At 40.6% G+C, this 288,358-nt stretch overlaps 8 protein-coding genes across 12 annotated transcripts; 4 read left to right on the top strand and 4 right to left on the bottom strand.

Annotated features, from left to right (window-relative positions):
• The first annotated feature begins 757 nt into the window (after positions 1-757).
• On the top strand, positions 758-105,758 carry LOC139289835 (RNA-binding motif, single-stranded-interacting protein 3-like). Of its 2 annotated transcripts, none has more exons than XM_070911477.1 (13): positions 758-1,040; positions 31,568-31,755; positions 41,485-41,543; positions 48,332-48,423; positions 71,687-71,844; positions 72,787-72,866; positions 86,148-86,254; positions 90,565-90,608; positions 96,468-96,564; positions 98,799-98,849; positions 104,785-104,901; positions 105,244-105,330; positions 105,630-105,758. In XM_070911477.1, exons 1-13 carry the CDS (start codon positions 966-968, stop codon positions 105,756-105,758), a joined length of 1,284 nt encoding a protein of 427 aa, XP_070767578.1. In that variant the 5' UTR covers positions 758-965. The 2 variants fall into 2 exon arrangements, with proteins under 2 accessions (XP_070767578.1, XP_070767579.1); XM_070911478.1 differs by having other exon boundaries at positions 86,148-86,269.
• Positions 105,759-110,890: 5,132 nt separating this feature from the next.
• entpd3 (ectonucleoside triphosphate diphosphohydrolase 3) lies at positions 110,891-120,229 on the bottom strand. The gene is made up of 10 exons (XM_070911990.1): positions 120,103-120,229; positions 117,036-117,173; positions 116,484-116,601; positions 115,999-116,158; positions 114,913-115,072; positions 114,601-114,828; positions 113,641-113,904; positions 113,439-113,549; positions 112,565-112,702; positions 110,891-111,742 (listed from the first exon to the last, which is right to left on the bottom strand). The coding sequence occupies exons 2-10, from the start codon at positions 117,168-117,170 to the stop codon at positions 111,554-111,556; spliced, it is 1,503 nt and encodes a 500-aa protein (XP_070768091.1). The 5' UTR covers positions 117,171-117,173; positions 120,103-120,229; the 3' UTR covers positions 110,891-111,553.
• A 10,968-nt stretch (positions 120,230-131,197) lies between these two features.
• ddc (dopa decarboxylase) lies at positions 131,198-144,389 on the bottom strand. Its single transcript, XM_070912169.1, has 13 exons — positions 144,189-144,389; positions 142,903-143,016; positions 142,644-142,763; positions 140,552-140,686; positions 139,497-139,640; positions 138,903-138,969; positions 138,430-138,524; positions 136,844-136,911; positions 135,809-135,885; positions 134,518-134,537; positions 134,311-134,409; positions 132,029-132,130; positions 131,198-131,398 (listed from the first exon to the last, which is right to left on the bottom strand). The coding sequence occupies exons 1-13, from the start codon at positions 144,387-144,389 to the stop codon at positions 131,198-131,200; spliced, it is 1,443 nt and encodes a 480-aa protein (XP_070768270.1).
• A 6,255-nt stretch (positions 144,390-150,644) lies between these two features.
• Positions 150,645-213,390, bottom strand: grb10b (growth factor receptor-bound protein 10b). 4 transcript variants are annotated; one of them, XM_070911283.1, is made up of 17 exons: positions 213,253-213,390; positions 200,540-200,665; positions 193,080-193,176; positions 184,776-185,067; positions 182,647-182,791; positions 164,264-164,420; positions 159,109-159,224; positions 158,543-158,617; positions 156,695-156,832; positions 156,304-156,414; positions 155,888-155,986; positions 155,562-155,639; positions 155,166-155,282; positions 154,690-154,756; positions 154,491-154,578; positions 154,259-154,352; positions 150,645-153,713 (listed from the first exon to the last, which is right to left on the bottom strand). In XM_070911283.1, the coding sequence occupies exons 2-17, from the start codon at positions 200,588-200,590 to the stop codon at positions 153,567-153,569; spliced, it is 1,872 nt and encodes a 623-aa protein (XP_070767384.1). In that variant the 5' UTR covers positions 200,591-200,665; positions 213,253-213,390; the 3' UTR covers positions 150,645-153,566. The 4 variants fall into 4 exon arrangements, with proteins under 4 accessions (XP_070767384.1, XP_070767385.1, XP_070767387.1 ...); XM_070911284.1 differs by having other exon boundaries at positions 154,690-154,753; XM_070911286.1 differs by having other exon boundaries at positions 193,080-193,173.
• A 5,105-nt stretch (positions 213,391-218,495) lies between these two features.
• On the bottom strand, positions 218,496-255,683 carry cobl (cordon-bleu WH2 repeat protein). The gene is given in 19 exon segments (XM_070912314.1): positions 218,496-218,546; positions 218,548-218,613; positions 219,483-219,791; positions 220,674-220,790; positions 221,003-221,236; positions 221,347-222,953; positions 223,126-223,317; positions 223,659-223,777; positions 225,200-225,521; positions 228,712-228,870; positions 232,211-232,820; positions 243,045-243,221; positions 247,835-247,906; positions 248,254-248,342; positions 249,160-249,204; positions 250,269-250,497; positions 252,355-252,393; positions 252,754-252,964; positions 255,496-255,683. Coding segments are annotated over 19 exon segments (4,836 nt in total).
• Positions 255,684-270,311: 14,628 nt separating this feature from the next.
• Positions 270,312-272,698, top strand: LOC139290202 (C-C chemokine receptor type 4-like). The gene is made up of 3 exons (XM_070911899.1): positions 270,312-270,318; positions 271,530-271,679; positions 271,797-272,698. The coding sequence occupies exons 1-3, from the start codon at positions 270,312-270,314 to the stop codon at positions 272,696-272,698; spliced, it is 1,059 nt and encodes a 352-aa protein (XP_070768000.1).
• Positions 272,699-276,000: 3,302 nt separating this feature from the next.
• Positions 276,001-277,797, top strand: LOC139290645 (C-C chemokine receptor type 2). The gene is made up of 3 exons (XM_070912484.1): positions 276,001-276,118; positions 276,317-276,489; positions 277,084-277,797. The coding sequence occupies exons 1-3, from the start codon at positions 276,001-276,003 to the stop codon at positions 277,795-277,797; spliced, it is 1,005 nt and encodes a 334-aa protein (XP_070768585.1).
• Positions 277,798-278,911: 1,114 nt separating this feature from the next.
• On the top strand, positions 278,912-282,307 carry cabz01093075.1. Its single transcript, XM_070911898.1, has 3 exons — positions 278,912-278,952; positions 280,677-280,760; positions 281,212-282,307. Exons 1-3 carry the CDS (start codon positions 278,912-278,914, stop codon positions 282,305-282,307), a joined length of 1,221 nt encoding a protein of 406 aa, XP_070767999.1.
• The last annotated feature ends 6,051 nt before the right edge of the window (positions 282,308-288,358 follow it).

Genomic DNA, 288,358 nt, shown 5'->3' with positions numbered 1-288,358 from the left:
TCTACCTATCTATCCCCGGAGCTTAACAAAAGAGGGAGGGAGAGAGAGAGAGAGAGAGAGTGAGAGTGAGAAAAAAGGCAGTCACAGCTTCAGCTCCAGACCACCCTCTCTCCTCCTCCTCCTCCTCCTCCTCCTCCTCCTCTCCTCCTTTTCCCTCTCTGTAGCTCCATATCCATTTGTGAGTTCTCCGCTGATTTAACTGTCTTGCGAGGGTAGAGCAGAGGACAGCGTGTGTTCTCCAGGATACAGCCGGGCTCCCGGTGGGATCAGGGTCTCGTCTGGTGTGTGTGTGTGAAAGAGAGAGAGAGAGAGGGAGGAAGAACGAGACAGGGAAACGGATACACAGGAAGAGAGAAAGAGACTGGGGAGAGACAAGAGTAAGAGACGCCGGAAAGCAAATTGAGGGGCATGTTCAGGGCAGCATAGAAGGAGAAGAGTGAGTCTGATTTTTAGAGCGGAGAGTGCAAGGAACCGGCAACTGGACCCCATCTATTCCTCCCTTCTCCTCCTCCTCATCATCTTCCCTCTTCTTTTACCCTCTCTCCGTCCTGCTCTTCAGTCCCCCCTATTGTTTCCTGTATTGCCTCCTACTATTCTTTCATTTCTTCCTTTCCTCACCCTCCACCTCCTTCTCCCCCAGCCCCCTTTTTTTTTTTGCTGCCACTCCAGATCCTCTCTGTCTCTCTTTCCAGACCCACGGGAAGAATGGTTTTGTGAGGCTCCCTGTGAGCTCCCAGACAAGTAGACGGACTAAAATTCCAAGTAGTGTCTTTGCTTCTATCCATTTTTCCCTCGGTGCGTTTGTCACACTCACACCTCATTGAAAAGGAGAGCGCTCTGTATCTGCGTCTTCCACTCTTGGAAACAGTCGTGTGAAGGATCCAGGCCAGCCCCTCGGAGTGATCATACCCCACCTGCGAGCTTCTATCTCCAGCCTCCAGGAGCTTCAATTGGATTCCAGCTACATGGGAAAACGTTTGGAGCAGCAACCAATGTACCCCCACTACACCTACTACTACCCCCACTATCTCCAGACCAAGGTAGGCTGGTCAGCGAGGTTGACCTATTTTACCCCTCTAACTCACTGGCAATAAACGTGTTTGTGTGTTGCAAATACACGCCAGTTTTTCATCTTGTAACTGTCTCGAAACCCTCTAGCAACCCTCCTTTTAAGTAACTCTATATCTTCTCTAGTTGCTGCCTCTTTAAATCTCCTTTCCAATCATTACCAGATCCAGACCATATTCCATTTTACGATGGTCGCAAGTGTTTGATTTACAAGTAATTCTTACCTCAATTATGTGATGTTCCTCCATCTATGGACCAGGACCCAAAAAGGGGTCTGATTGTACTATATCTAGAGTAAGATTATATTTCACCAAGCCAGGAAAAAGACCAAAATGTACTCACTTTAGGTCCTATGGTGAAACAGCACAGAGATGGATGCTGAAATTGCCTCGCAAGACAGCTTGCTAAATGGCACCATGTCCCCTCTCCCCCATCCGTCTCTGAGCAGGGAGATATTGGTGTCAGCTGGGGTTTTTCCTTTTCCATCCACACTGAGTGCTTGACCCCATCCTCCCCTCTCTGACCCCACCAGCTCCAAGTTCAAGTTCAGGGCATGAGGCCCCCCCTTCCCTCAGCCCTTTTTTTTCTCTCATACTTTGTCCCTCTCCTGCTCGCCCCCCCTTACCCTCTACCCCTCCCTTCACTGCCCATCCCCAGCCCATACTCACCAACGATAGCATGCCGTAAACATGATTGATGGAACCTGCTACACTTCTCCCGTTACCAAGAGTACAGAAAGTTTTTCTCTTTGTTCTTTCACTTCTATTCCAATTCTCTTACTCACACATGCATACACAGATGCACACACACACAAGATACTTATCTTCTGTCTCTGAGTCCTCTACCACCAAGAAGAAGAAAATGGATTACAGAGGCCTGATCGATTGCTGCATCATATCGCCCGGCCCGCCATTCCCTTTGTCTGCTGTGATTCATTTGTTTTTTGCTTTTGTGTGATAGTAAGTGTGAGCAGTTGGCAGGTTTGCTGCAATATTTAGTAAATGTGTACATGTCAGTAGGCAAGAGAGATGGAAAGAGAAGCAAAGATAAAAGCGTAGGAGTGGGATGCTATGAGAATAGAGTGATCATGCTATTGGGTGGACACAGTGTGGGAAGAACAGGTAAGAAAATGATTGCTCCACTGTTAAAAATATGCTGAACCTTGAACCAAACTGCATGATGCATTTGCAGGCCAGTAGCAACACATCTAGTACGAATGTGGAGTCCTATATACTGTTATTTGAACCAACAACACATCAGTTTCTTTTCCTACATTTCAATCCAAATGATTTAATACTGAGCAACCAGCCAATTTCCAATCTGATATTTCTATTGTTCTTCTTTAGAAAGCACCCAAATAGCTCTGCATCCCCGCACTTAAATGTTCTCCTTTTTTTTAATCAAAATGACAAACTATATAAGTATAAATAGATCTCTTGTAATTTCGAAACTACTGAACAAAAGATTGAACACCCTAAAAATAACATTTAAAGCGCGATCAAATCAAATTTGTCATGTTGAAAGAAGCTGTGACTGCCGCCTCGCCAAACACAATCATTAGAAGAAGTGGATGTTAGGCTGCTTTCATTTTCTAATTTGAAATGGTCCCACACTGAAGACGTTCTCACTGCTTGTTAACTTTTTATAATACATGCCTCACTGCCACAAGTTGTGGATTATGTCAGTTTACGTCAATTACTGTACAGATGAAAGCTGGTGGGGACAGCTATATTGAGATCCTATGAACAAAGACTTGAAATTTTGAGGCTTTAATATAGCTGATACTGATCAACCACAATATTGACTAAATATCAGTATGTTAGCTCTAATTGTTAGATTGCTTAATATACTAAAAGTAGGGTTTGACAGGTTGCAGTTTTAACATAAGTTAAATCTAATAAAAGTTTACATTTTTGATTTTTGGTTGTCCCATTGATTCAGCCAAGTCAAGTACGTGCTGAATAAAATATAGTATTTTTTCATTGGCTTAAACACATGTACTTTAGCAGCTCTTCAGCTTCAGTGGAAATAATATTAATATTTCCAATTAACTGCGAGATACCTTTGCAGGTGTCGTGTGCAGATTGTGTTTGCAGACTGTCGACATTATCGGCTTATCTGCTGATCTCAGAGCTGCACACGCTCACATCTGGGAGCTGTCTGATGCTTTTAAGAATGTGCTCAAGATGAACAAACAGAAGCTGGAAACTGTTTGTTAATGCACATCTGTGATTTGGTTGTAATAAACAGCATCTCCAATGATGAGCACGCCTTTTTGTTTGCTAATCTGGAGGACGAAGTGAATGTCTGCTACTGGATAATATAAACCATGTTGGCTCTAAATTTCCTTTCAATAAAAGAAACTTCATGGATATACAGTATGTGGTAATTACCTCTTGGCAAAAGTTGTTTTTTGTTTCTTTCACTGAACACACTGAATTAAAATGACAAAAACAGAATTAATCTTCTTGATAAATTCAAATTTCTAACAAATCAAGCTTAGAAAAACATTGACAGTGTTTTTGGCAGCATGTTCATCATTGATTTTGTGGTTGCATCAATTCTGCGTATTTGCACTAATACTAATAATTGCCATGATTGCATCAGATATATAAATGACCTTAAAAGGGAATCTTATTTGATGTTCTAGAAATAACAAAGACGCAGCATTTCTAATTAGCCCTGCCACTGAATCCAGGAGCACCCATTAAAATTCACTTTGTGATTGTAGGTTTATTGCACAACATATTATGCTGCATGTACATGTATGTCAGATTAACTTCAACATTTGATGCTCGTCTGTCGCACCGCTTTATGTGTGCAGGTGTCACCGTGTCACACTGCTGTCTCTTGTTCTATGATTTATCTCGATCAGTTCAAGGTCATCAAATTTCTCCGAGGTATCTGCAACAGGCATCTGGCCCAGACCATCGCTCCATTCCTTACACTCCAGCCCTCCCTCCCTCTGCTGTCAAGGTCAAATCAAATTGGATCCTACCTTCCCCAGTGTTCCCTCTCGGCTGTGCCTGCCTGTGTGTGTGTGTGTGTGTGTGTGTGTGTGTGTGTGTGTGTGTGTGTGTGTGTGTGTGTGCGCGTTTGTTCGCATATACATCCATATATGAATAAAACCTATGTCAGCTTTGTATCCGTGACTGTACATGAGCCTGTAACTTAGTCGTATGTGTGAGCGTGAACAGAATATATTTGCTCATTTTTGTGTGTGTGTGAGTGTGTAAGTCCGTGTGTATCCTGTGTTAATGTGAGTGTGTGTGTGTCTGCATGTGTGTGTGGCCTCTGAGCGGTGACTCCCCTGCCTGACCTCTTCTCAGTGCAGCTTGCTGTCATTAAAGCTCTCCGGATCCCTGAAGAACAGTTCTGTGTGTGTGTGTGTGTGTGTCGGAGGCCCCATAGAATAGCTCAGTCATACATCTATATGGACCTTGACAACAGCCTAGTGTTTGATCGGCCTGTGCCACTCTGACTTCAAATATGAGGAGTATCTGTGTGTGTGTGTGTGTGTGTAAATATTTGTGGGTGTGAATGTGGGCATGCAGGTGGTTTTCATGGTCTTTTTCTTTGTGTACAATTAGACGAGAGCAGACAAAGACTTACCGGTTGTATTTACTGTGTGGTCTCTTTTTAGCTCTTTCTCACACTTTTCACTTCTCTCTCTCTCTCTCTCTCTCTCTCTCTCTCTCTCTCTCTCTCTCTGTCACTGATCTGATTGGAGATGTAAATGGCCTCTTATTAATCTTGATTCCAGAGAGTGGAGGCTCTCCTCCTGTGGAAATCAATCGTGTGTGTGTGTGTGTGTGTTTGTTTGTGTGTGTGTGTAGAAGCTGCCTTCGCTGCCTTACAATAGCAATCTTTAAACAGACACCCTCCCTCACAGGCGTACACACATGCACCACCTTCACACAAAGGCAGTTATGAAATGACTAGCTTAAACCAACAATGCTCAGCCAGGTGAAAGAGTGTGTGTGCGGCTATTAAATGGAGAATGGCTCTTGCTCTGCCTCCATAATGGGCTATAGGTACAGTTAGTGTACATTAGCAGGGGGCAGGGAGGGACAGCATGCCCTCTTATGCGAGCCTAGTGGCCCTTAATCATGGCTGTAAGAGGGTTTGAGGGGATCAGGGGGAGGGCTGACGCTGAAGCGCAGCTGCATTCTCTGGGTGATTTGTTAAAATTTAACCAGAGGCTATAGCTGGAGGGACAAGCTGCTGCTCAAATATATCATTCTTAAGTACAATCAATGTTTAGGATTTTCCTAATGGCCTCCGTGAGCTAGTTTCAGTTGGCATATTGTTGATGCCCGCTCTGTTGCTTAGAGGGCATAGTTAAGTAATCGACTGAAAGCATTTTTCTTAGGTTTGTGCAGGAAATCTAGTCTGTGAAATCCCTAATTGGAGCAAATGAAAGTGCAAAACGAAAGATCGTAGCTTGTGATTGTTGCTGTGACTTTCAGAGTAGTCGGGGTGTAATGTGTCGCCACAGCAGATTTCACAGCAATAACAACCAAATCTGACATGTTGCCTTCTTTTTGAAGTGGAAAAGTGGCATTCAAGACATGCACGACTGCCTGGTTTTGACAAGGCAAACGCCCTCGTCACAAACATTTGTTCTTTCCCACCGTAAGGCTTTGATCTAAAGTTTGATCTGCTGGATACTTCCTTAGATAAGCCAGATACTCGTCCTTATCTTAAGTTAACATATACTATAACTCTTGTGACTTCTAGTTCATCTCATCTCCCCATATGTCGTTATTTCTTTTATCTTTAACATGATTTGCTTTACTTTGACACCTTTGTCTCTCTATATATTCCTATATACGGACTTTCATCTGTAAATACATGCACGGTGGTGCCTCTGAACATAGTAAAGCTATTGAAGTTTTTAAAAAAATCTTTTTTGCCTGTGATGATGATTGACTTAGGACGTGAATCTTTGATGATAATCGTTAAGAGCAAGATAAGAGAGAAGCTGAAAGGGGGGGGGGGGGGGGGGGGGGGGGGGAGTCCCATTATCAACCAGCCGATCGTTAGTTTGCGGCAGATCAGTGTGCTAATATGCTCAGTGGCACACGAGGAGCTTTAATTAGGGTAATGAGAAACAGCATTCAGCTGATATCAAAGTAATGACACATGCGGACACGCCCGGACATCTAAATAGAATATTCCATCCCTTCAAAAATGAGCTTTTCACATTCAATTACTCTCTATTATGCGCTAGATAAATGTGGTCAGTGGTTGGCTTAGCTGTGATGAGTGAACATCGTAGAGGCAGGAGGGAAAGAGGGACACACACACAACATGGACATGCGCATGTGTAAACACAACGAGGACACCCCAAAAAATTGGATTAACTTGTTCACTGAGCGGTTCTATCTGTCCTCCCTTTCCTGTCACTTCCTTCCTCCCTTCCTTGTTCCTCCTCTTGTCAATCATAAAGTACTTTGCCTTCGCAGAAACAGCGACCTTAAATTATGCAGCACACGTCACACATACGTACAGAAACTGAATAGTGTGGGTGTGTGTGTGTGTGTGTGAAAAGTAAACAGAGGGTATGGGGTTTATAGCACAGCATGCATTCTGCTCATGCCCGGCTTCTCCTCACACATCTGCCTGCCTGCATCAGTTGTAGTTTTACAACCAACAATATTATCATCTGCTTGTTGTTTAAGACCCAGCTATTCTGTTTGGATCTCAGCTCTGCTCTTGATCGCATCATATGCAAATGTGGGGAATAGATCTTCTAATCTTCTAATGTCCTACCCAACACTCTCCCTCCTTTCCCTGCTTTTTCTCTGCCTCTCTCTCTTTTCCTGCCTCTCTCCCACTGTGTTCTGGGCTCTCTCTCCCTCTCTCTCTCCTACCATCTGTTCAGTTTGCTGGGCTTGGGTAGTTTTTACTGCTTAAAAGGGACTCTCCTAACCACCCATATATGTCCATTTATTATTCTCCGTGGGCTGTTCTATTCTTGTCCCAGTACAGTAGCGGACGCTGACCGGTGCCTCGCTATGTTGAATAGGAGTGAAAAAGCTTCAGCGGGTCAGCGCACGCACAGAGGGGTGAGAGAGGCTCACCCCTGCCAGTTTTGTAATAGAAAATATGCGGAGGAGGGAGAGCGAAAGGAGGATAGAGGAGAAAAAAGGGATGTGAAGGATAGTAGAGAGAGATGTATCAAAAAGAGAACAGATGGCGGCAGCAAAAATAATTCAAAAGAACTAAAAAAGAGAGAGATAAAGATCCAAAGGAAAATAAAGAACGATGCAGTGAAGGAGACACAAGTTGTAGGCTGGGTCAGGGAATAATGGTGCTGCTGCATTTTTAATAGTTGGCCACTTTGTAGCGACCCTTGTCTAATGGATTCTCTGCCTCTTAAAAGCTCCTGTCAGAGCCCTCTACCTCAAACAGTTACTCCACGGAAATTGCTGAGGGCTCCAATAGTCCCCAACACTTCCTGATAGAATGTCCAATGATTTAATATTGTCTGGCAGAAAACATAATTCCAGTTAGCACGCAGATGTTTTGGCAAATCATGTTTAGAGGAAGCAGCAACTGAAATACAAAGGCTAAACAAAATGTCCAAGACTCGCACTGATATCACAGCTCTTTGAGAAGTGCCTGACAAAGGTGGGGTGAAAAGAGCACAACCTCTTGCTGTTAGCTATTTTAAGTGTGTCTGCGTGAGAGTGTGTAATACAGTGCGGAGGGTATGGCCCCTGGCCATGAAGCTGATCTAGTTTCTGAAGACAGAAGGAGATTCTGTTCAGATTTTACAAATGCCATGTATCTCTGCATTGTATGGATTGCGGCCTTCAGCTATACAGCAAATAATGAGTGTTCGCCACACATCCATTCATTAACAGAACAGATTGAAAGATGCAGTCTCTGATTTTCAAGTACATGTACTTGATGTTCAAGTACATGGATGGGCTTGACAGTTTTTGCACTATGCTTGTAGCCCAGCAGTCTAATACCTAAATTACAATTTATTATGCAATGCGTAAGTATAATTTGTGTGTCACAAATTATATAATTTTGACACAAATGGCTAAAAATGGAGAGCAAATAGTAAAATAGTGTGAGAAAGTATATTATGAAGTAGTGTCCAGGTTTCAGTGCAGAGTTCACTCACCTCCAGCTTCCTGTGGTGTGTACAGTTCTTGTCTCTTCATCCATCGTTTCACCCAAATTGAATGTATTATCATCTGTATTTACTCAGTTGTTAAACATGTGCTCTTTTCTCAATGGGACTCTCGTCTACAATATGTTGGTTTTAGTAATCTGAAAGCCTGTTCCTAGCTTAACGATCATCAGCTGACTTGTGTGAGAGCCTTTTTACACCAAACCTGCTGAACCATGATGTCGCTGTGTCAAACTGTTTGCACAGAATGTGGGCACTGGGCATGAGTCAGGCAGTGCATCACACATGGGCAGATGTTGTCTGCATTTGTTACACCTACACCTACATGCAGTCACAGATACGGAGATAAGGAATTTCATCAAATTACACATAAATTGATCCAGTATGATTAAGGCGCTTGTTTTGTTTCTTTGATTAATAAAGTGATATATTTCATGAAAGCCTGCTATATTATAGTACACATCTAGTTCAAACTTCTATTAGTCATCTCTAATGAATTTACCATTTAATTAGCCCTTAATCACCTATGCAAGTTCATTCATCCAGTTTCTAAACTGCTTCTCCTGTTCAGAGTTGTCTGGGGTAAAGAAATATGTTGGTGAAAATCTATAAAGCTGATGTTTCTGTTCTTTACATATAATGAAATGAAAACCTTGCTGACTGTTTCTTGTTTGTATGTAAACAAGAACTATATTAATATTTTGTGTTCACAGACCAAATACATTTATGTAATTGAAAATATTCATCTCTAACACACAATCATTATTTCACATACATTCTGTGCATTAAATGCAAGACGGCATTATTACAGTGTGGGGATATGGTCGGCGCATTTCTTATTCTCATTTTGTGTGAGATGGCGGGGTGGGAGGGTGTGTGTGTTGGTGGGCGAGTGATCCCTACACCAGGGACCAGAGAGATAATTGAAAGAATGGCCTGAGGGATTTTCCCCCATATGTTGTTCCTTATCCTACTTAGCTGTTGCTTCCTTCGGTATATTTCTCCTCTCTCTTTTTCCTTTCTCACTCTCACTCTTATCCTTGTATCTTTTCACTGTGTCTATTCTTGTCTCAGTGCAGTGCGGGTCAGACATGTTAAAGGAAAATGGCATTCGTGAATACCTTTACACAGTTAGTGTGAATCGAGCTGTGACATTAAGCACATTCCAGCGATTTTGTCATTTACCCGTCTCTCTTCAGCTACTTCAGTGTCTTTACATTTCACAGACCTGGACCTGTTGAATCCAGCCATTTGTGGAGAGCGTAATAAGGGCAGTGATAGCTGTAATAAAGAGAGTCTGAATTTTCAGTGGAGAAAATGTGAAAAAGACTCCACTGGTTATCTTTTGCTACGTATTGTGGACGAAAGTCTCAATTTTTAGAGTAAATCGTGAATCTTCGAGCTGTCATCACTCGTGGACTCGATGACATGAGCCCGTAAAATTCCTTCTCCCGCAGTTGATAGGCCACACCTGGTCTCAGTAAACACAGGTCAGGTGTAGCAACAGCAATGACTAAAGGTCTGTGTAAATATGTCTGTACTGGGCACGTTATATACATTTTATTTCACACTTATTATAGTTTCCTTGACATCTGTTAGCATTCTCGACTCCAAAACTCACATTCACAATGCACAAGTACAGTTACTGTTACAATAGATAGAGACACTTTGGCAGTGTGGCACAAACAGATATCCAGTGTATAAATTAACAAAATGAATAAATATTGAATCAGGTGTGGACATGGACCAGAAACCTTTAACATGAAGGGACAAGTGTGATTTTAAGGCTTAATTTATAGTTGTGCATTAAGTGGTTATGCTGAAGCTAATCAAAAATATAACTCCACGTCAGGTCTACGGCAGCTGTGGAAATACCACTTGGGGACAGCAAGAATTGTGATTGAAAAAAGGCTCAATTTTCTTCTCCTTTTCCAGAACACAGATCTTTTAAAGCTCCACACAGCTAAACACAGTTAATGTGGGGAATATATTTAAAGCACAATATGGGCTGATCATGTATGATACATCCGTCTAGTGATGTGGTGGTGCTATGGGTGAACTCTGACGCTGAACTGTAAGTCAAAACCTACGGAGTAGGTATCAACGGCGGAACTCCCGTTAACCCCTTGCATCAAATATAAATCCAGCTTGAGCCCTCAGGGTTAGATTTCGGCGGTGCATGGTGACATGAAGTCACAGAGCTCATCATTACATCCCTGTATTTTACGCACATTTGCTTTGCTGACACGTAAAGCCCACAAAATAAAGTCCTGGTATTTACAGGGATTTCTCATCAAGTCTTTTCTGGGCCAAATAACTGCAGGACACTAGGATTTTAAACATGCCTGCTTGTGTATGTTTGAATCCATGTATTTGTGTGTGTGCTGAAGGCTAACGCATCCTGACCACATTAAAGCTGTGAAGTGCAAAATCTCTAACCGTAAAGATAAAACGTGCAGAACATTTAACAAATACCGGTAGTTTGATCAGTAAAAGCAAGCCTCCATCCCCCAGGATTCCAGTGAGGCATCCAACCGATGAGCCTCAAATTCAGAACACACTACATTAATGGTCCCGTACCTTCAACCCTATCCCTAACAACTGGATGAAATCCTCTTCAAAATGCCTCCATGTGTGGAATTATCCTTAAATGCCAGTGCATACAGTGATTATTTTATTATTATTATATTATCCACGAGAACCTGGCGGTGCAAACTGGGGAGATGATGTGCCACAAAACAGATGATAAATATTCTATAACAATGTTTGACATTGTGTATTGTTTCAAAATTATCTATTCTATATATTTATATCATTTTATTAGAATGTTACTCATCAATATGAAAGAATAACAACAAAAATGAGAGAGAAATTATATTTTCTCTAAAAACATCTGTGTCACAGTACTTGCAAGCACACAGGACACATTTGTTTGTATCCAGCAGCACAGTAGGATCCATGTGTGAACAAACTCTGGCGGTCGACCTCTGGACTCTTTCTTTCTCAGTCTGTGAGGAATAAAGAAACACAGTTAAACTCTATAAAATTACCACAGGGTTTGCCCTTACAGACAGTTTAGCCCGGTTACAGACGCGCTCTTGTCCCTGAGCCAGAGGTGGCTGGCCAGGCCAAACATCTCCTATTCCCTGCTAATGAAATCCTGAATAAAACCCTCCCTGCTCGGCTTGATCCACCCCCATACACACACACACACACACACACACAATTGCACAAACACACAAACACAGACACCCACTCTCCAGGGTTCTGCTACGCACGCACACACACAAACACACACTCACAGAACCCCCTGCAGTCTCAGCCGGGGATTATCCTAGGAAAACACTCCTTTTGTTGGGCCCCAGTCAAATTACTTTTCAGAGCTCTCATGCTTTTATCAAAGCTGTCTATGTAACTGTGTGTGTGTATATGTGTGTGTGTGTGTGTGTGTGTGTGTGTGTGTGTGGGCATGCATGTTAAGGCAGTCCAAACATAGGCTGATTGCAGGGAGCACATCCAAAGTGAACGGTCATTAATGACACTTGAAAGTAAGCTGTTTATATTGCTCAATGTTTGTTTGTGTGTGTGTGTGTGTGTGTGTGTGTGTGTGTGTGTGTGTGTGTGTGTGTGTGTGTGTGTGTGTGTGTGTGTGTGTGTGTGTGTGTGTGTGTGTGTGTGAGAGAGAGAGAGATATGGGATATGGGACATGGGATCCGCCCCCTCTGTGGAGAAGTATTCAGGAAGTTCTACACAACTACTTCAAGGCTGTCCTCACTAGAAGAACAACAGCATTGGTCTTTCAAACGCATAAAATAATAATTTCTTGACTATTGAAAAAAAAACCTCTAAGGGAGAAGTTAAAGTGGCTTACAAAGTAAACTGATCTTTCTTGTTGCCTAAACATAACCAAAACTTAAGAGAGAAAAAATGCTCGTATATATGGTTTTTTGGAACAGTGGTTTGTCTGAAGAGTGACCTTTTTTGTTCTGTAGGTATGCGGATACGCTGACTGGATCAGTATACATGGAGTTCTGGGAGAGCTCTATAATGTGTAGTCATACTTTTGTTCAGTGGATTATTATTTTCTGGGGTACCAACTCTCAGCCTGGGCAATGGCCAACTCAGTTGACTGGGCACAGATTGTTAAGCTACATTCAGCTTCTATTCATTCACACTGCTGGCCCTCCTCAGAGACTACCAGTCTTTTTTGAAAGTTGTGCGAGAGTGTGTTGTGTGCAAGTATGTTTCGGCATGTGACTGCCCATGTGTGTGCGTTGAGTATCGTACACGTGTGTGAGATGTGGGTTTGAGCTCGTGCCTGAGACTCAGAGAGATGAGGCGAGAGTGCCAAAGTGAGAGATAAACAGACGAACAACGAAGGAGGAGAGGTGAAGCGTATGCGCGTGTTCGGGTGTGCACGTGTGCTCGTGCGCTTGTGTACGTGTGTGTCGAGGGTGCAAACTAGCTTTGTAGCTCTCAGTGAAGTGTTGATTTAAGTGGAAGTGGAGGGAGGAGATGGGATAAAAGGCCTGACTAGATTAGGCTGGCACACACTACTGAGGCGTGCTGTGCTGCCTGGCCTTTCAGCGCACTCTGTACTGAGCGTGTGTGTGTGTGTTTGAGAGACTCTCACTTGTGTGACTACGTCGAGGACACTGGAATGGGGTTTGTGTGTGTGCAACTGTGCTGCTGATGTTGGTGCAGCTGTACAATAAAGCAGCAGATTAGCAGAGCCACCGCAGCCACTATAACGGTACTGAGAACACTAATCACTGTTCTGACATCTCAGCAGCAGTCTGTGCTGTACATAGTGTATGTTACCACTGACAAGTGCCTCTGTGGAGGGGAGGTATGGAGGTTTTACAGTGTGCATCCACAGTTCTGTACATCCCTACTGAATGTCCCAGATCCTTTATCTCTGTGAAGGAGATGGGGAAACAACTTTTTTCGTCTTCATTTCTTTTAATATACAGTTTCTGCCAGTAGGAGGCTGAAATACTGCATATTCAAGCTCCCCCACCCAGACACCCCACTGTTTGAAGTCAATGTAGTCTCCAACAATAATAGTTCATTGGTTAAGTCGCTTGCAGAACTGTCTGTCCATGTTAGTCTCTCTGTGTGTAGGAGACTGACAGTTGAGGGTAAAAATAACATTTAAAGTGGTTTTAAATGCTTGAGGTGTGCTTGATTTAACCTGAACAGACAACATAACAGCTTCAAAAGTGGTAACACTGCTCGTAAAATTTGGCAAGCCATCCGCCCGCTCGCTTTTTCAAATATTGAACGTGTATTCCACTGCTCTTTAGCCAAAGGTTTAAAGAGCAGCAGAGGCTCACTTATTATTGGCAAGGTGTTTGTGCAGTACAGTTTAACACTCATTGGGCCTTTATTATTAACAAAACAGTGCTTAAAAACCCAGTTCAGTGAGTGTGAGTCCATTCTGTCACATTTTAGCAGAAAGGGGAGAATTAATTATTGAAGCCACAGCTCAGTAATAGTTCTATTTCATTTATTTTTGCCTCTGTTCGGTGCTGCTCGAACTCCACCACCATGCTGTCATTTGTGCTGAACCATTGGATAAGATGGAGACATTAGTCTGCTACATGTGGTACAGCAGCAATCTGCATATTTCATTGATTTAACTTCCTGTATGAATAATTAAGACCCTGAGAGGCAGTATCTCCGTGTACATACATGTTTGCATTCTTGTGTGCACATGCTCAGTTGTCTAGCAGTGTATTCAGTGGATACCTGATGCATTTATAGGTTTAGTGAGTATGTGTGTGCATGTGTCTGCATATGTGGATGCCGTGTTGAAGCTCATTAAAACGTACTTTGTACATTAAGAAGATGTCCCTTATGCAGTATGTATCACAGGGCATCAATGTGGGGAGTACTAGAGTACATTAAGAGGACTTTCTTATCAAAGCTTGACATTGTTCTTGGACTCTTGCATATTTGTGTCTGTGGGTGTTTCTGAGGGTTCCTGCTGCCATTTGTGCTGTTTTTGGGTTGACCTATGATTCAGGGTGACTGACTCATTCCAATACTATTGAAGTTGGCTGAGCTGCACCGGATTTCCCAAACCATCCGTATACTAACATAGTCATACAGTTAATCTCAATCTATAATGCTGTTGTTATCTCTTCTTCCTGTTGAATACCACATATTTATTCCCGGCACTTTGAGACACTATGACATGGGTTGGCTTCTGCAGGAATATACATAACAGATACATCCCAAATTTAAGAGAAATTCTTAGACAATGTGTTCTGATTAAAATGTAAACAAGTGATCCATTGCCCAAAATCATTCCTAATGCCCGAATCCCATTTGTTTCAGTGAACGCCTGGCACCAGTCGTGGTCTCATCTTCAAATGAATACATCATTTATCATTTAATATATACAGATTTTATTTTTCCTCCTAGACAAGGAGCTGATACATTTACATACTTTGCAGTTACATAATACATGGATAGCACCTGATGTATGGACATTGACAGTTCTATAGCTTTATAATAATCCCATTATTTTTACCTTCTGGACAGCAGTCAATAATCACTAAGCAAGTCTTTCTTCCTTTAACCAATATGCCATTGTTTTACACTTTTGTATGAGCCCTTATTACTGGTTCATGTCTACAATAACATCCAATTACAGAAGTAAGACACTCAAATACCATTTTATTTAGACTGTAAAAACTCAAACACATGCAAGCACACATGCAGGCATAAATGAGATGTACAGCAAGTATTTGTATGTAATAAAATCATGTACACACACACACACACACACACACACACACACACACACACACGGCAACTGTCAACTGCTAGATTAGATGCAGTGGAGGCTCCGTGTACAACAGGAGGAGCATTCAGTGCACCGCTGTGACAGAAAATACTAACTGTCGCACTCTTACCAATACCAACCCTAGAATTGTCCTCTCAGTGGAGGTCTCTCTCAGTCCTCCCTGTCTCTCTCAAGAAGAAATCAATGATGGGGGGGACACTCAGTTAGTGTGGTGAGAGACCCACCTGCATACAAGGCATACAATAAGTGAAGATGATCTTTTGTCCTGTAGAGAGTGTTTTTAGTCTGACAAATTGAAATTTTTAGTTAGTTAGTTAGTTTTGTGTGGTGCATGCTGAAATGATGAATTTTACGCTTTAGTTTTGCATTATCTCTGAAGCACCATAGTAGATTAAATACTAAGACGACAGAGGTGAAACTGCAACCAATCTTCTTATTGCACTGCAGTAAATTGATCCAAAGGATTATTTTCAAAAAGTCAATGTATTCCACTAATGGATATCTCTTGTTATGGGGTACTGTGACTGTTACTGAGTATTGTCCAGAAACATGGGGGGCGGGCGTTAGTTGAGTGGCAGGTACTTGAAAAATAAGTTAATAGTAGAGGAACATACAACTGATGATACCATAAAAGCTGTGCTACCTTTACATACATGTAGCTGTATTGCTCTCACAGACGCACTGCAGAGGGCACAGCAGCAGCGCACTGTATACATAAGAGGGAGAGTATATATCACAGCATAATGGACATTACATAATGCCACTGTGATCTCCCCCACTTGAGCCTAAAGCTCAACTCACATTCACAAAGACACTAAAGTGGAGCAGGCCCAGGTGGTGCTGGTTACCATCTGGAGGAGGTATCTGGTGGATTGTACATCTGCAGAGGATGCTAGGTCAAAAAAGTTAAAGCACAGCGGCAGAGGAGAGGCAGAAATAAAGGAGAGGATCAGGGGTGGGGGGCAAAGGCACAGATAAGAGAGAGGGGAGGGGGGGTGGGGTTGAAAATATAAAGAGCTTCTAAAATAAGCTTATGAGAGGAGGGTTGTTTGGATCAAAGATCTACGGACTCCCTGGTATTGGAATTCCTTCCTCGTTCGTTACTCTCAGCAAATACTCCTTTGACTTCTCTCTGAAATATACTATGTTGTTAGAGCTATATTGCTAGGACACCACGGTTCTGAATCTTGCACTTCTTATTATTGTGTGCTCATGGTTTTCGTGCCCAAGGCAGCTTATTCACAGTCTAGAAGCCAAAAATAAACGTATACACTACGTAACGTGTGAGAAAAGGGAGTCACACAAGACATCATGTCAAAGCTGAAAGACAGTCATACAGATTTCAAAATATACAATCTGGACTTCACAACAGTCAATCAGAGACAGGAAGTCCAGCCGAATTACAGATTGAGTGGCAAACCCAGACAGAAGGGAAATGGGGCTGACAAAAGTGGAGAGGCACAAGAGAGACAAAGCAACAGAGGCAGACTCTTCCAAAGTACAGCCACAAGCTGTTGGTCTCAGTCTGCCAACCCAGCTCAACTTCCCAGCCATAGATAAGCTGTGTGTGTACATAATTCATAAGCATAGCCAAATCAAGATCTAGAGATTATCATGACCAGTGGCACAGTAGAGGAGAGGAGAGAGGAAGGGAGGGAGACATGGAGCTGAAGAGAGAAGGGAAAGTAGCTATATGGAGAAAAATAGTTAGCAAGGATGTACAAATGCAATTAGAGGTTACAGAGCATGAACTAGTTTATATTCACCCCACACTTACCTGTATGCACCAGCATGTGTTCACATGCACATTCCCACAGGCTCCCTGTGTATAACCCTCTCCTCCCTCTGTTTCTCTATCTCCTTTCAATGACTCCCTCCCTCCCTCTTTTACTTTCAAGGAAGGGTAATCCCTCTTGTAGCTAATGTGCTGTGACATTTCATGGTACAATAGGATTTGGGAGACACTATGTATTCTCATGGTGCCGGGGTCTGGCTGATAACCTCGCTGTCTGGGTGATTTTGGGCTGCAACAACTCTTGGACTAGTTTTTATCTCACTTTGGAAATCTAATTCTCAAGGTGGAAATGCAGTTCACAATAATACAGACTCTGAGGTGACACTTCAGGGGTTATTGGTAAACCACAGAAACTGCATACAGCCACACAACACGTCAATTTTAAGAAAATGTACTGTTAATTCAATCTGACTCAGATATTGAATCTGTCATGAACTTCTGTAGCAGATTAATGTTGTTTCTGAGTAGTAAAATCCTTATTCTAACTGAGTGGTGTATGTTATACATACAGCTCCAAATCAAACCAAAGTTTTATTCTTATTCTGGGGTTTTTGGCAGGCTAGGCGGCTACTCTGGTGCATTGCTGCTTCTAAGGTTTAAGACTGAATTGCACTTATAAATGAAAGTCCGGTTTACTTGTCAAACAGTTGGTTTGAACTAAGGTCCCGTCCCTGACCAGGCAGATAGCCAATCATAATTTAGGATCATGTGGCATGTGGGGTGGCCAACTTCAGGAGTGGCCCGTGCCACCCCAGGCCACACGCCAAACACATACAGAAAACATAAACCTCAAGAACCTCTTCACCACATTCATAAAGTTGACTCTTAATTGAAAGTCGTTTCAAGTTGTCCTTGAGTTAAGATTTAGTATTTTTTTTTCATCAAAGCAGATTCGTCTGTCTTCTGCAGTTCCCACTCATCTATGTTAGTCAGTGACTTATGCCATAATAATGGCATAAATAGTTAAAAGGTGGAGTCTTGGCGTATGAGAGGCGATATGATACAGATAGCAGGGTTTCCCTTTGGATCAGCTGAAGGCCGAAGTGCTTATCTCACCAACAGAGCTGATGTGTGAGGATAGGATATGGGGGTGGTAAATGTGCTCATCAACCATCAGGCACAGATATAACGCTGCCAGAGTGCCTTCAGCTGGACAGCACTCAACGGCAGCAATGTTGGGAGGGATAAATGTTAAATACTTTGCATGACATTTATTGTGGATTATTCTTTTAGTTTGTCCGAACAAGGCAGGATGTTTAACGGCAATCTATAAGAAAGGTCAGAAACGTACAAACCAATAAAATGAATGACGAGGGAGATGCTGTCCTCAATTATATTCCTCACGCTCTTAACTTTACATCCCTTGATTGAGCACCCCATAAATGGTCTTTTGCATGAGGCCGCGCCAGCACTTTAGCCTGAGAGGCATCTTACACGGTTCACTAGCCGCTAAAACTGCACACAACTGAAGCAGTTTAAACATGCGTCTGCACACGAAGGCATGCACTGGACCCACATTGTGCACACACTGATATTCGATGCACAGTTGTTACACACACAATTCTTTCAAAGCTCAAAGTGTAGCAAGTTAACTATTTTTCAAAGACTGAAAAGAAAAAGATTTTTTCCCCTGATACCTGTGCAGATTTAAACTACAAAAGGGCTCTGAATGACTCATGTTGGCACAACGAGGGCTACATAAAACAGGCTGTTACTGTAATAAAAAATAAGAACAAATTGTGGTTATGAGGCTATCACATGACAATAATGACGTTTTTATTTCCTGATTGTTCAAACTGTCGTGGAGCCTCGAGTCCTGGCACATTCGATTCACGCCATGTCATTTTCCCCCTGCACCAAGTCAAATCATCAAATGAATGACTTTAATCCAAGTCATGCAAAAGCCCCCGATGCTGCACAGAGCGTCTTCCTCAGCTGAATGCAGATTACAACTGAAGTGAGCCGAGTGTTTATCTAGCTAACAACCGTACCGAGGGACTTACGTCTTGTCGCTTTGATTTGCCGTAAGATTTGTTTTGAGAGCGTGACAGCGAGTGTGAGACAGATAGAAGCTGAGACGTGTCACGCCCAGATTCATGAGACGGGGTTGGCAGGCCCGCCATTTCTGTTTTGGCTGACTGTGTTATACCTGGAGGGAACTCGGTGCTGCCGACGCTACACTGTAGCCAATTTAGCTGGAGCACAGCTGCTAAGAGGCTCCCCGAGGTGTGTGTGTATGTGTGTTTCAGGATTAAGCCACAGCACCAATTAAAGCCTCAGACTAGTTTTTAAAGGATAAATTATTAACAGCACAAGTGACCTCTCTGGTGGCCTTCCCTCCTCCTCTGCTTTTCTCTCCTCTCACACCTTCGTCTGCTTTCGTCAAATTTCCCTCCCTTCCCTCACAACATCTTTTTCCTTGCTTCTGTTTTTATTTTCTGCACTCCCTTTTGTTTCACTATTTACCACTCTGTCTTGGTGTCCCTTGTACAACCTGTGAAAGATCATAGCTGGATTTTCTTTCTTTATGTTCTGATATTTTACTCTTATATTTTACAATTTAAATGGAAAACAAGTCTGGTTGTATGCGTTGAGTGTTCCTAAACTCGCAATTCAAAATTTAAATTCTCCCCTTCTCACCAGGCAAAAAGAGAAGGAACAGCAAAGATAGTGATATGTTTGCATTCGAGAAAGATTTCTTTCCGTTTACTCCATTGCCTCTCTCTAACTTGTGCCTGTTCACGGTGATATTTTTGTTTCAAGATGTGTTTTCCCTCACTGAATACTATTTATGCCTCCAGGATACAATTGGGCTTGATTGTGGCTCTATGCAGCTGCATTCCCCTTTTTCTCCCTGTGCTCAATAGCAAAAGCATGTTAGCCGGTAATGGATACTTTTAACCTTTTCCAGGTAATTTGATCAGGCCTTTAAATCAATCAAAGCACACGCACCGTCTGGGTAATGATCGGTGAATACATCGAGTGCTGCTCTCGCTGCTCAGCCGTTGTTTTTTTTTAAGTGGGCGAACCATGTCTCTTTCTGATTTGATGAATGGTTCAGTATTGGATTCTGAATTATGAATGTGAGTTGCTGTGTATCATCTCTCACAGGGACAAAGGAGGAGTGAGAGTTGAAATGGTTTAGAGACCTAAATGTATTTAACACCGGGTTTACTTCGGGCTGGCATTCAGTATTCCAACAAATGGAATTTCCTGTGGAAAATGGTGCGGCATCCCCTCACTATATTATGTTGGTCCAGTGGCTCATCATAATCCAGATGCAATTTGTTTTGGCAGCTGACTCTATTAACATACTGTTGGAACATAGTGCATAGAATATAAACTGTGAGTTTCACTTCAACAGTAAAGTGTATACAGTGGAGGTGCATATCTGAATGAAAGTCCCCAGTGTAAAATTATTGGGCCTAAGTGGTATCATGTGTGTCTGATTCTTTACCTTGCCTCTCTTCTCTGGCTGTGTTATGTATTTCTATTTGCCACATTTTTCTTACATGTTTCTATCTAATCTTCCACCTGAGAAATAAAAAGAAAAACGCAATGATTTGACTGAGCACTACCTTTTGTTACGATGTCCTATTATGGATTTTCCCTCCAGATATCCTCAGGTCATCATCTGATCTCAGTGAGCGGGCTTGGATTCCACTCAATATGTTCTTACACTCTGATCTCGTCCTCCCTCCCTTGCTCCTCTCAGATTTGATGAAGGAATTTAATTAGAGCAGAGAGAGAAACAAGAAGGAATGAGGGACACAGTGAGGGAAGGAAGCAGAGTAATAATGAATGGGCAGTGAACCTGAGAGCAGACGAGGTAAAGATAAGTGTGTTTAAATCAGACCTGGTCGATCTGAAGGAGACAGGCATATTGAACCTTGTTACTACTTTAGACAAGACTTTATATAGATGTACTGCAGCATTGACGCTGCAACATTGCTTCACTTACAGGTGAAATTATCGGTAAAACCTGAGGTACCCATGCAGGATCACATGAGTTGAGTAATCTATGTGCAGAAGCCTACAGCACCATCACATGTTTTATAATTTCACATTGCGTTTGCTACCATAGCTCAGTGAGATGACCTTAAACAGGAGTGCTTGTTTACAGCATTTTCATATGACTTCCATTAACATAGATTAGGTGGAGTAGAATACACCGGCCTTGGATTTGTTTTTCAGTGCCGCTCAGCTGTGTCCTGCTGTTAAGTGCCAACACACATCCTACAATAGGGAGATGGATGTGTATTATATGTTTACAAATTCTCACCTTAAAAATGTACAATAATTGACTGATTCAGAGGGATATAGGTTTATACAGAATATGCGGGCTGTAATATAACACAGACCCTTGTTCACCTCTTTTTCACTGTAATTACAATGAAGTTACACAGTATGCGACCTGTAAAATGAAGTGATCCTGTTTCACTACTATTTCACTATAATTACAGTGTATTTACAGAGTATGTTGGCTGTAAAATAAAGCGGCCCTTTGGTCACCCCATTTTCATAGTAATTACACTGTAGTTACAGAGCATGCAAACTGTAAAATAAACACTAATTATAGTGAAATAGTGGTATAAGGGACCACTTTATTTTACAATCTGCGTACTCTGTAACTACACTGTAATTACGATGAAATAGCGGTGACATACTCTGTAACTTTATGGCCATTTATATTTTCCTCATAAAAGCTAATAAGCTACTATAGCCTAGTTTTTAATATGTCAGCTGTAGCCATACTTTGTGTTTAGTGCTAATTATTACATTTTAGCATGCTAACACACCAAACTAAGATGATGGACATGGTAAACATATCTGCATTATACGTAACATTAGCATGCTGATGTTAGCATTAGCTCAAAGCACCGCTGAGCTAAAGTACAGCCTCTCAGAGCTGCTAGCATGGCTGTAGACTCTTGTCATAACTGACAGGTTAATCTGAGGTCCCCATTTATGTTTTGAAGTAACTAGTCTGCTACACGATGTCGAAGAGCACTTTTGTTTTCTTTTATTTGTTTGTGTGTTCGTGTTTTATGGTACCGTGTTGAATGTGTGATGATTCATTTCAAGGGTTTTTTCCTGGTACACAATATATTGGAACAGCAATATTAACCAGTGTGAGGTAACATAGACAGGCATTGACCCCAATGTGCTTTTTCATAACTTCCACCTCTGCAAAAGACTTTCACAATGCAGAATCTCTTCACCAACGGCTGATATTATTACTTAGCCTGTTCCAGTAATGTGATAAGTCACCGTTCCCATTTCTGTTGTCTCGTATGCCCGCACAATATACTGTATGTCACGACCTGTGATGTTGCTACGCTTATAGTGACATTTTAATTGATTCACTAATGAGGGTAGACCCCCCCAGCACACACACGCACCTGCCAATTGCTATCTTTGCTGTTTCTCATTGTTACTGTGCGAAGACAAACCCAACACACAAGTGTACACACACAGACGCCAATCCCTATCTTTTCAGCTTCTCATTGTTGCGGTGGAGAAACATTATTCTTTCTGCACACTTATTCTATAGTCTCCATTCTTTGACCTGACGCTATATAAGCATTCTGTCTTATTCTTGTGCCCTCTTATTCTGATGGTAATTTGACTGCCTGAAAGGACTGGCAGAGGATTGTTCTCTCTCATTCAACAAAATACTGTAAAAAGTCATTCCTGGGATTAAAAAAAGCTCCGCGGTAGATTTCCAGAGCTCTGCTGTCGTCTCTGCAGTTGCCCGTCGGCCCCCCGTTCATATGCTAATGAGCCCGAGCTTGATTGTTTCCTCATATTTTAATCTCCTGCACAGTGTTGGAGGAGGGGGGCAGCAGCAGATAGAAGGCGTGTGAGTACGAGGAAGAGATGAGACGAGAGGAAAAGAGATGATGGACCAGGCAGAGAAGAGAGGGTAGAGGCTGTTGGCAGCTAAGCAATGGAGAGGAGGAGAAAGTTGAAGACGAAAGACGAGGAGACAAAGTGTTATGTAGGAGGAGGAGGAAAGCAAAGTGTTGGACTGGTACAGTGAAGAGTTGAGGGACATGAGAGGGCAGGATGATATTATTAATATGCAGAGGAGATGATAAGATAAAGAGGGATAGAGGCGCTGCTGGATGAGAAGCGGCAGGTAGGAATATACAGTTCACCTTATAAGGAGACATCCAGAGTTCATCAGCAGCGACAAAGAACTGGAGCTGCTGCTGCTAAAACTCTGCAATATTTAACATTGCTTCATTTTAAACTTTGAGGGGAGTCACTGAAGAACAATGAAACCTCCATACTTTCCCTTCTTATAAAGGTCTGTGTAAAACCAATCACGAATCACAAACCCCGCCTGCTGCCGCCCATAATGCATATTGCGGGGTGGAAACAGAAACACTGACCAAAGGGCAATGAGAGGAGGAGACTTTTCTTGAATAAACGAACGTGTCATTTGCATAAATATACATAATAAAAGAGCTTTGTGCAAAGCTCCTCTTCAATATGCATGTTTTTTTTCCCTTTTTGTAACTTGCATGCTAGAGGTCATGCAATTAAGAAGGAAGAATGTAGCATATGATTTTTTTCTTTGGAATATACTCATTGGGGTGGGTTTTGAAGTATAATGCAGTGGAATAATTCTCTTGGATGTCACTCAGGAAGGTTTTTTTTTAGAAAGAGTTACTGGGATTGTTGCAGACAGCATAGGCAGCACATATGCAAGAAAATAGCTTTGGTAAGAACTTGAATCTGAGCCAACGTGTGCGTAGTACGTATGTTCAACATGAGATATGTGCATTGGCAGACTTGTCTTAAACAGGTTAGTAAGAATCCTTACTTGGACATCATGCCAGTAAGGACATTTAAAAACAAAATAATGTAATTTACTGGGTGATGGTATTTTTGGCAGACATGTGCTGTTATGCATGGACTAAGGCTCTTTGTGTTGCTCTTTTCTTGTTCTTTTTCAGATTCTCACTTTCTGTAACATCTGCGCATGGAAACTACAATATGGTTAAGGTCAGGGAAAAATCGTTGTTATGGCTAATAAAATAAGGTTACGGTATGGTTAGGGTTAGCAACTAAAACACCTGGTTAAGGTTAGAGAAACATGGTTACAGCTAAAAAAAAAATAAGAGCATAACTTGCAGGTCTATGACAGGTGACAAACTCCGGTCCCCCCACAGGCTCATATTCCACTTTGCTAAATATAGGGCACACTACTTCCTGCTTTGGTAGTTAAAGTTAGCCTTGGATGTTAAGTTTAGAAGCTTGACACTCTTCTTGAATGATAAATGATGAATGATAATTCAAGCTCTAGAATTACATCATGTACATGTGTACAAATGAACAAACATAACACACACATACAGAATATACCCAAATATAGACACAGCTGTTGCATAAGCTCATGTCGGTGGGTGTTGTCTATTTCCCACATTTCCAACATGCATACACACACAGCCTTGACCCCAAGAACAATAGCTGTGCAGCCTCATGCAGATTGAAATCAATCTCAAATTTAACAGCGTGCCTGTAAACAGAATCAGAATCAGAAATACTTTATTGATCCCTGGGGGGAAATTGTACAGTACCGGTGCTCCCATTCAAGATTAGAAAGTAGCATAAATTTAGAGCTAAAGTATGTACAAAATATAAAAATAAGAAATAGAAAATAAAAAATAAAAATAAAAATATACACATTTACAGTATGTAACTTACACATAGCCTGCACCTCCCCTCTCTCTCCGACCTTCTCAAAAACACAGCCGCAGAAATTCCGAGCTCAGCGACTATCCACAGTCTCTCCATCATCTCCTTATCTCCCAGCAGGTCAGTCAGCACCAAGCCCAAACTGGATGTCCTCCCGGGATGTTTGTGCAACTTGTTTATGACAGCCCAAGTTGTTGACGCTGTTGTTGCTGATGTTAGCGAGAGAGATAGAGATGGCTGGAACATCCCATCCCACTGGGAACCAACCTAGACGACCTGAGACGGAGAAAAACAGGGAACAAGTCGTTTGGGAAGGGGACTGGGAGAGCTATGAAGGAGGAGAGGAAATTAGGGGAGAGGTGAGAGATAAACAAGAAGTCTAGAGAGAATGAGAGTAGACGTACATGAAATCTAATGGCGGATAGATGAACAGGCGGACAGCATACGACAGCAGAATGAGAAGTCAGCATTAGTGGAAGTGGCTTTATGGTGCCACTAGTTCTAAAATGCAGGAACAAAGACTTTATTTTAGGAAGAACTCAGCACTGACAGAAAGAGTTTGTATTATGTGAGACAAGGGCAACATTATGATTAAAAAGATGAGCAATTTCACCAGCAGTATTTACAGTATTTATGTTTCAAATACAGTTAAATATACTTCTTTACATTACATCTTACACTTAATTTTAAAAGCCATACAAATGTAGTTTCCTGTTGCACTAATCTTCTAATGAGAAATTAAATAGGTCATACAGGCTATGTTCAACTTTCTGCATTTCTAATTAAAGTGATCTTTTTTCCCTTTCTGATTGACCTTTCAATGATCTTAAATATGGGCTGATGAAACTTGCAGACACCCTGGTAAAACATGATATCCAGTTATTTCTGCCTCAAAAAACTGCAGTGTGTCTGCAGGTCCTGAAAAACTTAAACAGCCTTAAATTATAATAATTATGGCTGGATAAGCTCAAGGGTCTAGTATAAATCTAGTATTACACTTGTAAAATATAATGGTTGGTGTGGTATGTTTTTGTCCAGTGACAAATAACCCCAATCACAAAGACTGATATTTGACATGTGTTTTAACTGCATATTTGTTGAGGTACGTTATTGTAACTGGCATGAAAAGAGGTCTTTAAAAGTTTTACATTTAACTTAATGAAACATGCAGACACTGTGTATGATTGCCTTACAAACGTATCCTTTTTCTGGTATTCCAAGCTTCTCATGGAACTGGACTTTTATATAATAACCGTCAGGTGCGATTTCCCCAGACATATCATTTACTCTGCAGACTAATCACAGGCTATACCTCTAGCCTACACATTCCTCAACTTGACACTTGCAAACCTGTAAGTATCCAGTATTGGATATCATTAGGCTTGTCTCCAAGAAGGCTATTTATACCTGTACACAACATTAACTGAACTTGCTGCAGTCTCTGCTGCATATGCCATCTTTCCTTCCTTTATTTAATTTTCTTATAGTATTTATTTTCTGTGTGGTGATGCTAACCTCCTGAGGCCAAATAATCCAACAAGGCCTGGACATGACAGTTTGGCAATCAAGGTATTTTAATCAAATCCTGAATAGATGATTTGTTGTCTTTTCAAGGTTTCCGACAGGCGAAATAGCCAAGGCTTAATTTAGCTGCTTGTGTAATCTCTAAACGGAGACGGTATATTTGGGAGCCATGTTTCCATTCCAATGTATTCATAAGCTCTTCCTTAAACCCTTCCGCTGCTGTGTTTAGAGGCACAGAGAGTAAGAGAGACAATCTCAGTGCTGGACCCAAAAATAGACCGCATTCTTTCCTCTGTGTTTCAGGAAGCATCAGAAGAGGCCGGAACAACCCGCTCTCCCATCCTCTTTTCCCCTTATCCTCTCTCACTCAGTTCTCTTCATCAGCCGTCTCTCTTTCACCATCTCTCTGTTCTTTTCTCTACCGCCTTCTCTTTCACCATCTCTCTTCCATCTCGTTATCCCTCCCTTCCTACCTTTCACCCAATGTTCACCCCTCACTAGGACTTTTCCTGTACTCTCCTCCCTTTATACCATCACTTAGTGAGCCTTTCCATCCCTCCATCTATAATGGACTCACACTGAATACAGCTAAATTTGTTGCTCCATAAAACTTTGCATACACACCTACGCAAGTGAGAAACATTGTGTTGCATTATATTAAATGCACATGGAGGAGCATATTGCCAGAGATGAGCCTTGTTAAATGTATAGAACAGTTACAGCAACAGATGAATAGACTCATTGTTGGCTATTACGGTAATCTCTCAAGCCATGTTTTAGCTTACACTTGGTGTATGTCTTTCTGTCTGTCTTTTATCTCTGCATCTCTGTTTTGCTCAAACAAAGATCAATGTGCATAGATACAACAGCAACACACTGACACACACAGAGCCCCAGTATGCAATAATGAAAATCGCTTTTGCTGAAAATAGCAGGGGAAACCTGACCTTAGCAAGGTCAATGTACTTTTACTGGAATGAACTGAGCTGTGGTTGTTTGTGAGTGTGTGTGTGTGTGTGTGTGTGTGTGGGGGGGGGTCAGTTGAAACCCATTTTCAGGGCTTTCCAGGAGCTACTCATTGTTTGGAAAGTAGAGAACTCTCTAGGGACAAGAGGGCTATCTATAGACTGCCCTTGCAAGTGTGTGCATGCATGTGACTTTAGTTGCAGACATCTTAGTGTGTGTGTTTAGTGTGTGTTATTTGTATTAACCTAGCCGTGAATAAAGTAGTGGATGGGTAGAAAGGAAGGTCAGCGTCCACAGAATGGATGGTAGATGGTAGAGTACCCGGTCGCTCGAGTACAGAAGAAACAAGAAGCAGCTCGGAAAGCTATTGTGGCTGACCGGCGCCAGCATGTTAGCTACAATAGTCCACCAACCAGCCATGCCTCTAGAACCACACATTTCACAAAGGCGTACAATGAGACCAAAGCAAACAGTTGTTTCAACGAAAAAGAGATTGAATATTGTTTTGGATTCAATAATGATAGCATATGGCAAATTAAAGAAAATAACAACATTAAGTGTCTTAGTAAGGTGTTGGGCTACAACCCACCAGAACAGCTTCAATACGCTTTGGCGTAGATTCTACAAGTCTGCAAGCATCTGCATTCATATGTTTAGGGTGTTTGCTTTAGTGGTGACAAACTAATGCGACACAGAAGATTAAGCTTCAAGGCAACAGCAAATATGTATTTCATGGAGATGGCCTATATGTAGACCAACAGACCTTTGTTACCTGTTCAAGGTGATGCCAATGATGCTATGACCGCTGCATTGACAAAAACAACTTAAATTGTTTTTCTCTGTTCTCAGCCTTTTTTGCAATTCGGTATCTTGTCAAATATATGCTCAGCAGGTAGTCAGCAGCATGCACATATATGACGCCGTGCAGCAATTTTTGCGGTGTGTTGCCGTTCACATCTACAAAAACCCGGTGACTGTGTTTGTTTGCTTTGTGTGACAGTTTGTGTCGCTGCCTCTGAGCCTTTTTCCCACTGCGAGAGCTGCTCCACTGTACTAAGTGTGTCAACAATGCCAGCTGAGAGGCAGCCTTCAGTCCACACACTCCGACTGCAGAGTAATCCTTAAAAGAGAGAAACTGGGAAAGAGAAAGGAGGGAGGGAGGGAGAAAGATAGAGCGAGCATGTGGGAAGTGGAAGCATAGAGGTGAAAAGAGCAAGAGATTGAGCGATGGTGGAGTCGAATTTGACAGTGAGCGAGCGAGGGAGAAGAGAGGAGAAAGCGTGGTTGCCAAAAAGAGAGAGAGAGATTTCAATGTTTCAAAGGATTTCCCTATCACAGTCTCTGACACATTACATACACAGCTCACTATCGGCTCGACCCTGACAGCTGCACAAATTGGGCAAGGCCTTTGATCAGGTGTGTGTGTGTGTGTATGTGTGAGTGAAGACAGGCTCTTTTCTGCTTTAAGTCATGGTGGAATGAAATGAATGTACATAGATAAGGCTGACAGTCAGTGTGTGTGTGTGAATAAATGCTGCCAGTCTGGTTATGTTTTTGTGTGTGTATTTATTGCATGTGCTGGTATTATGTTTGTAAGCATGCATGTGTCTTATCTTAAGCATGTCATAGCTTTTATTCCAGTAATATGTCTCTTTCAGATGAAGCCTGGGGTCCTTTATTTGTATCTGACACTTCCCATCAAATATGCATCCATGTTTTTTTTCTGAGTCGGCAGGTAAATAAACCCATTGTTAAGGTGCTTGTATCGAATCAGCCCTCAACACAATTCAGGCTTTGAAGCATTAGCGTTTTCATTACCTTGATCACAGACACCACGTGAAAACACACACTCGCAAACTTCTCAGTACAAGTCGCACACTGCTGGGCACCGAGAAGCTTCTCTGGTGGAGTTTAAAGTTTGATGCTCAGTGGGTCTGTTTTCTAGCAACTGAAAACCTGTCTTTAATAAGTATTCAGTTGCAGAATATGAGAGTTGTCACTCCTTACAGTCATGATACGGACACATTACCATTGTATTTTCAGGAGGTGCTGGTATTCTTAAGAAAAGCAAGCAGTGTGGCGCCAGGGATGGTCCTCTGGGGACCATGAATGTGCGATGAATCCCACTAGAGGATGAATCCCACTGACATTGGTGATCCTCTGACTTACTCTAGAGCCACTACCTGGTTGATATGTTTTGGCTTTTATCTCAAAGCAGTACAGCCTCACAGAGCGGCTAGCATGGATTCTTAGGGCGTAGGAATACGGCCTTTGCTATGTGATCTACAGTAGGAATGGGAACTTGCATGTATTTGATTGATTTGCTGGATGACGTCATCTTGTGTTGCAGCAAAAGTTGAGCCAGATTCAACTTACAACCCAGCAGTATTTTGCTGGACCCCCACTGCGCCAATAGACTGGCTCCATTCAAATGAATGAGAGGCCTGCATTTTGATTAACACAGGACTCAAGTAATACATTTCATCATATATTAATGTTTGTTTGTTTTTAAAAAGAACCCAAAGATATTCAGTTTACAATGATATGTGACACAGAAAATCATCAGATTCTCACATTTGAGAAACAGGAACTAACAAACAACAAAATGCTTTATAATTTTTAGCTTGATAAATGACTTAAATCATTATTTGATTTCTTTCCCTATCGATTGACTAATTGATTAATTAGTTAATTGATTAAGTCAGTTTGAGCACTGGAGAAGTTTTTTGCATTGTTCACGTCATCAGTAGCTCTCAGACCCAGAGACAATATTTTCTCAGTGAACACAGGGATAATTTGGGAAAAGAATACCAAACTGCAAATGTAAGGGTCCATGGAGACACTTGCAATATAGAGTAGGATTTGTCACAGCCATTAAAATTAAGTATTACCCAGTGCAGCCTTTTTTCATCTCTGTACTTTGTCATATTTTGGTGAAATATATAGGCTCATTCTGCTCTGTTAGTATAAGGCAGTGGCCTGTAAACGACACTGCTCCACAGGCACCATCTCCTTTTACTGCCGCATATTTGCTGTGCATGTGTTGAATCCTGTCAGCGCAGTCTTCCTGAGCTGCCAGCGTGCTTGTGTGTGTGTCAGGAATTATGTGCCAGTTGAGGGAAGTACAGGTAATGGATTAATATCAGAGCTGGCTCAGGCTCCACATCGCTGTGTGGTGACAACCTGTCATTATCACAAACACCGGTTCACACACACAAGCTCACACACGCTCAATAGCATTTGCAAATACACATGCACATACATCCGCCAAATACATAATACATCCAAGGACATACACTTCTTTCCACTTTCTTTCCCTGTCTCTCTCACTCGTCATTGGGGCACATGGTGGAACTGGCCTGTGATCATCTCAGCAGGGTCTTGAACTAGTCGCCTCCAGTTTCCTACAGTGGGACCAATGCTGAGACCAGATTTCTTTGTCAGGCCAATGTGGCTGTTTGGCTCCAAACATCAAGGAAGCAGACAGTTTTGAATGCTTTTGTCGTATGAGCCATCTGGCTTGTTTACTTCCTCCAAATTTAACCTAATAGTTTGCCTTAGAGCAGGCAGGGGTGGGTACGCTGCTCTCTGAACCCATCAGTTCCAAACACTCATTAATCCTCGCCCCTCCTCGCCGCCAGAAATGGTCATCATTAAGTCATTTAGTCTGCATTGAGCTGTGTAATTGAACAGTGGAGGCCAATAGGAGAGGTTTGAGTAAGTTAGGGGTGACAAAGGACCCAGGCCCGGATTAAACACTGGATGGCCTGGTTTGTGCACCCATAACAGGATGCTTAACAGAAAATTCTCAAAGCTCAATAGATGTGCCTGATGCAGTCTCGTGTGGTTGAAGAAATAGTTGACAATACCTTGAAGTAGGGAGATCACTAGTATCAAGAAAATGTTTAATCTTTTTTAATCCAAGTCTGCTTGCATTGGAAAACAAGTTAAATGATCACATTTTAAGATTCAGTTTTAGACTAAATGACCTGTCAAGATGGCTGATATACCTTTTACACACACACCACCGCTCAGAGCCGTTTGTCCATCAACACTTTGTAAACATCTTCATCTTTAACAAAGCTGCCAATGGCTTGAGACATTTCCTGTTCCATAACATGAAAACACTAGAACTTACAGCAGGTCTCACTGAACAGGAATGTTTATTGCATTGTCATTAAAGCTAACTAAAGCTGGAGAGGTTACTGCTTAAGATGCAACACAGCTTGTTATTGTGATTGATACAAGCTCTCGTAGTAAAACTTGGTACCATGATCATAATGAGCACTACTAATTACACATATCCTGCTTCCTTAATTTGATGTGCATCCTGTTGAATCAAGACATTGGTGCAGGAAGAGATTATTCAAAAGAATGTGAGTTCAGTAGAAGATGATGTTTTGTTTGTTGGTGGGGCAGAAATTGAAAAATAACCTTTTTTGGTATTATTAAATTTGTGATTATTATGGCACAGAAAATATTTTTCATTGTGTTGTGACCTTAAGTGACCTTTTTCTTTCCCCTTCTCTCTCCGTCTCTGCAGCAGTCCTATGCTCCTCCCCCTCCGCCCATGGCTCCACCCAGCCCCGGGACCACAGGAGGAGGTGGAGGTGGAGGTGGAGGAGGAGGTCACGGAGGAGGGCTAGTGGAGCAGCTTAGTAAGACCAACCTGTACATCCGAGGCCTGCCGCCTGCTACCACCGACCAGGACCTCATCAAACTCTGCCAGCCGTGAGTTCTGTTGTATTCTGTTCAACTTTATCTGACCCTGTCCTGTCTCTGCAGATGCATCCTTCAGTGCTGCCGAGCTCTGTTCAGTTCAGCTTGTGGTAATTAGCTTCGCGTGAGTCCAACAGCAGCTTATAATGAGTATCAACAGTTTGCTCTTGACCTCTCTGTCCCTCCCCTGTGCTTCCTCAGAGGAAAAAACAAAACCCAGCTGGGCCTAACCCATCCGCTCCCTTCTGCACTGGGTCATCTACACACACATGCTGCACAAGGACAGACGCACACATCCTTCTATCCATCAGCAGAAGATATAAACCCCTCAGTCTTTAACAGAGATGCCAACAGTTAGAGACATTCCTTGTTTAAAGGCATAGAAATATTTTACAGTATGGCAGGTCACTCCATTCATTTCATGATAATAGTAGTAAAATTAGGCTGAACAGAAACGTAATTGCATTGTAGTTAATGCAACTAAGTGATACCAGTAGAATTTGAAATGTGATGATTTTGGCAATCCAGTATTTTACGGTAGCTATTGCAAAGATGATTTGCCAATCCTCTAAACATTTTAGTAAAAGCTATATTACAACTGATCTGCAAGATTGGTATTGGAGCTGATGAAGGCATATAGTCATTATTGACCAGCAGTGTCGTAAACTTGCTCTCTTTAGAAACAGTATAAACATTAAGATTGAGAGTTCTCAATATGTATCCAGTATCCTTAACCTGGGAAACAGGTCTCACCACAAGTAGCTGTTCGTTTGACTTGATCTTACTCAGCAGATGGAGTTTTAAAAAAGTAATAAATTATGAAACCTGGAAAGTATAAAGAAAGTTGTTTTGTATTATATTGTTTCCCATAATATTGGACACGAACAGGATGTAGATATTTTCTGTGGTGTAATTACAAAATGGAACTTTGAAAGAAACCTATAACCAAAAACTATGAGCTGATTTTATTTCTCACATCTTATCCAACTGGATTGATTTTATTCACAGACATTCGAATATCACTACTATCAAATGACTTGGATAGGAATTGCGGGCAAACATACTTGATTGAGACCTTGTAATAACATTCCTAGTAACAGTTTGGAAACCAGTTTTACACCAAAGCGTGTGAGCAGGTCAGTGCTAATGATGCATTTCCGCTAACATGATAACTGATATGACACGAGAAGACGGATCACCCTCACATCATTATAGTCTAGCGTATCTGTTCTTCTTGATAATATATTGGTGAACGACGTAGTTATTTATTGACTGCAGTAACTTTATTGTTAGCACTATTTGTTCTCTTCCTTCTTGCTAAAAGTGGATCCTGCACATTTTTTATTCCCAATTGTCCCCATGTGGACAAACAGAGTCAACACAGAATGTAATGCAAACGATAAACCAACTCTCCCAGAGAGAGAGTCTTGTTTGCCTAAAGCTATTTCCTGTTATTGTCAAATGTAATTGGAGAAGGAGATATTGAGCTAAATATTCTGCAGGTAAGGACTTTAAATGATCTCATAAACATTTCTAATTGATTTTGGAATAAAGAAAAAGATCAAATGTGAAGACAATTACCCACACACACACACACACGCACACACACTCACCATACCTTGCCCTTCTGCGTGTCAGCTGCAGTTCAAGCCTGTTGTATTTCAGCTTAGCCCTGGAGGCTTTCTGGAGAAACAGGGTGAAAAATGGGGGCCAATAAAAGTTTCATTAGAGCCCCAGTCAGTGTGCCAAGTGGCCAGTAACATTTAGGAAAGGTCAGTGGGGGAGGGGGGCCTGTGTGTGCTGTTGGCCAGCAGTCTTAGCCTTGGCTTTCCAAATCTCTCCGGCTTTCGGAAATAGACTGAGTGGCAGTTTCCTGTCACTCACTGACATGACATGCACGCATACGCACACACAAACACACACAAACAAGCATTTCATTCATGCACACAGTTGCAATGAATAACGGAAGGGCAGTCCCTTGACACTGACGCACACACATACACACACACTCTTTCAAATCAATGTCATCCCCATCCTTATTGTTACCAAGCAGGGCTTTTTTTGTGTGCCAACTCGCCCACCAGCACCATCCTCCTCGTTTCCTCCCTCCATCCTTCTCGCTCTGACCCCCTCCCTCCCTCTCTGTCTCTGTGCCAGTTCTCAGAGTGTCAGTGAAAAGTGCTGTTGTCAGCTGACATTTCCAATCACTCCCCCGGTCGGCCAAACTATGGACACACTTTTAACGTCTGGGGACAGAGCAGAACGTGAGCGGAATCTAAAGCGGAGCACAAGGGCAATTTCTCTCTCTCTCTCTCGCTCGCTTTCACTCACACTTGTTGTCTTTCTGTCTCTCTCTCACGCTTACCACTGATTCACTGTTCTTATCTATCTATCTATCTATCTATCTATCTATCTCATGATGGAGGGGTTGTACGAGGACAGACGAGCTTTAACCACTCAAAGCCACTCATAGGAGAAATCACCGAAGAAGAATATAAAACACTGAATGAGTTCACAATCTCTCGTTAATCATCTGCAGCTGAGTTAGAAAACCCCTCATGAAACCTTGCCCTAAAAATTGCAGGATGGCTTATGGAAATTTGAATAGGCGTCACGCGAATGATCTTGATGTTTTCGTGGCACTTGATTGATTTGAAACCTGAACCCTAGAAATATCTTTCTGTCCTGAAATGTATTATCTAATATTAAGATAGATTCCATCTTTAATCATCTTATTGTTTAATGAGCAAAACTCTCAAATATCTTGTGGATTGAAACAGTGCTACATCTGGAACACTCTTACTCACACTAACAGTTTCCTTTATTGACATCCACTTTAAGTAGGTTGGGAAAAACTCTCAAAAAGTGGGAGGATGGAAAAAGAAGGTTAAAAAATGAGCAAAGCCAGTACTTGCCAGTGGGCAAATGACAAGACAGTAAACAATGATAACAATCCAGTAAACAGTGTAGTATGGCACTGTAGTACTGTGCTGTACTTAAACAATGGGTCTTATTCTTTTAGCTTTGTCTGATCACAATATTGTTGACAAAACAATTGTGTTTACATTTGAAACAGTAGTTTACAAAACAATCTCACCACAATGTCTGTTTAGTAGCTGTTGTGGAGCTGTCAATCATCAGTCACAAGATCATCAGCAGATGGATTTTGCCCAGTTGTCATGGATACATGAATTGTGTACATTATGTCCATAAATTTCCATTATTCAAATATAGTATTTTTATGACATGAAATGAGAGGCCCTGCACACCCTCACAGGTGTTCACTCACTTATTGTGGTTGATTAGACCTCAGCACATGTTGTAGGTGAGCTAATCTATGCAGGGAATTACCAGAGGTCACCCGGAGGTCATTTGTCCCACCTTGGCTGGTGCAACAAAACTAACTGGAGAGTGAGGCACATGTCAATTAAACACAATCTGCACATACCCACACAGTCCTGAGATGAGCTCGTATCAGCAAAAATAAGTGACATCATCTGTGTAGGTGTACCACAGGTGTGCCTTTAAATGATAGCCATCTATGTTATACATATCACATGTCAGTATTGATCTTCTCTACTGCTCTGAGTTTGTTGGGAACATACCCCACCAGCTAAAAAAACTGCAAATCAGCAGGGTAAAGCTGCCAGTACGCTTCCTCAGAAGTGCTTGTTGGATGGTCGAATAGCTTCAGAAACTCCCTCCCCCCACATCTTTCAGACAGCGGAATGGGGGGGGGGGGGGGGGGGGCGTTGTGTCTGACAATTTCTTGTAACCTTCTGAAACCGATGATGCAACATTCACAGCCACGATCAGCCAGCTGTTCAGAGGTGAGACAGTAAGCAGGGTTCAAACTTCTCTCTTGAGCTATCTTTTTTCATCCCTCACACATCTATTTCTGTCACTTTTTGTGTTTACAACCGAGTGCAACACTATGACTGCCTTCCAGGAGAAACGTTTTCCCCATTTGAACTATTATGGAGTCTCGCTATGATGACCGCCTTTTAAGCCTGCCTTCGAGTGTGGTCATTTAGAACAACTTTGCCTTCCGACACAGTCAGACAACACATCTTCAAACTTGCTTTTTTCTAGCATAACCCAGCCCTTAGGGTCAACAGTCATGTTCTTTTGCCAGCTCTCTGGTGTCACATGTAATTTCACTGTAATTATATTGATGCAAAGATCCTATATTTAGGATCCTAAATAGAGAAGGTATTGAACGCTCTGAAGAGTTATGGCCAGGGATGTAGTGGAGATTAAACTCATCTAAACTCAATTTACTCACCACTGTATTTGAAATAGAGTCATACCCAGCTATCTGGTCTGACATAAATCTTATATGGCAAAACACTCTCCCGCATAGTATTATCAGATGAAAGGAAATTAAGGATAAGAAAAGAAAAATATCAACTAATGCTTTTTCTGAAAATGAAATGGCTTTTTTGTTTATACTTGTGATTGTTTTCTGTCTAATGACCACAGAGTTGTGTTCATACAGACTACTGCTATAATACCAACTCCTTAATGCACCACCTAATCAGAGTGCCTTGCAACTACTTGAAACTACATGGAAAGCCCTTTTGGCAGATAAACACTGTTTCAGTGACATCGAGCCGTGTTCATCCCAGCACACATTGCCTTTTCATTATGGAAACACTCCAAGAATTGATTTCTTCATAGCTCCTGAACATGTTAAACTACATATGGTGAATGAATTCAAAGACTTCTTAAACACTGCACTCTTTCAGTCCTCACCCTGTGTTTGTCTGTGTCTAACTGGCAGAGACGGTAGGAAAATGAGGGTAATGCAAGAGACAAGACAGCTGTATCGGATCCCCAATTAGGAGACACCACACACAGAGACCAACCTGTGTGTATGCTTATGCATGCACACCCACACACACTCAAACTCACACACAGCCTCAGACAGAACACACACACACACAACTTACAAGCACACAGAGTGTGCACATATACATGATGTATATATACGCTCACAGAGATCCTGGAGAGATGTAGAAATGACGCGTGTGTTTGTGTGGGTGTGGGTGGCAACTGTGGTTTAGCAGACATCAAACGGTGAGCATCCATAGGCTGACGGTGTTCCACAAGGAAATGAAAACACAAATCTGATGCTGTGAGGCCCCTCTGAGGACTGTCATTAACACTACACACACACACACACACACACACACACACACAACCAGGGTGCACACAGATTTTGTCAAGCCTGCCAAAATTGGGTGCATGAGTTTCGTATTGCCGTTCCTCCTTAAATCTTGACAGCCTGGGAAATACTGTCAATGTCAGTGGTCTTACGGTTCTTTGTGAATCGAATTTCTTGGTGGAAAAAAAAAAAATCAAAACTTCGGTTTTGGAAAGGATTCTAAGGAGTTTCCATGTGTTGAAGATGACACGTAGCTTGTCCTAAAAGGATTGTCATGGAGAAAGTCAGCCTGTCAGGTGAACCCCCCCCCCCCCCCCCAGCTGCCGATGCTGTGGAAAAGCGCACTTCTCTGGCTTTGTACTGTGTTGTGGGGGCTTTGTAGCATTTCTATGAAGCCAAAGAAAATAGAGAATCTAAGGTTAGCCAGCTACTCCTGGCAAGTACTATATGATGTAAAAACAACTTGTTGACCAAATGTAGACACTTCTGCAGGGTTAGGAGTTATCTATTGAAACAGAACCTATGAATTTGAAGGATTTCATTCCAAAGCCTGAAAACAAACAACACAGGAAAAGTGTAAAAACAACTTCTTATTCTCTCAGTAGTTATAAATACACAGTTGAATGTTGAATATTGTATTTAGAATTATGCATGTTCTTGAGGTATAAGCTCTGTTATACACACATCAGGGATCAGGATTTCCTGTCTCAGGACTGGGAGTAAAAGGGGTGTCATCTGAATGGGAATGACAGTGACAAATGTTATGGAACTGGGGAAGGATGGGGAGACATGAAATGGGAATAAACTGAGCAGAGTTGAAAATAAACGTTCAGCCCCATGTCATCCTGTATTTACAATGACACAAAACACATCCTTATATTTATATTTCAGGGGAGAGTTTGTTTACAATCAGAATCAGAATCAGAAATACTTTATTGATCCCCGGGGGGAAATTGTACAGTACCGGTGCTCCCATTCACGAGTAGAAAGCAGCAAAGAAATAAAAGTATGTACAACATATAAAAAATAAGAAATAGAAAATAAAAATATACACATTTAGTTAAAAAAAAAAATGTTTACAGAACTACAGATCTAGCTGTCACTTTGTCAAGCTTGTTAAAAAAAAACTGCTCCACTGTTGCTTCACATTTCACTCCCATTATGGACTCTTTAGTCATGATGAACAGCCAATGGAAATAAGTTACACACTCAGATCCCTTTCAGAACCCACTTACTGTTTCTTTGACACAATGGAAAGTAATGGAATAAGGAAGTGCTAACCCTAACCATCTGTCTCCTTGCAGTCCTTTGTTGGTATGTTGAAAGTATTTGAATAGTTTTTATGAGTGTCTCATGTGTCACTGCCATTGGGTCAAGTGCAGGTCGATGTTATTTCAACTGGCTCCAGGCTCCCGCTGGAATCAATGATGTTCCAGTTGGGACTTGAACACAGAACAGGACATTCTGCTCTTTCCTCTCCTCTTATTCCACGCTCTCCTCAACCTCCATACCTCATCATCTGATCTATTATCAATACTTTGGTCCATTTCTTCACCACAATAGCAGATTAATGTAGCTGTCTGGATAAAATTGTAATTTCACCACTGAATCAAGTCCAGAGTGAGACGCCATTTTGGATGGTGCAGTGTTGTTGTAATTTCACATTTCCCCAAGGCCATGGCGTCATCCCTCTCTCCTCTCCCCTGCTCTGCTCTTCTTCTTTTGTTTTCCAGAGAGAAGGAACAGGTGGATTTATACTTGCACGTCACACACATTGATCTGACGATGACACACACACACACCAAAACACAGCCACGCATTAAACACACACTGTATTTGTTTTCCACTTTGTGAAAACAGACAACTGTGAACATATTTTTTCAAGATTCATAATGTGTCGAGCCAGGTACCTCTCTCTTTGTCCTTCCCTCTCTCCCTCCCTCCCTCCCTCTCACTCTCTCTTTCTTTTTCACACACATGCACAAATACTCACATAAACACACACACACACACACAAACGAACAAACAGTCTGGAAATGTTTCACTTTTCTGCCGGGAAAAACAACCTGCCAGAACACCGATGGTGCATGAGATCTTTGTCATGCATTCATACTCACTCCACTCACACACACAATTGCAAGGAATCACACCCTCACTAGTATATGTATACTCAAATGTGTCCAGGCACATTCACTCACACATGCACTCTAGGTGTTTCCACTCACACACTGACACACACACACACACACACACACACACACACACACACACCAAGTTTGAATCACAGCGAGGCAGAAGTCAACAAGGAGCCGGGTATTGCCAGATGGTGTGTGTAATGTGTGTGATTACCGCTTTGGTGTTTTTGATCTGTGATGTTGCCTTTGCGTGTGCGTCTGCATGTGTGTTTGTCTTTGCGTATATGTGTGGACGATTGGTCCATGCCTTGTTTTGTTTTTGGTTGGATTTCTCCCCAAACCGCAGGCCGAAGACCTTGTTTACCACCAGCCATGACTTTGTAAAAAACCCTGACGAACATTAGATTTGATTTTAGCCTGTTACAGTCGATGGATTTGTAAATGCCCTAAGAATATCGTAAAAAAAGTGATTTTCTCTCTACCAATTTCAAGATCATAAGCTGCTCAGCTGTCGTGTTATGTGTGATATCAGCCTTTTAAAGCCTTTTTTTCTGTCTTCATTTCTAAAGCCTCCTGTCCCAATAGAGTTTGATGTGGGGCTGTCAGGCGAGCTAGTCTCTGTTCTCTTCTCACTGACAGAAGCAGTTGGCTGACAGAGTCTCTCCTGATGGTGACAACTAAATGATCTCTTCTTTATTAAACACCTCTTACTATCTCTCTATCGTTCCCTGACTACCTCGCTTCCTCCTCGCCTTCAGTGTCTCTTTTTATCTTTTGACTGACTGTGCTCCCTCTCCTCGTCTATTTCTCATTCCTCCGAGTCTCTCTCTCCCCCTCCTCCACCTTTTTCACCCTCTCGGCTCGTAACCTCCCACACTGTATCTTACCCTGGTTTCTCTATCGTTTCCGTCTCCCACCTGCTTGTCTCCCTCATTTTTTACTAAAAGGGAAGAGGGAATATACTTCCATCCCTCACCTGTGGCCATCAGCCAGTCAGCCAGCCCGTCAGTCTATTTGATAGTCACTCAGCCAGCCAGTCAGTCAGTCATTGTGCAGCAGTGTTAAAACATTAATTAAAAAGTCTCTTCCACAGAGCCAGGCAGTGATCCAGGCTGATCTCAGTGATCCCAGCTTTCTGTCTCAGTCTTTTTCTCCCTCTCCCCTCCTTTCTGTCTCTGCTTTCCTCTCTCTCGTCTCCCCTCATACCTTCTCAGCCTCTTTCTCAGTTTGCTGTCAGTTTCTCGCTCCTCTCTTTCCAGGACGACTGAAAGACCTGGGCTGATAAGAAACATTATTAACTTCTTTCTGAGAACAGAGAGCTGGAGAATAGAAGTTGGATGGAGGGGAAAATAAGGGAGGAAGACAAAGAGAGAGGCAGAGGTGTCAAACGTACGAAAGAGAGTAAGGTAGCTAAACGAACAGGAGACATTAAAAGTTGGCAGAGAGAACAGATAGAAAGAGGTATAGAGGTTGTCTGTCTCTCTTATAGGCCCTCCAAGCAGGATTGGGTACCATACAGATGTCTGGTTATCATCATCATTTATGAGACAGTACTGTCGATGTTCTGATGCCTACGGGTGGGATTTGAAACAGATAAGCACAGAATGGATGGATAGAAAATTTAACTGTGATAAGGTGTCTCTTGCAGACACCCAGAGAAAATGTTATGGTCAGACTTAATTCAATTTTATGTGCCTATTTTATTCTTTAATTTTATCCTCTTAGATTCAAACTTTGTGAAAACATCTCTACAGTTGCACTTGAAAATGTCATCTAGAAGGAGGAAACATTTCTTGAATTTAGACATTATTTTGTTCAGTGGTGATTTGATCTAAATGCTAATGTTAGCATGGCAACATGCTCACAGTGCTGACAAGCTGATGTTTAGGAGGAATAATGTTTACCATATTAACCATCTCAGTTTAGCATTTTAGCATGCTAACATTTTCTAATTAGCACTAAACGCACAACAAAGCTGAGGCTGATGGACATATTTTACAGGTCACAAAACCAAAGTATTAGACAAATTCAAACATTTACCTCAGCGCCTAGTGCCTTTTACCTGCCGCTAGATGTCAAGTTAACGTAATTACAATTCTTCCTGACTGGAACATGAATGTCTGTACCAGTTCATGGCAATCCATCCAATAGTTGTTGAGACATTTCAGTCAAATCCACAAATGTGAACCTCATGGTGGAGATTCATCCTCTGAGGACCATCACCAATCCATCCTTTAGTTGGTGAAATACTTCAGTCTGGACCAAAGTGGTGGACTAACAGAATGACTGACTGACAGACCATCATTGCCTCCCTAGAGCCATGCAGCATGTCTAAACATTTGTTTGCATAAGACTCAAAGAACAACCAATATTGCTCCAGATGTTAAAAATAGCAAAAGTGAATCAACAGCTAATCAGAATGTTTCATTTCTTTTACAGATATGGGAAGATTGTGTCAACAAAGGCCATCCTGGACAAGAACACCAATCAATGCAAAGGTGAATGAGAGTCCGTTGACTTTATCCAGTGTGGTTATGTGCTGCCTTGAAAAGTCACCCTATACTTCACAAACTCAGATTTTGAAATGAGATTTGAGTCGGGAAAACATCAGTTGAGAGTTGAAAAACTTTCAGTGCACTATTGGGAGTGGTTTTGTTTTAATAGATCCCTTCCTCTTGTTCTTTTTTTGCATCCCCAATTAATCAATGCCCAAATGTTTTTTTTAATGGTCTAAAAAGTCTCTCAACAGACAGTGTGACGTCAGATCAAAACAAATTACTTCAAGTTGCTCGAGCCACCCAGTATGCTGTTGCAAGTCCATGTGTTTGCCTCAGAATTGTGTGTTTGGCTATGTGGTAAGGGTGTGTGTTTTTACACTGTATACAACACAACAGTATTGACTGCCGTAATGAGCATGTCATACTTTAATCTATCCAAATGGTGCACTGCTAGAGTATCTTTATTTTGTTTTACTTCTCTATGAAGATGATTTCAGAATTGCACCCTAATGATACTCAGAGCTAAGCAGCTTTTGAAAGCAAGATGTTGGCATTGTTGTCATTGGCCAAATCAAAACGGAGAACACCAGACAATAGCCACAATGTGTTTCAAATAGTCTCTGTGGTGAAAGAGGCTCACTCAAGTATCTTCTGATGAGGGTCTGCTTGATTGTTGGAGTGGTCTGAACAAAGCACTAATCAATATGATTGTAGTAGTCTGCTTTTGAAGAGGCACACAAGAGCATCTGTTCAGCATGATTGCTACTTCTCTGCCAGGGCTGTACTCAAAGGTATACTGACATGGTTTGGGACAACAGCAGAAACGCCCTGCAATCAGCGCATCTGCTTCAGTAGTATGAGTGAAGGCAAAGCCAGGCTGATTGATATCGATGACAGAGATGTTAAAGCGAATTCTAAGACTTTTGAGTAAATGATTGCAGTCCTAACGTTATAATGGGAACCCCAAACTTCCTTGAATCTCCCCTGAAAACTCTTTTGCTTCAGTTATTATCTTGGATCTTTCTAATTGGCCAGTCATATAAATCTTACAGACTTCATCATTCCAGTACCTGCTTTGGCCTCACATAATCAAATATGGCTTTGAGCTCTGAAAGCATATTGAAATGCCTGTCCTGGCATCATTAGAGCGTAGCCGATGGGAAGGCAGAAAATTCTATAAACCCAGTGATAATTATCAGTTATTCTTCCATTTTCTCAACTCATTAAATTTTCTTTCTTTTTTTATGTTTGCCAATTATTGCTTCATGCTTCATTTTAGTATGATTTACAAATGGAAAATAATATATATTCTATTGAAGATGAAAAGGCCATTCACATCCAGTGCTTAAGTGATGATGTTCTATAATTTTCTTATTGTTAAGAAATACTCTGGGAAGACCATCAATGAATTGATCCTTCTAACAAATAGTGCCTATGTAGCCCTCTGTGCCATAGAGCTCCTTTGTTGTCCAAAAACACATCAATGAGCCACACCATTGCACTGGGTGACATGTTCCTTCATTGCCGTGGACATGGGCACTGTGGTTTGTTTTTAGTCAATCCTGCACTGTTCTGCTGCCATGAATACTCACTGGAAAACCAAATATGCATTAATCAACCGCTGGAAATACTCCACAACAATTACACTATTTACTCCTGTTTGAGTAACGTTAGCTAAAAACTACAGTGCCCAGCTGTTTCAGTTACTTTTTTTAAATGAAACAATGTATTTGAAAGATTTACATATTTAGTAGGACTGAGTAGACTTGGGCCTAAGAGCTACAGACAGGGTAGTGAAGTTGGAAAGGATTGAGTGACGGACCAATGCAATGTTGGTTTTGGTCTTCTCATTGGATTTTGTTGATGATAAGAAAAATATAAAATAACACCCAAAAGCTTTGCAAATGAATAGTACCGGATCTGGCTCTGTATATATTCCAGACAAAGCTTTTATGAATCCTAAACATTAGAGAGACTTTTTCAAAATGCAAAACGATACATCCAACAATACATTTATGCTTATTATTTAATGTACACAATACCCAGAATGCAGCAGCTGCAGCAGCTGTAGCAGCATAAGCGCTTTTTACAGGCCGTGGCCCTCATCAGCAATTTCACTGCTTGTTATAGACTTCATACATCTCTTAGCCAGTTGTTAACTCACAATGAAGGAGTTTCATTATCAGTCGGCCATTAGAATGCCTTACAACCGGATAAGTGTTGGTTTGATTGCAGAGGCATTCAGTGGGGACAAGATAAGTGCTTAGCGTGACTAAGAGAGTACAAATTGGCACAGTGAGTTCTCTTGGAAAGGGAGGGATGGATGGGAGGAGGCACGGGGAGGTGGAGGGAGGGGGTAAAAATAACCTGGGGCTGACAGAAAAGGAAGGGGACCCTTTGAAACTGATGATTTAGCAAACAGCGTCTTCTTTTCAGGAAGAAAGAGAGAGAGGTAGAGACAAATCTAGACAAAGAGACAGGTAAATAAATAAAGTCTTCTTCCTTTGCAGTTTGCAAGGATAGCAGTCGGTCAGTTTGTATACACTTGTTGTCATGTGACAGCAATCCCAATTTCGGGGATGATTTTACTTAATCTAAACGAGATTGTGAAATGTGATGATTCTTGGGCTTCGAAAAAATGCACTAGCATGATAGCCCTAAAAACATTATCCTGAGAATTACTGTTAAATGAATTGTCATTTCAGTGTTGTTCCCTGAAATAATATAAAGATTTTCTTTGTTAAGTCTTCAGCTTTGTAGCGGGCTCAATGTTAAATACACTGACAGTTTTCTAGTTAGCAGCGTGGGAGCTCTGGGGGAGGGAGAGGGCACAGAGCACAGGATGGAGGAAGGAAGGGAGAGGAAACCACTTTAGATTGTAAAGGATTTCCATTTCCCAAAGACAAGCGCCCTCCCTCTCACCGTCTCCATGTCTCCTGCCTTTCTCTTGCCTCTCTCCCTCTCCCATTGCTTATCTTATTCTTACTCTCTCTCTGTCTGCCTGCCACTCTCTCCCTCTCCTCCCGACTCACAGCCTCCACCCATTCCTCCTTTGCGCCGTCTCTCCTTTTCCCTCTGTACTCGGTTAGCCCATTCTAATGGCCCAAGGCCAGGAACTCTGGGAGCTCAGGAGATTAGATGGGAGCTAGGGGTGTGTGTGTGTGAGTACTCATGTTTATCTGTGCCTCCATCTGTGTCTATGAGTGCATATGAGTGTGTATTCACGTGTGTGTGTGTGTGTGTGTGTGTGCGCGCGCTTCGTAATAAAAAATGTTTTTTTCATTCACAAGTGGAATATTTGTCAGGCCTGACTGAGCAAGATGAATTTTCATCTGTGTCATCATAAGGCTACAGATGGGAGGGAAAGGACACAAATGAGAAGGAGGATTATGTAATTCAGAGATATTATTTTCATTCTTCCCTTCTCTGGAAACATCCGTCTCATCGTGCTCAGAAGAGCTATCACTTACATCCACATGAGATGAGAGTTTTCACTGAACTAAAGAGGGTAGGTTTTAGTGTATAGGTTATATGAACATTTTCAAATTACATGTTGGACTGATGCGTAGTGATTTGGGAAACTGTCCATCAGCTTGGAAGGTAGGCATCTGAGTCAACGAGCTTCCACCCAGCTGAAGTGTCCTTGAGCAGAGTCCCTACCAGCTCCCGGGGTGTGGTCTGTCGCTAATACTTGACCTCTGACCTCCCTGGAAGAGGGGCGAATACATTTTCAGAAAAAAACACATCTCTCCTTGAGTGATGAATACAGTCAAAGCTAATGGCAAATTTCAAGGCTGGTGTTCTATCACACCAACTAGTCAAAGAGATGAGCAGAAAATGTCTCTATCATTCATGCCTCTAGAGTAGTGAATGGTGTGACATGTTTTTCTGCCCAGGCCGACACTCAGACATCTTTAGAAGTAATGACTAACTAAAATGTGCAGGGCGAAGCTAGATTACATGCCAACATCTACAACAAATCAAAATTTTATTAAGAGATCTTGTACAAGGCTCCTGAGACATGGACTCAATTTTCTGGCACTGTAATACCAAGGACACATTTGATATGAGCTACACAGTTGATGTTGGTAAATCAATGTAAACTGAGCAGCTCCAAGAAGTAGCTCTTGGTTACACTGCAGATTAAAGTCTCAAGCCTCTAGTTTGGTGGTGATGGTCTTAAACTGGCTATGTGCTACGTTTTCATCCCACAGAATCTCCTATTAGCACCGTACGTTACCATTGATTATGCATATTCCACTGACTGTGGTCAACTTCAACAACATAACCTGCATTAAAGCTGTGCAAATATGCTTATATACAAATCAACCAATCCCTGTAGTATTATACTACGATATCACATGAGAAAAATACTATAGCACTGCAGTAGTTCATAATATTTTAAAGTACTCTAGTTATGATATAAATAATTATCCAGGACTTAAAATGTTACAATATTTCAATACTTGTTGAAAGCAACAGCATAATTTTGCCTTTAACACACAAAGAGAACCCACATATTTTATTTCTTTAGTGTAGCCTCTTTATTTTTACATCCTGGATGGATCCAAATAGTAGAAAATTGGCTATTAAGGCCACAGGTTACTGATGGTGAGTGAAATTACAGACCTGCTGTGTCAAGGAACCCCCCGCTGCCCTTATAACACAGAAACATCCATAATGAGTTTCATGCTTAATTATTACAAAGGAGGAAATGGATATGGTTTAATAAACTACTTAACAAATGAACTACTCTGAGTGAGTCAATTTGAGGGTGTCACAGGGCTGTCGAGGAGCTTTATGCTCTCATAAATACGATGTGTTTTGTGTAGAGGCTGATGGATCTTAATGATGAACTGAAACTTTACGGATCTGAAATGGTATTTGTGACATTAGTAATTTATATGGCCGGTTCACAGAAAAGTCATACAGCCTTATTTTTAAGCAGCCACATTTCTTGTCCTTAAAAGAGAGCTTCACCGATTTAGCATTGCACTCCTATTACATTGATTTTTTTCTGGAATATGAAAAGCATCTTGCCAGGCTACTGATGAATACTGTATGTTTGTGCATTCTCAATTAGTTCAACTGTTTTGGTGTGGACCTAATTAGTATAAATATAGATAAAAAAATTGTGAATGCTTGTGTATGTGGTGTATATGTATATTTATGAATCTGTTTTCTCTGCACACTGTATACGTGTATCCATGCTTGTCTGGATATGTGTTTGTCCCCGGCGTTAATGTCTGCACATTATTTGTGCCGGTACTACAGTAGGAACTTGCATGTGTGTTCGTTTTATCCAATTTTGGCTAAATTATGGGTTTCTCATTAGCAACAGTGTAAATATTTGTGTGTGCAGTACATATCGTGCTGTGAAAGCAGCTTGCTGCCTTTGAACAATAAAAAAAATCATGTGCTTATCAGCAAAAGAGAGCGTGGCTCCAAATCCTGGAAAAGACCAACAGACAAGAACAGATGTTGGGAATGAAGACTGCGTGCGTGTGTGAGACCGAGAAGGAGAGAGAGGGATAGTGTGTTCCCTCATTCTTAGCATGTTTACATTTTGGATTGTAATGAGTGAGGCTTTTGAAATGTGGACCATTTAATTGTGTTAACACTCGGCCCACTCAAACCTACAGCTGGAATTCCAAAGCTGCTGTGCTTTCCAAACATTTCTCTCATTTGCTTAATGCACGCGTGTCAGTATCTCCCTTTTATTAGTCTCTCATATGAGCACACAGTCAGAACCATTCTTACACCAACAGTTTCTCAGTGTTTTGTTCACATATACCACACACACGCGCTGTGTCTGTCTCTTTTCCTTCTTTCTGTCTATTTGACGTCTCTTTCCAGCCCCACCCATGTGACCCAGTAAAACAGGGTGTATTTCTGAAAGTAGAGATTGATATGTGTGTGTTCAGACCTTTTGTCCTTCAGTGCTTCCTGCAGGGCCGACCTAGATCCCCCGAGTGTCGGCAACTTGACAGAAACACTGCGCACACATACGCACCCACACACGCGAGATTTAAAAAATGACGCAAACCTTATCGCAATTAAATCGACTGACGTCTTTGCATCTTGCTTTCTTTAAACAAGACTCTGAATCACTTTAATCGCTGCATTAAACGTAGAGGATATTTCCTGATGTCACTGGTACAGAGGCATACAGTACTGACCACTACAGACAGATTTTGTGTGGTACAGGGATGAAATGAACTCACATGTAATGCAGAGGGATATTAAATGTCAGATTTTTCATGTAAAATGTAAGAAGTCTTTCAGCTTTGAGTCACTATACACATGGTCTAGAATATATGTACATCTACAGAAAATGAATGATGAGCAGCCATTAGTGCACTGAAAGGCATTACAGTCATTACAAGTCATAGACATGATTTCATTAAAAAATAGCCGTAGTGCACAAAAACTTGTGCAGACATTAGAGGGTCTTTTGGATCATAAACAAGACGGCAAGAGTTACTGTTATGACACCAATTCTGTTGATGTTCTGTGCTAAAACGCATTTAATGGGGGGACTAGCAGCTTTCATTAAATACGTGACCTGACTTGATTTTGACACATTTCTTGGATTTATGCAGTGTTGAAAATGAAACACGGCCTTGGATTTCTGAGAGAAATGGCTGGTTTTGCTCAGTAATATTCAGAACAACATTAACTGATGTTCTTTTTCTTTTCTTTTTTTTAATCCCTTTTCTCCTCACCCTGACTCCTCCCTCTCATCATTGTCTTCCGTGTTGTCTCTGTGTGTGTATCTGTATGTGCAGGCTATGGCTTTGTGGACTTTGACAGCCCTGCAGCAGCCCAGAAGGCTGTGGCCTCGCTCAAAGCCAGCGGAGTCCAGGCACAGATGGCGAAGGTAAGCCTTACCCCGCCCTTCACTCCTGGGGCTGCTTTACTCGTTGTTATTGAGGTGTTTGGCTTTGTTGTGGTGCTACACTCCAGGTAGACTCCATCACTGTCTGTAAACCCTGGAGAAGGCTGATGGTGTTGGTAGTGATGATAAAGACGGTGATGATGGTTGTTGTTATTTGTGGTCACAGCAGTGACAACAGTAGTGCGGTGTTGATAATCATAATAACGAACACAGGATTTACTGTATTTCTGTTATACTGTTACATTGATTCATGTGAGACTGATAGGTGCAGCTATGATTAAGTCAATGATGAGATTATTGATTGAGTCTATATAGAGTTATTGATTAACGACCATGGTCATGATGAGATTATTGATCAAATTCCCGAAAAAGACTGGAGAAAGGATGAAGCAGATGGTTTAGATGGCTGAGCTGGTTTCCTTTCATCCTGTATTCTCTCTTTCCTTTTTTGGTCTCTCTTTCACCTGTTTGTTATGTGTTTGCTCTTTGTTTTCTTCTCAAATTCTAGTAATCATTTGTGTTTGTGTTTGTAGTTGTAGATGTGTGTGTGTGTGTGTGTGTGTGTGTGTGTGTGTGTGTGTGTGTGTGTGTGTAGCTGGCATTTGTATGCCACAATGCCGTGCCAAAACATGTGGGCCTAACCAGCACAATCACATTATCCTTCAATGTGTGTGAGGGAAAGACACTGAATAGCCTGCCTTGCTTTCAGATTCATTAAAGCTGTATCACTGCATACTTCCTTTTTATAAATGAGAGAGGAGTGCAATTAAAATGGGCCAGTCTTCAGGCACCACGAGCATCCCATTGAATTAAACAGCAGCAAGCCTGTGAGCCACCTTTGCCTTGCTCTTCTATTAAACCTCTTTTCATTAGACTTCCATCTCTTATTTTGTTCCTAACTGCTTGGGGGGGTATTTGGAAGAGCAGTGTTGATGTGTTTAGCTGTTATTAAAGAGAGAAGAGCCCTCGACTCCTTGGAGATGAGAGTTTTCCGGAGGGATGGAATGGAGGGCAAAGAGTCAATTCCAAATGAAATTACACAGGCTTCTTACTGTTTCATGAACTAATTATGCGCAGAGCTGCTGATGTCCCGGCTAACTTTCCTGAATCAGAAACACTGATGTTAGATTTCCAACTCAAGCCTAACATTTTGTAAGATGAGCAGCTTAATTGGGGTTTGACAAAACCTTGGTTTTAACACACTCAGCACCAATTAGACTGTCTGAGACAAATGTGTCAAAAAGAAAACTCAAGCCATTTCCCACATCCTTCTCAGAGCACATGGAGGTTTTGTAGGTCTCTCCAGTGCATTCTGGGTCTACCCCAGGGTCTCCTAACAGTTAGACATGCCTCCAAAGGAAGGCATCCTGGAGGCATCCTGATCAGACACCCAAACCACCTCAACTGGCTGGCCCAGCCAACCTATGGAGGAAACTTATTTTGGCATTTGTGCATTTTCAGGCGGAAATAGTGGACGTGGAGCTTAGTAGATTTACACAATCTCTCCACTTTTTCTACAATCATACTTAAAACGGTGAATATCATCATGTGTCCACATTGCAGAGTTAACACGTGAGATTTACTCACTCTCTCTGAAAGGAGGTTGTATTATCTAAAATTGAGACACAATTTATTAAAAAAAAACGTAAGGGGACTTGAGTTAGATTAGGCTGAAAAAAAGGTGTTGAAAAACATGTCTGTGGAGTCAGCGTTAAAGGTGTGAGAACGGAAAGCAAGCACTGTCATTAAAGTTCAAAATAAACAGAGCAACATACATTTTATAAATTAATGATTTAGAATAAACTAATCTTCTACATAACACAACATATATGAAAAAATACTTAACCAAAACATAAGTCAACTGTGTCATTTGAGGACCACAATCATGCTAAGTAAAATGGAACAATTTCATTACACCTAAGAAATCACGGCTGTTCCTAGCGCATCTGTATGTTTATAAAAATCCCCTGTCACAATGACTTTATTAGGCCTGAAAAGTGTAGGGCATCAGATATAAGCCATTTGGTCCAGAAACACAATAAATTAATAAAACAATAGAGAGGGTTATCAATGAGCCACAGTGAAACTGTGTCAGGAAGACATCAGGGCTGGGAAGTAGTACAGTAACAACATATAATGTGCATGAGCATTGCAGTTTCAGGCACTACCGAGTTTTCAGATTTGCCTTAAACCTGTAGTCTGCTTTAGACTTTAGTTGTACCAGTAGCCTCGCTCTTTCCTTCCACCTCCTTGTAAGCGTGCACGGGCCGTGGCACATGGGGGAAAGGATTGCCGCCGTGGCCTCAATTTGTCTGGCCAGGAACTAGAATACTTAGAGGCACCCATATCCAGACAGGGAGTGACTGTGACGAAGAGTTTACTACATCCCGACTGCAGGTACATTGTGCATTAGCAGATTCAGCAACCACATGAATACACAGCACATAAAGTAATTGACGGACAGTGTGAAAGGCAGACACAGGCAATATCCTGCTGCGTTGCACTTCATGTGAGGGAAGAAGTTTAAAATTGCTTAAAATACCAACAGGAGTGTGTGAAGCAGCTGCATATCTCACAGTGTAGGAGTTCTGCAGCCTCAAAGTTAACCATGATAACTAAGTAACTTCCTGACATTACCCATGAAATAATTAGGGCGCAGTTGTTGCAAGATTAGGCTGTTGGTGTATATATAATTGTATTCACTGTGAGAAACCTTTATCCATTAAACCTTGCAGCTTGCTCTGACATCTTCTTTGTGATCGGTGCATGTTTTGGTTGTGAAATAAACAAGACAAGAGGAAAATACAGCAAGCCAAGATGAAAAGGGAGAAGAAACTGTGTGTGTGTGAGAGTCCTCACTTCCTCAGTCTTCTTGGTAATTACTGTTGACCTGAAAGATGATTACTGCTACAGCTGTACTCCCCCTCTTTCTTGTCTGCTCACTCACGGTTAGTTTTTCTGTCTCCCCGCCTTATTCTGGCTTTCTCTCTTTGTAAGTATATCTGTACGTTGAATCCTCACATAACACTTTAAGTCACCCTTACACTTAAACTCCATTACATAGAACACAGTAGAGTCTTTTATCACCATGAACCAATTTACTTTCTGAAAAACAAAACAGTTGGTATGTGTGTGTGCAATGTTTAATCTCATCACAAAGGACTGATCCTCCCAGGTAAAAGCATTTAGCAATGTAAAATTATTGTGTATTAAAATTCATATCAGGCGCTACTTTTACCATGCAAACACAAAAAACGCACACTCTGCTATGCATATGAGTGTGTATATAATGTGTGTGTGTGCGTGTGCGTGCGTGTGTGTGTGTGTGTGTGTGTGTGTGTGTGTGTGTGTGTGTGTGTGTGTGTGTGTACAAAAACAGTTACAGAGGACCAAGGTCACTATGCTAATTAGAGAGATGGTACCACTGGCAGTGACACTTCACACCTCCCTCCCTTCTCCCCTCCCTTTCTTCTTCTCCCCTCCACTTTGTCCTTGGCACCTCCTGCCTTGCTTTCCCCTTTTCTGTCTCTCTTTTCTTTTTTACCTCCCCCTCTCCTTGCCTAGTTTGTTCTCTTCATCTGACCCCCAACCCCCCCCCACAACATCCTCATCCTCCCCCCTCCACTCCCTCCTCTCTCTGTAGATGTTTGGGTGTGTGTATGGGTGGGTGTGTGTTTGTCTGCAGCAGGTGCTGCAATGCCTCCTCCAGAGTCATTAGTTACAGGGTTGAGTGAGGACAGAGAGTGAAGGATAGGAGTGAGAAAGAGGAGGGGGGTCTGTGTGGGTTGTGAGAGGAAGGCTTGGTGTGATGAGAAAGAGGGAGAGGACACACACACACACGCACACACACACACACACACATAAAGTGAACTTTGTTGCATGACTGTCATTTATTAGCCCTGATTAAACCCTTGGGTTAGTCCAGTTGTGTGCTTTCTTTCTTTCTTGCTGTCTTTCCTCCTTTCCTCTGTCTTGCGTGTGTGTCTGATAAAAGCCAGATGCCTGATGTTCTCTTGACTTGGTTCACTGATGTATCCAGTGTGTGTGTGCTAGCTCGCATCTGCCTGTATATGCCTCTATATGCTGCATGCGTGTGTCTGACAGCTGAGGTTAGTGATGGGAAGAGGAGGACAACAGAGCCGACTGACACATAAAAAAAGATGAGCGGAGACAAAAACACACAGACAGGAAGAAGTGAGCATCTCTCTCTTTCTCACCCTGCTTTCTGCTTGTCTGTCACTCTGTCGTCTCTTCCTCTCTTGAAACAGAGCACATTCTTTTTTCACCTCTCCTTTTTCCTCCCCCCCGTATGTTCAAATGTGTTTGTTTCCTTTTTGTTTTTTATTTATTCTTCTCTTTTTTCTGTTTCCCCTTTGCCTGTTTCATCTTGCTCTTCTTCCCTCTTTCTGCCTTTCTCAGCCAGATATGATACACTATCATTTCATAAGCCAGCATATATAATGTGGATTTTGGTAGCGCGCTGCTTTCTAAAGCAAACTCATTCAGCATCATTTGTAAACGAGAAGCCCTACAGTAATAGTGCTGCTGTGACATTTTTTTGGCTTTATGGTCTGTTGTGAAATTCAGAATGATTGGTCTCAGATCCCTCTAAACCTACTACACCTTGTACAAAAATACACAACCATTATGTTACATAGTGACAGAGAGGATGGATTGCTCAGACTTACCATTGCCATAATGTTGACACTGCAAGCTTGTCTCCACGCAGTTGGACAACATTAAAGGCTGACTGGTATTAGAATTCTCTGTTTCTGTATAAATTATAATGACAATATATGTGTATATAGCATACACATGTTGATATAAGATGTTTTGTCCCTTTTAAATAACACATCGACTGTCAGCAATTTAAGCAGTCTTTCCCTTTTAAAACATTCAACCTTTTTATTCCACTCAGATAGTGGAAGCTAACAAGCTAGACCAACTGGCTTCCACTCAGAAAGTAAAAGCTAGTTAGCCTAGCTTGCTAATGTAAGCACTGATTCCCATGAGATGTCATTTTTTTTGCCATTTCTAATCTCCTGTGCTCTCTGTGTTGTGTTCATCCTACATTATACAAAGGAAAGCTTCTGGATGTGTCATGTGTCCAGATGTGTTGATGGCAAACCTCAGCACGCTGTACATTACCCTTTGATTCGTACACCAATCACAAATGGGAGTAAAAAAACCCCACTGAGGATAAATATATATAAAATTGTTAGCAAAATTGTATTTAAATATCAGCTGGACTTACTTAAAAAGTATTAATATTACTACAGTAAGACCACTGTATCCTTTGTGGTATAATTCAAAAGTATTTTACATAAGAATTGGGGATGACAGGCTTTCTTTTTTTTAGAAAGAGCTCCTTTGCTATACAGGACATCAATCTCCTCAAATACCATGTAAAATGAAACTGCCACAATAAAATGTATTCAATTTCTAGTTAATTTCTAGTTAATTTCAATACAATAGGATACAATAATACAATCAAATTTCTATGTTATCCAACTGCCCTGCCATAGTCCCTCTTCTAATGACAGGAGCCAGTAGCAGTCTTTATTTGCAACCTTGTTTTACAATAGTCAAGCACGCACACATTTTAAAAAAAATCTTTAAAAAAAAAATCTATTTTAAACTCTTAGATTAGACATTTGATTAATTATAATGGTATTTTCTTCCCCACGCGACTCATCCATGTGTGTGGTTCAAGGCAGATTTGACATTGTAAAATACAGATAATGAATCACAGTCGGTTTAAAAGTGGAGGACAGCGGAGAGGCCAAGGACATGTGCATGCATGTGCATTCACAGCAACTCTAAAATGAAAGCTGAATGTATGTGTGTGCACATGCTGTGCCCCTCTGTGTGAACCTTGTGTCTTTTTTGTGAGGCCGGACCACCTCTGGTCCAACAAAAGCATGAGGAGGACAATGAGGAAAAGGAGGAAAGAAAGGGAGAGAGATGAGAGGAGTGGGAGGGAGCCTAGTGAGTGAAACCCAATCGAATTAAATGTAATCTGGCCTGAATGTGCACAACCATCAGCTGCTCTCCAATCTTATTAACCCTGCATTACCAGCCCAGGGTTGTGTGTTTGTGTGCGTGTGCATGTGTCTTTTTTATGTTAGTGTGTGTGGAGGAGGGAGAGAGATGGAGGAGGTAAGTGGATAAGTGAGAAAAGAAAAGGAAGAGATGGACGGGATGGGAGGAAGAGAGAGTGTGAGAGGCAGGGAGATGGAGAAGAAAATGAAGATGAATATGGGTGTTTGGGTGATTAATGTGCCTCTGTGGCATTGCTAATGAAAAAAATACTTCTCATCATAACAGTTATCACGATAATTTCTGGTGACACTTAACAGTTTCTTTGTTTTGCTGCATTAACTTGTGTATTATACCATCAAAAGGGATCACATGTGGACAGGTATACAATTTAAATTGTAGCCTAACATACTTAGAAGGGTGTGACAAAACAGTGTAAACACAACAAGTACAAACTCAACAACATTTGTTCTTTGAGTATAATTGACATATTTTGGCTGCCAGTTGGCTATATCTGTTTTTTTCATAACATACACATTTCAGATTCATAAAACAGAGATAGAAACAATCAGTCTGATTCAATTTCTGCTTGTGAAAAACAATGTATCACTGTGCACTGCTGCTATTTGTTTTGATGAAGTTGGAGTTTTCTTCTCTTTCGTCATCTGTTTAATTCAATCAAATGTTTATGGAGGCTGGAAATGTTAAAATGCACCACTCAGGATGGCCCAACCAAAACCAGTTGTTAAAGAAAATATGTGCAAATGCCTTCACAAGTTAGGTATCATTTGAATCCTCACATCAGAAAAGGTCCCTGGTTGTTAATTTAAGCCACAGATTTTTAGCTTTATATCTGATAAAGTGTAAATATCTCTCTGGACAGCAGCAATTAACACACTGTGAATTCTGCAGCTCCCTGCATCATGCCTGACAGCAGAAAGAGAGCAAAAAGAAAACTGGGTGGTGGTTAAGTAGTGATAGCTGCACTCTGAACGAAAATGTCCCAAGAGCTCTGAAGCTGGATTTTGTGTCAGAGAGAAAACTTCATGGTTTTCGACTTTTAGGGATTTTTGCTGCTTTATGAAGAATCTTCCCTCTTTCTTGTTTTAAGTGTATGGATATTTGGTCCCAACCCACATATAATATAGCAGAAAGCCAGCATCTGGACCATGATGTCATGACATGAGGTCATGCTCAAAAATAATGTAAGTACATACTGTACATTCAGAGCAGTTGATTGAAAGCCAAAATATGACGTTGTTCATACAGTAACACAGTCATTATGTTTTCTCAAAGTTATCATTGATTATATCAAATGAAATTCTTGTCTAAGTGGTGGCCACGTAATAAAGTGTGTTCATGTTTGATTTCTCCTCCAGGCCGATATGAATTCTGATAGCAAAACAGCATAGTGTGTGAAATAGATTTAAACTGAAGTTTGTCCAAACACACTGCACCCAGAGTGAGTTAATGATAGATTCCAAAACAAATATGGTGTGTGATTTGGCAGTGAATAAAATCATGACATCTTCATTGCTTCATATTTCAACCATACAGAGCAATAGTCTACAGAAATAACATTTAAAATGCTTTTATTTTGGAAGAAAATGAGGTAGTGAGTCTCCAGCTTATAACAGGCATCATTTTGTTAGAGTAAGGTGGTTTTTCAACTGGTGAATGCCTCATTTAGGAATGAAACCCTTCAGACTCAGTATCACCCCAGCATTACCCCCGAGAGGGCGGAAAACAAAGAGGAATGAGGGAAATATTGCCACGAACAGAGGAGGAATAGAGTAGGTAGCTGGAGAGTGGGGGTGGTGCTTGGTTTGATGGAGCTGGGCTGAGAACAGCTCTATAAGGACGGAGATAACTGGAAAACACTATAAAACGCCTCTCCTCGCATTCTTTCCCTCTGTGGAATTAGCCTTTGAGTGGGCTGCTGGAGCGAGGGAGGGTGCGTAGAGAGATTGATGGAGGGAGGGAGTGGGAAGCCCGAACTGTAGCGAGGGAGGATAGAGAGAAAGAGAGAGATGGAGTGAATGTGGAGTGGGCAGCTTGAACTCTGAGAGGGAGGAATGCAGAGTGATCAAGGAGAAGGAGGAAGAACAGGAAGGAAATAAAAAGGCTGCATTTAAAATGTCATTCCGCACACGCTGTGGAATACATATGAATGAAGTATATTAACGGCAGGGGGGGGGGTGACTGACTTAAATGTCCCTATTTTATGGGGACACTATTATGTCTATTTTTCTGATTGGCTGTTCAGCCCTCACATCTCTCATTGTTATTGGTGGCCAGGCATGTTTGTTGTTTGTCATTGGGCAGGCAGCAGAGTCGGCTGGATTCACAATCCGAAGGCATAATTCAGCCATCGATCAAACTTTGTGGACAGCAGTAGCCAAACTGCTCCTCCAGACAGAGACAGAGAGAGAGAGAGCTTTCAGAGTAGAATATCACAAATCAAATGCTGTAACCTTTTAGTATGTCTGAGTCTGCACATGCCCACTGAAAACCAATGAGGCCTTTTTCTCTTGCTGTGCCTATCAGCCTGTCTACCACTTCACTTATCTTTCCTTCTTTTCTTCTGTCTCTCATTTTTCTTTTCTTTCAATCATACATCCCCATCCCATCTCTTCCTCTTGAAAAGTTTCTTCACTGAGTTCCTCAGGGTCAGTTGTCTTCATTGATCTAAGCAGCAATGCACGAGGAATCGTGATCACGGTTGAGTGAGACACCTGCGATGCCTGCCGGTCCTTGTAACATTTACATGGATGAAAGATTTGTATGCATGTGTACGTCTCTGCAGCAAAGGTGAGCTGTTTTCTAGCTTAAAATTCAAGATAAAACCAGCGCTTTACAATGCAGCAGTAAAAGATCTGTTTTTTCGGTTTCAACAACGGTTGGAAAACAATGGTCACTAACATGCGAACATTGCTTGGTTCAAATGTCCCTTTAGCGCTATGTTCTTTCACACTGTTCTGCTAGATAGATAGTATATACAGTGTGCACTTTTACACACAACCAGGGTTAGAGGTTAAACCCAGTTCCACAGTGTGCACAGTAAGGTCAATGGATGGAGTTACCAGGACAATGTTTTCAGTGCTAGTAGCAGTGCAAAGGAAATTCTATTCCACATATATGAGGGTTTGGCAGCAACATTTCATAACAAATATGACAAAACATCAGATTATACAGTAAAACAGAAACTATCTGCATGGCTTGATATCACTAGGGCTATAAGTAAGAAAGTGTATTTTGGGATGTGGGTAAACTGATCCTTTAAATTAATCCAGATAGATTGGAATCTGATTGCACCAGCTAGTATGAAAGTCTCTGTTGCTTCATTGTGACTTATGAAGACTATAAATCACTATTAAAATTTTGGATCAGTTAAACTTCCCTTATTGCACAAAGAAATGTCAACTATCCATACTACTAAATCAAACTAATTAAATCTTTGCATTGCAGAACATTTTACTTAATAACTTACTTACAGTAAAGTTACCATCTCAGGCTCTAACTCTTTAGAGCTTTCCAGGCTTAGATGTGTTGAATGCAGGTGCAAAAGAAATGCTGTTCTTTTTAAGAAAATGTTTTATTGCATCCCAAACAATGGGAGCATTTTAAACTAAATTATGGTTCATAATAAAGCACTCAATCAATTTTCTTTTAAAATCCTTCACAAAAAAATCTATCTAACAATGAAAGATTAAACTGCCATCTATCGGTGGACTTACGTAGATCTGCAGTTTCAAGAAAAAGGCAACAAGCCTAATGATTTCTCAAACTGGTATATATATAAGAGATAACATTCAATCAGTTCTCATCAGTGTCAAGTTGAGTTGATGCCTTGTAGCAACATTCACTCTAAAAGTCAAGAGTGTGAAATCTTAATTGTGAAATAAGACAGCTTTTCATGTAAAGAAAAATAATAGTAGTGATAATTCTGTACAGTATGTACTGCAGGTGTACCTTCAGGTTGCAGCTTAAAATGAAAATCATAGATTATGGCAAGAGCTTAGAAGATCCGATTGCCTGCAGTCCTTTTTCAGGAACATTCACATTCTGGCTAGAGAGGGCAAATTGGATATTAGTAGTCCATGGTCCAGCAAGCGGATAAAAATTCCTGGCTGCTCCTATGAATGTTAAATATAGAGGTGCTTGGGTCTTTGCTCCTATGCATGCTGTTATAATTAATCATATGTAATTGCTGCTTCTATTCTCTTTGTGTCTGTGTGTAAATGTGCAAACGTGTGCGTTAGTGATAAGGTCATTATTAATTGGTTGACTGGTTAGTGGTGGTTTCTTGGTTATCAGATCTTATATAAGTAAGTACTTAGGGATTACGGCACGGCTTGGAGCCAAAATAGAGCACAGGCCAGTTTGACGCTCGTATGACGAAGCTATAACGATGCTCTGTCTCAGGAGGACACTGATCCAAGCTCAGTTTGGGCTGGAAGGGTTTAAGAAAACCTTGTTAGAGCCTAATGACGTTGTAAGAGGGGAGGATGTGGTTTGTACAGGTGAAATGAATAGATGAATGTGAGCGTGCTGTCATGAGGTGTCCTTGGTGGAGGATGTGATGGTAATTAGGCTGATATTTTCTCAATGGTGTTCCGGCGATGAGTCTGTTTAACCTGTTGGCAGTGTGTGTGTGTGTGTGTGTGTGTGTGTGTGTGTGTGTGTGTGTGTGAGAGAGAGTGTGTGCATGTACCAGAGATGAAACAGTTAGATGTCCGTGTCTGTGCATGCGTCTTTGCATAAGCGTGTGTGTGTGTGGCTGCCCTTTAGTATTTGCTGACTCAGGCTGGTTTTCCCTTTCTAAAAGTAAATAACCTTGGTCCGCCAAGCTGTCAGCTGGCCCCACTGTGCCCTCGTCCCAACATCTAAAGACGGCGAGAAAATCTCTGCTTCCCTCATCTGAGCACACACAGCAACACACACCACAAGCACATCTTCAGAGAGCCTGCTTACTGCAAAGAACTTGTATCTTCAAAAAGCCACCTTCTGATGCAAAACGGGTACAGTTTACATGCTTTTATTTTCTGCCAGCGTTTTAAATTAATTCCCCCACATGTTGCTGTATTTTGCTTTGAATGCGTCGTCCGTATCAGAGACTGCTCTTCAACCAGAGGGCTCGGGGTTCAAACTCACACGCTTATGTTTGAGAAAGAGGATCGTTTGCGGGGGCCGTTTGCACTGGGAGTGTAATGGCAGTGGCTACATTTTGTTGTTTTTCATAACAGAGTGTAACGGCAGCCAATGGAGAAGCAACATCTCAATGAGAGAATCCCAATATTTAGTTCTGAAATCCATGCCAGTGTTTTTTTCTGTATGGCCAAAGCAAACCAAGCCGTAATTTAGGAGGGGAAGAAAGTTGGCAACGAAGCTGAGGTAAATAAAGTCAGTCGCATAACTGTTTATGTCTTTGGCTATTCTTTATATTGTTGAAGTACTGTGGTTGTATATTGTTGAGCGGTAATGTTATACACAAGACAGTGCACTACAAGGACATAGCAAACCTGTTAACCTCTCCAATCCTTACCTTCACTTCACCTTTAGTTCCTGTATTTTATCTCTTTCCTCTTTCTTTCTTGCTTATTTTGATCTCTCTTTCTCTGTCTCTATATCTATCTATCTATTAATGTATCTATCTATATCTATTTCCCTATTTCAGCGTTTGTTCGGCTGTATCTGGATCTGTCATTATATTCGTCTCGCCCCAAAGTTGTTTTTCTCTCACTTTTTCCCTCTTGTTTTGCTCCTCTCTCTCACTCTGTCTCTCTCTGTCTCCCCCTCTCTCTCTCCCAAGCCATCCCCCTGGAGGTTAATCCCTCTGGTTTCAAATAGAGATAACCATGGCAACAGGCCATGGCTTTTGAGCTTCGGGTCTGTAGGACAAAGGCATTGATCAGGATGAAATAGTGTCAGGTACAAGCACAAAACACACCACATGCACATGTGTACACACATTTGTGTGTGTTTGTGTTGGAGGCAGAGAATCCACTAACCCAACGCTGCTCAGTCACTCATATTACACTGTGTGAAAATCAACCAAGTATACATGTAGCTGCTGCTATTAAATCGATACATTGTTAAATCTAACAAATCCCTGTGACAGGATGTGTTTAAAATGATGAAGACACAAACAGGAAGAACATGAACAATGGAATTAAATAAAACTTTAATAGCCATATTTGAGCCTTGAAGATCCAGAATCACTAGGAAAATGTGTGAAAATAGCTTAAACTTAGTGCCTCGAAAACTATAGGTTAGTGTGCTTGAGCAAATTGAACCCCCAACCTCCTCCAGTGCAGCTGCTCAGTGGTCTATCGTAGAAAAATATCAGAATGATCTGTCCAGGGAAGTAGGTATGACTGTGACAGCACATACTTGACTCAATCTACTGTGATTAAATCACAGTTATTAAAGATAACTATTCCAATTTGTGGTGGACATTTATGCTAGAGTTTATACTGCCTATACTGAGGTCATACTTGCCATTTTACAGCACACTAATTCATTCACACATACACACACTTGACCTTGATGGCTGGATTGCAGAGAAAGGCAGAGCTGATGAAAAAGGTCTTTTATTGAAGTGTAAGCCAGTATTCCTCTCCTCAAGGACTTTATAGCCGAGGCCAGCAGAAGGTGTGGGTGGACATGGACAGCTTAACTCCCCATAACACAGCAAGTCAACCAGCTTGTGTAACATTTATAAGTGCTGCAAGAGTTATATGCCCTTGGATGATATGACAGTCTCATTTTTAGACTTTTACTGCAGTGCAATTAAGGTGAGAAGAAGGTTGTAGCCTTTGCCTTAAAGCCCCTCATTTACTCTCTGACGTTGAGTTTTCTTTTCTTGCTCTCAAGAGAATTGTTTTGAAAATCCAATTTGAACAATGTTCAAATGCAGGATACATTTTTTTTTACTGTAATTTTCCTTTACAATTTTTCGAACAGCACTTCCCCGTACTCATCCCGGCATATATGTATGTAACATGACACATTGGGAGAAAACACCAACTTTGGTCAGAATCAAATGTGACTCTTTCTTCCCTCTGAGCTGATGTGAGTCTTGTGTCTGAGCCAGCGCTTTGTTTTAATCACTGCAGTGCCGAGAGCACAAACCTACCCCTCCCCTGCACTTTTTTTCCAGAACTTTTTTAATTTTGCAGTTTCCCTTTCATTTGTTTTCTCTCTGGCTGTGGCTCTTTACTTCATTTCCCAATAATTTGTCTGAGGACAAGCCGCATGGCATTAGCAGGGGGGAAAAAGCCGGAAACAAAAAAAACTGCATTCAATAAGTTTGTCTAAAAAACTTTCTTTATTAATTTTCTCTTCCCTTATCCGAGAAAGTGCTTCCTCAATGATAATCCAGCAATCCAGCAGGCCTTCTGGTTTATTGCATTTTTCTAATGAAATGCTCTGATACAGACAGGCAATCAAGGAGCAATTCAGTGAAAGGAGAAGAGAGAGAGGGGAAATAGAGGAGGTAGTATGTGAGTCATTTTAGGAGCAGAGCTGAACTAGCTTTTAATCTGTTAGAGTAGGTAGCGCAGGGTCACAGTGTCGGCTGCAGACCATGCACCCTGGGTTGCAAGGTTTGAGTCTCGCTCTTGACCAGCTGACCGATTCTCATCCTCTCTCTCTGCCACATTTCCTGTCGCTCTTTATAAGATACTGTCCAATAAAGCAGAAACACCACTGCTGTGCAAAATGGTGACATTAGCAAGAAGCTGTAGAGGCATAAAACTGATGCCTACTGTTGATGGAAAAAAAGGCTATCCAAGTCAGACAACTTAAATCACTTATTATAGCTGCATCAGAAACACTGCATGTTGACATAATTGACTCACATAAAAACCACATGCTTTATGTATGTTTGTTTGTTTGAGAATAAGAGAATAGAGAATAAGAAGGTGCAAAATTACAAAACGGACCCAGAAATGCAAGAAACATCGGTAATACATGTTTTCATTTACATTTTTGCTTTAGCAATGCAGTCTATAATTAATTAATAATAAAAACAACAACAATAATAATAATAATAATAGCACCCAGCCCCAACATTCCTAAAAGCTGACTCTGGCAATTTTCAGTTCATTTTCATTTTACCCTTATGTTTGATTCCATTGATCATAATTGATCACCTGAAAAAATAGTTGGCATTAAAGACTCTTCAAAGTGCATGAATAATTTCGTGCTACCTTGCTTAGAGAGTGCAGTCTTTTTCCCTTATAGCCAAATGGTCAAATCCTTTTGAACAACCACTGCAAAAGTCGTCCATGCTTTTATCTTACCTTGTTACCTCGTTACTTCCACTAAAGTGCTGCTCTGCCAAGACAAGAACAAATTATACTGATTGTTAAGTCTCTTCACAGACTATCAATGAGTGTTGAAATCAGTTTTACATTTTGCTTGACATTTAAGGCATTGCATGGTCAAGATGCTGGTTATGCATTCTCACGCAGGAGCCTAATGGAAGGTCAATCCATCCAACTCATTGCTGAAAGTTGAACTCCCTCCCTATCCAAATCACTACCAACTGCTAAACAATTCTTAAAGCTTTTTTTTAATATGCCCCCATGGTACTACCACTATTACAACTATGTTTAACTTTTATTTTATTTTCGTAACTCAGTTTTTACTATCATGTTTTATCTTGTTTTATTGTAAAGCTCTGTGTAGAAAACTGATATGATCATATCATTTTCATTATTGCATAATGTGGCCTTTAACTTTGTTATAGTACGACTATATATACTACAACTGTATGCTGCAGTTACATTTGACAAATCATTCCCCTCTCTTCCTCACTTCCTCTTCTTATCTATTTAATTTCCATTCATCCACGCATCTCTTCCTCCTCCTTTGCTCCTGACTTGATTATATCAGCCTCGTGCGACACCTCTGTTTATGGCTGTGTGTATGTTTTTATTTTATGTATGTTTGTGTGTGTGTGTGTGTGTGTGTATGTATAGCTGTCACAGTTAATGAGTCTGACTCTGAACTGCCATGAAACTGGCCTCACTTTGATGGTGCAGCTTCAAATGTAGACTCTCTCTCTCTCTCTCTCTCTCTCTCTCTCTCTCTCTCTCTCTCTCTCTCTCTCTCTCTCTCTCTCTCTCTCTCTCTCTCTCTCTCTCTCTCTCTCTCTCTCAAAAGCATCAACAGGGTGTGTACCTGCAGAGTCAGAGACAACTCCCCTCCTTGGTTCCAGACTCCATTAATCATTTAGAGCGAGGATTTCCCTCAAGCCTGCTCGCTCCTCGGGCAGACACTACGACATCAGGCTGACGAGGCCTCGAATGACACTGAGACACATTTATCAGACATACAAGAGATTCGTTTAAAATTCCCTCTGTTTTCATGAACGTTCAATGATTTTTCTGTTGTTCTTTAATATGCACAAATTGGATCCGTGGGATGGGATTCACTATTATTATTGTGCAAGACAGGTTGTTTGTGTTGTTGTTGAACGTTTCATATTCTGGACAGCATTTCAATCAGCCACATCTGAACTTTTTTGATCACTCTATGTTGAAATTGTGACTTTTAGAGCACTTGACTTGCTGCTCTATCATAGCTTTGTCTCTGAAAATGTTTAAAAAGTAGCTCTTAAAATAAATTATTTACAATTTCCACTCAAGGTTATTTCACTTTTGCTTTTCGACTCTGAGTGATTGAAAAATCCATCAACCTCACCTTCTTCAGGAGGTTAGTCTGCGTCAAATGGGTGAGAATTACGTTTGAAGTAAACAGCGTGAGTGAAATTGATGGGAAAATATGGCCCAGGTCGAAAATAGTTAGAATTATTCAGTTAATAAAAAACAGAGAAATAAAGACTGGAGAGGCTTTGTGTAAATTTAGCAACATGCTTTTCTCTGCCAGGTTGCTCAGTGGGAATTCCTGACTTGGAGAAGGAATGGAAATTTTGCCTGAGCTTTTATTGACCTTTAACAAACACACACGTTCATGTATGCAGACACACACAAACACACATTTGGTGTTTATTCTGTTAACACATACACACATACAAACAAGCACATGCCGACTCACACTACATACACGCACACTTCTTTGAGTGGCAGGTGTATGAAATAAAAATACTTGTCCATGGAAGCCACTTTGACTGCGTGTGTGTGTGTGTGTGTGTGTGTGTGTGTGTGTGTGTGCGCGTGCGTGCGTGCGTGCGTGTTTCTGTGTAGGACTGTCTCCCAGATCATCCGTCTACATTCCAGGTAATTAGACTGGCCAACAGCTGAGTCCCATTAGCCTTGATTACAGCATTCAGCACTACAGAAGAGGAGCGAGAAAAGAAAGAGAGCTAGTGAGGGAGGGATGTGTATGTACTGTACACACTGAGTATGTTTTTAAGGCATTATGCCTGTTATATGTAGGCGTTTGTGTGTGTAATCCTTGTACATGGGTTTATGTGTTATAGCAGTGCCTTGGCATGGTTAGTTTCTGTGGTTCTTAACAGTCTCAAGGAACTCTATTTGCATCTATGTCCATAAGCATGTGTTTTATATTTTGTAGCACAACTCCTCAAAAGTGTCTTTTTTCTTAATTGCCTTCCCACGGTGGGAGCTCAGACATTTTACCAGTCAGACAAAATGGTAATCTTAAACCCAAAATGGATCACAGGCCTGTTTTCTGGTGGATTCCCGCAAGATAAGAAACTAAATATTCACATTGTCTAAATTCCACATTTGGGTTTTTGGCTGAAAAAGGTTCTGGGCCGAGCCATAAAGGAGTAACAACAACCACATAACCAGAGGAAATGACACCACTTCTACTCAGCTGTTAGGAATCAGGCCCACACTCATAAGTTGTGTTTGTGTGGTCAGCTTGAAGAATAAACAACTACATCAACAACACAAAACAGCACGACAGATGTAACATTGCAATCAGGCCAGGATGATGTTTAGTCTGTCTATGCATCTATCCGTCCATATCTTTGTTCTTTCAAATCACACCCAAGGGAAACTGATCAACTCATGAGGCATTTTGATCTACATTCAACCCAGGAAATGTTTATTTAATCCACCCAGGGCTTTTCTATCTCTCTGTATGTCCACCTCCACCCTTTCTGCCTCCCTCTAGCTTTCCCTCCATCTCTCCCTCTCTCTCTTCTATCTCTGTCTGACCCTCCCTGATGGTTTCAGTGTCTCAGGATTGGGTGATTGATTCCAGCTCTGGATGGCTGGCAGACAAGCAGCCTGCACACTGGTGTGCAGCAGGGACTGCACTCTGCTCTGACTCCGTGATGAATTACTGGCCTTTTAATACACACAGTTGAGACAGTATGAGTGGAAAAAAAAGAGAGAAAGACGGGATTAGACGGAGCCATGTTAAAATTGCAATGAGAAAGAGAGGACGGTAGAGAGCCAAAAAAAAAAGATTCAGGGCTGGAGAGAAGGAGAAGCAAACATGCGAATAAATGGGTGGATTGAGTAATAGCTGCATGTGTGACTAGAGAATGAGAGAACTGTGTGTGTGTAGCCCCCATTATCTAGAAAGGCCTCTCTTATTACTTTAAATGAGTCATGCAGAGTGTGAAGACGCAGGCAGTGTTGGAAGCCAGAGAGGGAGGAAAAACGTTCTGCCCGTCACGAAATTGAATTAAACATTGAAACATAGTCTGTCTCTCACTTAGTCAAGTGTGATGCCATTTCTTTGAATAGTCAGGGTTTCTTTGCCACTTCACAGCCACTAGAGAGCCACAGAGTGAAAAACAGCTTTTCTGCTTCTGAATATTCATGTTATTATAAATTTATAGGTAATATTTATTTATTTAAGTATGCCGTCACTCAAAAAGCCTCTAACCCTGGTTTTAATGATGCTTAAGCATTAGCTCAAACCATTTAAAAGTGAGCTAAGCTAATGACCTTTGTAGCCAATTCACCGCAGCAAAAACCTGGTGTAGAATTTACAAAGTGCACCGATCAATCTGAGTGTTCTCTTGTTCTGCTCGAAAAGTTGTTATTTCTTGGAAATTGAACGGATGTGACAGCAGCGACAAATTCCATGCCCTTTTTGTATTACTGCAGATTAAACCCATTCTCTGGAGATATGCAACACTCAAATACATAGAAGAAATAACCAGCTGTGGCTCTTCTTGTGCTGAATAGTGCGTACGAGAACACTTTACAGTGGCCTTTTAGATGGCTTAAAACATCCTGCAGTGCTTCAGGAATTTGATGATTTTTAGATATTTCCAGATTTTTATTTTATAATGCACTCACATGTAGGTAGATAAACCCAACAAGAACAGTAGTTGAGCCATGCAGCAGACAGGAATATGCTGTACAAACAAGTTAACTTCCGCAAAAAAAAGCAGAGTGATTTGACATGTGGGTGGTGTGTCAAGACATATATAATTGAAAGGACATACATCATATGTACAACTGACTGCAATAACATCTTACATTGCCATGTCTGTTTTTGTGCTCCAGCTTCTACACAAGAACAAACACATGTACATTAGAGGCAGTAGCAGCCAAACACCATGCCAACAGTAATATGAACTGACCAGAGACTAAATGATGAGGTAATCAGTATCCAGTGTTGATTTCACTGAGCCTCCAGTCATCGTGGAGATGGAGAAAAGTGTATATCTCCATGGCTAATGAAACCCTGGGGATTCCAGGGTTTAAGGTTCATAAAGTATTTATGGTATGTTCATTAAGTATTGATTAAGCCGTTAGAGAGCGTTTAGACACCCAGACAATCATTATGAAAGATTAGAACTTGGCTTGAGGAATAGGAAGATGGAGGAAGGCAGAAATGCAGAGAGAGCCAGAGGTTGTGGTGAGGGATGAATGGGAATGAAGGAGAGTAGAGATGAGGGTGGTGTGAAGAGGAAGATGTAAGACATGGAAGAGGGAAAAGAGCAGAGAGGCAAGAGGGAAAGGAAGAGAATGGGGAGGGGAGAGCAGGAAAATTCTGCTCTTTAAATATTAATTAAGCATTCAGATAGCATTTTAGACAGCAAGGCTACCATTATAGGAGATTAGGTTTTAATCTGAGGAAGAGGAGGGGCCAATAGCAGGTAGGGAAAGGAGGAAATGACAGGAGGAGGAGGGAGAGCATGAGAAAGGAGGAAGTTAAGGATAGAAAGGAGGTGGGCTGAAGGAGGGCAAAATGAGAAGGAAGAATAGATGGATTAAAAGCGGAAATGAACAGGATTACGTTTAAGACAAGCTTGAAAGGTAAGAGGAAGGAGTCAACACTTAATGAATAGAAAGTCTCATTTCCCTAATCATATACTGCTTCTTTATGAAAGTGCTCTGCTAGTTGTTTTCAAAGCATTTCTCAGCCCATGACTTCATTTTACCTTTCCATCCATTTTCAATACCCACTCATTCCCGTTCAGGGTTGTGGTGTGTCACTTCTGATGTGAAGTGTTGCTGTTTAAGATGCAAGTGGGATGCAAAGAAATGTGACATACAAGTACCCTCTCACCTTGTTTCCACCATCTAGCATACAGACCCAGCCGCTGTTTGTCACAGGTATTTAACCATTGCGTTGCCCTCTCTTTACCCTCTAGCTCTTCAGCAGGTGTTGTTGCATTGCAGGGTAACCAGGAAGTAGCATGATAAGAGGTGCAGACCTGCTGTAATGATGCAGCAATGAGGTTTAATGGGGCTGAAAACGCAAGCTGACTGGCTGGCAGGCAGGCTACACAGTCAGGGAGAGGCACAGTTGGTGTGAAGCTGTTTCCAGCTCATGGCAGATGTTACAGAGAGAGAGAGCGGGAGGGAGAGACAAAGAGACAGAGAGACAAAGAGACAGAGGGAGAGAGGGGACAGAGAGGGAGAGAGAGAGAGGTGAGTCATTTGCAACATGCAGAGTGAGAGATCACTGAGAAGTAACTTTGTGCAAATGGCAACTTTGAGCAAAGTCAAGCCAAGTTCATTCACATGTGGGTGCTCCAGAGCACTTTAGTTCATATCCCTGAAGTACTTGTGCAAATAAATGCATTTTACAGCCAACTGTGTCTAGAGATGGTGTAGTGAAGTGTTATGTGATTTCAATAACCCACCATGATGCCCCTGTTGGTTTTGTACCCATCTCACTCTTGATTTCCCTGGATTGAGACAATATAAATGATACATAGAAAACCAGGGAGTTTCAGGCGAGTCAAATCTGCATTCATTCCCCTTGTTACAGTAACTGCAAACTGTATGGAAAATGTGTGCAGAAGCAGAACAGCTGACCCACTTTTGTTGCTGAAATTGGGAAAACCACTGTGAGATTTTGTTTAAGACATATTGTCTTTGGATGGAATTAGCTTGTAACCACATTGACCACATGGGTAGGAAATCTTCTGTTTTACCATTTAATCTTTTTTATGGCTTGCAAACAGGGAGAACAGGATTGTGTCAGTGTGGCCTTCATAGACGGCCAGAGGACATTCTGCTACACACTGTAGCGACTGTGGATTGAAAACTGAAATCCTTTGTGTCCTAGATAAGTAAGTTATTGTTGATGATGACAAAGTCCACTGCCACAGTAAGAGTTTAAAGCACAGCGGAGCTGCCTCAGGTGTGCTCTGAAGCTAATTTGTTTGAATGACAGAAACTCAGAGACTTGTAACTTTAAACAGTTTGACATGGCAATGGATGTTTTTGAGTTTCTCCAGTGATTTCTTCACTGAATTTCTGTAACTTGGATGCGCTATGGTACCTTTTATTAGCTTAAGCCTTATTAGCTTTAGACAGGGTTTCACTGCTGAATCTTCCCTTGGGTATTCACAATTTTGAGCGCCCTAAAGTTGTCCTTTTTATTGTAAAGGTTAAACTGGGTATATAAATTCCCTGCTTGTCAGCCGAGGCCTTATTAAGATGTTGTTTCCCATTATTTTGTATTGTGCACAGCACAATCCCCCTGAATCTAACCCCTGTGCTGCAGTTTGTCACTGGGTACAAATATGGTCCCATGAGTCAATTTGTTTGGGCATTCACAAACCAGAATATATCTTGATTTCATAAACAAAAAGTTCACAGTATATTTTATATGTAAATGTACAGTATATTGTCTGTGTTGAAAAGCAGTGAAAACATAGTTTACCCAGGCCTGTGGCAAGCAGAAGGCCTTGATGATCCCAGTGATGTAACTCTTTAAGGAAGATGACTCTAAGAGCACTGACAGGTTCCACGGCTGTTACATATGACTCTACGCCTTTGATGTTGCTGCTTTCACGCGTCAGTGCTTGCATAAATGCGCGCACACACAATCGTGCACACAAATGTGAAAGATTACATTCAAAGCCATTTGCCCTGTGTGGGAAGACAACTGTGCCACTCTGTGTATTGGACACTCTGCCAAAGGAAAATCCCTGCTGACGAAGAGAGATATTCAAACTCAGAAAGAAAGGTAAAATATTTCAGACTTCTTCACTGGAGCTGTTCTGCTTAAATTCTGAGTCACTGATTACATAGATGGCTTTGGTCACAGTCAGCCAGACTTGGAACCCCCACTCTTGATATCAAACACCTCTGGTGCATGCAAAGGAAAATCCTCCATGGATAAAGGAAATATTTATGCTCAAAATGAGCCACATAGGGCAGCTTTTTTGTCACAAAGTATTCACCCAACCACACATGCGCACACACAAATATTGTTGTCCGCCATAGCACTGAAATAAAACATTCTGGATTCTTATATTTAGATAGTTTGAAATATACAGCATAGCACACACTAAACGTAATTTTAGTATTTGTTTCATTTTCCATGACAACAGTAGAATCAAATGTACAAACAGTGTCCCCATTCCAGTGCTGCACAGGATTCAATGTCAGTGTATTACCTCTGTGTACATGAGATGAGAGGGATATAAAAGATGTGCTGTTTATCTACTGTTTATTATGAACAGCTTTGTGATATAACGTATCAGAGACTTTCCAGGCACTTCTGGGCACCGATCATAATAAAATCTATTGTGAATTACAAATTTGAGGGGTGGACTTCTTCAAGAGGTCTTGTAATGGTCGTGCATGTACCCTACCATCAAGATTTGTGGTTATGAATAGATGAGCGTCTTTACTGCACAGAGGAGAGATACATCCAACACAGCCATAAACTCTCATGAAGCAATGAAACATCACACAACCATTTACAGCGTTTACAGAGGCACTCTGGGGAAATGTATCCAAATAGTTTCATGAAAGTGTGAAATAATGTCTTGAGTCATTTGGTTATTATTTATAGAACGTGTGTATTGCACCCCTTTTTCTTCCTTTCTCAATAGCAAAACAGAGCACCCTCCATCAAACCCTCTCCTGCACCCATCCCTCTTTAATACCAGGGCTGTAGTTATAAACACACACGCGCACACACACACACACACACACACACGCACACGCACACACAGGCTTTGGTCTCCTGCCGAGAATCATTTCAATGGAGTGCTGCTAAACAGAACAGAAATAATTGAAGTACACTAGTCTAACTAACTGAGAGGCACATTAGACGGAAGGTCCCTCATTCCCGTGAAAAAAATGAAAAACATTGAATGCAACTCAGTGAACATCTATGAATCCTGAGGGGGTTTCCTTATTGCTTCAGGGGTTCTGAGCGTGGAGCCGGTGCTCTGCCTTTTCAATGAAATGTTTATTCCTCTTTAGAGGAGAGTTTGCCACTTGAGTTAAATTCACAGATCTTTTGCAGTGAGATATTCAGTCATAAATATGGAGATAAAGAACCTGAATGGCACTTCCTTAACCTTTAATGCATTTACTGCTTCAAAACCAGCTTTTAGCGGAGGGTTATAGTAAATTATTTTATTTCTCTCTCTTCTTTTTGAGCATTTTACAAATTAAAAGGAAAAACAACTGTTTTGCCAAGCACAAGGCCAATCTCATGTCTAGAGTCATCCTATTGAAATAAATCCAGCATCTGAACTGTTCACCACCACAGTTCTATGCATATGAACTGCTGGTCTTTCAGGGAATAGTTTTGTGAAGTTGAATCACTAAGAATAGATAGCATAAATTGTTTCCATATTCTTTTTCCCATTTTCTTTAAGGGGAACAAGCGTTTATTGTGAAACCTGTGATTGTTTTCAAGGTTTCGGAGAAGCGTTTTCAATCAATGGTCAAGTCTCTAGTACTAGACTAAAATATGCATTGAAACGTATGCTAAATTAAGTGATGATAACTTTTTCCGCATCTTCTGCCACTGTCCCTCTCAACAGCAACAGGAGCAGGACCCCACCAACCTTTACATCTCGAACCTGCCTCTGTCCATGGATGAGCAGGAGCTGGAGAACATGCTGAAGCCGTTCGGTCACGTCATCTCCACACGGATACTGAGGGACGCCAATGGCCTGAGCAGAGGAGTCGGCTTTGCCAGGTATGCACAGGGAGAGACACACACATGGACACACACAGTCACATGCACTTATGGTTCTCCAAAAATCTTCTATTAGTAGTTCAGTATGTGAGGAACTGACGGCTATGATTTTCTGTTGCTGCTCTGGCTCCAGGGTCATGATACAAATGTTACATGCCAATTGTCAGTCACATTCAAATGTATATAAATGTATGCTTTTGCTGGACAAACTATAATTACTAATAACTATACTACTATACTACTACTATAATACTACTTATAATCAGACACAAAATGATACAGATGCATAATGGACACACATAGATGCAGGAGGCAACATTACCCCGAGTTGACTCCCTGCCAAGTACAACCAAAGGACTTTACGCAGTAATGATACAACTCCACATTCCTGTACCCTTGGCCCCGTCACCTTCCTCTGTGTGTGTTGTGTGTGTATGTGTGGTCCTCTCAGTTACACCGTGGAGTGTGCCAGTGATTAGAATGCAGTCAGTTCTCCATTCAGGGTCACTGGCTATGTGAAGAAAACCCAAGACACACACAGCGACATGCATGCTCACATACCACACACACACACACACACACACACAGTCTCTCTCTTTCTTCCATCACCATTTTTCTCTCTCCCACACACACACTCTCACACACTGGCTTTTGCTTGCCAAGCAGGCAATTAGTCATTGAGCTGTGATTGGGTGAGCAGAGCTGAATAGGGGCAGACAAAGAGGACATGACACACAACAGATCAGACTGAATGGAGCTTTTAAACCGGGACAAAGGAGAGGAAACCCCATAGAAGAGACACAGACACACAAACACACACACACACATGCACAGGCCCACCTAACGCATTTTGTTCACAGTTTGTATTTGTGCATATTGAATAGTAACATAAGGAGTCTTTTGTCCTCAAGAAGCACCTCTTTCTTTCTCTCTCTCTTTCAGGATGGAGTCGACAGAGAAGTGTGATGTGGTGATTCAAAATTTCAATGGGAAATTCTTGAAAACCCCTCCAGGCATGACAGGTAGGTGTCAATCACCAAGACAATTGCTTTGTACTGGCTAAGCTCTTGCTTTCCTGTAGTGAGAACAAAGTGTTCCTCTATTGGTCAGGGGGCTCCTGTAGATGCAGCACTACGTGGCATCATACGCTAAACCTTCCTACACACAACACATTTTTTTGCTGCACTCTAAGGTCAGATTATTGTAACTTGCACTCAGTTTGCCGCCAACCTTTTAAAAGCACTTCCAGTAAGTTCAGAGGTTTGTATATGTTGATAAGAAATGTAATGGAAGCCATCTTTTGTGCCTTATTGGTGAGAGCACAGCAGTCTCAGAATGTATTGCCTGTGCACAGCATGGTGTTGTTATGTGCACATTATGACAAGGTGGACAGGAGGTACAGTACCAATACAGTACTACTGGTTTTAAATGAAATTACAGTTTACTGGTACCATAATTATACATATTTCAGTACCTCAGTTTGAGGAATGTGAACATGTTTTTCTACAGGTTTTTCATTCGATTAAATACACCCATGACTTCTTAATTCATCAGTGTTTAATGTTATCTTCGCACACACAGCCATATAAGTTATGCTAAATAGAATACAGACTAAACTAAGCAAAGTTCACTGATTTAAATCAGAAAATGTTAAATCAGGATATAAAATCTGATCAAGCACTGAATCAACTTTTGATGACATTGTCTATATGCTACACATTTCAGTTGGTACTATTGAGGTCCAGCATTAAGCATTAATACGTTTCTTTTCATGCTTCAGGAAATTGGGTGAACCTCTGCCTCTAGAAGTATGAACGTTATCATTATTTTATAGGATTTTAATGGATGCTGTAGAGAAGCCAGCCTTGGTTTCAGACTAGTAGAAAAATGTGTATTGTATGACATCAAATCAGCACATGGATATTTCTTATAGGCACCCTAATTTAGTGTGTTCATATAGCCTCTGTCCAACTATCAATGTATTTTCATGAATGAATCACACGTTTTATCAGTTACAGTCACGCCAGGGACATCTCTGCCTTTTGGTGCGTACAGAGCAGTGTCAGTGATGATATTTAAACATCATCTCTTCTGCTCTATTTCTCTCTATGTCCCACTCCGTAGACCACCTTGAGTTTATTTAGTAGGAAGATCTGAGTGATTAATTCCTTGACTGTGTACAGGACGCAGATAGAGACGCTCACATGCACGACGCACATTTACATACGTAGACAGACATCCCCTAAAGCAAACAATCTGTCTCTGATTGTCCTCCAAATAAACAACAAAGACTTGTTGCCTTTTAACACAGTGGAGGAGAGAAGGGGGGGGTGGGGTGTAGGGAGAGAGAGAGAAAAGGAGGGAGAAAGGAGGAGATGCAGTGAGGATGAGATTGAGGATGCCATTGGGTTTGAAGAAATTATGACATATACAGAGAGAGAGAGAGAGAGAGCCAAGTGGGGTGACTATACATGACTAAGATAATGGAGTAAGGACAAGGTGGGAGAAAAGAGAAGTCTGAGTTGGGGAGAACCAAACTGAAAGTGACACAGAATGAGAGAGAAGAAATGGGGATACTGAATGATCAGATATAGATGGAGAGAAAGGAGGTGCGCCGCACTGAAGGAAATGGAAATCAAGGGCAGGCAGAGAGAGCTGTGCCCCGTGCCCTGGCAGTATGATTTGTGAGGTACAGCGTGGTGGGCGGCTCAGTTTCTCACCCACCCACACACACACACACACACTGCTGTACTTCTACAGTATATACTGTGAGGTATAGCTGTGGAAATTTGTAGCAAGTGAATGATGCATCATTCTATCCATTGCTGCTGCTTTCTGCAGCCTGTGTGTGTGTGTGTGTGTGTGTGTGTGTGTAGGTGTGTGTGTGTAGGTGTGTGTGTGTCTGTGTGTGTGTGAGAGAGACAATAAATCTTAACTGCTCCTACAAGTAAAAATCCGTGACTCTCAGCACAGTAAACAAGCTTCACCGTTTTGTGCTAGTGTGCAGGTTGACAAGCTGGATTCCATGACAAAGAAATCTGTTGTGGTGCAGATTGTGATTTATGGTGTATAAATAACATCACTGTTACAGATTATTGTCCGAGTTCAATTGATCAAAATCTATTAAGAGAATTCCTCTACAGGTTATCATGTTATTAATTTATAATTAATTTTATTTTGAACTTTTGCACACACTTCGCGTCATATATTTTGCAAGCTACCAGTGACTGGTGTGATAGATGCTTAACAAACTTAAAGCTGCTCTAATCAATATTTAGTTTTTTATTATGTGTTATGTGAAAGGGGTCACTTATAGTGATCCACCTACAGAGAAACATCACCCAACTCTGCAGACCACTTCAGCTCTCAGGAGCTGTTTAGCATCTTTCAGCTCATTGTTTTGGTCTTTAGTTCCGTAACTTAATTGTTTTGGTTCAGTCTCATAGCTCTCATCACCCTCGTTTCCAGCTGCAGCAGGCAGCTGTTTTCAGTGGAAGAGCTCTAAAAAGCCACTGTACGCTACTTGCCCAGCACCAAACAGCAGACAGACAAAGTTAGCGACTAGCTGGTGAACATAATAAAACATTTAGCCAGATATTGGATATTGGAAACTAAAACAGAGCTAAATGTAGACTGAATGTTGGACTTGCATTAATCAGGTGGATAGAAACAAGACTCCAAATGAAAACTTATGTATCTGCTGGATAGGTAAGCAAGTCTTACCTAACGTCAATATGTTACTATATACTATATTGCTACCCCCAAGTGGCCCCAAAAAAAAATTAATGCAGGTTTAAACTGTTTTACACACAAACATAGAAACACTCACTCTTTCTATACCTACCGCGTTGCTGACCTTTATATTGAAAGAGATGCATTGCCTGTCTTTGCCAGGGGTGGCCATTTTCTCCTTTCTCCTTTGTATGTGTGTTTGTGTGTGTGTGAGTGGGAGGGAGTGTATTAACGTATGTTGACCAGTTAAATTGCTCTGAGCTCACAAACTGGTGAAATTGGGAGAATCAGGCCAACAGACCCTCTGCGCAGTGATCTACAAAGCACACACACACATACACACTGTTTTTACCAATATAATACACAGGGAGAAACCGTGAGTCTCTGAAGCCAAGTTCTGTTGATTTATGTCACTGGTTTTCGGTCTGTGGCATTTCAGAGGCTGTTGCAGTGACATTATGACAGGCCTTTGTGCTTTGTTTGTTTGTTGTCTACTTATTACTTACATTTGTTGTCCCAACACCCTAAAATCACTAGTTATCAAAGGTTAAACCTGCGATGCTGGCACAGTGCAATGTGTTAATGTGTGCATATCAGTGGTGTGTGCTTGTGTGTTCCTCTGATTAATGCCACAGTCTGTCCAGGTGATGTATTGACAGACAACGGTAATATTTTACTCTCTAGCCGGAAGATTAATGTCAATATTGATCACATGACCAGATCTTCCATCAGCCCTCGTTAACAGGAAGTCCATTGTTCCGCAGCTTTCTGACTTCTACTGGTGGTTCCTGTCATAGAGATAGAGTATCTAGATTGGTCACAGACTTGAACTATTGATACAGAAAATGTTGGATTTTAGTCAGACTTTATTCAGATCTGTATCATCTTCAATGTCAGGTTACTTTGTGTGAATACAGGGTATCTAGAATAGGTTCATATTGTTTCACATGTCTTTAGAATGGCTCCCCAGCTTTTGTTCTCCATAAATAAAATGTGTTGGAAACATCTTTACTGCTCCTAATGTCTCATCACTTTTAGTGGGTAGAGCTGTCCTGCAAATTGACATTCCAATCTGAGGTGTAAATCGAGTAATCACAGCCTGTGTATTTACTATGTGGTGTAATTCTGTCTTCTCTGCGCTCGTCGTTCGATAATGTTCTGCCCCCATACTGTGAGGGAGAGTCAGCACCAGTGGGAGGCCCTCCCTATCCAGCCACTAAGAGCTCACATCTTCTACAGCCTCATCATGACCGTGTCCCTTCCTGTCAAAGCTTGATATATTAAATCTTTCTTGCTCTAGATGACAGATTCAAACAGTCAGCACTTAATAAGGAAAACACACTGAAAACAAGTGAATGTTGACTTCAAAGGTGTGTCCAAAGATAAAAGAAAGTGATGATTCTGCGTTTCTTTTGATTTCATGGACCAGAGTGGGAGAAAAATGTTAGCGGCCTTCTCCTCCATTTCTCTACTATTTATTTTAGAGTGAAAATCTACTCAGGATTAATATCTTATATGTCTGGTCAAGATTATTGAGTTTTTATTGTTATTATTATGCAAATCTCAAAATGAGATCTGAGAGTCAAATCTGTGAAAGATTACTGGAATAATACATACAAATTCCATTTTAAGGAACAAATCTTCCTTTTTTTTTTTTTCAGTTTCCTTCTTCTTCATTTTTTCCCATTTAAAGATAACCCCCCAAAACAATAACAAATAAGTTGCTATTTCAATTCATTTTAATTTACTCCCCAAACTGCCACCACACACACATACAAAACCCTTCGATAAAGGTTAGATTTTATCAAGAGATCTTGTTGATTCATGCTTATTTGAGATTTGCTAATAATAAGTCCTGATTTGATATTCATGCAGCCCAATAATACAAACACACTGCAGTTTAACCTTTAAATTCTTGAATGAATAAATCAGGAGCTGTGTTCAGTCTGTCTTACATTGATGTGTCACAAAAACGTGCAACTACATATGACCTGGTCAGATATTGCTTAACGAAAGTATATAGATAAGTAAATAATTAGTAATCAGACGCCTCTCTATATGGCTCATTCTGTTATTTCTTTGTCTCCTCCTCTCCTCCCAGTTATCCTCTCTCTCACTCTATCACCTCTGTCCCACATCTAATCTCTTCTTCCGTCCCTCTGTCGCCATTTTTTTCCTAATTATTCTGTCTCTCTTAAAGTTACTTACTCTTTCTCTCCCACTATCTGATGTAATGTTGTTTTAAAGGTTCTCTTCTTTCGGCCCTCCCCTAATGGTAAGACAAACGGATGGACAAGAATGAAAAGAGCCCAGATCTCAGATGGAAGGCCCATTATCATTCAGTAGTTTCAATAATAATCAGGAGGCTTTTAAAAATGCGTACAGTCTTAAATGTCTGGTGTGATCATGAGACATTAAGTCCACAATCATTGCAGAAGTGGTTCAATACTTTCATAAATGGGACATTTTATTTGATGTTCCTGATAATGGAGGAAAAAATTGAACGAGGCTGTTCTGGGAAAAAATATTGTGTAATTATATGGCAGTACTGCACTGTCAGACTTGGTGTCAGCTTACATGTGATATTTGGAGCCACTTATTCAGCACTCAAACATAGCTATGGGCGTTAAAATGGGATGCCTTTGAAGCACCAACCAAATCACATCAATGCTGTCAAGTTCTGAAAGTTCTGAAAAGACATTTGGTGCTATCTTATCTTCACTTTCAGAATTAAATTCTTAAATAAATATGTCAGTGCATCAATACATTTTATTCCTCCTTGTCTCACAGCCAGTTCATTTTGTGCTGCTTTAGGTTTATGATGAGAAAATGTAGCAAATGTAGTACACTGACTGTCCCCTGGGATGCTGTCAGGGAATGGTTTGGTGAGTGGTTGTCATTGTCTGCTTGTACTTTACAGGGGCAGCCAAATGAGACGCAGGCTGGAGATCATCTCAGTTTTCTTAAATTGAGTGTAAATATCTCCTCAATCTCAGTTCAGCTTACAATCCTCACTGTTTTGTTTATTTCAGTAGACATGTCTATTACATTTTTAATGATGTAAAAGTGCTAATAGCAATATGAATAAACATTTTCTAATATATATTTTTTGATTTTGGTGGCAAACAGTGGGCTTCCTCTCATGTGTGATGCGTCAACAAGTTACCCTCAAGAGTGCATATTATTCTGTCCCAGGGCTTTGAGCTCTTTGATGCCGGGTGTCTTAAACAAAAAAAAAGGAAGGCATCCCATTCAGCCCTGCTGAGGGAGTCCGCATTTTGTCACGTTTGGGGATTGGATCCCATTTTCCAACTGAATGATTTCCCATGTTGCCTGCTAATGGATTGGATTTTATTTTAAATGAGAATTTTCCCATTTGAGGGTTTGGCTCCCACTTATATGATATTCCCCCTCTTCCCACAGTGAACACTGAAACCACTGTGTCATTATAAGCTAAGGGTTTTTACCTACCTACAGGTTGGTGCCTTGCTTAGAACCACCAAAGCCAAGATCTAAATATATATCCCTTGCATGTAACCAGATGCATCTGGAGTAACCTGTGTGTTTCATCCTCCACCATATTTCTCTTTACCACCAATTCTTTTCCTGTGTCCCTCTCACCAGAATGGAGATGGATATGTTTGTTTGCTCTGCTGGAGTTTTAACAGTTTCTATGTTGCCCTACTTTGGTTTGCAATATCCCACAGCTCCAATGAGTGCTAACAGTATGTGATCCACTCTTCACAGTACAAGCCCCCCCCCCCCCCCCCCCCCCCCGCTACCTCTGCACATGTCCTGTCAGTTTAACACAAAACTCCACAGATCGGAAACTGCTAGTTCTTTTTCCTACCCTGTAGCATTCACATGTATGTACACGCAGACATTCAGAGAGGCAAACAACCAACCTCTCTCATCTTATTGACATCTCTTGCAGTTCCTATTTGCATCGCCTGTCTCTGCAGCGACAGGATGTCACAGTGTTTTTTCTCCCAAATGAAGCCAAAAAACACAAAAACTGGAGTGAAACTATTCACCAATTGATTCGCAAAGCAGTGACACATTGAGATACATTAAACTGGTAAATCAACAACTGCAAGCCTTAGTTAATGAGTACAAGTAAATCTTGTAAACAGTTCCCAATTTGTGAACAAACACAGGCCAGGAAAGTATTTTGTCTGTTCACTTCAGTTGCTTGCCCTTGTCAAGTTTGCAGCTCTTTGCAATGACTTGTGTTGTTTAGTAACATTGACTACAGGGAAACACACGTGTTCAGTGACGCACAACTACAGATATCACGTAGTAGCTTGGTGGGTGTGTGTGTGTGTGGGGTTTTTTTTTCTTTTGGTCTTTCAGTGTTTTAGCTCACACATTCTTCATAGGGATGAAGAAGGATTTAACGATCACAAAATGTGTAGCTATGTTTGTTGGAAGACTTACAATAAGACTCATTTTTCAAAAGAGTATCCACATGTATAGCCTCAAGACTTTTTTACACCTACAATATATCATGATGTTTACACATAACCAAAACCAAATAATGGACCAGATACCAAGGACACTTGTTCTGTATAATACATCATCAACATCTCCTGAGTCAATAAAGATTTCTGTGTTTCTGCCTATTAAAAAGATTAGAATAACACCTTTATGGATAATAAACCAGGTTTGTGATCAAATGTTACTACAGCATATACATGATAGAAAAAAATAAAGAGCGTTTTCTCTCCTCTGTGTGGCTGCTCACTGTGTGTATCCACGCTGACTCTTTCTGTTACGGTGAAGCTCCACCAAATGTGATCCACTAAGCAGCCAATTCGGCCTCCATTAATTTTCTATGAGACCCGAGCAGTTGTCTGCACGGTGCAGTAATTTGCTCTGCAAACTAAGCGATGATGTTGGGATTTTCACCAAGTATGAGCCCCCACTGCCTACCTGTCGGGACATTGACGAGAGACACGCAGCCTGGAGGAAGAAGGGGGATGTTGTTGTGCCTTGGGTTACAAAGATCGATTTATGTGTGACTTTAGCAATCAGTTTTGCACATTTCGATTTGGATTGAATTTCGTTTCTTCAACTCCATGTCCTGTTTACAAGAAATTTACATATCTGAACTCTTTAGATGTCTAAATATTTGGTTCAAACTAGGTTAATTAACTTGACATGCCCAAAAGTGGCCATTTTAGGGGGCAGACGCAGCTGTACCCAAATTCATCAGGAATTCATCACTTCGTGTCGCAGAGCCGCAAGAGTGAGCATCAGGGGTCAAACTGACAATTAAAAATGTCCTTCTTCCTTTTAAAGCCCTCTTGTGAAATGCAGCAGATTGTAGTAATGTAACTGTGAAAGCAAGCTGAATAATGAATGTGATGTACCAGTTTTAGCTGCCTTTTCTGCAGGTAATCTGGTCTCTGGATGCTTTGCGGTTGTTGTTGCCTCCTGATTGTGTGGCGACTAAGTTTCCCTCTTAGGAATAAATAACATTCATTATTGTCATTGCCATCATCAGTATTTATGGCTTGTCACTGCGCTTGTGAATGAATATAAAGTGAATTGCAGGGGTTTGTTTTTCTTTTCTCCCTCAGAGAAACCACAGCCATCACCTAAAGCCAATACAATAGTGACATTACACTTGTCTCTTTTTACATTATAGCTGGAATATGATGTGAAAAGCATTGAAGGTATTTCTTTGGCTGTTATGGTATTGCTATTGTACTGTAGTACTACACACTGGAGTACTGGTAGAGGCTGTAAGTCATTTTGCATTGTTTTATATGCCTCACTCTACATTTGCTCTGTAGAGGTAAAATACAGATGAGCTTTCACACAAATACCAAAAATAATGGCTCGGTTGAACAGATTAATTGTTTTAATGAAATGACTCAATAGACAAAATGCCTTCTTTGGTTGGCTGATTTTTACAGGGTATCCTTTTGTGCCTTCGCCAATACTAATTATTTAATAGCCAGTGGCAATCCTTTCACCATTTGTACCCCATTGAAATTCTGGCTTGTAAGACAAATTTTGCAATATTGACTAATTATGCCAGGAATGACAGATATCCTCTTCCTCTGGAGGTGAAAATCAACACTAAAAAAGCGCCTTTCCAGCAGGACATTTAGTTGTGTTGGCTTTGTTCTCCTTCACTCAAACAGGAACGCTTGCACACACAGCCATACACTCACACATATACAGTGTGTATTGCACATGCAGGATCATTATCAAACAATGTTTTGTGTTAAACCTACATTTTTATTTTTATTTTTTATTTCAATTAGTTTACTGTCTTAAGCTGCAGCTCAAACACTTAATCTTCTCATAGTCTAAATCTGTTATTTTGGCGGTATTGTGAATGCTATGACTTAATGCCAATCGTAATCATCTGTTGAAAAAAAGAAACACAACTTTCTCCATTTATGGGCATGTCCACATTCCCTGCGCAAACCAAATGCTGGCCTCCTGCATCTGTCTCTGAAAAACACTAAATTCAAGCTCCAGATGCACTAAGACAACCGCAATATTATAACAATATTGATGTGTGTGTGTGTGTGTGTGTGTGTGTGTGTGTGGGCGTGTTTGTGCATGTAAACACTGGCCCGTAGCACTGGAGCCATTTCACCAGCTGATGTTAAACACAGCTTACAGCAATGTTGTGTATGTGAATTTTTATGTCCGTGGATGTGGTATACAAAAATGGAATGAGGCCAGTATCCCTCCTGTTGTTGCTGCTATTGTTGTTGTTGTTGTTATTGTATGCCACTTTCCCGCGGTTATCATGTTGCATACTTTACTCACAGGATGTTAATATGAGGGACACCAAGGAATGTCATTCTTTAACAGGCATCTGTCACATCTTTTATTTGCTCTCTTGGGATCAGCTGCTTAGCATTTTTGCATCACTAATTCTAACAATAAATGGCCCCATTTTGTCATCTCACGTAAGTCCAAAAACACTAACTTTTTGTTGTCTCGGTGATAGGCCCGCTGCATAAAAATAACTGATTCAATTCAAAACACAGAGGTATCCTTTTCATGCAAACACCTAGGACAAACAATTGTTTTAGATCAGCAGGAGCTTCTTCTCTCTTTTTGCGGTACTTTAGAGAAGACACAGAGACGAAAGTGTCCTGACTATAAACTTGACAAGTTGTCAGCCGTCAACAATGCGGCTTTCTCTGTCTGTCACACCAGTAAAACAAAACAACAGAGCACAGATGCTGCCTTTAAGTCTGTATCAAGTGTGTGTGTGTGTGTGTGTGTGTGTGTGTGTGTCCTCACGCCACATATTTTCTCTTACTTACGAAGTAGCTATCATCAAGAACTTCTAACTTGTGAGGGCATCAATATATTCTTTCCTTTATCCATAAACCTGACAGTTAAATCCTGCTGTCATTCTCGAATGTATCTTTTTGCATATTCTGAATCTAATCCTATTCTAAATTGACAATTAGAAATCACAACTATTTTAAATAAATAAAAGTCCTCTTTTCATCTCTCTATTGCCCATTATTATCATATATCGATTCAGACTAGGCCCAACTCATGAAAGCTTTTACATTTGCATTACACAGATTACTTTACACCAGAGGTTCTGCCAAAGTCTCACAAATAAATGCTAATAGCCATCATAGGAACTGTTCCTGGCGACCTCAGGAACCATTTCAGAAATCGGAAACCTTACTTTACCAGGGTCCAGACTCAGTTCTTCGGAGCTTAGTTTCTGGTGCTGAAAAGTCCCGGCTCTGGGGATAATACTTTCAGATGGTGCTCTGGGGTTTTCAGTCTCCTTTCCCACCTCTGCATTTCTCTTTTGCGTCCATCGCCTCCATGCAAACATCAGAACAACAACACAATGACTTTGTGTTGTTTTCTCCTTGCGTGTCTCAAACAGGACTATGGCTTTAAATGCATTATTGGACTAATTTGCCTAATCTTCACAGTTCCTTTGATGAAGTGGAAACACAAGCAGGAATGCAAAAAAAAAATTTTAGTAACTGAATTTTATTCATGTGGCTCCACAGTTCCTGGAAATATACGATTGAGACGCACAGCTCTAAACCTCAAACAGGGCTGCTGAAGAACGAAGGCTTACTGTAAGTGAGTTGATAACGCTGAGAGCAGACAGTAGTAACTGTAGTCATTTTTTAATAGCTTTAGTGCTTACCACTTTAATAAAAATGACCAGTGTTTCTTTCATCACACTGTATCCTCTCTGATTTTGTCGTCTAAATTTAAAAACATCCATCACCTGTGGTGTAAATCTTGGCCATTTTTTTTATTTTCTTTCTGGGCCTAGCTCTTGTTTTTCATGAGGAAACTACACTTTTGTGGTGAAACTGTACATAATATATACATACACACACACACACACACACACATACACCTACACACATGACTGTTTACCAAATGTAAATGAATCCATGGAGCAGAGCGAAGGGATGAGTGATTGAGAAGGACGAATAGCAAAGGCGAGGGATGATAACATACCCCAGCTGTGTGTCCTGTTATTCAGACAGAAATCAAGTTAAAACAGTATAATAACAAAGTACCCCCAAATGCTGCATAATCACACAGCTCTGTGTTTCTCCGTCTACTTACCTTTGGAGTACCCATCCAGGCCCCAGGCGTTCAAAATAACTCTCAACCTTGAGCTCTGAATGCTTTTCTCCACTGAGAACACCTCTTCTCATTTTTCAGTTTACTGAGATGAAGAAACATTTTTCTTGAAGGAGGCGAGGTAATTGTGCAGTTTATTTTGGCATTCATAATGTGTGAATCAGTGCCATCATGATGATATCGCCTCTGCTGCTTCGTAGCGTAGTCTACTCAAAACTTCTTTATTTCTAAGCAGCACACAGCGACAAGGATTTGACTTTCTCTGCAGTTTGAAATTATTGCCAGTTAGATAAGTCAAGAGTGCCAGCTAATAGCCTCTTCTAAGATGCAGTCAATGACTCAAACATGCCTTGGTGGATGTATTAAAGTAACAAGTGAGAGGCAATGGATAAAAGTAGGTGGCTCATTCAATTTCAGGGTCAAGAGGTGTCTTTATAAAACTGAATCAGGACATGAACAGAACACTTGTTGGTGTGACGATGTTCCACTGCTGCCATCACAGTTTAGGTTCTTTTGATTGCATTTAAATTATTTTTTATTTTAACATACTGTTATGATGATTTGCTGTGCTTCTTGCGACTGCTAGTCAGAAATCTTTGTCTTATGAATGTTATCTAATTCATTTGTAGTTCTTTCCTCAGAGGGAAACTGAACTCAACATAAGCCATAAGATAAACTGGATTTTACATATAGATTTTCCCACATACCCGTGTAGAGTCCCAGATACATTCTAGTGAAGTTGAAGTTTCATTTTCATTTCATTTTCTAATTACATACATTAATTACATTATTATTAATCCTTTTCTAACTATATAACATGTACCATTTATGTGTTCTAGTTGTACAGCACATCTCAGGAAGTAGGTCGACACACGCTTTGGTAACTGTACCCAAGAGGGTTGTATGTGTTTACTGTGATCCACTGTGATTCAATATCTATGACGTTCATCTACTTATGTCTGTAATTTTTCATCTTTATCACGCTATACTCTGTTCATTCTGTGTGAGTATGCAGAGTAAAAGGCTGGTTGTGAGTTTGCACGTGTACAAGTCTATGTGTGCATGTCGTTGAACGAGAAATATACCGTCAGAGATGACAAAAAACAGAAGACTATCTGTCGACTGTCTGACTACATAAGCCATCAAATGTCTTAGCTGAGTGTCCTGGTTCATGTTAGGATTATCCTTTTTATTGTGTTTGTTGAGTCATGCTGTTGCTGAAGCCTTTCCCAGAAATAGAAGCCATTATTCACACTTTCTAACAAATTCTAAAGATATGCTTTTAAAATGAAATAAATTGATACAGAACAAAGCCTTTTTTTTCTTCAGGATAATCCTGCCCCCGTCCTGCTACTTCCTGCTATTTCAGAAGGCTGTAGGGCATTTGAGGCTGCAGCCTATCAGGTTGAAGTTAGAGTTTGATGAACTTTTGTATGGGAGGTCACACTCAGCTAATCCTATTTGTAATCAAGGCTTTCTTCTTTCTCTGGTCTAGAAAAGGACCATGTTGTCTTTGGAGCAATCACAATCGCAGTGTATTGCCCGGGGTCAAGCTGTGTGGAGTTATTTAGCGTATTAAGTATGCCTGTTTGGTTTGTCGTTTGAACCACGCTCCCCGTGCTTTGATGATTAGCCTGTGGCTTTGTTTCCACGTCAAGGCTGCTTTTGTCGAAGTATGTTTGTAGGGGTTGCAGAGATGGTGCGATAACTGCTGTTGTTTAGATGTTTGGATTAGGGGTGGGAGAGATAAATGTAAGTGCTGAAGTGCTGTTTTCAGGTCCAATTGATTTATGTTGTGTTTTTGTTTAAGCCACAGCATAACACCCTGTCTTTAAATCTTATCTTTGAAATGTAACTCTTAACCTAATGCATGAATTTTTACTTTTCCCCGCTATTAAGGTGATTAATCTATCTCTGTGTTTGTCCTTGTCTCCCCCTCTGTCTGACTCACTCTGTAGCCCCAGCAGAGCCGCTGCTGTGCAAGTTTGCTGACGGAGGCCAGAAGAAGAGGCAGACCCAGGTCAAGTATCCCCAGAATGGCCGACCGTGGACACGGGAAGGAGAGGTGAGGCTTAAAAGTGTTTTTAATCATCAAATAAAAAAGCTTGCCAGTAAGAGATCCCCTTCAGCAGTCACAGCTGCTTTTTTTTAAAAAACACAAGTGGAAAAGGCAAATTGTAACACAAGAACCATGTCTTTCAATCAGGTTGTTACAACATAATCCTTTTTACCCTCTGCCACTGTAAAAGAAAGCAATATAGAAATTTTCCTAAGGCAGAATTATGCCGCAGCAGACATTTCCTAATGCTACAATAGCCCCTCACTTCTCACAGTCAGAATGAGTACTCCGTGTCTACTGAGAGCGTTTTTTAAGAGGAAATAGTAAAGTTAACAAAACAGAGAGTGGTGTTATTCTAACTTAGTCACATGAGTACAGTATATCCACAAACCTCTTTTAAACCTGTTCCTACTCAGCTTTCTCAGCGGAACAGTTATCTTATCATAATAGTCAGTGAAATACTGTTGCATGCAGTACGACAAATTGTAGTGTAGCATTTCACAGCTCAGTGTCCGCAGCTGCTTCACAGAGGTCTAACAAGTCAACGTTTTCATAAACTATAAATGTCTGGCTGATGTTCCCTTTGACATCAGCTTCTTTTTCACATTTTATAACCAAGTCTCAATGGCCTGACAGGCCCCCCCAGTGGTTCATTATCAGCTTTCATTTCCAGTAACATACTGTAGGCTGAATTAGAGATGCTGCTGACAGTATGAAAGCTGGCATGTATAAAGGTTGTTGAATTTAAAATACAAGGTTTCTGCGAGACCCCAATGCGAAGTTGTTTTCCTTTTGTTGAAACTCCCACCTCCAGTCTGTCATCTTCAGAAGAAATGAAACCTTGTGTCGCGGATTGAAAGCAGACTGACTGTTGCACAATGCAGAGAGTTCAGACGTTGTTAGTGTCGATACCAAAGCTTTAATTTACAGAACAAGGAAAAGTGAATAATAATGTCGCCACCCACACACTGAGTACAGTTTTTTAACAGTTTCCCAACAATCACTTTACATGGAGGTTGGGAAAGAGCAGGGTGGTGAAGTGAAATGAAATGGAACCAGGCTGAAACAACTGCGCGCTGAAACAAGAGCCGCCACAACAAAAACAGGATGCCACAGTATGTGCGTGACCTTCATGTGTGTCTGTGTGTAGCAGGCACAGATTGTTTTAGTTTTTATTTGTTGGTGCTAAGAAAGACACATCACATCAGGGATTAGTTAACACTGGAGGCCCCAGTGTTAGTGATTCTTTTTTTTTTTGTATGCTGTTGTCAACATTTGTGGATTGTCAGCTGGTGATCAGTGCTTTCAGTGGGATTCCTTACACATTTGTCAGTGGTCCAAGCCCCACTTGTCAGCACTTGAGGAAAAGCGTCTCTTCAGAGGTTTATGCATTTGTCGGAGCCAGGTCTCCAACTCCAGGCAGACTGGCCGTGGAGGTGCTTTGAGGGGCCTCACTGCGTCCTCACACTCAGTCAGCTGACCCTAATCTCCCAGAATCCCTCACTCCTAAATGAGTCTGGCCTTGGGACTATGACGTGAGCACATATTACACACACAATCACTCACACACATATTATCTGTGCAGAGAGACACACATAGGATGCACATGGGCAGATTGTGAGACAACGGGCCCCCCTTCACAGATATGCAAAAGCCCCCCCACCCCTTCTACATAGGAGCAAGACACAGATACAAAACTACTACAAACCACGTGTCCTGTCTCTTTGTGGTTGTTTTGTGTCTTTTTCGACTACAAACATTTTGTGTCTGTTTGTGGCCATTTTGCATCTCTTTCTGGTCGTTTTGTGTCTCTTTGTAGTCATTTTGTGTCTCTCTGTATTAGTTGTATGTCTCTTCGTAGTTGTTTTTTCTCTTTATCTTTGTCGTCACTTTGTGTCTCTTTTTGGTGGTTTTATGTCTCTCTGTAGTCGTTTTTGCCTTTTTGTATGTGAGATGTTAAAATCTTAACTTACTTGAAACAGATACTCTGGTTCCAGGGGCCACCCAACTGTTTGGGCCCCTGGGTAGGTCCATTCAATATTTCCTCCATGAGGATACATTGTGAATACACATGCACATCTCTGAACATGCACATTCATACACTAATGCTGGCATTATGCAGCAGTGAAGAATGTTGTCCAGTGTTTGCTATTAAATTAAGGAACTTTGGAGGACAAGATGCAAATATGCAGATGCTTCACAGAGCTGATCTGCTCTAGCTCTGGCTCAGAACTCTTCTGTTCAAAAAGACAATTCAACAAATCGACAGGGAACCAGCCGTGAATACAAATTTTGCTCAAGGTGAAAACTAGGATTCTTGTGTATCTGTAATGTACTTTTTACCTGCTTTGAATCAGATGTTTGTTTAAAAGCTGGTTCAAAAAGGATCCTGGGCTTTGGAATGATTAATTTTTGCTATTTGATGTCATCAATGTCTGGCACTCATTTTTATTGCGTCTGCAGTCTATTTTCCCCGAGTCCTGGCTAGAAACAGTGTTTGGGGAAAAACCAAACATCGCAGCTGAGTTCAGCATCGGGGCACACTTTCAACTTGTGTGCCAATTTGGAGAGAAGAGACTTGTGTGGAATATAGAACAAGTACAAATGACTTGTGTAGGGCTGCAGAGAGAAGGGGGGGGGGGGGGGGGGCAGTGATAGAGCGAAAGATAGAGAAGAAGAAAAATAAAGATTAGAGGACTAAAAACGTGATTGTTGCTATAAGTTAGTTCCAACATTGCCAAGAGGCAGTCAAGTGGATGAAGATCTTTCTTTTTTAAAGCTCAGCAGCAAGAAATACAGTCTCATTCATATGGACGTGATAGTGGAAGTGAGACACAGATAGAAAAGTGTCACTTAATGATACACACTCGACTTAATAGTGACAACATTTAATGGAGAGGAGGTGGGACAGAGAATACTTAGCAACTAAAATACACTGATACTGATATAATGCAGCTGGAGTGCAAAACGTATTCATTTATACTGGGTGGTGTTGTAACTGAGCCCTGTTACTGGTGAAGCTTGCTGTAAGTAGCACTTCCTGCTGTTGGGGTGTAACAGTGAATCACGGGTCGATATTTTGAGTTACGAAGTGCGGTGACTGTGTAGTTGTGACATCACAACCTTACGGCTTGTTTAAAGGCACAGTTTCTGAATACGGGTTGTGTGCATTTCTTGTGGACTGAGCGATTTAATACTTTCACAGTATTTATATAGCACCTGGACCTGCTTTATAATCAAACAAGACATGGAAATCTCACTGTAAACTAATATTTACAAACTGTGAGGGGTGTTTTGAGCTAGCTGCACTGAGTGAAATGACGTTTGGGCTCATTTTGACTGATTGAGTAGTTTGGGTGCTTTTTGGCCACTGTCAGTTTCCTGACTGGCGGTACAGATGTTTGCTTTGACAACAAGCACTGTGTGTGTGACAGCTCAGACAGACTGATTTCAAACCTTACCAGGAGCTTCCAGTTCTCTCATTTTCCTCCAGATTGTCTCCTTTCTGCTCCTGTGTGCATTCACTAAGCCACACAATTGGGAATAACTGCTAATTTTCACTCTCAGTTTTAAACATTTTCAACTCAAGCAGATTCCACCTCTAAATATCCCTTCATGTTGTGAGGTGAAGTGAACAGCAGCGTTCACTGCATTTGGTTTGAAAAGAGGTTTCTGTAGCGTTTGGACAAAGTTCAGAAATTTGATCTAAAACAAACTTTTACCAAAATCTAAAACTACCAGTGTACCAATGTTTTTGCACGTTAAATAACTAAATGAGATAAATGAGAAATCTTCTACTCTCATATGTTGTTTTCAGAGTGCATTGAACCAGGAACGTATAGTGTTGTTACAATACATCCCTAATATGCAGCAACACTATCAAGGCTATAGCAATTGTTCCTTAGTGCCCTTTTTGCGGTTATTTTCTGTGAATATTTTGAACATGACAGTTTTAAGTGGTCCACAGCCTCACGCCCAATCATGCAGAATTATTTTATTGTACATAAGTGCTTTTAACTGGCTCATTTGAGATTTTTGTGCTACTGAGGACATCATCAATTGCTCTTTATTTAGCAGGTATTTGTATCCCACTCACTTGTTAATATTGTTGCATTTTAAATCAAAGCTTTTGTGTTCATTGTTTATTTTTCCTTCACAAATCATTCTGATTTTCCTCTCTACTGTCTCTCCCCCTCTCAATTCATTACCTTTATTGCCTTGACCAATTAGGATAATCTTAATGACAGAGTGAACACAAATGATTCAAAATGCATATCAAGTATTTTAACCTTTAGGTGTTTGTTTCTCTCTTCTAGAGTGGTATGGCGTTGACATATGATCCCACCGCGATGCAGAACGGGTAGGTGGAAAGTTTTCATCTCTCAGATTTATAAACTGTGTCTACAATTTTAGATGTCTACAAAACTTGCTTTTGTTTCGCATTCTCTTCCAAATATTTGTAAAGCAAACCCCACAAAACAGCTGGAGTCCCAACTTCAGCGCCTTTTTATGAACATACAAAACTGATACCTTCTCACACCAGCAAACCACTGATTTGCACAAGAGCAGTTGCATGCACACATATTCAAACAGATACAGAATACCTGGGCCATTAACACACACACACACCCTCTCTCTCTCTCTCTCTCTCTCTCTCTCTCTCTCTCTCTCTCTCTCTCTCTTAGTTAGTTCAGATAGTCCCAGACATGAAATCTCATTCTCACATCTGACTGATGCAGATGGAGCATTTATATATGCACCTATGCATACAAGCTGTCAGACATGTAGGTTTTGATTGCAGACAGGGAAGTAGGGTGGTGTTGCAGCACCGCTGTAAGACTTTCGTCAGCCGAGGCTATCTGCAGTGCTCTCAGGCTGAAGCCAAAGAGTCGAGTGTCTGCCTGTTTCAGGGGGAAATTGGAGATCGGTCCCGTCTGCAAGGAATGCTGCTGGTGATGCGATCCCAGGAGACGCTTCCCTCCAGCTCTGTGTTTCTCTCCTCCTCCTTCTTGTCGGCTCAGTCCTCCTTACTCTTTGTATCCCTACTTTCCCTTTTCCTCCTCCTGTTTACTGTTGTCCTGTTGTGATCCACATACTTTACTTCTTCATATTACCTTTAAACCAGTCCTCTTTTGCTTGTCTGACCTTATCCTAAATTTTGTCTCTCACTTTCCCTTCTTCTACACGTTGTTGTCTTGTCTCCTCTCTTTCTTCTTCTAATCCCTACTCTCCATTACCAAGCAGATGCTTTCCTTTTGGTCATCTCTGGTGTCTTTGTGTATGTGTGCATGCTTGTGCATGTGTAAATGCATGCTCACACATGAGCATCTGGGCGCTTGCTGTGCTTAAGCCCTCTCCAACCTCTCTTCCGAGGTCATTGGAGCTCCTTCCGGCGAAGCACTAAATGACTGTGAAATGCTAATACAGCTAATTAGGGAGGCGAAAAGCGGGGAGGGAAGGGGATTGATTAAAAAGGGAGGACTAGGCAGGGTCAAGAGGAGGGCAAAGGCAAAAATAAAGTCAGCCCAAGGAGAGGGGAAGGGTACGAATCAATTACAGGTTTGCGAGTCTCTTGAAGCTTGAGAACGGCTGTTTTTTAGGGTCTGATGCCAATCTGATATTATTGGAAACATGTGTCGCAACCGGTCAGACTGCTTTGGCTTATAGCCTGTCCTTTCTTTTATCAAGGAGACACAAAATTCACTTACTCTGGGTCTCTATTTCTCAATCTCCCGCCTCCTATCTGGTCTATTTGCTGTGTTTTTGTTTCTCCATCCTTCTCTCTCTTTTCCCTGCCTCTTTTTCTTACCTCTCTCACCCTGCCTTTCTATCTGTCCTCTCTTTCTTCTGTCTCTCCTGCCCACACACGCACATACACACATATATTTTAGCATGCACCCCCACATTGCTCTGCTGAGAAGTCACTGAGGTCGGCACTAAATCATTCGCTAATTTTTCAGGGCAAACTCCTGACAGTGCGGCTAGGTCACACCAGGGATTCACAGATAGGTTTTAAATTCAATCCCATAGTAATGTTCTGTTCACAATTACATGTTTAGTGTATTGTTTGAACAGCCGTGCTGGAGTCCCTTTTGACTGCGTGCTGCTCAGGACTAATAGCCTCCATCAATAACCTTGGATCTGTCCTCTACCTGCTATTTCTCTCTCTCAATACACATCACTCTAATGAAAAATACAATAAACACAATCAGAGAACCATATTGAATAACCCGGCTGCGTTTGCTCATTTGTATTCATCAGTGACAGTAATACAGTATCTCTAATGCAAGTCGTACATTAATTGTACAGTCAAAAAGATGGATCCATGCTGCTACATGATTAGCAGAAGAGGCTTTTTTTCTTGTCACTGATCTCCACTTTGACAAACATGTTTCAGTTCTTACTCCAACTTGGATCCATCCACAAAGAAAAACATGCCATTAGAGAATAGTTATAACGGACAATACATGTGGTGTCCTTTGAGGATATTCTTCAAAAAAAACGCAAGGAAACATTCAGGTAAGCCAGAGATGAAAGGTGCAAAAGGAAAGTTAAAGAAAATCTATGCCCCTTTGTTGTAGGAGTTAAGGGGAAATCTAAGTACGTTGAGCCAGTGTCAAGACACCTAAGATACAGCACACAATCAACCTGTGTATGAACCAGAGCTGGAACTTGGCAAGAGAAAATATACAGTACTCATAATTCAGGAGATTTCTTTTTCTAGTGCAAAGGAAGTGAACCACGTTGTATTGTGGAAAAGTAGACTAACCAGTGTAGCTATACTCTTTATGCACTATTACTTGGGCTTCACCACACCAAGTAGAGCATAAAAATCCAACAGGGGAGGGTGGATGTCCGTGTGAAGCACAATCACGCTCTGAAGCTTATCACAGGCAGTTGGAAACCAACTGTATCCACAAGGCCTGGACTGTTTAAAAATATCTGAGGGCTTGCATCTCGCAGCTGAGTTCAGAACTGCTCATGCTATCACTGGCAGAACAAATGTAATGTGAAACAGAAAGTGCAATAACAGAACAGGTGGGCACCTCGGCAACCCATTTCACCCTTGAAATGAGATGTGTGCTGGTGTCACAGTGGAGTAGCACCAATCCATCCACGTTTTCCTGTCTTTGGCTGGTTGCTTACTGACCTTTCAGTTGTAAGAATAGATGATATTCTATCATGTATCATACAGATCTTTATAAATAAAATACAGCAAATGTTAAATAATATGATATTTGTCAGTAGTAGTTTGAAGTAACCTTTAAAAGTAAACCAACAGTGTGTTTGTTGTTGTTGCAAATTCTCTGAAAGAACCCGTAGAGCATGTCTGTTGATGAGTTTATGTCTGCTTTAAGGGCTTCCGGTACAATATGGTCAGGCCAGTTTTTAGTTGCGTGATAGCAGCCTTTATCTTTTTGTTGGTCTATCACATTTGATTTGTAGTGGTATCGTGGCTTTGGGAAAATGTGGCTGTTCTTCCGGTGATGCCCTGTTTAGGATGAATGCTCTACCCATCTGTCGAGTATCGCCTCCTGGGTTGAAAGCAGTTGGCTGTTCTTGTCTGTTATTGGTTTATTGCTATGTGGGTATGTCCCAGACAATTTCCTTGTGATGGTATGTTACTCCGTCCTGTTCCTTTGATTCACTTCAAGTTCTGCCTCCTTGGCTAGCCTCTCCACCATTGTTCTCTTGCCCCTCCTGATGTTCTCTCGCACTTTGTGACATCTGTTGTACTCCTTTTGGGCCAAAGCCTTTTCAGCTCTTGTTCTTGAGTTGTTCACTTTCTCTTTGAACCCTCTCCTCTGTTGGATTGTGTTAATGGTTTCTGGTGTTATCCACTCCTTGTGCTTTTGAGTCCTTCTCCCTAAAGGCTCCTCACAGGTTGAGCTCCAAGTAGCTTTTAGGTGTTCCCACTTCTCATTTATTGACCATCCTTCCATCGTCCTCAGCTGTAGCTCTGTGTTTTCCTTTGAGAGGATATCCTTGAACCAGTAAACCAGTAAAATTCTCAACTGGGACATCCATCCTACAGGAAGCTGTAGACAAGAGGCTCTGGAACCAGCAAGCAGGATTCAGGAAATGCGCAAATCACATAGCAACACACATCATCAACAGTCTATTGAACTTTGAGAAGGCGTTTGACAGATTAGACAGGACATCACCATAGCGCCTAATGGGCCACTATGGAATTCCCACCAAGATCATAAACTTAATCAAGAACTCATATGATGGAACCTCATGCATGCAGGCCAGCTCTCCCAGAGACAACTAAAGGGAAAATAAATGGGATTTAGTGGACAATGTGGGAGCAGCTAGATGAACTTGACTTTGCGGATGACATAGCTCTCCTTTCACACACGCAGACACACATGCAAATGCAGGAGAAGACAGACTCTCACAAGCTGCGACAGAACTTACATCCAATACAGGAAAGACACAGGTGATGAAGATCCACTCCAAAACCAGAACCATATCCTCATGCACAGCACTGGAGGTAGAAGCGTTCACATACTTAGGCAGTGTCGTGGACACCATCGGAGGGACAGATGCTGACATAAAAAGCAGGATCAATAAGGAAGAGAAGTAGGAAGATCTGGAGCTCAAAAGACATCTCAATCAACACCAAAATATGCATCTTAAACTCCAACATGAAGCAGGTGATGCTGTATGGGTCAAAGACATGGAGAACAACAAAACACACAACAAACGGCTGCAAACATTCATTAGCACCTGCCTCAGGAGAATACTAAACATCTGGTGGAGAGACAAACTAAGCAATGTGGATTGCAGGAAAAGAACAAGCCAGAATCCCATTGATTTACAAATTTGAAGGAGAAAAATAGTTGGATTGGACAAACCCTCAGAAAACCTGCCACGACCATTATCTAACAAGCATTGAAATGGAACCTCCAAGGAACAAGGGAAAGAGGTCGCCCCAGGAACAGCTGGAGAAGAGGTGTCCAGGCAGAAATGTCTGTGAGTGGGCTCAACTGGGGAAATCTCGAAAGAACGCCGACAACCGAGTGAAGTGGAGGACATTTGTCAATGGCCTCTGCTCTCTAGTGGAGCAAAGGGCTTAAGTCCAGTAAGCCAACAGTGTGTTTGTACTTTTCTCCCCCAATTAAGCAACACTTAATTTGTAGCAAGTACCTTTTTATACAATCATGGTTATGTTAGAGATAGGTAGGGGAGGGCTTCTCTCTCTGCCTCTGCCTCACTCTCTCTCTCTCTCTCTCTCTCTCGCTCTCTCTCTCTGTCTCTGCCTTTCTCTCTCTCTCTCTCTCTCTCTCTCTCTCTCTCTGCCTCTCTCTCTCTGTCTCTGCCTTTCTCTCTCTCTCTCTCTCTCTCTCTCTCTCTCTCTGCCTCTCTCTCTCTTTCTCTCTCTCTCTGCCTTTCTCTCTCTCTCTCTCTCTGCCTCTTTCTCTCTCTCTCTGCCTCTCTCTCTCTCTCTCTCTCTCTCTCTGCCTCTCTCTCTCTCTCTCTCTCTCTCTCTCTCTCTCTCTCTCTTTCTCCCCTCCCTTGCTCCATTATTCAGTCAACAGACACTTTGGGATCGATCGGGCACAGCAACATGGCCTGGCGGATGAAACATGTCCTCTCTAGGTACACAATGATAAATAAAGCACTGCGAGCCACAGCATTCTACCGCTGCTGGGTTGAGGGGGTGAAACGAAAAAAAGGGAGATGGAGCAAAATCAGAAGGGCAAACAAAGGTATAGAAAGAGAAGTAAACAGATGTTACAGATGCAGCTTTCTCTGCCAAGTGGAATATGCGTAGGTGGGAACATAAAGGGTAATATTGAAATATTTCACCCACTCACACATTAAGGTGATAATTCATTATTATGCATAGCTGTGGAGGAGATTCCTTTGCAACATGATGTGAACTCTGGTGCAGTGTCAAGTCTCATTCTAAGACGTCTTTGATGGTGTGGCACAGAGTGAAGCTGCAATATTTATTGTTTCCATGACAGCCTTGATGATGTCTGATCCATTTTGTCAGCAGTGTGTACTGGCTGGTTGAAAACGAAGATGTACAAAAGGCTCATTTTCACCTTTGCATGTGGCTACATCCTGAGAGCTAAAACTGTAAAACTGACATTACTTTTTTGTCCACACTGTACTGTCTTTTAACATGTCCATGGTTTTACCCCACTTCTAAGTTTGGTGATATTGATGATGCCAAAATTAAATGTTTTCTTGTTTGCTTCCATAGGTTCTACTCTTCGCCATACAGCATCTCCACCAATCGGATGATTGCACAGACGTCAATCACACCCTTCATCGCTGCCTCTCCTGTCTCTACATATCAGGTGGGTGGATCCTCTCCAACGTTTGCTGGGTTAGACCAAGCTTTAAGTGCTTATAAGGGCTCCAGAAACTGATAGGGGCATCTTGAACAGCCCATTGGAAAATCATCATGTTGCTCTCTTTCCGAATTCAGGGTACTTTAGTAAACTGTTCTGTGAACAGTTTTGACTTGTCCTAGCCACTACTGCAAAGCTTCAGACATACATTTTGACTTTGCTAGCTTGCTGGCCAGCCAACATATTTAGTAAAGCAACTTTTGTTCAAAGTCTAATATGGCATCCCAAGGGTATACTGTATAATGCAACCTGATAGCAATAGCATCTGCAGTGAAGTTAACAACTTGGTAGAAATGCGTGGGACTGGAGCTTTAGTTTAGTCGTTGAAAATCAGTGGTTGTAAAGGAAAAGTCTGATTATATTCTTTATTTTCCCATTGTCAACAAATCCCATGAAAAAAAAACAAAACCAACAATGAATTGATCCTACTAACAAGTACTGCCTGTGTAGACAAAGCCTGATATAGCGTATTTGTTTTCGCCATAGAGCTCCATTGGTGTCAAAAAACTATTAAAAAGTGCCCTGGCTCCTTCATTACCATGAACATGGGTGCTGTAGTTTAGTCAATCCCACATACACTGTCTAGTTGCTGTAAATACTAACTAGCACATCAAATGTGTTTTAATCCGCAGCTGAAAATAGTCCCCTACAAATGCACTATTTCCTCCTGTTTACGTGCCCAGCTGTTAAAGAGTGAAACAAACAGGGAAAGTCTGAAAGTATGTGTAAGTAAGACTAACACGTTGTTAGTTTTGTTTTCTTCGTGGGATTAGGTGGAAGGAAAAATATGGACAGCCGCCTCAATTTACGAGGGACCTTGTAGTTAATATTTTCAATTGATCTCATCCACAGCACTTCTGGTCTCTGGTTCAAAATAAATTAAAAATTTGTAGAATTGACCACTTTATTCACTGTTGTCCTGTGTGAAGTCCCTGGACATACAGGCCAAGCAAGTAGAGCTTGTCTTTTCTCAGGAAAGACTTTAACACAGAAATTGAGTTATCAGCTCTCTCCATTGAAGACAAATTCTTAGTCTAGCCATGATAAAACAGGCTTATATTGCAGCACTCCACCCATCGATCTTTCATTCTTAGGCACAAATCCTCCCTTTGTCTCTCTCTCTCTGTTCCCATGTGTCGCATCCTCTCTCTTCCACACACACACACACACACACACACACACAAACGATGCCAATTCATGTCAAAGCGGGTTTGGTTATGTAGCTGTGGTTCTTTGAGAGATTGACTCAGTACTTGATCCTCAGTTTGTCAAACACATAGACTTTAAAACAAACACCAGTCCTCCCCCATAGGTTTTCGCTAGCACGAAACACTGTTGTAAATGAGAAAGGCAAATGCCAAGACACCTTCAGCAGAATCACACACGGAGACACAACCACATCCTGCTTTTTGAGGAAAACATGAGTAGAAATTAACCTACCTTGCACAGCTCCCCATAGACAGACACACGTAAGTGAACATACACATGCACTCATATAATTACTATATGCATGCATACCCTATCTTACATGTGACAAAGGGGCCTTCAGGGACTTGTTCCTCCTCATGTTAGGGTTGGGCAGTTTGTAGCAGTAGGAGATGAAAGTGGTGATTTGTGGCCAAGACAGGCTTTGATGATGAAACCTCCACTGTGAAGCAGTAATTATTAGACTGTATTGCTCTCTGTGGTCTTCATATCCTCTTATAATTACAACATAACATACTGTATAGTGGACCCTCGGTTACTGCCGTAATATTCTTTAAGACACACTGCCGCAGGGACTGAGGCTCTGAAATGGGCTTGTAAAGACTTGAGCTAATGATTAATTTTCTCTCTTCTTCTCTTTGGTTTTCTCATTTTCGCTCCCTTCCTGTCATTCTGTCTTCCAATTGTCCTTCTTTATGTTCTCTCTTCCTCAATTCTTTATCCACTTATAACAATCTTCTTTTTGATCTTCCCTTTCCTCTCATCTCTTCCTGACCTCCCCTCTGCATCCTCCTACTCATGCCCACCCCCCCTTTCTTTAATTACTTTACTTTTCTTGTCCTTCCCTTCCTCCTACTCTCCATCTTTCTTCTTTCTACTTCCTTCATCATCTCTGATTTCATTGTCGTCACCTCTACCTCTGCTACATCTTCTCTTCTCTCTTCGCCTCTCCTCTGCTACTTTTTTCTCCACAGGTCCAGAGTACATCTTGGATGCCACATCAACAGTATGTTATGCAACCTACAGTAAGTTTTTGACCCAGCCTCTCCTTTGCATTTTGTGTCATAAGTTATCTTTTCCCATTGGAGCCATTTTCTCCATTTTCCAACACTTCCACTACCTCCTTTTTACACTACATTCCTAAATGTCATCTCTGTGTATAAACATGTCTCAGTACTTACTCCTCATGTGCTTCTTAGTCTGCTAATCTCAAAATATATATAAAAAGATTCTTCACAGTAATGCTCCATTGAATCCAATTGATAAGTAATGTCATGTCTGTCCAATTGGCTGCCACAGGATTTATGAAACAAAAAATAGTCATCCATCTCAGATTGTGCTATAATGCTCACTATAATTGCTTTGTAACAGTATTTAATGCCTCTGGATTTTTTTTGTTTTTTATGTCATATTTCAGTGCAAATGACCAATAAAGATGGCTATAAGCCAAGTAATAAAAGAAAAATGACACTGTTTCCAACAAGTGCAGCATATGATAGCTAAACCCAAGTCAGACCAGAAATACAACTTCAGACCTGCATCTCAGTCCTGCTGAATCGGTCTGTGAATAACCTCCGCCAAGCAGAGTCTGAAATCCATAATAAAAGGTTGCTGCCTGCTGGTGTGAAATGGAACTGCAGGGAGAAAACCGACTTCTAGTATAGTGTAGTGGTAAACATAATGCTGATTATTAAAGTCAGTGTTAACCTGTACCTACTGATCATATGTGTACGGTGATACATGTGATACATATGTAAAAAAATATTAATGCAGAAACATATACAGGCACAACATGATGCCGTACAAAAACTACAGTAATATAAAAAGCTATGCTTTGTGTCTGGCTGGAGACCTCAGCATGTGACCTGAAGGATTTAGTCTGTCCAAGCAAAAACACACACACTCTCATGCACACAACTTTGATTGAAAATCAAGAATCATGAATGTATTCAAACACACCCGCATGTGTATTTACATGTATAGTCACAAATATAGACTGTAGGTATACAGTCTATATACATTGTAAATCTTTTTTCGTTCTTCTTCTCTTATACTCTCTCACACACAAGCACAACCTCGACACAAACCTCAAGCTTTTCCTTTGCTTTTAGCCAGTAACAGGAGACTGAACTTTAATCCTCCACAGGCTTCGCTCTGAGCTCAGTGTAAAGCCTCAGCTGGCGTCCTGTCTGTCTGATATACAGTAACTACCCTAACATACAGTATACAATGTCCACACCTTCATCCAGACGCAGGACAGAGCCCTGTCTTTAATTGTTGGAAGAAGTGAGGCACATTGTTGCCATGTCTGGCAGGTGAGAGACCTTGATTATTTCTCAGTACATCAGGTTCAATGGATAAGAAGAATGACAGGCAGAGTAGATTTGTGTTGGGGCCATAGAATAACCTTGAGCCTCAGATGAAAATAAACTTCAATCACCTCTTAAACATTTATTCATCAGTAGTTGATGAATAAATAGACTGACTCTTCTGCTCGTGTACATGATGCATCAAATGTTAAACTAGCCTGACTAGCCTCTTCATATGAAGAGGAAAGGAATGTCACTGTAAAAAAGAATCAGTCAGGAAGTGAGGGACTCAATCATAAGACAAGTGCACAAACCAATATGTCAGTGATCATGGGTGGCAAAAGTTTTCAGACAGTGTCCTCCAGGTTTTTTTGTATGGAGGAACAAGATTAACAGTACAGCAGGCTCCTGCCCTGTCTATAAAATAACGTTGGCTTCTCTTACAATCGTCAAGGCAGATTTTATCATCCAGATTTGTATCTAACCGCAAGTGTTAATGAGTTGGTTTCTTGCCAACAGCTGCAGACGTTTTTATACCTGCAAAATTCAGCTATGCTCCATTGAAATTGTCAGCTGTAGGGGACGGAATATAGAGGCAGCACAGATATGGTATATCAGCCATGCACTGAGGGATTCCTGCAAATACTGTCACAACACAATAGTTAAACAAATTCCAAATTCTGTTGCTCCCCCTCTATAGTTCTCTCTTCCTATCTGTCTTCCTCTTTGTGTCTATCTGCCAACTCCTAAAAACATTCTGTTGTCGTGTCTGATTAAAATTATGTCTGTGAGAGAGGATAATACCCTTCTGTAAATGTGTTTTCAAACAAATGTCCCGTCTAATTATTTGGCAGGCCGCTTGATATGACTTCGTAAGACTTGTGAGAAGACAGAGAGAGATAGAAGGGAAGAGAGAATAAGGGATTGGAGAAAGAGAAAATAAATAAATAAGAGAGCTGTGTGTGTTTGACAAAGAGAAGACAGGGGAAAGAGGCAGGCGCAGGGAAAGGAGAGGAAAGAAGGGATTACAAAGAATAAATCCAGAACAAAGAAAAGAAAACAACTGCTGCAAAAGCATGTCTGGGCTGTGCGCGCCTGTTCCCCAGCCTTGTCTCTGCATAGTCAAAATCCCTGTTAGACAACAAAGGCGAAGGCTAGTCATTGTATTTCCTGGATACAGAAGAGCTTGGCAAATTAAAGCTGCGTCAGGGAGGGAGACTGAGAGAGACACAGCGGCTTAATTCTGTTCCTATGGCAGCAGAGGCTTCCTCACTGCTGAACCACAGTTAATGACTGGTAACTTCGATTAATGGTGTGCGCTCATTGACACATTTAGGTTGATGCACACGAGCACGCCTCTTCTAATCACTCAGCCAACAGTCCATCATAGAGTTTCTTTTACACGTTTGTGGTACGACACATTGGGAGGTTGCTATGTGTATCACTGACAAATGCACAGATACACACTGTAGACACACGGTTACTAAAGAAGTTAATGGCTCTAATTAAAAGGTAGAATAAGAGAAATTAAAAAAAACAAATTTATTCACACACTCACACAAACGCACCTGTACATACAGTGGAGTGCCTTAAGGACTGTGTGTTTCAGAGCCTTGGTGGAATGCCCAGATTACTTGAACTCCTTGTCTTTACATACTAATTAGTGAGAGGATGTCTTTGTGCATAATTACTCACAAATCCCCCTACAGGAAATGAATGCATTACCCTAACCATGCATAGCAAGAAAGACAAGGAAAGGCAGCTTATTGGGGAGAACTGTAATGAGACATCCAAAGGATTGGGATTTCAGATCTTCCTGAGTTAAATTGCCATGTTAAACTCATTTGGGGAGACAAAGGGGGGAAGAATAATGTGTAAGAGGAAAGCACAGATCAGTACATATCTGAGCCCGCAAATAGTGCACAATACTTGGTTTGTTTCAGTTTTTTCCATGCTGGGATCTTTTGTGTGCAGCACCCATGCATGCATGTGTAGGGTTTACAACCAAGCAATACCTGTTTATTTTAAATTAGGGTGTAGTTTCAGTGTGAAAAGTCATTTTGTAGAATAATAAAAACATCTGCTCTTCAAGCCACAACACCTGAGAGAGAACAAATAGTGGCAGTTCACATCCTTTGCATGCTCACACACACATAGAGCTCCCTTCGCACCAGCAGCAGCTAGTGGTTTTCTCGATAAACGGGTGTCATTATCACTAATACTGTGTATTTGATGCTGCACGGTGCCTGCAGCATTCTGCTAGTCAGCTTCACTTCTCCACTGGAAAGATGACAGCAGAAGAAGGGAAGGAGAGAAAGACAGGAGGGAGTGAGCGAGAGAAAGAACGAGTTCAAAGTTGAAGCAGATCTTGTGTTTTTCTCTCTCTTGTCCTCGGGGGGAAAAGATAACTGTCTGTCTTGCACGCTCATTTATTGCTTACCCCAGGAAAAAATGCCTGATACATGAAAACATTACCACATACACACACTCTACCACATACAATTACACTCCACTCATCACAGACCGGCTGATGCATAGTGTTCACATGCAGACACACACGGAGATAGCGAGCTTAACACTTGTACAGCTATAAATCAGAGCAGACAATTAGTCATTGTGGGTTTCCTTTTGCTTTATGCTGCTTTCTCTCTGCATGGAAGCCTGCTGTGAGATTGGATGAAGTGAGAGAAAGAGGAGGATGAGAAATCATTAAACGAGAGAACGTATTATATAGATGGATGAAAAGCTTGGGTATTAGCTGGATTCTGGCTGCTAAATCTACCTGCCGGAGCCAAGGCTTTGTGCGAGTTTGTGGGTGGATCTGTTGATGCATCTGTGTGTGGATGCTTCTGTGTGTGTGTGTGTGTGTGTGTGTGTGTGTGTGTGTGTTTACTGTATGTGAGTGTGTGTGAGTGTGTGTGTGTGTGTACAAAAAGTGCCACTCATTCACTTGTGATGTTGATAGTGTTGACAGAGCATTTCTGATAGCCGGGCGGCTATTTTCTTCAAACATATCTCCCTATGAAGACAGCAGTCAGGAGGAAGAGCACTCACAACTGTTAACAGCTCTGACAATCCCTGTCTGTGTGTGTGTGTGTGTGTGTGTGTGTGTGTGTGTGTGTGTGTGCCTCCCTGTGAAGCTTGCAGTCATAAGGATCTTCACTTACAGATTCGTAACTGTGAACAACTCTGACAGACTGTATGTGCCTTCGAGAGGAACGCTTCACACAGCTAGAACTTTCATTACTCTGTGTGTGTATGTGGGTTTGTCTGTGTTTACCTATGTGTGCTCGTGTTGTTATGAGCCTCCCTTTGAAACCCTATAGATACAGAGCTGTTAGGATGATTGCCATACAGGCGGGACGGTGCCTGAAATACCTAAACTTAATACCTGTGTTCTTCTAACATCCTGTCTCAACATGCAGCTACAGAAGTGCTGACTGCTCTCTGGAGCGATACTGACACATATCCACGATGCCGTCTGTGCTCATGGGAAGTGTAGTTAAACAGCTATCACAAATGAACAGTGTGAACAGTATTTACCTCTGCAGGGCTGTTGCCAGACCTCTCAGCGCACCGTGTGAGGAGTCTCCTATTAAATCTATACAGAGCTGTTGAGTCTATAGCAGAGCTGTACTGGAAAAGTAGAGCTCAGCACATCAAGGTGTTAGGAGGCATCAAAGCCCTTCACATTGAAGAGATTTACAGTAAAAGCCTTTCTGCTCCATTCAGAAGCGTGTTCTGTCAAGCCTGCCTGGCAAAGCCGGCTGACAGGCTGCATTGCCAGGTACAAAGTCAAACCATTTGCAGTCATCAAACTTAAATGGATTGGATGTCTTTCTACTACTAATGTCTTTCTACTAGCTGCATGTCTTTCAAAGGTCTTATTTAGCTGTGTAGCATAAAAAACATCCTGTTTTCCCACTGCAGTAAACACTTTGAATGACATATGGAAATACACATTTGCTGAAAGTTAGATGAGAAGATGAAAACCATTCTCATGTCTGTCTGTTACAGTAAATATGAAGCTACAGCCATGAGACGGTTAGCTTAGCTTAGCATAAAGACTAAAGCTAGCCTGGATCTGTCCAAAAGTAAAAGAAATCTGCCTACCAGAACACAAATGAAAGCTCACAAATGGACATGTTATATCACGCTTGTTTAGTAATCCTCTGTAAAACCAACCAAAGTCATTTTTTCACTTCTGTTTTTGTACATATTAAACAAAGAGACAAAGGATAGCTGTTTCCCCTTGCCTCCAGTCTTCATGCCAAGCTTAGCTCGTTGCTGTAGCCTCGTATTTAGCGTTCACACAAGAGTGGTATTGATCTTCTCATCTAACTCTCAGCAAGAAAGCAAATAAGGGTATTTCCCCAAACCATTCCTTTAACAACTCCATCCCCTTCAGATCCCTCTTCTCCATCCCTCCCTCTAATTCTTTACCCACATATCTAGCTTTCCTTTTCCTTAGCTTAGTTTGAAGTTTTAGTTTTAGTTTGGTTTATTGCCTCTCGCACTCTCTCCTTCATGCTACTCTAATTCCCTTTTCTTATCCCTTCATATACCACCTCAGGAGATCAGTTTAAATGTTTTAATTTAGTGTTTTTTGTCTATAATCTGGCCGGTCATGTGTCCTTCCTTCCTGCCTCAGGGTGCTGTGATCACCCCAGCCGCGTCCATAGAGCCCAGTTTGTCTCTTCACCCCTCCAGTGTGATGGCTCCTCTCACCCAGCAGATGAACCACCTGTCTCTGGGCACTACAGGCACTGTGAGTCTTGGGTTTTACCTCCTCCCAACCATCTTACTCTGCATGTGTGTGTGTGTGTGTGTGTGGTTACATTTTGAGTTGTAATTCATTTGATATAATTAGTCAGCAAAGATTTCCGTGATCAGCTGTAATTGCAATGATCTTGGAAATTGCCCTTTTCCATTTGCAACACGTCTGAAATGTGCAATGACCCTGGGACCGGGCCAAGCTGTTATGCAATGTATTATGAAATCACAAAAAAAACAAAAACATGTCTCAGCAGGAATGTCAGACAGTTTCTAGAGTTATCTTTTGTTTGTGCCTGTATTATATTACTGCCTGTGTCCCTCCTGCTCTCTGCAGTACATGCCTGCTGCAGCCGCTGCTCCTATGCAAGGAACCTACATTCCCCAGTACACTGCAGTGCCTGCCTCTGCCATCACAGTGGAAGTAAGGACAAAAATAAGTTATTTATTGACTTCTGGTTACTTCTTAGACCTACTTCATGCAGCAGCCTAGATATGGTTTTACAGGGCTGGCTTGCCTTGAATATTGAGAATCATATGCTCTATAATTTACATATAATTATCTTGTATTGTGCCTCTCAGATAAAATAGATGCTAGTAAATGAAGCTGTAGTTTATAATGGTCACGTTGTCATGAAATGAAAAGAAAAACAATGTGTAGATATTCTCTGAGACCTCATTGTCAGACTGACACACTGTTTCTGTAACTGTTTCTGGTGTCAGGGCGTGGTGACAGACCAATCTCCACAGACAGCCGCACCCTCCTCGCAGGACCCCAGCGGGCAGCAGCCTTTATCAGTGGAGAATACAGGAGATCATGCCACAGCCTACTCTTACCAGCAGTCTAAGTGAGTGTTGTAAATAGACAGTCTGTCTTTGTATGTTTGAGTTATTGCTAGCTGACTTTTATTCAGATTTTGTTCCACTGCTTTAGATTTATGAAAACTGTAGTGGCAGTTTTGTTGAAAGTGGATGCCAAGTAGAGAGGGGATGGATGCCAATGTGGGATTCTCATGATTCTCTGATGGTATGAAGCACTTTATGTGGTAGCCTAGTGATAATTGTTTTAATAGATTCATTCGTAAAGACTTGTCATTTGGCACTTGCGTTTACATACACTACAATTATCAGATTATTTGACACATTCATTTCATTTCAGAAATGGCTCAGTTTCCATTTTGAGAGTAAAGCTTTACGGATTCCATACTTAACATGTCTAGATTTCTGCTCCAGAAATCCAGTATACTTTTCAATGTAAACGCTTTAATGAGTCACTGAAAGGACTCAACCACAAATTGTCATTTTCACACATTTTACACAAACAAGATATGATGTGTTGTGAGCTTTTGACAGAGCCAGGCTAGCTGTCTCCCTCTGCTTCTGGTCTTGATGTTAGGCTAAGCTAACTGGCTGCTGGCTGTAGTTTCATATTTACTGCACAAACATGAGAATGGTGTCGATCTTCTCATCAAACTCTGGGCAAAAAAAGCGAATAAGCATATTTCCCAAAATGTCAAACTAGTGAATGTGCATGGAAAGACCGGGCAGAGAGGACGACATCATGTTTGAAAATAACACTGTTATGTCTCCTCCTGAAATGTGAAATCTACTACAACAGTGTTTGCTAAGGTTGTGATTTGCAAGTTAAATTAATCATGTTGAATAGTGTGTATATATAATTAGCTACAGGAAACTACAGTGTGTAGTTGTTGCACGGACAAACATGTGAAACATTTGTCTTGTCTTTCCGTTTCTGCCTCCTAGATTTCCGATAGGTTTCCGTTACACACAGCGGTTGGACAAAGAATGTTGTTCCTGCTTTACAAACAGTATCATTGTCCACAGTTATCCTTTTTTCACTGACTTGTTTTTCTGTCTCCTTTAGATAACAAGATTGGTAGGAATCATTGCTGCATTGCCTTTTGAAGGACTGCACTGAGGCACTGGAGACACAGAGAGAATCAAAATGAAACGGGGACAAAAAAAAGAAGTGACATGGGCAACATTGAGGGGAGAATGCTTCCACTGTGCACAGGCACCAAATAAATGACAAAATGAAGAAAAAAAATCAATTATATTTCTTACCTGGTTGAACCAAGAAAAAGACAGCGGAAAAAAGAAATGATGGTTTGCTGAACTTGAGGACAATGAAATCAAATGCAGTCTGCAACTTTGAGTTTATCATTTCTCACTGTGAGACTGGACTTTGCCTCCAAAGGAAAAAGAGAAGACATAGACTGAAATCTGAACTCAACCAACAAGCTGTACAGAAAAAAAGAACATTTGAATGTGCAGGTAGATTTTCAGACTTTTTTATTAAAAAAAAGGAAGGAAGCGAAGTCTAGAAAAAAAACAGATTGTCTTCCTTTCATATTAAGCTACATTATTTTCATTCTTTTTATTATTTGAGTAGTTTTCTAGAATATCAATGTTTTCGTAAATCTTAATTGCCTTAATTTTCTCAAACTTTGGAAAAAAAAGTTTCCATAGTGTTGAATTATTAAAAAAAAAAAGACTGAGTGGTTGAATGATTTGAGAGGTTCTTGGAGATTTCCGAGAGCCTTGGAGATTAAATCTACAAAGCTATCTGTACAGGATAAAAAAAAAAAACAAGGTTGTATTTGTATGAAGATGATTTTAAATTATGTGGTGCAGTGCAGCTGATGTTGGTTGGTAGGAAAAAAAAGAATCTTCTCTAAAGCGACTTGTGGGAAGGGTCATCCCACTGCTTCCTGGAAAAGTTTAATCATGGGATAAAAGTTCTGTTTCTCCATCACATTTGTATTTTTTTGGTTTTGCAGTCTTTTTACCTTCAACAAGTTTTTGCTTTGCCTGCTTTGCTTGTCTGACTGCAAAAAGAAAAGTGAAAAAAAGGAAAATTTCTGACTTTGAAAAGAAGCAGGAAAAAAAACGCTAGGATTTTTAAATGTGCAAAAAGCAATAGTTTTAGTAAAACTGTTGACAGTTTCTTGAGTCTTTCTTATCTGTTGAACAAAAGCAGCCTACAGGGGGCATATTTTATACCAAAGATGAAGAAACTAGGTAGTTGTGTTGCTTTTTCATTATTTTTTCACCTCTGAAACTGAGATTTTTCTTGCTTGTCATGCTGTTGGTGTGTGAGATGATCTTGTCAGAGACTGAGAACATGCAGTAGGTCTTAAACACAACTGCCTCAACCGGAAGAGTGTGCTCTGAGATGTGTTGTTTGTCAAATGATCACGGTAATGATCTAACATCTGTCAAGAAACCAGACTGTGGTATAGAGAAAGTGGAGGAGGTAGGTATATTATTGGGAATAAGTTGGTATGCTATACTTTAGTGGTAAAGAGGCTAGAAATGCATTTTAGCCTGTGAAATATTGGGATGTACTTATTAAACTTGTGTATACACCCATAAACACCCTCTTCAGGCTGCACCGACTAGTCTCAAATCCGAAATGCCGGCTCTGAGATGCTGTAACTCATTATGTTGGCTAGCCAAAATGCTCTAGGTTTAACCATTTTGAAGTGTGTAGTCTCCATAAAACAAACTGTTTTACGCCGCTGTCTTGCCAAACACAAGCCATGATCTCTGTTAGAGGAAAGGGCATTTCTGTTGGAACGAATCATTTCAGCTTATGTATATTCTAAAAGGACAACGAGAGATATTTTTGTTTTTCTTTTTATGTTGCCTTTTTTGTGTCTTTTTTGAGAATTGATTATGATGTGTGAGCTGCTAAACACTTTTCATTACTGGGGATTTAAGTTGTCTTGTGTTTGGTGGGTGTGGAAAAGGTATACCCCCAGAATGACAGTAATTGACCTTTTTAAGCCAAGATAAAGAGGTAATTATTATCCACAAGTACATAAAAAGCATCCTACAAGTCTCATGCATCCGTTCAGATGAAAGAAGAGACATGTCCCTGGTGGCAGCCCTTGACAAACAACAACAAACCTGAGAATATTACTCTCCTCTTAGGTAAAGTCTGGAAATAAGAATCTGCATAATTTGTTCTGAGGAAGAGGGCATCAATAGAGAACAAAAACAAACAAATAAAACACTGTATGGACTTTAACTGGCTGACACTGGCCCTGAGGTCACACCCTTGAAGCCCCACCTACCAGACCCTCCACCAATGAAAGGAAGCTAATGGGAGACGGAGGAACAGATAGACACATAGAAAAGCATGGTTCAACCAAAATCAAGCAGATACAAACCTCTATGGGAAAATAAATTATTGAAAGTGAGAAAGTAGAGAAAGCGAGAACAAAAGTAATATTTATGAGATCTTTTTTTGTACAGGTGTGTAAAAGAAGATGCAACAGAAATAACTTTGATGATGCTATTTTTTTATTTGCTTGGTCACATGCCTCCCATGTCTTTGAATTGTGATTCTGAGAGTGTCTGTAGAACCAGTGGATATTGCTGTAGTTTCAAATGTCTCTTTTCTTTTTGTTTTCTTTTTAGACAAATCTTTCAATAAAAAAAAATGTTTCAAACAGTCAATACTCATCTTGTGTATTCTGCGGGTACAATGCAGCACCACTAGAGTGCGCTGTAGTACATAGTATGAGATGGGGGATGGTTATTGGAGGGAGAGCTGCAGTCTGTTTGAGCCTATGTGTGTGTGTGTGTGATTTTATCAAGTCACCAGGGATTTTATAGTAGCTCAGTTGATGCAGATGAAACAGAGGCATTTAGATTTAAACAGGCATAGTTGTACTTTAATATCTCCTCTGTTAATTAATATATTCGATTTGAAGAAGGAGCCACAAATGATTTAAGTTTTTAGCATTAAAGGTCCCATATTATGCTCATTACAGCTCTATATTTTCATTCTGGGACTCCACTAGAGTAGCTTTGCATGATTTACAGTTCAAAAAAGTCCTTATTTATCTTATACTGGCCCTTCATGCAGCCCCTCAGTTCACCCTTTGTCTGAAACAAGCCGTTTTAGAAAACTGAACAACCTCCAAAAACCCGAAGAGTAGTCCTGAGTAGAGCGGTCAGATAATTCAGACAGACTGAGCGGGTGAATGAGAGTCCCTGTACTTTGTGGGCGTGCTGTGCCTGGAGCAAATGACCTGCTGGGGTTGTGGCTGAGGGCGGTGACTGTATAGTTGTGACATCACAACCTTGCGGAAGTCCTGACGGCTTGTTTAAAGGCACAGTTTCTGAATACGGGCTGTGTGCATTTCTCTGAGGACTGAGCATTTTGATACTTTCACAGTATTTTTACAGCACCTTGAGCTGCTCTATAATCAAACAAGACATGGAAATCTCACTTTCTACAATATGGGACCTTTAAATTCAATAACATGTTGAGCTCAGGTAATTTCATCAGAAAAGTATTTTATGATGCAACGCAGTAGCCGTAGAGTAGCATGTATACAGAATGTCAAAAGACTGTATCAGTCAAATTATGTTGGATATCGCTGTGAAGAAATCACTTTCTTTTGCTATGAAACATAACAAGGACAGCACAATGATAGGAAAAATCCATTGTGAACATGTTGTCACTAATGCTTTATATATGTAAACTAGCCTCTGCTGATTGAAATAAATCTTAATTTAAAGGCCAGATACTGACACAATCAGACATCTTTCATAATATGTAAACAACACTGATTATAGATCATACTGAAAACTGGAAATGTGTGGATTGTTTGCTGTCTTATCTTAGAACTTAACCTCCAATGTAACCAATTATCTAATATTTATCCAAACAACATACTAAAGTAAGTAAGTAAGTAAGTACAGAATGAAAACCTTCCCAGGGATGGAACAACACAAGGTTAGTGTGTAAATATGATGTATTTAATGGAACAACACTTTGAACTGTTGTAGCATTAAATCATTTTCAGTGACTGTCCCAAACTCAGAAAATAACAATTTATTTTGTATTTAAATCAATTAATTGTTTTGAAAATAGACCATGAATAAAATGACTCCGTGTAACATGTATTAAGTTTGCAAAATCATAATGAAACAATGGCACGTTGCACATTCAATACATTATTTATTAGGGAGTCATCATTCAGTTAATGTGGAATATTGTTATGTAATTCAATGAGTTAATACACAATATAAAACAGTACAATAAAGCCGTGGCAAAGTGCTATCCTTTTCTATGCAAAGCAGATCCATTCAGTGCAATTACACGTATGATGCAGGAAAAAAAACAAAAACATCAATCAGTGATTAGCTCATGCTTTTGCCTGAGGGTTCATGTGTGTATATGAGCAAGCAAGTGTGAATGCTCATTATAAGATTACACAACATTGAGATTACACAATGGGTGCTCTTTCATCATGAGTGCGCTCATCAGGCAACCTCTGTGTCACCTTTTTGTGAAACAACAATACTTCTCTTTGGTGGAGCTTGAAAAAGTAAATGTAAAAAGATCCCTTTCCTTAAATCTATGTGAGTTTCCCTGAGGTACAAAATTAAGTGTTTTAATACTTTTTAGAGGTGAAACTCTAATAATTGAAACAAACTGCAGTAAATGGCTCGGGCTGAAAAATAAAAAAAAATGTAAAAAAAACATTTTCATTTCAGTACAAGTGCCTTGGCACATGCTACTGTAGCGTTGCTCAGCTACTTACAGCATTACAGCAGCCCAACCCAAGGCTTACAATGGCAGATCATTCCCTTTGTAACTTGCACTCTCAGTAGCAGGTGCGAATGAGGATGATGAAAGCTAAGACAACAGTTACAATGGTTAGTGCTGAAAATAGAAAGATAAGTCCTGCAAAGACGGGGTTTGTCATGGTGGAGGTCTCTTTCACTTCAGATGGGATCATGTTGGACATACTCAGCATGTAGCCCAAACTCCAACCTATGCTGGTTTTCTTTACCTGGAGAGAAGAGAAGAGATTTTCCATGTTCTCACTGTGAATTTGCATGATGTACAGTACAGTGTTTTTTTCAGTAGTACATGCTGCCAGTCAGCTAATACATCACATTGCATGTCTAGAGACGCTGAGGATATCAAACATCCCTGTCATGAAAAGTGCCTAGGGAAAAACATGAGTCATAACAACCAAACAATATTCCTGTAAAGGATCTAATTGTGTCTGTTCTGTAACTTCCCCTATACCAACCGCCAGACTTCCAGACACTCCAAAGGCATTAAACAGCACACACAGCACACTAACTCACTTGTTGGTGGGATTGGAAATTTGGAGCAACGCCAGATGTTGAGGAAATGTTCTTGAGAGCAAAAAAGGGTAACCGCCATGCAATTTGGAAACTACGGCTGTAATGTGTGACATTTTAATAGCTACTATCTTTCTTTATGACTCATGAGTGTCACAGACCAGGAATCCCCTTCTGTTGAGGGAGTTCCATTGTGAAAGAGGCTTCGTGTCCTCGGGGTGTCCCGAAGCAATACATTGCCTGCCTTTCACTCTGGCCTCAACCTTGTGATTGCAGTTGATTGGTATGTCAGCCATCCATCTTTTATGGGTCCCAGTGGGTGGGCTCTTTCACACTTGTCTATGTAAAATGCCTTTGTCTGAACATGAGGAACTGTTGCCAGCTAAAGCACGGCAACTCTCATCAAATTGCCATAGATGCGAACGTGTAGTGGCTTCATTGCTGTGTAAAGGACAGCAGAAGGCAGTGGTGGGAGCAAGGAATGTCTTGGTAAAAATTATGTTGTTTTTTGTTCAACCAACCTCTTTTTCAAAATTAATGTTTCTCCAGGTCTCTGTGTCAAACTTGTATCCATCTACCAGCAAAGTCAAGACATAGTGAGCTGCATAACAGTAAGTCCTCAGGTATTTCTCAGAGATCCATGTCTTTTCTTTCCTCAGCTGAAAGGGGGAAACAAAGATCAGAGTGTAGCCTGTGATCAGGAAGAATGATGCAAATGAATGACACTGAATGCCACTAACAAATATCAACACTGTAGTAAAGATGAAGACGAAAGACTTTAAGACCAAGACAAGACAGAGACAAAAACAATGTGTGAAACCAAGACTGATTTCAATTTACAGTTCAGATAAGATCAAATAAAACTTCATATATCCTGAAGGAAAACAGATGCAATAGAGAAATATCCACTCTTACAGGGCATAAATATGGTTTAAGTACAAGTATACTTTTCCCTCTGGTTTAAAATCTCCAAATAACTTAGCTGATCATTATAAAACAATAATCCTATCCCAAAGAGTACCTGTATGTGTAAGTTGTCTCATAGTTTGGCACACCTGTCACTGATCTCAAAGCAGGTATTTTGCTTCAGGAAAGAATACTCTCTTCTGCTGTTAAATGATTGTGGAATGTGGTTGGCCATTGTGCTATAAGTGGTGGTGTTTGCTGCACCACTCAGTGTATGAAAAGCATTTGTACACATTTCAGTTTCTATGTTTGTGTGTGCTTTTTTCTTTATTTGTCGTTCTTCTTTCCTACATTTTTGCCCATCCCAACATTCACTTTGTTTCTACACTTTCTTTTGGCCTAAATTCTCTTTCTTCTCTTCTCATCCTCTCCAAGCTTCTGTTCTCCTCCTATTATTACTATATCTGTATACCAATTGGAAGAACTTACCACTGTCCAATGTGTGTGGCAGAAGTGCCTAGCTGAGGCGATGAATTGATCCAGATCTGATTTGCCATTCATCTGCAGCGCCCTAGCAGTGTAGAAGAATCCTGCATATGCCTAGCAGGAACAGTGGAAACATATAGAACGTTTTTGTTTTTTTCAACGTCATCTCTCTTTTTGCATGTGTTCTATTTGCTCTGTCTGTTACCATAAAATCTCCAGTGACGGGTGGCTGCTCGACCCCATTGAAGGAACACTGGGATGAGGAGCAAGTCTTGAAATCAAATATGGACTTCACTATGCTCCCGCACTTGTCTGAGTCGCCGGTTCCCAACATGAAGAGTTCTTGATCTGGGTTGTAGCCTTTTGGCCTCTGTGTGCACTCTGTGTCATATATGGACGAGGCAGTCATGGTGAAGTTGTAACCTTCAGGGTAGCAGGGGTTAATAATGTAGGCCGGGTCAGACGACTCCTGGAACGTTAAGAGGAGGGAGAAAATGTGAAAAGAAGGAATGGGTGATGAGGAGGAAATAAAAAAAATATAAGAAAGCGGGGGACAGGAAGAGACATGGGAGGGATGAGATAAGAGGGAAGCATTTGGACAGTATTACTTACAGACACCATCTATAAATATAAACCATGACTTACTTACTTGAGTTACACATTCTCACATACAGGTCCTGATGTAAATACAAACTTTAACAAGTTAACATTTTATACCAGGACACTGTGACAAATGTATACCCATAACATATTCTAACAGCATAGCATATTTCTCCAGCTACAATGACTATTAGTTTCAAGAATGAAGCTATAAGCTGCCAGAAATAATGCATTTTCTTCGCAGACTAGCTTGACGGCATTCACGGTCTAATCAATATTCTTAATGACATAATGCATTCTTAACTGGTCTCCCTTTGCCTGTTAGCAAATCAATTCTTAACTGGGCGTTAATGGATTCTGACCTGCACATGTATGCAAAAAAAGCACACATTCCCCACTAATGTGTAGACCCACACACACAAGCACATAGAAACAAATACTATACAGGAAGCAAGTTCAGAAAAGAACCACCACCCTTATAGCACCTGGGAGATGTGACCTTCAATGGTAGACACAATTTCTTCTGTACACACACATGCAAAAGATGAAAAGAAAAGCTGTGTACCTGGACTACTTTGTCCAGAACCTTCTTCTCAGCCTCATTTTTGCCATAGCAGAGGAAACTGTGTGTGTAGACGTTGTAAGGGTAACCATACAGTTTGACATGCATGTAGTCAGCCCCCCTGAGATCATCCCCGACTGCAAAGGCAATCTGTGTTGATGCTCCACCAAGGTCCATGGACCCTACAGTCTGTGCCCCCTCTGGGCGTACATAGGTGTTCCACAGGTTTTTCTGCAAATATAATGGAAAAGGTTAGTATATGATGAAGCATGTATGGCCCTGTTTGTGAGGCAGCATTACTTTCCAGTGTCTTACCTCGAGGAAGTTTCCCATGAGGTAGTTGACAGTGATCCACCCATACAGCCCTTCTTCTTGACCAGAAATGATGGAAGCATTGTGGAAGGTGAAAGGCAAAGAACTCAGGTATTCCCTGAGACTTTCCAGGATTTCATTGGACCTCTGTTCATCCTTCTCACTTATAACAAAGCAGAAAAACGTTTGCTTAGCTCAGCATAAAAACTGAAAGCAAGAGGAAACAGTTAGCCTGGCTCCGTTCAAAACTCACAAAAAATAAATTATTTCTCTCTCTCTCTCTCTCTCTCTCTAGTTGTTTAATCCATACAAAAAACGAAACACAGTGACTTCTTGGAGTATTGTCAATGTATAACAGTCGTTATGGTAAGCTAAACTAAGCTAAGCTAATTGTCTCCTAGCTCTAGCTTCACATATAGCATCCAAATATGTGAGTGGTATCGATCTTCTGCGCATAATAAAATAATAAGCGCATTTCCCAAAATGTCTACTACAATACCAAAATCCATAATGACATCCTTAGGATTTAAACTAAGAATTAACTCACATCTACATATGGAACATTTAGACATAGATTATATGAAATGAAAGCAAGCCAAACAAAACTTATTGAAGTTTTCTCTGTGCTTTTATCTATTTTCTACATAAAAGTGTCTTCTTGAACCAGCATAAGAAGTGACCACAACACTGTAGAGCAGGGTGAAGCATCAAATCAGTAGCATGAATTGTTTGACCTGGGCTTTTGCTCTCAGGGCCCTCAAACTCTGGAATGCACCTCCTGTAGAGATCAGCTCATCAACCTATGTATCCACTTTATTTTTTTTTTTTTAATTATTGCCTCATTCAGCAGGAAAAACATGTTTAGAATGCAGGTAAAATTCAAGAGGTCAGATGGTAACAGTGATGCTGGGAAGTCCAAATATGGGGTCTTCTCACAGCAGTGGGTAGTTACATGAGATGCCAATACAATTTGTATTGGCATGAGGTGCACGGATGGGGTTAATTTGCCCCGATCCCTCCTGTCACACAAGACATGATAAGTAATACAGAGAAATCTAAGTTATCTAAGTTATTTTGATACTTTCTTACTGTAGCAGTCTCATTCCAGCAGTAGCTCCCAGAAAGAGAGGTGTGGTTTTGTGTTTTTCTGCAGGAATGGCTTTGGTGATGTTGACCATGCAGTTTTTGAATCCTTGCCATGATTCAGCATCTTTCTGTGGATCAACTTTCATCTCTGAGATGGCAACACCTGTGGGCACAAGGCTAAAATCAGATTTTTAAGTACATAAGAATGTGATAAAGTAAAATGCCTGAGTTAATGTGTTTCTAATAACATGTATAACTTGGTCAGTTGAACAAAGGCTGATGGAGTATGGCTCAAGTTTCAAAATGCTCAGCAAGCTTCGGCTTTCATTTTTCTCTTCATTACATCCCACCACTTCAATTCACTCTACTCTTACATTTTCATTTTATAATCTTTTCAAGCATTTTATTTAACAAAATTCTAGAAAATGTAGAACTTTTACACACAAAAGCTGCAATGTGCTCTTCTCGCTGTCGAAACAATGACTCACCAGCAACTTTACAGTTAATTATCTCAGTCACCACTCCTGTTTCATTCTCCTTCTCCCCTGGCCACTCATACAGGTAAACATTGGAACGAGATGAACCAGAGTCTATCACTATGCCATACTGAAGAGAAGAAGACAGAAAAAACAGCGTCACATTCTGATTGCACTTCTTACCTTGATTAGTAAAATATCTAAAATACCTAAATCATGTTATTAATCTGGCTAAGATCTGAGACTATAGAGATTGTTTTAAATTAGGCTGCTGTGACCCCTTGCACCCCTTTGAAAAAAAACCACACATGGTCCATCAGGACCTCCATTCATCACCCAGCTGAAAACCTCTGACCTTGACCCTGACATCTGGATAACGTCTAGCTTCACATCCACAACTGAGAGTATGTGGGAGCTGAAGTATGTGTTTGCATACATGTCTCTGTCTCTCTGTGTTTTGAGAGTTGTAACATACTTATACTTTGTTAAAGTGAAGAAGATCTACAGCCTACTAGAAAGTGCCTACAAGTACAATGTGTGCATCCATTGCATGTGTGTGTTCACCTCTAAGGTGTACTCTTTAGACCTCCAGGTGTCCTGGATGATGGCAACAGCAACAAGGGCAGCAATACTGGCCAAGAGGAGAAACAGCACGCCTGCTATACGACACTTGTAGCCCATTTGCCGTTTGGAAGCCATTTCCTGTTGGCAAGAAATGGGGTTAAAAAAAAGAAGTATGGTTCTCACTAAAAGCATTTTAGCTCTTAAAGTGATGGCATATGGAGAGGTTTGAAAAGTGATGATGAGCAATAATATTATACTTTATTTACATTAAGCTGGAAAAAAAATGTTGACAGCATTGATAGTATTGATGGACTGAGCAATACCACCAGGTTTAACAAACACAATAAAGCAAACAGAATCAGAGGGACAAATGCTGTAAATCATGAGTGGCTGTCTGAATAATTTTTTCAGTTAAAATGCTTACCTTTTGTCATGGACACTGATAATCACAGTGAGATACTTTAATCCCATACAATTATCTTTGATCTATGTAAGGCAAATTTTCAAAGTAACGACATAAAATGGGAATTTGTTTTGCATGTTTTGTTTGTTTTTTGTATGATCTGCAAGGGAGAATACAAGCTTCTCTCCACTTGATGATGATGATTCTTTGAGGAAAGTGAACTGAACTGAAGATTTGAGGTGTGATTTAAGAGAGTTTTGGAATTTACCAGGGTATACCAAGATCGAGGGCTAACAGCAGGGAAGAAAATGGGCTCTTAGAATAGTGCAGTTCTTCAACAGCCAGCAAGCAAATTTGCTGCTGTGTTTTGGTGGTTTATATAAACTTGAACTGCATTTGCAGCTGGACTTAAACTCATGACAACCTTAATGATGAATTGTATCCACCTCATTCAACTTGTTCAGGTTGTAGAGTGTTTGGGTGTAGAGATAAACTACAACATCCAACATAAAATGTTGCACAAACCCCAATGGACAGGTAGGTTTGTTCTCCTAATGGCTATGAGAAAGCCACCAGACATTCAGTTATAACACTAATATTGAAGAAACACTTTATGTCAAGCTGCATGCCATGGAAAAATATTCACCTCAGAGAAATACTTTTTCAGCCAAAGTTTGATCTTTTTCATAAACATGGTGTGCTAGAAACTACTAGCACTACTACACTGAAAACAGTGTTTTGTGCCAGATCCACCATGTGTGGTTTGATGGAAAATATTTATAAATTCTCATATGCAAGAATCACACATGCATTTCCCATGTAGTCATAGAAGCAAAATATGGCTGCAATTACGGGTCAACTTTAATGCAACCTGTCACATGAAACGCAGATCTTTGTCTCTAAACACGAACACACACCCTTGAACTCACTACATCTTTTTCATTCAAATTTTCTGGTTTATTTTATTCTCCTGGTATGCTATTTATGCCTTAGTTCTTTAACTGTGAATGTCATCATTGGTATGTACAGTGTGTGAAGATACTATTTAGTTACAACTAAGCTTAGGAATGTCAGGTTATGTCATAGTAAGGACTGAATATATTCATTTTGAAATAGTAAGAGGAGGAAAATAGCATACCTCTCTTCGTAAAGTCATGAAAAAAATAAATGAATATAAACAATGACACGTCAATGGATATTATTCAACTTCAACTTGTTGAATCTGCTACATCATGCTGTCTTTACAGCAATGGGTGATCATCAATGGTTGCAACATTGTAATTACAACCTTGTGTCAGTCTACCAGTCTGCCTTGTCATGGATGTCAGACTGTCAGACAGTTGATTAAGCAGCAGCACAGTTCTCTGTCCGCCTCTTTGTCTCTTTTGTTTTTCTTACTTTTAGCAGTTTCTCTGAATTTCTTTATAAACTGTATAAATTCCAAAATAAATATTTTGACTCCTCTGTTGTCAGGAGACTGTGACAACAAGGCAATAACAATGTTTGTTATTCATTTAAATTACAGCATTTAGGGTTACCACAGCAACTTCAGCGAAAACAAGCAGGTCAAAGCAGTTAGACAAGGTGTGATTACAACCTTGGGATATGTCAACAAGCATGACTAATGTCTCTCACAGATGTTGCCTTTAGTCTGCTTTACACTTCACTGTCATGTGTGTGACATCGTTGATATTCCAGGTTTACAAATTTGGGTGATTTCTCTTTACAGCTATGATCTGGACATTTGAATTTTTCAAGGCTTGTGAAAGCAATACTGTCTTTAGGTTACTGTCAATTAGTTTCAAGTTTCAAGAGGTTGCTTCTGTCTAAGTAGAGATGGGTAACTTTTACTTAAATTCTGTTAAGTTATTTACTGTAATTTTGAACATACATAAGTCTTACAATCCCCCGTTTTGTGACACCTAAAGTTACAGTGTTCTTTTTTGTATGAATAGTTTTGCCTCTACAAAAGTATGCAAAGCAACAATATGTCTACTTGTATATGATATTATTGACATTTTTTCCCCTTTATGAATATGTGTCACTTCTATAGGATGCTGAACATCTAGCCTGTGTCATTATTAATTTATACTTTTACACTGCAAGCAGTTGCGTATTCACTTGATACAGCATTCACAGTGTACTAGATAACATACATTTGGGTTTACTGGTCTAAACCTACACACAAAGAACAATATGCTCTGAACCACTCTGTTCTCTGTTAAAAAAAAAACACTTCACTCAACACTTCTTACTCTTCATTTGTGCACAAGGTAAACAAAATACACAGTGCAATAGAACTACTTCTTTCGATAAAATGAAATTATGGGTTGCCCAGAGGAATCAGCAAGTCTCAGCCTAAAGTCTGCAGTTAAGCTTCAACCCAGACAATCAAATAACTCTACTACTCTACTCTACTAACATATTTGCACATGGTGTTACCTCTGCTTGTAGAGACTGGTCCTCATGAGGGTGAGTAGCTATGAAAATGAGGTTGAACACATGTATACACACCGGCAGATCAGATTGAATCATATGACACAGTAAATAAACATACAATGAAACAAATTTACCTGTGGCAGTTAACCCTTTGAGTTGCATTGCTGCTTTGTTAACAGGTAAATAAATGCATGTCAGAAAGAAGACAGTGTGTTTGTTTCTTACCTTGAAGAGCTGGTTTGTAGATCCTAGTTGGGAGTGGGCGTGAGATGGCTCTGAAGAAGGGATGAAGAAACACAGCCGGAAACAGGGGAGCAGCAAAGGAAGAGAGAGAGAGAGCAAGGGAATGTGCTGTGTGTGATCTAAAGAGTGATTGGCCTGCAGAAACAGGAGTGGAGTACCCCAACAAAACAGAGAGTGAGGGAGGAGCTGTGTACAAACTCCACTTTTCACCACTCCCACCACACCAGTGAAATAGAGAAGTCAGCCCAGGAAGCACAGCCACCGTGAATGGTGCAGTGCTATTCCTTGCTCACTTACTGTGCTTAATGATTAAGCACAGATACCTGTGGGTATGTATAAAACAATGTGAGAAGAGGAGGGGGGGGGGGGTGAAGTTAATTGATGTAATCAATAAAAGATAAAGTGCAGTGTGGCTGAGTATCTGCGGCACAGGTTATCACAAAGTCAGCTCTTATTTGATAGACCTGGATTGAAGGACAATGGGTGATGAAAAGCAACGGATCAAGTACTGTGCCAACAGTCAAGGATGTGTTGATACTTGCAACCTCCCACTTTCATGTTAAGCTCAACTTCTCACAGCGAAAACTACGAGTCATTAATCTGTCTAACGCAGTACTGTAGAACGAATGGAAAAGTATGCTCTAATGCAGTATAGTTTGTTTTGCTTTCAGCAGCAGACAGTAAAGAGCTGAAAGCATACTTTTAATTCTGTCCATGTGTGTGCATATGTGTGTGTGTGTATTTGTATGTGCATGCAGACATGTGTTTGCATTTTGTAGCACTTTCTGGAAACATGAGAACTGCCTGTGTTTATGTGTGTCTGTCTGTCCAATATCACATTAGTGGAGAGTCGTCAGAATGCATCAGCCTTCAAAGTCCAGATCAATGACCAAAACAACTTATCAAAGAAAACAGAAAAACGGACGTTGGTGTCATATTCATGAGGCCTTATAGGCCCCTTAAAATTAGATAATAGAGATAATAGTCCTGTTACTGTAAGCAACAGAATCAGAACAAGGGCAGTCCAGAGAGAAGGGTTCAGAAAGAAGAGGAAGAGGAGCTGGTCATCAATTATTGGGCCTGTATGTCTCCAATACCTGACCTGCCATCAACAATAACAGTCATTATTATCATCATTATTATAAGATTTGCTATAGAACAAATGTAATGTCTAATCACCTTTTGATTTATAAGTGTGTGTGAGTAATGAATGCACAGGGAAATGAAAGAGATGATCGAAAGTGCAGAGGATGCTGAGTATGGGAAGTACCTTAATCAAAAATGTCACGGCTGGTGTGAGCAGAGCAACAGGGATATGACCCAACTAGGCAGACAACTAGGCAGACAGGTACACTTCAGGGATTTATCGACCAAAATGGACGGCCTTGGAGCTGGACGGAGGCTTGAGACAGAGACCTTGAGCCCAGATGGGTTGGCGGGACCTCAATTGCCATCAGATGAAGATTACAGATTACAGAAGAGTTACATGCCTAATCTTACCAAAGCCTCGTCCAAGAGAATAACGGATAGAATGACCAACAGCCTCATCCTAAAGCAAGCACATGGGGAATTGCCACAGACTTTCTTAGGATGCATTCAGACCAAATCTGGCATTGCGGCAATCAGCGCGTGGTCGTGCAGCGGCCACGTTGCGTTACTCCAAAAGTTGAATCCCCTTCAACTTTTTGCCGGGGCAGAACTTTTTCCTGCACATTCAAAATGAATAAACAAACTAAAGTGAATATTATGACCCACTTAGCCTGAGCTAACTCAAGTCAAGACAAGTATCAATCTTATCTATATAGCCCAATATCACAACTTTGTCTCAAGGGGCTTTATAATGTGTACAGCACACGACACCCTCTATCCTTAGATCCTAATCGTCAGTCCTGCAGTAATCCTGGTATAGAGAGGTATATGGTAATCCTGGAAGGTACAGCCCACGGCGCCACCGCCCAGCCTTGGGCTTAGGGCTTCTCTGAGCTAATTAACCAGGAATGTGAACAGTACTCAAGGATGTGAGGATCTTGCAGCTGGTCTTACAACCTGGCTCTTCGCCTGCATTCTGCACTTTGCTTGTCGTATTTTTGATTTGTCTTTTTTTTTTTTTTCCCCCGTGGTTTTTGGGTAATACATTCTAGTACTAGTACTAGTACTGCATTTCGGCATGTGGGTGGTCTTGTGGTATCTGGACTGTCTACAAAGAAGACACTGATGGGGCCGGCCAAAGTGAATTACATGTCTGATTCAGTGCTCAGTGAATGAAGATAAAATATTTTTAGCCCCCTAAAGTGAGACCTGAAACCCACTGGTCTGAATGAACCGGAAAGACGGGACACTGAAAATTTGATTTGTACTGAGAGAGGAAATAGAAGGAGCAGGAGGCAGAGAGCTCCTATTTAACTTTATGTGTTTCAAGCCTCCTGGATACAGATTACATACCCATCCCACAGCAGTATTGCTGTAGTACGTCTACTAACCTGTTATATACTATTCCAGTGTTCCTGTCTTGGACATGATTTATATGGGTAAGTACTGCTGCTGCACCAAGTAAAAAATCTACAAAACTAGCACAGGGGCTAAATAATCATATTGTATATCATAACCATGACTGCTATGATACCATGAATATTTTGCAACCTGCATTGTCATCATCTATGCCTGCTGGGTATCAGTAGTTATCAGATTCTTGTACCCCACATTTTGCTGTGCATCACTACATTCTAAATCTGATCATTTGCAACAGTAAATACTTTTTAAAAGAAACGTGTCATCATAAAAAGGAAACATTTTTAATGAACATAGCTGCAAAGTTGCAAAACGTTCTTACTGAATATGTCTTGTGACTGCCCCTCTGTTTGCTTTACTGTTGTTACTTTGTTCTCTGTATCCAGGGCTGCAGATTTAATTGGCAGGTTTATCAGTGGCATGTGACACACCTTTGCCCGGTGTGCCCCATGCATATAAGATCTGCATATAGATCTCCTCAGCCCACATGTTTTGTGCAGTTGCTTTTGTGGCCTTTTCTATTTTTTTCTGTTTACAACACAACATCCATGCAACACATGGTAAATTACTTTTTTATTTAGTTTACCCGTGTGTCTCCTGTTTTCTTTGCCATTGAGATCCAAGTCTTGCAGCTGCTCAATTGTTTTGTCACTTGTAAATGTGCTGCCAGATAGTCAATAATTGGACATTCTTTTGTGTCAACCTTTTAACAAACCATTATGTATATATTATACATATATATATATATGATATATATATTATATTTAAGACTTGCCGGTATTCTTGTGAAAGATTGAACTATATAGATTGAACTAAGATCCTTCAGCCTCACAACATTATCAACTATACATCATGACTCCGCTGAGATTTGGAAAGCTGCCCTGAGAGGTTCTCGCTAATTGTATACATGTCTGATTCTGTGCTCTCAAAATGCACTAAACACCCCTATGAATCTCTGCCGCAGCCCAGGGAGGAAATGTTGTGGCAGTATTGTGGCCAGATCAATACAAGAGCACAGAGGCACTTCAAATCTGCAGAAAGACCCATGGCTTCGCAATTCCAATATCTCAATTTGAGAAATGGTTGATAATGGGGTTTGCTCTGTCTGTTTTCTGTCGACTCTCTCTCAATCGATTTTTTTGCTCCTTTCATGTTTGTTCTCCTACTTTCTTTCTGACTCATGGTCAACATTTGCCAAATCCCTTCACTGTACAGTTCCTTTCTCACTTACACAATCTCCTTCTCAAACACAATGTAATTGCAATGTAATTTGTTTAATGTATTCTATAATCGAAATTCTATGGAAGCTTAATGCCATTATCTCGATCACAAGTTCATTATTTTGTTATCTCAAGAAAACGAGCTTCATTATCTTGAGATAATAAGACAATTAAACTGTTATTACGTCAAATAACAAGCTTGTTTATTCTTATTAGCCTACTTATAATGTTTATAAAAGATCAGGAGTGCCATGCCAGCATGCATAGATAGCATCTTGACAAGCAACTGATTTAAGCTGAAAATAACAAATCAACCCCTTATTGATCAACGCATCAGACTGTACTTCAATCACGGTCTGTTACAGGCAGAAATTGCATTGTGTCTTTCTATTAGAGATAACATGTCATTTAAGGAGAAAACATTGACATAAATTAACCCATAATCACAAGAAAAGCTTTGCTATCTCAAGATAAGCCATTCTCAGCTTCCGCTGCATTGTTTTATAGCATATAAAATGTATCCTATTCTGTGTATAGAAATGAATGTACCGATACGATGTTATTGAAATTTATATACTGGTAAAAAAGGCCCCCATGTTATAGTTTGGAGGCATAAAGACGTATCCTGTCTGAGCAATGGCGGTATCTCTGTTTTGAAGATCTTGATGTGTTATCATAAAATGACATAGACAGATATATACTGTATACATGGAACATACATCATGCATTCTGCTGTGTTGATAGAAAATTATCCATTAAGTCTCTAATGTGTGGGTTTCTAATATGTGGGCTGGTGCACTTTAAAACCAGCCCCCTCCATTTTGCTACACCCTATGGACCCTCTCCAGTCCCTCCCCACCTCAAGCCCACCTCAACAAGATCGACTCCCTGTGGTAGCCACTGTAGAAAACTTCTTTATGGTTATGACATAGCCTCTACATAGTATAGGAAACACTCTCCTCTGCCACTGACATTACAGGGAGACATCCCCAGGAAAGATGTAACACAACCCCACATCTCTTGTATACTAAAGCTGTGAAATAACACTCATTATACAACTATTGAATTATCACAAAGGAAACACTTATCCTAATAGAATTATAGCAGTATTAGAGTTAACAGCAATCAGTGCACAGTTCAACACGAGGCATCAAGTGTAATCGTGATTTAAGATTCAGTTATGTGCTGATAGCTGCTAGATTGTAATGTTTTCCCATGTGACATCTCCCTAGTGAAAATCTCTGGGGCAAGCATTCAACCAATAACCTCAAACGATAGATGTTTGAAGGCTGCTTGGCCTAGTGTGCTGACATCATGTGTTGGACTGGACTATAACACTGGGACTCCTATAATGCCTTATGCATCATCTCAGCACCTGATAGAATTGTGTCAGGATTGTTCTTTTTTTCTTTAGAAATCTGGAGTTGAAAAATTGAAAAATTAGACTGTCCAGATATTTATGGACTGCACTGTCGCTGCACTGTGATCTTCAGTCAGACACACCTTACTCTATGTCACCCGTATTTTATTTAAAAGCGTATCATTTAATTCTCACAGACATCAATCACCTCGTATTTATCAAACCTACAATAACAAGATGAGAACACAACACTGACATCGATGCCTATTAAGCTGATATGGTGCTGTGGTGTGTCCAGACTTTTTTGACTAAGGTGGCCCAAGTGGGGCACTGACTTATGCCAGGGTGGCATGATGACATGATGATAGCAAACAGTAGCTCATTTACACATCCAGCAGATACTGATCCACTATGCTTACCAGCTACTGTAGTCGCTAATTGTATCTGTCTGCTGTCTGCTATTTGGTGCTGGGCAGGTGCAGAGTGTGTTTTTAGAGCTTTGTTTTTGTCACTTTGTCACTATGAGTGACCCCTTTCAGGTACAAACACTCATGTGATCCATTGTTGATATAAAAACTGATTCTAGCTGGAGAAGGTAACTAACCTAACAGGGTCAGGAAAATTGTGCTTCACCCCTGACCACAAATATTGATAACTGATGATGAACCCAAATAGATGTTAATTGACTTTGACTGTATCTTTGTTCCAAAAGATACTTCTCAGCAGTTGCACAGCACAAGTTTAGCTGCTTTCAGGTGCTTTGTTTGGTGAAGGCACTATAATCTACCATAGACAGTGAAATCTACACTCAACACACAAATATAGTCACTGTGTCTTTATATAGTACACAGCAGTATTTGACCCAAAGACATATTGGACAAGCAAAGGGCAGGTTGTATTAGTGTGTATCCGTTGGTGTCAGTATCAGCATACTTTTGGATGTGTGTCATCCAATGACAACTGTGTGGTTGACAGTTCATAGAAGTTGTGACTGCCTGTCTTGGCAGCATGTGTAATGGCGACCTCTTGTGGGCAACTCTAGCGACAAGTTTGTGTGGCAGTAACATTTATGCTACACAAATATTCACCAGTACATTGAGGCAGAGCAACACTAAATCTATGGTAAAGATGCATGAAAAATCCACAAATGTATTTCAGTGACACTTTCCAATACGCTTCACAAAAATGTAAGTAGTTACTAAGGAATGACTGAATCAGAATGAATCAGGAATGACCTGATCATTAATAGTTCATGAATACAGTAGTTCCTGAATTACTCAGATTTCAGGACTATGTAGTAGAAAATCATGAGTTAATAGAATCATAAGGTAATGATTAGTTTGTATAAATCAAAATAACAAGCATAAACTAGTAATGACTCATTCATTATGTATTAGGACCACAAGTGTCACGGAAATAGTAATAAAGAGTTACATTAATTAATAACTAATACATTGTTAAATAAAAATAGTAATTAATAAATTATTAATTTATTTTAGAATTATTTAAGTTATTTCAATATATTTTTTGTTGAGTAAATGTAGATATTTTAATATAATTTATATATGTGTATATACATACACATACATATAATAGTAGCATTAATAAATAATAATACATACCTGTATAAACCTACACTCACACATATCTACACACACTCATATGTACAAATGTTTGTCAGTTAATAGATGGGTAATGTTATTTGTGTTTTTATATACAGACATATACTTACATACATACTCCTACGTACACACATATACATGTATCCGAGCACATCATAATATATACACATATATATCTCTGTAAATATATTTTCTGCATGTTTTTTCGCATACACATATACAAACGTTCAGTTGGTTGATGAGTTATGTTAATTGTTTACGTATATACATATACATATATACATACATGTACACTTAGGTATCCATCCATTCACACCATTATATATACACATATTCACACACATATAAAAACATATGCATACTCAAACAAACATACACATACCAATGTATATGCATAAAACCATCCATTCATACCACAAGGTGTTAGACAGACAGATAGACTGTAAATGCCATTCTGACTAATAAGAATATCATTTTGACTAGAGAAATGCTATTATGGATAGCTAAAATGTAATTGTGGATCTGTAATTCACTTCTTCCTAGTCAAAAAGAACATTTCAAGAACATACCCACAATGACATTTTGGATATCTAGAATGTTCAAATATGGTAACATCTGGATCCAATACAAGATGGCGACAATCAAAATGCCAAACTGGAGGCTTCAAAAAGTCTACAAAGCAATGGGTGACGTCACAGTGGCTATGTCCACTTCTTTTATAGAGCATATGACATATGTATGTGAACATTGATGTATGTGCTCTGAATATAATGATTAAGAAAATATGAATATATATATATAAATCCTGCCATCTCTGATTTGTTACTAAGGAACTAATTGTGAATTCCTCAGTAAAAAGTCAGCATGTACTTGTTAGTTTTGTATGCTTTACTTTACTTTGGGGGAACACAAAGAGTGAGTAATGGTCAGATCATCATGAAGTAATGACAGACTGCTTAGGAACTACTCATGATTTTTACTTGGGGGTGCACAAAACTAATGATCATTAAATAATGAATGAGTCGTTTGAGTTTGTGTCAGCGTCTCATACAGAGTCAATCAGGAACAACTCATGAAGAAAGTGGTCATAATTGTGATTAACACATATTTATGAACTCATCATTACCTAACGAATCATTTATATAGTATCTCCCAGTCATCATTATCTGACTATTGTATAGTCCTCGAACCAGAGTTATTCAGGAACTACGTATTAACGAATCAATAACCATCAGGTCTTTCCTGATTTCATTAGTAACTACTCCCATTTTTGTGTACCATATTGTAAAGTGTTACCTGTATTTCTACCACTGTAAAATATTAATGTCGTTCTACAATGTACTGGTGCTGAGTGCTTTACAAGGCCTTGTATCAATCCACCCAGCACAAAAATAAATGTTTAATTACAAAAGGGTAGGCCTATAGTAATTCTTAAAGCATCTGGGTACTGTGTCAATCACTCAGAGTGGTAAAAAGCACCCCATATCAACAAAGAGGTTTTCACTAAGGGAGTATGTGTGAAGATATTTCCAGTCATCTCAGTCAAGTAGACTGATTTAATCCAACTCGTTGACTTCTTTTATATTCAATCCACTGAATATTTGTCAGGATTTGGAAGATTACCTTACCTTTGCTATGTCTTTTCTAGAATCCAGTTATATTGTTTGACTGAGCTGTTCTATTATTATTATATTGTCTTTGGAAATTGGAAATAATATTTGAAAATAAATGATGTATTCATCATGTTCATATTCATGTATCGTTTTTCATATGCTTCCATATTTTTAGTCTTTGACAGAGAACATTTTTTCAGTGTTGTGCTTCTAGTATTGAGTACTGCAATATTCATAACTCAAAGCTTACAAAGATTAAAATACGTTCAGTACAATACAACAAGGTAATGGTAAACCTGATAATAAAAGTCTAAATAGTGAATAATAAATGCGTTGCATCTATCCGTCTGTGTGCATTCAAGAACTGACATTTCACTTAATAACCCAACTGAAGTAAAAGCACATATTTTATTCATATAGGTTATACTGGTCAAGTACACTATGGCAAGTACTTGAACCAGGACCTCTGTAATAGGATTGTTATGTCCCATGTGTCCCATCATCCTAGTTTACAGTTTAGTCTGAACAGACAGACCGTACGACCTTTTCTCTTTGGCATATTCTCAACCCACTGTATGATTGTAGATGTTTTACTGATCACATAGAAATTCTGCTCGTTTACAACTATTCTTGTGCTATTCATTCAACCATTCATAAAGTTGCCTGCAGAATTATCTTAATTTAGCTTATAAAAGCAAGTGAATGAGCAGGCCAATCATGTTGAACAGTAATCAGGGGATGAGAATTAACCTCTAATACTGAATCCTCATCTGTATTTATAGAACGCTGGCTTTTGTCCTCAGGGATTAGGATGCTCAGAGGAGTGGTAGTGTGTGTGTGTGTGTGTGTGTGTGTGTATGGCTGTCATCTTTAATTATGTAGAGGGACAGCAGGTCTATCAGGCTGTATACTTTTTACTTCTCTTTCAATAATATACTGGGAAACATAACCTCTGATTGCATCCAACAGTTTGACAAGGCTGATTTGTGTCTAATATGTTATGGTCTCTATTTGAGCCATTGTTGTGTTGAGAGGCTGCAACAGTTGTGTTCAGACAAACCTATTTTATACTGTAGCCCAGTGTTTTCCAAAGTCTTTTAGAACACGACAATCCTTCAGAGAGATTTGAAAATATGCTTATTGGTTTTAGATTGAATTCCCTAATGCACGGCACAAATATTATCTTTGTGACCCTGACATATTGTAAACCTTTAATGAGGATTTAAAAAAAACCTCCAAACACCATGCAGACTACAGTAGACTTTATTAAAGTAAACCCATACCATTGCATGCAGCACATAGCCAAGCCAATGAGAAAACACCTTGATCAGTAACAGCAGCTGACTTTGACACAATCATATGAATTAACAACAAGGTTTGGTGATGTCACACCACAGATTTACATACCTCCTGGCAGACAAATTTTCAGATCAGCGATCTACAAACTGTGGTAACAATATATATTGTGGATGTGGACAACAGGCAGGAAACTAGTCTTGTTTTAATTAGATTTGTTCATCATGAGAATCTGCCTCAAATCTCGAGGCTTTAGGTTAAACATATATGATGAAACTGGTACACACAATGCTAAACTGGAATGATCTTAAATGCACCAATTCAGAGAATATTGAATGTATGCACCATTTACACAACTGAGATTTTAACCCTATTCTTTTAACTCTACTCATTTGATCGTTTATTTCTGTCTGAACACAGAAACATAATAGTATACCGTACAGGGTGATTATGTTAAATCTGTCTCACAAAGACATTCCCTGTATAATTCTAAATATTGGGAATAAGCTCAGTAAAAAAACAGATAGTGGTCATGTGTACCCCAAAAGTAGCATCATTTCATTCTCCTCCAACTGACTCACAGTGAAAGAGTGATTGTCTTGTGCTACAGTTTGGGGAAATACTGACCTTCTGTGCATAAGACACTTTGAATAAATAAGAATTCTGTAAAAAAAATATAATAAAAATGATAGGCCCTTGCTTGCCATTGTATATTAAACTACTTTTGAGAATGGGATTATAAATAAATTAATGCACTTAAAAAGGGGGTTTAACCTGATTACTAGGAGCAATGTTCAAATTATCCATACAATATATAACCAAACTAGTAATGTGAATGTGAATGACTTTCTTACGCTATTGCAACCCATTCATTTCCAATCCTTCATTTAAAATGCATCACTAAACATACACATAAATTCTTTATGAGCACCCACAGAACATTTCAGACACGCATGAACTCAAACACACAATGTGCAAAACATTCACCCCAAAGCAACCAAACCAAACCTTGAATTCACCCCAAATCAAATTGTACAAATAGAAGAAGCGACCTAGACAGTAAAGACAAGTCTGCAGGGGGATGAGTGTATTATGATGAGAACAGTACCATAATCATAAAACAGTGAGAGATAAAAGCTAAGCCAATGGAGGGAGAAGTTGCAGATAGAAAATGTAATATTTGGAACCTGCATCTTTTCCTTTTATGCACATTTGGGTTAAGTTATTTTCACCTACATTAATTCGCAAAATCAAAACATCAGAAAACGAATGACTGCTTACCAGACTGGATGATTTGGCTGCAGACAGAAACACACCTGACTGCTAAGTGAGCTGTGAAATCATAGTTCATTCCCTTTATGACATTTTACATCTGCAACATGAAATTCCAGGAATTTCTGTCCTAACTTTGGTCCTCATTTCAGCATCAGAGTGGACAGCCCCTTTCCAGCCTTTTGGTCAATGACTGGGCTCCTGCAAAAGCTCAAAGGTCAGCTGCGTGATGTGCCGCCATGCTTGTTGGATGTGACTCGACTCAGTACTGCGTGCGCAGATGGCGAAGCGCAGCACAAAGCGGTCAGAGAGCTGGCAAGGCACCAGGTGGATCTCTCTGCTATTGGTGATTCTTTTCAGCAAGTTCTGGTTCAACTCATTGGAGCCCTGAGAGGAGGAGGCAAGGAGGAAATGAAGCTCATGTTGTTTAGATTTACAACAGCCAGGCTTTTTGTCTTGCCTACTTGACACTGGAGTTACTGGGTTAAACTATCGGTGCATTTTATAATGTTTGCTAACTGCCGTAGGGAGCTCTCTATTCACTCAGAATTGCATTATCTTTTGCATTACCTGTGTTCAGCAATGAGCAGGTTGTTATATTGTAATCATACCATGACTTCTGACATGACATTTTTCCCAAATATTACATCACATGCAATGTGAGTAAACCTCACCCGTCACTTCATATTTCACCTATAGCTGAGTTTTAGGCCTATTTGATTGTCATTTGAAAGGTATATAAAGACTGGACCTATACAATATAAAAATTGTGTGTGTGTCACCTTCTGATACACCATATTGAACATCATTAGTATAACTTAGAGACCTCAGCTTTCCTCTGCCAATGAAAACAACAATTGAACAAGCAGAGGAGGAAAAAAGTTTTTAAAATGTACTTCTGCTGTGGTAGTTGAACCTCCTGTCTCAGATCTGTGTGTACATCTCTACTGTGATCTATCTGCAGTGGGTATGAAAGCAGTGGCTTAGCTTTTAGTTCTATAATGTTGGAGTTGTCACCTTGAGCCTGAAGCAGACGAGTCCCATGATGACCTCGGCACAGATCTCAAACCTCTTGTCTGCTCGCACCAGACTCTCAAACTCTTTAGCCAGGGCCACTTGCTGTAAAGAGAAGACATAGATTATAATGTGCTATGACTCATGCACTGTACTGATGAAAGTACACTTGCACTGCTCTAAATGTCCACTTGTTTTAATTAGTCTTCAGTAACGTTCACCCAGAGGGTTAAAGAAACAGCATAATACATTTTACAGGCAAGTTAAAGGGCACGATTAATAAGTATACTTTTATAAACTGTAACAGAGCATTTGCTGGAAAAAAGTAAATTGCTGTTGCCTGGCCTTTTCATAATGCCTGTGCAAGAAACCAATAGCAACTATACTGTACATGATGTTGTAATGTAATTTATACGATTTTCACTAGATGGCAGTGCTGTATGATTATATGGCACAGTGCTTTCAGCCACACAAATCAGAGGACTTTTTCCCCTGAGTTCAATCTGTACCTCTCTACCAAAACCCAGTAGTGTAACCCTTTACTATGGCCTAAATATAACCATCTGTAACTATAGATAACCAAACGCATTTGATTAAAAGAGCATGTTGAGCGTAGGAAGCACTGCCTAGGAGGCTTAGTTCAAACAAGTTCAAAACAGGACTCAGTAACCATGACATGGTCTTTATCAAAATCTGCTCTCAGGAAATGTCATGAACTTCTTTTAAATTATTTTCAAATGGCCCTGTACGATCAAACATGATCCTTCAATATGATTTATCCACCTATGATGAAAGAGCCCACTGAGACATAGAATGCATGCTGAAACGCTTGACGTGCATCACTACATCTAATCACAATTATAACAATTAAGCCGAACACTGATCCAAATGACCAACTGGTTGACCACCACGTTGTTTCCTCATTCCCAGCCAGTAATTCATCATCATTCAGGGGTGTTTACAAGCTAATAACCTCATTGTCTGTTTTTCTAATTACTGTCTGGTTGGTAGGACTCATATTCTACATGCCTTTGTCATTAAAATGCTTCATTTTACTAATTTTTCTCATGGGAGGATAATTCATTAGTGGTTATAAAGAAAAGTAGAATTTAAATTAGTTTTCCTCCACCAGGAAAGAGGAAACTCACAATCTGTACATTGCACGTTCTGTATCTCCATTTGAACATATTGTCTGACTACGAGATTTAGCCACACCAGACCTAAAACAATCTCATGTACAGGGCGGATGTACAGTAGAGCAGTGTGTCATGTGTTATGGCTGCAGGGATAAATGCTGCTTCTGCCGCTTCATTTAAAATGGAGAGTAAACACAAAACAGACTCATTTGATTGACAGAACAGACTGGAGGGAGGAGGAGGAATATGAGGGGCAGAGGGGGTGAGGCATCGATAAGAAACGGCAAAGTAAAAAGGATGGGTCTGAGTGGGTAAGGGGGAGGGAAAGCAGGAGAAATGTAGGAAAACATTGCTATAAAAAGAAGATACAGACCAGACATATATGACTGACAGGATGTGCTGATGGAGGCAGAGATGAAGGCACTGAAGGGACTTAAGTTGTAAGGAGGATTAGGTGGGGTGAGGCGTGGGATGGAGGGAGGGGATGGCATTTACCATAAAGACCAGGCGTGAATGTAATTGTCAGAAGTGGGTTTTTTTCAGGAGAGATTGAGAAGGAATGAGACACAGAGAGGAATAAGAGGGGAAGCCAGACTGCTCACTGCTGTCAGCATTGTGCTAATCTTTTAGTTATTTATAACAAAGCAACAAGGAAGTCAGGCTTTGGATTACGTTAATAACACTACAGGATTACCACATCGATATTGCTAATAGCAAATGGTTGGTCTTTCAACTGCTAAGGCACATTTTGTGGAACAATTCTCCATTTGCCTTTACTCTGGATAAACATCAGAATTTTAGCACAAAATTAATTTTTATTTTGCATATTTCTATATAAATTCAATTTTAGCATGCAATGCTTCATTAAAACCACTGCATGCATACAAACACCATCCAATACCATTAAGCACTGGTGAGAGAAATAAATGAAAACTACTGTAAAAGTCATGTCAGGTCAACACTACCCATAAATTTAATTTAATGCACTCTATTTGTGTTAACTTATGCTGGTTAGTGTTTGGATCTGGAGGACTGTGTTAATTGTGTTCAGATAACAGAGATAATATGACAGAGTTTTGTATGTTTTAAATGAAGGTGATTTGTGTGTGGACTGAGAAAACTGAGTGGATCATTCAGTTGGTCTCCTACCTTGCGTATATGAGCCTGCAGGCCATTGAGTCCATACATACGGAAGACAAACCACATCTTTAGTGAGCGAAATCTTCTTCCCAGTGGAATCTGCCAATGCTACGGGACAGAGTAGGAGGTTGTAGCTTTAACCTCTGCAAGTTGAATATTAGTGTTATTTGAGTTCTTGCTAATTGCAGAAACTAAATTTGTAATAATTCATCTTACCCTATAATCTGTGACCAGCCCTGTTGAAAGAAAAACAGTTCCGACATTTAAAAATGTCACATCACATATTAGTAATGTACATTGTTAATGCAGCTTTTTCAAGCTATTTAAGGGTCTGTGTGCAATCTTCTGTGAGCTTAAAAATGCCTGACGCGTGGTCAAATGCCTCTATAACCAATTACAGTGTGCCTCGTCATTAGATCCTAATAAAATATCATCCAAAAACTATTTCTCCTCCATTTCTTCTCTTGCAGGGATAAAGTTGAATTGACAAAGCTCTAACATTAAACATTATTAGCTTCAGAAAAGGATCTATTGTAAAGCTGTTGCACTTTGGATCGCTTTCCATTACCCAGGTGTTGGTGTCATTGCACCCACCCCCTGTATCTCACTGATCATAGCACTGTCAGTCCACACAGACCATTGGCGACAGATAGCTCATCTCTAAAGAATGGAGGCCCGTGTTAGCTGGTGCTAATAACCACTAATTAGATTGAAGAGTCCAGATTGTATGAGCGAAGGCTTTTGTAAGGTGCAGTATGGTGGGAGGTAGCTTTTTGTCTGCTTGTCTGCCAGACAAATTATAGAGCAGATCTGAACCCATCTGCAGGCGAGGACCGTGTACACCAGCACACACGGTAGTAGCAGACACACAGACAGTGAATCATATTATGGGATTTTTTAAGTCTGATATATTTTATTGTAATTTAGGCAAAGCTTGTAGTCTCACCAAATCTCTCTCAAAATACTAACACTTCCAAGACAGGACAATGCAAGATGCTAATAGGGTGTATTAATTAAATTAGGCCACAAATACAGTAAATCAGCTTAAGTTCCAGCAGGATGGAACCATGAAATTATTAAACTGGCTAACAGAAGCCAACATTTAAACACACACTAACCCTTGTTGACAGAATGTATTCCCTAAAACCTTGAAACAAAGTCTTAACACTCAAAAATGTCATCACTTTTCAAAAATGTCCTCCCTCTCAAGGTTTAAAATTCAGATTGGTCCTCACTAACATATATGCACAAGAGCGCACTCACACACACCTGTCTGGCTGTTACACATTCATCTTCATGCCTGTGTTTATCTGGTTTAGGCTACACTGCACTGCATTTTAAGACGTTGGTGCTATGCAGATATTGTTGAATCTGAAATGTGTGCAATTTGGGTCAAATAAACACACTAACCTCCTCCTCACAATGTGATCGGTAAACAAGGTCACAGCTGTTCATTGTTGTCATTATGTTACCACCGTGTCCTGATGATTTCAGTGAATGACTATACCTGACTCCTGGTTTTCGTGTTTCAGGTAGAGTGGTTCCATCTTGAAGGCTCCAATAATGTCCACTCTCTTCTTCACCCTGTTGATAGGTGTTGACAAGCAGAAAAAATCTTACCGGACCATTTAATCCTACAAAATCTTTTAGAATCACACGTTTTAAAATGTACAAACTCTTTATAAAAATGGTAAATGGTAATTATTATGGTCCTTTAATTTAATAGATAATAAAATATATCAAATTAAATAGATTTCACGCAATATTACACAGTATGTTTAGTGCTAGTTTAGTGTGTTTTACATTTGACATGTATGTCATAATATACTATACTGTATGGCACTGTATTATTAGTATGTTGTTCTAGACTAGACAGTATAGCGAAGCATGTATCTCAATACTACATTAAATCTAAAGGCTTAAAGGTGTCATAAGCCCGTGAGACAAAAAATGTTGATAAATTGTAACCATAAACTATGACATATATCAAAATGTAAGTTTGGATAAAGTAACTTACAGTGATGTTTATACATGTGCCAGTCAATTAAAACAGAGCGATATCTCAATGGCAACAGGTATCATGTCAGTAGTGACAGACTGAGCCAGAGGTGATGGAAAAAGGGTTTAAGAAGCTCTTGTCGAGGTTTGAAACACCTCTGTTTCCATCTTGCGCAGAGCATGTCTCGTTTTGTTTGCTGCTGACAGAGGGGGCAGATGGAAGGCGTAGCTCTATCTTTGCTGTGCAAATGACTGAGGTGTAGATGGATATCAGTTATGTGATGACACTAACTAGGCCTATTCATTGTTACTTTATTGGACCATGAGTCATCTTGAGGTAAATTGGTAGCTATTCTTACACATTACAAAATACAGGAAGTGCTAGATGCTAAAAAAAAGCAAACATTGTTTACTCTCCTTTTGTTAAACAGGTCTTAGTGTCACACACTATATCAAAATACTTTGTATCCACACCACTAATGTACCTTGTATTAGTAGTGATGGATTTTGTGCACAAATATAGCAGAACAGTGCAGCAACTTACCACATTGTAGAGCAGTCAAAGTTGATTAAAAGCCATTTGTGTGGGTTGAAGTTGAAAGAGTCTGCAAACTTAAAAAGAAACAAGAAATAAATAGTAATGAAGCCACATAGTTTGATGTTTCTCATTAGAATTACAGGTATGAAATAACAAACATTAACATAGAACATTCATGATTTCATCTAATATCAGTGGCTTTCAGTGAGGTCTGTAGTGTGGGGGGATCTAATAAGTTTCCCAGAGGAAAATGAAATGTAATAATTGGTCATAAAAGTTCTTACATTTTTCATGTAACATTAGCACAATTTGAAAAATGTGTTTTTGCAAAAACACACCATGATATATATTTATTTACCATTACTGACTCAGAGGCAACCTTTTCACCAACAGCATTATCTAGACTAAAGCAGGCACAATTTATTTGAAATGCAAAAGAGGAACATCCAGCCAACAGCTTGCAGGGCACAAGGAAAATAACCCTTTCCTGGCAGGGTGTATTCAAAGAGCGACAAACCTTTCCTAATCTCTTCTCATCTTTTTGTTGGCTATCTTTTGTAATATCCTTTTCTCTACCTCCATAAATGCAATAACACAGCATAGAGAGACACTGCGAGACAGACTCCTGGCTGACAGTTGCCATGCTGACTGATTCAAAGGGGTCTGGTTGCCTGCTCACTCATCACTCATATCCTAGCAACCAACCCTCCAGCAGAGCTGCACTCTCATTCTAAAAGACTGGGTATGTCTTCATGTCCTCGTCCATTCATTTAAATAAGTTTGTGAACTTGTAATCCCCTCTCCACTTCCTTAAAGAAGGACCTTAACCTCAAATTCCCATTGCATTAAAAAAATACTAGAAAATGTCAGATTGCAAGATTATAGAAATGTGTTACTGTACATAACCAATAGCTAATGTTACAGTGAACTAGGAGAAAAGCAGAGAAAACAAACATTTGGTCCTTTTATAGTCAAGTCTGTTTCTCTGTCTCCCCAACAACATTGTTTGAACTTGTGTCTAATAAACAGTGATATATAAAGGTCTAACGCTGCCTCAGGAAATTACTCTGTCCTTATCTCTGCGTCTCTGCACAGCTTGGGGAGCAACAGCTGCCTCAGCAGCCTCAAAAGGCAGATTGATGCTCCTGCGTTAATGCCGATTGTTCAGTCCTATTACTCACTCTTGCATGCTTCCTCCTTGACATTAACGTTATGCCATTTTCAAACAGAAATAAAGCAGCTGGATATAATCAGTATGCGGTTAGTGTGTCCTTTCATAGATGTTATGAGAGATCTTTCACAACCAATTGAACAGAAATAGGTTGTCTTTCAGCAACAACATGTATCTATGCCGATGGATGCACACTTCAAGTTTCTGACCACACTTAAACCATATTAAACCCGTCCTACACATACTGTAATGCTCAAGTTAAAAACCCATCATGACATTTTCTCATGAGAATTCTGGGAGCGACCTAGTCATAGAAATTTTACCAAGAAGCTAAAACATTCTTACCAAAACACTGTTCCTAATAGTTAACTATAGTGTTGATGCACTGTATGAATATGAATGCTTGCATTTCTTTACACACCTCAATACCATTCAACAAAGGCCTAAACTCAGGACAGATGAATGCACTCCCAGCATACGCTGCATCAATGTGCATCCACATATTTTCCTTATTACCTGGAACAGAAAGACATTATTAACATCGGAAAAAAAATTACTTTGTCAATCCAGATTTCATAAGGTATAAAATGACGATGCATAAATAGATGATTCATGAATGGTTCTTTCAAAAATAAAATACATTAATCTATTAATTGAAGTGATTTATTTTTAGCTGGGTATAATTGATTGAATACATATTTTTTTGTTTGTTTGTTTCTCACTCATGCACATTCAAGCAGTGTACTGGATTTCCCTCCTAAACATCATGGTCCTTCTTAAGACAAAATGTGTCTTGTAAAGCTAATAAAGCCAACAGGGCTTTTCAGTCCTTTTACAATCCTTTTCCTGTTGTGAAACAAAAGAATTGAGTGCGTGCTGCGACAGTTGACTCACATAAGGGCCCCAGCTCGGTGATGTGATCAAAAGCACACGATGGAGTGGTGCCAAGAGTCGCACAGAACTGAAAGATACAAACATACAAATCATTAACACCCTGAAGTGCTTTATTATCCGTGCCATTTTTTTATTTTCACCGTCAACAACCCTAACCCACTGCAGCTACTGTAACATATTGCTTTTATACAAGCACAGATGTTGTAATGTTTTATTCAAATGTAGATCTGGATATCAGTTTCTATATACACAGATGATTCAGAGCTGCTGGACCATTGCAGCCTCCTGAATATTGCTCACTGATAGTGATCTGTAGGTCCACATGAGACAGGGATTATTGTCCTTAATCAGATAGACATATGTTAGTTTCAACAGAAACAATGTTATCCCTCGACAGAAGCCTCAGGGTGTGCACAGCAGCATCACAGGCAAATTGCATCATAGCTGCCAGTGAGCGCTTGTGTAGGTGGTTGTAAGGTTTGACATGACAGGTGTAAAAACCTAATGAATGGAGATGCTGCTGTATGTGTCTGTCTATGTGTGTTAGCTCTGTGATAGTGGGATGGATGGATGTTCATTTTAGTCTTTTCTTACATAGAAAGGGATGAGTCCAGCAGCCTTGTCCTCCTCCACCATCTTCTTTAGCATGTCCCCTTTGACAGCATAGCTGTTATCTGTAGGAACCTTTCTCATCATCACTCCTCCAATCAGAGCAGCACGCTCAACTGAGGAATGAGCCTTAGAAAGAGTTCCAACATTAATGAGAAACACAAGGAAACTGGTTTTGGTAAGAAGATAAACTTTCGTCAGCTAATTTCATATTCATGGATACTGAATGATTTTATATGGTAAAATGTTGAACTTTATAAAACCTAATTCCTTTTGGACTATGCATGTTGATACGTTCATTTGAAACCTATATATATAAACACTTACTTACTTACTTACTTACTGCAGTAATGCTGGAAAGAAGAGTACTTCTTCCAACAGCAACAAGTGAAATTCCTTGTATGTGTGCCCATATTTGGCCAATGAAGCTGAGTCTGATTCAAATTATACCCTCATAACATAAATTCATCCTATGTAGTTGCTGAATTTTAAATAAGCCTGTACTATACTGATCATCTACAATAGACTTCTTTAGACAACAACAGAACAGTGTTCTTCAGTAGAAAAACAACAAACTGCTCTCCCTGTAAAGGTCTGTGTGTCCCTCAGGCGACTCCCTAACCCAATCACAAAGTCAGCCTGGTATTAAACCTGATCAGAGCTAGCTACTGCCTGACTAACCCGCTGTCTCCCTCAATCACTGACAACCTCTTTCACTACTACTGAGGTAACCTTTACTGATCTGAGCTCACATGGACTGCTGTTGAGTGGACCTTTTACAGAAGTCAAAATATTTGCCGAAATTTTGCAACTGCGCTGTTGCATTGTATTCTGTTATACTGCGCTGGCTATTCAATAAGCTCATGTGTCTGCAGTCAATTGTAAGGTGTGTAATGTAGCTGAAAGTTCACATGTGAACTTTATTTAAACCTTGTATGTGTAAAGTTGGAAATTTGGGTAAAATGAATGGAATCAGAGTTAGCTTAGCCCCTACTTTAAACAGGACATAAGTAAGATTGGAAATATCTTTTTGTGCTTACTTGCTCGGAGGTGTACCCCACCAGTTTGGAGAGGATTTCACCCTCTGATTTTTCGTGGTTTGAGGCCTGGACCTGTCGGACTGCTTTACAGCGGGCAGCGAGCAAGGACACCAGGGTTGCCTCACTGGCTGTGCCCTGTTGGAGATTAATTAGAGAGAACTTGTCAAGCAATTCTGCTCCACCAGTAACCAGCAGTGACAACTTGTTGGCTAATAATGCTGGGGCTGCTGCAGTTCAAAATGATCTTTTGATGACGTGAATCAAAAATGAAGCATGGTCCAGTTTCTGCATGGCATATTCTTATATTCTATGTTCGGAAACTAATTCTTGTGGAAAGTTATGGTTGATTTTGATGTTTTGATAGGCTGCTGTGGTTTTCCAGATTGAGGACCTGAACCACAAAGTCCTCTGAGTGGTGCATTAATCCAATCAGTCACAGTAGGAAGGGTTCATATTGGTTTTTCAGCAAAGGGCAGCACTTGTCAAACATCTGTTGGTAGAGGAAAAGCTATACATATTTAAATAGCACGTCGCTACTGACTGTCGGAATAGCAAACAAATCATATATCATAGGTAGGATTCTTGACTTATACCAGCTGCTGTAAATAGAATATGGTGTTGACATGCACCTGCTCACAAAATGTTGAAAGTATGGTGAATACACTTGGTATGTCAATGTGCATGCAAAGTTGATTGATTATGTGAGCATTACTGTATGATCTTAACTGATAGATATACTGTAAACATGATAGGACAATAATCCATCAACTTTCCTATTTTTGCTTTCTCTAATGAATTTTGATGCCGTCCTGTGATGTGTGTGTTCCTATAGGTGCATACATACAACTTCAACCAAGCCTTTTGAAAACACACACCCACACAGACACAGAGCTGAACATTTATTCAACATTTTGTGCTGTTGCATATTCTAAACATCATCCAGCCAGCCTGATACAGTGAGAATTGTTTGAGGCTACATAATGAAGTGAAGCGTGTCTTCTGAGGTATCTGGGGGCATTACCACAAGAAAGTCAATGAAATGTTCAAATCATTCAATCAAATCACTCACCAGACACGGAGGCTGATATAGGCTATGTCATTTGTGTCAAAACAAATGCAGGGAAAAGGAATCGTAGAATGATCACACATTTTTTTTCTCTAATGCTTAAATCAATTAGACCCCGTAATCTTTTATCATTTGTAATTTATTTTAATCATAGCAACCTGTCTTGTTCTGCCACCGAAGTCTAATGGCTCACAAAGGGGTAAAAAGGGAAATCTGAGGTCACCAGAGGGTCATTTTTAAAACTACCCCATTTCCCCTTTGTGTTGGTATAAGGTTCATAATAATAGGCTGGCAGTGTGCTGTCACAACACTCATTAGCTGCAGTGAGAGAAGAGCCCTCCATTCGTTGCCATAGTGAGCTGGTAAGCTGCACTTAAAAAGGAGAGTGGCAAGACAGAGCACACACACACACACACACACACACACACACACATAAACACGCCCTCACACTCAGGTGGTAATAATAGAAGAGGCATGAAATGATCTGTCATCAGAGTGCACTCTCATGCTCCACTACTCACCATCCCCATGAACACACACACACACATACACTGTTTATAGATAGCACCCACTGCTGCTGCTGCTACTGCATTTCTGTCAATAGAACATTAAACTAGTGCTTAGCCTTTTGCCACATGAAACAATCCCAGCACCATCACCGTCAACTGTCTGCCTGTGGATGACATATTAAAAGGCTATTTCCTGCCAATTTTCAGCTGGTGTGAATCAGGGAGAGAAAGAGGCGACAAATCAATTGTACACACATTGTTGATGAGTATGGGTTCAGGCGCGCTCAGTTGTGAGTGCATATAAACACCTTTATCCTGAAAGTCAAACTGGCAAATAAAATATAGAAATTATGGCAATGCAAATACTACAAATTTGAGCCTTTGACTTGGCTTTATACATGTTTCAAAATGCGGAAGATGTGTATAGATGTGAGCAGAAGTTGGTTTGACTCCTTGGGCTGCCTGAGAACCTTTGTGCAGGAAGTACCACGCATAAAAACACACAAAAGACACTTACCTGGATGACACCTCCTCCATGGCCATGAGTCCCGGCTATAAAATACTCAGGCAGTTGCAGCATCTTCCCCAGCCAGTCTAACATCACCGTCTCCAGCTCCGTACAGGCTGGGCTGGCAGCCTGAAATACACACACACCCAAAAATACAAACAAAAATCTCAAATGTTCTGTCAACATATAAATACAGTATGAACTAAAAATACAGACAGTTTTGAAATACAGTCAGTCAGGTACAGAGACACAGCAAAGTGTTTGTTACCCAGGAGAATCCAATACAGCCAATGGCTCCACACAGCATGTCGGCCAACATGGCAGGGTAAGAGGAAGCAGCTGGAAAGTAGGCAAAAAAGTGTGGGCTGTGCCAGTGGGTGACCTGGAAAAAGATGAAAAATGCAAATACTAAATTATTATGAAAACAAGACCAAACTTAGTTCTTCATTGGGAACAAGTTGTTGCCAAAAATATTGTTACATTTTAGAATGCTAATTTGTTTGCTATTATCACTATATCACTGAACTTCTAGCCAGCCTCCATGGCACAACAGGTTGCTGGGAGTAACCTGGAATACGCCTCACTCTCTGCAGTGAGAGTCATCCATTAAGACTACTGTGTACGCCCATAGTGGTGATGGAAAGGAGGTGTTGGAGAGACACTGTTGTTGGCATGTTGCAGGTCAGAAGAGAGTGACACTTGCATGATCATTAAAAGCATCTCATTGATCATTCAGCAATCTAATACTGTACTGTTTGTCAACAGGTTCAGTGGAAATCACAGCTTGTGCAGCACTGGACACATGCATGTTTCCAACTTTCATTTAGTTTGGACTGTGGGAAGAAAACAATGCAAAGAACATGCAAACTACATGAAGAAATTAGGTTGATGCTAACAGTGCTAACAAATGAACCACCATGTTGCCAACACTTGCCCTCATTTCTAATAATTCCTCTAACTGTTTTAATAGCCATGGACATAAATGGAGTATATTGGGTGTATATGTATGCAGTGTTAAGAGAAACCAGCTCCAGATTACTCGGTTTGCAGTATGAATGTAACAAAATGCAAAATTTCATATAATATTATAACCAAACCAAACTTCCATCCTAACAATCCTATATTTATCACGATGTTGAGAGAATTCTTTTTGAAATCATCCAAACTGTACTGAGATGGGATGAAATAAATGATGAAATGCATTCAAATCAACTGTTGCTGGGTATCCTTGTTAAAAAGCTGCTTGCGTCATTGGTTTTGCTTTATTAGTGGCATAGCAAAATTGCTAAATTGAGCTGAACATATGGACTGAACTTCCAAATATTGATGTCAATATCTTTTAGTGAGTGGGGGAAGACACTGAAGCAGCTTGTTGTAATCATATTACTTAATAAATTCAAAATGTATGGACATGATTCCACAAAAGAAAGCCGCCAGTATTCCAAAATTACCTAAGAGGCTAATCTGAATTAGTCAGAATAGCACAATAAAATCTGTGCATTTACAACTCCATTGTGAGCATCAACCAAGAAATCAGCAAAACTATAAGCTCACCCCTGGCATTATGACCCTCTCCACATCTTTCATAATATCCTCATAACTCTCAGGCTCCAGTGGGGCCTCAGTGGGGATCAAGGAACGAAGATACCCCGGTTCCAAATCTGGGTAGACGGGTCGCTGTTCTATGTTCTCCAGATAGTCGGCCACATAGTCCACCATCTCCCTCCCTCTGCGCCGAAACTCTGCTGCATCCATGCTGTCACTGGAATACAGCACAGAAACACTGAATTTCTAAAGCACTATGCTGTTGATATTTAAATTGGATGTGACTTCTTGATGATTTCTTTCAGACTGGAGAGTGAAACAATATATTACAAAGCACATTCACATTCACACATATTATTCAAGTTTAACCTTTGGTCTCACTGGTAGGAATGAGTTGGTCATTGAGTTAACCAGCTTTATGATGTCAAGTGTTCAAAATACATAAATGCATAAAATGACTTCACCCTGGATGAACTGCTGTTATGGAAATTATAGTTTGACACTGAAAATGAGTATTTTCACAACCATTTATCTATTTCATTCAATTTTAAATATATGGGGACAATGACACAGTTTCTGTTAAATTTCACTTTTACTTAATTATAAATATATATATATATAAAACTGTATCTTACTCTCAATCATTACTGATTCATAGGGCCAGGGAGCTACTGTTTTTGAAAGTTAATTTCAAAATGTGTGTGGCTGGAAAATCACAGATTTGTCCCAGAGTTTATCAGAATAACAAAATGTCTACTGGAAAGAAGTCACAGGGTTGCTATTTTCTGTTTATTTTAGATAGTTTTTAGTCAGACAATTTGTTGACATTGGTGACATGTCTCAGTCAATCCTGTACCATTCTCAGGACACATTTACAATAGTTGGTTATATATTGTCAACATTAGTCTTGATTTACATAAATTGTTTTTAGAAGATAATGTTTTTATTTACAAAAGAGTAGCAGTACAGACACACGCAGTCTAAGCCATGCTCCTTGACACAGTTTGTATAAGCTTGCACAATTTAAATGTGTGTATGAACCCTTGACCCTCTTACCAACACATTAAGCCAGTCTGATCATAGCTTAGTTTACTTTCACTTTATGGACGGAGGTAAATAGAAAAGCTTGGCAGCAAAACAACATTTCTATGTCTAAAACAAGTTTATAGTCTATTTGTATTGACTGCTGTTTCATAAACCTGTTTAAAACCTCATCAAGATTTCCTTGATCACATCGGCATACAGATTCAGAGACATTTATGATTTGTCAACTGCAAACCAGGAACATGCCATACTTACTAATGAATAAACCTGTTGCAGACATACAACAATAAATGAATTAAAACACAGCAAAATGTTTGAATCACATCTCACAGAAATCACTGTCACGCTGTCTATTCAGTTGGCACATCATATATGTGAACATTGCCCCTTGCTCGACACTAGTGCCTTATCATTCAACAAGTGTTTCACCCTGCATGTCTCTTTCCCCTGTAGAGCCCTTATCCTTATCCTTATCTCAAATAGGATTAGACATGTTTGTATGTATGTGCATGTGTGTGTATGTGTGTGTGTGTGAGCATACTTACATTTTCAGATGAGAGCTTCAGCGGTGGCGTTTGGATGGTGGATCCTCTCCTCTTCTTTAGCGCCCACAAACAGACGGACAGACAGCCAGGCACGTGGTGAGGGTGTTTGTGTGTGGAAGCAGGACAAGAGACATTTGCTCCTTTTATCTTGCCACTAACCACCCCCACCCCACCAACCCCCACCGGGCCAGCCAATGGGAACGGGGCTCACGGCCAATATGACAAAGGAGTTCCTGAAGCCGTGGTTTCTGTGCCTCTATATGCTCACACACACAATTCTTTAATATAGATTTTAGTGATATTTTATGCAGATAAATTGGCCAAAATAATTTCTTTTTGTAAATTTCAGTTCAGGAGTAAGGACAAAAACAAACAAAAAAAAAAGTAAAAGTAAAAAGTTAAGATTTGTCTTGTGGAGGGCTGCTCATGCTTATAGATAGATGCTGTTGTATTTTTCCGTGAAAGTTATTTTTGAGAATTATTATTGGACCCTAGTGATTTGGAGATGCTTCTTAATATACCATTAAACAAGGTGGTGTTACTTTTAAAATGGCTTAAATTATTAAAATTGAAAGATTCTGTTCTTGTGACCTCAGTCCAGTTTAATATTAATTTTGTCTTAATATTTTGCTCATCTATGTATGTAGCTGATAAGGTGGCGATCAGGAAGCAACAGGATGAAAGAGAAACTTGAATAATAATAAAAGTGACACTATATATTACATTATTTAGTAGTAGTGACAGTAGTAGCAGTAATATTCGGAGAAGGATTTTTACTATTATTAGTTGTTTTATTGTAAGTCTTATATGTAAACTGCCATTCTCACAGCAAAAAAACACTTTGGACAAATGTGTCAATGGAAAATAAATACAAAACATACAAGAAATACAATACCCACGTAGGTTGTTTTTTTAAAATAACCATATGAAAAGAAAGAAGGCAAATATAAAATGTACATACTGGATATAAGAGAATAATGAACAAATAAAGCTTGGGTGAACATTTCCAAACTGCAGTGTTTAATCAAGAGGTGTGCTTTGTTTTTAAAGGAGTTAAGGTGATTTCGCTCACAGATGTACAGACACACATGACCCATCGGTTAGGGGCTGAGACATAAAATGATCCACGCAGAAAAATGACACAGAACATGGTGACAATGAACTAATACAGGCTATGTACAGGACTCCAGACTGCAATGTCTTCAGAGGTGCTGAGTGGACTACAGAAGGAGCCTAAAGAGTGTTGAGGTTTTGTGGGGTTCTATTATTCTGTTGTTTTTTTGTTGTTGTTTTTTTCTGGTGATAAAACTGGCCTTGTTTTCCATCTGGCTGATTGGTAGTTTAAATCAAAACCACATCCACTTTTCTAGTTCATACTTTGTTGTAGATACTATAAACTTTCACTCTCAACAATGATTTGCTTTGTAGATGTTGGTAAACTTCCTGAAAACTGATTACAGATCTTTATGCTGACTGACTCATTTGTTCACCTTAATCATTGTTGGCAGTTTCCTGCCTTACAGGGTCTTCATTAAAACCCTCATCTCTCACTTCTCTTTATCAACGCTGTGAGCCACACACCCCATAAAACCAATGTTATATGAGGCTTGTAGAGCGGAGCATGCATACTTAGATCACTTGTTAAAGACATCTGTCATTTTCTTACTAATTGTCCCAAACTTGAAAAGTCTTTTGTTTGATATTTTGAATTTAAAAAGGAAACCTATGGAAACGCAGGATCCAGAGAACTGAAACTCCAACTGAAAATACGAGCAATCATTTTCAATCACCTTTCGCCAGAATCATTTGCAGTGCTGTTTTCTGTTTTTGAATTGTATTCATCGAGTACTTATTAAAATTGCATGCTGTTTGATCACAACCCCTCAGCCTACTGCATACATAAGTTAGACTGTTTAACACATATTTTAAAATGAAAACATAGCACACTAACCTTGTTTCATGATGTTTGTGTAAAAGATTATGTAAAGGTTACTCCGACAGACTGCAAAGCTTCAAACATGTTAATCTTTAATCTTTTTTCTTTGCCCTCTACAAAACTTTAAGTCTTGAAACCTCACTATTTTTGCATGACTCATAATCCAAAGGGTGTGACACACCGGACCAGAGAAGGTGTCAAAGGATCAGTTCTCAATAGGATCAGTGCTGTGTTCTTACTGTGGGAGCCCACATTTTCTTTATCTCTTTATTTATATGTCACATAATGAATCGCAGGATTTATTGGCTCAACGTGTATTGTTGCTAAATCATTTCCCATAACAAGTGACAGTGACTCAAATACTTTTAGATTAACTTCATTTTATTAGCCCCTAAACTTGTTGCCCTCTTGCACCACCTAGTGGAAAACCTAAGGGTTACTCTTTCAATAGATTTTCAATAGAATTTAATGTATGGTATTTTACCTTAGTATCTGTATTTTGGAACTAGAATTTGGAACATTTGTTTTTCAGATTCTGGACACATCTGAATCTGTAAAACAGTAGTTATGACAACCAATGCACATACAGTAAGGTTTGTATAAAACTACATCTAACACAGTAGTGTTACATCCTTTAGTTAGCAAATGTTTCAAAGGAAGTTTCCTCTCAATAAAGACAAACCCAGGTTTTTATATCAATGTATTAATGTTTTATTCTAATTACAATAAACAGAATATATCAGTCCCTTATTTGTACAAAAATACCTGAAAAGGTTACAATTAAGATTTATAAGCCATTCAACTATTTACAGACTGAAGCAAAGCACATTTTGAATACAGAAGCTCTCTCTTACAAAAAAGAGATAAGTTACTGTTTTCATTTTTGCATTCCCTGAAATACATAATAGTTTATATTTTTATATATAGATATAGTTTTTACTTTACTCATTTGTACAGCCACGGTATCTTGCATTGTGACAATGTTATGAAAATGCACAAGAGTCAAGATGATAATTTGATCAATCCATTTTTGCAGGATAGGGGGCAAGAAGTGAACTGAAACTTCAACTGATAATACGAGCGTTTGTTCTCAATCGCCTTTTGCCAGAATCATTTGGAGTGCCATTTTCTGCTTTTGAAATGCATTCATCGAGTACTGGTGCAAGGTTTTTGAACGGTAGCTTTGTCTGTCATTTGGTCCACATGTTAGGTCTGGTTTGTGCTGAGAAAGAGAAGTCATCAAAGTTACCTGGTTACCAAAACTGACACTGCTCCCCACTGTCAGTTGTTCTATCTACACATTTGAGTGATTAGCTTTGTAATATGATGAAATTAATCACATAAGATGATTTCTTTTACTTTACTAGAAATGATGGCATGAAAATTGAGGATGTTTTATGAATTGGTCACCTGTTGTTGCCAAATGTGAATAGGTTGAATAGGTAACATTGCTAGAGATAGGGTTTTAGATCAGCTCAGGTAGCCAGGCTTTCTTATAAACAGCTTAAACAATAGTATTAACAACGCTGTTAACTTTAAATAGTGCTGGATGTATTAAATTTTTCAAGTAATCACAACTAGCAGATTGGTGGTGCACATGATGGAGAAAGTGTGTCGTAACAACTCCCAGCTTAATGAAACTCAAATATTTATGAATCCATCATCATCTTGTACATAGAGGTGCTAGAGATGTGATGGACCAGCTTTTTTAACATGCCCCCAGTCAACCCTGAGCAACCCAGTTACATTCATTTCTGTTAAGTATAAAAATGTAGATATGCAAATCCCCTGATTTCTTTTTCATGTGTTCACTAATTTAATGCTGTATTTAGAGTAAGACCCCGTGAATATAGCAGTTTTCCACTTCAAAGGCTACCTGTTCCTCACATGTTGACATCTGCTACCAAACATGTAACAATGGGAGTTTGAAGATGACTGCGTAGACTGAATCGAATCTCAGGGGACTTATATTAGAATTTAGAAATGGCTAACATCAACATTTCAGTGGCATCTCAATAGCTTAAGATGACTTTCAGCGACTACAAAAGAATTTATGTGTTGTTCTAATCCAGATTTCTCCAAATGTCCACATATCAATTATCAGTGACAGAATCCCTATACATTAAACTCAAAATCCACATTCATGCAAATTATAAAACCTACCTACTGAATGAAGTTTATTCATTCTGTTGAAAGGAGGTCAATGCTGTGACCCATCTAACAACGTCGCTCTGGTATGGTTTTAAATTACATAGAATTATCACACCCCTGTCCATTGCAGTTTTAAGGGTATAAATTGATACAGAGAAAATTGTGACAGTGCCTTACTGTGTCTGTATATGTGTGTGGTTGTATGTGTGCGTGTGTGTGTGTGTGTGTGGGGGGGGGGGTTGGGGGTTGTTGTTATGCATTTCTTCAGTTATATCTAATCTAAGCATTTAAAGATTTTTACTGAAAAGGTTTAACTTGAATGTAAAGAGCTTTTTTTCTACATCAAAATGTCTAAGTCTTTCTTCAAGGCAAGGTGTTGAAACAGTGAATTATGAGAATGTTGAGTTTTACTTGACCCAGTTTCCCAAAACATTTGCGGCTTTATTACTTTAATTCATGTCTATTTTTTCTAGTTTAGGTCACCACAAAACAGTGATAATGAGATAATTTGAGGCTTTTTAACATAAAAGGGTTGGAATTCTTAAAAGAAGATATTTTCATAGGTCTGGGAGAAATGAGACCAGTAATTAAAAGGGTAAAAAAAACAAACAAGAACTTGGTGACTAATGCTTTGGGAAATTCTGTTTTTTTGTTTTGTTTTCATTCCACCTGTCATCTGCTAGAATGACAATGTTAACACTATGGATGCCAGTGTGCTTTAAAACGTCACTTCATAACAAGTGTTGATGATGAAACTAAAAACAGAAAACAAAACACAGCAATAGGTGCTATGTCATTACCACAATAATAATTAGAATAACAAGTCACACTGGTCAATCATTTCATGGTAGTGACAAAAGAAAACAGTACAGAACAGCGCTGAGAAAAAGAAATCAAAAATGTTCAAGTAATCAGTCACATCCAGATAAATAAATACATTTTGCTGCAACAATACTTTTAAAAAATGATTGAGTCATTGCATCTTATATAAATAATGGTGACCATGCACAGAGAGTCAATACGGTGCAGCTATTCTGCATCTCAGATGTTCAATATATTTTAAGACAACCTGCAGGTAAATTAATCATGGCTGTTGATGTTGCATTACAGGTAAGTACAAATAGATATCTAATTGTCTGCCGGCTGGTGACCTAACCAGAGCTACAACCAAAGCGTGGACTAAATAAAACTTTAGTGTGAGTTTTTAGAAATTGCAGGCAGAGTCATGGGATAACAAAACAAAATGAGAAAACAGCTGTTGGTGGTGAGACATGTGAAAGAGGGTGATTATGAATTGAATTTACTGGAAGTGAAAAATATAGCTTTGGGCATTTACCTACTATTTATATTATGTCTTCCCAGGGTTTGAGATGGCTGGGTTTTGCCCTTCATGTGTTATCCATTTCGTTCCATTCTGCCAGACATGATCAATAGGTGCTAAAAAAAATCTATTCAAAAAGAAATTTGATCCAGGTTATCTAGAGACACTGTGCTGAAATCTCCCTTTCACTATAGTTAATTACAGGAGCGCCATCATAGACTTGGCCAAAACACAAAGGGAAATCCATTAAAATACTTTTTTGGACTGACCTTGGCTGGCATCAGGAAAACAATTGATTTTTGCTGAAATTGCACGGTCTGGGACAAAATGTAGGTGTATCCAGTGCCCTCAAACTAACTCACTAAGAGTATGTCCTCTGTTTTCAGTCTCATGCTCATATTATCGTCAATCATTAACACGTCATGACACAGAGGCAACTCAGTAAACTAAAGTGAACGGACATGGGTTAAAATAATCAAAGTGGGACCTGTAGTGCCTTTGCAGTCAGAAGTTTGAGTTCTAAAATCTCCAGTTCTACGTTGCTGCCACACCCCTGAGAGTGTATTTTTTTCACTTTATCCAACAGCAGGCTAAAGAAAGTGTGACAAGAATGGATGAGACAGGTCGAGAGGAGCAAGAGATGATGGTGAAGGAGAGGCAGCAATCATTTGTTTAAAATATTCTTCTCTCTTCACACATTTTTTTTGTTTGTAGACAGTCTGCCTGGATTTACAAAGAGGTGGCGTGCAGTAGGCAGTAGGTGTATGTGTGATACTGTTGGTTCACAAGTACTTCCAGGTAGAAAAAGGCCGCATTATATGGAATGTAATGCACAGAGTCTACTATCGGTGTGAAGTCGGAGAACACTAAACCATGTTCCTGGTCACATTTATATTTGATAGCATCTCACTGACTTCCAACAGATAGGAGGCAAATTGTGGAACAATACGTGAAACATGTGTGGCCCAAAACCAGGAGAGATGTTTCCCACAGAATCCACTTTGTCTCTGGGCTGACCTAGTTTTGTTTAACAACGATTAATAATTCTTGTTTCCTTTGATTTGCTGTCACTTGAAAAAGACCTGAAGGAAATGCTAGTGGTTATCCTCCTTCTGCAACAGGTATCATCTTGCCTTCACCTGCAGTGAACTACTGCATATGGCTGCACCTGCTAATTTCCCCCACATAGTTACCTGATTCAACATTGCAATCACCATAACTGTCTACCTGGTTACAAAGTTCTAGCTTTATTATTTCACCCTGAATGACACCATGTCTGATGACTGCTTTTTCATTTTTTGTGGAAGTTGCGTGGGAAATACTTTAAGGGAACTGGAGCGTGCAATAAAATAACAAGTACAGAATGACCTTATTGTAGCTTATGTGAGTAATGAAGAGTTGAAACTATCCAGAATGCAAAAGGTGGACTTTAAAAATATTAAAGACAATATTGATAACAATACATAACTGCAATGAATGGATCATTAAGAAAAGAAACCCTGTGTGGCCAGAGATGAGCAAATATATTTCTGTGAGGGTGGACAATGCAGATTTTTTTAATGTCCACTATTAAAAAAATACTTTGTTTCAACAGGTCCAGATTTTTCCTTAGCCATTTTTTCAAGGCTCCAGTTTGACTTGACAAACTTCTGATGTTTCCCCAGCGCCAAAAAGGATTCAAAAGCAACACTCTTTCTGGTGCCTCCAAATCTCATCCATGTTGAATTTTGACATGTCCTTGCATGCCTATGACACTAGAGGGCGGTGGCACCATCTCACAGTTAAGTAAAGCAACAGTGGAGAAAGTCATGCACCGTCAAAGGCCACTCCCAGTTCCATGAGTGCAAAACTAAGAGACAATCAACTCTCCATCTACAGTATATTCTTTGAGGACATGTGATGAAGCCTGAATGAGACTACAAAATGGTCCACATGAAAAGCTTGAATTGTCCTGCTGATTGTCCAGTTGAAGGGAAATACAGTCTACACTTGAGCTGTGTGATAAAACCACGAGGGTCACTGTGTCCAAGCTTATTGATGACTATGGGTAGTAAGATTGTGGAAGATTTTGCAACAGCAATGACACAAACGGCAGTGTTCATTTCCTTTAACTTCTCTCTCCTTGACTGAGGAACCTCGTGAGCAAGTGGTGCATCTGACTCCTCAAACATCCATGCAAACCGAAAAACAGGAATCCAACAAGTCAGCAGTCTCTGGCGGACTCACGACAATATAAAATGACAACAACGAAACGTCAGTCAATTCACCAGCTTCTTATAAGGATAAAAACAAAAAGAACCGACCAACAGAAAGGTTCTCGATGCTTTGTTTGTTTTAGGCAGAGTCAGGTCAAGTGATAGGGGGTCATGGGGTCAGATGATCCGAAGATGTCATAAGGCCACAACGGTGCACGGGTGTTTGAGTTTACAAGGCAGCACTCCTCTGTTGAGCTGATAGAACTCCACCAGCTGAATCAGGTCGGTGAATTTGGTGGCGCCGTCGTCAAGGCTAAAGAAGACTTGGCTGTCCTCTTCACACTGCCAGCATCAAAAAGGGGTCCAGGCATGAGCAAGCAGGGACAGACCGCATGGCAAGGGAAAAGAAAGGACAAGGTGAAAAAGAGAACATCCTTTTTTTAAAGGACATAATAGTTTTACATGTTTGGGCTTGTTTGCAACAAATCACATATGTTTCCCATTACTGCTGACTGTTTTGCAAACCATATTCTACTTTTTAAGATTGATTTCCTACATTCTAGAGAGGTCCTGGTTTCCAGCAACCTCTTTTATTCAAGTAACACCAAATTCACATTCACCTGTTAATGCTTTGACTTAATGGTTTGCCTTCTGGGATTTAAATAGCTCACACAAACAGCAGCCTAATAATTTTGATCAACACAACAGTCGAGGTCAAGGTAGTTTTTAATGTCTCCCAAAAAAGAAAACAGATATGTCACAAAAGAAACATAAAAATAAACAGATTCAATATTAATATATAACGACCTCTAATTTTAGTGCTTGCTACTGTATTTAACCATTTGTAAAAGTATAGTAAAAACTATTAAACACTAATAAATGCATACCGGTAGTATCTGGAAATGTTTGATTTTCTGGTGATGGCACAATGTGAGCACAAACGCCTTGGGGTTACTCTGACTGACTCTCAGCAGAAACAACCTGTGCAACAAGAGAAAGGAGGACGCTGTGAGACAAATATTCAGTTGGCTTGATTTTATAGAACAATATTTTGTTTATGTTTTATTCAGTGAATAGCAAATCTACGTGTATGACATGTTTTAGCTCCTGCTCCCTCACCCATCTACTTGTCCCTGCTGGTGGATAATGCGATGGGATTCTTCTCTGGTTATCCTGCCGTGGAACCACAACTGAGCTATGTGGATGACTGCAGAGAAAACAAAAAACACATTTCAAAACATATTTCGAAAAATTGTTCAGAAAAGAAATGAAGGCAACAATCAATTATTTTGCTGATCCTAAATGTCTTTGAATTTACCTGAGCTTAGTGAGGAGTGGTGAAGTGGACTGTGGGAGCCTAATATGTTCATTCGTGTACTCCTCTTCTGAGAGAGACGCCAGATAAGAGACAAAACAACAGGAATTAGTTCATGATCTGGTATACATGACAGTACCGGGTAGGTAATACTACAGTTTTTCTCAACACATGGTGGTGAAGCTTCACAGTTAAATAAGCAAAGTACTTAATAACAGTCATTACTGTAATGTAGAATCATTTTCTAACCTTAAACAAGAGCAAAGCTGACACTGGATTATACTGACTACAATATTGTGGACTGAGTTTAAGATGCCCCACAGCCATATCAGCTTTTGTCAGCTCAAAATAACAGAATAATCTACACCAGAGGAAGTTCCTCTGTGTGAATATTTGAGCAAAATAAATAGTGCCATCTGTAGAGATCTTTTGAGGTCCGCTACCAGCATTGTTGACAGAAAACTGAGGTTGTGTCTCACCCGCCATGCATGTCCCTCCTCCATGGCAGCACTCTGAGCTTCTACGGGGTTATCAATCACCCTGCCTATCCTCCCTGAGAAATCCATGGCCACGAGGGAGTTCTCCGATACACTCCGCTAGGGGGAAACAGAGATACATGACAGTCAAAATGTGGACACAAAGGCAGAAACACAAGTGTTCAGCTATGTATAAAATGCAGACAAAGGCAGTGCAATAAAAAGCGAGGTTGCAAAGGTGGGCTGTTCCTAGTGCATACATTACAATAGCATTTCTGAACAATCCGTTTTTCTTATGTCAAAGATATGGGGCTTATTCAAAGCTGCTATTACACTGAAACAGCTGATTTGAGGTTTGAATGTGCTTTAACTGAATTTGAAATAAACAGGTAAACTTACCACAGGTGCTGAGAAGTGCGAAAGTAACGTTTTTCTTTGTTGAGGAATCTTATAATTCTGGTACAACACAATCCCATACTGTAAAGAAAGAGGAACACGCTGGTCAACCAACACTATCATATTCTGAGTTTATTGTAAATAAGGTTTGCTGTTAGTCTCTCAAATGGGTTCAGAAACATTTTTTTAATCCCAGCCCAGAAATGATGTACTTTCTGTTTGAATCGTTTGGTAGCTGTGCTATGATGTATGTGCTGTGGTATGACCTGAAGAGGAAAGAAACACAGCAAAAACTATGATATGTGTTTTTGAGACCGCCATGGTGTTACCTTAAAGAGTCGGAAGGCGGTCATCCAACAGGTCCTGCCCTGTTCATCCTCAGCACACAGTATCCTCAACTCCTTCAACTCCCCTCGACCTTTATTGGGCTGCGAATTAACATTTTTCAAAATCAGATAATCATCATCATCATCATCATCATCATCATCATCATCATCATCATCATCATCACTACCAGCACCACCAATATCACCATCATCACTGATGGAATTAACTGAGCTGATAAAGATCGTGAGAGAAAATGCTTTAACTGTTTGCTCATCTACATTTAGAACCTCAGCACTCAGGTATACATGCCAGCGCTCTCCTCATGTGACAGGGACCTGCACAGGAAGTCGATCATGGCTCAGCTCATAATATTTCATTAGAAATCAGCTTCATCTCACTTCTGTCATCTGAGACTCACCTTAATGCAGAACCCGTAGTCTGTGGGCGCACTGTGCTGCTTTTTGCCTGTGATGACAGTGAAGATGTTGCTGTCTTCAAGGTCTGCTAGCAATTGTAAATGTCTGGGCTCCTGGAGACAGAAATAATTAATAAGTCAGAACATCAAAGAGAGACACAGCCTGGAGGTACGCTGACAGACAGAGATGTATGCAGAGAGACCACCATCAATAAAAGGCTAATTCTTTGAAGATAATTACCTTTAATATGGAATATTTACTATTATTACTGTGCATTTTTAATGTAGTATGCATATGAATTCTTTAATGATAAAAAACAAAACAAAAAAAAAAGGAATTACATGTTAGAAAAATTATAATGAAATATATTCTGTCCCTTGAAGTTGCAGTTACCTTTGAGGTTCCTTTTGTAGAGCAGTAGAGTCCTGAGCGCCGCAGGAACATGTAAACTTTCTTCCATGACTTCCTACCCACCTCCTTCACATACAGGTACCCCTGGATCTCTGGACAGCTACTGGTCGCTAGGAAGTTCTGAAAGAGGGAGCAAGAGAGACATGGAGTAGGGGATCAGCACACAAGAGTTAGGATTTATTCACTCTTTAATGTCCTCCATCAATGTCCTCAGGAGGGCATTGCTGGATCATATTTGAAGCCTATAAGCTCCCTGTCACAGCCAGATACTGAAAACTGCAGCAGACACCATTTTTGAGGCATCACAGACTGGAGGTAATAGCTTTTTGTGAAAGACCACAGCGACATCTGGACTTCTTGCATCAGTGAAAGACCGACAGCTGATGGTTGAGATGGGCGGCAGCTTGAATTCTTACACGTTGGCGACCATGATAAGTAAATACAATTGTCTATTGTCTGAAAAATCAAAGGGTGTACAGTGCTGAAGAGAGCTTACATTGTCATGTGTATATACATACACATGCATACATATGTACAGTATATACATCATTTATTTATGTTTTAAGCAGGGCCTATAATTATTTTCTATTTTTACCACAAAAAGGAAAACAATATACTGCATAACCACATTTAATGTTATGCAATGTGCAAGACAAACACAGTACATGCATTGAATCAACATACACTACATTCCTATTGGGAACCCTTAAAGCCTAAATTGTCTTGTGGGTGTCTGAAGTATTTGGAGTTTGCGGTTTCCATGTTTCACAAAAATATCACACCATGAAGTGGCAGGTTAAGTTATTAGAGCTGATTTGGAATCTGTGGCTTGCGGCTGGAAGGTAAACTGTTCCAGAGGACTCTTCAATATTTAAAGCACATGTTTCCCAGTGTTTTGGAAACTTTCTACAATGGACCTCGTGCTTGAGCATTTTCCAACGTTTGCGGAGAGCGCACGTTCACACGCAAAGCTCATTCAAAAAGCTTTTCTTTTCGAGGCACCACAGTTGGCTGCTTTGCGTTGACATACGCTCCTTGAATAATGGCAAATATTGCACCTGGCTGAGCTCAGGTCAGAAACTGTCTCGGCTTGGACGGCACTCTAATTGAGTGCAAAGATATTGTGTTTAGAAAAAGTCAAACACTGGGGATTCCTGAAACAACTCAGGCTCCCCACATCCCCATTCATTTATTGACTCCTCTATGTGGAGCATAACGGAGCATAACGTCTATATGATCAGCAGGGGAGTTAAAAGCTTTCTGTGAGTGGCAAGGATGAAGGGATGGATTCCACTTGTGGTTCTGTCTCTGACAGCTCCATTACTTGATACAGGAGAGAGCCAGACTGCATGTAAACCCTCCATCCATTAAGACCAAAGAATCTTTTTGTCTGGTCTCCTCCCAGACGTTTTTCTTTTCTTCATATCTTTTGTGAAATCAGTGTGTGGCCCGAGAGGCGGACAAGAAGCATGACACAAGTGTGTGAATTGCAAACAAACGGTGGGTAGATGAGGAACTGTATGTTCTATTTCTGACTGCCTAATTCCATCCATCACAAGTGTCGGGCCTGTGGTGCGTGTGCCGAGACAGTCATGTGTCAACAGGGGATCAACAGTAGTTATTACTGCATGCTCTGACGAGACACACTGTCTAAGGGTCAGAGGTGAGGTATGTCAGCTTGATTGTACAGTATGTAGCGGGTGCTGACTCTGAGGTAAACCAAGCTGTGTGCGTGTCAAGAGGAGGAGAGAGAATGAGAGACAGACACGTGACAAATATGTGTGTGTGCGTGCGTGCGTGCGTGCGTGCGTGTGCGTCTGCTGTACGTACCTGGAGGAGCTGAGATGGTGGAATCGTACGACTGGTTTCCTGGCACCATGCAACCATGTGCTCCGGGAAAAATGTCTGGTGGAAGAAGAAGAAAGTGGAGAGAGACGGAGGCAGACAGACAGAGAACATCAGCCACCGTGACAATAATTACAGGGTGGGAATTTGTGACAAAAAAGGAAACATCATGCAAATCTCATTAATACAGTCAGCTGTCATAATACTTCACGAGAACACAAAACAAAAGGGAGACACTTTGTCGAATAAGGTGTCTTTCATTCATCTCTGAGGCAGTAAATTCTTTACTTGAACATCCATTCTCATTTGACCTGTACACTCTAAATACTAGAAACCATGGGGTGTAATACTGCCGTCCTTTTAGTAGCCGTATCTTTATTTTATTTATGTTTATTCATGTTTATTTCAAATGATCTAAAAATGACAATCACAAATGTATGTATGTATGTATGTATGTATTTTTTTTACAGGCTATAGGTGGAACATATTACAGCAAAAGCACATCAGGAGTGACATGGCATGTTAAGAAATGTCTAAGAAGAAGCAATTACCAGGGGGGTTCTGAAGAATTCATATTTGGCATAGTTCTTCCTGAAGAGGAATCTACTGTCGCTGGTCATAGAGGCCTGGACCTGAACCACCAGCTCATGGTCTTCTAGGCAGCGCTCTGAGGTGAGACAGGCAGAGAGAGGACAACGAAGGAGGTTAGTTTTTATTTTTCAAAACTATTTCAGAATGTCCCGACAACGACACTACAGGTACCCGCAGGGGCTATGGATGTAAATTAGCATTCTTGCTAACTTCTGCATGTTTACATCTTGTACTATTATACTGATGTTCATTAACATGCTCTGTCCCTATCAAATAAATAAATAAATAAAAGCTAATTTTAATTGAATGAATAGTCACATGTGAATGTTTCATTCTAGTATCTAGTATCAACATACTGCTTTCTTTAAGATAGCAATCACAGCATTTTTCTTTGTATGTCACACAAGTACCATGGACATCTCTAATGACCTGTGTAGATATTATAATTTACAAAAAAATGTTTCTTGTAAGTCAGAAACCAAAAGTAAAAAAAAAAACTCAAAATGAAACTGAGAAAAAGTACACTTCATCTCAACACATCATCACCTACTTTTAAAGACTAATAGTCTTATTTTCTTAAAACAACAAAAACATGTCAGTGGTGTGAGATTATCGCACCTGTTCCCAATGAAAGTCAAGTGGCATGTTCTTAAAACCAGTGCATTGTTCTGTGTCATTTAAAACCTGACCCCCTTTACATGTCAAGTCAGATGTTGTTCCAAGAGTAGCTCTCTTTTTTTTTTTACCCTTTCCTATCCAGGATAAGTCCTGTAAGCACTAATTCTTTTTTGCCAGTAACATCTGGCTCACACTCAGTTACACACCTGGAAACTGCCGACTTCACCTCAACACAGGTTTAGAGGATGTATGTATATATGACCAGTGTGACAACGCACTTCATTTCACCGTAACATTTTAAGCAATATTGAACTCAACATAAACACAAGTGGTGAATGGTACTAAACGCTCTAAAACCATCCTGGTTTTCATTTGACCTATTCAGTGGTATGGAGGGATGTTTAGAAATGCAGGCTGGTTTCAATGGTTTGTGCTCATCAAACGAGTTGTGACTCATGATAAGACCAAGGCCTTTCTCTTTCAATGTAAGTAAAAGAGGAAGTGATTCAACTCCAAGTGTGTCCTTGCATGGATGTGGTCAAAGGTCGGGGTGATTTTGATCCTGTAACTGTGATGACTCAGTCAATTCCAACAGCGTTACAAGCTCTCTCTGTCACATCTTTAATAATAGACATCCTTCCTTTCCCCAGTAGATTTAATTAAAATGTTGTAACTTAACTAACTTTTGCATTGCCAGTATTTGGTCTCTTCTATCTCTTTTTGATGTGAAAGGGAGAACTTCAGAGTAATCTGACTGTACAGCTCACATCTCACATCATTATCTCATTTCATGTGGTCCTCCCTCTTCACCCCCTCTGTCACAATCTGCAACACTGTCACGACTCTTCTTTTTCTTTTCACTTCCTCTTGTCGCCTGTCTGATGAGTCACTTATGTTCGTGACAGTGACTCACCCTGGCAACACTACCTCACTGTCCCAGAGTTGTTAACCTTTTCAGGGTGACAAGTAGAGGTCAGTGTTACTTATCTCAAAGGGCCATTTCATCCCATTCAGCAGCTTACCAAGAGTGGGCAGCGAAGTGCGGGAACAGGCCTCTCTATTCACACACACTATTGTTCGGGTCCTATTCCCGTCTACCACCCAACCACATGTGCACACACAAAGTATCACGGCACATACATGTGCAGTGCAGACGTACAGTCTGTGCACACACACACACACACACACACACACAAAAGCATGTACACACAAGCTTTCACATAACTGCCTCATCTCACACTGCAAAAAGCACTTCATATATACTTGCATGAAAGATTAAGTGATTGGCTAAAAACTGTATTTCTACATGTAGGTAATGTTCATTGAAATATATACTTTGGCAACAGAAAGACAAAAATGAATTTTGCAATGACTACCTGTTCTACAAACACATTTCTGTTTTTTCCGATGGCTCAGTCAACATACAGTATACACACAACTAGTAAAAACACCAGTACTTCATGGAGGGGTAATTTAAACACAATTACAATAAAGGTTTATAACAGCAACTACCACATTTGTCAACTATAAGAAAGGTCTGGCAATCGGACAACTGACAGAGCTCCAAACAAGCCAAATCTTTGGTTGAAATATCTAAATTATTGTAATGACTATGTCAGACATTTACAGTGCATACAATACAGAGAGGAATAACAAATACTAATAAATGGAATTCAATCTAAAATATTTCCCACCCTAATTGTGATTAACATACGTTATGATGTGTGTACAGTGCACACATCTACACACACACTGAGTCAGACAGTTACTGGTTCTGTAGTGGCAAATCCATAACCCTTCAATTTGAACAATCGCCACGCTGCTGCTTCATTGCGTCTCATTTACTGAAACTCCTAAACATAAAATACGATAAGTAGTTATTCCAGACCTGAAAAGAATACGGTTGCAGTGCAGGTGCGCCACAATAGAAGAAGGGCTATAATAGAATAGAGGAACTCCGAGCCAAAAATGATGTCATTTACAACAAGCCGACCTAACTGTATTTGGCAGCATGGTGTTGGCAGCACTGATGAGAAATGTAATCAGATCATGATGGATGGTGAAATATTAGGTTAGAGCTTTGGGACCTGTACTTTAAATAATAAAATATATTTTCTAAAAGTTTCCTCACATGACAGCATAACAGCCTGTGTGTGGATGTAAGACTAAAATTTGGCAAAACATAAACACATATTGACACAAGTTGTCAGTTAAAAACAACAGAAGTGAAGGGTTTTTGCATATATTTTTCACCATGGCTCTTCCTACAGTCTGTTTCACTGCCAGGCACACTGCTCTATATAAAAACTACACCCCCTTCTCTCCCACATCTGTTAAACCGTACAGACGTGAGCACAGAGCACAGGCTCAACTTGTCTTCCATAAGTGCTTCATAATCGCCCTCTCCTCAGGGGGAGGTTGGGTTTTCTAACATTCAGCTGGCCTCAGCTTTCCAAACTTACTGTTATACTGCCAAATCTAACACAAAATCACCCCGACAGAAACGCAACGCTCTCGTCCTTCTTAGTGCAGCAACAAGGTAAAATTCCTTGATTAACCGCTGGAATAAAGCATCTTTTTCGACTATTGTTTTCTACTTTTTTAGACTTTGCCTTGAGTCACTTTTGGTGTTCAAGAATATCAAAACAGTGAGCGTTCTGGTCTCGTAGCCTTTAGCAAATGTGCCAAGCTCAGTGAGCAACACCTTCCCTCCACTTTCTCAAATACCTAAAGCAATGTTTACTCTTCAATCTATGAAGAATCTGCTATATAACATGCTACCTCTCTAACTGCTAATGACGGGCCAACTGAAATGCAACACTTAAATCTGTTATATCAAACTTAATGTCCCACGTAGAATACTATTCCTCATTCCTGAGCCATCATCATTTTGACCTTTTTACACTACATTAGTCCCGAGGTCTCTGTCTGATGCAGTGAGGGCTTCTATTTCCAGGAGAGTGGTGTCAGTGGTATCCTGGTCTAAAGAACCTTTAACATGAAAGATATCCTTTTTAACTCTTCGTCAATCATCTCCATCACCTCTCCGCCATGTCATTTATAGAAATGGATCGATCACATTACACCGTCTCTGCTACTGAGAGGAGCACAAGTCGGCAAAGGTTTTGTTACGGTGTTCATCAGTTACATCGCTACATCTCCTAATCCATAACCTTCAATTATCATCTTCATGCAGCAAGGCACAGAGCCTTCCCTTCGGTAACAATTTAAGGAAAAACAAATCATAATATAATCTTCTGCATAACAAATATTCTTAAAAAGCAGCCCAGGACTCAGAATAATCTGGGGTGGAACTGTCCTGGATCTTTGTTCATACCCAGTATGATTTTTCTTTAAATCTGGAGGCTACAACAGACCTGATTACAAGATCTTGACCTTAAATGAGCCTGCCCGAGTTAAAATATCAGTGAAGGATGTCAAATACCATATAGGATACTGTTGCTTTCCTTTATCCTCTGCATAAACCATACACTTTTATCTAAACCACCAACACCAAATTAAATTACTATGTAATGCTCAGAAGAGTCTTAAGATGTAGGCTTCTGGGCAGTAACATTTATCAAGTGCTGTGTTTGTTTAATTTATGAGTTGGGACCGAAGAGAGTTTCTGCTGGTTCCCCAGGAGGTCCTAGAGTATTGGTGAGCTTTAATAAGGGGCCCTGGGAAAGACTGTCTCCACTTACATGGAATAGCTTTAGGGAACCCTGAGCTCAAACATACATTGCTTTTTGTTCTTCTTCAAGCGCACAACACACTGAAGCTGGAATCTTCATCTGCCCCATATAACTGAATTGTTCATCATCTTATGCTCTTAAATCTCAGCAAGTGTTCTATCTCTCATACAAATACAGAACACAACTCAGGTATCTTCAAAGTGCTTTTCTTTTTTCTTAACTTGCAATTTTCTTCTCACTATTGACTTGGAAAATCATTGGCCTGTCAGTGCTGAAGCAACTCTGACCTCATGTGCAATGCATTGTCTATTTCCATCACTTTCCTTTCACACACAAGCTGATCAATACGTTTAACCTACATATTTCTCAATGACAAGCAGCTCAGTGTGTGTGCGCTCAATGTCTGTCTCAGTTTTTCAGGAGATAGTGTTGCCCTGCCTCGTCTGCATAATACCACACAGCTACAGCAACCTTTCACAGCCACTGTGTTGTACTTGATTAGATCACTGGACATTATGGCTCAGTGCGTGCATATGCTCTATAGTATGCACATGCACTCATGCTTGAAAACATGCCTGCGTGAGAATATGCGTATGTACAAGTATTCGGGCATGCATGCATGCATATATGCGAAAGCACCTGTGTGTGTCAGTGATTGTGTTGCATGTCTCAGCCCACCCAAAAGTCCATGAGTTTCTGTGTGGGCAAGAGAGTGTCTGTTCATGTGTGTTCATGTGTGTTCATGAGTGCTTTTGTGTGTATGTGAACAGTGCTTTCGGGCCTGCAGGGCTCTGTCACTTACCTAGCCCTAGCAGCGGGTGGTGTTCAACAAGTGCCCAACTGTTGTCGTCCACACAATGGCTTTTATAAACCAGGAGCTGGCACAGGTCTCTGGCTGTCATGTCGGCTGGGATCTCCACCACTTTACCCCTGCCGTCTTCACTGAAGATCTTCACAATCTATGAGGAGAAAATATATTAAGAGTTCAGTTATAATAAACAGAGATCATTTGAAGGTAGTTTGGTAAAATAGACAATGAAGTGTTTCACTAAATGAGACTGAAAAAAGGACAAAATACTTTTAAACCAGTTTTAAATGTGTCCCTGATGTGATCAGATAAAGCAAAAGATTGATAGACATTTACGGTTGCGAAGGATAAATTTAGAATAAGGTGGTGGTTCAAATATGATTTTTTTATGGTAACCCCACAGGGAGTACTAAGTTGTGATAAAGTAATTTAACACAAACCATTTTTGAAAACGCAGCCTAATAGGTGGGTGAAGCCAGCAATTTTCTTCAAACACTAGCATAGTATTTATCATATAGTGCCCCATACACTACAGCATACACAGGCCTGTAATTATAGAACACAATAGAAAAGAACAGACATTCAACACTATGTAGCAATTGTGGTGTTAGAAATCACAGACAAGCATTTTTTCTTATAGCAACTTGTTGGTGTAATATAGAAGCAAATACACTAAAGTGTATAACAAGCATCTCCTCTTGTGAACACAGAGCAGGACTGCCTACACCAAATTAGTACAGCTCTGTAGCTTAAGGCGAAGTAAGCATGGTGCTTCCAATTATAGCTCATCAAGAAAATGTATGCAAGTATCCAGAGATAAGACATGACCATGCAATATGCTTACAGCTCAACTTCACAGAGTAGTTTTCCATAACTTAATATGCTGAAATTGGGCCAGTAATAAGACTATGGACATATTACATTTCAGAATGAATGTGTTTTTTTGTTGAATAATTAATCATATTCTTTTTCCAATCCATGAATGACACCTGTTGTCATTTTGTTTCCATTAATAATACTGACTCAAACAGATACTTGCGCGCATTTTGTCAAAGCACCGTTTTCAAAAGGTGCTATATAAATAATAAGTTATTATATTGAGCCACTACTGATCTGTCCGATACAATGTATATGCTGTATAGCAACAGTGCATCAGGCTCTGAGTAGGTTAAACTCCACTCTAAGATCTCATCTGTGTAAGAGCCACCATTTACATCCAGATAGCCAGGTATTCTCTTATATCAGTATATACTGCACTGTAGGTAAGCTTTCACTTGTTAGCGATAAAAAAAAATCCACAGTGTCCACAGGTTGGCTTTTCAAAAGGGAACCCATGCAGTCACATTTGCAGGATACACATCTAATGGCCCACAGAGAAAACTAGAGCAGCCAGTTAACCTGCAGAGGAATCCAGCCCTGATAGCCTACACAGGAATCCATCCTACTGAACCTACACATGTCATGTATGCACGCTTCCCACAAAACATATCATGACAAAGAAATTCTGTTCTCCTCTTGCTTATAGCATCACAGTTTGCACAGGCCAGGCCTATGGCGCTCTATCCATCCAAAATGCACAGGACGAAAAGCAAGGGGAGCCTCGATCATTCAAAGCTGCTGACGTATTTGACTCTTTTCTTCTTTTTTTATAGCTCTGCTCACATCTTGAGAAAGACAAATTGTCCTCAGCCTTTAAGGTATTTACACATTCCATGTCTCGCCTCTGGTTGAGCATAGCAGTACTTCAAAGAGAAATGGCCTTAAAATGTAAAAAGAGAAGGAGGCGAAGGGAGGCAGAGACACATAAGGGGAGATAAGAGACACTGAAAGAGAGCAGTCTTACCTCCACGGCCCGTAATAGGCAGCAGTCCGGGGAACACGAAGGCATTTTTAGAGTGAGACTGGCTCCCCACACACTCACTCACACACAGTCAATAAAGACAGAAAACCTCGCTGGTGTGTCGCCCTGTCTCCTCCAGAAAGAAAGATACAAATTTGAATGCCGACAGCTGACAGTTGCAGTTGTGCTACCTGTCACACAGCCTGGAGACTAGTCCTTCAGTCTATCTAGGCCGCCGGCTCTGTCTTTCAGAAAAAAAAAAAAACTGTCTGACCTAAAGCCGGTGCCTGTACAGCTCACAGAACAGAGACACAGAGACAGTCAGTGATCAGATGGCAGCAGGTACAGCACAGTGCTTCCAGTGCCGGTTGAGTCTGACAACTATCTTTCTTTCTCTCCCTCTCTCTCCCTCCCTCTCCCTCTCTCTCTCTCTCTCTCTCTCCCCCTCACAAAGGGTTACAGCCTCAGCCACGGGCTCCGAGGCACACTGAATCAAACCACACGCTCACCAACCAATCATAAGGCTGCAGCAGGCTGATGTAATCATTCCCACACAGACCCAGGCAGGCGCACACACACACACACACACACACACATATAGAAGCGCACACACAGACACACTCTCTGAGAGGCATACACACTCCAGTAGACACACAGACGCACAGTCATGCACAGACACAGCCAACTTTTTCAGACCTTGCGAGCTCTATGCTTCAGTTTCTTTTTCAGAGCTCGAAGCAAAAGGGTTCATTTGAGAAGGGTGTGGGGCAGTGAGGAGGAGGAGGAGGAGGAGGAGGAGCAGGAGCAGGAAGAGGAAGAAGGAGCTAAGGGAAGGAGTAAAAAAGTTGTGTCGCTTTTCTTGCCTCCAAAATGTTCAGAAGTTTTCAAGTGAGGGCTTGTTGGCTTGTATGTTTTTCTCTGCTCTTTTGCCTCTCTTTTCCTCTCCCTCCCTTCCTCCCTCCCTCCCTCCCTCCTTTCCTCCCTCCCTGTGGCTTAACTTTGAACTCCCCAGTCAGATCTCTCTGCCTCTCTCAGCAGTAACAAGACTCATTACAGAGCAAATGAAATGAAACAAACCTGGAGCAGCACTTGAGCACTCCGACCTTCTCCTCCTCCCCTGGTGGCTAACTTCATGCCAACATTCTTTCTCTCTAAAGAACAAAAAAACCTGGGGACTTTTGCACACACATGCACACGCACACACAGCCCCCCCACCCCTCCTTTTAACTCCGATATTTAATACGGCATCAGACAGACAAAAGCCTTGACACACCCCGTCTGGGAGAGACGAGAACAGCTTTGCGTTATCCTTGAAGCAACTTCTTCTTTTTCCCCTACCTTTTTCAGTGGAAGGCAGGGTGTGTGTGTGTGAGAGTGTGTTTGTACATGTGTGGGTGAGGTGTAATCCAGGAATAAGCACAGTTCCACAGAAGGAAGTCAAAGAGATACAACTTAATTTACTATAGAGGGAAACTTTGGGGAGGGAGGTAAAAGGGGGAGTCTGTGGCTGGGGGAGGGGAGAGAGAGAGAGAAAAGTGTGTGTGGGTGTGTGTGAATGATCGCACATGCACGTATGTGGGTGTGTGTGTGTGGGATAGAGAGAAACAGGAGACAGACAGACGTGAGAAGTGAAGGGAAAAGAGTGGGAAGGAGAAGGAAGTGAGAGAGAGAGAGAGAGAGAGAGAGAGAGAGAGAGAGAGAGAGAGAGAGAGAGAGAGAGAGAGAGAGAGAGAGAGAGACTGTCTGGTGACACACTGCAGCAGAATGTGTAGTATGAATGCTTCCTACTGTTAACTACATATCTAGCCTGCACAGCTGTCTCTCCCACCCACCCCCTCCCTGCCACTACACTCGTACAGACCTAGACACACACCCTCGTCTACGTCACAGTTAGTCAGCCAGAAGGGAAAGCCCCAAGAAGACTGCACACATCACAAATGCTGCAATACAGGTTTTTACATATAGTGCTGTAATTATAAGATCATAAGAGTTGGTCAATCAGTCCACTAACCTCCAAAATCTTGACACAGAATAGGTTGAAAATGTTTAGAACGTTTTGGAGATATGGGCCAACTTTTGCCACAGTTTGGATGTTTAGAGGACAAGAATGATCATCCAAAAACGTTTCTGTCATAGCCGTGACACAAGGACTCAGGAAAACCTCATGTTTGCCCTTGGTGCAAATAAGTCAACACACCTTGTGCAGCCTGGCTTTGGTATGAAAGGTTCAACGTGGCTTTCTGTTTAACATAATAACTACAGGATTATCGTAATCAAGAGGTGGGGTCAAGTGTTTGTTCTGCCACAACTAAGAGTCAAGTCTCATCAGTCGGGTCCAAAGTCAAGTTCCAAGCCCTAAAGGGTTGTTCAACTCATGAACAAGACGCGTTATGAACCAGATTTAATGCCATTTCATAAGGCAGATACCAAACAGAGTCATAGTTGGTAGTTTGTCAGTTTTGCTGGTGCACAGGTGGCATGAGGGTAAAAGCGCTCCTCGAACCCTGCAGAGACACAGGTTCATACGTAGTGGCAGTACTTGTAGCTTGGTCCCCTGAACTCAACTGCAGGTCGGAAGCAAGTGAAGGATCATGATCTTGTCACTGCAATAGCAACTTCCGGCAAAGTGCAGGGACCATTACAGATTTGAAGGGGATGGGGAAATAATCAAGAAAAAAATACAAATAATATAAATATAAAAATAAATATGGAAAGAATCATCCCCACTGTCTGCCATGCCCAATCTCCACTACACAACACAACACTGCAAACACTACAATCCTATTTGATACATGGCATTAAGCTAAGTCCTGTTTAATTATATGGTTCATAGTTATAGTTTTCAACCTGGTCTTACGTGAACAGGGATAATCAGATCTTTGCACGCAGAGGTCAAATGCAGGTTGATTACATGTTCATAATCCCAAGTCAGACATTAGGGTTTTGTGTATAAAGGGAACATCAGAGATACATTTAGGATCGTTTATTGCGTTTAAACAGTATTTGAGTTTCTGTGGGGATCTATGTAACTCCACCAAAGCGTAGCTCAAAATTCAACATCACTTCGACATGGAATACACTGCGTGAACATAATGCACAAGGCAAGAGATGCCATCGCAAGTATGGTGATAAGAAACATGAGGAGGCTTGGCTGGTGAAGGGAGATATCAGGACAAACAGTAGGTAGTGTGGTAGCAATAAGCAATAAAAATAATATAGCAGAAAAGTATCTCCTTGTCACATTATAAAGACCGCCTCATCGACTTCCTCGACTGTGACTGGTGATTTCAACAGTCAGACCATACCGATCAACTGAGAGTGTACATGACTACAAAGCTCGGCCTGAACTAACGCAATGCCCCATTTTCTGTTGCCTGTCATAGGCTGCCTTCACAGGCAAATGAGTCAAATGAGCAAATGCAGAATCATTTAAGGCGGGAGCTGATCCTTCGTTAACTGTGGAAATCTTATCTTGCAGTGTGGCAATACCATTAGACTGCCTCGTGAGTGGAAGGAATGAGAAAGCAGACAGAGATGACAGCGGCCTGACACGTTTCAACTGACCTACTCTACTTCTTGGTCTTCTTCTTAAAGGCAAATAATAGACGTGGGTAAAAACTGAGGTAGGAATAGGTGAGAAAGAAAGAAAGACAGAAAGAAAGAAAAAAAAAATCACTTTATCTTCTAATGCTTTTAGTTGTCCTCATTTAGACGAAGGAGCAGAGCCTCTCAACCTCTGTGATGACTCAGGTCTGATAACTGCCCTGTGATGTAATCCCCCAGGGAGAGACTGAGAGCTTCAGGAAACACACATACACACACACACACCATCAGACACACAGGCACCCAGATTTGCTCACTCACACATGCACGTCCTGAGATACACATACACAGACACACACTGCTAAGCACATACATATTGCACATTTTGTGTATATTAGAGTTTCTGCATGCATATGAATACACACACACACAATCCTCTCACAGACACACACAAACATGCAGCTAGACAGAAACTAGACAGGCGCAAACAGACATAGAGAAAGTAAACTGCACTGTATGAGAACATGCTTTGTGCAAACTGAAGTATGTACACAAGCGTGTGTGTGTGTGCACGCCCAGCAGCTCACATGCATCCATCTCTTTGAGAATTGGCTGCCGGTCTATAAATAGCTCCACCGGTATTACGTACACATTACAAGCCATTACATCAGAAAGGAGTTACTGTGGCAGATTACAATTCTCCCCAAAGACTATTAGCCATTAGGCATACAAGCCTGCACACACATTAGGATCCATTACATGTGGGCGATGTTGTGGAGCAGCTAAAAAAGGCAGGCAACCTGGATAACAGCTGTACAAGGGAGCGGAAAGTCACTGTTGGTTTTTTAGACAGCATCTAGTCACACTGAATATTCAGATGCAAATTCAATCCCGATGTCAACTCTTCCTGGAATATCGAAGCAACAGGGGAATTCTTTCCGATTAACATGCACAGGGACTTTCTTGCCCTGAGTTGAAACGTCAGGCTGTGTGCAATTATGGCCTACCCTAACCTTAACCACAGCCCTTAAACTGACCTTAACCATCTATAATCTCAACATCCGATTGGCTAAACTTGTTGGTAGCAGCATACACAATATTGAGCAAAAAAGATTCACTTGCTGTATTCTCAATTCTCATACAGTACACTTTACAATACTTGTGACCAATTTATCCAGAGGTTAGTAACAAAATAATGATTTTAAAGATATTGGGGGATATTTAACAACAATGAAATTGCTTCGGTATAATAATGGATAATGTCAGTTTTTAGGTCTATTTATGACAATATTACATGAAATCTCTGGAGAGAAACTGGATTGTATGAGCAAGCAAAGTAAATGATATAGTTTTTACGATATAAAAAAGGGAGAAAATAGAGTATGAAACATTACATTGCTGATTATTCCAACAGAACCAAGTCAGAAAAGAGCAATAAACTATAGTTTCTTTGAATGGAAACATTCCTAGTTGTGTACAGAGAGGGAAATCTACATACATTTAAAATGTCTTAGTCTAGTTTTAGATAACTTCATTTTGTGAAATCCAATGTAGCATTGCCAAGGCTTCAGTTTTAATGCACAAGTATTTACTTGTCTTCTATATAGAAACTGACTAGGTGCTGGATTTTTTTCATCAGTCTTGCCAAGACAGACCCCTCCACTGTCAACATGTAGCTATATCTGCTCTGCCTCTGTTATATAAAACTCCTATATGTGTTGCCAAAAAAGAACTGTAGCCATTGATAAGCTGATTTGGCTCAAACGACCCACCCCAGCTTCATATTCCCATTAACAAGTATCCTCTATAAAGCCCCTCTGACTGTAATGTGGTGCTGTGTGTGGTCTAGGCCTCCCCTGGAAACTGACGTCCGGATGATGAGATGGAGACACAAAAACCTGAATGGGCCTCAGACAATTGGCCGTACCCGCTCAGCGCCTGTAGTCAGCAGTTGTGGGAGGCACTAGCCAAGAAAACTCTGCTGACTCATGAGGAAGGGATGGTGAACTGTCCCTTGTCATCCAATTACCGCGTCAAATTAAGACCCAAGACATAGAGGCCTATCTGGGCTCAACGTAGCAAAAGAAGGCAGAAAGGGATTTAGTGGGCAGGGGACAGAGGGACAGAAGGAGGAGAGAGGGAGGGATGGTATATATATATATATATATATATATATATATATATATATAGAGAGAGAGAGAGAGAGAGAGAGAGAGAGAGAGAGAGAGAGAGAGAGAGAGATACTGTCTGTATGGAGAGAAACATTGAAGGAAAAGACTCCCAGTGCACACTGACAATACAAAGTCATGTACAGTGGAAAGCTGCCATCTCTGCCACTGTGCAGCCATGCATCAGACCATACACTGTATATGGGGTAGTTAGTGAGCCCACAGAGCCCGCTCTGTCTGTAAATAATGGAGTCTTAACACCCACTCTGGCTCCCAAAGTTGAAGGTTGGAGGTTTTTGGAGCAGAGGTGAGTCAAATTTAATTAGCAATGCAGGTCAGGTAGCATAAATTTAGGTCAGACTTTTGGACAAGCCATGAAAAATACTCTCTTTCTATATATATATATACACACACACACACACACACACACACACACACAGTAGATCTATCACAACAGGTAAATATTAGGAATCTGAAGGTAAAAGTAAAAGCACACAAATCTATCAGAAAGCTCTTATTTTTTCAGTTCTTAGGTGTCTACTGGTGATGAACTGACACACCTGGGTAAATAACTCAACCCTAAAGTGACTACTGCACCCAGACAAAACATCTATGCATTTTACTTGTCTATTCTTAACATAGAAACTGATTTCCATATTATTACCGGTTGGTTGAAAGGCAAAACATATCCTTGTCCTTAAACTAGATTTGCACATGCACAGTGTACAGCAACACACCTCCTAAAGGCCATCTAGACAGGGTTATGATTATGCAAGTACAGTCTCTCCCCTATTTACTGTGGCTACCTGCTGAAAAACACCCCACATGGAGCCAAATATTTTACCAACGGGAGTAAAAGTGGGAGCGGATGCTTAATTGTGCGCCAGGGCTGATTGCCAGCAAACCCCGGGCAGCAAATGTCCTTTCAGACCAGCGCTGATTTGGAGCCATTGTCCAATTACAGCAGGAGGGCATGAGGATGGGGCAGAGGAATTGTGATTGGAGAAACAAAGGATGACATCATTGGCTTGATTTTGGCAACACACTGGAAATGGTCTACTGGTTGTACGGCCAGCAGCAGCAATGCTGCACGGTGGCCTGAGGATGAGTTTAGACTACCAATCTACGTGAGAGATTGTATTCCTCATATTTACATTTTACACGTTCAACCTTTCAAATTGCAGTTGGTACGAACAGGAGAAAATCACTGTTCTCACAAGTTACTAGTTGTAATAATTCTGTATCAGAATGATCATGAAACTATAACAAAGATATTAAATAATAGCAACAATGAGAACAAAAAAGTAAAAGGAAGATAGAGGAAGAGACAGAGTATGAAGGGGAAACATCTACAGGTCCTTGTGTCCCATGAGTGTAAAAAGAGGACTATTAGCATCACAGGCAACTGCAAACAATAATTTCCCATTTAGAGGAATCACAGAGTGCCACAGTTCTGTACAAACTGTCCCCAATAGCAGGGAGTTTTCTCTGGAGATGCCAAGATCACAGCATCTTCACTCTCTCATTGTCTCTCTACTGAGACAAATCCTGATGCCAGCTCTTTGAGTCAGGTCCCTCGTCTGTCGTTGTCTCCAAATTCCTCTGAAGGGGGCCTTTAAGCAATCAAACTTGTTCTTCGATATCAAAACTTTGAAGACTGGCCATAGCTACATTTGTAACATAATTTTATTTCTCTCCTTCTTTTGTCTGTTCACTGTCCTTTTGTTTTGTTACATTAAATGTGGCCTGTCCATCATCCTTAAGTACGTTAGGTTTTGTGACAATTCAAGAAAGTAGACAAAGCATATCAAGAAGAGACACTTGCAGAAGCATGACAGCAAATTAGGACATTTCTTTCCTTTTGCCCTGTGTGCCTATTGTCTTCTGACTCAGCGTTTTACCTTGAGCTGTCTCTTTGATTTGATGTCATAATATAATAATAGTTGATTTCTGTACTTTCAAACATGAAAGACAAGAATTAACAAATTCACAGTTAAGCACATAATAAACAGTTTCCTCTGGAACATGCCAGATGAGCAATGCTGTAACAAACTAATCCAATACAAATTGCACCATGTTATCATTTTATAATACTGACAAATGAAATTATCACTGTTTTTGTTAGCTTTTCAATTTCTCATTTTCTATTCTCATTCTGCTTATTACTCTTTCTTCCCCCCTTTTGTGCCTTTTCACAGCAGCAGCAGCTCAGAAATCTGAGCTGTCCTACTTTCCCTAAGAGAGAGAGAGAGAGAGAGAGAGAGAGAGAGAGAGAGAGAGAGAGAGAGAGAGAGAGAGAGAGAGAAGGAGAGAGAGAGAGAGAGGGAAGGCAGAGAGAGAGGGAGGGAGATGCAGTCTCCATGACCTACATGAGTCCAACAGCTCTGTTCAGCTTTGGCCAGATGAAATGCCTACAGGCAGCAACACATTGCTCTCTTTGTGGAACACATGGACACACACAAACCTAGACATATGCGTACACACCTGTATTCAGGCACATATGAGGTGGCTTGAGCACGCAAGTACACAAAAACAGGGACTCAAAATCCTGTGGCAAAAAAAGGCCACTTGTGTTTTACAAAAGTTTGTCAGAATTAACCTAAGATTGTTTCATGTAACGGGGGAAAGAGTTTTTACATCAATATTGATTTGCATAGTCAGTAGTTTGCCCAGGGCAGATACATGCACAAGCACACACATTTGGTACTAAGATATAGAGACAGAGACAGAGGAGAGAGCAAACACTGATCAGGGTTTCCCATTAGCTGCAGGAGTAATGGGATCTTGCCCTATTAGCTGGGTGAAAGTTGTGGCTTCTAATCTTACACCGCCTGCCCTCTGGGACCAGGAGTGAGGGATGGACCATTAAAGGTGCATCATCCGCAGCGCCTGGGTGGTCCAGTCATGTTCCCATGGAAAGACATTTATTTAATTCAACTCAATACAGAAATGAACTAAGTAGATAATGAATAATTAACCATTTTCTAATATTTAAAGCTTGTGGTTTCCTACCATTACCTCAATGAACAATTAAAAACTGCTCTGAATAGGATTGCCTCGTTAATCTGTGGCTAAAGAAATTAACTGTGATGACCTAATTTGATGCTGGAGTAAAACAGACCTAATGTGCATTCATATCTACTGTGTCTGCCATACAGTCAGCCTGTAGAAGTGTTGTATTTACTTTCGTCACAAACAGCCAGTGGCTGATCTGGTCAAAGTTTTTGCACAGCTTGGTTCACTACACTTGAAAACACTGTAAAATAGTCAACAATGTCATGATTGTGGTTTTTAGATATTTTCTTGCTGCACCGTGTTTTGTCTTCCAGCCTACAGCTAAAGTGACTTTCTGATGCTGAGTATTTGAACAGTGTATGTTTTTATGCACACTCACTACAGCTGGAATTTATTTTGGACTTCATCTGTATACACTGCTGCTTTTTCATTGGCTCAGGGCTATCATGTGGTGCTCAGTCTAGGCAGTGAATGCTCAGCTGCAGATGGCTTGATGGTTGCAGTGACACTGACCTATTTTTACTGGAAGCGTGTAAATTAACACAGGCTCATTTTAAACCAATATTTTGTGTTTAACAATTTGCATAAGTGGGACACTTCTCTGCGAGTCAGGTACAAAATAAGTTCTTCCAGGATAGTCTTTTTAACTTGGACTTAAGCATTTGTGATAGTGTCTAACTCTAGCATGGTATAGTTTCTAAGCAGTACCCTTGGTGACACGCTAATGCAGAAACATTTCACATTAGCACAAGTGTCTTTATACACAAGCTATGAGATGTTGATCTATACCCAAGTGGTTTTGTCCAGTACCAATATTTAAACTGAGCCATTACTCAGACTAATCATGCCAGCCTACCTCATAATTCAACAACAGGTCATGTGTACGTGAGTGCCTGTTTGTACGTGTGTGTGCGGCAGCGTGGCAGGAGCAGGTCAAGGCATGTTTTCATTTAGCAGCGGGGGGATAAATGCCCTGACAGATGAGATGTTCCAGACTCATCCACAACCTGCCTGGCTGTGCTCCAGGTAGCAATTGTTCAACAGCAGCCAAACAATTTGTATTTCACAGCACTGAATGCTGCAATTCCACTCAGTCACTCAATGCAATTTGTGTGTATATTTGTTATGTGTGTGTCTGCTTGAGAAAGCGAAGGAGTAGCAGGGACATGTGTGCTGACAAAGGGTTACTGTACTGCCTGCATGCTCGCTTTACCTCTGCCACAAAGAGGATCAGATAACATGCAAGTGTGTGTGTGAGAGAGAGAGAGAGAGAGAGAGAGAGAGAGAGAGAGAGAGAGAGAGAGAGAGAGAGAGAGAGAGAGAGAGAGAGAGAGAGAGAGAGAGAGAGAGAGAGAGAGAGAGAGAGAGAGAGAGAGAGAGAGAGTTTTTGTGTGTGTGTGTGTGTCTGTACAGGAATAATGAGACCAGCAGGATGCACGCACGCACGCACAAGCTCAATAAAACATCCAGTTTGAGCACATTATTTATATTCACATCACTTACAAATAATCACAAAGACAAACAATCCAAGTGGCATAAACAGCACAAATCGCACACACACACACACACACACACACACAGTACAAATATATATACATGACTAGCCAGAGATTACACAACAAGTGTCTGTGTGTGTGTGTGTGTGTGTGTGTGTGTGTGTTCTATATTTCACTTAAAGATCCATGTAAAAGCAAGCTGGCTGCTGGAGTGAACCAGCAGATTTCTGCCGCTGTGTCACCTTTGATCTCCACACAGAGCGGCCTGCAGAACACATCAGTGCTACAATGAGAAGCAGAGCACACACACACACACACACATACTGCCTAACACTCTCACAGATGCACACACATAAGTATCCCTGCTTGTAAAGACAAACATACATACATTAGGCGAACGCACATACACACAAAATTAGACCTCCTCACAAACACACCCTTAATTTTAAATGCACACACTCGTGCACGCGCCCACAGACGTTCCCACACATGGAGGCCAACAGTTTGGGCATCGACAGCATTCTATTCTGCTTTTCCGTTTACAGTGGAAAAATCTACCCTTTGACCCGCAGTATTTCCAACATTGAGGAAGGCGGCAGCCAAGGAATTCCGTGCTTCAGCGCTAACAGAGTGAGAGGAGGGATGGATCGATGCCATTCATTTATGTAGCGGGTGTTTCCAGTTTAAATGCTATTGCCTTTTTTTCAGCTAGAATGGCTGCCTCAAGTATTCATCGTGTTTTCTTGAATTAGTAATCCATTGGTATATAGAAGTTAAAGGTTCTACTTTTCAGACATCACTTGGCATTGAAGTGACTTCAAAGTTTTAAATCCATATTTTCATCTTCATATTAACAATGAATCAAATGACTACATGTAATGTGAAAGGTGTCGCTCGTAGTGACAAACCCAATAATCACCCACCTCTGTACTAACCCTCAGCTCTACAGACATCTTAGCTTCTTTCAGGTAATTGGTTTGGTTTTATGGCCTGTGACTTTTCTGTTTTGGTTCACTCTTGCCGCTCTTGTTTTTGGGCTGCAGCAGACGTCAGTTTTCAGCAGTTTTTTTTTTTTTTTTTAGTTTTCAGTTCTAAAAACCCACTGTGTCTTCCCAGCACCAAACAGCAGTGGAACATTTAGCAGCTAAAAAGACAGATATTCTTCTCAGGAATTGGTAGAGCCCAAAACAGAGCTAAAAAAGGGGAGTGAACATAGAACTTGCATTAATCATGGCGACACAAACACAACTCCAGACTGTTTGCTAACATGTCACCATGTCAACTTTATAAGGAGACAACATGTCAGTGTTGTATTTATAGCTTGTTTTACTGCAGGTTTAAATTTAAATTTATATTTTCTGTAAGGAAAGCTTTGGTGTCTGTAGGTGGCACAACAGAGGGTAGGGGCTAACCACGCTTCCTCAAATTCTTCCACACAATGCAGAAGCATACATAGACTGGGAATACGTTGAAAAACATTCCTTCATATAAACTTTTCTGTACTTATTACCTTACAGACTTCTTTCAGCTGCTGGGGCGGACTAGCATTATGAGAGAGTGTATGCAACATTCATACTCTGCAGCATATCAGAAGTAATGATCATCATATCATTATTTTTTCAGCAGCTTGAGATGCAAATGGAGACGGCATACTGTCCGTCGCATTACTGCATCACACCTTCCTTGTGTGTGGTGCAGTAATTGAATAAAAGTGGATAGTGTGACTTATTATACTTAATTTACCACATTTTCAGTAATGAGTCATGATTTTCAACACAGATTCATATAAAACAGGTTGCATGGTTTCTACAAGCTGATATGGAGGCTGCTAACATCATGAGCTCATCATTTAAATTATACTTCAGTACTGTACATTTGATACTGGCAGCATTCACAAAATGCTTTTTTGACAAGTAGGCGTCACAGCTTTGATGTCTGGCTGACTCAACTAGAGGCAAAGTCATGCAGAGAGAGAGAGAGAGAGAGAGAGAGAGAGAGAGAGAGAGAGAGAGAGAGAGAGAGAGAGAGAGAGGTGAGGAAAAGTGAGATGAGGTGGAAAAGTTATCAGCAGCACCATCATTACAGCAAATGGTAATGATCCCTTCGGGATACTGTGGCTCAGCAGATTCCAAGAATACAATTCAGAGAGGAAATAGACAGAAAAGTTCACTAAAGAAAACACAACATTACCTGCTGAACTTAATGAATATCATAGAGAACATGAAGGAAAATGTGTTACACGAGAGTGTAAATGTAATCCACCTATATTTATATTATGTGATTTACAGATAGAGGCATAAGATACAGTAAGTTTGTGCAGCACATATAGATTCATTTTTTACCATTAAAATGATGGAAGCTATGAAGCTAGATATGTTCGAATGTTGCTTCCATCTGTAAATTTATTACTATAAACAGGTGCAATATTTGCACAACCCTGAACATTTTACATACTTAGCTGTGTTCACTTTCAAATGCTGTGGCCTTACTCTTTGAAGGGAAAACACATGCTATAAACAGATGCACTATTTGTATAACCCTGAACATTTTTACATACTGTTCTTAGCTGTCCCCTACTGAAGAATAATAACAAGGCTTTATATTCTTAATGCCAGAAAGCGTGGAGATGCTTGACAGATTGCTAGCAAGTTTGCTTGAACCTGCATGATATAGGAAGCAGTAGCATTATTTTTTTAGTCAGACTTGTGCACTGAGCATGCAGCCCATTTGCTAACATTATTAGTGCCAACCCCACCTCCACCGCTTGTCTGGCACCATGTGCTATTTTAGGCCGCTTACTTCATCATGTTTGAATACGTATTAATCTAGTGAGCTACAGGACACACTGCACAGTACTCCCTGCCTGCCTAAGATCAACAGGAATTTTTGACTGAAGTACAAGTTTGGAGTAAAGGACAAAAGGATTGGAGGGATGACAGAGGAACACTTGTGACAGACAGTAAGATAAACACAGACATACAGTCCAAGACACTAGGAGATAGCCAGACCAATAGAAAGATAATGAAACACAGACTAGAGCAGCAGAGACAGGGCGTGGGGATCCTGCCATACCATAGAGCACAGTGAGCTACAGGACATCCAGTCCAAGTACAGTAAATCCAGCAAAATCTGGCAACCCAGTGATCAAATCAGTGTTCCCACACTAGAACGACTGGGGCAGCTATGGGAACACAGTGTCCAAGTAAGTACATAACAGCGCTCTCTATTGCACTACTGAGGACAGACTGTCAAGCCCCTGGATTGAGAAAATTAATGGATACTAGCTCACTGCTTTGCATTCAAGGCTTCTTATAGGTTTTTCCATTGCACGACATGGATTACACTGGCCAAGCTCCTAGCATTTTCTTAAGTAGTAGCGTGATTGTAATACCTGCTTTTTGGCAGGTTGGCTGTATGTGGAAATATGTAGATTTAGTTTTAGAACTCCATAAAACACAGATTTTGTTTGTAGTAATCCTCAACCGGCACAGGAAGTCAGTTTTTTAAGGATATGGTGCCCATCTGTGGACACTTTCACACATACCACAGTGAACTGGTGCCAGTGCTCATAGACGGCACCTTCCTTGCTCAATGTTCTTAATCATCCTGTAGCTCCCAAGCGAACCAAATGTATTCATTCTGATTTGGCCTTGTATGTTTCGTTGATGGTACACTTCAGAGCAACAACTTAAATCTTAACTTTGGCACACACACCTGCTGCATCTCCTGGACAGTATGAACGACTACATTACTATATCACTGCGCTTTATTTCTATTAATTTTAAATCACTGAACATACCGCGTCTCTATTTCAGATTTTCCCCTTTAAGAATATACAGCTACGAAGAGACGAGCTGGAGAGAGGAGGGCTGAGAGAGGACACATGGAGAAATACAGGAGGGAGAGGAGTGGAGGAGAGTGAGGTAATTGGGAATCATATGGCCATGTCAAACAGCTTGCCCAGTGATTCCTGACAACCCAGCGCTGCGTCCTCATGCCTCCTGCAGAAAGGCCAAGGAGTGAGGTAAGGAGGAACAGAGGGACAGAAGTATGAGAGTCTGTCAGAAAGCGCCCGGAGGTCGGAAAATTCAGTAAACTAAACAGAGAAACTTCTCACCAGCAGGCTGGTGGACTGGACTGGATGTTTGGAGGGCAGGGAGAGGGGTAGATAGAGCCACACTGACAAAGAGATCTGGAAGAAAGCGGTGTTACCGGTGTTCCACATGCCTAAAAGCACACGTGTGTGATGAGACGGCTCCGCGGGAGGTTTTTCTTTTTCAGTGGAAAGGTGCTGAATTGAATTTCCACTGAAGAACAACCACAATGAGACATACTTTCCATTGCCATCAACAATGAATAGACACTGCCAATGCTGTAAATAGTTTACAGAACTCACAAAGAAAAACAGGCAGACGTGAGCGCAAACACACACACACACACACACACACACACACACACACACACACACACACCAAGAAACAACACATCCATATGCATGGACGGATGCACAGCACACTCGCACAAGTTTACACGAGTATGTGCACAGTAAACACACAAAAGGAATTCAATTTTCCACGGCTCTTTCTCAGCATTGCCTCTTCATTGCAAAAGTTTGGTGGTCTGTGCAAAACAAAACCAGTAAAAAGTTTTTTCCCCTCTATATCTACAAATGGTTTTCCTTTACAGCCATGTTTAGGTGTTAGTACATTCTGAGCAGATGTATGCCAATCGTTCAACATATGATGTAAAACTTATTTTTTACACTCTACTGAATTCTTATTTTCTAATATGAAAGTTATTGTAACCGAACTTCATTAAAACTGCGTCGGATCTCCTCGTCACACTTTTACAGATATTTCATCGTCTGATCGCTGTATGATCACAGAAATAATTAACCTTTACCTCCTCCAATCCCCAATCCCCCACTCCACTTCCTGGTCTATTCTGCACTCTTAACAGGCCGTCTGGGAATTCAAAAACCAACAACATTCCCGTCCCGTGTAGGTCACCCAGTCTAATAAATTGAATTCTGAGTATTTACCAGGCACGCCTGCTTTACTTATACGGAGCCAAAGTTTTGTCACAGCTAGTAATTCAACGCAAAACTCATAACCACTTAGTGAGACATTAATCTTTGACCTATTTACCATATGAACTTAGATTTACCATGCAGTGTTGAATTTATGCCACAGCTTGTAATTCAAACCTACAACATTCCCACAGAGAAAGAAACAACTTTCCCACTCGAAGAGACTAGAATGAAATTGAATCTTTCAAGGCTTAGTCCAACACTAAATATTTAGAGCTTTATTTATGTCACAGATGGTAATTCAAAGCCACAACTTCCCAAATCTTAAAGCATTTACTGGATGACACACGTTTATCAATTCATCAAGTGATTTACTAGCTGACATTTGAGAAAGCAGAGCAGGTCGTATTAAACTCAAACTTGACTGGAACTGCGGTGTATGCTCTCGAACCATAACAGCCATGACCAGAACTGGCCAGGATCATAGCCAGGGAGAGTATTTATGAGAAATAATCCGCCCTCACATTACTGTAAACTGGTATGTTATTGTAACAAGCATTAGCTGGCCCCATATGAAGGTCATTAACAGTGACGATGGAGGGACTCCAACTTCCAGGAATAGACAGACCAGTCTCTAAATCTTTGTCAACAAATGATCACACAAATGCAAACAGGCTCACAGAAATGCAGCCATGTGTGCAGGTACACACACACACACACACACACACACACACACACACACACACACACACACACACACACACACAGTTCCTCCACTCGTCACCTCATTCTTTTTTTTCTCCATCAAAGCCACAAACCCTTTTGAGCACACACGTGCACTGTACAGTATCACATGCAAGCAATCAACATGCCTCAGCTGAGCAAAACATGTGGCAAATGTAGAGCAGGGAAAATTCCCAAATGTTTATGTCCAACACACAGCTGACCACTAAATACAGCTGATTTACGATATTCAAATACTGCATCCTTCAAAACAAGTGACTTGAGTCACACACGTCTCAGTTATCAACATAGAAGTAAATCAAAAATCGGCTGATGTCTCATATCCTGTTTTTCAAAGGGAAAAGCATCTGACATGGTCTCCCATAGGCAATGTTTTGTGTACGATGCAACCACACCAAATTATAACGCAGAGTAAAATATTAAACCCACAAGAGCACTGCTGGGAAAAATTGTTTTTGTTATTGTTTTTTTTTTTCTTATTTTCTGAAAAGTCAAAGTTTCTGGAAAGCTTCTACGGTGTGCCTTAATCGGGCTTGACTTACATATATGCCAGTGGAGGGTTCTCCAGGAGGTAGGGACCCAGGACTGAGGACAGGGGAGCTAGCTGGGCTGCAGAGCTCAGGGAAGGGGTTGGGGATGGCTGGGAGAGACGATGTCCTCAGCTGCTGCTCCTCCTCCTGCAACCTCCTGGACAATGGAGACAAAGGAACAGTGGTCCAAACACATGTTGCTGTTATTAATATTAACTGAAGTCTAAGGTCATGACCTGGAACAGCCTCTTGAAAAGTGAAATGGGAGAACTTTGAGATGAGGGCCGCTGACACATGTGAAATATGTGCGGGAGGAGAGGGAGTTAGAATTAATAAAGCATCGCTGTACAGTATGCAGTCTCATGTCTGTTTCCATCTGATCTACCCATAATCCCAGCAAGTGGAAATCACAGACCCCTGCAGCCTGCGAGCTAATTTCCTGCAATATTCATCATGCATCAATATTGAATCAAGACATCACTTTAAAGTAGTTTTTAAATTAGGCACATATAGTGTAAGCTTGTGGCCTGAATGAGAAACGATGATTTGACAGCTGATCATAAACTTTTCAGGATTCTGTCTTTTTGTTTTTTCTTTTTTAAATGGGCAGGCCAGTTTATGAAATTCTAGCCAGACAGCAAGCTCAGAGAGTCGCAGTAGAAGACTCTCAGTCTCTTTCTCTCTTTCTCTATCAAACTCCATCTCTCTGTAGAACCCAGCGAGTTCAAAAGGGAACGGGCCTTTTGATGTTGTGTTCCATCTGAGCTTGAGAACGGGGTTATCGAGAGGTCAGTCCTGAATAATAAGAACTTCAGGGCCTGAGTCTGTGTGTGTGTGTGTGTGTGTGTGTGTGTGTGTGTGTGTGTGTGTGTGTGTGTGTGTGCTTGAGAGAGAGAGAGCTCATAAGACAGAATACTCCATTACCTGATCAGCCCTCCTCTGTTTCTGTCATATACTCCAAAGGCGAATAATGGGAGCTGACACCAGCTCGTTTGTGTTTGTGTGGACTGTATGTATACACCCATACTTCTGTTGCATTAGTGTGTATGTGTGAGTGAGCATGCCCACTTTTGAATGCATACAATAAGAGAAGCCTCAGAGAGAATATGGCTTACCAACTCTTTGAGAGAGACATTTGCACTTGGTACTAAAATAAATGAGAAGTTTTACCTTTCTCCTCCTGCTGGTGCAGTTTGAGACAAAGAGGGAGTGACAAGGAGGAACGGGTCATTCAAGGGCTACAGATAGAGAGCGGGGAGGAAACATTATGCCCAATTATCGAGAGGGTGTGGAGGGATGACAGTGTGCAGTGAGAGGCTTCTTTTCCAATGTGGAGAGAAAACGTAGGGTTGGAGCTCTGCATGTGTGTGTGGCTATGCATGTGTAAATGTACAAAGCTGGAAGGAGTTAGCGGTTGCCTGGGTGCATGTGTCTGTATGTGCCTGAGTGTGAGTGCACATGTAGAATTGAAGTCTTATTTAGATATTTTTCTGCTGGTGTATTTTTTGTTTTGTTTAGGGTCTTCAGTTCTGACGGTGCCTAAGATGTGTTTGATGTCACTGTAAAACACCTGAGGAGTGCACACATTTCAATGAGGAACAGTTCATTCAAAATGTCCTTCAACCATGTGGTAAGGGTTGCAACTAACGACTGTTTTCATTATCGATTAATCTGCCAATTACTTTTTTTTAATGTTCGATCAATTGTTTGGTCTGTAAAATGTCTTAAAACAGTGGGAAAGCCCAAGGTGGCATCGTCAAATTAAATGTTTTCTCCAACAAACACTAAAGAAACTGAGTTTATCAAATAAGACAAAGAGAAGCAGCAAATCTTCACCACTGAGAAGCTGGAACAAAGGTAATGTTTGGCCTTTTGAAAGCAACAAAAGATTAGGAATGAAACCATGTCCTCTGGTGTACAAGAAAATGAATGTCTTGCTCAGGAGCATTCAAAACCAGATGCACAGGCTGATGGACATTCCCATAAATCTCTGTGTTGTTCTACGATGCTGGTTATTTCACTGTGGTGCTTACACTCTTTGAAGGGCACTTTCCTAACTCACTCAGCAGCCAAATACATGTTTAGGTAAGCTTTTGAGCTGCTGTAGTGGAGTGACAAATATATACTGCGGAAGCACCTACCTGACAGCCAGGATGTGCATGGGTTGTGACCGTCGGAGGCTGGTTTGGGGTGAGTCCGCGGACGAGGAGGAGGAGGAGGGCGGCTCTGGGGAGACGTGGCTTAGCGCGTGCGAGTGCTGACCCTGCCGAGGCTGGATGTGTTGCATGTGATGGTGGTGATGGTGTGAGGAAGACGTCTGTCCATTGTGCAGTAGCGGGGTGGACTCGGTCTGCTGACCACTGCAGGTGGAGTACAGGCTCTCCAGCGAAGAGTTCATATCATTCACCAGGGCCTCTAAATCAACGTCATCCTCTGGAGGAGATAGACAGAAAGGGACACATCAATGACTGAATTTGAAGAGAAACTGGTTGTAAAAAATCCCTCAAATGAGGAGTGCAATGCTTCTGTAAAGTTAATGAGAGAAGTAGGTTTCAAAACTGTAGAGGACAAGTGGACAAAGAACAGTGTGGAGCAAAAAACACATCACTAAAGCTGGAAAGAAACCCAAACCCATGCAATAAAACACAATAAAAGAAAAATGAAAGTCCTATAAGCCTGCTGCTTTGGTTTCAAATAGTTGAGGCACACAAAAAAAGAGGTAAAGTCCCTGGATATTGTTGGGACTTTCCCTTTTCTATTTCAGTTTCTCTAGCATTTCATTGTGGCCTGGATTTGAACCCTTGACCTCACTTTGCACCACCTTAATTCTAAGGAATACTAAAAAAAAAAAAAGGAAAAAAAACAACAAAACACTGGCATGCACAAAACACAAGTACACACACACACACACACAGACACACATTAGTAACCAGTTTTGCCAGAGTGCTCAATCAGCATGACTATCTCGACTATGTACATTGTGCTGCCCTGTGAGCCAAATCTCCAGGGATAACAGGTACAAGCACAAACCTGCCCGCAACACTTTTCAACTCTCACCACTGGGGTTCACAGCAAAGGCAACGCACTGTAAGCATCTGCTCTATATTCACCGCATGTATCAAACATTCTTCTTTTAAAAGTCTTTAAAAGCAGGACATGGAATTCTTCTCAGAGGGGGAATCTATCCTCAAAGCCCCCGTGAAAACCTCCAGGCACATTGAAATTCATGAAGTGAATTTTCAACTGACTCCAGGAGCATGCTGTATCAAAAGTTGAAGTGAGCTCAATTGAAGGGAAGCTCTCTCTCTCTCTCTAATTGCCTCATGTGGTGAAAGTTTTATCATCTGGGTAAACTGGGTGCCTAACTTTGCTCTTTTCTAAATTACAATCTGAAGTGGTGACTCATCTTATGATTAATAATTCTTCATTATGAAAAAGAAATCCATCTCATGAATTCATCATCCAATCTCTGTATCCAGATCGCTCAACTGTGCTCCAGGACACAAGTACACCACTAGGTGGAGACAAGCTCTACTCATACAGGGCAGGGGCTCTCAAATGTATGGGGTTCATGTGAGGGAACACCAGAAGTGTCATTGCAATTGATTATAATTTGATTGTTCATTCTCCCAGTGGCTCTACATTGTAATACAGTGGTATATAATTTCAGCCTTGTACAACAGTAACAGTGTGACTCAGTACTGTTTTGTTTTAATCTCCTCTTTATTATGATACCGAAGATGCCCTCTTTTAGGTATTTTATTGCTTTTGTAATAACACACACAAAATGAGAAAGTCTCATTTTTAATGAAATGATAAACAATCTGAAAAAACAGAGCTAGGCTAACATTTTGTTAGCTCTACCCTCTTCAGCATGTACAAGAACTCCAGCCAATGGTTCAAAAACAAAGCTGTGTGAGTGAATGAATGAATAAATGAAAGCATATTAAGCGCCCTATCTTAACTTCTATAATGCCGTCGTGCTGTCAGAACTCCAGGGTTGAAAACGTGCCATGTACTGTGTGACTCATGTAACTTCCCCACAGCTCAGGGTGCAGGACAGCTGACAGCTGGATCATGCCAGGTGGTGCAAGGGTCATGCCACTCTAAAGCAGCTAAAAGTCCCACCACTCAGCAGAAAGCTGACGCTGGAAAACAGCTAATTGATTGATGTAAAGTTTTAAAAGCACTGGCTTCAAAGTGAAAAAAATCAGTTTCCAACACCAGATTTTTTTTTATTATAAAAAATGGCCCAGAGGGAACACCAACAGCCACAGGTTAGCGGGCTAGTAAACACCCCTGCATGCAGCAGCATGGCTTTGTCTCCAGCACTGATGCTAAAAGCTACCTGATAAAACTAAAATGTCGCCTTTGAAGAGCTTTTCCTGAAAACGTGTCAGGTAGTTGTATCACAGGTGCCTGTGAATCACAGGTGGTTAATCTGTAGGTAATAATAGAAACAGGTAAGCTGGAGCAGCTACTTATAGATAGCCTGGAGAGCTAAAGAGCTATATACCACAGGACACAGGGTACATACAAGGCCATACACAAGGCTAAGAACAGAGCAACATTAAATGCATTCAGTAGCTGTGGTGATAAAGATTATTCATGAATATAACTTTTTTAGGACAACATAATCAAACTAATTATTAACAAATGCTATGATGGTGAACCAGAAACTACATCAAAAGTTATCAAAATTCCAAAAATGACTTTTACCCTGAACACATCATCTGCTCATCATCCATCATTCTCACTAGGTGAGACATGTACCCTCAAGCTAGTGAGAGAAAATACATTTCCTCATAAATGTGACCTAGTTTGGCCTCTGGAGGGGTTTGGCAGAGCAGAGCTGTTTGCATATAAAGGAACACAACCCACAAACTCTGTTTGCGTCACTATCAGTCATTCGGCCACAATCACCTATGCATGTCACAATCGGGTAAACAAAGGCATGCGTCATGTACCTGGGTGTAAGATAGACAGATTGATGACACAGACAGCAGGCAGGCACGCACGCACAGGATTTAAACCCTGGAAGATTTGGACCAGGGAGAAAACTTATGGTTGTTCTTTCTTTGACATGGAATACAGAAAATAGAAGTTATGCCAGATACTTGCACACCTTGGCAGGCCCACCAAACGCACAGCGGTCAAGACACACCTGGCCGTAAAATATTACAGCCATTAATTCGATCCTCTCTGAAAGTCAGAGCAGCTACAGATGCAGACAGAGCGGTTGACCGTGAGCATTTGCAGCTGTGATGCAGATGCTTGACAGTAACAAACGTTGGCACCCAACACTATGGATAAGTGTAAAGATCAACATGTTATTGTAGAAGCATGTAGCATAAATCTGCACCCCAGGTCTCATAAGACCCCAGGTCTGACAAGTTCAGATGTAACAGAACTTCCACTCTACCCCCATGTGAGCAAGCAAAATGGTTTACACAACAAAACAGAGACACACCAGCCTGACAGACAGCAAGAATGAAAGAATGTATTCTAAGCTGCATCCACCTGAAAGAGGGACCTCTGTTGAGAATCATACAGTGGCTGTGGCTCTGGTATCTGGGAATGCAGCAGGGATAACAGGATAAAAGGGTTTAACACCTCTAGAGATAGAGGTTAAATGCACTGCTAATACTGGCTAATAAATGGATGTAAGCAGAGGAAACAAACATCTCCTTAACACATCCTTTCTCTTAAAAAAAAATATTTAAATAAGTGTGATTATCCTGAATCCTGTCATCTTAAAGACTGTGGATCCATGTGGAGGCGGTTTAAAGTTTGGTTAATACTATGTGCTCTATGGGAACTACACCAGGGCTGTAATTACTTAAATTAGTAATCAAGTTTTTTTCTTGATTTTTGGTCAATTTATTCCTCCTTTAGCCTATTAAGTGTCAGGAAAAGTGGACAAATCGATAAATACATTGGCTCTAAAAGTGAAAACCTTTTATAATCAGTCCTCCATCCCTCCATCCGTTCCTTTTTTAGATTTTGGCCGAAACTGCAGAAGTCAAATAAAGAACTGATGGGTCAAAGGATAACACTGACATTATTGTTCTCATTTCCTCATTGTTTCATTTCTCCCATGGCTCTTCCTCTGATATATTTAGCCCCCTCCCTCCTCCTCTAAGAACCTATAACCGGTTAAATTAGGGGTAAAAATAGCCAAGCTTCCTCTATTGTCTGAACCACACTTAATACAATATTAACCAACTGTAAAACTAGTCAAGTCTGGTAATAATCTGCATAAAAGCTGTTTTGCATGTTTCTGATCATTCGCAAGCGAGACACGGCCAAAACAAGACCTTTGTATTGATGGCAGATCCATATGGCTCTCTGCTTCTCCTTAACCCAGGAATGTAGTCTATGCATTTTCTATTCCTGCTAGTTAAAAACAAAGAGGAGGGGCAAGCCTCCTGTATGCCCAGCAGAGGGGTTTCCATTCAAAGGGATCAGTGGGAGTATAGACAGAGCAAGTCTAAACTGTAAAGCGTGGCTCTGCACTGGGGAGCACAATACCTCTGATGTCAGCACACACACCCACTAAGGGCCAAGCCTCCTGATGGGGAGGGAGAGTGTGGGAGGGTTAGAGGGAAACAGGAGGAGCGGGGGGGAGGGAGGGAAAACAGAGATGCATAGGAGGGGAGTAAATACAGGGACAGACTCTTATTTAGGGGGAACTGTGGAACAGGCAAAAGGTGAAAGGGAGAGTGGGTTCACACGAGTTGAGGACAGCCACGTGACAGGGGCATTTTTCTTCCCACAAGAACCAGTTGTTGTCATATTATTCAATTCTAAATGTTTAACTTAAATCTTTTTAAATTTTAGCCTTTTTAGCCAAGCTAGCGGTGTGGCTGTAGGGATTCCAATGTTGGTCTGTGGATCAGTTGGTCGGTCAAGACTGAAATAGCTCACCAACTGTTAAATGGATTGCCCTAAAATTTAGTACAGATATCCATGGTGCCCAGAGCGTGGCTCCTAATGATTTTTCATCTAGCACCACCATGAGGTTGATGTTTGTGGTTTCGCGTAAAATGTCTCAACAACTACTGGACGCATGAAATGTTCCTGTTCCACTCAGGGTGAACTGTAATAACTTTGGTGATCATTTCCTCTAGCGCCCTCATCAGGTCATAATTTAAATTTGTACTTTGGTTTCTGACTAAATACCTGCAAAAATAACGACATTCCCATCAGCCTCAGCTGAACTTTGTGTTTAGAGCTATTCAATGTTAGCATGCTAACATGCTAAACTAGGATGACGAACATGGTAAACATTACCTGCTATACATTAGCATTTTAACATTGTCATTGTGAGCATGTTAGCATGCTGATGTTAGCATCCAGGTCAAAGCACCACTGTGTCAGCCTCACAGAGCCGCTAGCATGGCTGTAGACTCTTGTTTATCTTTTATTAACAATTAAGAAATGTTACCTTATTCTGTCATTTTCTACTATATCCTAACAATTTCAACCTTCTCAGCCATACATTACATACACCCACAATCCTGAGCTTACATTTATACAGTAGTGTCTTCATAAAGGGCCTTTATGAAGACATTTCAAGGCGTGACAGATAGCTGGTACAGAAAGAGAGAAGATGAACTCAAGAGTGAAGTGGGGTGATGTGCGACCCAGCACCGGCATAGCTTCCCTCCACCTCTGGAACTCTCTCCCCCAAACACGTGTGACTGCATCAATCTGTCTGTGTTCAAGAAGTTACTCAAAACGTATCTTTTTAGAACTGCTTTTAATGTTTGATTTAATGCCCCCTGCTAACTAATGTGCTTTCATTGTGCTCTCTGCTGTCAGTGTGTTTTTATTATTTATCATCTACTGTGTAAAGCATATTTGGGTGTCTTGAAAAGCGCTCCATAAAATGGATTATCATTATGTGTACGAATGAAAAAAAGGGGAGTCCAAACAGAATAATGAGGTGACCGTTAGTCAGTCACCGACAGTTTTGCCGTTACACATCAGCACATTTCTTTCACATCACCTTGTAATCGGCACACACCCCACCCTTCCTTAACCCCCTGTTAAAGACGCTGTTTGCGAGTGAAAGTGTGTGTCGGTGCACCTGCGTGTGTGCCTGCACGTGTATGCCCATGCGTGTGTGCCCATGGCATGTAACTCTCTCCCTACAAAGGCATATCTGCCCTGCCGTCAGATTACTGCACTGCATCGGTACCGTTGATGGGATTTGTTACCTAGCAGTTGCATGCCCATCTGAAACACCCAAAGCAACCAAACAAGCAACCAAAAACAGAGGAGTGCAAATGTCACAGCCTTATCAGCCCACATACACAAACACACAAATAAAAACATAACGCTGTGACATCATTAGTTGGGCTGCTACAGCATGGAACAGGATGCAACTGCCTCACCTCAAACATCTTAATGCTAGTACATGATATTCTGAGATATTGACCGATTAAATTACTGAATAACCTTCATATAATCACATTCAGATGATTTTCTCACAGTTGTCGAATGTTTTTGGCTCTACACTAAAGTCGTGACTGACTACGCTGGCATCTTAAACACTCAGTAACAATACTAAAGTTCAAGAAGCAAACCACATCCGAACACATCATCACAGAATCTTGTTCGGACGTCATGTTATCCCAGGGCACAAGATGAAGTCCCAGGTCCCAGGAAGATCACAGGTTCTTCACTGCTGCTGCCTTCCTCATTGTGAATAAATACACAAAATAAACTACTTTTTGGAAAGCGTATTTCAGGAAATATTTTCGCATTTGATACAAGGTACATCCATTTCATATGTGCCCTTTGTGCTGAAGCAAGTTGTATGAGCCTATAGACAATGGACTCATCTATGACTGAAGTCACTCTGGAGTGTGGCAAGGAAAAACAACAAAGAGGAGACAGCATTTGCACAGTGCAAGCCTGTGACATCGCATCTGTGAGTGACTGGAGTGCACTCACACATGTGTCATGCCACAGCTCAGGACAAAGGCGCCTCTTCATTGTTCTAGTTATTTAAAGAAAGACTGCAGACTTTGTAAAACCCTTCACAGTAAACTATTATGTGCATGGCACAATTTATTGATGTTGAGAATATCATTTGGAGCAACTTCTTTTTCTTCTTTTTAGACATCAAATATTGGTTTGTAAATGCCCCGATAAGCCGCTCAACAGCATCTCATTCCAAGCATATGAAATAATGGCAGGTCATGTTCCAACAAAGCCATACTGTTCTCTCCAAAATTAATAGGTTTATGATGGTTCAAGCTGGGTAGCTGGGTGCTCTATTATAGTCGTATAAGATTATTGTCCCACTAATAACATCAGAGGTACTGGGACTAAAATAAAAAAAAAACTGCTCAAATGATACAGGCTTTGAGCAGCATACGTAATGTAGCTTGTGAAACATGCTAAAGTGGCACTTATAGTGGTGGCTTGCTGGCCATAAATTTTCACCCATTACTTGATACATTTTTAAAAAGAGTGAGAAGGGAGACGGAGATCTGACAAAAATCTAAATGGTCTCCGGTACCAGTGCTCAGTCCAGCTCCCAACACATGTCTGGCATAATCTACTGTACAAAAAACCTAGGTATCCATCCAAAATATCATTATTCAGACAGTGTAAACAAAAGTGTTCCTTAGTTAAAGTCATCTCTCCGTCTGGAGTTCCCTCCATCCCGGCTGATCCTGAACCCCAACCTGATGACAATGTAATTTCTGCTCCATTTATTTCCCATGCCAGGGCCAAGCGTTCTAATTCACTCGTTGGGTCCTTGCAGACTCCCCGCCCTTACCTCCCATGCTGGGCCAATATTGTGCTTAAATCTCATGCTCCGATTGTCATGGATGAATACAGTATGGCACAATTAGATAGACAGCGTAATTATAATGGCACCCTGCGTCCATGCAGATCACCCTTTGAACTGCTGAAATGTTTACAGCGGAAGAGACCCAAATATATATTATCCCCCTTGACCCGCCCTGGCCCAGTGGAGAATAATGAGCAGCAAGCCGCTCTCCACACTGTACTGAGACGAGGGACACACACAAACACACACACACACACACACACACACACACACACACACACACACACACACACACACACACACACACACACACACACACACACACACACACACACTGAGTACCAGATTCCCAGGTCATTTCTATGACCTTTTAGTATTCCCTTCTGTATGAAAATAAACTGAGAATACAAAGCAAGCTTATGCTACACCAAGTCAATGTACAGCAAGTCCAATAGTGTGCAATATCATATGACAAGTCCCACTACGTATGTAAAATCATGTAACTTGATGTCAGAGTAAAACACCACCAATGTAACTCAAGAATATCTGACAGGTTTAATGTGCAAGCGTCAGCACACACAAACACACAAACACACACAAACTCACACATATCTATTAGTGGTTAAAGACCAACCTTGATGGTTAGGAGAACTCCGATTGGCTGTCTGCTGGAAGCTCGGACCAATGAGGTCAGCTTGTCTGTGATTGGAGGACCGGTCTATATTGTCCTGCTGAGGGAGAGAGAAGCAAGAAAAAAAGAACATTTTGTCACGCCACTGGGAACTTTGTTACAGGAGCCAAACACTCAACCAACATTGTTTGATGAAAAAAAAAGAAATCAGTATCTCTAAAACAGGAACTAAAAAAGCAGCCAAAAAAAACATATTCCGTTTTTATTTGATTAACAACAATAATTAGCATTTTATTGCCCACGTGGTAGAGCACGTAATCATTGAAATGAAGTTCATTCAAAGAGAGTTAAAACTGAAATTAGTAATAATTAGAAATTATTAGAGTGTCCAATTGAGTGGTCACAAATTCAACAGTATGTGGGATCATTTCAAATACTAACCAGAAAACAACAGTTCAGTAAAAGCATACCGAAAGTGCTTAGTGTCCAACGTTAACATGTGTCAAAGTTAAAAAAAGAGACAAATGACACAGGCCAAGCAGGAGAGGAAAAAAAGAGATTCTGTTGTCAGAACAGTTGTACAAAGTGTACAAAGAATAAAGAGGCAGCATGCAGTTCATTACATTATCTTAACATTTTATCTTTTTTTCCCCATTTGGCATAAAGCTACATCTACATTTAAATAGGTGTTATGAAATCAAAACAGGTCAGGGAAGACAAAAACCTCAAATAGAAATGGTGAGTAGTTCAGAAAACTACAGAACAGAAAAATTCTGAAGTAGTACATAAAGTACTACAAATTCAAAAAGGTTTAACTAAGATAACCTCTGCGCTTTTTACATCCCACAAACAGTGTGTGAACATGGCCAGGTATCCGAGCACAGAAGACCAGCAGTTTATACCATTTAACCACAATGTCCTAGTTTGACTTTTCTTTCTCCATCATATTTCCAGCCGCTGCAAAACGAAAGAAAAAAAATCACCACCAAAAAGTAAGTATGTTTATATATAAACACACACGTATTTGATTTTGATTTGTGTCTAGCACTTACATCTACTAAAGAGTACAACTGTGGGTTAGCCATTGTGTCCCGCGCAGGGCCTAACAGCAGGAGTGGGAACAGAACGTACTGGGGAGGACTACAATGTTCAGAAAAACACTGCTACTGACTCTGCGTCTCTCACACAGCAGACCTCCTCCGATGCTGTAATGAAAGCTGTTGCGGTTGCTTGTTCTGCCTCATTTAGAGTAGCGGCAGACAATGCAGACGGAGCTGGGTTCTTCTACACACGATTTCTTTTCTATGATAGATGTTATTCTACCTAATTTTCTATGCTTGATGCTTTTTGCCTCACGTCAGTTTGAGTTATCTCTGTTGCCCCCAGAGCCACTGAGTTACAGTGATTAAATGATGATGGTCCTGTTACCCATCATGTAATTCTTTAGACCAACTGTCACATATATTTTCTGAACAGTGTCTCATTTAATGAAGCAGGTCCATGCTGTTCTTACGGATGTCAAGTGAATGTCACAGCAAGATCAGTAGTAGATAGTATTTGTAAATTCTTAAATTGAGTGGTGTTCGACTGCCACACAAGTTTATCACTGTTTAAACAACTAGTCTCTCTTCATGCTTTGCTTTGTTTCACAGTGTTACACACACAGAAATCTACTGTGATATGAGCTTAAATAACAACTTTTATCCTAAATAATAAAACAAACAGAAACCATTTAAAATTTAAAATCTGTCTACAGAAATATGAATTGTTTGAGCTCTTTTTGAAGACCTACAGCACTTGTGACATTTAAAGTGACTTCGCTAACAAGGCTTAATGAGCAGTTCAAAGAGAATTGACTCACTGTGAGAATAAAGCTTGAAGTAGAATTCAACTCTGATGACTCCATTCTTCAAAATAAGGGCTCGGCTGAACAGTTTGTACATACATAATCCATGATTTGCCTGCAAAATGTAAAGCTTTTATGTTGAGTAAAAAATAAGTTATTGGTGTTCCTCTCTGGTGTCTATACTGGTGCCTGCGTTCAGACTAAACTGGATATAACTGGAAGTTCAACGTCAGTATATGGTTCTGTCCACCACCACCCCCCAAGCCCCTCTTCTATACCAACTAACCCAACCGCATCCAATCATTACATTGCATTGTTCCGTCTTTGTATTGTCTTGAGTTCCAGCCATCTTGGCCGGGTCGAAAGAGAGATTTTGGAGATTAATGGGACTAACCTTCTTTTGAAATAAAAAAATAAAATAACCGCCGCGTCACCCGATTTGTTCCCGTGACATAGCAAACCCCATCATCAGCACACACCGTCTGGGGGTCCAGCTACCAGACTGTGACTGATCCCTAACCAGTCACCCAAACAGCACTGAGACGCTTGTTTGGTTGGTGGGATGGTACAGCACAACGTTAGTGTGTGTGTGTGTGTGTGTGTGTGTGTGTGTGTGTGTGTGTGTGTGTGTGTGTGTGTGTGTGTGTGTGTGTGTGTATTCAGGACAGGATGGTCATGGTTCAGCTCCACTGAGCAAAAATGCAGGGACTCTTTCACACCATATACTGGTCTTGAATGCTGTTTTGCATGGCTGTCTGGGAGTAAATGAGTTAACACACACACATACACACACACGCACTAAAGGACCTTTAAAGCACACCTTGATCTCTTTTGTGGATCTTACAAACAAAAATCCAAAACCCAGACAGCCTTTGATGCCTCTATAGACAATTGACAGAATGTTAACTTGGGTATTTAATCCTATAGATACTGGCCATTTAGCATAATTCTCAGCCATGCCATTGCCTCACTCTGCATTTGGTTATAGGTTTATTGAAGCCTATAAGTTTAGACTACAAAGAGGGGAGAAAAAATAAAAAAATAAAAGCCGACGGTTCTTCTTTTTTTTGTCTGCTGAAGAAAAAACACAGATGTTCTCTTTCTTTTATCCTTGTTCTTGTATTTTCTCATCCTGCTCCTCAGTCTCTCTCACACCACTTCTTTTACACACACACACACACACACACACACACACACACGTTGCTTAAGTTCTTAAACAGGGGTCAAAGCAGGACTAAAGGTAGGCCAAGTTTTGACAAGAAGCATATAAGGGCCCTTTCATATTGATGAAGTTGAAAGGGACTCCAAATAAGAACCAAGGGGTTGAGGGTTCTGCTCTTTAAAAGGGGTCAGTGGAAGGCCAGAGACAAGGTTATGGTATTGAAAGCAGGACAGACACAAAGGTCTGGAGATTGGGCCTCAAACAAAGAGGGAAAAGACTGAGACGCATGTCAAAGCTATGCCTTTCGAAGAGGTCAGGTGGAGGTTAAATGTTAGGAAAGGGGGGTCGAATATGATCAATACTTGACTTACTGAGATGAGAATGGACTCGACCCATTAGACGTTTTAACAGTATAAAATTGCAGTTTCCATTTCGGTTGGATTGACCTGAACTAAATATTCTCACAAAGCTTTGGAGGTGTGGAAATCTTACTCAAGGTGTCCACGCTTGAGTAAGACTTGCTTCTGGCAGACCACTCTTGCTGACAGCAAAAGCGCTAACTGACATAGTCCTGTTACAACATACATGAACACGAGACAGCGAGTGGAAATCCCTTCTTACATAATTAACCAGAACGAGATCAGGAGGTCACACTAATGTCTGCTCCAGTGCTTGGTTTATCTGTTTGTTTATACAGTAGAAACTCTGCTGTAGCTGTAGCACAGCTGAGCCCCTGACAAGCCGGGCTATGACATATATTTACATAACAACAGCTGATTTAGGTTTTTCCATCATCTTCTTTTTTTCTAATTCAAATTGATCTATTAAAACATTACCTCATCATTATGTTAGCTTTATTGTGTTATTTAAACACACAATCTGACAGCAGAATTAGGAAAGATTTCTAAGGTACATCTGCATTATCAAGTAGCTCTACTCACTGAAATAATCACTGGCTACTTGCCACTACAGAAAAAAACTGTTACACATTGTGATTCACAGTACAGTGAGTTGGTGGTGTAGCCCAATGGCAAATAGTCTTTGTAAATATATTTTGATTTATATTGTAACAGTTATTTTATTATAAATACACCAACCAAGCATTATTTTGAAGCCTAAAAAACACACACAAAAGAAAGAAAGCCAATGATTGTCAGTGGTTGTTATCCAACTTTTGCTACTGGTCCCTATCCAAAACCAATAATGTAGTAAATTCAGAATAAGATGAGGACAAAAGTTTGGTTACATCATAAACCGGAGATATATGTTATGAATAAAAATAAAACATGTTAGGATCGCTCAGTCGAGATCAGGACAGACCCTGCAGCCAGAAATTCAGATGTATTTCTGCCCGTAGATGCAGGGATAGGTACATAATGCATGCTGGGATAAGCCCCAGCCAGTCCATGACGCTAAACTGGAAGAAAACTGGGTATGATGAATGAAGGGACACTTTGATCTTGTACATTTGATCAAACACCAATGAACTGAAAGTGATGACAGGCTGAGTCACCATAGGCCCAATTCAACGTCCACACTGACGCATGGGTTTTGTGAAATGTTCCTCTTACAAATGCAATGAAATATTCACATTGCAAAACAAATGCAATCTTGTGGTACCTTGGTATACAGGTAGGTTATGGGAAACACCACACAATCTTGTTAATGTTTAGCCCCAGATAAAACAATCCGACTATCTCAGGCTCTCTCACAGCAAAAATTATGCTCAAGTGCTGGAGTCTGCTTGTTTATCCAGCGATCCAACATAGATTTGAGGGAGCTTAATACACTGCAGGGCATACAGAACTTTTATACATGACAATATTGTTTTTTGGCATACAGAGATTCCTTGAGCTCTGCTTACACACTTGTTTCTGGATTAAGGGTTCTCTAATCAGATATCATCCTGCCACTAACAATCCTTCTTTATCACATCAGATTTGCCTCACTTTGCTCATACCATCATTTATTCACCAGTCGCCATCATAAAACAGAAACATGATTAAAGTGGCGATATAATCACAGCTGAGTTTAGCGTGAATGTTATCTTCACTTGAATCTGTTTTGAATCGCTGCAGCAGTTTTATCAGGGAAAATCTTCCATAACCCTGGAATTTCACAGTGAATGGGTTTTCTCATTCAGCAAGTCAAGGTACATCTGTTATGGCTGAATGCTTTGCAAACAGCCGCTTGAGTACGAGTGTGTGTGCGTTAAGGTCCGTGTACTGTAGCTCCAGAAGCACCCATCCAAACTGTTGATGAAAGAAAAAAATGATTCCTCACTCCATTCAGACTTTAAAGCTTCACAGCCTCCAAATAAAAAAATCATCCAAATGACAACACAAAATGTTGAGGGCTTGGTGTGTTTGAGAGAATGGGAGCCATACCAGTGTGAATACAATATGCACATATGGCAAGCAGAGAAGATTATGTGCATTCCCTGTACTAACTCTTCTGTTATTAAATATATGCCTCATTAAAAGTTATGCTCTTTTCACAACATTCAGTATGTGGATTCATCTTTGCAGCTGAAGCAATAAGGCAGAAACGCAGAAAAAAATATACACGCTAGCGAACCTGACTTCACTCTCACACAGATACAAGCATGTAAGCACACACACACACACACACACACACACACACACACACACAGTGCCTCATGTGGATCTAAGCTGTGGAGATCTGGGAGACTCTAGCAGGCTGAACTCTCTGGCCTCTAGCTCTGAGGTCAAAGGTCATAGATAAAGCCGTGGCCCAGCTGACGGGCAAACCGCAGACTAGCCTCTGATCAGGCTAATAGTGCTACTGCCCTAATACAAATGTTTGAAAGCCTTTTGCTCTGCAGCGGCTGGTGTGAACAGATCTACGAAACCTAAAACCTGACGTCCAGAAGTCAAGTCTGCCCATGCTCCCTCAATAACGAATCAGCACATCAGGTTTACAGACTGATGTTTAGAGGCCTTTGTTTGTACCCAAAGTAACAAATCAGGTTTTTTTCTATATTCCACATACTCGTATTGTTCTGAGCTGCAGGCAAGAAACATGAAAAAGACATAATAAAATATAAAAATACAAAATAGGAGTGAGACATATTTGTGACTCTCCAAAAATCAAGAATTTAGAAGAATATCTCTCTAAATCAAGGCAAACTTTCTGCATCCAGGATACACAATTCAGCACAGCACCTTGCTCAAACACAATGGTTAACAATGGGATGCTAACTAATGCCGCATAACTAAACAAAAATAAATGAGTGCAAGGGTCTGACTTTTAAAGGAACAGTTCAGTCTATCTATCCACATACAGTGGTTTAATGTGATTGCTTGGTTTTGTTTGCTTTGATATACTCAACACTGTGGAGCTCACAACTGCTCATAACAAGTGCTGTTAATTATCATGATTACCATGTCATTATATTTGGATGAGGTGAGTTCCCTGTAAAAATAGCACTGTTGACAAGACGCTTTTTGTTTTCATTAGACTCATTTTTCATTCAGATTCAGGATAGCTGTTGATAAGTTGGAATTACACCATGAAATATGGTTTCAACTGCATAAGGAAACACACTAAATGCACTCAATACAAAAAGGTCCTCGTCAATGTGGTTGTGTGTGTGTGTGTGTGTGTGTTTGAGTGAATGGGCCAACCATGGAATCAAAATGAAAAGAGTAGCCATTACCTGGGGGTGTGTCAGCCAAAAGAAGATGCTTTTGTACCTCTGTTGGACCAACAGTCCCCCTGCAGCTCTTTGTGAATTCAATGTGTTCACAGTGGTGGAATGGACCATTCTTTTATTTCCCTCTCCAATGTATTCTAACTAATAAACCAAATATACTATGAAGAGCCTCTAAAGGGCTGATCAAGAGAGGCAGGGAAAAGGCAGGAATGTTGGCAAAGGACGGTAGTGACCTGAATCCACACCCTCACTATTTCTTAGAATTCCTGGAAGCAAATCTACAGTACCTCGAGTATTTCTTGGCTGGTTTATTATTAGTTTCCCACGTTAAATACATAAATAATAAGGTGCCTGGTTTTGTACAGGGACAGAGTTCAAATTTCACAATCTCATCCAGCTAACAAGTTCCCAGAAGCTTAATTTATGAATCATGTGCATGTTAGCCATTCCCTGTGGATAAACAAGTCCAACGTTGGACGCTGTGACAGGGTTCAGTGTAATTTCATGAGAACACTGGCACATTTCTACTTTAAGAATGTCAGCATTTCTATTAAATAAAGTTAATTTGGGTTTAAAACCTGAAATCCGGTGAGTCAGTGAGCACCTCATACTGCCATCACAGCCTGGCTTTGCACATTAGTCTTGGCTATTTCATTTCTAGCCTAAATTGGCAACATTTCATCCCTTATCATAGCTGCTGTTGAAGTAGCATATACATTCTGCTTAAAGGTAGATTTTAACTTAGTGACGACAAACCTACACAGGAAATTGCCATTTACCTGATAATTTGGATGATGCAGGAAATAATCCGGACATCCGGCCACAGCCATGTTTTGTGTTTCTCAGCTCTTTCGCACAATGTGCTTGGCTGGATCAGTTTCGACACAAGATGGACAGATCAGAACCTGCAGAGGAAGAAGAGCAGACAAATGGAGGTTAGTGGAAAACTACAAAGGAAGAAGGGGCAGGGCAGGAAGGTCCAAGAGAGGAAGGATGAAGGAAAGAGAGGAGGGCGACAGAAGGGGAGGAAGATGAAGTCTAGGTTCTGAGGAGACAGATATAGCACAGAGCACTTCTTAACCCACATAGACCCACAGTAAACAACATCAACAAGCATCAAGGGAGGGACAGTTGTTGGTTATCAATTGTGAAGCATAAGCAAAATAATTGAATTTTATTCTAAATCTACTTTAGTGCTGATGTACCTCCTGTTGTCCCAAGATTATGATTTGTAACAGACTACAAATCTGAGCTGCTTTGCAATATGACCCATTGTTTTGTGACAGGAGCGGAAAACAAAGCTTTCCAATGAGGTGAACATGATTCAACAGAAATGACCAGCTTTTCATATTTGATTTCCACTATCAGGTAAAAATAGATTACCAGAGAGCCACATCGTCTCACCATACTCCACCATACTTTGATTTCATGTCAATAAATTACTCAACAATCTGCTGAGGTGTGGTCTTTGTAGATTAACATGACTGCAGCAGAAGCTGCACCTCGGGGGACTTTAAAGGTGTTCTTCTCCTCTATGAAGCCTCCCTCCCAGCCGTCCTTGGGTGAAAATAACCACAAATTCAACAACATGGACTTTAGTCTATTTGAACTTCTTAAAGTGGGTATCCTATTAACCTCTTGGCACTGCTGCCACTGAACAAACACCTGTAAACACTGACCCATAAATATCCTGCAGGCACCTTAAGTTAGACCCCAGGGTATATTTGGAGCCAAGCAGCTCGGGCTCACAACTATGATGGTCTTTTATGCAGCAGTTCATGACCCCCTGTTGGTATTTTAAAAATATGTCCTGCCATTTTATAGACAGCTAATATTATCTGCTGTTTGCATTGGCGGTTGTGCGCGGGCTGCCCTTGCGGCCGTAGAGAGTGTGTATGTGTGTGCACTTCTGCCTGTACATGTGTTCCTGCTTGTGTATACAGTGTGTACATGTATACATATGCTCATGATGATGAACATAGATGTTTACATATGCTCATGTGTGTGTAAAGGCTCTATTTTTAGAAGTTTTGGGGGTCTTTCAGAAGCTCTACTTGTGTTTATCTTGCCATCCCTGACCAACTAGTCAGCATACAATGAAAGGAACACTCTGCCCTGCCCCCCCCCCAGTAGAGTCACTACCACACTGTAAACTGGACTAAATTTGTAAACTTTCTGACAAAGGTGATGCAACCAAAATGGAGGCAGCAACATGAACCAGTTTTTTAAGTCAAACTAATAGGACAGCATTGACCGTCAGCAGCGAGTTGTGCACAGAAAGAACTAACTTTCCATAGGCTGCCATAAGTTCTGCAGTTTTCCACCTATAACATAGTGAGATAAATAAAACTCTCCGTCAGAGCTTTCCCTTTCCAATTTTTTTTTAAATAACTAAAATTTTTTTTTTGTTATACCTCCAAAACTGGGCTTGCAAATAATGACCAAGCCATGAATGCATTCTAAACAAAGAGCTTGGCATCATGATCACTAGGACCGCTGAAAGGGCTTGCTCGTAATGAGTGTGTGTATATGTGTGTGTGTGTGTGTGTGTGTGCTTGTGTCGGTCCATGTGTGTGGCCTGGCCCGGCTGGCATGCAAGGACAGCTCGTCATTTACACATTATTTACAGACACACAGTTTACAACAAAAACAAAACAAAACAAATTAACATCAACCTAAACTCTCTGAGCAGCCCCTCATTAGGCGCCACACACTGGCCGACTAGCTGCGGCTGAACTGTGTGTTTATTATATTTCAGGGGGTCAGGAGGTTGTGCAAGAGGGACACAAGCAGACTTCAACAAACTACATTAGAAGCTAAACAAAATGGCTGTGCCTCACTTAAGCTTAGATCCTTATCAAAACTTCCACTTTCTAAATATCAATCATTAAATTCTGCTTCATCTGTGCGTGAAATATAAAACATGGAAAACAGCTCAGCTGTTCCATGTAGCGTTGACATATCTTGCAGCCCAAGTTTGAAAGTGCTCATACGTGCCACAGTGACTCATGGTGACTGATATATTGACCAAACACACGCACCTATGCTTAATTGCTCCCTGACACAATCAAAGCCATTCCAGTGCAGGGATTAGACCCTTAGAGCCCTTTGATTCGATTCCTTCCACTTGAACAGTGTACTGAAACCTAACCATCTCTGACCTTGACAGTGCAATTACCCGGACGGTGTCGCCACACTAGAAAGGGGGACTTTGGGGTACGGTGGCTGTACCCAGCGGTGAGGTGACTGCATCTGGATTAATTAAAGTGATTTTTGCTCAAACTTGCATGAGGGAAAATGTTAGCTGGTGGACTTCAAACGTCGGGGGCTTAATAATGCTTATCATGAATCATAAATCCTTTCCAGCACCGTCCTGGGTGAGACTTCACAGCAAATACACAACACTCTCCTGAAGGTGTTCTGCTCTGAGGTTTTTACTGACACCCTTCTGTTGTTGTGGGAAATATTTAGTGTGCAACTTATATCATTTCAAAAAGGTCCCTACTGGTGGTTTTAACCCACTACCTACAAATATATTTATCTAAAACATGGTCTTTGTGAAAAAGGAAGAGAATTACATTTATTTACAATAATTACATTACAAAACAGTAAACAGGACCTTAACATTTACTGTGATGGATAAGCAATGTCATTCAAGTTTCTAGTTGGTTCCTGCTGCCAAGATCACTCACAAAAGATGTCTGCTTTAGAATACAGTCGCCAGCAATGTGACGTATATGTGATTTGTACTTAATGAGCTAGAGCATGCAGTGTTATATGACATTGCACTTCAGCCAATCAGCCTTATACACTAAGACAATTATTGAGTTAGGGCTTTCCTTTGCCTGAAAGTCGGTTTCATTCAACTGTAATAGTGTGAGTGCATATATGAACCTATAAGTGTAATAGCGTTTTCCCTCTCTGAGCTGTGTAACTACAACCAACAAATGCAGCACGGAGTTGTAAAATATAGCTGCTCTTGAACATGTACCTGTGAGCCCTGCATGCTTAGTCAATCTAGGGGTTAATGTGCCGATATGTGTTTACATCTCAAGGGTCCAACTTTAAAATCCCAGGGTTATAAGATCTGCAGAGAAGCCAAAGGCGAGGCCTGGGATCACCAGAAACCTGAGCTATTTAAAGTAAAGCCTAATTGAAAGAGTAGAAACATTTCCCTGATCAGTTCTCTTCTTTTACGTGGTGGTGGATCAGTGGCTGAACAGCTCACCAGACTAAAGATGGATGTTAAGAGGACTTTAGAGGCTCCAGGACTGTGCCTCTGTTTGCAACCAACACCATGACAGTAAATATGGCGTACAATGCAATTGTACTGATCCAAACTACAAAGCTTAAACAAACTTTCAGACAACAAACTTTGCAAATGATAAATATACATTTAGAATTAAATGTATGAACTCTCATTATGGTTTTAAATAGAGTCATTACTTATTTAGGCCACAACTTCCTCCCATATTAAATAACAGGTTATTAAGTTTTTCCCTTCCTTGAGTCTTTCCAAGGAGTCCAATAAAAGTACCTAGAGTGGAAAATGGAAATATTAAACTTTTAACCTCACATACTGTATGTAGGCCAAACCTGAAATAAATAAGCATCTTGTGGGCTGCAGTGCCAAACATGCCCTGGAAACTAAGGAGTCTGCCTTCCTGTCTGTCTTCCTGCTTGGCTTTTCGTCTCTATATCTCTCTCTCTCTGTCTCTGTCTACCTGCCTGTCTACCTGCCTGTCAGCCTCTTTACATTTCTGTAAATCGTTCACTGCTCCATATATATCCCCGTCCTTTCCAAATTGGGAAAACATTCTAAATAGTGGGGGTTATTTATAGTGAGGCATCCAAAAACATTCAGTAGCATAAACTTGTGCAGTGTGCAAGTCACGCAAGCCAGTCTACTCTGAGAGCTTTGGTTGGAAAAGAAGATCTCTGACACTATAACTTCATCCAACATTCAGTGTCATTGAATGAAATCAACCATCATCAACGGTTATCTTTAAGTTCATGACAGTGTCTGTATCGTGTAACTTGTTGGAACATAAGTGTTTAAATTCAACCAAAGAGGGCTTCAAATATACAGCACGCTGCGCTATTGTACCAATGCATTCAGGTAATACTGGCAGAAACATACCTGCCACTAATGTGGAGTTACTGATATGGATACTGGTGTACTGATATGGATACTGGTGCCTTTTGAAAAAAACAAACAAACAAACAAAATAACCCTACAAATAGTCTTTCTGGTTACATTTGTAATTAATTAAACCTCTTTCACACATGGAACCTGCATCGCTGGGTTCAACAACCATAAACCATAAACCAGAACCCCACAGTGCTCAATGGCAGCATCTGTACAGCTCAGCTGTGCAGCTGTGTCAACTACTCTGCCTGTGTATACAACTGTAAAATGTGTTCATCTCAGTCAACTTGACTTTAGCTGATTGGACTGGACACAGCGGGGCTGTTCAGCTCTGCTCAGTCATCTTTGGAATGCAGAGAGCACATTCTTTCCATATAGTGAATGAGGTGAAAAAACATGTGCAATATAGCTCACCCCCAACCTCGTGAAATGGCACACATTGATTTGTGAGCCAGCCAGGGATAGGGTGGACGGTGATGAGAGAAAGTGAGGAACACATGGCAGACAAGACACACACTGATTGCAAGCTTCCTACTTAGGTATCATGAGGTCAAAAGGGGACTTTGTTTATGCCTCTATGGGTCATGTGGTGTCAGGGAATGAAATGTTTTATCTCCTACACCCTGGGGTACAGGTCTGCACCATTACCGCCCACTCCTGCAGATACACAAACCTGTAGGGATTCTGGTCACTCCCTGATCACCCTGTGATCACTTGTGTTCTATTAAAAATCTGTCCTCTGCTCAGCCATGTTCCTAAGTCATGATCTAAAAAAATGTCATTAGAAGTGAAGAAAAACAATTTCCGCTTGAGGCACGGTGCCACAGGGAAAAGTGGATAGAACATTATGGATCCTTTCTGGTTTCTATGATAGTTAATGTCATTTCCCATAGAGACCGATATCATAAAATCAGACTTTGGTGCCTCAGTGATTGTGTTGGATCAGGGATGTCAGTTTCTAATGTTACATAACGTAACAATTAAACAAAATTTATGTCACTGGACATTTATTAATGTAATGCTGCACTTTATGCATATGATTTCCTGGAAGGTTGCAGTTGGTTTACGAGAGGACGGTGCATTTACATATGAGGTTAAGCCCAATAATAAACAGCCTCTCATATGAAATTTCATCCTGTGATAATGATGCTGACTACACAAGAATAAATACGTCCCATGCCCGCCCGCCACATTTGTGTTGGGTCCTGTGTCATCTGTGTAATCCCACTGCAGCCCGGGGCATCACTGAGACAGACAGTGCATCTGGAACAAGCTTGACATCACTTATCTTCAAATGGACGTGTCAAAGGCTTCCGGAGAGCCACTGCTGCACCCAGGGGGAGCAGTGAGTGTACGTCCATGTGTGTGTACACAAGTGTGTGTGCATGTCTCCAACTACTATCTGGGTTTGTACTGATTGCTTTAACAGTTTCTCTTAGCAGTGAAGCCCCAAAACACCACTTCCACGCCAGAGTTTGCCCTTCAATTGATGAGTGTCCTACAGTCCAACTCCAGGAGGTTGCCCAAATGTTTGAGTGGCCAGACAAGTGAGAAAAGTTGCAGGTTACGGAGTGTTTGCGGCAATAAGAAAAATTGAACTGAAATAACAACAATAAACAGTTTTATTTAATGCTAATTGCTGCTTGAAAAAGAGAAAACTATTGATTAAAAGGGGTTGAGGTAAATGTATCTCAATTAAGCAGATGGCTATTTCGCCAGAAGCTGGTGCTTATGACCCTATGCAACTCTAGCAATAAATCTGATACACTTTTAGTCACACACCCATAGCCAGTTGAGAGCAGCCTGTCCTATTATCTCAACAGACCAATCTCAGGTTAAATTAGTTGTGAATACAGGATAGCCGGGTGACAGAGTACTACATGTCTCTCTTATACTAGCTGTCTTGTATTTAAAGCTGTTCTAATCAATATTTTTATGTTAACAATGAATCAAATGACTATGTGTAATGTGAAAGGAGTCCCTCGTGGTGACAAACACCCAGAGAATTTTCAGACTCTGCAGTTCCCCTCAGCTCTACGGAGCATTTTAGCATCTTTATCTAAGTGTTATGGTTTTCAAAGTACCTTTCCCCCTTAATTAACTTGTTAGCTAGCTAACTCCATATGGCACATTTCACATTGAATGTATTTGACAAATTAAAGGATGTATTTGACAAATTAATGGATTTATTTGGCAAATTAATGGATTTATGTTTTCAAAGAACGTTCTGTTCATGAACAAAGGGGTCAACTCATTTAATTAAAGTTCAACTCAACTAAGGGTTCACAATTATGTCTGCATATGACATGGTAAATAGCGCCTGAACAAATAACCCCTATATTTCCAATTCATTCCCGTTAATTCCCATGGAAAGTTTCAACCTTGAATATTCCCAGAATTTCGCAAGCCTGCTCCCACTCGCCTGATTTGCACTGTTAACCCATGCTGCACTGTAACCGCACCAGCTACCTCCCTCTCCTCCAAACCCTTGCCCAGCCCCGGACCCCCTACCCTCATCCTGCCCCGCTCCAGTCCAGAACATAAACAGCGTCTTAATTCAAGAAATGGCACGGCTCCAACTTGGCGTCTGGGGACATGTGGAGAGCCCATTGAAGTGGATGTACTGACCATAACCCAACCCCTAGAGAGGGGAGGTCTATTATTCTACTGTATATGTTTAAAGTAGCCAGACACCTTAAGTGAGAATATTTAGCCTGACGCTGTGAGTTATCAAAACTTCCTATGGCGAGGGAACCTATAGAAATGTGCTGTATGTGAGACGGGGAATGGTACGGGTGGAAATATAGGTTACCTGCTCGACTGTACTGTGTTGCTGCTGGCTGGATATTCCTCCTCTGATTCCCACCAGCCTTTAGCTCAGAAGGCAACCCTTAAAACATGTATTTTTTTTATTCCTGCAACTCACAAATGATCTTGTACTTTAACCCTTTAACACCGAGTGTGTCGTCAGCGACACCTTTGCGCCAGCGCACTTTGGATTACCCTAATTACGTCGCAGTTTGCGCTATCGGAAAAATTCCAGCGGTTTCTGAAAGCCGAGATGTTGCGCTTTACAGCCAATGTGGTGTCAATACGGTAATTTCACTCGCGCCTCTCAGTCAAAATAAGCAAAAAAGTCCAGGCAGACATTTTGAGGCTTAGGTTTTAACCCTTTAAAACCTAAACCTGGCTGTAAAGCGCAACGTCTCAGCTTTCAGAAACCGTTGGAATTTTTCCGATACCGCAAACCGTGATGTAATTATTGTAATCCAAAGTGCGCTTGCGCAAACGTGTCTCCTACGACACACTCGGTGATAAAGGGTTAACATGAAAATAGTCTAGCCAAGTCATTAGATTACACCAAAGAAAAACTGGACAGAATTAGGTCCTCACAACAGTGGATCATGAAATACAAAAAGGTAAAAATAAATGGTCAAACTATTATTGTCTACTGTAGGCAGTGCATGGTATTACACTAACAAACAACACTGAATACCAGTAAAAACCTTTGGTATTCCAAGAAAGTCTAAAATGAAAATTGCAAATAATTCCTATTATCAGCTTTCAAGCTTCTCAAATGAGGTCATAGAGTATAAGAGTGTGTGTGTGTGTTAGCTGGCTGTTGTTTCTGCAGCAATGCAACACTGAAAGACAAGGAGAGAGAGTTGAACAGAGCATCTCTGTCTTCTGTTTTAATCAGCAGATTAGATGGTAGTCACTCCTCACTGGATGTGCTTGTTGCACATGTTGATTAGTCATTAATTGGCAGCTTTCATTATTTGAGAGCAGCAGCGTAAAGTGGGGCTATAAGAGAGGGCCTGATGTCATGCCGGGGGAGGCTGAATAGCACCAGTCTATGAGAGAAAGGCCTTTTGGAAACGTGGACAGTGCCTAATTGGATGAGGATTTCATTGGGCTGCTTGGGAGAACTGGTCTTATGCAATGGCATAGATGAATGGACGGGGCTTGGGAACGATTGTGCTTGTGCACAAGTTGGCTGTAATGGTGGCACCAGAGGGCTACATTAGATGGATTCGCCCTCTCATAACACCATCTTTACTATATCTGCTGCTGACTGATGCTGTAAAATACACAGAACTGTCACATTATATCTCCTTTTATTCAGGAACATGAAGCTGGTCTGTGCAAGTGGCCTTGTGAGTAAAACTGGTATCAGTAAAGAGAGTTCTACATGACCACTTGAGGGGAAAGGGGAACAGGATTTATTTTACTTACTTAATCTTTGGAATGCTAACAAATTTGGCTGGCTGGAAAAAAATCATATTAAGAAGGACTTAAGGTAAGTCGTATTCCTAAGTACCAAAGTACACCACTCTAAGCCCAGGGCCGAAAATGCAAAATACAAGCATGCATGGTCAAAAGTGCTATATTCAGAGCGTGAGAGGGAATCAGAGTGAGGTTTAGGACAGTGCTATAAGTCAAGAACAGCAAAAGGCCTGTATTGTTCTGACGTTTTTGCACTGGGAAATGTTTCTGGGGAAAAAAGGCTGATTTTGCTTTTAAATCATACGGTACATGTACCAAAGCCAACTAACCATGGCTTGTTTTGATTTTGCATTGCAGAACAATGGAGAAAGACAGACAGAGATAAAGACAGCGAAACTGGGAGAAAAATACTCTAGCTAAAGAAACAGACAGTTGAGGGGAGCACACAATGGGGGAGACAGATAGACAAAAAGACAAAGATAGACTGAGAGATGACAGACACATAGAGATAAATGCAAGAGAACATGAGAGCGGGGGGGTGTTAGAGAGATCATTTCGTGCATCCACACCACATTACCTGTACGCACCCGAGCATTTGGTCCCTCAGGTGTTCAGTTACCTACAGAATAAAGGCAACATTCTTGCCTCTCACACAGGCTTGGGTTTCAGCCACATTTGGACCAACACCAGACAGTGAGAAACCCAATCCACTGTACACTTTGGTGGTTAGACAAGCAAGCATTGCATCACCTCAGGTCACAAGTGGAAAGTGGTGAGAATCGGGTTTGTACAGGTCCATATTTGCAGTATGGAGGAGGAGTGGGAAGAATAATACCGCTAAGTTTTTCCTCTGTCTAGTGTTTAGATTCTTAGAAATGACTCCTTACAAAGCAGAACATGATTACTCAGCAGTTATAGTTGAGATACAGAGTACATTAAGCATTAATTGGGCTATAATGTCAACAGTAAGCGGTCACATTAGTCACAAGAACTGTTAACTTGTGGTTAAGTAGCAGTTTAAACAACCAAAATGCAAACGTTAAGGCCAAGCATGTGGGAACTGAACCCAATGTAGAACATTTTGACAGTAGAGAGAAGAGTAAGTATTTAGAAATTATGCCTGATTATGCAACTGAGCACAAACCTAACCTTTAGCCAAAAAACAACTTTTTGACAACTGACAGCCCAGCTGAGCATTTTGGTACAGAGTGTGAACTTCCTCTGCTTTTAGATCCAGGCAGAGCCAGTCGACTGACACGAACTGCGCCGTGGTCCCCCCAGTAGGCTTGGGTTAATGGTGTCATGACATCAGGGAGGGGGTATTAACAGTGTATAAGCCTAGACTAACCAGTGCTGAATGACTGCTGGCTGACGCAAGACCCAATGGAATGCTGCCTAGAGCACGACCACAAGCTCTTATACCACCAATACCAGCTAATAGGATATCTCTGCCACTTTTCCCCTTGGATGGCAGCTGAAACTATGCACATACAAGTGAGGACAAGGGTGGTATCCAATCTGCATGCATTTGTGCATCAGTTTCAAGTGCTAACGTTTCAAATGAGGCTCAGGTTTTGGTTATGCAACAAATCTCTGGGATGATCACTGCCAAGCATACAGTATTTCAATCAAAACCCAACGGAGTATGAGCAGCAGAACCAAATGCATTTTAGTTTCTCATAAGACAAAACACACAAGTCTGAATCCTAGAGCGACTTGAGTATAGCTTATTGCAAGTATAATTATGTGCAATATGTGCAGTCAGCAGCCTTTTGGCAGCCTGTAGCCTTGCAGAGTTCATGCCCTGTCATGCCTGTGCTTACTGAGCATGGACTTGAAATAGCAGGACTGGTGCTGAGGGGGTGAAAGAAACCGCAGCTAGAGCGGTTGCCATGTGCACGGAGATGTGACCACAACATAATTAAATGAAAGAAAGCAGGAAATAATGGGCAGGGGCAAGGAAGAGAGAAATCCTCTTTGGTTGTGAATTGGAGAGTGTCAGAAAAATCCCATGCTTGAAAAGACAGGCATGTAGACTGTATGTAGCAGGAGCCACGTGACCAAACTACTTCATATTCAAGTACACTTTAGAGGCTAGCATGCAGAGGACCATGCATGTGTGCAGTATTTAAGTGCTCCGGTGTAGGTTGCCAAGTTGAGTGGAATATCAGCAATTGTGTGTTTCACTTCAGTGACCCCAGAGAGGTCGCTGACTGTGCCTTAAATCTGAAAGGCATGTTGAGGTTGAATTTAAGACATACTAATAAATATACAGTATATGGAATTTTAATGTATTCAACAGTAATTAACCCAGTAAGTGCTGAATGCTACATGTCCTCAAAACCACCGGACACAATACAAGACATGCTTGCGGCTTGGTTTTAACCAGTATTTCCCAAATCACAGAGGTCCCACCTATGCAAATGGAAGATCAGTAGCTCTGCCTGTGCAGCTGACAAACACAAATGTAGGTGCATCCTATGTTTTTTGAACCCTCAGGAGAAACTGCTTTTATCTCAGGTTTTTCCCATGAAAATGTGCACTAAAAGAACAGACTTGGGATGCACTACCAACAAAATCTCACCATGTGCATGAGTCCCTAAGTGCCTCCTTCCAGTCTAACTCCACATTCCCAGAGAGAGCCCTGATCTGCATTCGGAACACACAGGCCAACGTCAATAGTTCCCAGAATCATAAATTTGGGCGGTTATGCAACTTTCTGCAGAAGCCGCATGCAGCCAATAAAGAAATTGATTTGGAAGAGTGCCCACATGACAGGGCAGATTAGACTGTGATCTATGAAGACTTGCTTTGTCAAGACGTTAATACACATAAAGCTAGATTAGATAAAGATCAGGCTCTCTCACTCACTCACCCTTTCTATTAGCGTTAGCCATCATTAAACGTACTTTCTCAAAGTATTGTATAACGGAGACAAAGTATCCTATTATTGACTTGATATAAGCTGCAGTAGGGTTTTAAAACAAATGTCAATGAAACAACAGGAGTATAAAATGTGAGTGGTGCATCTACAGCTACAGTGTACATTTATAGTATTTGGGAAATAGCTGGATTTAGTGAAGGCTTGAGGATGAACGAGCAGGCTATTCCTAAAGATTTTCACATCAAGGAGCGCAATTTTATAAGACTTCCCAACACACCCACTAACCCACCTCTGGGAGTGCTTTTGCTGTTGTATTGATTCAGTATTGATTCATTCGGACTTGCTTAAGAAGTGTTCTGATAACACTTTTTACAGTCAGCTCAGTGATTAAAACCTCTTCTTCTTAGTGTGTTAAGCTGTGGTGGCTCCAACCAAACCTGATTCAACTCAACATGTCCTCCCCTTGCTGGGGACCCTGTTGAAGCCACCCAAGGACCCCTTGGGAGTCCCAGGAGCCCACTTTGGGAACCACTGCAGTAGAGCTACAAGAGTATCCCTGGGAAAACGCCTCTTTCTCCCCCTCCCCACTCCCTAAGCAAATGCTGCCAAAAGGATAAGGCGAGACTGGTGAAACTCTCACAGAATTGAGTTGGGGTTGGGGGGGGGGGGGGGGCAACGCGGGGAGCTGAAGTCCTACTGGATAGAAAGTAGGCTATGGGCCACTGTAGAGTGCTGTTACGCAAGTGTAAACAAGGCAGGCTCTTGGGATCCAAATACTGTTCCCCACGAGACTCGAATCACAGTAAATGTTGGGAAAGGTGCAGAGAAGAGCACGAGATTCAGGCAGTTAATCAGCACGCGTACTGACCCCGGAACAGTCTTCGGCGGAAGCTTTCCACCAGCGGGAATACAGTGAAGTCAGTATAGTTGAATGCAACAGCCCCGGTCCGATGAACAAACACGTTTTCAAAGTTCAATGACTGGCCGCTACGTTGTCAGAGAGGACGGCATGCACCCAGGTCCCGCTAGGCGGTTACGCGCAGTGCTTGCGCACATGTGTTCCGACCCGCAAAACAGAACAGTGCGTGTCATCACAACAGCCCATTAAACTTTTATTATTACACGCAGTGAGTGCGTGGAGAGTGCTCCGCGGACTTCTTACCCCCCATCCCATCCCTACAACGCTACAACGCGCATGAGAACAGCGTCTTCATCCCCGAACGTGCACTCACCTTACAGCCTGAGCAGCGGAGACAGGCTACGACCCTCAGAGACAAACACGGAGAGTGGCAGGCGGTCTGGAGATGAAGGGACAGTCGGCGGCGCTGGATCAGGCCTCGGCGGTCAACATTCTCGGACTGGACAGATAGACAGAGGAAAGGAAGAGAAGAGGAGCAGGAGGCGAAAACAGTGGCCGCAAAGACTGCAGGCAGCTCATCTCATGCGGCCAGGGAGGACACATACACACATACACGCACACAAACACACACGCACGCACGCACGCAAACAACCCCTCCCCTTTAGGCTAGACCACGCCCACAAGTGAGGGGTGATTAATGCGGCGTTCACGTCTTATGGGAATAAGGGCGTGTTCAGAGGATTCCGCTTTTTTTTGAAGAGCTGTCTCACTGGCAAGTTGAGTTGTGTGTGAGTGTGTGCTGTTGTAAAACACACATAGGTCTGAGCCTTTTGAGCGAAACAAAGCGAATAAAAAGAGGGGGGTCGCAGAGTGTATAAATATTTTTAACTTATTATAAGTTGTTATTGTTGTTATTGTTATTGTTTTTAAAAGCTCCTTTAACATAATTTTAAAGAAAGTGCAGTTGCTCAACAACAGAAGATTTCGCTCTGACTTTTCTGACAAGTTGTTGCATCACCTCATCTATATGGAAAACCGACTTTAACCACCCTCCATCAATATCACAGATTTTAAATAATCAGATTTATATCATTATCATTTCTCATAATACTAATTTCTCTCTTAGAAATGAACACCCTTTAAAAAGTGCTTAATATACCTAAAACAGTGCTTAATCCATTCACACCATTAATACAAACTAAATTTAAAATGCTTCATTTCATGCCTGAAGTTTCCTATACTTTGTGGTTTTAAGGGACAGGCTACCTAAATATATATTCACATATACTATCACATATATGCTTCTATATCATTGTAAATATTGTGTTATGGTTTTCACTGTACTAATTTGACAACTAGTTTCCTTTCTGCCTCTAAAAGACGTATGTGACGCTGTTAGATTGATGCTTGCACAGCAAATGATTTTCATAAACAAGGTAAATTACTATATGTGTGTTAACTGGCTGTAGCGAGGAATGTATGTATGTCAGTGTTACAGATTATTACTAAACTTTTCAGGACTAAAGTGGTAAACCAGGGTGGTCACATGGCAAGAATACTGCTATGATACACCTTGAGACTGAAGTTAAGGACAACGCTCCATTTTTAATTAAAAGCCCTGCTCTGACAAGCACCATCAGAAAAAAAACACCGGTGGCTGTGAGGTACGTATATTTCACAAGTGGGGGTCAGATCTCATTGCACCAGAGTTACCTTCCTGGTACTGTTGTGTTTCTATCCCCCTGAGCTTTGTGAGGGTGTTGCATAAGACCTTGTGATGTTTGTAATACTGAGAGCAATATCAAGAGGTGTATATTCAGCTCATGTGTTATTGCGATTTAGACTGGTAACTTGCTGAAAACATATGGAGATTAATAAAACATTTAGTAGGAGTGACTTGAATTGACCCCCACATAACTCTCAGATAAAGCTCTGCCTCAGGCTGAAGTGACACCAGGGATTGCCCCAGTTCATTTTTCATACTGCCTGTGATATTTCAGACTTGGATAAGTGATGGGAACACACCATGGGAGTCTGAAGAGCAAAAGGTCATCAGTCTGAGCTGTGTGTGTGTGTCTGGATCAGGGCTCACACTGTGCCCCCTCAATGTGTAAACACGCTCTCAAAGAGCAGGCATTGTGCAGCCGTTGCATCACACACATACTTACATGCAAAAGCGCATCATGTCACTCATATTCTGGATACCACCGTGCAACAAAGCCTTCTTCCTGTGAGACTGGCACTGAGACATAAACCAAACACACATTATGTTGATTTCACCTCATCAGACATTCAGCATCACACGGGCCTTTTGTTCAAATTGATTGATCAGATACATAGTAGACTGCCCAACATTGGAAAACAAAGTCAATACAAACCCCTGCTGATAGTCGGTGTCCATCACTCATAAGTCGGCCAGTCAAGACTAACAAAGCTGTGTAATATAAGCCAGGGCAATTGGTGAACGGCTTTCACTGAAGTGTCTCACAGGACCATGGATGGTATGCTTTTAGTAAGAGCTGCCACAGAGGGAACTCAACACCCCCCCCCCCATTATTTATTGCTCATCTTTGAGTTAAAAAAAAAAGGAAGAACATCCTACAAAATGTCTCACACCCACATCTAAACAACCTATACAAATGTGATCTAAATGATATGATAAAAACCTGATTAGTCAACACCATGACTGGCATGGTGATGTGTAACATTATCTTCCCTGCCTCAGGCCTACATGGGAACCTGTTATGGCAGCAAATAAACGTATCAATAAGGTTGGTAAATGCGTAACCAAAGCTCACCAGGCCTAAATGAATTTATTGTGTTTACTGTATTATGTGGCGTGATCTTCTGGTAATTCTTGATTCAGGGGTTCTTTACGTCGTCGGTATGGTCAGAATGGTTTGGAACCGTAACACAGGCACAAACTCAAACACACGTACATACTCACAACAAAAATATCACTCACGCACACCCTTCAGAGATTTGTAAGGCAGATTTGAATGGCTGCAGAGTGAGCATGGATTTTTGACCCACAAAAGAGCCTGTGGTCCTCTGCAGGAATTTACCGCTCTCGCTGGCCAGCACAGCCAAGATCGCCCTTGTGCACTCTCTGACTTACTCCACTGTTAGAACTGACTGAACATCGCCCTGCACTGGTCAGTCATACCCCTGAAAATGAGACCATAAAGATGCAGCATTTCACGTTTTATCTGGGAACACCAGCACTCAAAAGAAGATAGTTATTTAAAGAGAAACAGTATTTGTTTATGATGGGTGAGTTGATAGAAAGTGTACAGTTTTATGTTGCTTCACTTTCGATCAGACCTTGCACACATGCTAGCAAACGAGTTTCACCAACTTAACCACCAGACTAATGACAATACATCAGAGATTTCTCACCGTGTGTCTCCGTGTGATTTTGCATCGTTCACTTGTGTTCTGGAGGAAGGTGGAGGGGCACAATGACTTGTGTTTCAGGAATCAGGAATGCAGGTTATTTTCAAGTTCTATGAGAGTCATTCCTTGTGACCATACAGTGATGAGTCAGGGCCATGAGCTGCTGCCCGGAATAGTAGCTCATCTGTGGTGAGATTGGAGCTACAATATATTTCATAAGGACAGCAGGATGACCTCAATCTACAGGCAACCACAGTGATGGGAATGGCACAGGCACATCAGAATGATGCTTTCCAGGGCAAGATTCATACCACCATCTGCTCAATGCTACTTGAGAGCAAAAAATGCTAATTCTTATCGAATAAGGCTAAAATAAAGGAATGTCAGCTGCAAGTTGATTATAAAATTATTTATTGAATCAAAAATTAGGGTAGACAAAAATAACTGTGCAACCTTCCCCCCGCAAAAAACATTGTGCATTTAAAACTTGAAAAGCAATAGCTTATAGAAATTTCACACTATCAGTGAAATAGCTCTCTATCAAATCTTTCACGGCGATGATCTTTCTTAAGTTTACAAAATATACACTGCTACAATGTGCTGTAGGCTTTTGTGTGTAGATGAAACCATCTAGCAGGTATGAAACAATCCTTTCTAGTTAGTGAGAGAAAAAAAGAACAAAACAGAAAATCTCTTAAGGTTTTCACTCTCAGGATAAAACATACAACAGAATATTTTTTGAGTGTTGAAACTGAGCATAAATTAAATCTCTATAAAACTAGGAATTCAACTCCCTTTACTCTCAATCCACAGCAGCCAGCGTTTACACCTGAATATAGACGCTCTAGGGTTTTCTTCATTCTAAATATGATTCAGCGTGGACATTCTACTTCATCCATAACTATGCCATTTAATGGCAGAGGTCCACTCTCCCTCAATCAACCATAGCTACTCCATACTGTAAACGTCACCTACAGAGGAGCAGAATGGAATGCAGTAACACCTTCATTGATAACCTAAACTACTGCTTTCCTACGACTAGTGGTTTGTATTACATAGCCACAACATATTGGTAATGACTTGTTGATTAAAAAACTCTCTTTGCTCATGGTGACATCCACCATTGATATACTTCAATAACAGTTCTTCAAAATTGTTGAAATGTCAAGGAAAGGAAAGGTTCAACTTAATTTCTATAATATATTAAACATCAAAGGCACAGTCAGTCATATCTCTACTGTACAAGTATGGAAGCGTCTGCAGGACACTGACCATGTATGACAATGTCTTTAGGTTTTAAACAACAGCACAAATGAAGGGTAGAAGCTAAAACAGGAGCACATTGAGCTAAAAGGCACTAGTCACAACCACCTTACTACTCCTCAGAGCCAAGAACTGTAGAAGTTGGCATTATGGACCAGATCTGGATAAAACAATACACTTAAACAAAAAATCAAATATTGTCAATGGATCTATCCATTGTTTTCTTAAGTGTACTTAAGTTTTCAGTTAATTTGATGAACAAATATTAAGTTGTTGAAATATGGAAACATCATCAGAACCAACTTATTGCACCCCATATAGACTTTTTACAGTAAATATCATATACATAACACTGATTGAGCAACAGTATAAGGCATCCATAACTTAACTGTGGTAAAAAAAAAACAAGATCAGAACAAAAAAAAAGATCTAAAAGTAGCATAAACCATTTAAATTTGCTTTCATTGGCACACATTTTGTACAGTGTTCCAGTTAAAACTACTGAATTCAAGTACAGATGGCAAGATATGTTTAGGAACAGCGATATGTTATAAAGATGGACATAAACCTTTTCCAGCAAGCTACTGTTAGAAGACAACTGAGAGATCTGATCTTATGAGTGGAATTAACTGCAAACCTTTCACCTATGACACCTTTATCAGACAGATGTTCCGGGTGTTTGGCTACTAAGAGAGTAACATCAAGTGTTTAAATCATTCCCCTTTTATACAAAATTGTTTCAGCATTAGTGCATTAGTCTAAGGCCCCAGACTGGTAGTCAGTTTAACTAGATAGCGTGTAGACATCCTTCTTAATTCTTATTTCACTCTTTGTAATGTGATTCATACATCAGATAATGTTCCCCAAAGCGTTCTGATAACATTCTCTCAAAATGTGACTCAATCCGGTTTTCTGTGTCTGTTGCAAAAGCACAATGGCAAAAAAAAAACTGAGAGGTTATTCCTCGTTGCGGTGACGTAGGCTTCCCCTCTTATTGCTGAGCGAGTGTTGAGGAGGTTGCTTGGATTGTCCCCAGTCTCCCGTTCACTTGGACTGTCTTTGTGGGCATGGCAACCTGGTTAAAAGAGACACAACATGTCATGTTTGTAATTCTTCACTTTGGTAATGACGTGCTTTAAAGAATATATCAGGTTCTGTGGTTTTGTGGAGTCGAACTGGATACAGAGAGAAGAAATAGTTTTTTACCTTTTGTACCTCATCAGATTTGAAAGATATGGTCAAAAATTATCTGATTATTTTCCTCCTCCTAACACTATTCATCCTTTGCTGTTGTTTCTGTCTGATTTAAATGATGCGAAAAAACATTTCTGGCAATTTTACACAGCTGCTGACCGGACGTTGAACTTTATCTACTTGAACATATTCACACAGCAGTACAGTATGACTGTCAGATGGACCTGTGAGTATGTTACAATCTGCAATTCATTTCCAGTTTCCCGGCTGCTGCACCGCAGGAGAGCTTTGTTCTACCAATGATTTCTTCCAACGAGGCGAGACTTGAGAAACCAGACCAAAGATGTGAGAAGAAAGAGGACACTGGTTCAAATCATATGTTTTTCTGTTTCTGTCTCTGGCTTTCTTGCCTCAATCTGTTCTGTCTCTGTCTATTTTCATCTCTTTTTATTCGCTCCCTCTCTTCTTTGATAAGAGTCTCTTTGGGTGAAATTACGCCGTCTTGTGCACTAAGACTCATCACTTGCCGAGCTAATGCTAAATTTTAATTTGCTTACGCTATCTTTGTTGTATTTTTCATTTCTTCATCCGATGTAATTTTAAGTTTTACTCTCTACCCTCTTCAATGTGTTTTTCATGAAGCAACTGTAGAATTGAAAATCCAACAGGACTAATGCAGAGTAGATAAAGGGTGTCGAGAGTTCTGCAACAACTTTTACTCTGTGGTGTAAATAGATGCTGTATTTATACCTTTTTTAGCCTCTCAGCAGCAGATCCAGAGCGAATGGCCTCCAGCATAGCCTCCCTGGCCAAGGCAGGGTTCATGGGGCCGTTAGCACTTGAATGTGCCACAGTGCTAAGCTTACCCTGGGGCAAGACAGGGGGAGGAGGTGGAGGCGCAATCACGGGTGCTGGTGGTGGCGGCGGTGGTGGTGGGGTAAAGACAGGAGTGCAAGTCAAAGAAGGAGGAGAGGTAGAGGAGGGAGGGCCTCCACTTCTTTCCTCCTCAGAAGCCGCCTTCCTGAACTTCTCAAGCTCGTCAGCAGCCTCAGATTTGGTCTGTAGGACACAAAGGAGTGAGACAATGGTAACTCTAGACACATCTGCTCTCACATAAGTGCATTACACTCATGGCCTAACACACAAGTACATCTAACATCAACCGCTGACATGCACACACAGATTCTTTTTACTCTAAACTAATTATTTTCTGTTCTAATCATTCTGCATTCTATTTTTTCCACATTTATATGATTTTATCTTATTTGTTTTTGTAACTCCATTGTGCATAGTTATTTAGTTTGATTTATTTATCCACTTTTCTGTTTGAGAAGCACAACATTTTTGAGTCAGATTTAGTCATGCAGCATTCCAGAGATTCCAGTTCTGGTAGGAAACCTCCAGAATAGAACCGCAGATGTTTCGGCTACAGCAACACGTTTTCTGCCCCTTTCATTCCACATGGGTCCGTACATGACAGCAAACCACAACTCAGTCCACACAGAGGAATGGAAATAGACACCCATGCTTGCATAACTTGGGTCATGCAGCTGCTAACTAGCTAACAATACAGGCTTTAAGAGTTTAGCCGTTACATTTCCTTTTAAACATACTTCTTATGCTAAGTATAATTGCAATAAGTCACGACATTTCTCAACCAATGGACTGGGGACCATGAATGTCTGTACAAAACTAGCAAGCTTGGTTAAAATGAAGCTTATTGCTGATGTGTGAAAAGTATTTAATTAACATTTATTTGAGGATAAATGTAGATACATTGAAGGAGTTCAAGGAGGGTGAAAGGGAATGGTATGCTCATTGTTAAAACAAACAATTAATCATACTGTGCCTTTTTAGGGCTAGGTTTCATCTCCCTACCACCCCCCTTGATATTGAGAGACACGGAGTGATATTGCATGAATAGCTCAGAGAATATTTTACCGTCCTCAGCCTTCTAGAGTTGCTCTGAGCTCTAATGGCAGCCAGAAGAGCAGACTTCTCATTCTCCTCCTCAACATAAGATGCTTTCTTCATGCTGCTAGGACTAGAAGTGGTTATCTAATGATGAAATAAAAAGAGGGAAATCAAAATGTGTGGTCTTCCAGCCAACACCATCATTAACACTGAAATTACAAAACTAAGAATACAGTGTATTTCTATTACTGGTATTGGGGTAAATGTTACACCACAATTTTCTACCAATTAGCATTATGATCGCTCTCTCCTACTCATCTATCCATCTATCCATAACATGTTTATTTTGATCTCACCTTCTTCAGCCTGTCCCTGCCTCCGCCTGTCTGGATTGCCTCCATCAGGCTGCTGTGCAGAGATGTCTCTTTGTCAACAGATTTACAGATCACTGGTCTGAACTTTTTAACTGGCCCAAACACTGTCACTGGTGGAGGCCCAGGGGTCACACCACTGTCAGACACTATGATAGAAGGTTGTGGTTTCACAGCAGGTGTTAGATGGGTGGCTGCCTTGGTCATGTCCCTCGTGTTCTGAAGACAAGATGTGGAGTATTAAGTACACTGTAATTTACAGTAACAATTCTGTATAGAATCTACATAATATTTATTTTTCAAGACACCAATAACATGGTTTTACTCACACTTGTCTGGCCTTGGGATATGGTCTTGGGGGCTGTGGGTGGTTTGGCAGATGAGTGTAGAGGGCTGCTTTGTGTAGGGCTGGGGCTTCTGGGCCGAATATGTTCAATATTATTTCTGTCATTATTGGCGGTCATATTTATTTGGGTGGGGCCGCTAGACTGAATGTGCTTCCTCTTGGCTGTTTCTGTTTCCAACATATTGGAGCTTCCTTTAATGGATCCAAAACAACTTCCAAATCCTCCCCTGTCCGGTCTCACTTCTCCAAAATCTGTCAGGCTATCTGGGTAGCTCATAGACCTCTTAGGACAAGGAGGGTTGGATTTAGTAGCAGATTCATTCTCCTTATTATCCAACAAAGATGACTGGGAGGATTGGTGTGGATTCACTTGTATGGACCGACCTGATCTCTGAAAACCGATAGTCCGTGTTTTCAAAGAAGCAGAGGAGTCAGGAACATTAGGCATGGAGTTGGGTTTAGTGGGGGAGCATTTAGTGATGGCGGATGCCACATATTGGCTTGAGGTTCGCCTGGATGGTTTGAGGAAGGACAGGTCTCTTTTCAGGTCTGGAAGGATAGGAGGAGGAAGGACAGGTTTATTACTTGGCTGCTGAATGTTTTTGGACACTGAAATCTTGCTCTCCACCTCTACCCGATACTCTTTTGCAACTTTGACGTCTTTCACTGGTTCTTTAGCTTCTTCTTTAACCATCTCTTTAGGCTCAGCTCTCTCTGCAGGTTTATTAAGTGACATTTGCGCCGTTTTCAAGTCCTCAGTGTTACTGGTCTTCAATGTAGCTTCTGAGACTGCACTGGGAGTACTTTTCAGACCATCTGTGCTCTCTTTAGGCTTATCAATGAGACCTTTACTTTGGGGCACAGCAAATTCTTGTCTCTCATTTGAGCTCCAAAAAGCTTTGGCTTTTCCAAGAAGAGGAGACCCCTCACTGCAATTAATTCCCAACTCAGATGCACCACCAACTTTGTTCCGGGAGATACCTGCTTTCACCATATTTCCTTGATCGTCAATCTTAATGGCACCAACAGTTAATTTGACAGTTGGCTCTCCCGTAGCAGCATGCATGACAGAGGGTTTGGGAGGAACCACAGTGAAAGTTTTCATTCCGAAGCGTGATGTGACGTTGCGAGTGATTTTGCCATGGGAAGTATTCGAGCTGGAGCTATTTTGGTAAACTCTGTGGATCTCTTCATCTCTTTCTGTGGACACTGCTCTCTGACTGGTTGGTGGAAGAACAGGTTTCTTCTCTTGAAAAGATTCAGTGTTACTCTTCACAAGATCAGGTTTGATCTCAGTGGTCTTGCTGTGTTTCTGCATGTCAATGTTAGATTTCACTGCTGATGTTGTTCTTTGTTTATCCTCTTTCATGAGGTTGGTATCAGTGATACCCATCTCTTTAATTTTTGTCTCTAGTATGTTTCCATCCTTTTTATCCCCAATAGCCTTTTTCTCCAGTGACCTCTGATGCTGCTCAGGTTGAGACGGCTGCTTAGCGTTTGTACTGCTCTTATTCTTACTGTTGATAGCTGTACAAGCATTGTTGTTTTTGTTCTGTGGTTCCACACTGGACTGGTGACAAAAGACTGGAACTGTGATAAGATGGGGTAGGAAAAAGTCAAATTAAAATACAAATAAAATACTTAACTGTATTGTATTGATATAATTGAGTGTGAATAAAAGGATTCTAAATGTAAGCAAAAACATCAAAAGCACTAAAGCCTCTGTATGATCTACTGGATGTAGGCATATTGTTCTTCATACCTTTGCCGCCAGCTGACTCACTCCTGGTTAGTGACTTTGCCTCATTTTCTTCTATGTTACGTTCATAGTCCTCCAGTACTTCATCTATGGCTGTGACTGGCACATCCATGTCCACTACAGACACCGGCACCTCATTACTGTCTGTGGACATGGTATAGGGAGTCTCCTTCGCTGAGACTATATCTATGTGGTCTGTAAAAGGGGAACAGATCAAGGGGTTAATACACAATACTTTGGTACTTTGTGCACATCTTGGTTTGGATTTTTAAGAATATTACCATGGCTATTGAAACGTTTCAAACCTAATTGCAGATTTATAGGATTACTTCAGGTATATAACAAATGTACAACACAGTCTGAAAAGACACATCCATGTAGTGTTGTAGTGGTGTTAATCCTTTACTTTAATCCTGAACTGCAGTATATTAATTCCTATGTTGGAAGTATGTACGCCTGGACTGCCAGGACGCCTCAATGAAAAAAATCCAGTTTAAGATCATGGGTGGACTGTGGCCTATGGCATGCCATCTCACCAGCAAGGTCTGCTTCAAAATCTGCCAACGTTTGATGGAGCTGGGCTGTGAGCTCTGGGTCATCTTCATAGCTGTCTTTTAACCTGCTTGACTTTGCCTGTGGGTTGATGTCATTGTGCCTGAGGACAGTACATAGAAATATATGTCAAAAAGACATCTGCACACACTCACATGTAGTGAAAACACACAAGCAGAGTCCCATAACATCTGTAATGCAAAAAAAAGATCGGTGCACAGGGGCAGCCATAATACAGCATGACTCCATAATTTTTTATGAACAGTATTAACACCACCAAACAGCTGTTATGAACTGCTTATTTGATGCTGTTGTTACATCCAGCACCGTTCCCGTTACTAACCTGCCACAGAAACCAAAAGGCTAAATGCAGTTCAGTAAGTAGAAGAAAGAAAACAAATGTGTTAGTTTTAAATATTTTGTGCTTGTTCAAAGTTCATTTTTATTTTTATTGGAGCCTTTTGGCTTTGAAACATGTAGCTGTAAAGATATTATTACCACAGTTCCTTCACTCACTTCAAGAGTTCAACAGAGCATTCTCATGAGTTACTAGCGTATTAGCCATAACAAATTGCAACAAGAAGGCCAAACTAAATAGAATTTGTCTTCTACGAGACCTGGATTGGTCCTCTTTTCCTCAATAATTCTGAGAAAACAGGGTTATAGTGCTTTCCTGGAATACTGAGGAGCCAGCAGCATCAGGCCAGGCCCTGGATTCATAAAGTTTCTCATTGGAGCATTGATCCAGGATCCCTGGTCTGGGCACATTACCATACACATTTCACAACAACTTAAAAGGTGAAAATTGATCTTGGGCAGCATTCATTTTCTACAAAGGCCTTTGACTAAGGGCCTAGAACCATAACTATGAAAGCCCAGCACTAAAGGTTGAGGGTGCAAGCTTTGGCTACAACTCACATATAATACATGGTGGGAACTGCTCTTGGTTATTACTGCTGACACAGTTAAGGACTGTGGAAAGACTTCTATAGTTGGCTGAAACAGCAATGGTTCAAACTGCAGGTGAAAATACAGGTGTGAAACTAAACTTGATCGCCAAATGCAAAAATCAAACTAATAATTTTCATTAAGGTACTAGTTATCAGTGATTAGGCCGACAGCAAGTTGAATGGCACATGCATTATCTTGCCTGCCAGTAAACCAGGATACATTAAAATAGATTTCAAAATAAAAGGTCACAGCAATGAATAAGATTGGGGGTAGAAGATGGGTAGGAGTCGGCTAAAAGCAAATACTGGGTAGCATAAGGCCAGCTAGATGAATGAGTAAGGTAGACACTGTGAGTCATTCGTATTCTCTTAAGGCCAGTGCAGATGGCTTAATGTGCCTCACCATCTTGAATGAGACTTTCATCATCTTGATGGTCAACTATCACACATTAGGTAAATATAAATATACAGTATATGCTTGTCAACTTCATTCTACTTTCCTCCCTCACTCTTGTTCCCCCCTACTTCCATGTCATGCCACATTCCACTTCCTTTTTCTGTGACTTCCTCTCTACCTGTGTCTTGATCCCCAGGTGGCACACCCCTCATCGCTGTCACTGGAATTGTCCCGCACTGGTCCCAGCAGTCTCTCTCCTCCGCCTCTGCTAATTCCATCCAGAGACAAACTCCCATCTGGGGATGTGGGTTGGGTGTCAGATGGAGAGCTGACCATGCCTGAGTCCTCGCCCTCTGCCATGCCCTCAGAGGCGGCGTAACCCTGGTCGGGCAGGCTGCTGCCACCGCTGCTGCTTCCCAAGGACATGGTCTCCTCCTCGGGTGTTTCTGTTTCTGGTTTCTGGCCACTGACTGTGGAGCTCCGCATGGAGTGGAGCCAAGCTGAGAGAGGATAGAGGACGATCTTAGCATCAGTATTGGGTGTTATCACTGCCCTTCAAGACTGTTAGCAACTGTTAGCAACAACTTCAAATCAAATTAAAGGGTTGCCAATGGCCTAAGGTTGTGTATGATGAAACTAAAGGACTGAGAATGGGCTTGTATTAGAGGCCTCAGGTTTTTTATTCATGCCATGCATTAACTTAAAAAAAAAAAGATTTATCTTTCTCAAATCCACAATCCATAAAATACCTGGCAAACAACTGAGGAAGAACAACACAACAAATCATGAGGACATTTGTTTGAAAAGAAGTGCATGATGGAGAGCGAGCATGAGGAGCAAGAGATGGAAGAAGAGGGAAAAAAAAAACAGAGGAAGTATTTATGTTAGTTTCAACATTCATTCTGACACCACACACACACAAACCAGAAAACACAAGCCAAATATACAAACGCAAGCCCGGAGCACAACCACTTGTGGCTTGATAAAACAGCTTTAATGATGTGTGGGTGGACTTACTGTAAACAAACCCTTTTAATTAGATTTTTACAGTACTGTTTTAGGTTCCTGTCAAAGATAGTATTGCTTCATACCCTCTCATCTCTTGAGTACAGTCATGCACTGGTCAGTCCTGTGGGTTTTGGAGAACTTATTTGGTCTGTCACTGATCTCATTGAACTCTAGGCCAAGAGAATAAAAATCAATGTACCATTTGTTAGGTTTTCAGCAGCCCAGCCAGCATGCACAGGAGTGAGAACTCAACAGGGGATTCTTCAAAATTAGTTTAACAGTGAGTGAACTTGTTTGCAATACCTGGTATCTGTCAGTGTGCACATGCATTTGTGCATGCATTGTGCTCCAATCTGTCTTCTTATGTGTGTGTGTGTGTGTGTGTGTGTGTGTGTACTAGGCCTGTCAGTTTTGGGCCTGGTCCTAATGGTGTGGAGAAAACAGTCAGTTCCAGGAGATGTGGTGATGACTCACAGGGCTGTCCTCCCAGCTCCTTCCCAGCAACAACTTAGTCATGCCAGCAACAGCCACAATCAGCACACACACACACACACACACACACACACACACACACACACACACATACGCAGACACGGGCATGTACACACACTGTCTTATTCTCTCATATGTTTACACACGTATATGCTCGCATTAAAAACACACAAGTAAACATCCACACATAGTTCCTTCCAACTCAGCATGACCTTTGGCACATGCATCAGTTAAAGCCAAGTAAAAGGTGTCCGAAGCAAATCCGAGGCAATCCATGCACAATCCCAAACCAAAATGCTTGAATCTTGATCCAGTCTTCAACTGTTTAATTGAAAAATGTCTTTCAAACATACATTATGTTTTTCAATCACAACACAGATCTGTCGTTATAGATAAGTATATGTTCATTATCACTACTCTACAGGCAAGTACACATACCCTTAATGGCTTAGTACTTGCAGAGGATGAATTATATTTCACATAAAAATTGGATTACCGTAAAATAATATTTTAAGCAGATCTGCCAAGTACATTTCTGTAATCAGAGCGAGAGAAATTAACCATCATCATCTCAAAAATGTAAAACTCACTGAAAAATGAGGCACCCAACAGCTGCATTCATATGGTACAGAAAAAGTCATGTGATTCCCTTGACAACAAATCAGTGTGTAGTGTCATTCTCTTTTCTAAGTAGACTGTTATGAGCTCTCCTTGGCAAGAGGTCTTTTATTTCATATACATGTCTTAAAAATACATGAGGCACCACTACCCAAAAGCAACAAGTCATTGATAGATCACCCTTTCCATAATATTGCCAAAGGCAGCATGCATTCAGGTCTCAGATTTCTAAACCGAGCCACAACACCAGGCACAGAGAGAGAAACATACACTGTCCAACTATTGATCTGCAGATATCGCATCACTAAAATATTGGCTGATAGATATCGCATGGCCTTGCCTCAGAGCCTTGTTTCAACATGTCACTCATCAATCACACTGTAACTGATACGTCCAGGCTTTAGCTCATCTGTCATGGTATAATCTCTTGACCACATTCTGTGTGTCCACTTTTAACTCAGCTCTGATCTCATGCATAATCGATGGCAACCAGCGGATCAAGCTGAAATGCAAAACCACCAACAGTATATACATACATTTGTAAAAAAAAACAAAAAAACAGCATTGCTTTAAGAGTGAAATTAGAGAGCATGATTTGCTTTCATTTGTGTCCTCAACAGAATCAAATCCAAAACATCACAAGGACAGATACAATTAGGTTGCTGCAAAGTGGCTCCTGTGAGGCACTGTGACACAGAGTGAAAGCAAGTAGTAGAAATGAGATGATTGACAACAAATACAAGAGTACAGAAGAAACAGTAGAAAAAACAGAATGAGAGGAGGGTGGTGAACATCAGAGGGAGGTCCAGCAGAAATAAGAAGGGCCAAGAAGAAGCAAAGGGAACTGATGAAAAAGGATTGTCGGACGAAGGAAGGGTCAAGCCAGGGAGAGACTTCAGGAGTGTTTGGAGCGCAGACGCACAGGCCCACAGCAATACACTACAAAGTAGGGTGCGGGGTGGGGAGTAAAGAAAAGAACAGATGAGATTTGAGATGGACAGATCACGAACATTGCAATTGGCGGGGATGGCAATCAAAATAGCATCCAGAGAAAAAACCTAAAAGTGAAGACAGAAACTGAGGACAACAAACAGTGAAATGATAAACAAGAGTAGCTCATAGCTCATGCAAAGAACTCATACAGAAACATAAGGCCCTCAACAATGTCTTCCAGTATACATCTAATATACTCCCATGTACTGTTTAAATGCAACAAAAAAGACACTCCAGTTGATTGGTGTTCACCCCAGCCCTGACCTTTTAGACGCAGAAGAAATAAAAGGGCTTAAAGGGTGACATTTATAGATATGAAGCGCCTTGACCTCACATGGACCCAGTATCACTTAACTCAGCTGCCTGATGGAGAGATAGAAAGCATTATAGGACAGAGGGCAGTACATACATACACACACAAATGCACAAAAAGGCTTGGCAGTAAAGGATAGTTACAAAAATTCAAACTCTGATTGGGACAAATGAAATAAGAGTTAGAAAACCAGGAGAGCAGCTTCTAGGAAAGAAAAGAAAGCCCAAGAGTGAAGAAGAGGGAGAGGCAGTCCAGCTGGAACCTACACTGGGGAGCTGCTTCCCCCGCCTCCATGGGACTCTGTCGGGAGTTGCTTTCTGTGGGCTCAATGGGAGGGGAGGACGGGGTAGGGGATAGGACAAGCTGTGGCGGCTCCCGGGCCGGGGAGCGGCGAGGTTTGGGCGGCGCTGGTCGATCAGTGGTTCCTGTAGGAAAAACAGCATGAAGCCAGGGCAGGCACTGATGGTCATGTTGGTAAAAATGTGGAACGTGACACAAATATCTTCTAAACAAACCTCTTATCAAACTAAAAGCAGCACAAAAAACATTGTGTAATCATCAAGATCTCTGTTTTTTATTTATTCTGGCAGCATCTTGGCCTCTGTGTTTTTGTGCTACACTTCTTAAGAGACTGCTTGTTGTTCAAACAGTGGCTTCTTTATCTTTGGATTTTCTGGTGATGAAGTTTGAGTTTCTGTGGGCAGAGCTCCTTCCTTTGTCTGCTGAGCCATGGGGGTTTTCACTGTTAAAGCTACTCTAGTGTTTACAGTACAATCATTTGTAAGTTTTTACCATTGTTCCAGCGGAATTTCACAAGTTACTTGACTATGTGGTGGAGCCTAACTTTGGCAACAAATGTCTGTAGAGTATCAGCTGAAGATTCAAAAAAGTAAAAACTTATAAATGTGTGCCAGGAGAAGAGTTGTTGTTTTATTTTTTTTGCTGCATACTCTGCCACCGAGGCTTTTCATTTCATCCTTATTTCATGCCAAGAATGGTTGAAAACAGACAATAATTTATGCAGACTATGACACAAAAAGCACGTGAGACAGGTGATGATAACCGAAGTATGGACTGACAAATAAGACAAACTCAATCTGGATGACATATTGGGTTGTAGGGGCAAACGCACAATTGCTATAAAACAGCACTGCTGAAATATAGCTACCTAAATGTCCTTATAAGACGAGTGATGCATCAATGTGCTGTGTCTTAGTCAGCAGGTGCTGTCGATGTGCTACTTTATCTGTTCACTCTGTTGGCGACAATAGGAAGGGACTGAAACAGCATACAGGCCTGAGATGATAAACAACACCATCATAACCATGACAGCTTCTGGAGCACACACACGCACACACACGCCTGCACAAGCATACACACAGACATTTTAAACTTACTACACTACAGTGTAACAGTGTAAACTATAGTACAATAGAAGCACTAGAAAAAGCGATGGTATAAAACAAAAATACTTCATGGTTTGCTCTACCTCAGCTCCACCTCATCTTTTATCACAAAGCCTCCCAAAGAAAATGACACACAGTTTACAGTTTGACATACACATACACAAATTTTGCTTGAATGAAAGGTTCAATAAAACTTACACAAATTAAAGACCAAATCAAACCTATAAAAATGAGAGACTAACTGAAACCTAACAAATGTAATGTGTACATTTCTGCCTCTGCCTATACAAGCATGAGGGCACCACCCTATACTGTACGTGCAGGGTGTAGTTGTTACCAGCTATTCATTTACTGCCAAATAGGTACTGTACATACATGCAAAATGAAGTGCAGTTGTCCCGCTACACTGAATAATATCTTTTCGTTTCTAGTCATTGCATGTGAAAAGCTAACGTTGAGGTTGTGTGTAGGACAAAAATGACTGTTGGAGAGAATGTGGCTTTTGGAATAAAACTATTTTATTACAAGTAAACATTTTGACTCAGTGAATACTTTCAAACACACTGAAGGGCAAGGAGGAAGGTTGAAAATAGGGAGAGAGTCAAAGCAAAAGAGACGAGAGAAGGTGATGCACTGTCAACAGCGTCAGGATAGAGAAAAGGAGCAGTAGCTAGGTCTATAAATGTATTAATGACCCTGGTGCTGTCTGCTCTATCCTGACTAATGCACTAACCTCCTCATACTTCATCCTTTCCCTTGCTTTCATCTGCCTGTCCATCACTCTCCTCTCCTTAAACCCCCCTAGTCCCCTTGTCTCTACCTTGCTACTATGTCATCCCGCTGCCAAAACCTTCCCATGCTCCCTTCTCTGAACTCCATTCTGGTACCCTCACCTTTCTCATCCCTTTTCTGAGGTCTGTGGCTCTCTCATCTCTGCCCCTGTCAGACACGACAGGCCTCTGCTGCAATCTCACTTTGCTACGGAGAAAGATCTAGGTTATATAAGGATCAATACCAGGCCAGCTAAAGTTCAAGTAGATCCTGTTTAAATCTATGATGGATCTGCCTGTCTTTGTATCTGCCCTGCTTTGAAGGTTTGGGTGAGTGGCTATGAGAGAGAGAGAGAGAGAGAGAGAGAGAGAGAGAGAGAGAGAGAGAGAGAGAGAGAGGAAAAAAGAGAGAAAGATAAGAAGAACGTGAGGGATTGATAGTGCAAGCAAGAGACAAGGACTGCATTGTCTCATGAGTTATGATGAAAACCAGCTCCACTAGTTCCTGTACTTCAGCCATGACATGCAAACACACACACACACACACACACACACACACACACACACACACACACACACACACACACACACACACACACACACACACACACACACACACCCTTTCACTAGGTTATGTGCATCAATCTTGACAGTTTAAGGTTCAGATGTTGCAGACGTGACAGCTCAGTTATCCAGGGCAGACATTAAGTCACTTTCTAACAGGTAGAAAACCTCTACAGGCAACTTCAGACTGTCTCAATTCTTCAACATACAGAGAGAGTGTTTACCGTCACTGTCAAGAGTTGAGCAATCGACAGCCAAGTTCATTTTCTTTTATGAATAAAGTTTTGTGTACGGTGGGGTGAAAATGTCACATGTCATAATTGGTTTAAATCTGATGGAGTAACTGATGGAAGATATTAAAAACCAAGAATGATTATGTCATGATGACATACCAATACAACAGGTAGATGTCATTAAAGCTTCATCGCCTGTGGTGCTGTGTCTGCTTTATCATTATAAATAGCCTGAGCTGTCATTTGGCATTATTCAGGTTGCTGTTTAAGAACATAAAAGTCTACCAGTGTTTGTGTCTCTGTCTTTCGTTTGTGGGGGCGGTAGTAGCTCAGTCCAGGGGTAGGCTGTTAAAGTCCAGCTTGGACCAGAGGGTACGGAGTATGGACTGGTAGCTGTTCTATGTGGCAGCTCCATCACTCTGGCCACATTAATATATATATGGCTATAGGTCTGTGTGCACGTGTGTCTTTAGGGCCTGTGTCAAATAAAGTACATATTATTATTATATTATTATTTGCAAAGAAGAGGAAGTCTGCCAACTGATAGATGTTAGACAATTACTAGAATAAAATAGGTGTCATCAAAGAGAAAACAGCTGATAATTATAGTGTTTTCAGAAAGCATCAATTTAGGAGTATTAAAGATACATTTTTTCCTTTTTTTTTTCTGAATCGGTTTCATTTATATGCTGGATTTGTAGACTGTAGTCAAATGTAGATTCTTGTTTCTAAAACCTGTATCAGGTGCTGTTTTTTGAGTGTCTGTTAAAGTGCCATTTAATAAATATTTACCCATTGCGCTGTGTCTGTTGTTCTCAACTTCATCCAGTTTCAGGTTTAAGGCCGACTCAGTCTCCGACCTGGAGCTGCTGGCTGAGGTCACCTCTTGATTTAATTTGGCAGCCACGCTTCTGGCCTTTTCTGATTCCTCCATACTGCTGCTGGAGCTTTTCGCAGTGGGCTGGAACCGCACAGACCCGCTCACCGTGCTGCTGGTGAGGCTGCTGCAGTGGGAACCGGTCTGGTCTAGGTCAGCGTCTGAGTCGTCCAGGCTGTGGCTGAGTTCAGAGCTGGAATCCTGGACTGCCAAGCTGTCGGTGGTGCTGCTGCTTGGGGTTGGGGAGCTGGGGGTTGGTGTGGAAGCGCATACAGGTGGAGGTTGTACTGCTATTTTCAAGGGGACCGGTTTAACTGTTTGCGTTACCACAGTGGTAGCAGAGACAGTGGTTGACTGTGCCACCTTGGTACGGAAGGCTGGGGTGGGTGTTTCAGTAGTGTGGCAATCAGGGGTGGGAGCAGCAGAGGTTGAAGTATCTTCAGGGCCTGGGGTGATGGAAGCTGGAGTCGGCGGAGGGGCTGGAGCCTTTCTTTTCCTCTGCTGGCTTTCTGAGCCAAGGCTCATCTGATAGAAAACAAGTGAAAGAGAAGGAGGCAGTAGAAAGTTAATTTATGTGAGCACCTTGTGCATATATGTGTGTGTGTGGTCTAACCATAAATCAGCCTGTCTATCAGGACTTAAGTAGAGTTTACTACTGAGTAATTAAATCAAGTGGTGTTCTGGCGGGCATCTGAGTCTTCAAATCTATCCAATGAGTGCCAACATTCCTTTTAAATCATCCTACAACAAGACATATAATGTCTGGCAGTGATGCAGTAAATTTGATGCAGTGGTATAATGATAGTACACATATACTGTATGAGCATTTTACTATGGTGTTTCTCATACTTATTCAAGGGGACATTGACCATCATTCAAATGTAATGCTGTCTTCGTGAATTACTGGTAAAACTGAATCAATGATCACTCCAGGGGATGAAGTGGCGGTTCAGTTATTAGTAAAATTATGTAATTTCTTCTGTGTGTGTGTAAACACAAAACAAAAACATTTAGAAACTCTGTCTTGTCATGTTGTTCCCATATCTCCAACATTAGGCAAGAAGTCAGTGATGAAAAAGTAAAATGATATGAAGTGACATTCGGCTCAGTGAGAACAAGTGGTTCAAAAGAAATCTGTCGATGGATGTTTCATAACATTAATACTGTTTTATGTTTTTTATAATGAGAATGTGATGGAAAGAGAAACATAATAAATTCACACTGGTTGGGGGGGGGGTTGTGAGATGGAAGGAGGCAGGAGGGGAGGATAGGGAAGGAGGAAGAGAGAGATAAATAAAAAAGTGGGACAGAATAAAACTATGAATCATCAACAAGCTAACAAGGGGGAAATTATCCGTTTCATTCCACAGGGAGATGACACCATTCACACCCTCCTGTGCAAGTTGATATCACTTTCTGTGAAGTCAGTTTTCTAAGAATCAATTTACAAGTACCGTGGGCAGGTTTCAACAGTATAGATGTCCTTCTTTCTGAAAAATCCCAATTACTGCTGCTGCGTTCAACTTGTCTTCACTCTGAAACTCAGCAGAGAACATGCCTGGAGCTGCATGTAGTGTTGCATCATGCAGCAGGACAAGAGAGAGACCAGGCCACCTTGCCGTTCTGTAGGCAAACTGGGTTCACACATGTGAACCCAATGAACTCACTGCATGGCATGCTATGGAAATCTAAATGGCCCCCCAACTGGTTGTTTTTCTCTTCCTTGGTCACCCGCTTTTCTCCCTCTCTGACATTCATACATACATGAATATAGACCAGTGGATGTGGGCCAAAGTTGAAGCTGAAATGGATGACTGACTTGCCTATGAAGATGGATGTGTGTGTGTGTGTGTGTGTGTGTGTGTGTGCGTGTGTGTGTGTGTGTGCGTGCGTGTGTGTGTGCGTGCATGTGTGCTAGTATGTTTATGTGTGCGTTCCCTGCAGAGTGAAACATAAGACTGCAGCCAAGCCCTGCTATGAAAGGAAGAAGACTGTGACTGCAACACACACACACACACACACACACACGCACGCACACACACTTCTCTGTGTGACTGTACAGGCACAAACACACTCTCACATATGCACACAAGTACACACACATGAGAAGGAACAGTATATCTCATATCTCAGGCTGAGCTTGGGTGTATGGATTAGGGAGTTGTTAGGGGTTGCAGGGTTAAGTGTGCTGCTCTCATGGGCTTATTGGCGCCATGACTGGGAACACAGCATGTACTTAAGATTGTTAGAGACTGAAGCCAAGACTCAAGACTCTGTATTATACCACATTCAAGGTCACACTATACATTAAGTTTAAGCTGGCTATGTAATATGATATGTATACACTGTGTTTATGTGTGTTGTTTACGGTCTTTACATTTGCAGATGTTTTTTCAAACTTGTGTTACACAGAGGAGACTGTATATCATTGGGAAAGATGGTCTTTTCAGTGTTCAAGAAAAGACAACTTTTTTTCCCCAAAAGCTCTGCATGTACTGCTGCAAGCTAGAAGCAGGATCTGGCCACTTTTGCTCATGTCTTATCTCTCATCAAATCACAAGCAGAAACAGTGTCAAGGTTGAGTTGAGGAAGTGAGTTCACTATAGAGCAGTTCTTTCTCATTTCATGAATGATAAAATGCAAAATGAAATCATATAGTAGATTTAGGTAGGCTATTTTATTGAGTCAAAGATAAACATTAAGAAGTTAAGGGTTTTCATTATCACAAGGAGCCAGATTCATGGATCATGTTCTGGTGATTTAAATATCTACAGGGCTCAAATAAGCAAAGCCCTTCCACGAGTACTCTCCTAACACAAGAAAGACAATCAACAAGTCACCACTGATTTCGGATGATTAAGAAAGGATGTAAGACAAGCCCTAAAGTAAAAAATGCCATAGTTTTGTTCATTTTTTCATTCTGCTGTCTAATAAGTTGGCATAACTAAAGTAAAATATAGTGGAGAAAATTAAACACACATGGCTCACTTTTTGTGATCAATTTAACATGTAACCCGAGTCTCACCTGTCGATCACAACTGATCAGGAGCACTACACCAATCACAATGCCCACATCCTGAACAAGAAGTTATTGTCTACCAACATGCTTCTTTGCTTTAACACATTCAGATTTTTCTCTTCTTGATTGACAAATAACACAACACGAGGGCAAGGGTATATTTTAAAGGGAATGCACCTTTACACAAAAGTGTGTAGAAGGCCTTGCCAGGACAGTCTGATGTGTCCATTTAATTTTCCACTCAATGGTTTGAGAGGCGAAGGGCCCCATGTTGGAGCATGTTGATCAGATAGGGCCACCCATGGAGGCTGCAACCTTGTGGCGTGACCATTCATCAGTTGTTTTGAAGTACTCTTGATGGGTGAGGGGCTTTGTTACAAGCAACATTACAGCGCTAATGTGGAATGTGAAATGTGAGTATGTGTGTGTATGAGAGGGGGGTTTCACTGTATATGTGTGTGCTTGTACATGTCAGCATGCACAAGCACATTCATATATGCATGTGTGTGCGCTGATGTATGTGTATGTATGTGCGTGTCAGAGATAATAATAGCAGCTGAGCTGTCTCAACACTGTGAGGGCACCGGGGTCAAAAACATCCAAACAGTAGGTCGGAAGACAGTTAGCGTGTGTTAGGGTTATTGTGTGTGTGTGTAATGAACATGTGCGGGTGTGTGGCGTGTACGATGAAAAGACTTTCATGTTAAAAGTCTTAACAATGTGTGTGTGAAGGGTGGGGGGGGGCGTAGAGGAGGCTAGCTAAGGATAAGGAGACACATGGCTGACCCAGTTCCATTGTCATCTACATTGTCCTACTAACCCACTGAAAGGTAATGTTTTCTTCCCCTTTTCCCTACATTTACAGTAATGTGCATATAGACAGTGAGTTTTGGGTCAGGGGTTAGAGGGATCAGAGTAGAGTAACATAGTAGCAGTAGCAGTAGTAACATGGTGAGTAATTTGCCTACGATAAATAAAGACTGAGCGTCTGCAAATTTCAAGTTTGGCTTTCTGTAGGCAACACTGCAGTATGCTTAGTTATTAATAGAAATATACGAATACATACAACTACATATCAACTTTCTGTTGATGGACTAATCAACTAATCACTTCACCCTTAAAATATATAATATATACATATATAAATATGTGTCAGCAAATACTTGGATGGGGATCAATGGCAAAAACCTTGACTGGAATATCAGATTACATATATATGCCAACAAGGGGTATTCACTGATTGCGTTCTATTATAATCCACCACAGATCAGTGATTACCTCTTTAAAATAGCAATATATCCTGATTATCTGATTGCAACACATCCACACGTTTAGAGGAATCCTAACACACACACACCGACACTCAGATACAGCCACAAACCATTTGAGACTGACACAAACACACATTTGCTTCATTTGTTTGTCCCATCTGTCCTGGCTGGTTTCATACACAAGATGTTTTGACAGCATCAAGTGCAAACAGATCCTGTCCTACATAGGCAGAATGGCAGGGTGACGTGGTCCCCTATTCCAGGCCCCTAACTCGCACTTTCACAATCTTCAAGGTCAGTGCGTAAGAATAGAAAGATTATAGTTCATACCGAACGTACACCTCAGTCACACCACAACCACAAGACCAAGCGGACATAAAGGACACAGAACATTAATATAAATAGTATTCATGTAATTAGGAGGCATGTCTACGACAAAGGTTAAATTGAATAATATCATAAGAGTAAATGAAGTAAAAAATAGTAAAATAAGTAGAAGTCAAATAATATTGTATAATAAGTACTGTTTAATTGACTACTGTACTGTGTGTCAATTAAACAGCACAATAACATTCAGTATACAAGGAGACAACGAACAACCTGTAAAAGATCTTCTATTCTCCTGTAACAGTGTTAAAGCACAGCTAATGGTCAATCCAATAGTATCCAAAAATGTTGGAGTTAGATTCAGTTTTTGCATGAATGCTACTTGTACAATAGTACTGATGTAATTGACTCATATATGCATGTGACACTTTTGTTGTCAATGCAAAACTTATTTCAGACCAAGATCAGAATATAACATGTGTTATATTACATCTTTTCGTCAATTGCAATTGAGGCCCTTTTGAAGACGTATGTGAAATGTACATTGTCCTACCAGAGCACCTGCTGTTTTCAGCTGTGGCCCAAATGAACAAACACAGCAGCTCTAAAGGAAGGATGAAGGATGAGAGATGATCGGAAGAAAAGGCTGCCTGTTTGCTTTGGCAGCAGTAGCCTCCTTTTTTCTTTGCTCCCAACTGATTTGAAAACTGTTTTGTTCCTTCAGAATATATGGAGAGATACAGTAAACATCCTTCTCTACATCCTTGCAAACCTCTATTGACATCTCACATGAGGAACACCCAGGTTACCTTTCTGTCTTTGCACTGTTTCTTACTTAACTTACCCTCCTTTGTTTTGCTCTCTTGTTCTCTCACAGATTCTTATCTGAACGAGGCTAAGCCTATCTAACCACAAACACAACAGGGACTAACAGCGAAGAAACCCAACAACAGTATGGCTTTGTTTATGTTGTTAAAAGTAGGGGGTGTATTCATTGGGCGATGCTGTGACCATTCGACAAGTGTTGTAAAAGAGCCAAAACAGAGGGTGTACAGCAAAAGAAAAGCTGATATCAAGGGGGAACAAAACAGACAGATGGATAGTAAAACAAAGAAGAAAAAGGGAAGCAAAGAAAAAAACACTTCCAGGAAAGCTGATTACTGAACACAGATCCAGTAGCAATTTTGTCTTACTGACTGAACCAGAGCTGTGCATTAGAGCAGATTAAAGTTAGCTACCGTTGTAGACAACTATGGGACTGATGGATGGCTGTGAAAAACAAGCCTCCCCCTGCTGCCAACTCTTTATTTTCGCAGAGTGACAGATCATCAGGAAGAAACACGTAGCAAGCTCGATCAATCAAGAAGCCACACAGACACAGGCAGGAATGCAGCATGCACAAAAAAACAGATTCATGCAACACAGACAACTGTGGGGACAGTTTTGGGCAGAAAGCTCAGACTGTCATGTTGGTTGACACACATGCACAACTGAATACATACAATGCGTACACACATCCAGGCAGCCGACACAAAAACATTTAGTTCAGAGGAAGCACATTGAGGAAAATACTAAAACTATACTTCTGCCCCTCACAGTACTGCAAACTGCCATCATTAAGGTCTGATCAGCAATCACATAATGTCAGAGCTGTTTTGGGCAATTCTTTGTCAAATCTGACAACTGGATTTCCCTTTAGAAATTCAATCTCATAGAGTTGCAACAGTTTTTCTGCTACCATGGTTCATTTGAGTTCTTTCAACTGAGAGACAGTCATCAAACTTTAATTCCCACATCAGGGTTCACATGTCTTAGCAAACAGATGTGATGTGAATTACGACTTTCCTGTCCCCTCTGGCTCGTATCACCCTTCCCTGGCTTTGGGCTTCACAAGAAACTCTGCTGTGTGGAACAAGAAATGGTTTTGTTTCATATTGGAATTTCCTGGATTGGCTACATTGTTATTCAGTTTAAAGGTTTTCCAGGTCTACAAGCATGTTATGCTGCCATTCTCCTAATTTCTGGGCAGTCCAGGGACATTACTTAGTTATTAGTCCAGTGACTAATGTAGGCAGAAATGCAAATTCAATTTGCTTTTGTCATTTGGTGACAATTGAAAATGAAATATAAGAGCAATGAAAGTGCAATAAAAATTCTCCTTCACCTTCTGCTCTTAAATGCTGCTTGTCCTCTGTTGAACTTGGTGAACCTGTGGTGTCCTTCTGCAGGGTGAGGGTGGTGATAAGGGCATGCCAACCAGATTTCACGCTGCACTGCATTTTGCAAATATGATCCCAAAGCATACTGTACATTGTTAATGTTGCACAACCCAAATACACACATGTAAAGCTCTTGTTAGACCCGATGTTACATTACTTTGACTTTCCGACTTTCTCTGTGACACAACACACATGAGCACAAAAGCTCTTGCTCAAGAAGCTTCTTCTTTTACTGAGCAGTGAAGCAGAAAGCTCAGAATTTCTTCAGAATTTACTTTATCACAAGAGGCAGTGTAGACATGGCTTCCTTTCCAAACCACAATAACAGATTTCGTATCACTGCAGGAAGAAAAAAAAAACCAAAACAAGGTTGTGTTTCTCTGAACTCAATGTTCCAAAACATAATTTAATTCAGTGCTGCTCTCATAAAGACAGACACATATTGTTGACTGCTAAGCTGAAGAAACTGTAAACTTCTCCGACTCCAGCATGTAAAAACATCTGATTCTCCTACAGTCAAAGATGACTTTACACTCTTCCTGGAATACTAAGTCAGCTGTTTTTAGTGCTGTTTCTATACCCATTCTCACTACTGTATATAGCAACCTCTCAGACATCAAAAAGGTCAAAGATCTACTTTCATTACTGTAAATGAAACAAGATCTTGTTAGAGTTCCCGTTTCAACACCCTGACATCGATCCATATTGTGTAAAAAAAAAATGTATAACTACCATGTATGAATAGTCACTCACAACGACCTGAGAAACAATGTGCTATTGATTATCTGCACTTCACAGCTTTTCAATTTTTACAAAACTTATCCCACAAACAGCCTCTCCCTTTCAGTGTTCAAAAGGTCATTGCACTAGTATTTCTCTTTTAAGGGACACTACTTTAGGCAAGTCAGGATTTATTTTTGTCAAAAGTTCTATTATTTTTTGTTCTACTATCTGTACAACAGAGAGGTACTCAAAGAAGTGCCCCTCTCAGCTTGGTGTTTCACTAGCTATGTTAATAAATACAAATAGTGTTGAACTAAGAAAAACAAATAATACTGCACAGGCCAAGTGTTTACACAAGTTCACATTATAGTTATGTTTCAGGTATTTAGATCATCCAGACTACTTGCAAAAAGTACATTAAACATAGGTTTAGCTTCAATTCTTCCAACATTAGGAAGATTAAAGCAGAGTGAAATATTATTATAGTTATATGTAGCAAAAGCCCACTTATCCTAAATGTATCATTTGTGATAGACACAGAGGTTGTAAATCTTGCGCTACATTGTGGCCCTGAATTTGAACAGTATTTCCACAGTTGACTATGAAGAGAGTATGACCCTCCTAATTTTGTCAATGATGTTAATCTAACTATGTTCCATCTTTGATTTAAATGACCGCTCTTAGTGATCTCTGCCTCTCCAAAGGCTATGTGAAGCATTTAGCTTCGTTATAACAATCTCATCATCCTTATAGCTTATATCATGATGTCAACGTCCATTACTGTGCCTTGTAAGTCGCAATTAGTTGACCACCTAAGCTTGTTCGGTGCAGAGGGAGGTCTATAATGAGGACAGTCATCATAGAGAGCTGTCCTCATATGACCGCCTAATGCTCCTCCATCTTAAACACACATATACAGACAGTATCCACATGAGGTGGGATAGACTGTAACACAAACAGCGTGCAGCAGTTGAGAAAGTGTTTTTTTCTGCATGACAAGTCTGAACAACCACAGAAAATACCACAAAAACAAAACGGCACATTTGGTGATCGATTGTGTGCAAGTTCTGCCAGGTGAGCTGGCCCACTTCCAGCCCATCCCTTGTCGACAAACCTGTATCTCAGCTATCATATTTTACAAAAGTATAGCATGACATCTGTTTTCACTGGAGCTTTAACTTTTTGAGGAAGATGCGCTCATCAGTCTCCTAGTGTAGCTTAAAAGTGCCTCCAGCAACGACAAATTTCATGTAAATGTGAAAGTGCAATTTGGATCGTGATTGCGATGTGATTTGATTTGACATTTACAATTGTTCCACAGATCCAAGTCATGCAGAGCTCTTTAATGCCAATGCCCCTGAGAAACTATCCTGATAAAACGTGGCTGCTATGACACCCTTCACTGTCATGAAACTAAATCCTTTAATCATATTCACACAACAAACACAGGCCAGGCATGCTGCTAATCTTTGAACACCTGACACCTCTGCTGTGTCCTCACATGACTCTGACTAATCACATACACCCTCCTTATGAAGCAATACGAAACAATCTATAAATTATTTGAACTGTTCATCCCTTCTTTAATCTATCAATCAATCCTCACTTAAACATTAAAAATGCACATGAAATCAGCATATAAGTTCCACTTTTTACAGACTTGTTTACACGTTTGGAGAACTCTGTCACTTGTTGGCATGAGGCTGAACTGTTGATAAGACACGCAGAACGCATTGACAGCCTGTCTTCAATCTCTCTGTAGGTTGGAGGTGAAACATGAGAGGTGTCCTGCCCTTGCAATGTGTGGACGTGCATGAATATACATGAGACTTTGTGTCCAGACAGGGTAACAGTTCAGAGAAGGCATAAGAGCGAGGCGGAGAAATCTATTATTAGACCAGTCATCTAGTCCTCAGATGACCTTCCCAACTCCTGTTGTGTGACGCTGCCCTTGTGACTCCCAGTGGTGTCTCAGTATTTCAGCTCTGGTGGCTGTCATAACTCTTAATGTGACAGGTGGACAGATAAATTACTGTCTCCCTCTGCACAACTACAATTTGCAGTACTATAAACGAGCACAGCTGCTATAAGGAGCTTCTTAATAGAATGCACTGCAAAAAGAAAAGAACAAACATCAAACATCTATAATTAAGTTAAAAAGAATACCATAAGGGAAGGACACATTTGAGCCTTCTCAAATGGTCCACTGGTAGCTACGTAATTGTTCTGATCTACCATTATAAACTTAAGTGGAGAGATGGAATATTTTGGTTTAGCCAAGTTAGGTTAAAGATAACATCTTTAGAGATACACTTGGACTTGAACTGACATGATTTATGATCCCTGTGTTTTGTAGCATTATTTAATAACTGGCCATCTTTGTTGCTTTCAATGCTTTTTATAACTATTTTTTTAAGAACAAGAGACATTGTGAATCAGACCTCTCAGGCTTGTGTTTACAGTACCTTCAGTAACGAGTTATTGTCAGCAATGTTTTCTGCTTCCCCATGCTCAGTTCATTTTAGTTAGCGAAACAGGATAACACCATTCTACGAGCCATCCTGAGAACAAAATTTCCTCTCGATAACACTAGCTCCTCCAAATAAACATAACTTATTATCAGAGGGGGGAGGAAGGATGTTGGTTGCTAAACAACATTTCCCAGCATGCTGCCATAACACTATAATGAGACTGCAGGGAGCTGTTGCTGTGATGTAGACGATACAGGTCACTCTGACCTTGAGGGGCTGAATCTCAAGCCAAAACACCCAAAGGAAAGGCTGCGTCAAACAGATTGCAGCTTTCAGAAGCAATACTTTAGGTCAATCCTGAGAACTGAGGGATTCTGATATTTTACATAATTGGACCTTTTCTAAGATGAAAAAACTCTGTTGTGTCATCATTATAATCCCAATTATACATTGTTTTTGTTGTTTTTTGGGGAATGTATGTGTGTATGCAGTAAGTCCTAATACAATAAAGTGTGTGAAATTTTGTGTTTGCCCTGCAGGTATGAATGAGTGCTTTTACCACACTGGATATATGAGGAGCAAGGGTCAGTTTTATGTCATGATGGAAATGACTGAAATTATCCATGAAGGCTCTTTCCAGTTGGTGGTATGTATCACCTCATCGACGTGTCTAAATCTAACTAAAACACAAATTCAACACGGCTCTTTTATCCCCTCACCTGATAGCCCTCAAAGCTAGTGTGTCCCATGGTGGGTGTTGGGGCCCCAGGTTGTGCTGGGGCCCTCCTCTTCTTAGCCTCAGCCTTAGGAGACAACCTGGGTATGTTCATGACCGACAGAGACTGGCCCAAGGTGCTTGGCCGATCCTCTGCGCTGGGGACCCCTGTGGACAGACCCTGTGGGTGATGTCAAAAACAAAAAAAGGGGATGAGGTCAGACTGATAAATATGTATGCAAGTATACATGTGAAAAAACATGTATGTTTATGAGAGCTTTAAGGACATTTTATTATCAATTTCAAGTGAGTCGGACACTTGACCACTAAGGTATAGGTGTATTCATTGACCACGTTGCTGTTGCGCCACCCACAGCTGAAATGCCATCAAATGATGTAGGATCACCCTTAGTGATCTGTCTTTCCAAAGACTATTTGAAGCATGTAGCTTTGTTGTAACAATCTCATCATTCTTCATCATAGCTTGTCTTATGATGCCAATGTCCATTACAGTGCCTTGAAAGTAACAATAATCCAAAGAACAACAAAACAAACAATCTGAATCAAAACCACGTTTCCCCAACTTTCAACAACTGTTACATAGTAGGAAATCTTTCTCACTCACAAACACAGCCTCAACAATTATTGAAGCATTTATTTGACCACGTTGAAAGGGCAACCGCATTTTCAAAGGGTGGCTGCATAGGAACAAAAAATGGTTTCAAATATCTGATCAAAGAGAGCCCAAAGTACTCCTGAAAATCCGAATCTCCCCGTGGCTCAGCTTGGTACAGAGCCTTGGCACCACAGGGGAACAAAACCACGCCTCACACCCCCATGATCTAAAAAAGAAAAGTGTTTAAAAGCTGATTAATTGATGCGTTCAGACAATGCCTGGATACAGCATAAAAGCAGAGCAAAAAGGAACATAAGGTTTAGGAACATAAGATTAGATTTAATTGGACCCAAGGTTAGAACATCTCACATCGGGGAGGGATGGCAAAAGAACAGTGCTCCTGAAAGAGGCCTTGAGGAGAGCAGTCCAGTCATGTCTGGAAATTATGGCTAAAAACCTAGTTTGAGGTCACAATGACCTTTAACCTTTAAGTCAAAAGTAGCAGCTATTCAGTGTCTGACCAACTATGAAATATGTTAACTATCTCCCCTTCTGTTCCTGAGTTATGGTGTGGCCAAAAAAGTGTTTTTCCAGGACATTATGATGTCACAATGAAGTTGACCTTTGACCTATTGACCCATTAAACATCTGTGTGAAATTTTGTCATAATTACCACATCAGTTCTTGAGTCAAAGTGTCACCTATTCATTGTCCGACCAATTGTGAAATATGGTCATCAACTCTTGAGTTATAGCAAAAACGTGTTTGGTGAGGTCACAGTGACTTTGACCTTTGACCTTTGACAACCAAATTGTAATCAGTTCAGTGGACGTTGGTACCCAGTTTGAAGAAATTCCTTCCTGAGATATTGCGTTCACGAGAATGGGACAGACGGACAACCCGAAAACATAATGCCTCCAGCAACAGCTGTCACCTGTGCGGGGGCATAAAAATATTAAATCAGTTTTTCACTGTGCTGTGTAACTGACAGGGGTAAGAGCAGGGCAAGGGGGAGGTGAGGTAGATGGCAGATGGAGGCCGACAGAACAAAAAAGAAACGTTGGAAGTGAAGGACTGATGTGATTTCCATTTGAAAACCTAAAAAAGGGAGCTTGTTTTCACCTCACCAAAATATAATGTTCAAAGCGGAAAATTCACATGAACTTTGTCTGACTTTTTCACCTGCTCTCTTCTACTCCTTCCCTCCGGTAAACAATCTGAAATCTGTCAAAACACTGAGAGAGAAGAAAACCTAACTGTAGAAAAACGTACTGCAGCATTTGGGGGGAACCCAAACTCACAGTGTCCTCATAATTGCAAAGTGCGTAACTTAAAAGGAACCTATTGAACTTCTGCATAACTTCTACATAAAGAAACATGACTTACATACTGTATGTCGGGGTAATAAGGACTGATACTACTACAAACCACAAATGCTAATGTAAAAACGACCATGAAAAATTATCTCCAGTGGCCTCTCAGTGTCAGAATACTTGAGAAAACTACGAATCACACTGACAGTTAGTCTAACCTCAGCATAGAGGAGAATCATCCTGCACCTACTTTGAACAAGGAGATGTTCTCCTTTTAGAATGTAAAACACACAGCAATGTTTGACTACACTGAGAAGTGTGAAATTAAATGATGTAGTTTTTCTATATATTTAGAAGATTTATAGGCTTAGCTAAATACATGTGATTGGGGAAGTCAAAATAAAATACAGAAAATATCCTAATTTTTGGCATGCTACTTGGCAAACACCAGGCTTCTCTGGGTGAAGTCTGTTTCACCTCTGACCAGCACCACTGCTAGCTACATCACTGGAGCAAGGTCAAAAGGACCACTAGAATTTATCAAAAACAAGATTTTCAGGGGGTGTTAAGTTACGCTTTAAACACAGGTACATAAAAAAAATATATATTATCATTAAATGTGAACGTGTGTTTGCCACAATATTAATTTAGAGGATACTTAGGGAGGGATTTTGGTTCATGAGCTGAGTGCATCTTTGCGTCAGACCTTATCTATTTTATCCTCTATCAATTGTTGCTTCGTTAAGTGTATGTCACTGTGATTGTGATGCCTAAATGTTGGACCAGATTCCTGCCATTCTGAGAATGTTGGTTAGGACTGATTTGCTTCTCTGAGATACTTGATGGGCCTTGATGGCTTTTAAAATCTAAAAAAGAAAAAACAAGCATCATGTCCCTGTTTGAAGTCAGTTTGTTTCAGAATCAGCACCTATAACATGATGCTCTCTGACCATGTTAGTGTTTTAAGACCACACACACACACACACACACACACACACACACCAAGTAGTTTAGCCCCTAATGAACAATTAGAGATAAGAGGCTGGGCTTTTAGTGCTAATGTAGCCAAGGTAGGGTAATCTGATGCCTTCAGGCTGATAACACTGTGTGTCTATGTGCGCGTGTGTGTGTGTTTGCTTGCGTGCACGTGTGTGGTCTGATAACAGTCCCTGGCTGAGAAACAATCATATCGGAGAGAAAAAGCCCAGCTGCATTAAAGCCCACTGGAAAAGAGGTCCCACTGTCTTTGATAGATTTCAGTGTTTTAAATATATTCTTAAATCGAATGCCACATACTCTGTCTATATTAGTCTGAATGTTTAATTCATGCTCTGCTGCCATTTTTTTCCCTTTCCATTCCCCTGTCTTCCTTCATTGTTGTTATTTTTTTCAAATGGAAGGCATGCAGTCAGGAGCATCTCATACATACATTACAAAGAGGATGAAGAAGACCACAAAGGCAGCTTAGAACTTAAAGAAGACAATGCTAATGGTGACAATGAAAATTATTCAGTGTTGGCAAGCCGTATGCTCGATGCTGAAGGAAATACTAAGAACAGAGAAGTGGACGGGTGGAGAAGTCAAAGTGAACCAGAGTGAGCCGGGCAGTTTTTCCAGCTAATACAATCAAACGCCATATTGATCTGGGGTGAGCCGCAGTGGCTGCTGCTGAACTGAGGTTCATGGCTTCAAAATCAAATTAACATGATTGAGTTATGGATATAACAGGTAGAGAGCTGCTTAATGCAACATGGACATACACTTCACACACACACACACACACACACACACACACACACACACACACACACACACACACAGGAGAGGTTGTAGGGAGTTAATAGTTTAGAAAAAAACACTACAAATTTTAGTTGTTAGTGTTTTTCTATGATCAAAAATCCATCACTCAAGCTTTATTTTCACCTGATTGACATTTGTTCAAATCTTCCCACCTACCAACCCTTTTTGTGGAGTTCCAGTTTCTTGTGAATCTCCTCAAAGCTGGTCAACCCCAAGTCATATAGACTACTGTGTATCTGGAGGACAGGCTGTACACTACCACATTCAAAGCTATAAATATCACAATATAACATTATTTCCCTATAGCCACTTTAGGAATGACAGGGGGGCAAGAGCACTGTTAGCACTCCCCTTTGGACCTGTGATGAACAGAGCGCTAACAGACTGCTGACTGGAGACAGTTGCTGCCCTCTGGAGGACATCAGTGCACATGACCACACCACAACAATCAATTGGACAGGAGCAACAAGGTCCTATTCTGTGAGGATGGTCCTGGGCTTAAAGGAATATTTCAACCTGGCATATTTCCCATAAATGTGGCTCAAATAAAAAATAGATTTTTACCTGAATCATTTCAAACATATATAAAAGAAATATACACATACACATATACGTAGATATATATACACACACATATAAAACAGCACTGGTGAGACCTGACACACCTATAATAATCAACATTTCTCAATAGTCCAATGTCGTGAGCATCTCTAATGTGCCATTTTTAGTGTTTCATCACAATCTACCATGAAGATAGATATAGTAGGCATCCAGTATATTATTTAAAACAGTATGTACTCGTCAACAGAGAAGGCTTTTATATTATACATCAGGCTGAATGCCTATCGGCAGCCAAAAAAATGGATAAAAAATTATGTAAAAATAGGAACTCCCCACCCCATGTGCTGTTTCTGGTTTGTATCATATTGTACAGGTGTTCCTGTTATTTTGTCCACCCCATAGAATATGATTGGAATGCTTCAGAGACGATCACAATAAAACAAAATCCCACTTTGGTTTCAGTTATCAAATCTGGACATTGTCAGATGTGTTAGTAATACTTACATTGGATTGTTTGTCTGTATTTAGGATTATTTTATCGTCACAGTCATCCATGTTCATAGACGTCGACTCTGTCTGCAAAACGGAAGGTACAGCTAACATGCAGCATTCAACTGGTCAGCCATGCATTTAGCCTGTCTCGGCTATCTGTCTGAATTCGTATGAATGGCATGCACCACTCAAGGTTAGTTTGTAAATGATTACACAAACTCATATTTCTCACTGCTAAACTTTGTGGACAGTTATGCTGACAGTAATGCTGCTCTTAATTCGATACTTCCAATGTAGTATTATGTATGAATGACCAATATTAACTTTGAACACAACATAATTACACTGATATTATGTAAGAGTGAGAAAAAACTTCTTGTGTAAATACAACAAATTGTCAAAAAAGCAGCAACAGAGATCTGGAGTCTTACCTTGGTTTTCCTCCTGCTGAACTGGAAGATACCCAGGAAGCCTTTCCTCTCTCCTCTGGCCAAACTGGTAGTACTGGAGCGGATGGAGTCTACGAAAAGAAAAAGAAGAGGAGGAGGGGGAGGAGAGGAGTTGGACATGATAGTGTCAATGCCTCATAAAAGCAAAGCAAAGAAGTCAGGTTCACTCTAAGAAAAAGGAGTTCAGTAGATGTGAGTGACAAATGACTCTGGCATGCATCAGTTAATTAAGTTAACAACAAAATTCAGATTCAGATTCATTAGAATACTGTGAATTTACAGTGCACTCTCACATGTAAGCCAATTTGGTTTGATTCTTATAATATCTAATGCATTTGCTTTACTTGTAAAACAAAAACAAAATGTTGTTTGTGTGCATTTTTATTGGTCTTTTAAAAACATTTTGGAATGGTCTATATACTGTACCTGTTTTCATTCACAAAGAACTGGACAGAATAATGAGTTTCCTCAGCAGAGGGCGCTACAGCTTTATTTTTCTCAAAGACCACCTCTATCTAACCTTCACAGTCTACAAAGCAGTAAGTAAGAATGTGTCATGATAACACTGTTGGCTCGAGGACAGGCAGGGAAGGTAAACTAACCTTAAAAAAGTCACAGAGCTATACTACTGGGTTATTTAGATTCTGAAAAACGCAGAGCAAACTAAGTTAATAATAAGTTACCTCAAAATGACAGACATTTATGATGTTAACAAAAATCAGTATCAAAATTACAATGACATTAAACCAACAAATTATTTCTTTGAAGATGGATGACTACCAAGCAGGGGTTAATAAGCAAGCAGCAGTACGTTGGGTTAACTATATTTAGCTACATTTGGTTGGAATCAGCAACACCAAGACAGACGAGACTTATCGTGACTAATACCTGAGTAGTTAAGAGCTGGGGCAGAAGCCATTTTAGGCTGGAGAACTGGAAAACATGACAAGGTTTATAAACACACAAAGCCACTTATGAATAACTGACCTGCATCAAAAAGAATGAATGAATACAAAAATCTGTTGTATTTGTACTTCTGTAGCACCACAACACAGCTGGTGGTGTTTAAGAGGAAGAAACATTTTAACCAATTATGACACAAACGAAATAATTTGTAAAATTAAAAGGTTACATGTCCTTCAACAGTGAAAGGTTGAATACGGAAATATAACCATTACTTGACCATAAAAGTTACATAATGTCCTAAATGTCTCTGCTTATATCCTTCATGACCATAAACCACAAGCTTTTCCTCTAAGATCGCACTCCTGACAAGGACAATATCTATAAATAACAGTGGGTGTGGACTATTACCATGGTAATGAACCATAACATCAGATCTTAGACCATAATTCAGCTTCCTACTAGATAAAGGATGACGTATTCTAATTATTGTTACTTATACTTACTCTAGTTATTGTTATCTTTACTGATTTTCCACCATCCAATCTGGTATAAGGTGGTGAAGGTAAGTAAACACTGCCGATGTTAAACTTTATGTTCCCTGTAGAGAAATTCTCTTTCCTCCTGTACTCATCCAGGGCACAGGACAGGGCAGCATGCTCTGTAAATGGTAGGGATTCAGGCTCAGTCTCAGTCCAGCGACCACGCCCTTCCAGTTCAGCAGTAATTGCTTATTAATATGCAGGCCAACAGCAGACAATATAACACAATAGCCAAGGCACCTATCAGTATGTAGATGCCATCTTTTATCTGCTTTAGATTACTAACATTAGCCACCACTTTCACTGAGCATAAATCAAGGTTGGGCTCTGGTCATTTTTAATTCATTGAATCCAACAAAGGGATTTTATTCAAATTAACAAAACAACAACATTTCTTTTCCTTAACACCTAATCTATAAATTACAAAACTAAAAAAATGTGTCTTTGTTATGGTAACTTCAGTTTCAATGTACATTGTACATTGAGTAATTTATAAGTGACAGAACCACAAACAGAAAAATACATAGACAGAATCCAGTGGTTAAGGTTTACCTAGACTCTGATCATGTACGTAGAGCTCCTTGATCCCCAGCACTGTCAGAGATTTGTCCAGCGGTAACTCGTGGCGACTGACGCTGTCTTTCAGGAGCAGGACATGTGCAGGGTCAAACTCACACTTGTCACAGATGACCGGTATCAGAGCCTGGAGTGGTACTGACGGGTTGACCCGTACCACTGCCTTCTGGCTGCCGTGGTAGTTCACCATCAAACGCACTGTTTTCTGATACAGAGGGAGGAGAATGGTGGAGAAATGTCATTAATGTCTAACAACTGGATGAGATAAGATTTTGGAGAAATCCTCCCATTGTGCAGTGCAGTGAAAGTGCAGGATAAAGAGAGTGTAAAAAGTAGAAGTCCCCTGTTGGCTACATCTCTACGAAAGACAAACAGGAAAGAGGTTGGCCTTGATGGAAGAAGAGGCTTATGGCCTGACCTAAGCTGTAATAGATTTGGTTATTAAAGCAGTTCAATGACAACCATCATAAAATAAGTAAATCCTGAACATAACATTTTACATATGTACAATATGTGGAGAGGAGAGGAGCAGAGAGAGCGAAAAACCTCCAATTATGCAAAGATACTTCAGTAATGATTAACTTAAGGTTAGACTTTGGTTGCTGACAGATAAAGGAACATTTAATAGACCAAGGATGATGATGCCTGGGTGCATATGTGTGTGCATATATGCATGTGATGTTGGATGTGTGTGTGTATTTAGGATCGTCAATCCTACAACACCACATAGTGTTTTGTCATGGAGAAGTGATAAAGACTGTACAGCAGTCGGTTCACATCAGCCTCTATAAAAACACACACCCCTCTCAGAAGTCAAGCCTGAGGAATTCATAAAATGGCTCTTCAGTCTGTGGCTCTTGAGTGGCTTTTGAATTTCAAGTAAAGTGACATTCAGGAAAAGGTGCTTCAACTGCATGAAAGCACTCAGAGCCCAGGCTTCTGCCAAGGTCTACTGACTTCCCCAGTAAGCCATTAGTTTCACAGTCAAAACTGTTGTTGATAGATGACAGAATGATCATACATAAGAGCACAACAGTAGGAAACCTTTGTAAATTCAAAAGTTGAGGTGAGTTGGCTGGTGTGTGTGTGTGTGTGTGTGTGTGTCAAAGTTTTCTGCAAATCTGACCAGTAGTTTTCCAGATATTGGCCACAGAGACATAAACTGAACTTGAGAATAATTACAGTTTTATAGCAAATCACATTAAGGTTTAGTAAAGTTTAATTTAATTGAAATCCTAATACAGACTATTGTCCGTTAATTTTGTCATTGCTTCTATTTTTGTTCAGCTTTCATTCCTCATGTATCAGTGAAAGGTACCAAACTATTGTTGCTTGATGCCAAAGAATTGAACACTTGAGGATATTGTCTAGTTACTTTTGATAACGTTATACTGATGTTAAATTGTATTGCATTTTACTGAAACATGTTTTTTACATTTTGTCCACCCCATTCATATCAATGAAGGTAGATGTAATATTAGAAACACCTTTAAATATAACACAATACAGTTCAACAGCACCACAAACGGCAGTCTTCAAAATGATCATTAGCTTGAGTTAACACCTTTCTCAAACAGTTCTAACAAAAACTGAATATTATAGAATAATAATAATTATAACCTTTGTGAAGGTAGGATACATTGCAGGGCTGTCATATTAGACTGCATTCATTTTAGCTGGTGGTGCAATGAAAAGACAGATAAAACAAAAAAGAGGGATGACTGACAGCAGTCCGTCTTAAATAGTGTCAGTCTCTGGCCTAAGGCCAGGCAGGGTCAAAGGAAGAGAGAGCAGCCAGTGAGGCCTGAGAAGAGCAGAGAAATAATGCATGGTAACTAAAGGTAAGGCACTCATCAAATATTCAAACTGTAGGAGGAGAGCAGAGGAGAGGCAGAGAAAAGGGAGAGAGAAAGAGACGAATGCTAGAAATAAGTTCAGATAGGCAAGTGAGCTAGAATACAGCCGATAAAGACAAAAAAGGCACACTTAGACTGAAAACCCATTGTATAAGAACTGACTCTAATGTCATGCAAGGCCAGTTTAATCCCAACTGGCTTCCTACCGTAGCATGGGCCCTTACAGGTTTCACTGGCCTTGCTTTCTGCCAGCGGTCAGAGGTAAAAGGTAGAGAAGGGAGGGACAGACATTACACAGGGTAAAGAGCTATGCATATCATGCATGCAGACTGTACAACTATTATATTAAGGGCCTTTTCACTGGTATTCTGGACTAAATTGATCTACATTACAACAAAACATGGATAGCTTTGGGGTATTTTGCACTCAAATGTTAAAATATTACATGTATCTGCAATCAAAACCCACAAGAATCCAAGTCGATCCCAAGAAACCTAATTTCAGCAGCTTTTACATATGCTGTGGTGTGTATAAAATCCTAAATACAAAGCATACATGACAAAAAGAACATCCAGATCACGGTATCAGGCTCCATTGTTACCCACCTCTGGCACTTTGGGCGCTGGTCTGCGCACTACTTTCTCCTCCCAGACTTTCTCCTTGATGTGAACACAGGCCACGTTGAGGGAGCCTAGCAGTGCGTTGGGCTTGAAGCCCAAAGTGTGGCCCTCGGCCGACAGCAGCTCCAGGGTGTGCAGTGCTGGATTCAGGTGGTAGCGGCTACACAGCTCGACCAGCAGGTCCATCAGCGCCTTACTAAGAAAGGGAGAAAGAGAGAGAAGGGGGGAGAGAGAGAGAAAGTGAAAGGGGGGGGGGGGGGTTTGAAGAAAGAACCACAGGAGGAGATGGGGAGCGAGGGAGAAAGAGAGAAGATAGGATTACAAAGCCTACCAAGCTTTAGCTCTGGTAAAGAGAATAGTAATTACTTCATACAACAATGCGCTTAGAGAGGAGGATAGACACAACGGATATAATTTTAAACACAGAGCAGTTTTCACAGACATGCTGTAGACTGAATGGCAATAGCACAGATTTTGACATGAAGAGCAAAAGGCTGTCTTTGTAGCTTTGAATTGAAATTGAATTGAAAACAAAGGCCCCAAAAACAACAGCAGAAGGCAGAGAAGCTACTTATTATAAACTGTAGATTTAATCTGTGCGGTTTATCGAGACAGAAACTCTGAAGAGCCTCCCACAATAAAAGGGCCAGTGGCAAAACACAGTGGCACAGAGAAATAATGACAGGCAAATTGTAGAGTACAGTTGATATGACAAACTACTTATGTCTCTGAAGTCTGCCTCGTTGCTTTGTGTGTCTGTTAGTGTGTGTGTGGGGTTCAGCTGAAGAGGAGGCCAGCAGCACTACCTGTCAATCCTCAGATAAAGAAACCAAGAGACAGTCTCCAATGTTTTCTGGGAACAGCCAGATCAGGTGACAGAACTGAGAGAGACACCACTACAAAGGACACCATTGACAATCACCATCACATGTACAAAGTCTACAACTAAAAGGACAAGCTGCAATCAACAGACCCAGTGTCCTGTGTTATGTGCTTCTTAAACTGACTTTTCAGATTGCATGTTAATCAAAAACAAGTCACAACATAATCCCTATCAGAAATTCAATGTAGTATGGAATACATGTTACACCTGTTAACCCACCTGGTTCACATGGGATCACGACATATTGCATAGCCAAACAGCGTTCATTCCCACTCAACTTGAGTTTAACTGTAGTCCACATTATAAACTTTTCCAATCATGACAAACTACATTACAGGGAGAAATGTTTGAGATTATGCATCTTCATATTACTTTTCATTTGATGTAATGGTGCAATCATACAAATTACATCTAAGGTTTGAATATTCATCTGAATATAACCAGAATCAGAATCAGAAATACTTTATTGATCCCCGGGGGTAAATTACACAAATAAGCGAAATAATAAATGATATTAGTACAAAGAATCAATGGCACAACCAGATATAGACTATATAGGAGAGCGTTATCTACCTTTACAGCTGCTCAAGGAGTTCAGGTTAAGGGTTAAAAGGTTAAAAGCGTTAATTGGCTCCTGATTGAAATTTATAGTTAAAAATACTTAAATTTTGTTTAAAAGCAAACTTAAGTATACTATAAAGATACAATATTAGCGCAATACTATAATCAGATCTGTAATATTACATTAGCATCAATCCTGCAATTCTCCTGCAGAGCCACAAATATGTAAGTATTTAAAACATGAGCATTGAGCATAAAACAGTGTTTACTGTTTTTATAGATTTTTTTTTATGTTTTCTTACTTCACCTTGTTTAACTGCCCATGTTCACACAATAAATTGATTAGAAATGTATTAGGTTGCAGGTTGTGCTACTTAGTATCAGCTATTTATGATACACCTGGGTACATGACACCTCTGCCATATCTTATCTATGACCATATGAGCTATCACAGTATTGGGTTCTAATCTTGTTACTCAGCAGGTGAACTGTAAACACAGCCCATCTGACGCTAAAATGTAACATTCCTTTCCTAGAAATGATCTAAAATAAGGAAACCAGACAACCTGATAGGCGACCACAATATGACGTCTCATATCAGATAAACAATGGATGCTAAATAGTAAAAAGGAGCCCTCTGGCTGTGATACTAGAAATTGTTTCAAGGAATGTCAGTTTCAAAAGGTTACCAAAAGGTTTTACATGTTAAAATGTAGAATGTTCCCTTAGTTTTACTACTAGTGAGAAGTAGCACAGAGATGCCAACTGGCCTAAAGTTTCTATGGTTATTATGTTGTTCTGTACTAGGGAGGAATCCTTAATTTTGTGCACCAAAGGACAGAACCTCATTAGGAGCAGGGAGTGTTAGCAGGTCAGCCTTCATCTGTCAACTCTCAGGGACAAAGCTTGTGCTGAGACTGGGAATGGGACCCCTTGACAAGGCCGCACTGGCACAGCAAGCCAAACAGACCCAGCATTGACAAACAGGTCTCACGCTGTTTGTCAGGTGACTGGCAATGAAAGTCAGAACATCAAATTATTTTGTTCAGCTAAGCCATAGCTAAGATCCCCATGTTTAAAGATATTAATAATTTCATGTAGATATGGATGGATGGACATTTTGGAGTCAAACAAGACAGTGTTCATGAGCAAAAAATGTGGTTACAAGACATTTAGCACCCAAATGCAATGTGAAAACAAGGCACACTGAACAAAACCCACTGGAAAGAGAGTGATAGACCCAGAGTAAATGTGTGCTTGTATGCCCCTCTCTGTCCTCTCACCTGCCATCCTCAGTTACAGAAGTCTGGTATCCCTGTGGTAGGGTAAGCTGTATATCCACAGTGGGCCTCAGCATGTTCTCCTTGGCGTCCGTGCCTGATGTCCCTCCCCCATCGGGCACAGAGTTTCTGAAGATGTGGCGTGGGGCGGGTAGAGGAGCTGACGGCGGAGGTGGGGCACGTGCCTTCATTCTCTTCCTGGGAGATGACAATGGCAAAGATACACGGAGGAGAATACTATTAACTTTTTAGATGTAGGACTTTGGCACAGTATGTAAAAACAGACTTTCATTTCACATGCTGTACTTGAGTATCACATATAAAAGTTCATGACCATTCAATTATCTGATCTATCAAGGACACATGATGTTTCGAGTAAGTCAAGTAAACAGTGCATCGTTTCCTTAGCAAGACACCTTTTTCATTCGATGCAATGTTTTCACATTCGGACTCACTTTTATGCATTATTATCAAAGCAAAATAAATGATGTAGATAATGTTGGTTCTTCTGAGAAATTTTGTGTTGTTCTTGAGTTCAGTCTTAGTTACACAGCACGACAGCCTAATGAACACAACCCACTGCCACCACCTCAGGAGCAGCCTGAATACCAATGACTTTTTTTCTGTCGTTCTGTCTTTCTGTTTATGACACAGCCTTTCTCTTCATTCCGATTACATAACAGTCTACAGATATGCTGAGATGACCCTTTTGGTTGTCAAGATGATCCAGCCCTGAGCAGCTGCTTATTCCATCTGGTACCAACACTCCTCTGAATAATAATTTACCAATTTATAACAACACCCTCTCTAAAATCACTCCCAAGCACTCTTACTCATACCTATTGAAAATACGGTAATGTCACGTTAAAAAAAAGCTTTCTAAAGAAAAATGATGAAACAAACAAATAAGTCATATTCCAGGCCTTGGCAGTTTATTTAAAGACATACTCAGACAATGTAATTGTCAACTAAAAGTAAAATAATTTTTTTAGCACTGAAAACTATTCAAAGCAGCAATATTTAGAATAAGGTATTTGGCTGGCTCAGTTGCATACCATGCATAATTAAGAGTGTTGACAATAGCTCTATGAAAACCATAAAATGCCTGATAAGAACACAAACTACACTCAAACCACAGCTCACATGGGTGAAGATGTGGCAGATGTCAATGACATGCTGGTAACGAGATGCTGCTATCAGCACATTTGACCTCGGGCTCAATATAAACTGTACTTAGCCTGACAAGAGACAGCTGATTAGACAGAAATCAAACATTTCATTCTGCTAAGAATGACAAATAGCTATTCTATACTGCACGTTTCAGCACGCATTCGCTCTCTCTGTCTTCACAGCCCAAATATTAGCCTTAGATAACAACAGAAAAACATCCCACTCACGTCAAAAACAGTCCTTGTGTTGATTAAGTGTTCCAAAAATGTTATATATATATCCGACTATTTACAAATCCACTTCCAAGGATTAGGCACACTCTCAGAGAGAATGTGTGTGTTTATCCAGTGGTGTATAATCCAGTATCCTTCAAGGTACTCCTGCCCAGTGTAAAGGCGAAGAGGGCGCAGCAAAGGAAGAATGCACGTGAACACAGCACAGTGAGCGGACTCTAACCTGGCTACAGTTAACCATTAACAGCTAAGTCGGATATCAACTAATGCTCACCCAGAAGACCCAAAGTGTCATTGACTCTTTATGGAATGCAGAAAGTGTTTTTCAATGGATACATCATGCGACTGACAGACCATACTCAAGGGTTTGACAGCATTGATCATAATCCAGATAATTTCACTCCCTGCAAGCTGCTCTAAAAAGTGCATTTAAAAACATATGTTTTACTCACAAGAAATGGAGAGAAGAAAGTTATTTTCAAGAGCGGCTTCGAGGCCTGCAAATGTATGAGGGTATTTTTTCTGTCTAGTCTGTGTTTTTCAAGGTAAACAGAACTGGGCTCTGTGGAACTGTGGGACTGGGCCCTGGGCAGACTCAACACAGTCAGCTAGTATCCTCCTCTCCCTCTCACTTGCTGTTTGTCTCACCATAACATTTCACTCTCCCTCTCTCTCTAACACACACAAAGACTCCTTTCGGCAAAGCCTCGTCTCCCACAGAGTCAGAATGAGCGAGCGTAAACAGAGAGAGAAAGAAAGAGTGAGAGAGTGAAGTAGAAGCCGGGAACGAAGAGCAAGGAAACCCTGCTCCGGCACAGGGGGGCAGTAAGTGCTGAGCCGCTACAGGGACTGAGTTACAAATGGGCTCTCTCACACACACACACACACACACACACACACACACACACACACACACACACACACACACACACACACACACACACAGAGAGAAGGTTACTAATGGACCTTTCAGAACCACTCAGTTGTTTTCACTTGAGCAAACAGCATTAACAAGGATATATTTCTTTCACTTTCCTATATTAAATCTGGTTTTCTTTTTAAACTGAAACAGTTATTTATTTAGGTCTGAGGTGTTTATGGCACTCAAATTAATCTTTCTAAAAGTTTCAGAAGTAAGAATCCAAAACAAATAGATGCTGAATTCTTCTAACGCAGCCAAAGGTGCCGTAGACTCGTGTGGTCTGTGGTATAATCCTCCAGGATCATGTGCGCGAACAAAGAACCCCGTAAATGGAATTTGGATTCTGCAGTTTAGATCAAATATAACACAACAAGCCTATTGGTTAGCTTACTTGACGGGAACATACACTAAAATCATCCAAGTCTCCCCAGTAGGTAATTCACACAGCATTTTATGCTAACTCTGGCATACAATATATAGCTAATGTTTTTTTATGAATGTTACAGATGACTTATCTGCATATCTTCCATCACCTGCTGCACAACAAAACAATAAAGTCCCTGCAAATTCAAAAGTTCTATGTATTAAACTTTTGGCATCTTCAAACGGGAAAAGCACAACCTGACAGGCAAATCAAGATTCCTCAAAAGCAGGGCACTCACTTACATTTACTTAAACCACAGCAAATGTGGCTGGAGACAATTTTGTGGTTTATGATACTCCATCATAAGGACGGATATATTAAAATGATCTCATAGCTTAATATTTTATAACTTTACGTTAATGGTTAAGTGACAGATACCAGCTTTATGATTAATTACAATTTGGCATTTTAGCTCCTAGAAGTGCATTTCACCCTTCTGAGATAATGCTAGTTGACAGCTATTACTGACCACAAGGTGCGCCACGGTGTTGATGGTGGAGCAACAATCTAGCAGCGACACATGCTTGATTCAGGCATCTATGATGTCATAAAGTTGCACCTGTATAAAGTGCAGGTCAATCTTCCCAAACGGTGGTGTCAGTGAAACTCACAGTTTGATGCTGTCTTAACCCAAACAGACATACAAGGGTTTTGGCTAAACAAAATACAGCGTAAAAGTAACAAAATCATTATTTTGACAAGGCAATATTTGATCAAAGACTGAGTAAACAAGAACAAGAATCTGAGTATTTGGTGAACTTTTGGTTCTTGTCAACATGGCCATGCTTAGTGCCAGCAATAGAAAAGACTATATTATTATTAGTGTGATATTAAAGTAGGCAGAAACTGTTATAACCTTACCTTTGTTCTCAGTGAATAGTAAGCAACGGTAATGATGTAAGACATAAGACACATCCTACCAGTCACTATTTTGCTGTCTGTGTGCTAGCCTCTTTAACAGATTAGTCTGTGTCTGCATGTCTGTGTGTATGTAAGTGCATTCACAGTGTGTGCATGTGCGTGCACGTCAGGCTACCTCCTCCCTGACCCAAATACAACCCTGCTCACTCCTTGATAGGATAAATCAAGCCTGTGTGTGTGAGTACGACTGTGTTTGTGTAAGATACAGATCAATGTGAATACAGGACAAAATGAAAACAAACTATGTTAACAGCACTAATTCAAAACTGTCCCACAGAGAGATGGAAAAAGGTGTCACATGAGTTCAGGATGCAAGCAAAAATTATATGCTCTTCAAATTGCAGGTTTGGCGAGATCACTGCAAACCAAGCGCCAATACGTGCACAACGCAAATCCATGAACGTCAGAGTCAGATTACTGTTGTTAGTTGAGAGGTTAAATTACATAACACAGCTCAGACACACTGGAGACTACCTAAAGTTTTTTGTTGGGGAAAGAAGTGACTGTCAGTGGCTGTATTTATCCCAGCCATGGAAACACGGCCTGAAAACTTCCCACTGTGGAAGGTCTTTTAATGGAATATATTAGTTTATGTTCTGAACTGTGTCTGTCAGCACCAACACCACCAGAAAATAATTCCATTTACACATGGTCTGTTTTTTAGTTGAAAATAATTTTCTGCTATCTCAACTTGGTAGCTTCCTTCTAATCTTAATAAAAAGATAAAATTACATGATTGATTGATCGATGATATTTTACTCACTTCCTCCAGTCGGCAACTCCAATATGGTAAAAATGGTCAGTCAGTCTGCTACTGATAATAACAACAATGCAATGGTACAGAATGCTACAAATAAGACTGCGTGAGAAACAAACAACAAAGTCTGCCGTGGATGTGATTAAATGAAACTATGAAACTATGACAGCAGACAGAGCCACAAACATTCATGATGTCAGTAAGTCAGTCAGAGAGACAGTCACTAAGATAGACAGACAGCCAGACATGTCCCCAGTAAGAGACACGGACGTCCCGTCAGATGAGAGTCCGTTCAGTGTATATGCAATAGGATCACTGAAACAATGAGCCACTATCCTCTAATGAAGACAACCAACTGGGAATGGAGCAGATTAATTGGCCAAAAACACAACACAGACTGACCTACATTCACTATGACAAACTTTGTGCATTCTGAGAATATAAACAATGGATGAACCAAAACTCTATGCCATATAATAAGGATTGATGTAAAAATAAATGTCACCAGTTCCATTGTTTGTTTGAGTAATATAAACACTTTGTAAGACTGCAAGACCTTTCCTTTGACAAGTAAAACAACTGGCTAGTTGTCTTCAACACACACACAAATACAGGCCACATTATTGAATAACCTTTTGTAAAAGCTAGGAGAAGCCTGGTGTTTCAGATCTAATCTGTCCTATCAAACAGATGTCCTGTAATCAAAGCAGTGTGTAAATTACTAAAAGTTTGCCTTGTGGAACTCTATTGAGCATCTGCAATACCTGCATCAGATGATTCTGTTTGAAGAAACACATTCATGTTTATAAAGCTTTACAAAGCACTCTATCATTTCCGGTCAGTGGCTTTAGAGACAGTTAGTTTGAGAACAAAGAAAGGCAGCAGAAGCTCAGTTGGTAGAGGGGACTGGCTATCAATCACAAGGTTGATGTTTGATCACAGCGATGATGGTTCAGTCCCTGACCTCTTACCCTGAGTTCCACCCATCCAAGACACTGAACCAAAAGTCTCATATAAAGTTTAGTAGTAGTACTGCAAACATATTATTTTGTTTAGAGCAAAATGAATTAAAATTACAACTCTATTCTGAATGAATACAAAAATATATTTTCACAATGGGTTCGATTCATGATCCTACCTTCAAAACATGGAATGTTATTTGGGAGACACATCAGCCGAGAGTAGAAACATCAACAAAGTATGCAAGTTTCATCCCTGAGTGCCACTTCAAGAACACACCCACCCACTTACACACACACACACACACACATGCCACACTCGTCTGTGCACACACTTGAGTTTTAACCTCCTGTTGTGCGTTGGACAAAGTGTGAATGATACACATCCTGGACCCTTAGCCACTCCCCTCACACTCACATACACTGTCCTGCTAGCATACCCCTTAGATGTCATGGCGTCCCCATGGCAACCTATATTTACACCACTTGACTGTGGACGAGTGCAGACCTCAGACTAGTAGCAGCTGTGGATTTTGGATGCATGCACACAAAGGGTGAGTGACCCAGAGAAAGAGAAAGAGAAGCCGAAATGAGCAGGGACAGACAGCAAGAAAAAGACAGACAGAGAGTGAAAGACTTTGTTTTAGAAGTGAGTATTGGAGACATATGAGCCCAGTGAAGCATTTGTTTGCAGTTGCTAGGCACACAGCCTCCTAGTTCAGCATATGCCTTGACGCTCATATTACCAGCCATGTGGTAAAAAACCCCACCCCACTGCAATGCCAAGTAAACTGGCTCAATGATAATGCCAGTCAGACTCTCTGTATTCACACTACCACAATCTCCCCACTGCCCCACTTAACGTTTACTTTGATCTTTTCACAGTATGTGCCTGTTTTTCCGTCTTAGTTTGCATATGCAGTCACTGTCTTACAACCTACCTCATTCATAGGTGGAGGTAAACTAATAGTTCACAAAAGGCTAAATTAGTATTATAGCTTGTGAAAGTATTATATTGTCCTTGTTTTATCAATTTAATCAGTAAAAACAGGAAATCAAAGTGAGCATGACATTGGGGTCTATTAGGGTGCATTGGCGTCATAACATTTGGCCCCACTTTTGGTCAATGTTAACCAAATGCCATGCAGTTTGTATATCTCATGAACCATTCTAGTACTCATTTGTAGCTGGACTGGAAAAATCCCAACTCTTGCTTGATGGTAGTTACAGTAGCATGCTTTGAAGGGGCTGTGGTGTTTATATGAAGTCCCAGCATTTCAAATAATCTTGAATTGGTTTATCAGGTTGCATGTAACCTGGTTTACCTGATTATCAAGTGACGACTTTTCTACCACTATTAAAACAACCAGGTTAGAGCTCGGCACAATCTGTTCGACAGGAGTGCAGAGTCAGTAACAGTAACATAATAACCCAAGGGAGATAAAAAGACAACACCACGCCTCAGGTGCTAAATGAATTGTTACTCATTGGGATCAATTAGGTTGCTTACACTCCTTCCAGTAATTTGAAGGGTTTACATTCAGGATGTATTGCTCAGGTTGAGCCAGCAACCGGTGATCTAGGAGTATGTGTTTAACACCTACTTAGAGGAGAGAAATCCACTTACTGTAACAGCACCCCACCCCATCCTCTCCTCTCCTGACCCATGTAGTCATCTTGTCCACTTGTGGCCAGTGACACAGAGGCACGCTGACAGTTTAACACCAACACCAGACATGTTCCAAGACAACAATAATTCTCCAAAAATAGGAGCAGGAAGCCAACTTACCCTGGAAAAAAAACATGTCTAGCTTCCCATAGAAGACCCACCTTTTACAAAAAGTATTTACATTCTTTCCTTAACATCTCAGTTGTTTCAAGCCTATTTCATCTCAGTTATCTACAGCCATCCTTTCATGACTGAGGTGGATTTATTGAGTGACCAATTGATCAATAAAGGGCCCTACTTTTCACCTGTGTTTTCAGTCAGGTGTTCTTGACGGTGATTAGGCTTAGGGAAGTAATTAATGAGCTAATTCCTTTTGCAGCCCATATTTATCAGTTGATCCATTTAACTAATGGTATTGATCTCTAACATTTCAAATCAACTGTAGAACCTGAATGTCAAAGCAAGATCCCAGTGCCCTGGTGTTTCCTAATTAATTTAATACATATTATAACTTCAGAATTCATCTCCTAAGGAATCAATTGTTGAGTCATGTAAGCATTTACAGTGTAATTATTGTTTTTATAGGCGCACCAAGATTAGCTGTGCACTGTGCAGCAGCTCAAGTAGACATAAAGCTCGTGGGTGGCAAACAGGCCCACAGCAGAGGAAGAATGGAGGGGAAAAGGGAAGGAGGGATACTGAAGGTTTGTAAGAGGGAGGGATGAGGGAATCTCTGGTGGCACAAAGCCCCATATGGCTGGTGAGTAACACCAAGGGGAAATAGAAAAGGGTAGATGGATGGGGTCCAACATGAGAGAGGAAAGGCGGGGAGATATGGAATGTAGATGCAGAACAGCAGGAAATGATAATTAGTCTGCTTTCTATTTCCGAAGCTGTTTGTTCAATTAGAGAGAGCTCCTGCTGAGGAGACAAGAAGAAAAACAGATATTAAAGATATGGTTGGTTTTGTCTAAAATATCTTCAATGAGTTTCTTCACCGGTGAATCCAGTTTTTGCAGGAAAAAGACAACAAATAAATGTATTTTTTCGTTTTATAAGCTTGCTCTTTTACCGTGCCATCAGGTCATAGGAAAACATTCACTGATGCCCTTTTAATAGAAAGACAGCAATGCAACCATAAATTAAAAGAATGAAATGTGCTCCCTGGTGACAGCCTCTCATGGTTTAGTAATATTTTTTGAAAAGGACACCTGTTGCTAAATTACTGACATGGAGGCACAAAGTGGTTATCCTTCGTTTTCTCTATAATCAATATATAAGATAGCAGCAGTGTTAAAGGGTTCAAAACCATCACAACTTGTGCAAGAGAAAGTGCACTCCACCACCTCTTCCTTATCAGGCGATACCACTGCTATGGCATGTCAGTTGGTCCTGTACACACACACACACACACACACACACACATGTGCAGTCCGTCTGTCTTCCACATACCACAGTGACTAACATATGACAGCAGGCTTCCAGAAATAAATCTGAGCAGCCCATAACAGCTGCATACTAAGAGGTACAGACAGATACACTGTACAAGATACTTGAGACTGATACACGGGCATACTTTGTTCTTAAAGGTGTCGGCCACTGCTTTCTTTCACTAAGGACAGAGGTTGGCAAACAGCAGAAAACAGGGTGGATCATGTTGTGGGAGCTAAGGAGCACAACAGTCTATAAATACAGCCAGTCTAGATATCGCAAATGTTTCCGATGTATCATAGCATTGGCTTTGGAGTAAATGTATTCGGAGAGCCCGTACTGCCCTACTTTGTGCAAGAGCTCAAAGAACTCATTAATTACATCCTACTGTGCTTTATAACAAACTCCTACTTGGAACATTGACCACAACAGACGTTGCTGTAATTGTTAATAACATACAGATTAATTAAAGATTGTAAGTTCTCATAAAATGTTTATAAGGGTAACACTTACTGCCCTGTTACTTCTTCTCATGTGTCTGTTCAGAGGACTAAATACGTGGAACAAAGTTTAACAACCATAAGTTCAGTCAGTCCTGTGTTACTGTATATCTCTACCATACATGGACTCCTTATTAAACCCATACATTGAGCAAAGGTTATACAGCATGCTTTTAATGTAATATGCTCAGTCAGTGTGTACTTTGGTCAAACTTCTACCCCAGAGCAAGCTTGTGGAAGCATTGCATCCACACACACCCCCTCTATTTAAAACAGGATGGCCTGTGAAATGGATGCAGAAATTACCAGATACATACTGTACCGCTGCCAACAACACATAACCTCAAATACTCTCTGTCTCTCTCACCTATCTCAGTTTTCATAGGAGTTAAATTTAACCCATCGTAAAAATAACCCTAAATATCCAGATGTGACCACATGCACTGAAAAAAAAATTCTCTTTGGCAAAAGAAAATACAGTATAGCCTTCAAGTAAAAGAGAAAAAAATAGGGACGTCCCTTAGTCAGCAGTGCTGAGCTAGTGGCTGACCACACGAACCTTAAACTTCTAAATAGAGAAGATTTGTGAAGGATGTCTAGGGTGGGGAGCTTGTGCCTGCATCTGTCCCGAAATTTCCCATCATTTGAGACCCCAGCAGGAAAAGACACAGCACTAAGGGCTAACACTATCCTACAATACCTCGTCTATCTCTGAGAGTATTTTAAGAAATTGTATGGACTGACAGACACACATGTTGATCTCCCTCCATATACAGTGCACACAGGCATGCATATAGACACACATACACAGGACAGCTGGTGGCCAACAATTATCTCTGGGTGTGTGCTGAGGATAAATGGACAGTTACGTGGTTTTATCTGTAAAATCTGCAAACCAGGTCTTCCTGTGGGTGTGTTTTAAAACTGAATAGGCAGAAATAAGGCTACCACAAGCAACAGATACATTTAAAATAAAATGTGTGACCGGTGAGGCAGATGGCAACTCAAATCAAGATGTTGACAGTGGTAAGGTTTTTTTTCTTCTATTATTTGCGCTTCATGAGGCACTCTGAGGCAACTTCTAAACAAAAAAATTCACCAAGCCTGTGTGGCAGTATGCAGCAACAAATGTGTGGGTCTACGCAAGGGGGTGTGTGTGGTTGATCATCACTGGGGACTGACCAAAGTAAACCCACAAGGTTCTGACGTCAAACATGATCGTGTCTCCAGAAATGAGAGGCAGAAAAACGGAAAAAAAGTCTATCAAACCTGTAACAACTTAGTAAAATACTTTGAAGTTTAAAGAAAAACACAAGTGAGGAATGGAGATTTCTTATGTTAGTCTGTTGCTTCCTTATTTTCTTCTGTGGGATCGGACACTAAAATTAAGAGCATGTAACAAAACCACATTAATCAGAGGCTGCTGGACTAAAACTCACGCGACACACAAACAAGCATATAGGCAGACACACATAAACACCAGGCCCAGACATGAAGACGAAAACACCAGTCTGCTAATTAAGACTGTTGTGCGTGCTGCAGACTTAAAACAGGGAGGACTGTAAGTACTTTAGTCTAAATGCAATCACCATACACGATGCTCCAACTCACACAAAAGGACCAAAAATGTAATCAGGTGTAAGTTCTAGCCGCAAATATGTGTTAAAAAAAAGAGGTTCAGGTAATGTATTTTTAATGACAATAATTTAGCCTCAGGTGAGGAATCAAGCTGCCAGATCTTGGATAATCTTGATCTCGGTGCAGTGAGAGAAGTCAGTACTCATTTAGTCTCTGGGAGGAGACGAAGTTGCCTTTTGTATCCATGCTTAATTACAGGCTTATAAAGCTCAGAACTACAGGCTTCAGTCAGGCTACCTTTCCACCCATCCTGAGGTACACTCAGCCGTCCCAAACCCTGACACACACTCCCGAACCCACAGCTCAGATTTCAATGGCAAGGTACAAACGAAATTCACTTCCTTCAAAAGAGTAGTCTCTTCCATCCTCATTTGTCTGCTCAGTGACCGTGCTGTGCGTGTGTGTGTGTGTGTGTGTGTTTGAGCATGAGTGTGTTCATGTACTTTTATGAGCTGAGCTTCATTAGGACTGGGCGATAGTAAAGTAGCTACTCCCTGTGCGATGACGAAAGAGAGATCCCAACACAAAGGGAGTTGTCATGGTAATTTATATGGACATAAATGTCACACACTGATCGGATGAAAAGGCATTTTGGTTCGTCTGCCAGCTGACTCTGTGACCAGTCTACTTTGTAATTTGGCCAAAAAGCTCTAGAGTGTCTGAAATCACTGTATTTAAGAGTATCTGGTTAAAGGGACCTTTACTTGAAAGATCAGAGGAGAAGTAGGCCGAACCTTAACTCACCTCATCAACACTCTTTCTAACACTATCACGACCTACTTGTGTTGCCACTGAAGAACACCCATGTTGTATACCTGTATACCTGTGCTACACTGCTGTAGCTTTTACCACACACCTACAATATAAATGGAGTAGCTTTGAGTCCTGAACAGCTAATGCATGATAGGTAAAAGTGTGAGCTTCTACGATGACAGAAGGACACGCAGAAATCCCATCTTTAAACAATAATTACAATGCTGACTTAATATGTGATGAAGTCAGCAACATTTGGCTCTATAATACATAGCTATTACCAAAATTAACACCCAAGTAGCACGTAATTATTGCTAATGCAGGATCATACCTGGTCAGTGAGCTACTCACAAAGACATCATAACTTGAATTTACTGTTAAAAATTACAGATAAACCAGTCAAAATCAGCTCAATTATGTTGATTGTAATTTGCTAATTATTTAAATGTAGGCCACTGAAGGCTATAGTGGCATCTTTTATCTCATACCCTTCTATCAATCAGAAATCATGAAAAATTACCACAACAAATAAATTAACACAAACTTTACTCAGACTAGCATATTTTGGCATCCAAATTTACAGTCAGGGGTGGTGCGAGGTTATTTGTTGATGTGATCAGGTGATGTTTCTCTATGCAGTCCCCACAGCATGTAATAAAGAAGTAGGCTTCACGGGGAAAAACATCACCACTGTACCATATTGTCTTTTTTATAGCTGACAGTTTGACTGGCCCAGGTGTTACTAACAACAAGACATGGCAGTGTGACAGTGAGCCAGCAAACATGACACCAGGGCAGGACCCTGAAACTGAAGCAGCTAACTGGATTTCAGCAATCATTTATTTTAATATTTGCACTTGTGCCTTCACTAGATGATGTTGTGATGAAAGGAGCAAAGAGACACAAGCTCCCGCCACGCCCCAAACAACACAATTACAAGCACACTGTGGACATCATCTACAGTGGTTGCTGTTGTTGTTCCACCAGCAGAAGGCCATGCCAGTTTCTCTCCACTAGCAACCAACTGCACTGTTGCTGCTTTGGTTCTGTTCATACTTATTGTCTGTGAGTGGCAAAGAGAGACTGCAGGCAAATGGAGAGCAGGCTGATGTGGCTGCTGGAACACTCTCTCTGTTGTCACTACTGACTATAACAACAAATGCTTTATAAGTGTTGCTGTGGACGCTCTTGACCATTTTGAATAGGCATGGGGCTGCAACTCAGGGGAGCCCAAATAATTCCGCAGTTTGCTTTACTGACCGATGAAATTACTGTTATCAAGAAAAACACAACCCTAAAAATGACACACAACCACACATATAGGCGCGGGTTTACTAGAAATATTACAGTCAAGCCACAGGCTACCTGTGTGATAAATTAGCATAATGTCAAGAGAAACTTAGAACTGAGCACCCTGTACAAATGTAACGTGAAATTTGCGCATTGTTTTTTTAGTAGCCGAGCCCATTAGTTTTTTTTCCAATTTTTTTTAAATTAGACGAATTCTCTAGAAAGTTAGTTTTAAGTTACGCAAACCGTCAGAGGCAGAACATAAACGCTTAAGTCATTTAATTATCATGTGCTTATTTTTGAATAACTTACCCTAAAGGCGGTTTTGAGGACTCGGTCATTGCAGTGATTATCCGATATCCAACTTCTGACGATAGCGGCACTCAAGCTGGGCTCCCAAAATCCGCTGTTGCTCTTAAACTCGCTGGATATCCATTTTGCTATCACCTACGCGTTAGCATAACAAAATCAAATTAAATTAATTTGTTGCCGTTTCGAACATATGTCAACCAATACAACGGCCTGTTTCTGGTAAGAAAATAACAACCTTGTGTTTTCAGGTTAACAGGTCCAACAAGTGACAGTGCGCAGAGATGACAGTCAGTGTGACCTGAAGCACAAAGAGCGCTAAAGTGTCCGTGAAGGCTAACTACGACCCAAGAATAAACCGATAAATGTTCAAAAAGTCCAACTTACTTTGGTCAAAACGGCCTCACGGAGTCATTCTCATAGACTGAGATACTTGTCAAAGCCACTTGATATAATCTTCGCGTCCCCCGGCTGATTTTCCCTCGAGTACAGTCAAGTCAGTTGAATTAACAAATACAACTTCCGAGGAAGCGTTTCAAAATAAGAGACTAAAGCGCATTAATTAACGTTTTCCCCTTGTCCCTCTTTTTGTATCATTGACAAGCATATATGTCGTACATATATATACGATGGGATATAAAACTACACTGATGGGGTTACAGGTGCAGACGAGCAGTTTATAGCGTAGGACGTAGCCAACAAGTGCGGTTAGTTTCATATGTTTACATAAGGTTTGACAGCCTCCTAAGAAATTCCACAGTTATTTTGAAGGTTACATCGTTGTTACACAATTTCCTGTCTTTTGCAGCTGCGTCTGTCTAACTTGACGCAGCTCTCTCCAGCCCGCCTCCGTCAGCCGATCTCACGTCAATCATCCTCATTGGGAATTCACTGGGCGCCAGCTGGAGAGCTACTGCAATATACAAGTACACCACAAACATACCGAGATAAACACAAACAAAAAGTCAATAAAATTAGGCTCCATAGTTGAACATATGGTGATATAGGCCTACATCTGATTTAAGAGACATTGTGATTGTGGTTTTTTGTTATTATTATTATTGTTGTTGCACGTTAGGGTTATATGTAAGACAACAAAAGTTTGAGTCGTAATTTGAAGCTTCAATGCATAATTTCTCATTAAAATTCTATGATGAGAATTCAAATCTTTTCTCCCGGCATGTTTCTCCCGGCATGCTTTGTGCTATCTGCCCTCCCTGCACAACTAATCCTTTACCACAAGAGGTCTCTCATAGACCACTCTGTGAGTTTACTGCAACTCTATCTGCTGGGTGCTCTTCATTTACTCCTTTACAAAGGAGTAAAAAATATAGCTTTAATTCTAACTATAATCAGTTGGCAAATGCTTACTTGTCATCAAATACTCAAACTCTTCACTTTATATGTGAATCTATACAGTAGAAAATACAGTTTGAGCCTTTAAGATAAAATAAGTAAGTTTGTGTAAGTGTAAAAGTCATTACATGTCACATCTGACATGTGTATCACATTTGCAGGTCTACACCCTCTGATTTGATAATAATGATTTGATAGTCTATAGCCAAAATAACACAAACACAACAGACTTTGTGTTATTTTGGCAGTCTATATATATCATGTGTGAACTTTGGGTTCCTGATAAAGATCTTGCAGTCACATTTAGGGACGTACAGGAAACAACATCTGCACTTCTCTTTCTGTACAAGTCATTAGTAGGGGACTGCTGACATTCAGACATTCAGTTCGTCATTGTACATTTGAGGACATCACATCCATAAAGAGTAATAAAGAGTCTTGGAGTGCAGCTACATCTGATAGGTGAAGGCATCACTGAGATATCACCATGTCAGGTGAGTACATTTCAACAACTGTGCATTTTTTGTTATGTATGTTATACATAGATCAATGTATTATTGATTTGTTGAAGAAATATTTGTATGTGATAAATTGTGATGCCTGAGGCTTCATACATTGCTGTCCGTTTTATGTCCATTTTCCATTTATATCCAAATGCTGGAATGCAGTATACTTCTTACATAATTTCTTGGCATTTCCTTTTGGATCTTTATTAAACAATGTTTTAAGTCCTGAGATTATTTTATTTTATTCAAATTTTCTTTTGCGAAAGTGAAAAAAATATTATTGTTATATTGTTGTTATGTTATATAGTTAATTCTTTACAAATTGTCCTTTATTCTATTTGTATTCATCAAATATACAGCCTACAAACACGTTTCTGCTAAGGTAGACAAAATAACAATTGAATTAAAATCTGAAGTAATTAACATTTCAAAGACTCAGAAATCTAAAATAATGGTAACACGTCTACAACATGGAAAATTCCCATCAGACAAGATAAACAGACTAAATAACATAGAAACTGCACCTGCTGAAATTAGCAGGGAAATGGTGGACAGTATGTATGTTGACTGTTAATGTAACCTCACATGAACCACCTTCACACCAGTGTTTTCAATGGGGATATAAGTTTATTTCCTTTTTCATTAAGTGTTTACATTATTTTGTCTACCCCTTGTAGACGAATGTGTAGGCGTGACCAGCAAGGAAGTAAATTACCTGTGAAGACCAGCATGTGGCGTAATAACCTCCAATATCAATTAACTTTGACTGCTGATTCACCCAAATTACAACTTACTTTCTCACTCACAACCCGTGCAGACATTTTGGGTTTTATGTGCACATAGATTTAATTTTATTTATTTGGTTTTATTTCTGTTTTGGAATATGCATCTCAGATTTCTGACTTTACACCAATAATGGAATTAGCTTTGTGGCACGCACAGCATTGACATTTCAAACAGTAATCACAGACTTTCACTAGAACTACTTCCCCCCCAAAAAATAGTCCCTATGAAAACGGTTGAGATGCTGTAATTAAAAAATGTTACGTCATTTTTAATGCACCTTCACTAACAGTGTTTGTTTACGGGTAACCCGACCGTTTAAATGTATTTTATTGTATCCTAATGTACAGGAACTATATCTAAATAAGGTTAGATGTTGTACATGTTGCAATTAAAAAATAATTCTCTGTCTGCAGATGATGGAGCAAACAACGTCACGTATGATTATTCCTCGTATTATGGAGAGGATACATTCTTCGCTCCTTGCAACTACGACGATGTGGGACATTTTGGCAAGGTGTTTCTGCCCACTCTCTATAGTTTGGTTTTCATCCTCGGCTTCTTAGGTATGTGTGTGTGTGTGTGTGTGTGTGTGAGAGAGAGAGAGAGAGAGAGAGAGAGAGAGAGAGAGAGAGTGGATGCACAATAATCTGACAGACCCCCCCCCCTCCACCCCTCTCCAGGTAATGGCCTCGTGGTGTGTGTCCTGGTGAAGCACCGCAACCAGACCAACTTGACAGACATCTGCCTTTTCAACCTGGGCCTCTCCGACCTCCTCTTTGCCCTCACGTTGCCTTTCTACTCCCACTACTCTTTGGTCGGCGAGTGGACCTTCGGAGAATTCATGTGCCGTTTCATCTCCGCCACCCACTCCACCGGCTTCTTCAGCAGCATCTTCTTCATGGTTGTCATGACGCTGGACCGCTACGGCGTCATCATGTACGCGCACACGGTGGCACGATATCGCACTCTGCGGACAGCCATGGCTCTGACCGTGCTCGTCTGGATGCTGAGCTTGAGCGTCTCTCTACCGGCTTTCATCTTCACAAAGGTCACCAACGAGTCTCACGGTCTGAGCTGTGACTACGTCCCGGAAAACAATGCCTGGAATCTGTATAACCTCTTCTCAACAAACGTACTGGGCCTCGTGATTCCCTTGTTGGTGATGGTGGTCTGCTACTCCAGGATCATCCCCACACTGGCGAACATGAGGACTGCAAAGAAGCACCGCGTTGTCAAGCTGATCATCTCCATAGTGGTCGCCTTTTTCTTATTCTGGGCCCCGTATAACGTTTGCCTTTTCTTGAGGTTTCTCAAATATGAAGAGAAGCTGTCGCTTGATTGCAAACAGGACGGATATTTGAGGCTGTCTATAACGGTGACTGAGGCCTTTGCTTACACTCACTCCTGCCTGAACCCCATCATATACGCCTTTGTGGGACAAAAGTTTATGAAACGGGCCTTGCAGCTGCTGAGGAAGTGGGTGCCTGGGATCCACTTTCCCTACTCCAGAGATTTGTCAAATACCTCATTCAGGAAGAGCTCAGTGATGTCCTCTGAGGTCACCTCCACTTTCATCAAGTAGGAGGTGGAGGGCAGATGTAATGTGTGTTTTCACCTGTAGAGTTTGGCATGTTTTTTTTTTTTGTTTTGTTTTTTTTATCTGGGTAGCCTATTTGTTACTGCCAGCCATGTTATCCTTGTTCATGTAGCATGGTTTGTTTTGACAGAGTGTGAGCTGATCAGCACCACCATCATGCTTTTCCTGCTGACACTGGAGGAAACTTAGCAGCACTTCAAGGTTTTTTTTTTTCACACTTGAGCCTGCAAGTTGGTGAAAAAAAACATTCAAACTACGTGGAAAAGGTTATTTTTTTTCCACTTTGCTTATGGAAAAAGTTTGTTCATTCAAAAGTGTAACGATGAATCAAATCTACAAAGGTGAAACTAATGCAGGGTTATTTGGCACTTTTTGCCCGTTCAGATGTCATCATTCATCATGGATTTAAACCTGTTGATGTGGAACACATTGCATTCCTGGAATGCTGATTTATGTCTCATATTTGTATATATGTACAGTACATCACACATTTGCATTTTTCTAGTGCTTTCATACTGAATACAATCTTTTTTGTCTCAGTTGTTTTGCTGCCATTTCAGATGTTATTTGCACACAATGTACACACTTTCATACATTTACTCACATATTTCAGCTTAATGCTCAGTTGCTGATGTTGTCCTTGTTTACTCTTTTTTTGTTGTATCATGTTGTGACTTGTTGTTGTAGTGGTTTACTTGGAGATGATTAAAGTTTCACAGATTACCAAACAATGATAATGTTATATTGTACTTTTCTTAGGACACCAAATCCACCACACAACATATCTTGTGCTCATTTAAAATAAAAGTTTGAGATAGTCACAAATCACATAATTAGATAGGTAATTATGTATTAGTCCTGTATTGGCACCCTGAAAAAAGGCAGCTTGTTCTATTGTTAGGGCCTTTAGTTGAGGAGAAACTACAGTGTAGATTTCATTAAATATGAACAAATTAGAATTTATAGTAACATTACATTTAAAGATTCAGGTCTTACTTATTTTGAATTCAAAGTGTGCAAAAGTATTTAAGTATTTTAATTAAACAAAAAAATCTTCTGTAATTCCAGATGATGAATGCTATTTTCAGTTTAGCCTGTTTGAAAAGAACAAAGAAAAAGCAAAAAAGCTCCTGATTAGAAGACATTTTCCCCACGGCTCCTCTCTTGCCATATGTTAATACATGAAGGGACATTTCTCAGAAAACCACACTGACACCTCCATACAGTTTCAACACAATGCGGAGGAAACAACAAAACCCAGAGTTCACCTTACCAGAAATGAGCCCTGCAGCAGGATTTGACACAAAAAGCGAGCAATGCAAGTTGACAGGCTGACATGCAAGCCTGATGTGCAGCACGAGAGCATACAAAATTCAGGAGCAGTGATTTTTGACTGACCATGTGGTAAGCACATTAATTTCTACATTTTTAAGCAGCTATTGACTGGATGTTCTTCACCTCCTACACCTATAAACACAGTGTGTAGTTGAGAATTGTGTGCGCAGGCGTATGTCTGTAAACAATGTCAGCCACAGGAAGTGAGGGTCGGCATGGGTATCAAAGCAGGTAGTGCTGTACATCTTGATAGTGAAAGAAAAGGGTTTGATGTGCGGTTTAAAAGAGATGACATGCATATGATTATGGTCAGAATAGGGGGAAGTGTGTGATATTCATAGACAGACGAGCAGTGGTGATATTTGTTGAAAATGATGCGTGTACCACTGATATTACAACACATTCACAGGGAGAAAAGTTATGATTACTGCTGTGAATTTCTTTCAGATTAGGAAAATAGTTTTTAGGTCTGAAACAGCAGCAGCTGAAGTGTTTGTTACAGAAGCCTTTCAGACGTGACTCACTATATGGTGATCACAACTTTCAACTTAAAGGGCAGGAAAGTCCAGTGTTATCTCTGAATTCCCTCACTTTTACAAGTGAATGTTTTTCACGTTAGTTGTTTCAAGTTTTTATCTGTGCATAGTGTTCATTGGGGAACACACGGAGTTCACTCATCATGATGGTGTGGAGCATAGTCATATCATATCCTATCATAGTAAAGAAGAGAAACACATCATCTTCTGTCTCTGTTTCTTGGAGATGTGATTTGTGAGTGGAGGCCAGTCTTTACAACAACACCAGAACAAATGAAGGGAAGATTTTCTACCACAAGAAAACAGAATCTGGAGTAAAATAGATCTCATTGTTGATAAAGTAAGTAGTGGTACATTTATTCTTGTGTTTCTCACTTTGGCTTCACATTAAAATGAGAAGAGTCAAATCTTAAATGAGGAACAACAAGGTGTTTCATTTTATTTGGATTAAAAACCTAGGATTGTCCTAGATGGTCACATTTTTATGCCAAATCTTTTTTTCTTTTTTTTCTTTTTTTTTTTTTTTAGCTCTCTATGATGTCTGAAAATGTGGGGTTCAAGGCCCTAAGGAAAGTGAAGATCAAAATTATAATTTTTTTGGTGAGAAGAGCGTAATTAACTGATAAAGGAAGTTTAAGATGTTTAAGTGGGATGATTCTCTTGTTTTGTGTTGTTTTCGCTATTTAAGTAGTTAATGGATTGAAGGTCTGGGAGGAACACTTGAAGATAGACTTGAGCGTATGTTTCAACGAGTCCAATGGCTTGGGTGGTTACTTCTGAAGGATGGAGCTGTGCAACCACAACTCAATGCCTTACAGTACATGATGTGGATAACAAAAGAGCCCCTTGAGTGTCTCAAAGGCCATTTTTTTGTCACTTTTGTCGGGTTGGGGGAACTCATGTCCACCAGACTAAAGCTAGTGATTGCCTTGGTTTAATACCACCATGGGTGCTTGTTCATTTAGGTTGGTTGGTGTCTGGAACTGGAATAAGCAACTTTTGCACGCACGAACAGAGGTAGCCACCAAAGTGTAATAAAAATAAGTCATATTGTAGCATATGGAAAACTTTAAAGTACAATGTTATTATCATTATTTTATATATATATTATATATGTATATATATAATATATATATATATATAATATATTATATTATATGTTATTTATGTGATTATTTTTTACCTTTTGACTTTTATTGATGGTAATTCTGGTAATTATTTTGTTGATAGCATGATGTCTCCCAGTCACTCTCTTTACATCATGGATGGCTTTCAACTTCATTATGTCATTGTAGATATTTTGTACTTTGTGTGGTTTTGTACGGTGTCTATTTAATATCTCCTGTCTCATAATATCAGCCAAACCGAACTGTGTTTACTTAAAGTAATTCCTACATGTTCTCCTTTCACAGCAGTATGAACACAACAGAATACTATGACTATGAGTATGACCACTGCCATCAGACTCCCAGTCCAGACATGCCCAACACATCCATGGTTCTTTACTACATGCTGTTTTGTCTCGGTCTGCTAGGTATGTCCAAAAAGGCCTGAACCTTAAAGAGGAAAATAAATATGTATCACTCTCTTTTTACAACTTTTAATGCACATTTGCATTTTAGACATTTTGCAGAAATGGATGCTTGCAACTGTTAGATGTGTGACTACAGTTTGTCACCGGGAATAATAAGAAACCTACAAAAACGACTAATAATTTGAATTGCTTTCACAGGCAACAGCACAGTTCTCTGGGTTATCCTTCGGTACATAAAGCTGAAGACTATGACGGACATATGCCTCCTCAACCTGGCCCTGTCTGACCTCATACTGGCTGTATCCCTGCCCCTCTGGGCCCACAACTCCCAGAACCTTGCATCATGCAAAGTAATGACAGGAGTCTATCAGGTGGGTCTTTATTTATTTATTTTTGTTTGTTTTATCATTTTTATTATTTAGAACGCAAAACAATGGCATATTTTTATATTTCAAATCGTAATTTGAGCATTATTATTTAGAAAGCAGGATTCATAAAGAGGCACAGATTACTAATCAGCTCTTGAAAAACACTTCCTCTTACATTTTTTATCTGTGGAGGTTTGAAAAGTCAAGATAAGGCAAGTGCATTCACTCCCTAACAAAACAATGCATCTGAAATGTCAAAGAATAAATGCAAGGGTGGAGTGTGTGAGTAGCTTCACTCTGTAAGCTTTTACTGCCAGTAATCTGTATTTCTTGCAAAGTGCAAAACTGAATAAATGTCAGTGCAAATACAGTATAACTAGGTTGCAGCTATTTCTATGTTCCACTGTAAACACAAGTTATGTGTGGTTTTTATAATGTGGGAGATATTCTGCCAAAAACCAATGTGTGATCAGTGAAACAGCTGCTGTGTAAATTCGGCAGTATGAAGAACCTCATTGCGGGCAGTAAAGCCTGACAAACATCACCTTCTGTCACATCCTGTTCTGACTTTGCTTCCCCCTCTGCTCCTCTGAACAGCTGGGTTTCTACAGTGGGACTTTGTTCGTGACCCTGATGAGTGTTGACCGCTACCTGGCCATCGTTCACGCTGTTGCAGCCATGCGAGCCCGGACACTTCGCTATGGAATCACAGCCGGCATCGCTATCTGGGTTACATCCATCGTCATGGCAATCCCTCAGGTGGTATTTGCCTCCTTGGAGGTAGATGCAGACGACAACAGCTCCCAGTGCCAGCCACTGTACCCAGAGGACAGGCTGCAGTTTTGGAAGATGCTGCGAAACTTCAGTGAGAACACAGTGGGCCTCTTTGTGTGCCTCCCAGTCATGATTTTCTGCTATGTGAAAATCCTTGTAGTGCTGTCAAAGTCCAGGAACTCCAAGAAGGACAGAGCTGTCAAGCTGATATTCACCATAGTTTGTGTGTTTGTGGCGTGCTGGGTCCCCTACAATGTCATGGTTTTCCTTCAGACACTGCAGCTGTTTGGAATTCTGGACACTTGTGAGGCTTCAAAAATCATCCAACATGCCATGGGCTTCACTGAGGTCATTGCGCTGTCTCACTGCTGTGTAAATCCCATCATCTATGCATTTGTTGGGGAGAAGTTTAGGAAGTCACTGGGCAATGTGCTGACTAGATACTTCTGCTGTAGACACCAGAGCAGCAGGATTCTCAGCCTCAGAGACACCACAGAGAAAGAGACTTCCAACACACCCATAAGATCAGATTATTGAGAGTGATAAGCGTGTGTGTATGGTGGTGGGTGCATGTGTGATGTAGTAATGTTTTTGTTTTGTTTTTAATTCAGAGGCTACAAAAGTGGCAAAGTGTGTGTGTGTGTGTGTGTGTGTGTGTGTGTGTGGTTGGTGCTTCTCAGTGCTGTAAAATGTTAGAGAATGCTTTATTTTGAACGTGTATAGAATTTTTGTGAAACATTTATTCAAATCATGTACTTCAAAGTATACTTATAACCTGTAAAGCTGTATTGTTCTTGTAAAGTAAAATACAGGAAATACAACTTGATTGGTTTCTTTCTTCCTTTTTTTTTAAATTGAGAAAAAAACATTCAAGCGTGTGTGTGTGTGTGTGTGTGTGTGTGTGTGTGTGTGTGTGTGTGTGTGTGTGTGTGTGTGTTTGTGTTATGTGTGTCAAATATCACCATGCATGAGCTGGAGGTAATTAAACCACAGGCAGTCCTTCTTGGAAACCTGCAATTATTTAACAAGAAGTGTACCGTGTCATATAACAACAACCTGCCTGACTAACAGGTGAGTTTTTGGTCATCCGAGCCTACAATTTAACTACTGAATGAATCAAAATGATGCATAAAAAATGTCAAGATCTATGAAATGCAATATCTCAATTCGAGCCTTCAGTATTAGTCAGAAAAAGTCATGTGTCTCCTCTACAATGTGCTAGACTGCACCAATGGCTGTGTCGGTAGTATCACTTCCTGCATAAAAGCACAAAGCCTGCACGCAGAGCTCTGCAAGCCTCCAGCTGTGTGGGGCCGCTGGCCTGGTCGGAGACACCCTGCATCTTTAAAAGCTTGCGTATGTGGACTTGTGGTTCTGTGTATCCGCACTGTGACACTGTGGGCTCTTACATGAACGTTACGAAAGCATCCTCAGGAAGCAACAAACATCTCATTTGCACACCCGCAAGCCCACCTAAAGCTTGGTTAGGGGGTGGGAGTGTTTTTTAAAAAGGTTTGCGCACTTCTCACACCTTCTTTTTCGAGGTGTGCAAACCATTTGTCATTTCTCGTGTACTGTGCCTAATCAAACTGGATGCACGGCTGATCATATCTTTGATTTAGTCGTCCACCTCTGCGTCTTGTGATCCAAAATGAACACCACTATCAGCTATCCTTTTAGCACCACTGGCAGGTAATGTTTTGCTTTTTTTTTCACTAACACACTAACATTTATATACTACTGTGTCTTTATCAGAGTCAAAATGGACAAAGGCGTAATGCAAACAGATACGCAGCATGGGTACCCTGACTAGGTGCACAATTGTTATTTTATAATGATGAATCAATGGGTTTTGAAAAGAATTGATGAACACTCACCTTAACTGAGTCAATCTAGACATGAGCTCATTAGTAGTCCAGCTATTACAAGAGGCTCAACTGTGGTTATGAGGTTTAATTCACAATACAATCTAATGAGAAGTCAGCTTACTGGGACAGAGTGCTGTACAATTTATCCTGCAAATGACTTTCAAAGACAGTTTTTAAGGAATTCAGTAAGAGAGAAGGAAATCTACTTACCATAGCCAGTTTCAGTTACGTTTTCTCTATTTGGATAGTTTTAAGTATTTGGATTCATATACAGTATCAGGGCACTGGCTCCGTCTTAGGCTTGTCTCGCTTTAGGTCCACAGGAGAGAAAAAAGTATTCTCATCCCACTGCATAACACATTTATATTCAAAATTGCTTTGTAGAAAAGATGCATCAATGACATCGTGGTCATCAGTCATCAGCCATTCGACCAACTCTTTCTTTCACAATGGAACAGCATTCGACGGACAGCAACAGTAGAGAGACAACTTTCTATTGTAATCATACACAATAGCTGATCCTGACCAAACTCAAATTACCCTATTGTTGAATTCTTGAAACTGTACAGAAACAGAAATGCTGTCATCAAGTTCCAGACTAAAGCTAAAAATGAAAAAGCAGTTAAAGTGGTAGGATTACCATCTGCTGTATATCTTATATTTCTTTAGCCTACCAGAGAGACCTTTATCCAGAATCATCTTCTCCACTCAATAACATTCAGCAGGCAAAGTCAAGACAACTCTTCAAAACTGACATGCGCTCAAAACCATCTTTTATTGTAAAAATATCGTCTTTGTGCATCATTTCATCACTTTTCAACATTGTCACAATTTAAGAGACAGACTGATTCAATCTGAAAGAAATAAACCACCTACATTGTCTGCAGGTGCCCAAAACAACCATCAGGTTTCTTTCCGCTGTGGTTACTGTGCACAATATTCTTACTCTTAAGACACCAAAATACACACCCATGTACTGGTAAAAGATAAACTATAAAACCCTTCATAAGCTGCACCACTACATGTGTTGTATCTGGGCTGACATGTCTGTGTGGTTTGGTATATGTTGGCCAAAAAAAACAAACTTTAAAGGTCATTTCCATGTCTTTTTTTATTATAAAGCAGCTCTAGGAGATATATAAATACTAGTCTACTATATTCAAGTATCAAACCGCTCAGTCAACATAGAAATGCACACAGCCTGTATTCAGAAACTGTGCCTTTAAATGAGCCGTCAGGATTTCTGTAAGGTTGTGATGCCACAACTATACAACTATACAATATATATTTTTTACTATTAATAAGAAACAAAGCTAATTGTTTAATGTGAATTCACCATATCAACATTGCAATAAAAAAACTAAATAAAAAAGCCTCATAAGAGACATTTAAACTGTGTCAAAGTTGTAGGAGGAAATATGAACCTGGACTGATCCAGGGTGTGTGCAACTTTTTTTTCTTCCTTTTTTCCTTCTTCCTCCTTCTTTCTTCCTCCTTCTTTCTTCTTTCCTCCTTCTTCAAGTAGGTCATGTTTTTTATATTTTCCAGGCAGCTGACCATGGCCACAACCATCCCTGCCGCCAGTGTTGTCAGTGGCTTCAGTGAGAATTCAACTGTAGAAGGCTTATTGAGGTAAGATTAAATCTACAGCAGACACTATATTTAGTTCTCTTTGTTGTCATAAAGTTTGTGATACGTCTTCTGTCAGTCGGTGCCTCGCTAGCTTCCACTGTTTCACTTCACTCCTAGCAATAGTTTAGTCAGTTTCAATCTAGTGTTTCAGTGTATTTTTCCACAACATCTATTTTGCTGACATGCGCTCCTGAATTGGGCTGCTTACAGATTACAACTGCATTATTCTTCTTGCTTTATGTTTGCTTGAGAGCAGAGCAGCCTATCTCAGTGAAACGGTTTCAGTTTGAAGGTTTTATTGCACTCCCCACGGTGAGTGCATAGTAGTATAGTTCTTTACATATATGTTGTGCAAGATTTGTTGTAGATCCAATAAACTGACCTGAATTAATGGGAACTAACCTAATCATTCATTTGTCTTTGCTGATTTTGTTCCATTGTTTCTCACCAGCTCTGCTGCAGCATCCTTCACCAGCAACACCCCTGTGAACTCCACAGATTATGATTACCCAGACTACCCTACAGTGGACTTCGGGAGATGTGTGTATGAGCATCATGGGGCCAGTTTTCTCCCAGCCCTCTACTCCATTTTCTTCCTCCTGGGCCTTCTGGGTAACTCTCTGGTCATCTGGGTCATTGCTTGTGGAGTGCGACTCCGCAGCATGACTGACGTGTGCCTCCTAAACTTAGCTGTTGCTGACCTCCTCTTGGTGTGTTCCCTTCCCTTCCTAGCCCACCAAGCCCGTGACCAGTGGGTGTTTGGGGATACTATATGCAAATTGGTGCTGGGTATTTATCATATTGCTTTTTACTGTGGGATCTTCTTCATCAGTCTAATGAGCATCGACCGGTACTTGGCTATAGTGCACGCTGTTTATGCTGTGAGAGCACGGACAAGGTCCTTTGGGATGATCGCAGCTGTTGTGACATGGGTGGCGGGATTTTTGGCTTCTTTCCCAGATGTTATCTTCCTCAAACAGCAGTCTTATGGTGACAGTCTTCAGTTCTGCTTCCCTGATTATCCCACAGTTGCCTCGGGTGATAACAGTTCATCCAACTCTCACTTCTGGAGGATCTTCAGCCTGTTTAAAATCAACATTTTGGGTTTATTCATCCCAGTTGTCCTCATGGGTTTCTGCTACTCGCAGATCATCTGGAGGCTACTGTACATGCGGTCATCCAAAAAACAGGCCATCCGTTTAGTTCTCATAGTGGTGGCCGTTTTCTTCGGCTGCTGGGTCCCCTACAACGTTGCATTGTTATTCAAAGCACTGGAGTTATTACGCGTCTATTCAGGATGCAGGAGCAGCAGAGACATCAGATTGGCTTTGCAAGTCACTGAGGCCATTGCCTACTCTCATAGCTGCCTCAACCCCGTCCTGTATGTATTTGTTGGGGAGAAGTTCAGGAGGCACCTGATGAGGTTGATAAACAGGGCTCCCTGCAGACTGTGTCAGATGATCAAGGTCCTCATACCTCAGGACAGAAGTGCCAGCTCAGTCTATTCACAGACCATCAGCCTGGATGAGAGGAGCACTGCTGTGTAAAGTGTGTGTGGGGGTGGCAGGGGTTTGTGGTTATCTGTGTTGCTGTTACTTCTATGTGTGTGGTTGTCTCCACAATGAGGACATTTATTGTGAAGTCAAAAAGACTCACTTCTCATAAGCCATTTTAAGACTTTAAGACAGTTAGGTTAAGTAGGTTAAGGGACTGGGGATTAAGTTAGCCAGTGATGTATCTTTAAGAATGAGGAAACACAGTGTAGTTTATGATTATTTACCCTACATTTATATATTTTTATACTTTTATAAGTTATATTGTCTACATAAGAATGTATAAGGGAATTGTACTGTAAATATGGTTTTGGATACTTGAGATTTTTTTGTGAATTGAGAATGGAACAGATTGTATCTGCACCTTTTTTCACTTTGTTTTCCCTTTTTAATCACATGCTACTGGCTGAAGCCGAGTCAGAAAATATTAGCTGTTACTTGCACACGATGACCATTGTCACAGCTGCATCAGTTTTGTGTGCATCAAACTTTTGCACAGCAAAAAAGGTTAGCAGCCTTAGTATTGCAGGTTTCATAGCATCTGTAGCAGCAGGTTTGCACTTAACCGCAACCTAGAGAAAACCACAACCTGGAAGGGGAAGTATACAACCAGGCTGTCAGTTTAACCTTTGCAGTTTCTGTGCACAAGTGAGCATTTCACTGTGAAAGTTTGGAAATATCTCTGCAACATTTCTACTGATATTAATCAACACCTCATAAAAACAGGTCATTTTTGTATAATGTATAATGACGTGATAATTAATTAATTAATTACTATCCTTTATTTAAGAAACCCTCTTATCAAATCATTAGACTCTATATTCTGTCATCCACACTGACCAATCATACCATTCAATCAATGCAACACATTGCAATATACATGCAATTGTTCACAGACGGAGGAGCACTAACCTTTACTAGTAAACCGACTTTGACATGTAAAATCAGTGGCCCCTTTAACAGTGCATGTTTGCACGGATGAACAGTATTAATGTTGAAAATCAACAAAGTGGCCCATAAATGCTGGTGCAGTCAGCAAAGTGACCCATTTTTTCTAGGTTGAGGCCATTTCAACATTTTCAGTTGCTGAATTACATCATGTGTTTGTTGTTAGCAACCATGCTGATATATACGCAGACTGAGTGTGCCAACACAAGCAGATGTTTTTGTAATGTTGATGTTATGTGAATTTATGTATCATATTAAGCTATTGGCTTTTTTCAATAAAACTGTATTGTGAAAATATCCCAAATATTTCTTCCTGTACAGTGATATGTTCTGATTCTATCTGATTGTATTTTTGCCCCCTTTCTTAGCTTGGCCATCAGTAAGAGAGGTGCACTGATTCTACTGTAGCCTTGTGACACCCAGTTCTGTGGACTCTAGCCTCATTCATGAGGAGGTGCTTGTCATGATTAGAAAGCAAACGATACATGCAGGTTATGAATCTGTTATTTAAACATGAAACAGTGGGCTGGTGATTGGTGAGATGATATGTTGGGAAGTAATGTATTTGTAGAAGAGCCACTTTCTCTCTAACAACAGCAGTCTTGCGTTATATACTGTGATGTTAAACAGTGCCCAGAGGGGCATGGGAGTTGCAGGCTTTTGAAGAAGCCTCTGGTCCTTTGATGATAATGATAATAATAATAGTAACTTTATTTACATAGCACCTTTCAAAACAACATTACAATGTGCTTGAGAGTAAAAGCAAAGAATATAAGTAAATAAAATCCAAAATGTATAATATAAAACAAGATAAAGTTATTTAAACAATTTCAACAAATACCATCAGTTAGGAAAAAGCCATAAGATAAAAGTGAGTTTTAAGAAGAGATTGGACAGAGGATAGTGAGTTCCTCTGTTGAGGGGCCCAAACAGCAAAGGCTGGATTGGTGTGATGTGCTTGCTTCTCTTATAACGTGTTAAAAGCCTGGCGGCAGCATTTGTGTATTTTGGATGCATTTGTATGGATGTTTTGCCTGCTGATACCAGAATAAAGTAGGCAAGTCTGGAGGAGATAAAACATGGATGACCCTTTGCAGATCTGCAAATGAAAGGAATGACCTTATCTTGGTTAAATGCCTCTGTTGGACAAAGCAGGACAGCACCACTTTAGTCACCTGAGCGACTCTGAGTCAAAAATAACATCAACCCAGACCAGACAGGACAGTGTTTATGCTGCACGTGCTGGGGCCGGAGGGAGTAATTATTAATTATATTATTATTTATGATTTGAAGTCATTCAACTGCAGGATTGTCAAAAATTGATATTTTGTCTACACATTATTTGCCACAGGGGGAGTATGTATATAGTAAATGAAAGGGAACCCAGAATAGATCCATGGGGGACCCCACAAAAGAGAGGAGTGATCACTGATGCCAAGACAGTTTTTCAGACAGCTGATTAAGACATGGTGGTCCACTGTGTCAAAGGCTGAGGTGAGGTCAAGGTCAGTCATTAAAGACCTTGACCAGAGCGATCTCAGTGCTGTGCAGATTTGCAAATTTTCCAAAAATGTGATTGTTGTTCACAAAACAAATCAATAGTTTCTAAAATTAGAGATGGGTCTAAAATTACTTAGAACAAAGGGATCCAGAAAGGGGTTCTTTAAGAAGAGGAAAACAGTAGTTAGAGAGCAGTTAATAACGTCTGAAATATCCGGATCAACCATCTGAAATACAGCTTTTAAAAACAAAGTGTGAATGTAGTCCGAAAGCATCCAGTGAGGATGATTTTGAAGATGTTGACAGAGATATTTCATTAAAGTGAGTTGAAGATGGGTTGGAGTCAACATCGACCTCTCTGAACTCGCATCTCTACTATGTTCTTGTAAAAGAATAGATACTGTAGATAAACTGATTTTTTCAACAATAATAAATGTAAAGACTGTATTTGACTTTTTAATAGGAGTTTAAAACTGAGAGGTCCCAGAATAATGTTCCAGAGGACTGCCGAAGTCTGAAATGTATTTCTGATCATGGAACTCCAACAAGGAATGACATTAGTTAGAGCTACCTCTAATTATGGAAATCTCTGATAAGGTATGAAAGCTTTGGCAGAGTTACCAAGAACTGCCTGTTTTGCAATTAGTCAGAGAGTAGAAGGTAAGAGAGCTAACTTCATTTGAATAACTTCCACTCTAAGAAAATTGTCAACACTTCTGAAACTCTCCACTATCAAAGAAGTGGAGGGACGTACCCTAAACTGTTCAGGGACCCGGAGGCAGTTTCAGCTGATATTCAAGCTTTTAAACTGACAGGATATCTGTTTAGACAGATTTGATGCAAGCCAAGGAGAGGTGCCTGCTTAAGCTCTTCACTAGTAATGCAGGGTTCTGTAAGGAGGTATGCGTGTTATTCCTGTGAAGTCTGGGTACATTTAGTCAAGTACTGCACTTAAGTAGACATTCGAGGGACTTGTACTTTACTCAAGTATTTATATTTTATGCAACTTTATACTTCTACTCTACTAAATCCCAGATGCAAATATTGGACTTTTTACTTCACTACATATAGATAGTGGTTACTTTTCAGATTACAATTTTAACAACATTTCTGTCAAGTGAGAACCACCTATCTCCAAATATTTTGAATTTGAGTTTTTCTGATAAACTGAAGGATAGAGTGGTTGAAAAAAAATGCATCATCACAAAGCTGAAAACTGGGCTTTTTTTCTGAGCTCAAAGTTTACTTTTTAGATACGTGGTTCTCAAAGGACAGCAACTCCACAAACATACCCTGGACACTATCTGTTTGACCCCCTCCCCTCTGGCAGGAGGCTGCGGTCCATCAGGACCAAAACCTCCCGCCACAAAAAGAGTTTCTTCCCCTCTGCAGTCAACCTGGCGAACACGGCCAAAGTCTTGCACTGACCCCCCCCTAACACAAACACAAGTTATACGTTATATTAATGTGCACTGCCCCTGTCCCCCCTGCGTTACATTAACGCACACACCCCCTACTGGACACTTTATCTGGACACTTTATTTTGGTCACTGCACTGTTTGTTATTTATCTTATCTTATTCTTTTACCTTTATATTTTTACATGCTTGTTGTCTGTCAGATTATATGTTATATGTTAAAAAAAAATGTAGCACCATCAGACCACGGCAAATTCCTTGTAATGTATGTTACTTGGCAATAAACTGTTTCTGATTCTGATTCTGATTCTGATTCTGATATGATGATCTTATACAATGAGATGCATCGTTGTAGATTAAACTACACAACTGTATAATATGTAGTTAAAATTAGCACAACCTTAAACATCTACACCAGTAAAATGCAACATACACGTTAATGAGGCAGTAATATTATCCCATACAGGGGCCATTTTACTGCACAATGATTACTTTTACTTTCAATACTTTGAGTAAATTTTGCTGATAATACTTTTACTCAAGTACAGTTTTGAATGCAGGACTTTTACTTACGGTGGAGTATTTTCACAGTGTGGTTTTGTTAATTTTACTTAATTAAAGAACCTGAATATTTCTTCCTCCACTGCTCCTTGTTAACAACAAAGGAAACTGGTGGGTTTCTGTTGTTTTCCAGAATGTGACATACTACTGAGGTGAGGTGCAACTGTAACTAGGCATGTAACTTGATGATTTACCAGTTTGTGTGCATGTGATCGTCAAACCATTAAATACAACATCTGATCTTTAGTGCCACCTAGTGGTCTTGAGGAGCCTGGTTGCACTGGAGGTGTACTGTATATTTGATAATCATCTGTCGTGTTCGTGTGTAGGTTTCTCTGCAGCAAGATTTACTTTCTAGGTATTTTTCAAGAGTACTGAGAAATCCTTTTTTACTAATTAAGGTGGGCCTAGATGACTGGATATCTTGTTCATTCAACTCTTCTCAGGGTTTCACTTGTTTAAACCATGAAAAGAAGAGTCAGACAGGGACTTATGGGTATGAGTAAATGCTGAATTTAGTGGGTGAAGGACATAGATGGATGTCCAGAAGTTACAATAGGTGAGCTGTCTCAAAGAGGGGAAACATCTGTCCAAATGCCCAGAAATAGTCATAGTCAAATAAATCGTGTAATCAATGGGAATATCATACAGCATTGGTCAATGGGCCTTGTAACACCCAGTTCTGTGGACTCTAGCCTCATTCATGAGGAGGTGCTTGTCATGATTAGAAAGCAAACGATACATGCAGGTTGTGAATCTGTTATTTAAACATGAAACAGTGGGCTGGTGATTGGTGAGATGAGATGTTGGGAAGTAATGTATTTGTAGAAGAGCCACTTTCTCACAACAGCAGTCTTGCGTTATATACTGTGATGTTAAACAGTGCCCAGAGGGGCATGGGAGTTGCAGGCTTTTGAAGAAGCCTCTGGTCCTTTGATGATAATGATAATAATAATGGTAACTTTATTTACATAGCACCTTTCAAAACAACATTACAATGTGCTTGAGAGTAAAAGCAAAGAATATAAGTAAATAAAATCCAAAATGTATACTATAAAACAAGATAAAGTTATTTAAACAATTTCAACAAATACCATCAGTTAAGAAAAAGCCATAAGATAAAAGTGAGTTTTAAGAAGAGATTGGACAGAGGATAATGAGTTCCTGCAAAGGCTGGATTGGCCAGTGGGCCAAACCAAATCTGCAAACCATAACATGAGACACACAAAGACGAGACACTATGCCAGCAAGTAACACCTTTACGCTTAACAGCTCTTGCATGAGATTTTGATAACAAGATAGCGTGCAGAGATTGCACAGATATGTCCTCTGTGGTTTCATGCAAAATATTTGCTGATGCTGCTGTTGCTAAGGAAAACAATGTGGATTTCACACCTGATAAGAAAAGTTATTCCGTTCACACACATGTATAAACACAGTGTTTCCGCTTGTAGAGACAAAGGTACAGCGCTGCAGGTGAACAAAGGTGAATTTGAACAGATCAACTGTTAGTTACGGGTTATTGTAAACAATCAAGCTTCAATTTAATATTTTAATGTGTTGAATGTCCTCCAATGGCACAATAAATGACTTCATACTCACACATTTTCTGTCAGTTC

This window comes from Enoplosus armatus, chromosome 9 (assembly GCF_043641665.1).
Source record: "Enoplosus armatus isolate fEnoArm2 chromosome 9, fEnoArm2.hap1, whole genome shotgun sequence".
NCBI lineage: Eukaryota > Metazoa > Chordata > Actinopteri > Centrarchiformes > Enoplosidae > Enoplosus > Enoplosus armatus.
This window is presented reverse-complemented; position numbering and strand designations above follow the sequence as displayed.

Coding starts and splice junctions, on each gene's coding strand:
- LOC139289835 (XM_070911478.1), top strand. CDS start 966: ATGGGAAAACGTTTGGAGCAGCAACCAATGTACCCCCACTACACCTAC. Junction 48,424..71,686: donor TCCAGGCACAGATGGCGAAG/GTAAGCCTTACC, acceptor CCCTCTCAACAG/CAACAGGAGCAGGACCCCAC. Junction 71,845..72,786: donor AGAGGAGTCGGCTTTGCCAG/GTATGCACAGGG, acceptor TCTCTCTTTCAG/GATGGAGTCGACAGAGAAGT.
- cabz01093075.1 (XM_070911898.1), top strand. CDS start 278,912: ATGAACACCACTATCAGCTATCCTTTTAGCACCACTGGCAG. Junction 278,953..280,676: donor CCTTTTAGCACCACTGGCAG/GTAATGTTTTGC, acceptor TATATTTTCCAG/GCAGCTGACCATGGCCACAA. Junction 280,761..281,211: donor ACTGTAGAAGGCTTATTGAG/GTAAGATTAAAT, acceptor GTTTCTCACCAG/CTCTGCTGCAGCATCCTTCA.
- LOC139290645 (XM_070912484.1), top strand. CDS start 276,001: ATGAACACAACAGAATACTATGACTATGAGTATGACCACTGCCATCAG. Junction 276,119..276,316: donor GTTTTGTCTCGGTCTGCTAG/GTATGTCCAAAA, acceptor TTGCTTTCACAG/GCAACAGCACAGTTCTCTGG. Junction 276,490..277,083: donor TAATGACAGGAGTCTATCAG/GTGGGTCTTTAT, acceptor TCCTCTGAACAG/CTGGGTTTCTACAGTGGGAC.
- LOC139290202 (XM_070911899.1), top strand. Junction 271,680..271,796: donor TTTCATCCTCGGCTTCTTAG/GTATGTGTGTGT, acceptor ACCCCTCTCCAG/GTAATGGCCTCGTGGTGTGT.
- entpd3 (XM_070911990.1), bottom strand. CDS start 117,170: ATGGCTTCCAAACGGCAAATGGGCTACAAGTGTCGTATAGCAGGCGTG. Junction 116,159..116,483: donor AATTAACTGTAAAGTTGCTG/GTGAGTCATTGT, acceptor TTGTGCCCACAG/GTGTTGCCATCTCAGAGATG. Junction 112,703..113,438: donor GCCACACACATTGGACAGTG/GTAAGTTCTTCC, acceptor TCCCCCTTTCAG/CTGAGGAAAGAAAAGACATG.
- grb10b (XM_070911283.1), bottom strand. CDS start 200,590: ATGGCTGTGGCCGGATGTCCGGATTATTTCCTGCATCATCCAAATTAT. Junction 193,177..200,539: donor TGCATCATCCAAATTATCAG/GTAAATGGCAAT, acceptor TCTCTCCCTCAG/CAGGACAATATAGACCGGTC. Junction 156,833..158,542: donor CACCATCTCAGCTCCTCCAG/GTACGTACAGCA, acceptor TCCCTCTTTCAG/AACTTCCTAGCGACCAGTAG.
- ddc (XM_070912169.1), bottom strand. CDS start 144,389: ATGGATGCAGCAGAGTTTCGGCGCAGAGGGAGGGAGATGGTGGACTAT. Junction 136,912..138,429: donor CTTTGTTGAATGGTATTGAG/GTGTGTAAAGAA, acceptor TTTCTTTTTAAG/TTTGCAGACTCTTTCAACTT. Junction 135,886..136,843: donor TTTGACTGCTCTACAATGTG/GTAAGTTGCTGC, acceptor ACCTATCAACAG/GGTGAAGAAGAGAGTGGACA.